Source organism: Equus asinus, chromosome 1 (assembly GCF_041296235.1).
Source record: "Equus asinus isolate D_3611 breed Donkey chromosome 1, EquAss-T2T_v2, whole genome shotgun sequence".
Lineage (NCBI taxonomy): Eukaryota > Metazoa > Chordata > Mammalia > Perissodactyla > Equidae > Equus > Equus asinus.
This window is the reverse complement of record NC_091790.1, coordinates 46518206-46806563: the sequence shown is the minus strand read 5'-3', so window position 1 is coordinate 46806563 and position 288358 is coordinate 46518206.

Sequence of the window (288358 nt, the reverse complement as noted above, 5' to 3'; positions counted from 1 at the left end):
GTGCTACATTGCCCTAGAGCTGCAAGGCACAAAGTGCTGCCTTCTTTCCAAAGGGTGAGAAGGGCCCCAAAGCATCTTGCTTCCAGCTCTTTGGGAAGCTAAGAAACAAGTCGCTCTGCACAGTGCTCTAACAGCCTACCGGGAACGTCTCTTACAAGGGCCTGTGAAACGAAGTTTCTTTGCAGGCCTGACCTGGCAGAAGTAGAACATCTGCTCTGGGTGTGCTACATTGCCCTAGAGATGCAAGGCACAAAGTGCTGCCTTCTTTCCTTAAGGGCAGATGGCCCCTAAAGCATCTTGCTTCCAGCTCGTTGGGAAGCTAAGAATCAACTCGCTCTGCACAGTGCTCTAACAGCCTACCGGGAACATCTCTTACAAAGGCCTGTGAAACGCAGTTTCTTTGCGGGCCTGATCTGGCTGAAGTAGAACTTCTGCTCTGGGTGTGCTACATTGCCCTAGAGCTGCAAGGCAGAAAGTGCTGCGTTCTTTCCATAGGGGCAGATGGGCCCCAAAGCATCTTTTTTTTTTTTTGTTTATTAATGTTATGATGGATTACAAGCTTGTGAAATTTCAGTTGTACATTTTTGTTAGTCACGTTGTGGGAACACCACTTCCCCCTCCGTGCCCTCCCCCCACCCCCCCTTTTCCCTGGTAACCACCGATCAGATCTCCTTCTCAATATAATAATTTCCACCTATGAGTGGAGTCATATAGAGTTCGTCTTTCTCTGAGTGACTTATTTCGCTTAACATAATGCCCTCGAGGTCCATCCACATTGTTGTGAATGGGCCAATGTCGTCTTTTTTTATGGCTGAGTAGTATTCCATTGTGTATATATACCACATCTTCTTTATCCAATCATCAGTTTCTGGGCATGTAGGCTGGTTCCACGTCTTGGCTATTGTAAATAATGCTGCGATGAACATAGGGGTGCAACGGACTCTTGAGATATCTGATATCAGGTTCTTAGGATAGATACCCAGTAATGGGATGGCTGGGTCATAGGGTATTTCTATTTTTAACTTTTTGAGAAATCTCCATACTGTTTTCCATAGTGGCTGTACCAGTTTGCATTCCCACCAACAGTGTATGAGGGTTCCTCTTTCTCCACAACCTCTCCAACATTTGTCGTTCTTGGTTTTGGATGTTTTTGCCAATCTAACGGGGGTAAGGTGATATCTTAGTGTAGTTTTGATTTGCATTTCCCTGATGATTAGCGATGATGAACATCTTTTCATGTGTCTATTGGCCATGTTCATATCTTCTTTTGAGAAATGTCTGTTCATGTCCTCTGCCCATTTTTTGATCGGGTTGTTTGTTTTTTTGTTGTTAAGCAGTGTGAGTTCTTTGTACCTATTCTCCTCAAACTGTTCCAGAAAATTGAGAAAGATGGAGAACTCCCTAACACAGTCTATGAAGCCAACATCACTCTGATCCCCAAACCTGACAAGGACAACACAAAGAAGGAGAACTACAGGCCGATATCACTGATGAACATAGATGCAAAAATCCTCAATCAAATTTTGGCAAACCGATTACAGCAATACATCAAAAAGATTATACACCATGATCAAGTGGGATTTATACCAGGGACACAGGGATGGTTCAACACCCGCAAGTCAATCAACGTGATACACTACATCAACAAAATGAAAAACAAAAACCACATGATCATCTCAATAGACGCAGAGAAAGCATTCGACAAGATCCAACACCCATTTATGATAAAAACCCTCAGTAAAACGGGTATAGAAGGAAAGTACCTCAACATAATAAAGGCCATATATGATAGACCCACAGCCAACATCATACTCAATGGACAAAAGCTGAAAGCCATCCCTCTGAGGACAGGAACAAGACAAGGGTGCCCACTTTCACCACTCCTATTCAACATAGTACTGGAGGTGCTGGCCAGAGCAATTCGGCAGGAAAAAAAAATGAAAGGAATCCAAATAGGTAACGAAGAAGTAAAACTCGCGTTGTTTGCAGACGACATGATCTTATACATAGAAAACCCCAAAGAATCCACAGAAAAACTATTAGAAATAATCAACAACTACAGCAAAGTAGCAGGGTATAAAATTAACGGGCCCCAAAGCATCTTGCTTCCAGCTCTCTGGGAAGCTAAGAAACAACTCGCTCTGCACAGTGCTCTAACAGCTTACCGGGAACAACTCTTACAAAGGCCTGTGAAACGCAGTTTCTTTGCATGCCAGATCTGGCTGAAGTAGAACTTCTGCTCGGGGTGTGCTACATTGCCCTAGAGCTGCAAGGCACAAAGTGCTGCCTTCTTTCCAAAGGGTGAGAAGGGCCCCAAAGCATCTTGCTTCCAGCTCTTTGGGAAGCTAAGAAACAACTCGCTCTGCACAGTGCTCTAACAGCCTACCGGGAACGTCTCTTACAAGGGCCTGTGAAACGAAGTTTCTTTGCAGGCCTGACCTGGCAGAAGTAGAACATCTGCTCTGGGTGTGCTACATTGCCCTAGAGATGCAAGGCACAAAGTGCTGCCTTCTTTCCTTAAGGGCAGATGGCCCCTAAAGCATCTTGCTTCCAGCTCGTTGGGAAGCTAAGAATCAACTCGCTCTGCACAGTGCTCTAACAGCCTACCGGGAACATCTCTTACAAAGGCCTGTGAAACGCAGTTTCTTTGCGGGCCTGATCTGGCTGAAGTAGAACTTCTGCTCTGGGTGTGCTACATTGCCCTAGAGCTGCAAGGCAGAAAGTGCTGCGTTCTTTCCATAGGGGCAGATGGGCCCCAAAGCATCTTTTTTTTTTTTGTTTGTTTGTTTATTAATGTTATGATGGATTACAAGCTTGTGAAATTTCAGTTGTACATTTTTGTTAGTCATGTTGTGGGAACACCACTTCCCCCTCCGTGCCCTCCCCCCACCCCCCCTTTTCCCTGGTAACCACCCATCAGATCTCCTTCTCAATATACTAATTTCCACCTATGAGTGGAGTCATATAGAGTTCGTCTTTCTCTGAGTGACTTATTTCGCTTAACATAATGCCCTCGAGGTCCATCCACATTGTTGTGAATGGGCCAATGTCGTCTTTTTTTATGGCTGAGTAGTATTCCATTGTGTATATATACCACATCTTCTTTATCCAATCATCAGTTTCTGGGCATGTAGGCTGGTTCCACGTCTTGGCTATTGTAAATAATGCTGCGATGAACATAGGGGTGCAACGGACTCTTGAGATATCTGATATCAGGTTCTTAGGATAGATACCCAGTAATGGGATGGCTGGGTCATAGGGTATTTCTATTTTTAACTTTTTGAGAAATCTCCATACTGTTTTCCATAGTGGCTGTACCAGTTTGCATTCCCACCAACAGTGTATGAGGGTTCCTCTTTCTCCACAACCTCTCCAACATTTGTCGTTCTTGGTTTTGGATGTTTTTGCCAATCTAACGGGGGTAAGGTGATATCTTAGTGTAGTTTTGATTTGCATTTCCCTGATGATTAGCGATGATGAACATCTTTTCATGTGTCTATTGGCCATGTTCATATCTTCTTTGGAGAAATGTCTGTTCATGTCCTCTGCCCATTTTTTGATGGGGTTGTTTGTTTTTTTGTTGTTAAGCAGTGTGAGTTCTTTGTACCTATTCTCCTCAAACTGTTCCAGAAAATTGAGAAAGATGGAGAACTCCCTAACACATTCTATGAAGCCAACATCACTCTGATCCCCAAACCTGACAAGGACAACACAAAGAAGGAGAACTACAGGCCGATATCACTGATGAACATAGATGCAAAAATCCTCAACCAAATTTTGGCAAACCGATTACAGCAATACATCAAAAAGATTATACACCATGATCAAGTGGGATTTATACCAGGGACACAGGGATGGTTCAACACCCGCAAGTCAATCAACGTGATACACTACATCAACAAAATGAAAAACAAAAACCACATGATCATCTCAATAGACGCAGAGAAAGCATTCGACAAGATCCAACACCCATTTATGATAAAAAACCCTCAGTAAAATGGGTATAGAAGGAAAGTACCTCAACATAATAAAGGCCATATATGATAGACCCACAGAAAACATCATACTCAATGGACAAAAGCTGAAAGCCATCCCTCTGAGGACAGGAACAAGACAAGGGTGCCCACTTTCACCACTCCTATTCAACATAGTACTGGAGGTGCTGGCCAGAGCAATTCGGCAGGAAAAAAAATGAAAGGAATCCAAATAGGTAACGAAGAAGTAAAACTCGCGTTGTTTGCAGACGACATGATCTTATACATAGAAAACCCCAAAGAATCCACAGAAAAACTATTAGAAATAATCAACAACTACAGCAAAGTAGCAGGGTATAAAATTAACGGGCCCCAAAGCATCTTGCTTCCAGCTCTCTGGGAAGCTAAGAAACAACTCGCTCTGCACAGTGCTCTAACAGCCTACCGGGAACATCTCTTACAAAGGCCTGTGAAACGCAGTTTCTTTGCAGGCCAGATCTGGCTGAAGTAGAACTTCTGCTCGGGGTGTGCTACATTGCCCTAGAGCTGCAAGGCACAAAGTGCTGCCTTCTTTCCAAAGGGTGAGAAGGGCCCCAAAGCATCTTGCTTCCAGCTCTTTGGGAAGCTAAGAAACAACTCGCTCTGCACAGTGCTCTAACAGCCTACCGGGAACGTCTCTTACAAGGGCCTGTGAAACGAAGTTTCTTTGCAGGCCTGACCTGGCAGAAGTAGAACATCTGCTCTGGGTGTGCTACATTGCCCTAGAGATGCAAGGCACAAAGTGCTGCCTTCTTTCCTTAAGGGCAGATGGCCCCTAAAGCATCTTGCTTCCAGCTCGTTGGGAAGCTAAGAATCAACTCGCTCTGCACAGTGCTCTAACAGCCTACCGGGAACATCTCTTACAAAGGCCTGTGAAACGCAGTTTCTTTGCGGGCCTGATCTGGCTGAAGTACAACTTCTGTTCTGGGTGTGCTACATTGCCCTAGAGCTGCAAGGCACAAAGTGCTGCCTTCTTGCCAAAGGGTGAGAAGGGCCCCAAAGCATCTTGCTTCCAGCTCTTTCTGAAGCTAAGAAACAATTCGCTCTGCACAGTGCTCTAACAGCCTACCGGGAACATCTCTTACAATGGCCTGTGAAACGCAGTTTCTTTGCGGGCCTGATCTGGCTGAAGTAGAACTTCTGCTCTGGGTGTGCTACATTGCCCTAGAGCTGCAAGGCATAAAGTGCTGCGTTCTTTCCATAGGGGCAGATGGGCCCCAAAGCATCTTTTTTTTGTTTGTTTGTTTGTTTATTAATGTTATGATGGATTACAAGCTTGTGAAATTTCAGTTGTACATTTTTGTTAGTCATGTTGTGGGAACACCACTTCCCCCTCCGTGCCCTCCCCCCACCCCCCCTTTTCCCTGGTAACCACCCATCAGATCTCCTTCTCAATATACTAATTTCCACCTATGAATGGAGTCATATAGAGTTCGTCTTTCTCTGACTGACTTATTTCGCTTAACATAATGCCCTCGAGGTCCATCCACATTGTTGTGAAGGGGCCAATGTCGTCTTTTTTTATGGCTGAGTAGTATTCCATTGTGTATATATACCACATCTTCTTTATCCAATCATCAGTTTCTGGGCATGTAGGCTGGTTCCACGTCTTGGCTATTGTAAATAATGCTGCAATGAACATAGGGGTGCAACGGACTCTTGAGATATCTGATATCAGGTTCTTAGGATAGATACCCAGTAATGGGATGGCTGGGTCATAGGGTATTTCTATTTTTAACTTTTTGAGAAATCTCCATACTGTTTTCCATAGTGGCTGTACCAGTTTGCATTCCCACCAACAGTGTATGAGGGTTCCTCTTTCTCCACAACCTCTCCAACATTCGTCGTTCTTGGTTTTGGATGTTTTTGCCAATCTAACGGGGGTAAGGTGATATCTTAGTGTAGTTTTGATTTGCATTTCCCTGATGATTAGCGATGATGAATATCTTTTCATGTGTCTATTGGCCATATTCATATCTTCTTTGGAGAAATGTCTGTTCCTGTCCTCTGCCCATTTTTTGATCGGGTTGTTTGTTTTTTTGTTGTTAAGCAGTGTGAGTTCTTTGTACCTATTCTCCTCAAACTGTTCCAGAAAATTGAGAAAGATGGAGAACTCCCTAACACATTCTATGAAGCCAACATCACTCTGATCCCCAAACCTGACAAGGACAACACAAAGAAGGAGAACTACAGGCCGATATCACTGATGAACATAGATGCAAAAATCCTCAACCAAATTTTGGCAAACCGATTACAGCAATACATCAAAAAGATTATACACCATGATCAAGTGGGATTTATACCAGGGACACAGGGATGGTTCAACACCCGCAAGTCAATCAACGTGATACACTACATCAACAAAATGAAAAACAAAAACCACATGATCATCTCAATAGACGCAGAGAAAGCATTCGACAAGATCCAACACCCATTTATGATAAAAACCCTCAGTAAAATGGGTATAGAAGGAAAGTACCTCAACATAATAAAGGCCATATATGATAGACCCACAGCCAACATCATACTCAATGGACAAAAGCTGAAAGCCATCCCTCTGAGGACAGGAACAAGACAAGGGTGCCCACTTTCACCACTCCTATTCAACATAGTACTGGAGGTGCTGGCCAGAGCAATTCGGCAGGAAAAAAAAATGAAAGGAATCCAAATAGGTAACGAAGAAGTAAAACTCGCGTTGTTTGCAGACGACATGATCTTATACATAGAAAACCCCAAAGAATCCACAGAAAAACTATTAGAAATAATCAACAACTACAGCAAAGTAGCAGGGTATAAAATTAACGGGCCCCAAAGCATCTTGCTTCCAGCTCTCTGGGAAGCTAAGAAACAACTCGCTCTGCACAGTGCTCTAAAAGCCTACCGGGAACATCTCTTACAAAGGCCTGTGAAACGCAGTTTCTTTGCGGGCCTGATCTGGCTGAAGTAGAACTTCTGCTCGGGGTGTGCTACATTGCCCTAGAGCTGCAAGGCACAAAGTGCTGCCTTCTTTCCAAAGGGTGAGAAGGGCCCCAAAGCATCTTGCTTCCAGCTCTTTGGGAAGCTAAGAAACAAGTCGCTCTGCACAGTGCTCTAACAGCCTACCGGGAACATCTCTTACAAGGGCCTGTGAAACGAAGTTTCTTTGCAGGCCTGACCTGGCAGAAGTAGTACATCTGCTCTGGGTGTGCTACATTGCCCTAGAGATGCAAGGCACAAAGTGCTGCCTTCTTTCCTTAAGGGCAGATGGCCCCTAAAGCATCTTGCTTCCAGCTCATTGGGAAGCTAAGAAACAACTCGCTCTGCACAGTGCTCTAACAGCCTACCGGGAACATCTCTTACAAAGGCCTGTGAAACGCAGTTTCTTTGCGGGCCTGATCTGGCTGAAGTACAACTTCTGCTCTGGGTGTGCTACATTGCCCTAGAGCTGCAAGGCACAAAGTGCTGCCTTCTTGCCAAAGGGTGAGAAGGGCCCCAAAGCATCTTGCTTCCAGCTCTTTCTGAAGCTAAGAAACAACTCGCTCTGCACAGTGCTCTAACAGCCTACTGGGAACATCTCTTACAATGGCCTGTGAAACGCAGTTTCTTTGCGGGCCTGATCTGGCTGAAGTAGAACTTCTGCTCTGGGTGTGCTACATTGCCCTAGAGCTGCAAGGCATAAAGTGCTGCGTTCTTTCCATAGGGGCAGATGGGCCCCAATGCATCTTTTTTTTTTTTGTTTGTTTGTTTATTAATGTTATGATGGATTACAAGCTTGTGAAATTTCAGTTGTACATTTTTGTTAGTCATGTTGTGGGAACACCACTTCCCCCTCCGTGCCCTCCCCCAACCCCCCCTTTGCCCTGGTAACCACCCATCAGATCTCCTTCTCAATATACTAATTTCCACCTATGAGTGGAGTCATATAGAGTTCGTCTTTCTCTGACTGACTTATTTCGCTTAACATAATGCCCTCGAGGTCCATCCACATTGTTGTGAAGGGGCCAATGTCTTCTTTTTTATGGCTGAGTAGTATTCCATTGTGTATATATACCACATCTTCTTTATCCAATCATCAGTTTCTGGGCATGTAGGCTGGTTCCACGTCTTGGCTATTGTAAATAATGCTGCGATGAACATAGGGGTGCAACGGACTCTTGAGATATCTGATATCAGGTTCTTAGGATAGATACCCAGTAATGGGATGGCTGGGTCATAGGGTATTTCTATTTTTAACTTTTTGAGAAATCTCCATACTGTTTTCCATAGTGGCTGTACCAGTTTGCATTCCCACCAACAGTGTATGAGGGTTCCTCTTTCTCCACAACCTCTCCAACATTTGTCGTTCTTGGTTTTGGATGTTTTTGCCAATCTAACGGGGGTAAGGTGATATCTTAGTGTAGTTTTGATTTGCATTTCCCTGATGATTAGCGATGATGAACATCTTTTCATGTGTCTATTGGCCATGTTCATATCTTCTTTGGAGAAATGTCTGTTCATGTCCTCTGCCCATTTTTTGATGGGGTTGTTTGTTTTTTTGTTGTTAAGCAGTGTGAGTTCTTTGTACCTATTCTCCTCAAACTGTTCCAGAAAATTGAGAAAGATGGAGAACTCCCTAACACAGTCTATGAAGCCAACATCACTCTGATCCCCAAACCTGACAAGGACAACACAAAGAAGGAGAACTACAGGCCGATATCACTGATGAACATAGATGCAAAAATCCTCAACCAAATTTTGGCAAACCGATTACAGCAATACATCAAAAAGATTATACACCATGATCAAGTGGGATTTATACCAGGGACACAGGGATGGTTCAACACCCGCAAGTCAATCAACGTGATACACTACATCAACAAAATGAAAAACAAAAACCACATGATCATCTCAATAGACGCAGAGAAAGCATTCGACAAGATCCAACACCCATTTATGATAAAAACCCTCAGTAAAATGGGTATAGAAGGAAAGTACCTCAACATAATAAAGGCCATATATGATAGACCCACAGCCAACATCATACTCAATGGACAAAAGCTGAAAGCCATCCCTCTGAGGACAGGAACAAGACAAGGGTGCCCACTTTCACCACTCCTATTCAACATAGTACTGGAGGTGCTGGCCAGAGCAATTCGGCAGGAAAAAAAAATGAAAGGAATCCAAATAGGTAACGAAGAAGTAAAACTCGCGTTGTTTGCAGACGACATGATCTTATACATAGAAAACCCCAAAGAATCCACAGAAAAACTATTAGAAATAATCAACAACTACAGCAAAGTAGCAGGGTATAAAATTAACGGGCCCCAAAGCATCTTGCTTCCAGCTCTCTGGGAAGCTAAGAAACAACTCGCTCTGCACAGTGCTCTAACAGCCTACCGGGAACAACTCTTACAAAGGCCTGTGAAACGCAGTTTCTTTGCATGCCAGATCTGGCTGAAGTAGAACTTCTGCTCGGGGTGTGCTACATTGCCCTAGAGCTGCAAGGCACAAAGTGCTGCCTTCTTTCCAAAGGGTGAGAAGGGCCCCAAAGCATCTTGCTTCCAGCTCTTTGGGAAGCTAAGAAACAACTCGCTCTGCACAGTGCTCTAACAGCCTACCGGGAACGTCTCTTACAAGGGCCTGTGAAACGAAGTTTCTTTGCAGGCCTGACCTGGCAGAAGTAGAACATCTGCTCTGGGTGTGCTACATTGCCCTAGAGATGCAAGGCACAAAGTGCTGCCTTCTTTCCTTAAGGGCAGATGGCCCCTAAAGCATCTTGCTTCCAGCTCGTTGGGAAGCTAAGAATCAACTCGCTCTGCACAGTGCTCTAACAGCCTACCGGGAACATCTCTTACAAAGGCCTGTGAAACGCAGTTTCTTTGCGGGCCTGATCTGGCTGAAGTAGAACTTCTGCTCTGGGTGTGCTACATTGCCCTAGAGCTGCAAGGCACAAAGTGCTGCCTTCTTGCCAAAGGGTGAGAAGGGCCCCAAAGCATCTTGCTTCCAGCTCTTTCTGAAGCTAAGAAACAATTCGCTCTGCACAGTGCTCTAACAGCCTACCGGGAACATCTCTTACAATGGCCTGTGAAACGCAGTTTCTTTGCGGGCCTGATCTGGCTGAAGTAGAACTTCTGCTCTGGGTGTGCTACATTGCCCTAGAGCTGCAAGGCATAAAGTGCTGCGTTCTTTCCATAGGGGCAGATGGGCCCCAAAGCATCTTTTTTTTGTTTGTTTGTTTGTTTATTAATGTTATGATGGATTACAAGCTTGTGAAATTTCAGTTGTACATTTTTGTTAGTCATGTTGTGGGAACACCACTTCCCCCTCCGTGCCCTCCCCCCACCCCCCCTTTTCCCTGGTAACCACCCATCAGATCTCCTTCTCAATATACTAATTTCCACCTATGAATGGAGTCATATAGAGTTCGTCTTTCTCTGACTGACTTATTTCGCTTAACATAATGCCCTCGAGGTCCATCCACATTGTTGTGAAGGGGCCAATGTCGTCTTTTTTTATGGCTGAGTAGTATTCCATTGTGTATATATACCACATCTTCTTTATCCAATCATCAGTTTCTGGGCATGTAGGCTGGTTCCACGTCTTGGCTATTGTAAATAATGCTGCAATGAACATAGGGGTGCAACGGACTCTTGAGATATCTGATATCAGGTTCTTAGGATAGATACCCAGTAATGGGATGGCTGGGTCATAGGGTATTTCTATTTTTAACTTTTTGAGAAATCTCCATACTGTTTTCCATAGTGGCTGTACCAGTTTGCATTCCCACCAACAGTGTATGAGGGTTCCTCTTTCTCCACAACCTCTCCAACATTCGTCGTTCTTGGTTTTGGATGTTTTTGCCAATCTAACGGGGGTAAGGTGATATCTTAGTGTAGTTTTGATTTGCATTTCCCTGATGATTAGCGATGATGAATATCTTTTCATGTGTCTATTGGCCATATTCATATCTTCTTTGGAGAAATGTCTGTTCCTGTCCTCTGCCCATTTTTTGATCGGGTTGTTTGTTTTTTTGTTGTTAAGCAGTGTGAGTTCTTTGTACCTATTCTCCTCAAACTGTTCCAGAAAATTGAGAAAGATGGAGAACTCCCTAACACATTCTATGAAGCCAACATCACTCTGATCCCCAAACCTGACAAGGACAACACAAAGAAGGAGAACTACAGGCCGATATCACTGATGAACATAGATGCAAAAATCCTCAACCAAATTTTGGCAAACCGATTACAGCAATACATCAAAAAGATTATACACCATGATCAAGTGGGATTTATACCAGGGACACAGGGATGGTTCAACACCCGCAAGTCAATCAACGTGATACACTACATCAACAAAATGAAAAACAAAAACCACATGATCATCTCAATAGACGCAGAGAAAGCATTCGACAAGATCCAACACCCATTTATGATAAAAACCCTCAGTAAAATGGGTATAGAAGGAAAGTACCTCAACATAATAAAGGCCATATATGATAGACCCACAGCCAACATCATACTCAATGGACAAAAGCTGAAAGCCATCCCTCTGAGGACAGGAACAAGACAAGGGTGCCCACTTTCACCACTCCTATTCAACATAGTACTGGAGGTGCTGGCCAGAGCAATTCGGCAGGAAAAAAAAATGAAAGGAATCCAAATAGGTAACGAAGAAGTAAAACTCGCGTTGTTTGCAGACGACATGATCTTATACATAGAAAACCCCAAAGAATCCACAGAAAAACTATTAGAAATAATCAACAACTACAGCAAAGTAGCAGGGTATAAAATTAACGGGCCCCAAAGCATCTTGCTTCCAGCTCTCTGGGAAGCTAAGAAACAACTCGCTCTGCACAGTGCTCTAAAAGCCTACCGGGAACATCTCTTACAAAGGCCTGTGAAACGCAGTTTCTTTGCGGGCCTGATCTGGCTGAAGTAGAACTTCTGCTCGGGGTGTGCTACATTGCCCTAGAGCTGCAAGGCACAAAGTGCTGCCTTCTTTCCAAAGGGTGAGAAGGGCCCCAAAGCATCTTGCTTCCAGCTCTTTGGGAAGCTAAGAAACAAGTCGCTCTGCACAGTGCTCTAACAGCCTACCGGGAACATCTCTTACAAGGGCCTGTGAAACGAAGTTTCTTTGCAGGCCTGACCTGGCAGAAGTAGTACATCTGCTCTGGGTGTGCTACATTGCCCTAGAGATGCAAGGCACAAAGTGCTGCCTTCTTTCCTTAAGGGCAGATGGCCCCTAAAGCATCTTGCTTCCAGCTCATTGGGAAGCTAAGAAACAACTCGCTCTGCACAGTGCTCTAACAGCCTACCGGGAACATCTCTTACAAAGGCCTGTGAAACGCAGTTTCTTTGCGGGCCTGATCTGGCTGAAGTACAACTTCTGCTCTGGGTGTGCTACATTGCCCTAGAGCTGCAAGGCACAAAGTGCTGCCTTCTTGCCAAAGGGTGAGAAGGGCCCCAAAGCATCTTGCTTCCAGCTCTTTCTGAAGCTAAGAAACAACTCGCTCTGCACAGTGCTCTAACAGCCTACTGGGAACATCTCTTACAATGGCCTGTGAAACGCAGTTTCTTTGCGGGCCTGATCTGGCTGAAGTAGAACTTCTGCTCTGGGTGTGCTACATTGCCCTAGAGCTGCAAGGCATAAAGTGCTGCGTTCTTTCCATAGGGGCAGATGGGCCCCAATGCATCTTTTTTTTGTTTGTTTGTTTGTTTATTAATGTTATGATGGATTACAAGCTTGTGAAATTTCAGTTGTACATTTTTGTTAGTCATGTTGTGGGAACACCACTTCCCCCTCCGTGCCCTCCCCCAACCCCCCCTTTGCCCTGGTAACCACCCATCAGATCTCCTTCTCAATATACTAATTTCCACCTATGAGTGGAGTCATATAGAGTTCGTCTTTCTCTGACTGACTTATTTCGCTTAACATAATGCCCTCGAGGTCCATCCACATTGTTGTGAAGGGGCCAATGTCTTCTTTTTTATGGCTGAGTAGTATTCCATTGTGTATATATACCACATCTTCTTTATCCAATCATCAGTTTCTGGGCATGTAGGCTGGTTCCACGTCTTGGCTATTGTAAATAATGCTGCGATGAACATAGGGGTGCAACGGACTCTTGAGATATCTGATATCAGGTTCTTAGGATAGATACCCAGTAATGGGATGGCTGGGTCATAGGGTATTTCTATTTTTAACTTTTTGAGAAATCTCCATACTGTTTTCCATAGTGGCTGTACCAGTTTGCATTCCCACCAACAGTGTATGAGGGTTCCTCTTTCTCCACAACCTCTCCAACATTTGTCGTTCTTGGTTTTGGATGTTTTTGCCAATCTAACGGGGGTAAGGTGATATCTTAGTGTAGTTTTGATTTGCATTTCCCTGATGATTAGCGATGATGAACATCTTTTCATGTGTCTATTGGCCATGTTCATATCTTCTTTGGAGAAATGTCTGTTCATGTCCTCTGCCCATTTTTTGATGGGGTTGTTTGTTTTTTTGTTGTTAAGCAGTGTGAGTTCTTTGTACCTATTCTCCTCAAACTGTTCCAGAAAATTGAGAAAGATGGAGAACTCCCTAACACAGTCTATGAAGCCAACATCACTCTGATCCCCAAACCTGACAAGGACAACACAAAGAAGGAGAACTACAGGCCGATATCACTGATGAACATAGATGCAAAAATCCTCAACCAAATTTTGGCAAACCGATTACAGCAATACATCAAAAAGATTATACACCATGATCAAGTGGGATTTATACCAGGGACACAGGGATGGTTCAACACCCGCAAGTCAATCAACGTGATACACTACATCAACAAAATGAAAAACAAAAACCACATGATCATCTCAATAGACGCAGAGAAAGCATTCGACAAGATCCAACACCCATTTATGATAAAAACCCTCAGTAAAATGGGTATAGAAGGAAAGTACCTCAACATAATAAAGGCCATATATGATAGACCCACAGCCAACATCATACTCAATGGACAAAAGCTGAAAGCCATCCCTCTGAGGACAGGAACAAGACAAGGGTGCCCACTTTCACCACTCCTATTCAACATAGTACTGGAGGTGCTGGCCAGAGCAATTCGGCAGGAAAAAAAAATGAAAGGAATCCAAATAGGTAACGAAGAAGTAAAACTCGCGTTGTTTGCAGACGACATGATCTTATACATAGAAAACCCCAAAGAATCCACAGAAAAACTATTAGAAATAATCAACAACTACAGCAAAGTAGCAGGGTATAAAATTAACGGGCCCCAAAGCATCTTGCTTCCAGCTCTCTGGGAAGCTAAGAAACAACTCGCTCTGCACAGTGCTCTAACAGCCTACCGGGAACAACTCTTACAAAGGCCTGTGAAACGCAGTTTCTTTGCATGCCAGATCTGGCTGAAGTAGAACTTCTGCTCGGGGTGTGCTACATTGCCCTAGAGCTGCAAGGCACAAAGTGCTGCCTTCTTTCCAAAGGGTGAGAAGGGCCCCAAAGCATCTTGCTTCCAGCTCTTTGGGAAGCTAAGAAACAACTCGCTCTGCACAGTGCTCTAACAGCCTACCGGGAACGTCTCTTACAAGGGCCTGTGAAACGAAGTTTCTTTGCAGGCCTGACCTGGCAGAAGTAGAACATCTGCTCTGGGTGTGCTACATTGCCCTAGAGATGCAAGGCACAAAGTGCTGCCTTCTTTCCTTAAGGGCAGATGGCCCCTAAAGCATCTTGCTTCCAGCTCGTTGGGAAGCTAAGAATCAACTCGCTCTGCACAGTGCTCTAACAGCCTACCGGGAACATCTCTTACAAAGGCCTGTGAAACGCAGTTTCTTTGCGGGCCTGATCTGGCTGAAGTAGAACTTCTGCTCTGGGTGTGCTACATTGCCCTAGAGCTGCAAGGCAGAAAGTGCTGCGTTCTTTCCATAGGGGCAGATGGGCCCCAAAGCATCTTTTTTTTGTTTGTTTGTTTGTTTATTAATGTTATGATGGATTACAAGCTTGTGAAATTTCAGTTGTACATTTTTGTTAGTCATGTTGTGGGAACACCACTTCCCCCTCCGTGCCCTCCCCCCACCCCCCCTTTTCCCTGGTAACCACCCATCAGATCTCCTTCTCAATATACTAATTTCCACCTATGAGTGGAGTCATATAGAGTTCGTCTTTCTCTGACTGACTTATTTCGCTTAACATAATGCCCTCGAGGTCCATCCACATTGTTGTGAAGGGGCCAATGTCGTCTTTTTTTATGGCTGAGTAGTATTCCATTGTGTATATATACCACATCTTCTTTATCCAATCATCAGTTTCTGGGCATGTAGGCTGGTTCCACGTCTTGGCTATTGTAAATAATGCTGCGATGAACATAGGGGTGCAACGGACTCTTGAGATATCTGATATCAGGTTCTTAGGATAGATACCCAGTAATGGGATGGCTGGGTCATAGGGTATTTCTATTTTTAACTTTTTGAGAAATCTCCATACTGTTTTCCATAGTGGCTGTACCAGTTTGCATTCCCACCAACAGTGTATGAGGGTTCCTCTTTCTCCACAACCTCTCCAACATTTGTCGTTCTTGGTTTTGGATGTTTTTGCCAATCTAACGGGGGTAAGGTGATATCTTAGTGTAGTTTTGATTTGCATTTCCCTGATGATTAGCGATGATGAACATCTTTTCATGTGTCTATTGGCCATGTTCATATCTTCTTTTGAGAAATGTCTGTTCAAGTCCTCTGCCCATTTTTTGATGGGGTTGTTTGTTTTTTTGTTGTTAAGCAGTGTGAGTTCTTTGTACCTATTCTCCTCAAACTGTTCCAGAAAATTGAGAAAGATGGAGAACTCCCTAACACATTCTATGAAGCCAACATCACTCTGATCCCCAAACCTGACAAGGACAACACAAAGAAGGAGAACTACAGGCCGATATCACTGATGAACATAGATGCAAAAATCCTCAACCAAATTTTGGCAAACCGATTGCAGCAATACATCAAAAAGATTATACACCATGATCAAGTGGGATTTATACCAGGGACACAGGGATGGTTCAACACCCGCAAGTCAATCAACGTGATACACTACATCAACAAAATGAAAAACAAAAACCACATGATCATCTCAATAGACGCAGAGAAAGCATTCGACAAGATCCAACACCCATTTATGATAAAAACCCTCAGTAAAATGGGTATAGAAGGAAAGTACCTCAACATAATAAAGGCCATATATGATAGACCCACAGCCAACATCATACTCAATGGACAAAAGCTGAAAGCCATCCCTCTGAGGACAGGAACAAGACAAGGGTGCCCACTTTCACCACTCCTATTCAACATATTACTGGAGGTGCTGGCCAGAGCAATTCGGCAGGAAAAAAAAATGAAAGGAATCCAAATAGGTAACGAAGAAGTAAAACTCGCGTTGTTTGCAGACGACATGATCTTATACATAGAAAACCCCAAAGAATCCACAGAAAAACTATTAGAAATAATCAACAACTACAGCAAAGTAGCAGGGTATAAAATTAACGGGCCCCAAAGCATCTTGCTTCCAGCTCTCTGGGAAGCTAAGAAACAACTCGCTCTGCACAGTGCTCTAACAGCCTACCGGGAACAACTCTTACAAAGGCCTGTGAAACGCAGTTTCTTTGCATGCCAGATCTGGCTGAAGTAGAACTTCTGCTCGGGGTGTGCTACATTGCCCTAGAGCTGCAAGGCACAAAGTGCTGCCTTCTTTCCAAAGGGTGAGAAGGGCCCCAAAGCATCTTGCTTCCAGCTCTTTGGGAAGCTAAGAAACAACTCGCTCTGCACAGTGCTCTAACAGCCTACCGGGAACGTCTCTTACAAGGGCCTGTGAAACGAAGTTTCTTTGCAGGCCTGACCTGGCAGAAGTAGAACATCTGCTCTGGGTGTGCTACATTGCCCTAGAGATGCAAGGCACAAAGTGCTGCCTTCTTTCCTTAAGGGCAGATGGCCCCTAAAGCATCTTGCTTCCAGCTCGTTGGGAAGCTAAGAATCAACTCGCTCTGCACAGTGCTCTAACAGCCTACCGGGAACATCTCTTACAACGGCCTGTGAAACGCAGTTTCTTTGCGGGCCTGATCTGGCTGAAGTAGAACTTCTGCTCTGGGTGTGCTACATTGCCCTAGAGCTGCAAGGCAGAAAGTGCTGCGTTCTTTCCATAGGGGCAGATGGGCCCCAAAGCATCTTTTTTTTTTTTGTTTGTTTGTTTATTAATGTTATGATGGATTACAAGCTTGTGAAATTTCAGTTGTACATTTTTGTTAGTCATGTTGTGGGAACACCACTTCCCCCTCCGTGCCCTCCCCCCACCCCCCCTTTTCCCTGGTAACCACCCATCAGATCTCCTTCTCAATATACTAATTTCCACCTATGAGTGGAGTCATATAGAGTTCGTCTTTCTCTGACTGACTTATTTCGCTTAACATAATGCCCTCGAGGTCCATCCACATTGTTGTGAAGGGGCCAATGTCGTCTTTTTTTATGGCTGAGTAGTATTCCATTGTGTATATATAACACATCTTCTTTATCCAATCATCAGTTTCTGGGCATGTAGGCTGGTTCCACGTCTTGGCTATTGTAAATAATGCTGCGATGAACATAGGGGTGCAACGGACTCTTGAGATATCTGATATCAGGTTCTTAGGATAGATACCCAGTAATGGGATGGCTGGGTCATAGGGTATTTCTATTTTTAACTTTTTGAGAAATCTCCATACTGTTTTCCATAGTGGCTGTACCAGTTTGCATTCCCACCAACAGTGTATGAGGCTTCCTCTTTCTCCACAACCTCTCCAACATTTGTCGTTCTTGGTTTTGGATGTTTTTGCCAATCTAACGGGGGTAAGGTGATATCTTAGTGTAGTTTTGATTTGCATTTCCCTGATGATTAGCGATGATGAACATCTTTTCATGTGTCTATTGGCCATGTTCATATCTTCTTTTGAGAAATGTCTGTTCATGTCCTCTGCCCATTTTTTGATGGGGTTGTTTGTTTTTTTGTTGTTAAGCAGTGTGAGTTCTTTGTACCTATTCTCCTCAAACTGTTCCAGAAAATTGAGAAAGATGGAGAACTCCCTAACACATTCTATGAAGCCAACATCACTCTGATCCCCAAACCTGACAAGGACAACACAAAGAAGGAGAACTACAGGCCGATATCACTGATGAACATAGATGCAAAAATCCTCAACCAAATTTTGGCAAACCGATTACAGCAATACATCAAAAAGATTATACACCATGATCAAGTGGGATTTATACCAGGGACACAGGGATGTTTCAACACCCGCAAGTCAATCAACGTGATACACTACATCAACAAAATGAAAAACAAAAACCACATGATCATCTCAATAGACGCAGAGAAAGCATTCGACAAGATCCAACACCCATTTATGATAAAAACCCTCAGTAAAATGGGTATAGAAGGAAAGTACCTCAACATAATAAAGGCCATATATGATAGACCCACAGCCAACATCATACTCAATGGACAAAAGCTGAAAGCCATCCCTCTGAGGACAGGAACAACACAAGGGTGCCCACTTTCACCACTCCTATTCAACATAGTACTGGAGGTGCTGGCCAGAGCAATTCGGCAGGAAAAAAAAATGAAAGGAATCCAAATAGGTAACGAAGAAGTAAAACTCGCGTTGTTTGCAGACGACATGATCTTATACATAGAAAACCCCAAAGAATCCACAGAAAAACTATTAGAAATAATCAACAACTACAGCAAAGTAGCAGGGTATAAAATTAACGGGCCCCAAAGCATCTTGCTTCCAGCTCTCTGGGAAGCTAAGAAACAACTCGCTCTGCACAGTGCTCTAACAGCCTACCGGGAACAACTCTTACAAAGGCCTGTGAAACGCAGTTTCTTTGCATGCCAGATCTGGCTGAAGTAGAACTTCTGCTCGGGGTGTGCTACATTGCCCTAGAGCTGCAAGGCACAAAGTGCTGCCTTCTTTCCAAAGGGTGAGAAGGGCCCCAAAGCATCTTGCTTCCAGCTCTTTGGGAAGCTAAGAAACAACTCGCTCTGCACAGTGCTCTAACAGCCTACCGGGAACGTCTCTTACAAGGGCCTGTGAAACGAAGTTTCTTTGCAGGCCTGACCTGGCAGAAGTAGAACATCTGCTCTGGGTGTGCTACATTGCCCTAGAGATGCAAGGCACAAAGTGCTGCCTTCTTTCCTTAAGGGCAGATGGCCCCTAAAGCATCTTGCTTCCAGCTCGTTGGGAAGCTAAGAATCAACTCGCTCTGCACAGTGCTCTAACAGCCTACCGGGAACATCTCTTACAAAGGCCTGTGAAACGCAGTTTCTTTGCGGGCCTGATCTGGCTGAAGTAGAACTTCTGCTCTGGGTGTGCTACATTGCCCTAGAGCTGCAAGGCAGAAAGTGCTGCGTTCTTTCCATAGGGGCAGATGGGCCCCAAAGCATCTTTTTTTTGTTTGTTTGTTTGTTTATTAATGTTATGATGGATTACAAGCTTGTGAAATTTCAGTTGTACATTTTTGTTAGTCATGTTGTGGGAACACCACTTCCCCCTCCGTGCCCTCCCCCCACCCCCCCTTTTCCCTGGTAACCACCCATCAGATCTCCTTCTCAATATACTAATTTCCACCTATGAGTGGAGTCATATAGAGTTCGTCTTTCTCTGACTGACTTATTTCGCTTAACATAATGCCCTCGAGGTCCATCCACATTGTTGTGAAGGGGCCAATGTCGTCTTTTTTTATGGCTGAGTAGTATTCCATTGTGTATATATACCACATCTTCTTTATCCAATCATCAGTTTCTGGGCATGTAGGCTGGTTCCACGTCTTGGCTATTGTAAATAATGCTGCGATGAACATAGGGGTGCAACGGACTCTTGAGATATCTGATATCAGGTTCTTAGGATAGATACCCAGTAATGGGATGGCTGGGTCATAGGGTATTTCTATTTTTAACTTTTTGAGAAATCTCCATACTGTTTTCCATAGTGGCTGTACCAGTTTGCATTCCCACCAACAGTGTATGAGGGTTCCTCTTTCTCCACAACCTCTCCAACATTTGTCGTTCTTGGTTTTGGATGTTTTTGCCAATCTAACGGGGGTAAGGTGATATCTTAGTGTAGTTTTGATTTGCATTTCCCTGATGATTAGCGATGATGAACATCTTTTCATGTGTCTATTGGCCATGTTCATATCTTCTTTTGAGAAATGTCTGTTCAAGTCCTCTGCCCATTTTTTGATGGGGTTGTTTGTTTTTTTGTTGTTAAGCAGTGTGAGTTCTTTGTACCTATTCTCCTCAAACTGTTCCAGAAAATTGAGAAAGATGGAGAACTCCCTAACACATTCTATGAAGCCAACATCACTCTGATCCCCAAACCTGACAAGGACAACACAAAGAAGGAGAACTACAGGCCGATATCACTGATGAACATAGATGCAAAAATCCTCAACCAAATTTTGGCAAACCGATTACAGCAATACATCAAAAAGATTATACACCATGATCAAGTGGGATTTATACCAGGGACACAGGGATGGTTCAACACCCGCAAGTCAATCAACGTGATACACTACATCAACAAAATGAAAAACAAAAACCACATGATCATCTCAATAGACGCAGAGAAAGCATTCGACAAGATCCAACACCCATTTATGATAAAAAACCCTCAGTAAAATGGGTATAGAAGGAAAGTACCTCAACATAATAAAGGCCATATATGATAGACCCACAGCCAACATCATACTCAATGGACAAAAGCTGAAAGCCATCCCTCTGAGGACAGGAACAAGACAAGGGTGCCCACTTTCACCACTCCTATTCAACATAGTACTGGAGGTGCTGGCCAGAGCAATTCGGCAGGAAAAAAAAATGAAAGGAATCCAAATAGGTAACGAAGAAGTAAAACTCGCGTTGTTTGCAGACGACATGATCTTATACATAGAAAACCCAAAAGAATCCACAGAAAAACTATTAGAAATAATCAACAACTACAGCAAAGTAGCAGGGTATAAAATTAACGGGCCCCAAAGCATCTTGCTTCCAGCTCTCTGGGAAGCTAAGAAACAACTTGCTCTGCACAGTGCTCTAACAGCCTACCGGGAACATCTCTTACAAAGGCCTGTGAAACGCAGTTTCTTTGCGGGCCTGATCTGGCTGAAGTAGAACTTCTGCTCGGGGTGTGCTACACTGCCCTAGAGCTGCAAGGCACAAAGTGCTGCCTTCTTTCCAAAGGGTGAGAAGGGCCCCAAAGCATCTTGCTTCCAGCTCTTTGGGAAGCTAAGAAACAAGTCGCTCTGCACAGTGCTCTAACAGCCTACCGGGAACGTCTCTTACAAGGGCCTGTGAAACGAAGTTTCTTTGCAGGCCTGACCTGGCAGAAGTAGAACATCTGCTCTGGGTGTGCTACATTGCCCTGGAGATGCAAGGCACAAAGTGCTGCCTTCTTTCCTTAAGGGCAGATGGCCCCTAAAGCATCTTGCTTCCAGCTCGTTGGGAAGCTAAGAATCAACTCGCTCTGCACAGTGCTCTAACAGCCTACCGGGAACATCTCTTACAAAGGCCTGTGAAACGCAGTTTCTTTGCGGGCCTGATCTGGCTGAAGTAGAACTTCTGCTCTGGGTGTGCTACATTGCCCTAGAGCTGCAAGGCAGAAAGTGCTGCGTTCTTTCCATAGGGGCAGATGGGCCCCAAAGCATCTTTTTTTTGTTTGTTTGTTTGTTTATTAATGTTATGATGGATTACAAGCTTGTGAAATTTCAGTTGTACATTTTTGTTAGTCATGTTGTGGGAACACCACTTCCCCCTCCGTGCCCTCCCCCCACCCCCCCTTTTCCCTGGTAACCACCCATCAGATCTCCTTCTCAATATACTAATTTCCACCTATGAGTGGAGTCATATAGAGTTCGTCTTTCTCTGACTGACTTATTTCGCTTAACATAATGCCCTCGAGGTCCATCCACATTGTTGTGAAGGGGCCAATGTCGTCTTTTTTTATGGCTGAGTAGTATTCCATTGTGTATATATAACACATCTTCTTTATCCAATCATCAGTTTCTGGGCATGTAGGCTGGTTCCACGTCTTGGCTATTGTAAATAATGCTGCGATGAACATAGGGGTGCAACGGACTCTTGATATATCTGATATCAGGTTCTTAGGATAGATACCCAGTAATGGGATGGCTGGGTCATAGGGTATTTCTATTTTTAACTTTTTGAGAAATCTCCATACTGTTTTCCATAGTGGCTGTACCAGTTTGCATTCCCACCAACAGTGTATGAGGGTTCCTCTTTCTCCACAACCTCTCCAACATTTGTCGTTCTTGGTTTTGGATGTTTTTGCCAATCTAACGGGGGTAAGGTGATATCTTAGTGTAGTTTTGATTTGCATTTCCCTGATGATTAGCGATGATGAACATCTTTTCATGTGTCTATTGGCCATGTTCATATCTTCTTTTGAGAAATGTCTGTTCAAGTCCTCTGCCCATTTTTTGATGGGGTTGTTTGTTTTTTTGTTGTTAAGCAGTGTGAGTTCTTTGTACCTATTCTCCTCAAACTGTTCCAGAAAATTGAGAAAGATGGAGAACTCCCTAACACATTCTATGAAGCCAACATCACTCTGATCCCCAAACCTGACAAGGACAACACAAAGAAGGAGAACTACAGGCCGATATCACTGATGAACATAGATGCAAAAATCCTCAACCAAATTTTGGCAAACCGATTACAGCAATACATCAAAAAGATTATACACCATGATCAAGTGGGATTTATACCAGGGACACAGGGATGGTTCAACACCCGCAAGTCAATCAACGTGATACACTACATCAACAAAATGAAAAACAAAAACCACATGATCATCTCAATAGACGCAGAGAAAGCATTCGACAAGATCCAACACCCATTTATGATAAAAAACCCTCAGTAAAATGGGTATAGAAGGAAAGTACCTCAACATAATAAAGGCCATATATGATAGACCCACAGCCAACATCATACTCAATGGACAAAAGCTGAAAGCCATCCCTCTGAGGACAGGAACAAGACAAGGGTGCCCACTTTCACCACTCCTATTCAACATAGTACTGGAGGTGCTGGCCAGAGCAATTCGGCAGGAAAAAAAAATGAAAGGAATCCAAATAGGTAACGAAGAAGTAAAACTCGCGTTGTTTGCAGACGACATGATCTTATACATAGAAAACCCAAAAGAATCCACAGAAAAACTATTAGAAATAATCAACAACTACAGCAAAGTAGCAGGGTATAAAATTAACGGGCCCCAAAGCATCTTGCTTCCAGCTCTCTGGGAAGCTAAGAAACAACTTGCTCTGCACAGTGCTCTAACAGCCTACCGGGAACATCTCTTACAAAGGCCTGTGAAACGCAGTTTCTTTGCGGGCCTGATCTGGCTGAAGTAGAACTTCTGCTCGGGGTGTGCTACACTGCCCTAGAGCTGCAAGGCACAAAGTGCTGCCTTCTTTCCAAAGGGTGAGAAGGGCCCCAAAGCATCTTGCTTCCAGCTCTTTGGGAAGCTAAGAAACAAGTCGCTCTGCACAGTGCTCTAACAGCCTACCGGGAACGTCTCTTACAAGGGCCTGTGAAACGAAGTTTCTTTGCAGGCCTGACCTGGCAGAAGTAGAACATCTGCTCTGGGTGTGCTACATTGCCCTGGAGATGCAAGGCACAAAGTGCTGCCTTCTTTCCTTAAGGGCAGATGGCCCCTAAAGCATCTTGCTTACAGCTCGTTGGGAAGCTAAGAAACAACTCGCTCTGCACAGTGCTCTAACAGCCTACCGGGAACATCTCTTACAAAGGCCTGTGAAACGCAGTTTCTTTGCGGGCCTGATCTGGCTGAAGTACAACTTCTGCTGTGGGTGTGCTACATTGCCCTAGAGCTGCAAGGCACAAAGTGCTGCCTTCTTGCCAAAGGGTGAGAAGGGCCCCAAAGCATCTTGCTTCCAGCTCTTTGGGAAGCTAAGAAACAACTCGCTCTGCACAGTGCTCTAACAGCCTACCGGGAACATCTCTTACAAAGGCCTGTGAAACGCAGTTTCTTTGCGGGCCTGATCTGGCTGAAGTAGAACTTCTGCTCTGGGTGTGCTACATTGCCCTAGAGCTGCAAGGCAGAAAGTGCTGCGTTCTTTCCATAGGGGCAGATGGGCCCCAAAGCATCTTTTTTTTGTTTGTTTGTTTGTTTATTAATGTTATGATGGATTACAAGCTTGTGAAATTTCAGTTGTACATTTTTGTTAGTCATGTTGTGGGAACACCACTTCCCCCTCCGTGCCCTCCCCCCACCCCCCCTTTTCCCTGGTAACCACCCATCAGATCTCCTTCTCAATATACTAATTTCCACCTATGAGTGGAGTCATATAGAGTTCGTCTTTCTCTGACTGACTTATTTCGCTTAACATAATGCCCTCGAGGTCCATCCACATTGTTGTGAAGGGGCCAATGTCGTCTTTTTTTATGGCTGAGTAGTATTCCATTGTGTATATATAACACATCTTCTTTATCCAATCATCAGTTTCTGGGCATGTAGGCTGGTTCCACGTCTTGGCTATTGTAAATAATGCTGCGATGAACATAGGGGTGCAACGGACTCTTGATATATCTGATATCAGGTTCTTAGGATAGATACCCAGTAATGGGATGGCTGGGTCATAGGGTATTTCTATTTTTAACTTTTTGAGAAATCTCCATACTGTTTTCCATAGTGGCTGTACCAGTTTGCATTCCCACCAACAGTGTATGAGGGTTCCTCTTTCTCCACAACCTCTCCAACATTTGTCGTTCTTGGTTTTGGATGTTTTTGCCAATCTAACGGGGGTAAGGTGATATCTTAGTGTAGTTTTGATTTGCATTTCCCTGATGATTAGCGATGATGAACATCTTTTCATGTGTCTATTGGCCATGTTCATATCTTCTTTTGAGAAATGTCTGTTCAAGTCCTCTGCCCATTTTTTGATGGGGTTGTTTGTTTTTTTGTTGTTAAGCAGTGTGAGTTCTTTGTACCTATTCTCCTCAAACTGTTCCAGAAAATTGAGAAAGATGGAGAACTCCCTAACACATTCTATGAAGCCAACATCACTCTGATCCCCAAACCTGACAAGGACAACACAAAGAAGGAGAACTACAGGCCGATATCACTGATGAACATAGATGCAAAAATCCTCAACCAAATTTTGGCAAACCGATTACAGCAATACATCAAAAAGATTATACACCATGATCAAGTGGGATTTATACCAGGGACACAGGGATGGTTCAACACCCGCAAGTCAATCAACGTGATACACTACATCAACAAAATGAAAAACAAAAACCACATGATCATCTCAATAGACGCAGAGAAAGCATTCGACAAGATCCAACACCCATTTATGATAAAAAACCCTCAGTAAAATGGGTATAGAAGGAAAGTACCTCAACATAATAAAGGCCATATATGATAGACCCACAGCCAACATCATACTCAATGGACAAAAGCTGAAAGCCATCCCTCTGAGGACAGGAACAAGACAAGGGTGCCCACTTTCACCACTCCTATTCAACATAGTACTGGAGGTGCTGGCCAGAGCAATTCGGCAGGAAAAAAAAATGAAAGGAATCCAAATAGGTAACGAAGAAGTAAAACTCGCGTTGTTTGCAGACGACATGATCTTATACATAGAAAACCCAAAAGAATCCACAGAAAAACTATTAGAAATAATCAACAACTACAGCAAAGTAGCAGGGTATAAAATTAACGGGCCCCAAAGCATCTTGCTTCCAGCTCTCTGGGAAGCTAAGAAACAACTTGCTCTGCACAGTGCTCTAACAGCCTACCGGGAACATCTCTTACAAAGGCCTGTGAAACGCAGTTTCTTTGCGGGCCTGATCTGGCTGAAGTAGAACTTCTGCTCGGGGTGTGCTACACTGCCCTAGAGCTGCAAGGCACAAAGTGCTGCCTTCTTTCCAAAGGGTGAGAAGGGCCCCAAAGCATCTTGCTTCCAGCTCTTTGGGAAGCTAAGAAACAAGTCGCTCTGCACAGTGCTCTAACAGCCTACCGGGAACGTCTCTTACAAGGGCCTGTGAAACGAAGTTTCTTTGCAGGCCTGACCTGGCAGAAGTAGAACATCTGCTCTGGGTGTGCTACATTGCCCTGGAGATGCAAGGCACAAAGTGCTGCCTTCTTTCCTTAAGGGCAGATGGCCCCTAAAGCATCTTGCTTACAGCTCGTTGGGAAGCTAAGAAACAACTCGCTCTGCACAGTGCTCTAACAGCCTACCGGGAACATCTCTTACAAAGGCCTGTGAAACGCAGTTTCTTTGCGGGCCTGATCTGGCTGAAGTACAACTTCTGCTGTGGGTGTGCTACATTGCCCTAGAGCTGCAAGGCACAAAGTGCTGCCTTCTTGCCAAAGGGTGAGAAGGGCCCCAAAGCATCTTGCTTCCAGCTCTTTGGGAAGCTAAGAAACAACTCGCTCTGCACAGTGCTCTAACAGCCTACCGGGAACATCTCTTACAAAGGCCTGTGAAACGCAGTTTCTTTGCGGGCCTGATCTGGCTGAAGTAGAACTTCTGCTCTGGGTGTGCTACATTGCCCTAGAGCTGCAAGGCAGAAAGTGCTGCGTTCTTTCCATAGGGGCAGATGGGCCCCAAAGCATCTTTTTTTTTTTTTGTTTATTAATGTTATGATGGATTACAAGCTTGTGAAATTTCAGTTGTACATTTTTGTTAGTCACGTTGTGGGAACACCACTTCCCCCTCCGTGCCCTCCCCCCACCTCCCCTTTTCCCTGGTAACCACCGATCAGATCTCCTTCTCAATATAATAATTTCCACCTATGAGTGGAGTCATATAGAGTTCGTCTTTCTCTGCCTGACTTATTTCGCTTAACATAATGCCCTCGAGGTCCATCCACATTGTTGTGAATGGGCCAATGTCGTCTTTTTTTATGGCTGAGTAGTATTCCATTGTGTATATATACCACATCTTCTTTATCCAATCATCAGTTTCTGGGCATGTAGGCTGGTTCCACGTCTTGGCTATTGTAAATAATGCTGCGATGAACATAGGGGTGCAACGGACTCTTGAGATATCTGATATCAGGTTCTTAGGATAGATACCCAGTAATGGGATGGCTGGGTCATAGGGTATTTCTATTTTTAACTTTCTGAGAAATCTCCATACTGTTTTCCATAGTGGCTGTACCAGTTTGCATTCCCACCAACAGTGTATGAGGGTTCCTCTTTCTCCACAACCTCTGCAACATTTGTCGTTCTTGGTTTTGGATGTTTTTGCCAATCTAACGGGGGTAAGGTGATATCTTAGTGTAGTTTTGGTTTGCATTTCCCTGATGATTAGCGATGATGAACATCTTTTCATGTGTCTATTGGCCATGTTCATATCTTCTTTTGAGAAATGTCTGTTCATGTCCTCTGCCCATTTTTTGATGGGGTTGTTTGTTTTTTTGTTGTTAAGCAGTGTGAGTTCTTTGTACCTATTCTCCTCAAACTGTTCCAGAAAATTGAGAAAGATGGAGAACTCCCTAACACATTCTATGAAGCCAACATCACTCTGATCCCCAAACCTGACAAGGACAACACAAAGAAGGAGAACTACAGGCCGATATCACTGATGAACATAGATGCAAAAATCCTCAACCAAATTTTGGCAAACCGATTACAGCAATACATCAAAAAGATTATACACCATGATCAAGTGGGATTTATACCAGGGACACAGGGATGGTTCAACACCCGCAAGTCAATCAACGTGATACACTACATCAACAAAATGAAAAACAAAAACCACATGATCATCTCAATAGACGCAGAGAAAGCATTCGACAAGATCCAACACCCATTTATGATAAAAACCCTCAGTAAAATGGGTATAGAAGGAAAGTACCTCAACATAATAAAGGCCATATATGATAGACCCACAGCCAACATCATACTCAATGGACAAAAGCTGAAAGCCATCCCTCTGAGGACAGGAACAACACAAGGGTGCCCACTTTCACCACTCCTATTCAACATAGTACTGGAGGTGCTGGCCAGAGCAATTCGGCAGGAAAAAAAAATGAAAGGAATCCAAATAGGTAACGAAGAAGTAAAACTCGCGTTGTTTGCAGACGACATGATCTTATACATAGAAAACCCCAAAGAATCCACAGAAAAACTATTAGAAATAATCAACAACTACAGCAAAGTAGCAGGGTATAAAATTAACGGGCCCCAAAGCATCTTGCTTCCAGCTCTCTGGGAAGCTAAGAAACAACTCGCTCTGCACAGTGCTCTAACAGCCTACCGGGAACAACTCTTACAAAGGCCTGTGAAACGCAGTTTCTTTGCATGCCAGATCTGGCTGAAGTAGAACTTCTGCTCGGGGTGTGCTACATTGCCCTAGAGCTGCAAGGCACAAAGTGCTGCCTTCTTTCCAAAGGGTGAGAAGGGCCCCAAAGCATCTTGCTTCCAGCTCTTTGGGAAGCTAAGAAACAACTCGCTCTGCACAGTGCTCTAACAGCCTACCGGGAACGTCTCTTACAAGGGCCTGTGAAACGAAGTTTCTTTGCAGGCCTGACCTGGCAGAAGTAGAACATCTGCTCTGGGTGTGCTACATTGCCCTAGAGATGCAAGGCACAAAGTGCTGCCTTCTTTCCTTAAGGGCAGATGGCCCCTAAAGCATCTTGCTTCCAGCTCGTTGGGAAGCTAAGAATCAACTCGCTCTGCACAGTGCTCTAACAGCCTACCGGGAACATCTCTTACAAAGGCCTGTGAAACGCAGTTTCTTTGCGGGCCTGATCTGGCTGAAGTAGAACTTCTGCTCTGGGTGTGCTACATTGCCCTAGAGCTGCAAGGCAGAAAGTGCTGCGTTCTTTCCATAGGGGCAGATGGGCCCCAAAGCATCTTTTTTTTTTTTTGTTTATTAATGTTATGATGGATTACAAGCTTGTGAAATTTCAGTTGTACATTTTTGTTAGTCACGTTGTGGGAACACCACTTCCCCCTCCGTGCCCTCCCCCCACCTCCCCTTTTCCCTGGTAACCACCGATCAGATCTCCTTCTCAATATAATAATTTCCACCTATGAGTGGAGTCATATAGAGTTCGTCTTTCTCTGCCTGACTTATTTCGCTTAACATAATGCCCTCGAGGTCCATCCACATTGTTGTGAATGGGCCAATGTCGTCTTTTTTTATGGCTGAGTAGTATTCCATTGTGTATATATACCACATCTTCTTTATCCAATCATCAGTTTCTGGGCATGTAGGCTGGTTCCACGTCTTGGCTATTGTAAATAATGCTGCGATGAACATAGGGGTGCAACGGACTCTTGAGATATCTGATATCAGGTTCTTAGGATAGATACCCAGTAATGGGATGGCTGGGTCATAGGGTATTTCTATTTTTAACTTTCTGAGAAATCTCCATACTGTTTTCCATAGTGGCTGTACCAGTTTGCATTCCCACCAACAGTGTATGAGGGTTCCTCTTTCTCCACAACCTCTGCAACATTTGTCGTTCTTGGTTTTGGATGTTTTTGCCAATCTAACGGGGGTAAGGTGATATCTTAGTGTAGTTTTGGTTTGCATTTCCCTGATGATTAGCGATGATGAACATCTTTTCATGTGTCTATTGGCCATGTTCATATCTTCTTTTGAGAAATGTCTGTTCATGTCCTCTGCCCATTTTTTGATGGGGTTGTTTGTTTTTTTGTTGTTAAGCAGTGTGAGTTCTTTGTACCTATTCTCCTCAAACTGTTCCAGAAAATTGAGAAAGATGGAGAACTCCCTAACACATTCTATGAAGCCAACATCACTCTGATCCCCAAACCTGACAAGGACAACACAAAGAAGGAGAACTACAGGCCGATATCACTGATGAACATAGATGCAAAAATCCTCAACCAAATTTTGGCAAACCGATTACAGCAATACATCAAAAAGATTATACACCATGATCAAGTGGGATTTATACCAGGGACACAGGGATGGTTCAACACCCGCAAGTCAATCAACGTGATACACTACATCAACAAAATGAAAAACAAAAACCACATGATCATCTCAATAGACGCAGAGAAAGCATTCGACAAGATCCAACACCCATTTATGATAAAAACCCTCAGTAAAATGGGTATAGAAGGAAAGTACCTCAACATAATAAAGGCCATATATGATAGACCCACAGCCAACATCATACTCAATGGACAAAAGCTGAAAGCCATCCCTCTGAGGACAGGAACAACACAAGGGTGCCCACTTTCACCACTCCTATTCAACATAGTACTGGAGGTGCTGGCCAGAGCAATTCGGCAGGAAAAAAAAATGAAAGGAATCCAAATAGGTAACGAAGAAGTAAAACTCGCGTTGTTTGCAGACGACATGATCTTATACATAGAAAACCCCAAAGAATCCACAGAAAAACTATTAGAAATAATCAACAACTACAGCAAAGTAGCAGGGTATAAAATTAACGGGCCCCAAAGCATCTTGCTTCCAGCTCTCTGGGAAGCTAAGAAACAACTCGCTCTGCACAGTGCTCTAACAGCCTACCGGGAACAACTCTTACAAAGGCCTGTGAAACGCAGTTTCTTTGCATGCCAGATCTGGCTGAAGTAGAACTTCTGCTCGGGGTGTGCTACATTGCCCTAGAGCTGCAAGGCACAAAGTGCTGCCTTCTTTCCAAAGGGTGAGAAGGGCCCCAAAGCATCTTGCTTCCAGCTCTTTGGGAAGCTAAGAAACAACTCGCTCTGCACAGTGCTCTAACAGCCTACCGGGAACGTCTCTTACAAGGGCCTGTGAAACGAAGTTTCTTTGCAGGCCTGACCTGGCAGAAGTAGAACATCTGCTCTGGGTGTGCTACATTGCCCTAGAGATGCAAGGCACAAAGTGCTGCCTTCTTTCCTTAAGGGCAGATGGCCCCTAAAGCATCTTGCTTCCAGCTCGTTGGGAAGCTAAGAATCAACTCGCTCTGCACAGTGCTCTAACAGCCTACCGGGAACATCTCTTACAAAGGCCTGTGAAACGCAGTTTCTTTGCGGGCCTGATCTGGCTGAAGTAGAACTTCTGCTCTGGGTGTGCTACATTGCCCTAGAGCTGCAAGGCAGAAAGTGCTGCGTTCTTTCCATAGGGGCAGATGGGCCCCAAAGCATCTTTTTTTTGTTTGTTTGTTTGTTTATTAATGTTATGATGGATTACAAGCTTGTGAAATTTCAGTTGTACATTTTTGTTAGTCATGTTGTGGGAACACCACTTCCCCCTCCGTGCCCTCCCCCCACCCCCCCTTTTCCCTGGTAACCACCCATCAGATCTCCTTCTCAATATACTAATTTCCACCTATGAGTGGAGTCATATAGAGTTCGTCTTTCTCTGACTGACTTATTTCGCTTAACATAATGCCCTCGAGGTCCATCCACATTGTTGTGAAGGGGCCAATGTCGTCTTTTTTTATGGCTGAGTAGTATTCCATTGTGTATATATACCACATCTTCTTTATCCAATCATCAGTTTCTGGGCATGTAGGCTGGTTCCACGTCTTGGCTATTGTAAATAATGCTGCGATGAACATAGGGGTGCAACGGACTCTTGAGATATCTGATATCAGGTTCTTAGGATAGATACCCAGTAATGGGATGGCTGGGTCATAGGGTATTTCTATTTTTAACTTTTTGAGAAATCTCCATACTGTTTTCCATAGTGGCTGTACCAGTTTGCATTCCCACCAACAGTGTATGAGGGTTCCTCTTTCTCCACAACCTCTCCAACATTTGTCGTTCTTGGTTTTGGATGTTTTTGCCAATCTAACGGGGGTAAGGTGATATCTTAGTGTAGTTTTGATTTGCATTTCCCTGATGATTAGCGATGATGAACATCTTTTCATGTGTCTATTGGCCATGTTCATATCTTCTTTTGAGAAATGTCTGTTCAAGTCCTCTGCCCATTTTTTGATGGGGTTGTTTGTTTTTTTGTTGTTAAGCAGTGTGAGTTCTTTGTACCTATTCTCCTCAAACTGTTCCAGAAAATTGAGAAAGATGGAGAACTCCCTAACACATTCTATGAAGCCAACATCACTCTGATCCCCAAACCTGACAAGGACAACACAAAGAAGGAGAACTACAGGCCGATATCACTGATGAACATAGATGCAAAAATCCTCAACCAAATTTTGGCAAACCGATTACAGCAATACATCAAAAAGATTATACACCATGATCAAGTGGGATTTATACCAGGGACACAGGGATGGTTCAACACCCGCAAGTCAATCAACGTGATACACTACATCAACAAAATGAAAAACAAAAACCACATGATCATCTCAATAGACGCAGAGAAAGCATTCGACAAGATCCAACACCCATTTATGATAAAAAACCCTCAGTAAAATGGGTATAGAAGGAAAGTACCTCAACATAATAAAGGCCATATATGATAGACCCACAGCCAACATCATACTCAATGGACAAAAGCTGAAAGCCATCCCTCTGAGGACAGGAACAAGACAAGGGTGCCCACTTTCACCACTCCTATTCAACATAGTACTGGAGGTGCTGGCCAGAGCAATTCGGCAGGAAAAAAAAATGAAAGGAATCCAAATAGGTAACGAAGAAGTAAAACTCGCGTTGTTTGCAGACGACATGATCTTATACATAGAAAACCCAAAAGAATCCACAGAAAAACTATTAGAAATAATCAACAACTACAGCAAAGTAGCAGGGTATAAAATTAACGGGCCCCAAAGCATCTTGCTTCCAGCTCTCTGGGAAGCTAAGAAACAACTTGCTCTGCACAGTGCTCTAACAGCCTACCGGGAACATCTCTTACAAAGGCCTGTGAAACGCAGTTTCTTTGCGGGCCTGATCTGGCTGAAGTAGAACTTCTGCTCGGGGTGTGCTACACTGCCCTAGAGCTGCAAGGCACAAAGTGCTGCCTTCTTTCCAAAGGGTGAGAAGGGCCCCAAAGCATCTTGCTTCCAGCTCTTTGGGAAGCTAAGAAACAAGTCGCTCTGCACAGTGCTCTAACAGCCTACCGGGAACGTCTCTTACAAGGGCCTGTGAAACGAAGTTTCTTTGCAGGCCTGACCTGGCAGAAGTAGAACATCTGCTCTGGGTGTGCTACATTGCCCTGGAGATGCAAGGCACAAAGTGCTGCCTTCTTTCCTTAAGGGCAGATGGCCCCTAAAGCATCTTGCTTCCAGCTCGTTGGGAAGCTAAGAATCAACTCGCTCTGCACAGTGCTCTAACAGCCTACCGGGAACATCTCTTACAAAGGCCTGTGAAACGCAGTTTCTTTGCGGGCCTGATCTGGCTGAAGTAGAACTTCTGCTCTGGGTGTGCTACATTGCCCTAGAGCTGCAAGGCAGAAAGTGCTGCGTTCTTTCCATAGGGGCAGATGGGCCCCAAAGCATCTTTTTTTTGTTTGTTTGTTTGTTTATTAATGTTATGATGGATTACAAGCTTGTGAAATTTCAGTTGTACATTTTTGTTAGTCATGTTGTGGGAACACCACTTCCCCCTCCGTGCCCTCCCCCCACCCCCCCTTTTCCCTGGTAACCACCCATCAGATCTCCTTCTCAATATACTAATTTCCACCTATGAGTGGAGTCATATAGAGTTCGTCTTTCTCTGACTGACTTATTTCGCTTAACATAATGCCCTCGAGGTCCATCCACATTGTTGTGAAGGGGCCAATGTCGTCTTTTTTTATGGCTGAGTAGTATTCCATTGTGTATATATAACACATCTTCTTTATCCAATCATCAGTTTCTGGGCATGTAGGCTGGTTCCACGTCTTGGCTATTGTAAATAATGCTGCGATGAACATAGGGGTGCAACGGACTCTTGATATATCTGATATCAGGTTCTTAGGATAGATACCCAGTAATGGGATGGCTGGGTCATAGGGTATTTCTATTTTTAACTTTTTGAGAAATCTCCATACTGTTTTCCATAGTGGCTGTACCAGTTTGCATTCCCACCAACAGTGTATGAGGGTTCCTCTTTCTCCACAACCTCTCCAACATTTGTCGTTCTTGGTTTTGGATGTTTTTGCCAATCTAACGGGGGTAAGGTGATATCTTAGTGTAGTTTTGATTTGCATTTCCCTGATGATTAGCGATGATGAACATCTTTTCATGTGTCTATTGGCCATGTTCATATCTTCTTTTGAGAAATGTCTGTTCAAGTCCTCTGCCCATTTTTTGATGGGGTTGTTTGTTTTTTTGTTGTTAAGCAGTGTGAGTTCTTTGTACCTATTCTCCTCAAACTGTTCCAGAAAATTGAGAAAGATGGAGAACTCCCTAACACATTCTATGAAGCCAACATCACTCTGATCCCCAAACCTGACAAGGACAACACAAAGAAGGAGAACTACAGGCCGATATCACTGATGAACATAGATGCAAAAATCCTCAACCAAATTTTGGCAAACCGATTACAGCAATACATCAAAAAGATTATACACCATGATCAAGTGGGATTTATACCAGGGACACAGGGATGGTTCAACACCCGCAAGTCAATCAACGTGATACACTACATCAACAAAATGAAAAACAAAAACCACATGATCATCTCAATAGACGCAGAGAAAGCATTCGACAAGATCCAACACCCATTTATGATAAAAAACCCTCAGTAAAATGGGTATAGAAGGAAAGTACCTCAACATAATAAAGGCCATATATGATAGACCCACAGCCAACATCATACTCAATGGACAAAAGCTGAAAGCCATCCCTCTGAGGACAGGAACAAGACAAGGGTGCCCACTTTCACCACTCCTATTCAACATAGTACTGGAGGTGCTGGCCAGAGCAATTCGGCAGGAAAAAAAAATGAAAGGAATCCAAATAGGTAACGAAGAAGTAAAACTCGCGTTGTTTGCAGACGACATGATCTTATACATAGAAAACCCAAAAGAATCCACAGAAAAACTATTAGAAATAATCAACAACTACAGCAAAGTAGCAGGGTATAAAATTAACGGGCCCCAAAGCATCTTGCTTCCAGCTCTCTGGGAAGCTAAGAAACAACTTGCTCTGCACAGTGCTCTAACAGCCTACCGGGAACATCTCTTACAAAGGCCTGTGAAACGCAGTTTCTTTGCGGGCCTGATCTGGCTGAAGTAGAACTTCTGCTCGGGGTGTGCTACACTGCCCTAGAGCTGCAAGGCACAAAGTGCTGCCTTCTTTCCAAAGGGTGAGAAGGGCCCCAAAGCATCTTGCTTCCAGCTCTTTGGGAAGCTAAGAAACAAGTCGCTCTGCACAGTGCTCTAACAGCCTACCGGGAACGTCTCTTACAAGGGCCTGTGAAACGAAGTTTCTTTGCAGGCCTGACCTGGCAGAAGTAGAACATCTGCTCTGGGTGTGCTACATTGCCCTGGAGATGCAAGGCACAAAGTGCTGCCTTCTTTCCTTAAGGGCAGATGGCCCCTAAAGCATCTTGCTTACAGCTCGTTGGGAAGCTAAGAAACAACTCGCTCTGCACAGTGCTCTAACAGCCTACCGGGAACATCTCTTACAAAGGCCTGTGAAACGCAGTTTCTTTGCGGGCCTGATCTGGCTGAAGTACAACTTCTGCTGTGGGTGTGCTACATTGCCCTAGAGCTGCAAGGCACAAAGTGCTGCCTTCTTGCCAAAGGGTGAGAAGGGCCCCAAAGCATCTTGCTTCCAGCTCTTTGGGAAGCTAAGAAACAACTCGCTCTGCACAGTGCTCTAACAGCCTACCGGGAACATCTCTTACAAAGGCCTGTGAAACGCAGTTTCTTTGCGGGCCTGATCTGGCTGAAGTAGAACTTCTGCTCTGGGTGTGCTACATTGCCCTAGAGCTGCAAGGCAGAAAGTGCTGCGTTCTTTCCATAGGGGCAGATGGGCCCCAAAGCATCTTTTTTTTTTTTTGTTTATTAATGTTATGATGGATTACAAGCTTGTGAAATTTCAGTTGTACATTTTTGTTAGTCACGTTGTGGGAACACCACTTCCCCCTCCGTGCCCTCCCCCCACCCCCCCTTTTCCCTGGTAACCACCGATCAGATCTCCTTCTCAATATAATAATTTCCACCTATGAGTGGAGTCATATAGAGTTCGTCTTTCTCTGCCTGACTTATTTCGCTTAACATAATGCCCTCGAGGTCCATCCACATTGTTGTGAATGGGCCAATGTCGTCTTTTTTTATGGCTGAGTAGTATTCCATTGTGTATATATACCACATCTTCTTTATCCAATCATCAGTTTCTGGGCATGTAGGCTGGTTCCACGTCTTGGCTATTGTAAATAATGCTGCGATGAACATAGGGGTGCAACGGACTCTTGAGATATCTGATATCAGGTTCTTAGGATAGATACCCAGTAATGGGATGGCTGGGTCATAGGGTATTTCTATTTTTAACTTTCTGAGAAATCTCCATACTGTTTTCCATAGTGGCTGTACCAGTTTGCATTCCCACCAACAGTGTATGAGGGTTCCTCTTTCTCCACAACCTCTGCAACATTTGTCGTTCTTGGTTTTGGATGTTTTTGCCAATCTAACGGGGGTAAGGTGATATCTTAGTGTAGTTTTGGTTTGCATTTCCCTGATGATTAGCGATGATGAACATCTTTTCATGTGTCTATTGGCCATGTTCATATCTTCTTTTGAGAAATGTCTGTTCATGTCCTCTGCCCATTTTTTGATCGGGTTGTTTGTTTTTTTGTTGTTAAGCAGTGTGAGTTCTTTGTACCTATTCTCCTCAAACTGTTCCAGAAAATTGAGAAAGATGGAGAACTCCCTAACACATTCTATGAAGCCAACATCACTCTGATCCCCCAACCTGACAAGGACAACACAAAGAAGGAGAACTACAGGCCGATATCACTGATGAACATAGATGCAAAAATCCTCAACCAAATTTTGGCAAACCGATTACAGCAATACATCAAAAAGATTATACACCATGATCAAGTGGGATTTATACCAGGGACACAGGGATGGTTCAACACCCGCAAGTCAATCAACGTGATACACTACATCAACAAAATGAAAAACAAAAACCACATGATCATCTCAATAGACGCAGAGAAAGCATTCGACAAGATCCAACACCCATTTATGATAAAAACCCTCAGTAAAATGGGTATAGAAGGAAAGTACCTCAACATAATAAAGGCCATATATGATAGACCCACAGCCAACATCATACTCAATGGACAAAAGCTGAAAGCCATCCCTCTGAGGACAGGAACAAGACAAGGGTGCCCACTTTCACCACTCCTATTCAACATAGTACTGGAGGTGCTGGCCAGAGCAATTCGGCAGGAAAAAAAAATGAAAGGAATCCAAATAGGTAACGAAGAAGTAAAACTCGCGTTGTTTGCAGACGACATGATCTTATACATAGAAAACCCCAAAGAATCCACAGAAAAACTATTAGAAATAATCAACAACTACAGCAAAGTAGCAGGGTATAAAATTAACGGGCCCCAAAGCATCTTGCTTCCAGCTCTCTGGGAAGCTAAGAAACAACTCGCTCTGCACAGTGCTCTAACAGCCTACCGGGAACATCTCTTACAAAGGCCTGTGAAACGCAGTTTCTTTGCAGGCCTGATCTGGCTGAAGTAGAACTTCTGCTCGGGGTGTGCTACATTGCCCTAGAGCTGCAAGGCACAAAGTGCTGCCTTCTTTCCAAAGGGTGAGAAGGGCCCCAAAGCATCTTGCTTCCAGCTCTTTGGGAAGCTAAGAAACAAGTCGCTCTGCACAGTGCTCTAACAGCCTACCGGGAACATCTCTTACAAGGGCCTGTGAAACGAAGTTTCTTTGCAGGCCTGACCTGGCAGAAGTAGTACATCTGCTCTGGGTGTGCTACATTGCCCTAGAGATGCAAGGCACAAAGTGCTGCCTTCTTTCCTTAAGGGCAGATGGCCCCTAAAGCATCTTGCTTCCAGCTCATTGGGAAGCTAAGAAACAACTCGCTCTGCACAGTGCTCTAACAGCCTACCGGGAACATCTCTTACAAAGGCCTGTGAAACGCAGTTTCTTTGCGGGCCTGATCTGGCTGAAGTACAACTTCTGCTCTGGGTGTGCTACATTGCCCTAGAGCTGCAAGGCACAAAGTGCTGCCTTCTTGCCAAAGGGTGAGAAGGGCCCCAAAGCATCTTGCTTCCAGCTCTTTCTGAAGCTAAGAAACAACTCGCTCTGCACAGTGCTCTAACAGCCTACTGGGAACATCTCTTACAATGGCCTGTGAAACGAAGTTTCTTTGCGGGCCTGATCTGGCTGAAGTAGAACTTCTGCTCTGGGTGTGCTACATTGCCCTAGAGCTGCAAGGCGTAAAGTGCTGCGTTCTTTCCATAGGGGCAGATGGGCCCCAAAGCATCTTTTTTTTGTTTGTTTGTTTGTTTATTAATGTTATGATGGATTACAAGCTTGTGAAATTTCAGTTGTACATTTTTGTTAGTCATGTTGTGGGAACACCACTTCCCCCTCCGTGCCCTCGCCCAACCCCGCCTTTTCCCTGGTAACCACCCATCAGATCTCCTTCTCAATATACTAATTTCCACCTATGAGTGGAGTCATATAGAGTTCGTCTTTCTCTGCCTGACTTATTTCGCTTAACATAATGCCCTCGAGGTCCATCCACATTGTTGTGAAGGGGCCACTGTCGTCTTTTTTTATGGCTGAGTAGTATTCCATTGTGTATATATACCACATCTTCTTTATCCAATCATCAGTTTCTGGGCATGTAGGCTGGTTCCACGTCTTGGCTATTGTAAATAATGCTGCGATGAACATAGGGGTGCAACGGACTCTTGAGATATCTGATATCAGGTTCTTAGGATAGATACCCAGTAATGGGATGGCTGGGTCATAGGGTATTTCTATTTTTAACTTTTTGAGAAATCTCCATACTGTTTTCCATAGTGGCTGTACCAGTTTGCATTCACACCAACAGTGTATGAGGGTTCCTCTTTCTCCACAACCTCTCCAACATTTGTCGTTCTTGGTTTTGGATGTTTTTGCCAATCTAACGGGGGTAAGGTGATATCTTAGTGTAGTTTTGATTTGCATTTCCCTGATGATTAGCGATGATGAACATCTTTTCATGTGTCTATTGGCCATGTTCATATCTTCTTTGGAGAAATGTCTGTTCATGTCCTCTGCCCATTTTTTGATCGGGTTGTTTGTTTTTTTGTTGTTAAGCAGTGTGAGTTCTTTGTACCTATTCTCCTCAAACTGTTCCAGAAAATTGAGAAAGATGGAGAACTCCCTAACACATTCTATGAAGCCAACATCACTCTGATCCCCAAACCTGACAAGGACAACACAAAGAAGGAGAACTACAGGCCGATATCACTGATGAACATAGATGCAAAAATCCTCAACCAAATTTTGGCAAACCGATTACAGCAATACATCAAAAAGATTATACACCATGATCAAGTGGGATTTATACCAGGGACACAGGGATGGTTCAACACCCGCAAGTCAATCAACGTGATACACTACATCAACAAAATGAAAAACAAAAACCACATGATCATCTCAATAGACGCAGAGAAAGCATTCGACAAGATCCAACACCCATTTATGATAAAAACCCTCAGTAAAATGGGTATAGAAGGAAAGTACCTCAACATAATAAAGGCCATATATGATAGACCCACAGCCAACATCATACTCAATGGACAAAAGCTGAAAGCCATCCCTCTGAGGACAGGAACAAGACAAGGGTGCCCACTTTCACCACTCCTATTCAACATAGTACTGGAGGTGCTGGCCAGAGCAATTCGGCAGGAAAAAAAAATGAAAGGAATCCAAATAGGTAACGAAGAAGTAAAACTCGCGTTGTTTGCAGACGACATGATCTTATACATAGAAAACCCCAAAGAATCCACAGAAAAACTATTAGAAATAATCAACAACTACAGCAAAGTAGCAGGGTATAAAATTAACGGGCCCCAAAGCATCTTGCTTCCAGCTCTCTGGGAAGCTAAGAAACAACTCGCTCTGCACAGTGCTCTAACAGCCTACCGGGAACATCTCTTACAAAGGCCTGTGAAACGCAGTTTCTTTGCAGGCCTGATCTGGCTGAAGTAGAACTTCTGCTCGGGGTGTGCTACATTGCCCTAGAGCTGCAAGGCACAAAGTGCTGCCTTCTTTCCAAAGGGTGAGAAGGGCCCCAAAGCATCTTGCTTCCAGCTCTTTGGGAAGCTAAGAAACAAGTCGCTCTGCACAGTGCTCTAACAGCCTACCGGGAACATCTCTTACAAGGGCCTGTGAAACGAAGTTTCTTTGCAGGCCTGACCTGGCAGAAGTAGTACATCTGCTCTGGGTGTGCTACATTGCCCTAGAGATGCAAGGCACAAAGTGCTGCCTTCTTTCCTTAAGGGCAGATGGCCCCTAAAGCATCTTGCTTCCAGCTCATTGGGAAGCTAAGAAACAACTCGCTCTGCACAGTGCTCTAACAGCCTACCGGGAACATCTCTTACAAAGGCCTGTGAAACGCAGTTTCTTTGCGGGCCTGATCTGGCTGAAGTAGAACTTCTGTTCTGGGTGTGCTGCATTGCCCTAGAGCTGCAAGGCACAAAGTGCTGCCTTCTTGCCAAAGGGTGAGAAGGGCCCCAAAGCATCTTGCTTCCAGCTCTTTCTGAAGCTAAGAAACAACTCGCTCTGCACAGTGCTCTAACAGCCTACTGGGAACATCTCTTACAATGGCCTGAGAAACGCAGTTTCTTTGCGGGCCTGATCTGGCTGAAGTAGAACTTCTGCTCTGGGTGTGCTACATTGCCCTAGAGCTGCAAGGCATAAAGTGCTGCGTTCTTTCCATAGGGGCAGATGGGCCCCAAAGCATCTTTTTTTGTTTGTTTGTTTGTTTATTAATGTTATGATGGATTACAAGCTTGTGAAATTTCAGTTGTACATTTTTGTTAGTCATGTTGTGGGAACACCACTTCCCCCTCCGTGCCCTCCCCCCACCCCCCCTTTTCCCTGGTAACCACCGATCAGATCTCCTTCTCAATATACTAATTTCCACCTATGAGTGGAGTCATATAGAGTTCGTCTTTCTCTGACTGACTTATTTCGCTTAACATAATGCCCTCGAGGTCCATCCACATTGTTGTGAAGGGGCCAATGTCGTCTTTTTTTATGGCTGAGTAGTATTCCATTGTGTATATATACCACATCTTCTTTATCCAATCATCAGTTTCTGGGCATGTAGGCTGGTTCCACGTCTTGGCTATTGTAAATAATGCTGCGATGAACATAGGGGTGCAACGGACTCTTGAGATATCTGATATCAGGTTCTTAGGATAGATACCCAGTAATGGGATGGCTGGGTCATAGGGTATTTCTATTTTTAACTTTTTGAGAAATCTCCATACTGTTTTCCATAGTGGCTGTACCAGTTTGCATTCCCACCAACAGTGTATGAGGGTTCCTCTTTCTCCACAACCTCTCCCACATTTGTCGTTCTTGGTTTTGGATGTTTTTGCCAATCTAACGGGGGTAAGGTGATATCTTAGTGTAGTTTTGATTTGCATTTCCCTGATGATTAGCGATGATGAACATCTTTTCATGTGTCTATTGGCCATGTTCATATCTTCTTTGGAGAAATGTCTGTTCATGTCCTCTGCCCATTTTTTGATCGGGTTGTTTGTTTTTTTGTTGTTAAGCAGTGTGAGTTCTTTGTACCTATTCTCCTCAAACTGTTCCAGAAAATTGAGAAAGATGGAGAACTCCCTAACACATTCTATGAAGCCAACATCACTCTGATCCCCAAACCTGACAAGGACAACACAAAGAAGGAGAACTACAGGCCGATATCACTGATGAACATAGATGCAAAAATCCTCAACCAAATTTTGGCAAACCGATTACAGCAATACATCAAAAAGATTATACACCATGATCAAGTGGGATTTATACCAGGGACACAGGGATGGTTCAACACCCGCAAGTCAATCAACGTGATACACTACATCAACAAAATGAAAAACAAAAACCACATGATCATCTCAATAGACGCAGAGAAAGCATTCGACAAGATCCAACACCCATTTATGATAAAAACCCTCAGTAAAATGGGTATAGAAGGAAAGTACCTCAACATAATAAAGGCCATATATGATAGACCCACAGCCAACATCATACTCAATGGACAAAAGCTGAAAGCCATCCCTCTGAGGACAGGAACAAGACAAGGGTGCCCACTTTCACCACTCCTATTCAACATAGTACTGGAGGTGCTGGCCAGAGCAATTCGGCAGGAAAAAAAAATGAAAGGAATCCAAATAGGTAACGAAGAAGTAAAACTCGCGTTGTTTGCAGACGACATGATCTTATACATAGAAAACCCCAAAGAATCCACAGAAAAACTATTAGAAATAATCAACAACTACAGCAAAGTAGCAGGGTATAAAATTAACGGGCCCCAAAGCATCTTGCTTCCAGCTCTCTGGGAAGCTAAGAAACAACTCGCTCTGCACAGTGCTCTAACAGCCTACCGGGAACATCTCTTACAAAGGCCTGTGAAACGCAGTTTCTTTGCAGGCCTGATCTGGCTGAAGTAGAACTTCTGCTCGGGGTGTGCTACATTGCCCTAGAGCTGCAAGGCACAAAGTGCTGCCTTCTTTCCAAAGGGTGAGAAGGGCCCCAAAGCATCTTGCTTCCAGCTCTTTGGGAAGCTAAGAAACAAGTCGCTCTGCACAGTGCTCTAACAGCCTACCGGGAACATCTCTTACAAGGGCCTGTGAAACGAAGTTTCTTTGCAGGCCTGACCTGGCAGAAGTAGTACATCTGCTCTGGGTGTGCTACATTGCCCTAGAGATGCAAGGCACAAAGTGCTGCCTTCTTTCCTTAAGGGCAGATGGCCCCTAAAGCATCTTGCTTCCAGCTCATTGGGAAGCTAAGAAACAACTCGCTCTGCACAGTGCTCTAACAGCCTACCGGGAACATCTCTTACAAAGGCCTGTGAAACGCAGTTTCTTTGCGGGCCTGATCTGGCTGAAGTACAACTTCTGCTCTGGGTGTGCTACATTGCCCTAGAGCTGCAAGGCACAAAGTGCTGCCTTCTTGCCAAAGGGTGAGAAGGGCCCCAAAGCATCTTGCTTCCAGCTCTTTCTGAAGCTAAGAAACAACTCGCTCTGCACAGTGCTCTAACAGCCTACTGGGAACATCTCTTACAATGGCCTGAGAAACGCAGTTTCTTTGCGGGCCTGATCTGGCTGAAGTAGAACTTCTGCTCTGGGTGTGCTACATTGCCCTAGAGCTGCAAGGCATAAAGTGCTGCGTTCTTTCCATAGGGGCAGATGGGCCCCAAAGCATCTTTTTTTGTTTGTTTGTTTGTTTATTAATGTTATGATGGATTACAAGCTTGTGAAATTTCAGTTGTACATTTTTGTTAGTCATGTTGTGGGAACACCACTTCCCCCTCCGTGCCCTCCCTCCACCCCCCCTTTTCCCTGGTAACCACCCATCAGATCTCCTTCTCAATATACTAATTTCCACCTATGAGTGGAGTCATATAGAGTTCGTCTTTCTCTGACTGACTTATTCCGCTTAACATAATGCCCTCGAGGTCCATCCACATTGTTGTGAAGGGGCCAATGTCGTCTTTTTTTATGGCTGAGTAGTATTCCATTGTGTATATATACCACATCTTCTTTATCCAATCATCAGTTTCTGGGCATGTAGGCTGGTTCCACGTCTTGGCTATTGTAAATAATGCTGCGATGAACATAGGGGTGCAACGGACTCTTGAGATATCTGATATCAGGTTCTTAGGATAGATACCCAGTAATGGGATGGCTGGGTCATAGGGTATTTCTATTTTTAACTTTTTGAGAAATCTCCATACTGTTTTCCATAGTGGCTGTACCAGTTTGCATTCCCACCAACAGTGTATGAGGGTTCCTCTTTCTCCACAACCTCTCCAACATTTGTCGTTCTTGGTTTTGGATGTTTTTGCCAATCTAACGGGGGTAAGGTGATATCTTAGTGTAGTTTTGATTTGCATTTCCCTGATGATTAGCGATGATGAACATCTTTTCATGTGTCTATTGGCCATGTTCATATCTTCTTTGGAGAAATGTCTGTTCATGTCCTCTGCCCATTTTTTGATCGGGTTGTTTGTTTTTTTGTTGTTAAGCAGTGTGAGTTCTTTGTACCTATTCTCCTCAAACTGTTCCAGAAAATTGAGAAAGATGGAGAACTCCCTAACACATTCTATGAAGCCAACATCACTCTGATCCCCAAACCTGACAAGGACAACACAAAGAAGGAGAACTACAGGCCGATATCACTGATGAACATAGATGCAAAAATCCTCAACCAAATTTTGGCAAACCGATTACAGCAATACATCAAAAAGATTATACACCATGATCAAGTGGGATTTATACCAGGGACACAGGGATGGTTCAACACCCGCAAGTCAATCAACGTGATACACTACATCAACAAAATGAAAAACAAAAACCACATGATCATCTCAATAGACGCAGAGAAAGCATTCGACAAGATCCAACACCCATTTATGATAAAAACCCTCAGTAAAATGGGTATAGAAGGAAAGTACCTCAACATAATAAAGGCCATATATGATAGACCCACAGCCAACATCATACTCAATGGACAAAAGCTGAAAGCCATCCCTCTGAGGACAGGAACAAGACAAGGGTGCCCACTTTCACCACTCCTATTCAACATAGTACTGGAGGTGCTGGCCAGAGCAATTCGGCAGGAAAAAAAAATGAAAGGAATCCAAATAGGTAACGAAGAAGTAAAACTCGCGTTGTTTGCAGACGACATGATCTTATACATAGAAAACCCCAAAGAATCCACAGAAAAACTATTAGAAATAATCAACAACTACAGCAAAGTAGCAGGGTATAAAATTAACGGGCCCCAAAGCATCTTGCTTCCAGCTCTCTGGGAAGCTAAGAAACAACTCGCTCTGCACAGTGCTCTAACAGCCTACCGGGAACATCTCTTACAAAGGCCTGTGAAACGCAGTTTCTTTGCAGGCCTGATCTGGCTGAAGTAGAACTTCTGCTCGGGGTGTGCTACATTGCCCTAGAGCTGCAAGGCACAAAGTGCTGCCTTCTTTCCAAAGGGTGAGAAGGGCCCCAAAGCATCTTGCTTCCAGCTCTTTGGGAAGCTAAGAAACAAGTCGCTCTGCACAGTGCTCTAACAGCCTACCGGGAACATCTCTTACAAGGGCCTGTGAAACGAAGTTTCTTTGCAGGCCTGACCTGGCAGAAGTAGTACATCTGCTCTGGGTGTGCTACATTGCCCTAGAGATGCAAGGCACAAAGTGCTGCCTTCTTTCCTTAAGGGCAGATGGCCCCTAAAGCATCTTGCTTCCAGCTCATTGGGAAGCTAAGAAACAACTCGCTCTGCACAGTGCTCTAACAGCCTACCGGGAACATCTCTTACAAAGGCCTGTGAAACGCAGTTTCTTTGCGGGCCTGATCTGGCTGAAGTACAACTTCTGCTCTGGGTGTGCTACATTGCCCTAGAGCTGCAAGGCACAAAGTGCTGCCTTCTTGCCAAAGGGTGAGAAGGGCCCCAAAGCATCTTGCTTCCAGCTCTTTCTGAAGCTAAGAAACAACTCGCTCTGCACAGTGCTCTAACAGCCTACTGGGAACATCTCTTACAAAGGCCTGTGAAACGCAGTTTCTTTGCGGGCCTGATCTGGCTGAAGTAGAACTTCTGCTGTGGGTGTGCTACATTGCCATAGAGCTGCAAGGCAGAAAGTGCTGCGTTCTTTCCATAGGGGCAGATGGGCCCCAAAGCATCTTTTTTTTGTTTGTTTGTTTGTTTATTAATGTTATGATGGATTACAAGCTTGTGAAATTTCAGTTGTACATTTTTGTTAGTCATGTTGTGGGAACACCACTTCCCCCTCCGTGCCCTCCCCCCACTCCCCCTTTTCCCTGGTAACCACCCATCAGATCTCCTTCTCAATATACTAATTTCCACCTATGAGTGGAGTCATATAGAGTTCGTCTTTCTCTGACTGACTTATTTCACTTAACATAATGCCCTCGAGGTCCATCCACATTGTTGTGTAGGGGCCAATGTCGTCTTTTTTTATGGCTGAGTAGTATTCCATTGTGTATATATACCACATCTTCTTTATCCAATCATCAGTTTCTGGGCATGTAGGCTGGTTTCACGTCTTGGCTATTGTAAATAATGCTGCGATGAACATAGGGGTGCAACGGACTCTTGAGATATCTGATATCAGGTTCTTAGGATAGATACCCAGTAATGGGATGGCTGGGTCATAGGGTATTTCTATTTTTAACTTTTTGAGAAATCTCCATACTGTTTTCCATAGTGGCTGTACCAGTTTGCATTCCCACCAACAGTGTATGAGGGTTCCTCTTTCTCCACAACCTCTCCCACATTTGTCGTTCTTGGTTTTGGATGTTTTTGCCAATCTAACGGGGGTAAGGTGATATCTTAGTGTAGTTTTGATTTGCATTTCCCTGATGATTAGCGATGATGAACATCTTTTCATGTGTCTATTGGCCATGTTCATATCTTCTTTGGAGAAATGTCTGTTCATGTCCTCTGCCCATTTTTTGATCGGGTTGTTTGTTTTTTTGTTGTTAAGCAGTGTGAGTTCTTTGTACCTATTCTCCTCAAACTGTTCCAGAAAATTGAGAAAGATGGAGAACTCCCTAACACATTCTATGAAGCCAACATCACTCTGATCCCCAAACCTGACAAGGACAACACAAAGAAGGAGAACTACAGGCCGATATCACTGATGAACATAGATGCAAAAATCCTCAACCAAATTTTGGCAAACCGATTACAGCAATACATCAAAAAGATTATACACCATGATCAAGTGGGATTTATACCAGGGACACAGGGATGGTTCAACACCCGCAAGTCAATCAACGTGATACACTACATCAACAAAATGAAAAACAAAAACCACATGATCATCTCAATAGACGCAGAGAAAGCATTCGACAAGATCCAACACCCATTTATGATAAAAACCCTCAGTAAAATGGGTATAGAAGGAAAGTACCTCAACATAATAAAGGCCATATATGATAGACCCACAGCCAACATCATACTCAATGGACAAAAGCTGAAAGCCATCCCTCTGAGGACAGGAACAAGACAAGGGTGCCCACTTTCACCACTCCTATTCAACATAGTACTGGAGGTGCTGGCCAGAGCAATTCGGCAGGAAAAAAAAATGAAAGGAATCCAAATAGGTAACGAAGAAGTAAAACTCGCGTTGTTTGCAGACGACATGATCTTATACATAGAAAACCCCAAAGAATCCACAGAAAAACTATTAGAAATAATCAACAACTACAGCAAAGTAGCAGGGTATAAAATCAACGGGCCCCAAAGCATCTTGCTTCCAGCTCTCTGGGAAGCTAAGAAACAACTCGCTCTGCACAGTGCTCTAACAGCCTACCGGGAACATCTCTTACAAGGGCCTGTGAAACGCAGTTTCTTTGCAGGCCTGACCTGGCAGAAGTAGAACATCTGCTCTGGGTGTGCTACATTGCCCTAGAGATGCAAGGCACAAAGTGCTGCCTTCTTTCCTTAAGGGCAGATGGCCCCTAAAGCATCTTCCTTCCAGCTCTTTGGGAAGCTAAGAAACAACTCGCTCTGCACAGTGCTCTAACAGCCTACAGGGAACATCTCTTACAAAGGCCTGTGAAACGCAGTTTCTTTGCGGGCCTGATCTGGCTGAAGTAGAACTTCTGCTCTGGGTGTGCTACATTGCCCTAGAACTGCAAGGCACAAAGTGCTGCCTTCTTTCCAAAGGGTGAGAAGGGCCCCAAAGCATCTTGCTTCCAGCTCTTTCTGAAGCTAAGAAACAACTCGCTCTGCACAGTGCTCTAACAGCCTACCGGGAACATCTCTTACAAAGGCCTGTGAAACGCAGTTTCTTTGCGGGCCTGATCTGGCTGAAGTAGAACTTCTGCTCTGGGTGTGCTACATTGCCCTAGAGCTGCAAGGCAGAAAGTGCTGCGTTCTTTCCATAGGGGCAGATGGGCCCCAAAGCATCTTTTTTTTTTTGTTTGTTTATTAATGTTATGATGGATTACAAGCTTGTGAAATTTCAGTTGTACATTTTTGTTAGTCATGTTGTGGGAACACCACTTCCCCCTCCGTGCCCTCCCCCCACCCCCCCTTTTCCCTGGCAACCACCGATCAGATCTCCTTCTCAATATACTAATTTCCACCTATGAGTGGAGTCATACAGAGTTCGTCTTTCTCTGCCTGACTTATTTCGCTTAACATAATGCCCTCGAGGTCCATCCACACTGTTGTGAATGGGCCAATGTCGTCTTTTTTTATGGCTGAGTAGTATTCCATTGTGTATATATACCACATCTTCTTTATCCAATCATCAGTTTCTGGGCATGTAGGCTGGTTCCACGTCTTGGCTATTGTAAATAATGCTGCGATGAACATAGGGGTGCAACGGACTCTTGAGATATCTGATATCAGGTTCTTAGGATAGATACCCAGTAATGGGATGGCTGGGTCATAGGGTATTTCTATTTTTAACTTTTTGAGAAATCTCCATACTGTTTTCCATAGTGGCTGTACCAGTTTGCATTCCCACCAACAGTGTATGAGGGTTCCTCTTTCTCCACAACCTCTCCAACATTTGTCGTTCTTGGTTTTGGATGTTTTTGCCAATCTAACGGGGGTAAGGTGATATCTTAGTGTAGTTTTGATTTGCATTTCCCTGATGATTAGCGATGATGAACATCTTTTCATGTGTCTATTGGCCATGTTCATATCTTCTTTTGAGAAATGTCTGTTCATGTCCTCTGCCCATTTTTTGATCGGGTTGTTTGTTTTTTTGTTGTTAAGCAGTGTGAGTTCTTTGTACCTATTCTCCTCAAACTGTTCCAGAAAATTGAGAAAGATGGAGAACTCCCTAACACATTCTATGAAGCCAACATCACTCTGATCCCCAAACCTGACAAGGACAACACAAAGAAGGAGAACTACAGGCCGATATCACTGATGAACATAGATGCAAAAATCCTCAACCAAATTTTGGCAAACCGATTACAGCAATACATCAAAAAGATTATACACCATGATCAAGTGGGATTTATACCAGGGACACAGGGATGGTTCAACACCCGCAAGTCAATCAACGTGATACACTACATCAACAAAATGAAAAACAAAAACCACATGATCATCTCAATAGACGCAGAGAAAGCATTCGACAAGATCCAACACCCATTTATGATAAAAACCCTCAGTAAAATGGGTATAGAAGGAAAGTACCTCAACATAATAAAGGCCATATATGATAGACCCACAGCCAACATCATACTCAATGGACAAAAGCTGAAAGCCATCCCTCTGAGGACAGGAACAAGACAAGGGTGCCCACTTTCACCACTCCTATTCAACATAGTACTGGAGGTGCTGGCCAGAGCAATTCGGCAGGAAAAAAAAATGAAAGGAATCCAAATAGGTAACGAAGAAGTAAAACTCGCGTTGTTTGCAGACGACATGATCTTATACATAGAAAACCCCAAAGAATCCACAGAAAAACTATTAGAAATAATCAACAACTACAGCAAAGTAGCAGGGTATAAAATCAACGGGCCGGAAAGCATCTTGCTTCCAGCTCTCTGGGAAGCTAAGAAACAACTCGCTCTGCACAGTGCTCTAACAGCCTACAGGGAACATCTCTTACAAAGGCCTGTGTAACGCAGTTTCTTTGCGGGCCTGATCTGGCTGAAGTAGAACTTCTGCTCGGGGTGTGCTACATTGCCCTAGAGCTGCAAGGCACAAAGTGCTGCCTTCTTTCCAAAGGGTGAGAAGGGCCCCAAAGCATCTTGCTTCCAACTATTTGGGAAGCTAAGAAACAAGTCGCTCTGCACAGTGCTCTAACAGCCTACCGGGAACATCTCTTACAAGGGCCTGTGAAACGAAGTTTCTTTGCAGGCCTGACCTGGCAGAAGTAGAACATCTGCTCTGGGTGTGCTACATTGCCCTAGAGATGCAAGGCACAAAGTGCTGCCTTCTTTCCTTAAGGGCAGATGGCCCCTAAAGCATCTTGCTTCCAGCTCGTTGGGAATCTAAGAAACAACTCGCTCTGCACAGTGCTCTTACAGCCTACCGGGAACATCTCTTACAAAGGCCTGTGAAACGAAGTTTCTTTGAAGGCCTGATCTGGCTGAAGTAGAACTTCTGCTCTGTGTGTGCTACATTGCCCTAGAGCTGCAAGGCTCAAACTGCTGCCTTCTTTCCAAAGGGTCAGAAGGACCCCAAAGCATCTTGCTTCCAGCTCTTTGGGAAACTAAGAAACAAGTCGCTCTGCACAGTGCTCTTACAGCCTACTGGGAACATGTTTTACAAAGGCCTGTGAAATGCAGTTTCTTTGCAGGCGTGATCTCCCTGAAGTAGAACTTCTGCTCTGCCATGTGCTACATTGCCCTAGAGGTGCAAGGCACCAAGTGATGCCTTCTTTCCAAAGGGTCAGAAGGACCCCAAAGCATCTTGCTTCCAGCTCTTTGCTAAGCTAAGAAACAAGTCGCTCTGCACAGTGCTCTTACAGCCTACTGGGAACATGTTTTACAAAGGCCTGTGAAATGCAGTTTCTTTGCAGGCGTGATCTCCCTGAAGTAGAACTTCTGCTCTGCCATGTGCTACATTGCCCTAGAGGTGCAAGGCACCAAGTGCTGCCTTCTTTCCAAAGAGGGAGACTGGACCAAAAGCGTTTTGTTTCCAGCTCTTTGGGAAGCTAAGAGAAAACACGCTCTGCACAGTGCTCTTACAGCCTACCGGGAACATCTCTTACAAAGGCCTGTGAAACGCAGTTTCTTTGCAGGCCTGACCTGGCAAAAGTAGAACTTCTGCTCTGGGTGTGCTGCATCGCCCTAGAGCTGCAAGGCACAAAGTGCTGCGTTCTTTCCATAGGGGCATATGGGCCCCAAAGCATCTTGCTTCCAGCTCTCTGGGAAGCTAAGAAACTAGTCGCTCTGCACTGTGCTCTTACAGCCTACAGGGAACATCTCTTACAAAGGCCTGTGAAACGAAGTTTCTTTGCAGGTCTGATGTAGCTGAAGCAGAACTTCTACTCTGGGTGTGCTACATTGCCGTAGAGCTGCAAGGCACAAAGTGCTGCCTTCTTTTCAAAGGGTGAGAAGGGCCCCAAAGCATCTTGCTTCCAGCTCTTTCTGAAGCTAAGAAACAAGTCGCTCTGCACAGTGCTCTTACAGCCTACTGGGAACATGTTTTACAAAGGCCTGTGAAATGCAGTTTCTTTGCAGGCGTGATCTCCCTGAAGTAGAACTTCTGCTCTGCCATGTGCTACATCGCCCTAGAGGTGCAAGGCACCAAGTGCTGCCTTCTTTCCAAAGAGGGAGACTGGACCAAAAGCGTTTTGTTTCCAGCTCTTTGGGAAGCTAAGAGAAAACACGCTCTGCACAGTGCTCTTACAGCCTACCGGGAACATCTCTTACAAAGGCCTGTGAAACGCAGTTTCTTTGCAGGCCTGACCTGGCAGAAGTACAACATCTGCTCTGCGTGAGCTACATTGCCCTAGAGCTGCAAGGCACAAAGTGCTGCCTTCTTTACTTAAGGGCAGATGGCCCCCAAAGCATCTTGCTTCCAGGTCTTTGGGAAGCTAAGAAAGAACTCGCTCTGCACAGTGCTCTAACAGCCCACAGGGAACATTTCTTACAAAGGCCTGTGAAACGCAGTTTCTTTGCAGGCCTGATCTGGCTGAAGTAGAACTTGTGCTCTGGGTGTGCTACATTGCCGTAGAGCTGTAAGGCACAAAGTGATGCCTTCTTTCCAAAGGGGGCGAAGGGCCCCAAAGCATCTTGCTTCTAGCTCTTTGGGAAGCTAAGAAACAACTCGCTCTGCACAGTGTTCTAACAGCCTACCGGGAACATCTCTTACAAAGGCCTGTGAAATGCAGTTTCTTTGCGGGCCTGATCTGGCAGAAGTAGAACTTCTGCTCTGGGTGTGCTACATTGCCCTAGAGCTGCAAGGAACAAAGTGCTGCCTTCTTTCCAAAGGGGCAGATGATTCCCAAACCATTTTGCTTCCAGCTCTTTGGGAAGCTAAGAAACAAGTCGCTCTGCACAGTGCTCTTACAGCCTACCGGGAACATCTCTTACAAAGGCCTGTGAAACGAAGTTTCTTTGAAGGCCTGATCTGGCTGAAGTAGAACTTCTGCTCTGTGTGTGCTACATTGCCCTAGAGCTGCAAGGCTCAAACTGCTGCCTTCTTTCCAAAGGGTCAGAAGGACCCCAAAGCATCTTGCTTCCAGCTCTTTGGGAAACTAAGAAACAAGTCGCTCTGCACAGTGCTCTTACAGCCTACTGGGAACATGTTTTACAAAGGCCTGTGAAATGCAGTTTCTTTGCAGGCGTGATCTCCCTGAAGTAGAACTTCTGCTCTGCCATGTGCTACATTGCCCTAGAGATGCAAGGCACCAAGTGATGCCTTCTTTCCAAAGGGTCAGAAGGACCCCAAAGCATCTTGCTTCCAGCTCTTTGCTAAGCTAAGAAACAAGTCGCTCTGCACAGTGCTCTTACAGCCCACAGGGAACATTTCTTACAAAGGCCTGTGAAATGCAGTTTCTTTGAAAGCCTGATCTGGCTGAAGAAGAACTTCTGCTCTGGGTGTGCTACATTGCCCTAGAGCTGTAAGGCACAAAGTGCTGCCTTCTTTCCAAAGGGTGAGAATGGCCCCAAAGCATCTTGCTTCCAGCTCTTTGGGAAGCTAAGAAACAAGTCGCTCTGCACAGTGCTCTTACAGCCTACTGGGAACATGTTTTACAAAGGCCTGTGAAATGCAGTTTCTTTGCAGGCGTGATCTCCCTGAAGTAGAACTTCTGCTCTGCCATGTGCTACATTGCCCTAGAGGTGCAAGGCACCAAGTGCTGCCTTGTTTCCAAAGAGGGAGACTGGACCAAAAGGCTTTTGTTTCCAGCTCTTTGGGAAGCTAAGTGAAAACACGCTCTGCACAGTGCTCTTACAGCCTACCGGGAACATCTCTTACAAAGGCCTGTGAAACGCAGTTTCTTTGCAGGCCTGACCTGGCAAAAGTAGAACTTCTGCTCTGGGTGTGCTGCATCGCCCTAGAGCTGCAAGGCACAAAGTGCTGCGTTCTTTCCATAGGGGCATATGGGCCCCAAAGCATCTTGCTTCCAGCTCTCTGGGAAGCTAAGAAACTAGTCGCTCTGCACTGTGCTCTTACAGCCTACAGGGAACATCTCTTACAAAGGCCTGTGAAACGAAGTTTCTTTGCAGGTCTGATGTAGCTGAAGCAGAACTTCTACTCTGGGTGTGCTACATTGCCCTAGAGCTGCAAGGCACAAAGTGCTGCCTTCTTTTCAAAGGGTGAGAAGGGCCCCAAAGCATCTTGCTTCCAGCTCTTTCTGAAGCTAAGAAACAAGTCGCTCTGCACAGTGCTCTTACAGCCTACTGGGAACATGTTTTACAAAGGCCTGTGAAATGCAGTTTCTTTGCAGGCGTGATCTCCCTGAAGTAGAACTTCTGCTCTGCCATGTGCTACATCGCCCTAGAGGTGCAAGGCACCAAGTGCTGCCTTCTTTCCAAAGAGGGAGACTGGACCAAAAGCGTTTTGTTTCCAGCTCTTTGGGAAGCTAAGAGAAAACACGCTCTGCACAGTGCTCTTACAGCCTACCGGGAACATCTCTTACAAAGGCCTGTGAAACGCAGTTTCTTTGCAGGCCTGACCTGGCAGAAGTACAACATCTGCTCTGCGTGAGCTACATTGCCCTAGAGCTGCAAGGCACAAAGTGCTGCCTTCTTTACTTAAGGGCAGATGGCCCCCAAAGCATCTTGCTTCCAGGTCTTTGGGAAGCTAAGAAAGAACTCGCTCTGCACAGTGCTCTAACAGCCCACAGGGAACATTTCTTACAAAGGCCTGTGAAACGCAGTTTCTTTGCAGGCCTGATCTGGCTGAAGTAGAACTTGTGCTCTGGGTGTGCTACATTGCCGTAGAGCTGTAAGGCACAAAGTGATGCCTTCTTTCCAAAGGGGGCGAAGGGCCCCAAAGCATCTTGCTTCTAGCTCTTTGGGAAGCTAAGAAACAACTCGCTCTGCACAGTGTTCTAACAGCCTACCGGGAACATCTCTTACAAAGGCCTGTGAAATGCAGTTTCTTTGCGGGCCTGATCTGGCAGAAGTAGAACTTCTGCTCTGGGTGTGCTACATTGCCCTAGAGCTGCAAGGAACAAAGTGCTGCCTTCTTTCCAAAGGGGCAGATGATTCCCAAACCATTTTGCTTCCAGCTCTTTGGGAAGCTAAGAAACAAGTCGCTCTGCACAGTGCTCTTACAGCCTACCGGGAACATCTCTTACAAAGGCCTGTGAAACGAAGTTTCTTTGAAGGCCTGATCTGGCTGAAGTAGAACTTCTGCTCTGTGTGTGCTACATTGCCCTAGAGCTGCAAGGCTCAAACTGCTGCCTTCTTTCCAAAGGGTCAGAAGGACCCCAAAGCATCTTGCTTCCAGCTCTTTGGGAAACTAAGAAACAAGTCGCTCTGCACAGTGCTCTTACAGCCTACTGGGAACATGTTTTACAAAGGCCTGTGAAATGCAGTTTCTTTGCAGGCGTGATCTCCCTGAAGTAGAACTTCTGCTCTGCCATGTGCTACATTGCCCTAGAGATGCAAGGCACCAAGTGATGCCTTCTTTCCAAAGGGTCAGAAGGACCCCAAAGCATCTTGCTTCCAGCTCTTTGCTAAGCTAAGAAACAAGTCGCTCTGCACAGTGCTCTTACAGCCCACAGGGAACATTTCTTACAAAGGCCTGTGAAATGCAGTTTCTTTGAAAGCCTGATCTGGCTGAAGAAGAACTTCTGCTCTGGGTGTGCTACATTGCCCTAGAGCTGTAAGGCACAAAGTGCTGCCTTCTTTCCAAAGGGTGAGAATGGCCCCAAAGCATCTTGCTTCCAGCTCTTTGGGAAGCTAAGAAACAAGTCGCTCTGCACAGTGCTCTTACAGCCTACTGGGAACATGTTTTACAAAGGCCTGTGAAATGCAGTTTCTTTGCAGGCGTGATCTCCCTGAAGTAGAACTTCTGCTCTGCCATGTGCTACATTGCCCTAGAGGTGCAAGGCACCAAGTGCTGCCTTGTTTCCAAAGAGGGAGACTGGACCAAAAGGCTTTTGTTTCCAGCTCTTTGGGAAGCTAAGTGAAAACACGCTCTGCACAGTGCTCTTACAGCGTACCGGGAACATCTCTTACAAAGGCCTGTGAAACGAAGTTTCCTTGCAGGCCTGACCTGGGAGAAGTAGAACATCTGCTCTGGGTGTGCTACATTGCCCTAGAGCTGCAAGGCAAAAGTGCTGCCTTCTTTCCTTAAGGGCAGATGGCCCCTAAAGCATCTTGCTTCCAGCTCTTTGGGAAGCTAAGAAACAACTCGCTCTGCACAGTGCTCTAACAGCCTACAGGGAACATCTCTTACAAAGGCCTGTGAAACGCAGTTTCTTTGCGGGCCTGATCTGGCTGAAGTAGAACTTCTGCTGTGGGTGTGCTACATTGCCCTAGAGCTGCAAGGCACAAAGTGCTGCCTTCTTGCCAAAGGGTGAGAAGGGCCCCAAAGCATCTTGCTTCCAGCTCTTTGGGAAGCTAAGAAACAACTCGCTCTGCACAGTGCTCTAACAGCCTACCGGGAACATCTCTTACAAAGGCCTGTGAAACGCAGTTTCTTTGCGGGCCTGATCTGGCTGAAGTAGAACTTCTGCTCTGGGTGTGCTACATTGCCCTAGAGCTGCAAGGCAGAAAGTGCTGCGTTCTTTCCATAGGGGCAGATGGGCCCCAAAGCATCTTTTTTTTTTTTTTGTTTATTAATGTTATGATGGATTACAAGCTTGTGAAATTTCAGTTGTACATTTTTGTTAGTCATGTTGTGGGAACACCACTTCCCCCTCCGTGCCCTCCCCCCACCCCCCCTTTTCCCTGGTAACCACCCATCAGATCTCCTTCTCAATATACTAATTTCCACCTATGAGTGGAGTCATATAGAGTTCGTCTTTCTCTGACTGACTTATTTCGCTTAACATAATGCCCTCGAGGTCCATCCACATTGTTGTGAATGGGCCAATGTCGTCTTTTTTTATGGCTGAGTAGTATTCCATTGTGTATATATACCACATCTTCTTTATCCAATCATCAGTTTCTGGGCATGTAGGCTGGTTCCACGTCTTGGCTATTGTAAATAATGCTGCGATGAACATAGGGGTGCAACGGACTCTTGAGATATCTGATATCAGGTTCTTAGGATAGATACCCAGTAATGGGATGGCTGGGTCATAGGGTATTTCTATTTTTAACTTTTTGAGAAATCTCCATACTGTTTTCCATAGTGGCTGTACCAGTTTGCATTCCCACCAACAGTGTATGAGGGTTCCTCTTTCTCCACAACCTCTCCAACATTTGTCGTTCTTGGTTTTGGATGTTTTTGCCAATCTAACGGGGGTAAGGTGATATCTTAGTGTAGTTTTGATTTGCATTTCCCTGATGATTAGCGATGATGAACATCTTTTCATGTGTCTATTGGCCATGTTCATATCTTCTTTTGAGAAATGTCTGTTCATGTCCTCTGCCCATTTTTTGATCGGGTTGTTTGTTTTTTTGTTGTTAAGCAGTGTGAGTTCTTTGTACCTATTCTCCTCAAACTGTTCCAGAAAATTGAGAAAGATGGAGAACTCCCTAACACATTCTATGAAGCCAACATCACTCTGATCCCCAAACCTGACAAGGACAACACAAAGAAGGAGAACTACAGGCCGATATCACTGATGAACATAGATGCAAAAATCCTCAACCAAATTTTGGCAAACCGATTACAGCAATACATCAAAAAGATTATACACCATGATCAAGTGGGATTTATACCAGGGACACAGGGATGGTTCAACACCCGCAAGTCAATCAACGTGATACACTACATCAACAAAATGAAAAACAAAAACCACATGATCATCTCAATAGACGCAGAGAAAGCATTCGACAAGATCCAACACCCATTTATGATAAAAACCCTCAGTAAAATGGGTATAGAAGGAAAGTACCTCAACATAATAAAGGCCATATATGATAGACCCACAGCCAACATCATACTCAATGGACAAAAGCTGAAAGCCATCCCTCTGAGGACAGGAACAAGACAAGGGTGCCCACTTTCACCACTCCTATTCAACATAGTACTGGAGGTGCTGGCCAGAGCAATTCGGCAGGAAAAAAAAATGAAAGGAATCCAAATAGGTAACGAAGAAGTAAAACTCGCGTTGTTTGCAGACGACATGATCTTATACATAGAAAACCCCAAAGAATCCACAGAAAAACTATTAGAAATAATCAACAACTACAGCAAAGTAGCAGGGTATAAAATTAACGGGCCCCAAAGCATCTTGCTTCCAGCTCTCTGGGAAGCTAAGAAACAACTCGCTCTGCACAGTGCTCTAACAGCCTACCGGGAACATCTCTTACAAAGGCCTGTGAAACGCAGTTTCTTTGCGGGCCTCATCTGGCTGAAGTAGAACTTCTGCTGTGGGTGTGCTACATTGCCCTAGAGCTGCAAGGCACAAAGTGCTGCCTTCTTTCCAAAGGGTGAGAAGGGCCCCAAAGCATCTTGCTTCCAACTCTCTGGGAAGCTAAGAAACACGTCGCTCTGCACAGTGCTCTAACAGCCTACCGGGAACATCTCTTACAAGGGCCTGTGAAACGAAGTTTCTTTGCAGGCCTGACCTGGCAGAAGTAGAACATCTGCTCTGGGTGTGCTACATTGCCCTAGAGATGCAAGGCACAAAGTGCTGCCTTCTTTCCTTAAGGGCAGATGGCCCCTAAAGCATCTTGCTTCCAGCTCTTTGGGAAGCTAAGAAACAACTCGCTCTGCACAGTGCTCTAACAGCCTACCGGGAACATCTCTTACAAAGGCCTGTGAAACGCAGTTTCTTTGCGGGCCTGATCTGGCTGAAGTAGAACTTCTGCTGTGGGTGTGCTACATTGCCCTAGAGCTGCAAGGCACAAAGTGCTGCCTTCTTTCCAAAGGGTGAGAAGTGCCCCAAAGCATCTTGCTTCCAGCTCTTTGGGAAGCTAAGAAACAACTCGCTCTGCACAGTGCTCTAACAGCCTACCGGGAACATCTCTTACAAAGGCCTGTGAAACGCACTTTCTTTGCGGGCCTGATCTGGCTGAAGTAGAACTTCTGCTCTGGGTGTGCTACATTGCCCTAGAGCTGCAAGGCAGAAAGTGCTGCGTTCTTTCCATAGGGGCAGATGGGCCCCAAAGCATCTTTTTTTTTGTTTGTTTATTAATGTTATGATGGATTACAAGCTTGTGAAATTTCAGTTGTACATTTTTGTTAGTCATGTTGTGGGAACACCACTTCCCCCTCCGTGCCCTCCCCCCACCCCCCCTTTTCCCTGGTAACCACCGATCAGATCTCCTTCTCAATATACTAATTTCCACCTATGAGTGGAGTCATACAGAGTTCGTCTTTCTCTGCCTGACTTATTTCGCTTAACATAATGCCCTCGAGGTCCATCCACACTGTTGTGAATGGGCCAATGTCGTCTTTTTTTATGGCTGAGTAGTATTCCATTGTGTATATATACCACATCTTCTTTATCCAATCATCAGTTTCTGGGCATGTAGGCTGGTTCCACGTCTTGGCTATTGTAAATAATGCTGCGATGAACATAGGGGTGCAACGGACTCTTGAGATATCTGATATCAGGTTCTTAGGATAGATACCCAGTAATGGGATGGCTGGGTCATAGGGTATTTCTATTTTTAACTTTTTGAGAAATCTCCATACTGTTTTCCATAGTGGCTGTACCAGTTTGCATTCCCACCAACAGTGTATGAGGGTTCCTCTTTCTCCACAACCTCTCCCACATTTGTCGTTCTTGGTTTTGGATGTTTTTGCCAATCTAACGGGGGTAAGGTGATATCTTAGTGTAGTTTTGATTTGCATTTCCCTGATGATTAGCGATGATGAACATCTTTTCATGTGTCTATTGGCCATGTTCATATCTTCTTTGGAGAAATGTCTGTTCATGTCCTCTGCCCATTTTTTGATCGGGTTGTTTGTTTTTTTGTTGTTAAGCAGTGTGAGTTCTTTGTACCTATTCTCCTCAAACTGTTCCAGAAAATTGAGAAAGATGGAGAACTCCCTAACACATTCTATGAAGCCAACATCACTCTGATCCCCCAACCTGACAAGGACAACACAAAGAAGGAGAACTACAGGCCGATATCACTGATGAACATAGATGCAAAAATCCTCCACCAAATTTTGGCAAACCGATTACAGCAATACATCAAAAAGATTATACACCATGATCAAGTGGGATTTATACCAGGGACACAGGGATGGTTCAACACCCGCAAGTCAATCAACGTGATACACTACATCAACAAAATGAAAAACAAAAACCACATGATCATCTCAATAGACGCAGAGAAAGCATTCGACAAGATCCAACACCCATTTATGATAAAAACCCTCAGTAAAATGGGTATAGAAGGAAAGTACCTCAACATAATAAAGGCCATATATGATAGACCCACAGCCAACATCATACTCAATGGACAAAAGCTGAAAGCCATCCCTCTGAGGACAGGAACAAGACAAGGGTGCCCACTTTCACCACTCCTATTCAACATAGTACTGGAGGTGCTGGCCAGAGCAATTCGGCAGGAAAAAAAAATGAAAGGAATCCAAATAGGTAACGAAGAAGTAAAACTCGCGTTGTTTGCAGACGACATGATCTTATACATAGAAAACCCCAAAGAATCCACAGAAAAACTATTAGAAATAATCAACAACTACAGCAAAGTAGCAGGGTATAAAATTAACGGGCCCCAAAGCATCTTGCTTCCAGCTCTCTGGGAAGCTAAGAAACAACTCGCTCTGCACAGTGCTCTAACAGCCTACCGGGAACATCTCTTACAAAGGCCTGTGAAACGCAGTTTCTTTGCGGGCCTCATCTGGCTGAAGTAGAACTTCTGCTGTGGGTGTGCTACATTGCCCTAGAGCTGCAAGGCACAAAGTGCTGCCTTCTTTCCAAAGGGTGAGAAGGGCCCCAAAGCATCTTGCTTCCAACTCTCTGGGAAGCTAAGAAACACGTCGCTCTGCACAGTGCTCTAACAGCCTACCGGGAACATCTCTTACAAGGGCCTGTGAAACGAAGTTTCTTTGCAGGCCTGACCTGGCAGAAGTAGAACATCTGCTCTGGGTGTGCTACATTGCCCTAGAGATGCAAGGCACAAAGTGCTGCCTTCTTTCCTTAAGGGCAGATGGCCCCTAAAGCATCTTGCTTCCAGCTCTTTGGGAAGCTAAGAAACAACTCGCTCTGCACAGTGCTCTAACAGCCTACCGGGAACATCTCTTACAAAGGCCTGTGAAACGCAGTTTCTTTGCGGGCCTGATCTGGCTGAAGTAGAACTTCTGCTGTGGGTGTGCTACATTGCCCTAGAGCTGCAAGGCACAAAGTGCTGCCTTCTTTCCAAAGGGTGAGAAGGGCCCCAAAGCATCTTGCTTCCAGCTCTTTGGGAAGCTAAGAAACAACTCGCTCTGCACAGTGCTCTAACAGCCTACCGGGAACATCTCTTACAAAGGCCTGTGAAACGCACTTTCTTTGCGGGCCTGATCTGGCTGAAGTAGAACTTCTGCTCTGGGTGTGCTACATTGCCCTAGAGCTGCAAGGCAGAAAGTGCTGCGTTCTTTCCATAGGGGCAGATGGGCCCCAAAGCATCTTTTTTTTTGTTTGTTTATTAATGTTATGATGGATTACAAGCTTGTGAAATTTCAGTTGTACATTTTCGTTAGTCATGTTGTGGGAACACCACTTCCCCCTCCGTGCCCTCCCCCCACCCCCCCTTTTCCCTGGTAACCACCGATCAGATCTCCTTCTCAATATACTAATTTCCACCTATGAGTGGAGTCATACAGAGTTCGTCTTTCTCTGCCTGACTTATTTCGCTTAACATAATGCCCTCGAGGTCCATCCACACTGTTGTGAATGGGCCAATGTCGTCTTTTTTTATGGCTGAGTAGTATTCCATTGTGTATATATACCACATCTTCTTTATCCAATCATCAGTTTCTGGGCATGTAGGCTCGTTCCACGTCTTGGCTATTGTAAATAATGCTGCGATGAACATAGGGGTGCAACGGACTCTTGAGATATCTGATATCAGGTTCTTAGGATAGATACCCAGTAATGGGATGGCTGGGTCATAGGGTATTTCTATTTTTAACTTTTTGAGAAATCTCCATACTGTTTTCCATAGTGGCTGTACCAGTTTGCATTCCCACCAACAGTGTATGAGGGTTCCTCTTTCTCCACAACCTCTGCAACATTTGTCGTTCTTGGTTTTGGATGTTTTTGCCAATCTAACGGGGGTAAGGTGATATCTTAGTGTAGTTTTGATTTGCATTTCCCTGATGATTAGCGATGATGAACATCTTTTCATGTGTCTATTGGCCATGTTCATATCTTCTTTTGAGAAATGTCTGTTCATGTCCTCTGCCCATTTTTTGATCGGGTTGTTTGTTTTTTTGTTGTTAAGCAGTGTGAGTTCTTTGTACCTATTCTCCTCAAACTGTTCCAGAAAATTGAGAAAGATGGAGAACTCCCTAACACATTCTATGAAGCCAACATCACTCTGATCCCCAAACCTGACAAGGACAACACAAAGAAGGAGAACTACAGGCCGATATCACTGATGAACATAGATGCAAAAATCCTCCACCAAATTTTGGCAAACCGATTACAGCAATACATCAAAAAGATTATACACCATGATCAAGTGGGATTTATACCAGGGACACAGGGATGGTTCAACACCCGCAAGTCAATCAACGTGATACACTACATCAACAAAATGAAAAACAAAAACCACATGATCATCTCAATAGACGCAGAGAAAGCATTCGACAAGATCCAACACCCATTTATGATAAAAACCCTCAGTAAAATGGGTATAGAAGGAAAGTACCTCAACATAATAAAGGCCATATATGATAGACCCACAGCCAACATCATACTCAATGGACAAAAGCTGAAAGCCATCCCTCTGAGGACAGGAACAAGACAAGGGTGCCCACTTTCACCACTCCTATTCAACATAGTACTGGAGGTGCTGGCCAGAGCAATTCGGCAGGAAAAAAAAATGAAAGGAATCCAAATAGGTAACGAAGAAGTAAAACTCGCGTTGTTTGCAGACGACATGATCTTATACATAGAAAACCCCAAAGAATCCACAGAAAAACTATTAGAAATAATCAACAACTACAGCAAAGTAGCAGGGTATAAAATTAACGGGCCCCAAAGCATCTTGCTTCCAGCTCTCTGGGAAGCTAAGAAACAACTCGCTCTGCACAGTGCTCTAACAGCCTACCGGGAACATCTCTTACAAAGGCCTGTGAAACGCAGTTTCTTTGCGGGCCTCATCTGGCTGAAGTAGAACTTCTGCTGTGGGTGTGCTACATTGCCCTAGAGCTGCAAGGCACAAAGTGCTGCCTTCTTTCCAAAGGGTGAGAAGGGCCCCAAAGCATCTTGCTTCCAACTCTCTGGGAAGCTAAGAAACACGTCGCTCTGCACAGTGCTCTAACAGCCTACCGGGAACATCTCTTACAAGGGCCTGTGAAACGAAGTTTCTTTGCAGGCCTGACCTGGCAGAAGTAGAACATCTGCTCTGGGTGTGCTACATTGCCCTAGAGATGCAAGGCACAAAGTGCTGCCTTCTTTCCTTAAGGGCAGATGGCCCCTAAAGCATCTTGCTTCCAGCTCTTTGGGAAGCTAAGAAACAACTCGCTCTGCACAGTGCTCTAACAGCCTACCGGGAACATCTCTTACAAAGGCCTGTGAAACGCAGTTTCTTTGCGGGCCTGATCTGGCTGAAGTAGAACTTCTGCTGTGGGTGTGCTACATTGCCCTAGAGCTGCAAGGCACAAAGTGCTGCCTTCTTTCCAAAGGGTGAGAAGTGCCCCAAAGCATCTTGCTTCCAGCTCTTTGGGAAGCTAAGAAACAACTCGCTCTGCACAGTGCTCTAACAGCCTACCGGGAACATCTCTTACAAAGGCCTGTGAAACGCACTTTCTTTGCGGGCCTGATCTGGCTGAAGTAGAACTTCTGCTCTGGGTGTGCTACATTGCCCTAGAGCTGCAAGGCAGAAAGTGCTGCGTTCTTTCCATAGGGGCAGATGGGCCCCAAAGCATCTTTTTTTTTGTTTGTTTATTAATGTTATGATGGATTACAAGCTTGTGAAATTTCAGTTGTACATTTTTGTTAGTCATGTTGTGGGAACACCACTTCCCCCTCCGTGCCCTCCCCCCACCCCCCCTTTTCCCTGGTAACCACCGATCAGATCTCCTTCTCAATATACTAATTTCCACCTATGAGTGGAGTCATACAGAGTTCGTCTTTCTCTGCCTGACTTATTTCGCTTAACATAATGCCCTCGAGGTCCATCCACACTGTTGTGAATGGGCCAATGTCGTCTTTTTTTATGGCTGAGTAGTATTCCATTGTGTATATATACCACATCTTCTTTATCCAATCATCAGTTTCTGGGCATGTAGGCTGGTTCCACGTCTTGGCTATTGTAAATAATGCTGCGATGAACATAGGGGTGCAACGGACTCTTGAGATATCTGATATCAGGTTCTTAGGATAGATACCCAGTAATGGGATGGCTGGGTCATAGGGTATTTCTATTTTTAACTTTTTGAGAAATCTCCATACTGTTTTCCATAGTGGCTGTACCAGTTTGCATTCCCACCAACAGTGTATGAGGGTTCCTCTTTCTCCACAACCTCTCCCACATTTGTCGTTCTTGGTTTTGGATGTTTTTGCCAATCTAACGGGGGTAAGGTGATATCTTAGTGTAGTTTTGATTTGCATTTCCCTGATGATTAGCGATGATGAACATCTTTTCATGTGTCTATTGGCCATGTTCATATCTTCTTTTGAGAAATGTCTGTTCATGTCCTCTGCCCATTTTTTGATCGGGTTGTTTGTTTTTTTGTTGTTAAGCAGTGTGAGTTCTTTGTACCTATTCTCCTCAAACTGTTCCAGAAAATTGAGAAAGATGGAGAACTCCCTAACACATTCTATGAAGCCAACATCACTCTGATCCCCCAACCTGACAAGGACAACACAAAGAAGGAGAACTACAGGCCGATATCACTGATGAACATAGATGCAAAAATCCTCAACCAAATTTTGGCAAACCGATTACAGCAATACATCAAAAAGATTATACACCATGATCAAGTGGGATTTATACCAGGGACACAGGGATGGTTCAACACCCGCAAGTCAATCAACGTGATACACTACATCAACAAAATGAAAAACAAAAACCACATGATCATCTCAATAGACGCAGAGAAAGCATTCGACAAGATCCAACACCCATTTATGATAAAAACCCTCAGTAAAATGGGTATAGAAGGAAAGTACCTCAACATAATAAAGGCCATATATGATAGACCCACAGCCAACATCATACTCAATGGACAAAAGCTGAAAGCCATCCCTCTGAGGACAGGAACAAGACAAGGGTGCCCACTTTCACCACTCCTATTCAACATAGTACTGGAGGTGCTGGCCAGAGCAATTCGGCAGGAAAAAAAAATGAAAGGAATCCAAATAGGTAACGAAGAAGTAAAACTCGCGTTGTTTGCAGACGACATGATCTTATACATAGAAAACCCCAAAGAATCCACAGAAAAACTATTAGAAATAATCAACAACTACAGCAAAGTAGCAGGGTATAAAATTAACGGGCCCCAAAGCATCTTGCTTCCAGCTCTCTGGGAAGCTAAGAAACAACTCGCTCTGCACAGTGCTCTAACAGCCTACCGGGAACATCTCTTACAAAGGCCTGTGAAACGCAGTTTCTTTGCGGGCCTCATCTGGCTGAAGTAGAACTTCTGCTGTGGGTGTGCTACATTGCCCTAGAGCTGCAAGGCACAAAGTGCTGCCTTCTTTCCAAAGGGTGAGAAGGGCCCCAAAGCATCTTGCTTCCAACTCTCTGGGAAGCTAAGAAACACGTCGCTCTGCACAGTGCTCTAACAGCCTACCGGGAACATCTCTTACAAGGGCCTGTGAAACGAAGTTTCTTTGCAGGCCTGACCTGGCAGAAGTAGAACATCTGCTCTGGGTGTGCTACATTGCCCTAGAGATGCAAGGCACAAAGTGCTGCCTTCTTTCCTTAAGGGCAGATGGCCCCTAAAGCATCTTGCTTCCAGCTCTTTGGGAAGCTAAGAAACAACTCGCTCTGCACAGTGCTCTAACAGCCTACCGGGAACATCTCTTACAAAGGCCTGTGAAACGCAGTTTCTTTGCGGGCCTGATCTGGCTGAAGTAGAACTTCTGCTGTGGGTGTGCTACATTGCCCTAGAGCTGCAAGGCACAAAGTGCTGCCTTCTTTCCAAAGGGTGAGAAGTGCCCCAAAGCATCTTGCTTCCAGCTCTTTGGGAAGCTAAGAAACAACTCGCTCTGCACAGTGCTCTAACAGCCTACCGGGAACATCTCTTACAAAGGCCTGTGAAACGCACTTTCTTTGCGGGCCTGATCTGGCTGAAGTAGAACTTCTGCTCTGGGTGTGCTACATTGCCCTAGAGCTGCAAGGCAGAAAGTGCTGCGTTCTTTCCATAGGGGCAGATGGGCCCCAAAGCATCTTTTTTTTTGTTTGTTTATTAATGTTATGATGAATTACAAGCTTGTGAAATTTCAGTTGTACATTTTTGTTAGTCATGTTGTGGGAACACCACTTCCCCCTCCGTGCCCTCCCCCCACCCCCCCTTTTCCCTGGTAACCACCGATCAGATCTCCTTCTCAATATACTAATTTCCACCTATGAGTGGAGTCATACAGAGTTCGTCTTTCTCTGCCTGACTTATTTCGCTTAACATAATGCCCTCGAGGTCCATCCACACTGTTGTGAATGGGCCAATGTCGTCTTTTTTTATGGCTGAGTAGTATTCCATTGTGTATATATACCACATCTTCTTTATCCAATCATCAGTTTCTGGGCATGTAGGCTGGTTCCACGTCTTGCCTATTGTAAATAATGCTGCGATGAACATAGGGGTGCAACGGACTCTTGAGATATCTGATATCAGGTTCTTAGGATAGATACCCAGTAATGGGATGGCTGGGTCATAGGGTATTTCTATTTTTAACTTTTTGAGAAATCTCCATACTGTTTTCCATAGTGGCTGTACCAGTTTGCATTCCCACCAACAGTGTATGAGGGTTCCTCTTTCTCCACAACCTCTCCCACATTTGTCGTTCTTGGTTTTGGATGTTTTTGCCAATCTAACGGGGGTAAGGTGATATCTTAGTGTAGTTTTGATTTGCATTTCCCTGATGATTAGCGATGATGAACATCTTTTCATGTGTCTATTGGCCATGTTCATATCTTCTTTTGAGAAATGTCTGTTCATGTCCTCTGCCCATTTTTTGATCGGGTTGTTTGTTTTTTTGTTGTTAAGCAGTGTGAGTTCTTTGTACCTATTCTCCTCAAACTGTTCCAGAAAATTGAGAAAGATGGAGAACTCCCTAACACATTCTATGAAGCCAACATCACTCTGATCCCCCAACCTGACAAGGACAACACAAAGAAGGAGAACTACAGGCCGATATCACTGATGAACATAGATGCAAAAATCCTCAACCAAATTTTGGCAAACCGATTACAGCAATACATCAAAAAGATTATACACCATGATCAAGTGGGATTTATACCAGGGACACAGGGATGGTTCAACACCCGCAAGTCAATCAACGTGATACACTACATCAACAAAATGAAAAACAAAAACCACATGATCATCTCAATAGACGCAGAGAAAGCATTCGACAAGATCCAACACCCATTTATGATAAAAACCCTCAGTAAAATGGGTATAGAAGGAAAGTACCTCAACATAATAAAGGCCATATATGATAGACCCACAGCCAACATCATACTCAATGGACAAAAGCTGAAAGCCATCCCTCTGAGGACAGGAACAAGACAAGGGTGCCCACTTTCACCACTCCTATTCAACATAGTACTGGAGGTGCTGGCCAGAGCAATTCGGCAGGAAAAAAAAATGAAAGGAATCCAAATAGGTAACGAAGAAGTAAAACTCGCGTTGTTTGCAGACGACATGATCTTATACATAGAAAACCCCAAAGAATCCACAGAAAAACTATTAGAAATAATCAACAACTACAGCAAAGTAGCAGGGTATAAAATTAACGGGCCCCAAAGCATCTTGCTTCCAGCTCTCTGGGAAGCTAAGAAACAACTCGCTCTGCACAGTGCTCTAACAGCCTACCGGGAACATCTCTTACAAAGGCCTGTGAAACGCAGTTTCTTTGCGGGCCTCATCTGGCTGAAGTAGAACTTCTGCTGTGGGTGTGCTACATTGCCCTAGAGCTGCAAGGCACAAAGTGCTGCCTTCTTTCCAAAGGGTGAGAAGGGCCCCAAAGCATCTTGCTTCCAACTCTCTGGGAAGCTAAGAAACACGTCGCTCTGCACAGTGCTCTAACAGCCTACCGGGAACATCTCTTACAAGGGCCTGTGAAACGAAGTTTCTTTGCAGGCCTGACCTGGCAGAAGTAGAACATCTGCTCTGGGTGTGCTACATTGCCCTAGAGATGCAAGGCACAAAGTGCTGCCTTCTTTCCTTAAGGGCAGATGGCCCCTAAAGCATCTTGCTTCCAGCTCTTTGGGAAGCTAAGAAACAACTCGCTCTGCACAGTGCTCTAACAGCCTACCGGGAACATCTCTTACAAAGGCCTGTGAAACGCAGTTTCTTTGCGGGCCTGATCTGGCTGAAGTAGAACTTCTGCTGTGGGTGTGCTACATTGCCCTAGAGCTGCAAGGCACAAAGTGCTGCCTTCTTTCCAAAGGGTGAGAAGTGCCCCAAAGCATCTTGCTTCCAGCTCTTTGGGAAGCTAAGAAACAACTCGCTCTGCACAGTGCTCTAACAGCCTACCGGGAACATCTCTTACAAAGGCCTGTGAAACGCACTTTCTTTGCGGGCCTGATCTGGCTGAAGTAGAACTTCTGCTCTGGGTGTGCTACATTGCCCTAGAGCTGCAAGGCAGAAAGTGCTGCGTTCTTTCCATAGGGGCAGATGGGCCCCAAAGCATCTTTTTTTTTGTTTGTTTATTAATGTTATGATGGATTACAAGCTTGTGAAATTTCAGTTGTACATTTTTGTTAGTCATGTTGTGGGAACACCACTTCCCCCTCCGTGCCCTCCCCCCACCCCCCCTTTTCCCTGGTAACCACCGATCAGATCTCCTTCTCAATATACTAATTTCCACCTATGAGTGGAGTCATACAGAGTTCGTCTTTCTCTGCCTGACTTATTTCGCTTAACATAATGCCCTCGAGGTCCATCCACACTGTTGTGAATGGGCCAATGTCGTCTTTTTTTATGGCTGAGTAGTATTCCATTGTGTATATATACCACATCTTCTTTATCCAATCATCAGTTTCTGGGCATGTAGGCTGGTTCCACGTCTTGGCTATTGTAAATAATGCTGCGATGAACATAGGGGTGCAACGGACTCTTGAGATATCTGATATCAGGTTCTTAGGATAGATACCCAGTAATGGGATGGCTGGGTCATAGGGTATTTCTATTTTTAACTTTTTGAGAAATCTCCATACTGTTTTCCATAGTGGCTGTACCAGTTTGCATTCCCACCAACAGTGTATGAGGGTTCCTCTTTCTCCACAACCTCTCCCACATTTGTCGTTCTTGGTTTTGGATGTTTTTGCCAATCTAACGGGGGTAAGGTGATATCTTAGTGTAGTTTTGATTTGCATTTCCCTGATGATTAGCGATGATGAACATCTTTTCATGTGTCTATTGGCCATGTTCATATCTTCTTTTGAGAAATGTCTGTTCATGTCCTCTGCCCATTTTTTGATCGGGTTGTTTGTTTTTTTGTTGTTAAGCAGTGTGAGTTCTTTGTACCTATTCTCCTCAAACTGTTCCAGAAAATTGAGAAAGATGGAGAACTCCCTAACACATTCTATGAAGCCAACATCACTCTGATCCCCCAACCTGACAAGGACAACACAAACAAGGAGAACTACAGGCCGATATCACTGATGAACATAGATGCAAAAATCCTCAACCAAATTTTGGCAAACCGATTACAGCAATACATCAAAAAGATTATACACCATGATCAAGTGGGATTTATACCAGGGACACAGGGATGGTTCAACACCCGCAAGTCAATCAACGTGATACACTACATCAACAAAATGAAAAACAAAAACCACATGATCATCTCAATAGACGCAGAGAAAGCATTCGACAAGATCCAACACCCATTTATGATAAAAACCCTCAGTAAAATGGGTATAGAAGGAAAGTACCTCAACATAATAAAGGCCATATATGATAGACCCACAGCCAACATCATACTCAATGGACAAAAGCTGAAAGCCATCCCTCTGAGGACAGGAACAAGACAAGGGTGCCCACTTTCACCACTCCTATTCAACATAGTACTGGAGGTGCTGGCCAGAGCAATTCGGCAGGAAAAAAAAATGAAAGGAATCCAAATAGGTAACGAAGAAGTAAAACTCGCGTTGTTTGCAGACGACATGATCTTATACATAGAAAACCCCAAAGAATCCACAGAAAAACTATTAGAAATAATCAACAACTACAGCAAAGTAGCAGGGTATAAAATCAACGGGCCCCAAAGCATCTTGCTTCCAGCTCTCTGGGAAGCTAAGAAACAACTCGCTCTGCACAGTGCTCTAACAGCCTACCGGGAACATCTCTTACAAAGGCCTGTGAAACGCAGTTTCTTTGCGGGCCTGATCTGGCTGAAGTAGAACTTCTGCTCGGGGTGTGCTACATTGCCCTAGAGCTGCAAGGCACAAAGTGCTGTCTTCTTTCCAAAGGGTGAGAAGGGCCCCAAAGCATCTTGCTTCCAGCTCTTTAGGAAGCTAAGAAACAAGTCGCTCTGCACAGTGCTCTAACAGCCTACCGGGAACATCTCTTACAAGGGCCTGTGAAACGAAGTTTCTTTGCAGGCCTGACCTGGCAGAAGTAGAACATCTGCTCTGGGTGTGCTACATTGCCCTAGAGATGCAAGGCACAAACTGCTGCCTTCTTTCCTTAAGGGCAGATGGCCCCTAAAGCATCTTGATTCCAGCTGTTTGGGAAGCTAAGAAACAACTCGCTCTGCACAGTGCTCTAACAGCCTACAGGGAACATCTCTTACAAAGGCCTGTGAAACGCAGTTTCTTTGCAGGCCTGATCTCCCTGAAGTAGAACTTCTGCTCTGTGTGTGCTACATTGCCCTAGAGCTGCAAGGCACAAAGTGCTGCCTTCTTGCCAAAGGGTGAGAAGGGCCCCAAAGCATCTTGCTTCCAGCTCTCTGGGAAGCTAAGAAACAAGTCGCTCTGCACAGTGCTCTTACAGCCTACCGGGAACATCTCTTACAAAGGCCTGTGAAACGCAGTTTCTTTGCAGGCCTGACCTGGGAGAAGTAGAACATCTGCTCTGGGTGTGCTACATTGCCCTGGAGCTGCAAGGCACAAAGTGCTGCCTTCTTTCCTTAAGGGCAGATGGCCCCTAAAGCATCTTGCTTCCAGCTCGTTGGGAAGCTAAGAAACAACTCGCTCTGCACAGTGCTCTTACAGCCTACCGTGAATATCTCTTACAAAGGCCTGTGAAACGCAGTTTCTTTGCAGGCCTGATCTGGCTGAAGTAGAACTTGTGCTCTGGGTGTGCTACATTGCCGTAGAGCTGTAAGGCACAAAGTGATGCCTTCTTTCCAAAGGGGGCGAAGGGCCCCAAAGCATCTTGCTTCCAGCTCTTTGGGAAGCTAAGAAACAACTCGCTCTGCACAGTGTTCTAACAGCCTACCGGGAACATCTCTTACAAAGGCCTGTGAAATGCAGTTTCTTTGCGGGCCTGATCTGGCAGAAGTAGAACTTCTGCTCTGGGTGTGCTACATTGCCCTAGAGCTGCAAGGCACAAAGTGCTGCCTTCTTTCCAAAGGGGCAGATGATTCCCAAACCATTTTGCTTCCAGCTCTTTGGGAAGCTAAGAAACAAGTCGCTCTGCACAGTGCTCTTACAGCCTACCGGGAACATCTCTTACAAAGGCCTGTGAAACGAAGTTTCTTTGAAGGCCTGATCTGGCTGAAGTAGAACTTCTGCTCTGTGTGTGCTACATTGCCCTAGAGCTGCAAGGCTCAAACTGCTGCCTTCTTTCCAAAGGGTCAGAAGGACCCCAAAGCATCTTGCTGCCAGCTCTTTGGGAAGCTAAGAAACAAGTCGCTCTGCACAGTGCTCTTACAGCCTACTGGGAACATGTTTTACAAAGGCCTGTGAAATGCAGTTTCTTTGCAGGCGTGATCTCCCTGAAGTAGAACTTCTGCTCTGCCATGTGCTACATTGCCCTAGAGATGCAAGGCACCAAGTGATGCCTTCTTTCCAAAGGGTCAGAAGGACCCCAAAGCATCTTGCTTCCAGCTCTTTGCTAAGCTAAGAAACAAGTCGCTCTGCACAGTGCTCTTACAGCCTACTGGGAACATGTTTTACTAATGCCTGTGAAATGCAGTTTCTTTGCAGGCGTGATCTCCCTGAAGTAGAACTTCTGCTCTGCCATGTGCTACATTGCCCTAGAGGTGCAAGGCACCAAGTGCTGCCTTCTTTCCAAAGAGGGAGACTGGACCAAAAGCGTTTTCTTTCCAGCTCTTTGGGAAGCTAAGAGAAAACACGCTCTGCACAGTGCTCTTACAGCCTACCGGGAACATCTCTTACAAAGGCCTGTGAAACGCAGTTTCTTTTCAGGCCTGACCTGGCAAAAGTAGAACTTCTGCTCTGGGTGTGCTGCATCGCCCTAGAGCTGCAAGGCACAAAGTGCTGCGTTCTTTCCATAGGGGCATATGGGCCCCAAAGCATCTTGCTTCCAGCTCTCTGGGAAGCTAAGAAACTAGTCGCTCTGCACAGTGCTCTTACAGCCTACAGGGAACATCTCTTACAAAGGCCTGTGAAACGAAGTTTCTTTGCAGGTCTGATGTAGCTGAAGCAGAAGTTCTGCTCTGGGTGTGCTACATTGCCCTAGAGCTGCAAGGCACAAAGTGCTGCCTTCTTTCCAAAGGGTGAGAAGGGCCCCAAAGCATCTTGCTTCCAGCTCTTTCTGAAGCTAAGAAACAAGTCGCTCTGCACAGTGCTCTTACAGCCTACTGGGAACATGTTTTACAAAGGCCTGTGAAATGCAGTTTCTTTGCAGGCGTGATCTCCCTGAAGTAGAACTTCTGCTCTGCCATGTGCTACATCGCCCTAGAGGTGCAAGGCACCTAGTGCTGCCTTGTTTACAAAGAGGGAGACTGGACCAAAAGCGTTTTGTTTCCAGCTCTTTGGGAAGCTAAGAGAAAACACGCTCTGCACAGTGCTCTTACAGCCTACCGGGAACATCTCTTACAAAGGCCTGTGAAACGCAGTTTCTTTGCAGGCCTGACCTGGCAGAAGTACAACATCTGCTCTGCGTGAGCTACATTGCCCTAGAGCTGCAAGGCACAAAGTGCTGCCTTCTTTACTTAAGGGCAGATGGCCCCCAAAGCATCTTGCTTCCAGGTCTTTGGGAAGCTAAGAAAGAACTCGCTCTGCACAGTGCTCTAACAGCCCACAGGGAACATTTCTTACAAAGGCCTGTGAAATGCAGTTTCTTTGAAAGCCTGATCTGGCTGAAGAAGAACTTCTGCTCTGGGTGTGCTACATTGCCCTAGAGCTGGAAGGCACAAAGTGCTGCCTTCTTTCCAAAGGGTGAGAATGGCCCCAAAGCATCTTGCTTCCAGCTCTTTGGGAAGCTAAGAAACAAGTCGCTCTGCACAGTGCTCTTACAGCCTACTGGGAACATGTTTTACAAAGGCCTGTGAAATGCAGTTTCTTTGCAGGCGTGATCTCCCTGAAGTAGAACTTCTGCTCTGCCATGTGCTACATTGCCCTAGAGGTGCAAGGCACCAAGTGCTGCCTTGTTTCCAAAGAGGGAGACTGGACCAAAAGGCTTTTGTTTCCAGCTCTTTGGGAAGCTAAGTGAAAACACGCTCTGCACAGTGCTCTTACAGCGTATCGGGAACATCTCTTACAAAGGCCCGTGAAACGAAGTTTCCTTGCAGGCCTGACCTGGGAGAAGTAGAACATCTGCTCTGGGTGTGCTACATTGCCCTAGAGCTGCAAGGCAAAAGTGCTGCCTTCTTTCCTTAAGGGCAGATGGCCCCTAAAGCATCTTGCTTCCAGCTCTTTGGGAAGCTAAGAAACAACTCGCTCTGCACAGTGCTCTAACAGCCTACAGGGAACATCTCTTACAAAGGCCTGTGAAACGCAGTTTCTTTGCGGGCCTGATCTGGCTGAAGTAGAACTTCTGCTGTGGGTGTGCTACATTGCCCTAGAGCTGCAAGGCACAAAGTGCTGCCTTCTTGCCAAAGGGTGAGAAGGGCCCCAAAGCATCTTGCTTCCAGCTCTTTGGGAAGCTAAGAAACAACTCGCTCTGCACAGTGCTCTAACAGCCTACCGGGAACATCTCTTACAAAGGCCTGTGAAACGCAGTTTCTTTGCGGGCCTGATCTGGCTGAAGTAGAACTTCTGCTCTGGGTGTGCTACATTGCCCTAGAGCTGCAAGGCACAAAGTGCTGCGTTCTTTCCATAGGGGCAGATGGGCCCCAAAGCATCTTTTTTTGTTGTTTGTTTATTAATGTTATGATGGATTACAAGCTTGTGAAATTTCAGTTGTACATTTTTGTTAGTCATGTTGTGGGAACACCACTTCCCCCTCCGTGCCCTCCCCCCACCCCCCCTTTTCCCTGGTAACCACCCATCAGATCTCCTTCTCAATATACTAATTTCCACCTATGAGTGGAGTCATATAGAGTTCGTCTTTCTCTGACTGACTTATTTCACTTAACATAATGCCCTCGAGGTCCATCCACATTGTTGTGAATGGGCCAATGTCGTCTTTTTTTATGGCTGAGTAGTATTCCATTGTGTATATATACCACATCTTCTTTATCCAATCATCAGTTTCTGGGCATGTAGGCTGGTTCCACGTCTTGGCTATTGTAAATAATGCTGCGATGAACATAGGGGTGCAACGGACTCTTGAGATATCTGATATCAGGTTCTTAGGATAGATACCCAGTAATGGGATGGCTGGGTCATAGGGTATTTCTATTTTTAACTTTTTGAGAAATCTCCATACTGTTTTCCATAGTGGCTGTACCAGTTTGCATTCCCACCAACAGTGTATGAGGGTTCCTCTTTCTCCACAACCTCTGCAACCTTTGTCGTTCTTGGTTTTGGATGTTTTTGCCAATCTAACGGGGGTAAGGTGATATCTTAGTGTAGTTTTGATTTGCATTTCCCTGATGATTAGCGATGATGAACATCTTTTCATGTGTCTATTGGCCATGTTCATATCTTCTTTTGAGAAATGTCTGTTCATGTCCTCTGCCCATTTTTTGATCGGGTTGTTTGTTTTTTTGTTGTTAAGCAGTGTGAGTTCTTTGTACCTATTCTCCTCAAACTGTTCCAGAAAATTGAGAAAGATGGAGAACTCCCTAACACATTCTATGAAGCCAACATCACTCTGATCCCCCAACCTGACAAGGACAACACAAAGAAGGAGAACTACAGGCCGATATCACTGATGAACATAGATGCAAAAATCCTCAACCAAATTTTGGCAAACCGATTACAGCAATACATCAAAAAGATTATACACCATGATCAAGTGGGATTTATACCAGGGACACAGGGATGGTTCAACACCCGCAAGTCAATCAACGTGATACACTACATCAACAAAATGAAAAACAAAAACCACATGATCATCTCAATAGACGCAGAGAAAGCATTCGACAAGATCCAACACCCATTTATGATAAAAACCCTCAGTAAAATGGGTATAGAAGGAAAGTACCTCAACATAATAAAGGCCATATATGATAGACCCACAGCCAACATCATACTCAATGGACAAAAGCTGAAAGCCATCCCTCTGAGGACAGGAACAAGACAAGGGTGCCCACTTTCACCACTCCTATTCAACATAGTACTGGAGGTGCTGGCCAGAGCAATTCGGCAGGAAAAAAAAATGAAAGGAATCCAAATAGGTAACGAAGAAGTAAAACTCGCGTTGTTTGCAGACGACATGATCTTATACATAGAAAACCCCAAAGAATCCACAGAAAAACTATTAGAAATAATCAACAACTACAGCAAAGTAGCAGGGTATAAAATTAACGGGCCCCAAAGCATCTTGCTTCCAGCTCTCTGGGAAGCTAAGAAACAACTCGCTCTGCACAGTGCTCTAACAGCCTACCGGGAACATCTCTTACAAAGGCCTGTGAAACGCAGTTTCTTTGCGGGCCTCATCTGGCTGAAGTAGAACTTCTGCTGTGGGTGTGCTACATTGCCCTAGAGCTGCAAGGCACAAAGTGCTGCCTTCTTTCCAAAGGGTGAGAAGGGCCCCAAAGCATCTTGCTTCCAACTCTCTGGGAAGCTAAGAAACACGTCGCTCTGCACAGTGCTCTAACAGCCTACCGGGAACATCTCTTACAAGGGCCTGTGAAACGAAGTTTCTTTGCAGGCCTGACCTGGCAGAAGTAGAACATCTGCTCTGGGTGTGCTACATTGCCCTAGAGATGCAAGGCACAAAGTGCTGCCTTCTTTCCTTAAGGGCAGATGGCCCCTAAAGCATCTTGCTTCCAGCTCTTTGGGAAGCTAAGAAACAACTCGCTCTGCACAGTGCTCTAACAGCCTACCGGGAACATCTCTTACAAAGGCCTGTGAAACGCAGTTTCTTTGCGGGCCTGATCTGGCTGAAGTAGAACTTCTGCTGTGGGTGTGCTACATTGCCCTAGAGCTGCAAGGCACAAAGTGCTGCCTTCTTTCCAAAGGGTGAGAAGTGCCCCAAAGCATCTTGCTTCCAGCTCTTTGGGAAGCTAAGAAACAACTCGCTCTGCACAGTGCTCTAACAGCCTACCGGGAACATCTCTTACAAAGGCCTGTGAAACGCACTTTCTTTGCGGGCCTGATCTGGCTGAAGTAGAACTTCTGCTCTGGGTGTGCTACATTGCCCTAGAGCTGCAAGGCAGAAAGTGCTGCGTTCTTTCCATAGGGGCAGATGGGCCCCAAAGCATCTTTTTTTTTGTTTGTTTATTAATGTTATGATGGATTACAAGCTTGTGAAATTTCAGTTGTACATTTTTGTTAGTCATGTTGTGGGAACACCACTTCCCCCTCCGTGCCCTCCCCCCACCCCCCCTTTTCCCTGGTAACCACCGATCAGATCTCCTTCTCAATATACTAATTTCCACCTATGAGTGGAGTCATACAGAGTTCGTCTTTCTCTGCCTGACTTATTTCGCTTAACATAATGCCCTCGAGGTCCATCCACACTGTTGTGAATGGGCCAATGTCGTCTTTTTTTATGGCTGAGTAGTATTCCATTGTGTATATATACCACATCTTCTTTATCCAATCATCAGTTTCTGGGCATGTAGGCTGGTTCCACGTCTTGGCTATTGTAAATAATGCTGCGATGAACATAGGGGTGCAACGGACTCTTGAGATATCTGATATCAGGTTCTTAGGATAGATACCCAGTAATGGGATGGCTGGGTCATAGGGTATTTCTATTTTTAACTTTTTGAGAAATCTCCATACTGTTTTCCATAGTGGCTGTACCAGTTTGCATTCCCACCAACAGTGTATGAGGGTTCCTCTTTCTCCACAACCTCTCCCACATTTGTCGTTCTTGGTTTTGGATGTTTTTGCCAATCTAACGGGGGTAAGGTGATATCTTAGTGTAGTTTTGATTTGCATTTCCCTGATGATTAGCGATGATGAACATCTTTTCATGTGTCTATTGGCCATGTTCATATCTTCTTTTGAGAAATGTCTGTTCATGTCCTCTGCCCATTTTTTGATCGGGTTGTTTGTTTTTTTGTTGTTAAGCAGTGTGAGTTCTTTGTACCTATTCTCCTCAAACTGTTCCAGAAAATTGAGAAAGATGGAGAACTCCCTAACACATTCTATGAAGCCAACATCACTCTGATCCCCCAACCTGACAAGGACAACACAAACAAGGAGAACTACAGGCCGATATCACTGATGAACATAGATGCAAAAATCCTCAACCAAATTTTGGCAAACCGATTACAGCAATACATCAAAAAGATTATACACCATGATCAAGTGGGATTTATACCAGGGACACAGGGATGGTTCAACACCCGCAAGTCAATCAACGTGATACACTACATCAACAAAATGAAAAACAAAAACCACATGATCATCTCAATAGACGCAGAGAAAGCATTCGACAAGATCCAACACCCATTTATGATAAAAACCCTCAGTAAAATGGGTATAGAAGGAAAGTACCTCAACATAATAAAGGCCATATATGATAGACCCACAGCCAACATCATACTCAATGGACAAAAGCTGAAAGCCATCCCTCTGAGGACAGGAACAAGACAAGGGTGCCCACTTTCACCACTCCTATTCAACATAGTACTGGAGGTGCTGGCCAGAGCAATTCGGCAGGAAAAAAAAATGAAAGGAATCCAAATAGGTAACGAAGAAGTAAAACTCGCGTTGTTTGCAGACGACATGATCTTATACATAGAAAACCCCAAAGAATCCACAGAAAAACTATTAGAAATAATCAACAACTACAGCAAAGTAGCAGGGTATAAAATCAACGGGCCCCAAAGCATCTTGCTTCCAGCTCTCTGGGAAGCTAAGAAACAACTCGCTCTGCACAGTGCTCTAACAGCCTACCGGGAACATCTCTTACAAAGGCCTGTGAAACGCAGTTTCTTTGCGGGCCTGATCTGGCTGAAGTAGAACTTCTGCTCGGGGTGTGCTACATTGCCCTAGAGCTGCAAGGCACAAAGTGCTGTCTTCTTTCCAAAGGGTGAGAAGGGCCCCAAAGCATCTTGCTTCCAGCTCTTTAGGAAGCTAAGAAACAAGTCGCTCTGCACAGTGCTCTAACAGCCTACCGGGAACATCTCTTACAAGGGCCTGTGAAACGAAGTTTCTTTGCAGGCCTGACCTGGCAGAAGTAGAACATCTGCTCTGGGTGTGCTACATTGCCCTAGAGATGCAAGGCACAAACTGCTGCCTTCTTTCCTTAAGGGCAGATGGCCCCTAAAGCATCTTGATTCCAGCTGTTTGGGAAGCTAAGAAACAACTCGCTCTGCACAGTGCTCTAACAGCCTACAGGGAACATCTCTTACAAAGGCCTGTGAAACGCAGTTTCTTTGCAGGCCTGATCTCCCTGAAGTAGAACTTCTGCTCTGTGTGTGCTACATTGCCCTAGAGCTGCAAGGCACAAAGTGCTGCCTTCTTGCCAAAGGGTGAGAAGGGCCCCAAAGCATCTTGCTTCCAGCTCTCTGGGAAGCTAAGAAACAAGTCGCTCTGCACAGTGCTCTTACAGCCTACCGGGAACATCTCTTACAAAGGCCTGTGAAACGCAGTTTCTTTGCAGGCCTGACCTGGGAGAAGTAGAACATCTGCTCTGGGTGTGCTACATTGCCCTGGAGCTGCAAGGCACAAAGTGCTGCCTTCTTTCCTTAAGGGCAGATGGCCCCTAAAGCATCTTGCTTCCAGCTCGTTGGGAAGCTAAGAAACAACTCGCTCTGCACAGTGCTCTTACAGCCTACCGTGAATATCTCTTACAAAGGCCTGTGAAACGCAGTTTCTTTGCAGGCCTGATCTGGCTGAAGTAGAACTTGTGCTCTGGGTGTGCTACATTGCCGTAGAGCTGTAAGGCACAAAGTGATGCCTTCTTTCCAAAGGGGGCGAAGGGCCCCAAAGCATCTTGCTTCCAGCTCTTTGGGAAGCTAAGAAACAACTCGCTCTGCACAGTGTTCTAACAGCCTACCGGGAATATCTCTTACAAAGGCCTGTGAAATGCAGTTTCTTTGCGGGCCTGATCTGGCAGAAGTAGAACTTCTGCTCTGGGTGTGCTACATTGCCCTAGAGCTGCAAGGCACAAAGTGCTGCCTTCTTTCCAAAGGGGCAGATGATTCCCAAACCATTTTGCTTCCAGCTCTTTGGGAAGCTAAGAAACAAGTCGCTCTGCACAGTGCTCTTACAGCCTACCGGGAACATCTCTTACAAAGGCCTGTGAAACGAAGTTTCTTTGAAGGCCTGATCTGGCTGAAGTAGAACTTCTGCTCTGTGTGTGCTACATTGCCCTAGAGCTGCAAGGCTCAAACTGCTGCCTTCTTTCCAAAGGGTCAGAAGGACCCCAAAGCATCTTGCTGCCAGCTCTTTGGGAAGCTAAGAAACAAGTCGCTCTGCACAGTGCTCTTACAGCCTACTGGGAACATGTTTTACAAAGGCCTGTGAAATGCAGTTTCTTTGCAGGCGTGATCTCCCTGAAGTAGAACTTCTGCTCTGCCATGTGCTACATTGCCCTAGAGATGCAAGGCACCAAGTGATGCCTTCTTTCCAAAGGGTCAGAAGGACCCCAAAGCATCTTGCTTCCAGCTCTTTGCTAAGCTAAGAAACAAGTCGCTCTGCACAGTGCTCTTACAGCCTACTGGGAACATGTTTTACTAATGCCTGTGAAATGCAGTTTCTTTGCAGGCGTGATCTCCCTGAAGTAGAACTTCTGCTCTGCCATGTGCTACATTGCCCTAGAGGTGCAAGGCACCAAGTGCTGCCTTCTTTCCAAAGAGGGAGACTGGACCAAAAGCGTTTTCTTTCCAGCTCTTTGGGAAGCTAAGAGAAAACACGCTCTGCACAGTGCTCTTACAGCCTACCGGGAACATCTCTTACAAAGGCCTGTGAAACGCAGTTTCTTTTCAGGCCTGACCTGGCAAAAGTAGAACTTCTGCTCTGGGTGTGCTGCATCGCCCTAGAGCTGCAAGGCACAAAGTGCTGCGTTCTTTCCATAGGGGCATATGGGCCCCAAAGCATCTTGCTTCCAGCTCTCTGGGAAGCTAAGAAACTAGTCGCTCTGCACAGTGCTCTTACAGCCTACAGGGAACATCTCTTACAAAGGCCTGTGAAACGAAGTTTCTTTGCAGGTCTGATGTAGCTGAAGCAGAAGTTCTGCTCTGGGTGTGCTACATTGCCCTAGAGCTGCAAGGCACAAAGTGCTGCCTTCTTTCCAAAGGGTGAGAAGGGCCCCAAAGCATCTTGCTTCCAGCTCTTTCTGAAGCTAAGAAACAAGTCGCTCTGCACAGTGCTCTTACAGCCTACTGGGAACATGTTTTACAAAGGCCTGTGAAATGCAGTTTCTTTGCAGGCGTGATCTCCCTGAAGTAGAACTTCTGCTCTGCCATGTGCTACATCGCCCTAGAGGTGCAAGGCACCTAGTGCTGCCTTGTTTACAAAGAGGGAGACTGGACCAAAAGCGTTTTGTTTCCAGCTCTTTGGGAAGCTAAGAGAAAACACGCTCTGCACAGTGCTCTTACAGCCTACCGGGAACATCTCTTACAAAGGCCTGTGAAACGCAGTTTCTTTGCAGGCCTGACCTGGCAGAAGTACAACATCTGCTCTGCGTGAGCTACATTGCCCTAGAGCTGCAAGGCACAAAGTGCTGCCTTCTTTACTTAAGGGCAGATGGCCCCCAAAGCATCTTGCTTCCAGGTCTTTGGGAAGCTAAGAAAGAACTCGCTCTGCACAGTGCTCTAACAGCCCACAGGGAACATTTCTTACAAAGGCCTGTGAAATGCAGTTTCTTTGAAAGCCTGATCTGGCTGAAGAAGAACTTCTGCTCTGGGTGTGCTACATTGCCCTAGAGCTGGAAGGCACAAAGTGCTGCCTTCTTTCCAAAGGGTGAGAATGGCCCCAAAGCATCTTGCTTCCAGCTCTTTGGGAAGCTAAGAAACAAGTCGCTCTGCACAGTGCTCTTACAGCCTACTGGGAACATGTTTTACAAAGGCCTGTGAAATGCAGTTTCTTTGCAGGCGTGATCTCCCTGAAGTAGAACTTCTGCTCTGCCATGTGCTACATTGCCCTAGAGGTGCAAGGCACCAAGTGCTGCCTTGTTTCCAAAGAGGGAGACTGGACCAAAAGGCTTTTGTTTCCAGCTCTTTGGGAAGCTAAGTGAAAACACGCTCTGCACAGTGCTCTTACAGCGTATCGGGAACATCTCTTACAAAGGCCCGTGAAACGAAGTTTCCTTGCAGGCCTGACCTGGGAGAAGTAGAACATCTGCTCTGGGTGTGCTACATTGCCCTAGAGCTGCAAGGCAAAAGTGCTGCCTTCTTTCCTTAAGGGCAGATGGCCCCTAAAGCATCTTGCTTCCAGCTCTTTGGGAAGCTAAGAAACAACTCGCTCTGCACAGTGCTCTAACAGCCTACAGGGAACATCTCTTACAAAGGCCTGTGAAACGCAGTTTCTTTGCGGGCCTGATCTGGCTGAAGTAGAACTTCTGCTGTGGGTGTGCTACATTGCCCTAGAGCTGCAAGGCACAAAGTGCTGCCTTCTTGCCAAAGGGTGAGAAGGGCCCCAAAGCATCTTGCTTCCAGCTCTTTGGGAAGCTAAGAAACAACTCGCTCTGCACAGTGCTCTAACAGCCTACCGGGAACATCTCTTACAAAGGCCTGTGAAACGCAGTTTCTTTGCGGGCCTGATCTGGCTGAAGTAGAACTTCTGCTCTGGGTGTGCTACATTGCCCTAGAGCTGCAAGGCACAAAGTGCTGCGTTCTTTCCATAGGGGCAGATGGGCCCCAAAGCATCTTTTTTTGTTGTTTGTTTATTAATGTTATGATGGATTACAAGCTTGTGAAATTTCAGTTGTACATTTTTGTTAGTCATGTTGTGGGAACACCACTTCCCCCTCCGTGCCCTCCCCCCACCCCCCCTTTTCCCTGGTAACCACCCATCAGATCTCCTTCTCAATATACTAATTTCCACCTATGAGTGGAGTCATATAGAGTTCGTCTTTCTCTGACTGACTTATTTCACTTAACATAATGCCCTCGAGGTCCATCCACATTGTTGTGAATGGGCCAATGTCGTCTTTTTTTATGGCTGAGTAGTATTCCATTGTGTATATATACCACATCTTCTTTATCCAATCATCAGTTTCTGGGCATGTAGGCTGGTTCCACGTCTTGGCTATTGTAAATAATGCTGCGATGAACATAGGGGTGCAACGGACTCTTGAGATATCTGATATCAGGTTCTTAGGATAGATACCCAGTAATGGGATGGCTGGGTCATAGGGTATTTCTATTTTTAACTTTTTGAGAAATCTCCATACTGTTTTCCATAGTGGCTGTACCAGTTTGCATTCCCACCAACAGTGTATGAGGGTTCCTCTTTCTCCACAACCTCTGCAACCTTTGTCGTTCTTGGTTTTGGATGTTTTTGCCAATCTAACGGGGGTAAGGTGATATCTTAGTGTAGTTTTGATTTGCATTTCCCTGATGATTAGCGATGATGAACATCTTTTCATGTGTCTATTGGCCATGTTCATATCTTCTTTTGAGAAATGTCTGTTCATGTCCTCTGCCCATTTTTTGATCGGGTTGTTTGTTTTTTTGTTGTTAAGCAGTGTGAGTTCTTTGTACCTATTCTCCTCAAACTGTTCCAGAAAATTGAGAAAGATGGAGAACTCCCTAACACATTCTATGAAGCCAACATCACTCTGATCCCCAAACCTGACAAGGACAACACAAAGAAGGAGAACTACAGGCCGATATCACTGATGAACTTAGATGCAAAAATCCTCAACCAAATTTTGGCAAACCGATTACAGCAATACATCAAAAAGATTATACACCATGATCAAGTGGGATTTATACCAGGGACACAGGGATGGTTCAACACCCGCAAGTCAATCAACGTGATACACTACATCAACAAAATGAAAAACAAAAACCACATGATCATCTCAATAGACGCAGAGAAAGCATTCGACAAGATCCAACACCCATTTATGATAAAAACCCTCAGTAAAATGGGTATAGAAGGAAAGTACCTCAACATAATAAAGGCCATATATGATAGACCCACAGCCAACATCATACTCAATGGACAAAAGCTGAAAGCCATCCCTCTGAGGACAGGAACAAGACAAGGGTGCCCACTTTCACCACTCCTATTCAACATAGTACTGGAGGTGCTGGCCAGAGCAATTCGGCAGGAAAAAAAAATGAAAGGAATCCAAATAGGTAACGAAGAAGTAAAACTCGCGTTGTTTGCAGACGACATGATCTTATACATAGAAAACCCCAAAGAATCCACAGAAAAACTATTAGAAATAATCAACAACTACAGCAAAGTAGCAGGGTATAAAATTAACGGGCCCCAAAGCATCTTGCTTCCAGCTCTCTGGGAAGCTAAGAAACAACTCGCTCTGCACAGTGCTCTAACAGCCTACCGGGAACATCTCTTACAAAGGCCTGTGAAACGCAGTTTCTTTGCGGGCCTGATCTGGCTGAAGTAGAACTTCTGCTCGGGGTGTGCTACATTGCCCTAGAGCTGGAAGGCACAAAGTGCTGCCTTCTTTCCAAAGGGTGAGAATGGCCCCAAAGCATCTTGCTTCCAGCTCTTTGGGAAGCTAAGAAACAAGTCGCTCTGCACAGTGCTCTTACAGCCTACTGGGAACATGTTTTACAAAGGCCTGTGAAATGCAGTTTCTTTGCAGGCGTGATCTCCCTGAAGTAGAACTTCTGCTCTGCCATGTGCTACATTGCCCTAGAGGTGCAAGGCACCAAGTGCTGCCTTGTTTCCAAAGAGGGAGACTGGACCAAAAGGCTTTTGTTTCCAGCTCTTTGGGAAGCTAAGTGAAAACACGCTCTGCACAGTGCTCTTACAGCGTATCGGGAACATCTCTTACAAAGGCCCGTGAAACGAAGTTTCCTTGCAGGCCTGACCTGGGAGAAGTAGAACATCTGCTCTGGGTGTGCTACATTGCCCTAGAGCTGCAAGGCAAAAGTGCTGCCTTCTTTCCTTAAGGGCAGATGGCCCCTAAAGCATCTTGCTTCCAGCTCTTTGGGAAGCTAAGAAACAACTCGCTCTGCACAGTGCTCTAACAGCCTACCGGGAACATCTCTTACAAAGGCCTGTGAAACGCAGTTTCTTTGCGGGCCTGATCTGGCTGAAGTAGAACTTCTGCTGTGGGTGTGCTACATTGCCCTAGAGCTGCAAGGCACAAAGTGCTGCCTTCTTGCCAAAGGGTGAGAAGGGCCCCAAAGCATGTTTTTTTTTTTTTTGTTTATTAATGTTATGATGGATTACAAGCTTGTGAAATTTCAGTTGTACATTTTTGTTAGTCATGTTGTGGGAACACCACTTCCCCCTCCGTGCCCTCCCCCCACCCCCCCTTTTCCCTGGTAACCACCCATCAGATCTCCTTCTCAATATACTAATTTCCACCTATGAGTGGAGTCATATAGAGTTCGTCTTTCTCTGACTGACTTATTTCACTTAACATAATGCCCTCGAGGTCCATCCACATTGTTGTGAATGGGCCAATGTCGTCTTTTTTTATGGCTGAGTAGTATTCCATTGTGTATATATACCACATCTTCTTTATCCAATCATCAGTTTCTGGGCATGTAGGCTGGTTCCACGTCTTGGCTATTGTAAATAATGCTGCGATGAACATAGGGGTGCAACGGACTCTTGAGATATCTGATATCAGGTTCTTAGGATAGATACCCAGTAATGGGATGGCTGGGTCATAGGGTATTTCTATTTTTAACTTTTTGAGAAATCTCCATACTGTTTTCCATAGTGGCTGTACCAGTTTGCATTCCCACCAACAGTGTATGAGGGTTCCTCTTTCTCCACAACCTCTGCAACCTTTGTCGTTCTTGGTTATGGATGTTTTTGCCAATCTAACGGGGGTAAGGTGATATCTTAGTGTAGTTTTGATTTGCATTTCCCTGATGATTAGCGATGATGAACATCTTTTCATGTGTCTATTGGCCATGTTCATATCTTCTTTTGAGAAATGTCTGTTCATGTCCTCTGCCCATTTTTTGATCGGGTTGTTTGTTTTTTTGTTGTTAAGCAGTGTGAGTTCTTTGTACCTATTCTCCTCAAACTGTTCCAGAAAATTGAGAAAGATGGAGAACTCCCTAACACATTCTATGAAGCCAACATCACTCTGATCCCCAAACCTGACAAGGACAACACAAAGAAGGAGAACTACAGGCCGATATCACTGATGAACTTAGATGCAAAAATCCTCAACCAAATTTTGGCAAACCGATTACAGCAATACATCAAAAAGATTATACACCATGATCAAGTGGGATTTATACCAGGGACACAGGGATGGTTCAACACCCGCAAGTCAATCAACGTGATACACTACATCAACAAAATGAAAAACAAAAACCACATGATCATCTCAATAGACGCAGAGAAAGCATTCGACAAGATCCAACACCCATTTATGATAAAAACCCTCAGTAAAATGGGTATAGAAGGAAAGTACCTCAACATAATAAAGGCCATATATGATAGACCCACAGCCAACATCATACTCAATGGACAAAAGCTGAAAGCCATCCCTCTGAGGACAGGAACAAGACAAGGGTGCCCACTTTCACCACTCCTATTCAACATAGTACTGGAGGTGCTGGCCAGAGCAATTCGGCAGGAAAAAAAAATGAAAGCAATCCAAATAGGTAACGAAGAAGTAAAACTCGCGTTGTTTGCAGACGACATGATCTTATACATAGAAAACCCCAAAGAATCCACAGAAAAACTATTAGAAATAATCAACAACTACAGCAAAGTAGCAGGGTATAAAATTAACGGGCCCCAAAGCATCTTGCTTCCAGCTCTCTGGGAAGCTAAGAAACTAGTCGCTCTGCACAGTGCTCTTACAGCCTACAGGGAACATCTCTTACAAAGGCCTGTGAAACGAAGTTTCTTTGCAGGTCTGATGTAGCTGAAGCAGAAGTTCTGCTCTGGGTGTGCTACATTGCCCTAGAGCTGCAAGGCACAAAGTGCTGCCTTCTTTCCAAAGGGTGAGAAGGGCCCCAAAGCATCTTGCTTCCAGCTCTTTCTGAAGCTAAGAAACAAGTCGCTCTGCACAGTGCTCTTACAGCCTACTGGGAACATGTTTTACAAAGGCCTGTGAAATGCAGTTTCTTTGCAGGCGTGATCTCCCTGAAGTAGAACTTCTGCTCTGCCATGTGCTACATCGCCCTAGAGGTGCAAGGCACCAAGTGCTGCCTTGTTTACAAAGAGGGAGACTGGACCAAAAGCGTTTTGTTTCCAGCTCTTTGGGAAGCTAAGAGAAAACACGCTCTGCACAGTGCTCTTACAGCCTACCGGGAACATCTCTTACAAAGGCCTGTGAAACGCAGTTTCTTTGCAGGCCTGACCTGGCAGAAGTACAACATCTGCTCTGCGTGAGCTACATTGCCCTAGAGCTGCAAGGCACAAAGTGCTGCCTTCTTTACTTAAGGGCAGATGGCCCCCAAAGCATCTTGCTTCCAGGTCTTTGGGAAGCTAAGAAAGAACTCGCTCTGCACAGTGCTCTAACAGCCCACAGGGAACATTTCTTACAAAGGCCTGTGAAATGCAGTTTCTTTGAAAGCCTGATCTGGCTGAAGAAGAACTTCTGCTCTGGGTGTGCTACATTGCCCTAGAGCTGGAAGGCACAAAGTGCTGCCTTCTTTCCAAAGGGTGAGAATGGCCCCAAAGCATCTTGCTTCCAGCTCTTTGGGAAGCTAAGAAACAAGTCGCTCTGCACAGTGCTCTTACAGCCTACTGGGAACATGTTTTACAAAGGCCTGTGAAATGCAGTTTCTTTGCAGGCGTGATCTCCCTGAAGTAGAACTTCTGCTCTGCCATGTGCTACATTGCCCTAGAGGTGCAAGGCACCAAGTGCTGCCTTGTTTCCAAAGAGGGAGACTGGACCAAAAGGCTTTTGTTTCCAGCTCTTTGGGAAGCTAAGTGAAAACACGCTCTGCACAGTGCTCTTACAGCGTATCGGGAACATCTCTTACAAAGGCCCGTGAAACGAAGTTTCCTTGCAGGCCTGACCTGGGAGAAGTAGAACATCTGCTCTGGGTGTGCTACATTGCCCTAGAGCTGCAAGGCAAAAGTGCTGCCTTCTTTCCTTAAGGGCAGATGGCCCCTAAAGCATCTTGCTTCCAGCTCTTTGGGAAGCTAAGAAACAACTCGCTCTGCACAGTGCTCTAACAGCCTACAGGGAACATCTCTTACAAAGGCCTGTGAAACGCAGTTTCTTTGCGGGCCTGATCTGGCTGAAGTAGAACTTCTGCTGTGGGTGTGCTACATTGCCCTAGAGCTGCAAGGCACAAAGTGCTGCCTTCTTGCCAAAGGGTGAGAAGGGCCCCAAAGCATCTTGCTTCCAGCTCTTTGGGAAGCTAAGAAACAACTCGCTCTGCACAGTGCTCTAACAGCCTACCGGGAACATCTCTTACAAAGGCCTGTGAAACGCAGTTTCTTTGCGGGCCTGATCTGGCTGAAGTAGAACTTCTGCTCTGGGTGTGCTACATTGCCCTAGAGCTGCAAGGCAGAAAGTGCTGCGTTCTTTCCATAGGGGCAGATGGGCCCCAAAGCATCTTTTTTTTTTTTTTGTTTATTAATGTTATGATGGATTACAAGCTTGTGAAATTTCAGTTGTACATTTTTGTTAGTCATGTTGTGGGAACACCACTTCCCCCTCCGTGCCCTCCCCCCACCCCCCCTTTTCCCTGGTAACCACCCATCAGATCTCCTTCTCAATATACTAATTTCCACCTATGAGTGGAGTCATATAGAGTTCGTCTTTCTCTGACTGACTTATTTCACTTAACATAATGCCCTCGAGGTCCATCCACATTGTTGTGAATGGGCCAATGTCGTCTTTTTTTATGGCTGAGTAGTATTCCATTGTGTATATATACCACATCTTCTTTATCCAATCATCAGTTTCTGGGCATGTAGGCTGGTTCCACGTCTTGGCTATTGTAAATAATGCTGCGATGAACATAGGGGTGCAACGGACTCTTGAGATATCTGATATCAGGTTCTTAGGATAGATACCCAGTAATGGGATGGCTGGGTCATAGGGTATTTCTATTTTTAACTTTTTGAGAAATCTCCATACTGTTTTCCATAGTGGCTGTACCAGTTTGCATTCCCACCAACAGTGTATGAGGGTTCCTCTTTCTCCACAACCTCTGCAACCTTTGTCGTTCTTGGTTTTGGATGTTTTTGCCAATCTAACGGGGGTAAGGTGATATCTTAGTGTAGTTTTGATTTGCATTTCCCTGATGATTAGCGATGATGAACATCTTTTCATGTGTCTATTGGCCATGTTCATATCTTCTTTTGAGAAATGTCTGTTCATGTCCTCTGCCCATTTTTTGATCGGGTTGTTTGTTTTTTTGTTGTTAAGCAGTGTGAGTTCTTTGTACCTATTCTCCTCAAACTGTTCCAGAAAATTGAGAAAGATGGAGAACTCCCTAACACATTCTATGAAGCCAACATCACTCTGATCCCCAAACCTGACAAGGACAACACAAAGAAGGAGAACTACAGGCCGATATCACTGATGAACTTAGATGCAAAAATCCTCAACCAAATTTTGGCAAACCGATTACAGCAATACATCAAAAAGATTATACACCATGATCAAGTGGGATTTATACCAGGGACACAGGGATGGTTCAACACCCGCAAGTCAATCAACGTGATACACTACATCAACAAAATGAAAAACAAAAACCACATGATCATCTCAATAGATGCAGAGAAAGCATTCGACAAGATCCAACACCCATTTATGATAAAAACCCTCAGTAAAATGGGTATAGAAGGAAAGTACCTCAACATAATAAAGGCCATATATGATAGACCCACAGCCAACATCATACTCAATGGACAAAAGCTGAAAGCCATCCCTCTGAGGACAGGAACAAGACAAGGGTGCCCACTTTCACCACTCCTATTCAACATAGTACTGGAGGTGCTGGCCAGAGCAATTCGGCAGGAAAAAAAAATGAAAGGAATCCAAATAGGTAACGAAGAAGTAAAACTCGCGTTGTTTGCAGACGACATGATCTTATACATAGAAAACCCCAAAGAATCCACAGAAAAACTATTAGAAATAATCAACAACTACAGCAAAGTAGCAGGGTATAAAATTAACGGGCCCCAAAGCATCTTGCTTCCAGCTCTCTGGGAAGCTAAGAAACAACTCGCTCTGCACAGTGCTCTAACAGCCTACCGGGAACATCTCTTACAAAGGCCTGTGAAACGCAGTTTCTTTGCGGGCCTGATCTGGCTGAAGTAGAACTTCTGCTCGGGGTGTGCTACATTGCCCTAGAGCTGGAAGGCACAAAGTGCTGCCTTCTTTCCAAAGGGTGAGAATGGCCCCAAAGCATCTTGCTTCCAGCTCTTTGGGAAGCTAAGAAACAAGTCGCTCTGCACAGTGCTCTTACAGCCTACTGGGAACATGTTTTACAAAGGCCTGTGAAATGCAGTTTCTTTGCAGGCGTGATCTCCCTGAAGTAGAACTTCTGCTCTGCCATGTGCTACATTGCCCTAGAGGTGCAAGGCACCAAGTGCTGCCTTGTTTCCAAAGAGGGAGACTGGACCAAAAGGCTTTTGTTTCCAGCTCTTTGGGAAGCTAAGTGAAAACACGCTCTGCACAGTGCTCTTACAGCGTATCGGGAACATCTCTTACAAAGGCCTGTGAAACGAAGTTTCCTTGCAGGCCTGACCTGGGAGAAGTAGAACATCTGCTCTGGGTGTGCTACATTGCCCTAGAGCTGCAAGGCAAAAGTGCTGCCTTCTTTCCTTAAGGGCAGATGGCCCCTAAAGCATCTTGCTTCCAGCTCTTTGGGAAGCTAAGAAACAACTCGCTCTGCACAGTGCTCTAACAGCCTACCGGGAACATCTCTTACAAAGGCCTGTGAAACGCAGTTTCTTTGCGGGCCTGATCTGGCTGAAGTAGAACTTCTGCTGTGGGTGTGCTACATTGCCCTAGAGCTGCAAGGCACAAAGTGCTGCCTTCTTGCCAAAGGGTGAGAAGGGCCCCAAAGCATCTTGCTTCCAGCTCTTTGGGAAGCTAAGAAACAACTCGCTCTGCACAGTGCTCTAACAGCCTACCGGGAACATCTCTTACAAAGGCCTGTGAAACGCAGTTTCTTTGCGGGCCTGATCTGGCTGAAGTAGAACTTCTGCTCTGGGTGTGCTACATTGCCCTAGAGCTGCAAGGCACAAAGTGCTGCGTTCTTTCCATAGGGGCAGATGGGCCCCAAAGCATCTTTTTTTTTTTTTTTGTTTATTAATGTTATGATGGATTACAAGCTTGTGAAATTTCAGTTGTACATTTTTGTTAGTCATGTTGTGGGAACACCACTTCCCCCTCCGTGCCCTCCCCCCACCCCCCCTTTTCCCTGGTAACCACCCATCAGATCTCCTTCTCAATATACTAATTTCCACCTATGAGTGGAGTCATATAGAGTTCGTCTTTCTCTGACTGACTTATTTCACTTAACATAATGCCCTCGAGGTCCATCCACATTGTTGTGAATGGGCCAATGTCGTCTTTTTTTATGGCTGAGTAGTATTCCATTGTGTATATATACCACATCTTCTTTATCCAATCATCAGTTTCTGGGCATGTAGGCTGGTTCCACGTCTTGGCTATTGTAAATAATGCTGCGATGAACATAGGGGTGCAACGGACTCTTGAGATATCTGATATCAGGTTCTTAGGATAGATACCCAGTAATGGGATGGCTGGGTCATAGGGTATTTCTATTTTTAACTTTTTGAGAAATCTCCATACTGTTTTCCATAGTGGCTGTACCAGTTTGCATTCCCACCAACAGTGTATGAGGGTTCCTCTTTCTCCACAACCTCTGCAACCTTTGTCGTTCTTGGTTTTGGATGTTTTTGCCAATCTAACGGGGGTAAGGTGATATCTTAGTGTAGTTTTGATTTGCATTTCCCTGATGATTAGCGATGATGAACATCTTTTCATGTGTCTATTGGCCATGTTCATATCTTCTTTTGAGAAATGTCTGTTCATGTCCTCTGCCCATTTTTTGATCGGGTTGTTTGTTTTTTTGTTGTTAAGCAGTGTGAGTTCTTTGTACCTATTCTCCTCAAACTGTTCCAGAAAATTGAGAAAGATGGAGAACTCCCTAACACATTCTATGAAGCCAACATCACTCTGATCCCCAAACCTGACAAGGACAACACAAAGAAGGAGAACTACAGGCCGATATCACTGATGAACTTAGATGCAAAAATCCTCAACCAAATTTTGGCAAACCGATTACAGCAATACATCAAAAAGATTATACACCATGATCAAGTGGGATTTATACCAGGGACACAGGGATGGTTCAACACCCGCAAGTCAATCAACGTGATACACTACATCAACAAAATGAAAAACAAAAACCACATGATCATCTCAATAGACGCAGAGAAAGCATTCGACAAGATCCAACACCCATTTATGATAAAAACCCTCAGTAAAATGGGTATAGAAGGAAAGTACCTCAACATAATAAAGGCCATATATGATAGACCCACAGCCAACATCATACTCAATGGACAAAAGCTGAAAGCCATCCCTCTGAGGACAGGAACAAGACAAGGGTGCCCACTTTCACCACTCCTATTCAACATAGTACTGGAGGTGCTGGCCAGAGCAATTCGGCAGGAAAAAAAAATGAAAGGAATCCAAATAGGTAACGAAGAAGTAAAACTCGCGTTGTTTGCAGACGACATGATCTTATACATAGAAAACCCCAAAGAATCCACAGAAAAACTATTAGAAATAATCAACAACTACAGCAAAGTAGCAGGGTATAAAATTAACGGGCCCCAAAGCATCTTGCTTCCAGCTCTCTGGGAAGCTAAGAAACAACTCGCTCTGCACAGTGCTCTAACAGCCTACCGGGAACATCTCTTACAAAGGCCTGTGAAACGCAGTTTCTTTGCGGGCCTGATCTGGCTGAAGTAGAACTTCTGCTCGGGGTGTGCTACATTGCCCTAGAGCTGCAAGGCAAAAGTGCTGCCTTCTTTCCTTAAGGGCAGATGGCCCCTAAAGCATCTTGCTTCCAGCTCTTTGGGAAGCTAAGAAACAACTCGCTCTGCACAGTGCTCTAACAGCCTACAGGGAACATCTCTTACAAAGGCCTGTGAAACGCAGTTTCTTTGCGGGCCTGATCTGGCTGAAGTAGAACTTCTGCTGTGGGTGTGCTACATTGCCCTAGAGCTGCAAGGCACAAAGTGCTGCCTTCTTGCCAAAGGGTGAGAAGGGCCCCAAAGCATCTTGCTTCCAGCTCTTTGGGAAGCTAAGAAACAACTCGCTCTGCACAGTGCTCTAACAGCCTACCGGGAACATCTCTTACAAAGGCCTGTGAAACGCAGTTTCTTTGCGGGCCTGATCTGGCTGAAGTAGAACTTCTGCTCTGGGTGTGCTACATTGCCCTAGAGCTGCAAGGCACAAAGTGCTGCGTTCTTTCCATAGGGGCAGATGGGCCCCAAAGCATCTTTTTTTGTTGTTTGTTTATTAATGTTATGATGGATTACAAGCTTGTGAAATTTCAGTTGTACATTTTTGTTAGTCATGTTGTGGGAACACCACTTCCCCCTCCGTGCCCTCCCCCCACCCCCCCTTTTCCCTGGTAACCACCCATCAGATCTCCTTCTCAATATACTAATTTCCACCTATGAGTGGAGTCATATAGAGTTCGTCTTTCTCTGACTGACTTATTTCACTTAACATAATGCCCTCGAGGTCCATCCACATTGTTGTGAATGGACCAATGTCGTCTTTTTTTATGGCTGAGTAGTATTCCATTGTGTATATATACCACATCTTCTTTATCCAATCATCAGTTTCTGGGCATGTAGGCTGGTTCCACGTCTTGGCTATTGTAAATAATGCTGCGATGAACATAGGGGTGCAACGGACTCTTGAGATATCTGATATCAGGTTCTTAGGATTGATACCCAGTAATGGGATGGCTGGGTCATAGGGTATTTCTATTTTTAACTTTTTGAGAAATCTCCATACTGTTTTCCATAGTGGCTGTACCAGTTTGCATTCCCACCAACAGTGTATGAGGGTTCCTCTTTCTCCACAACCTCTGCAACCTTTGTCGTTCTTGGTTTTGGATGTTTTTGCCAATCTAACGGGGGTAAGGTGATATCTTAGTGTAGTTTTGATTTGCATTTCCCTGATGATTAGCGATGATGAACATCTTTTCATGTGTCTATTGGCCATGTTCATATCTTCTTTTGAGAAATGTCTGTTCATGTCCTCTGCCCATTTTTTGATCGGGTTGTTTGTTTTTTTGTTGTTAAGCAGTGTGAGTTCTTTGTACCTATTCTCCTCAAACTGTTCCAGAAAATTGAGAAAGATGGAGAACTCCCTAACACATTCTATGAAGCCAACATCACTCTGATCCCCAAACCTGACAAGGACAACACAAAGAAGGAGAACTACAGGCCGATATCACTGATGAACTTAGATGCAAAAATCCTCAACCAAATTTTGGCAAACCGATTACAGCAATACATCAAAAAGATTATACACCATGATCAAGTGGGATTTATACCAGGGACACAGGGATGGTTCAACACCCGCAAGTCAATCAACGTGATACACTACATCAACAAAATGAAAAACAAAAACCACATGATCATCTCAATAGATGCAGAGAAAGCATTCGACAAGATCCAACACCCATTTATGATAAAAACCCTCAGTAAAATGGGTATAGAAGGAAAGTACCTCAACATAATAAAGGCCATATATGATAGACCCACAGCCAACATCATACTCAATGGACAAAAGCTGAAAGCCATCCCTCTGAGGACAGGAACAAGACAAGGGTGCCCACTTTCACCACTCCTATTCAACATAGTACTGGAGGTGCTGGCCAGAGCAATTCGGCAGGAAAAAAAAATGAAAGGAATCCAAATAGGTAACGAAGAAGTAAAACTCGCGTTGTTTGCAGACGACATGATCTTATACATAGAAAACCCCAAAGAATCCACAGAAAAACTATTAGAAATAATCAACAACTACAGCAAAGTAGCAGGGTATAAAATTAACGGGCCCCAAAGCATCTTGCTTCCAGCTCTCTGGGAAGCTAAGAAACAACTCGCTCTGCACAGTGCTCTAACAGCCTACCGGGAACATCTCTTACAAAGGCCTGTGAAACGCAGTTTCTTTGCGGGCCTGATCTGGCTGAAGTAGAACTTCTGCTCGGGGTGTGCTACATTGCCCTAGAGCTGGAAGGCACAAAGTGCTGCCTTCTTTCCAAAGGGTGAGAATGGCCCCAAAGCATCTTGCTTCCAGCTCTTTGGGAAGCTAAGAAACAAGTCGCTCTGCACAGTGCTCTTACAGCCTACTGGGAACATGTTTTACAAAGGCCTGTGAAATGCAGTTTCTTTGCAGGCGTGATCTCCCTGAAGTAGAACTTCTGCTCTGCCATGTGCTACATTGCCCTAGAGGTGCAAGGCACCAAGTGCTGCCTTGTTTCCAAAGAGGGAGACTGGACCAAAAGGCTTTTGTTTCCAGCTCTTTGGGAAGCTAAGTGAAAACACGCTCTGCACAGTGCTCTTACAGCGTATCGGGAACATCTCTTACAAAGGCCTGTGAAACGAAGTTTCCTTGCAGGCCTGACCTGGGAGAAGTAGAACATCTGCTCTGGGTGTGCTACATTGCCCTAGAGCTGCAAGGCAAAAGTGCTGCCTTCTTTCCTTAAGGGCAGATGGCCCCTAAAGCATCTTGCTTCCAGCTCTTTGGGAAGCTAAGAAACAACTCGCTCTGCACAGTGCTCTAACAGCCTACCGGGAACATCTCTTACAAAGGCCTGTGAAACGCAGTTTCTTTGCGGGCCTGATCTGGCTGAAGTAGAACTTCTGCTGTGGGTGTGCTACATTGCCCTAGAGCTGCAAGGCACAAAGTGCTGCCTTCTTGCCAAAGGGTGAGAAGGGCCCCAAAGCATCTTGCTTCCAGCTCTTTGGGAAGCTAAGAAACAACTCGCTCTGCACAGTGCTCTAACAGCCTACCGGGAACATCTCTTACAAAGGCCTGTGAAACGCAGTTTCTTTGCGGGCCTGATCTGGCTGAAGTAGAACTTCTGCTCTGGGTGTGCTACATTGCCCTAGAGCTGCAAGGCACAAAGTGCTGCGTTCTTTCCATAGGGGCAGATGGGCCCCAAAGCATCTTTTTTTTTTTTTTTGTTTATTAATGTTATGATGGATTACAAGCTTGTGAAATTTCAGTTGTACATTTTTGTTAGTCATGTTGTGGGAACACCACTTCCCCCTCCGTGCCCTCCCCCCACCCCCCCTTTTCCCTGGTAACCACCCATCAGATCTCCTTCTCAATATACTAATTTCCACCTATGAGTGGAGTCATATAGAGTTCGTCTTTCTCTGACTGACTTATTTCACTTAACATAATGCCCTCGAGGTCCATCCACATTGTTGTGAATGGGCCAATGTCGTCTTTTTTTATGGCTGAGTAGTATTCCATTGTGTATATATACCACATCTTCTTTATCCAATCATCAGTTTCTGGGCATGTAGGCTGGTTCCACGTCTTGGCTATTGTAAATAATGCTGCGATGAACATAGGGGTGCAACGGACTCTTGAGATATCTGATATCAGGTTCTTAGGATAGATACCCAGTAATGGGATGGCTGGGTCATAGGGTATTTCTATTTTTAACTTTTTGAGAAATCTCCATACTGTTTTCCATAGTGGCTGTACCAGTTTGCATTCCCACCAACAGTGTATGAGGGTTCCTCTTTCTCCACAACCTCTGCAACCTTTGTCGTTCTTGGTTTTGGATGTTTTTGCCAATCTAACGGGGGTAAGGTGATATCTTAGTGTAGTTTTGATTTGCATTTCCCTGATGATTAGCGATGATGAACATCTTTTCATGTGTCTATTGGCCATGTTCATATCTTCTTTTGAGAAATGTCTGTTCATGTCCTCTGCCCATTTTTTGATCGGGTTGTTTGTTTTTTTGTTGTTAAGCAGTGTGAGTTCTTTGTACCTATTCTCCTCAAACTGTTCCAGAAAATTGAGAAAGATGGAGAACTCCCTAACACATTCTATGAAGCCAACATCACTCTGATCCCCAAACCTGACAAGGACAACACAAAGAAGGAGAACTACAGGCCGATATCACTGATGAACTTAGATGCAAAAATCCTCAACCAAATTTTGGCAAACCGATTACAGCAATACATCAAAAAGATTATACACCATGATCAAGTGGGATTTATACCAGGGACACAGGGATGGTTCAACACCCGCAAGTCAATCAACGTGATACACTACATCAACAAAATGAAAAACAAAAACCACATGATCATCTCAATAGACGCAGAGAAAGCATTCGACAAGATCCAACACCCATTTATGATAAAAACCCTCAGTAAAATGGGTATAGAAGGAAAGTACCTCAACATAATAAAGGCCATATATGATAGACCCACAGCCAACATCATACTCAATGGACAAAAGCTGAAAGCCATCCCTCTGAGGACAGGAACAAGACAAGGGTGCCCACTTTCACCACTCCTATTCAACATAGTACTGGAGGTGCTGGCCAGAGCAATTCGGCAGGAAAAAAAAAATGAAAGGAATCCAAATAGGTAACGAAGAAGTAAAACTCGCGTTGTTTGCAGACGACATGATCTTATACATAGAAAACCCCAAAGAATCCACAGAAAAACTATTAGAAATAATCAACAACTACAGCAAAGTAGCAGGGTATAAAATTAACGGGCCCCAAAGCATCTTGCTTCCAGCTCTCTGGGAAGCTAAGAAACAACTCGCTCTGCACAGTGCTCTAACAGCCTACCGGGAACATCTCTTACAAAGGCCTGTGAAACGCAGTTTCTTTGCGGGCCTGATCTGGCTGAAGTAGAACTTCTGCTCGGGGTGTGCTACATTGCCCTAGAGCTGGAAGGCACAAAGTGCTGCCTTCTTTCCAAAGGGTGAGAATGGCCCCAAAGCATCTTGCTTCCAGCTCTTTGGGAAGCTAAGAAACAAGTCGCTCTGCACAGTGCTCTTACAGCCTACTGGGAACATGTTTTACAAAGGCCTGTGAAATGCAGTTTCTTTGCAGGCGTGATCTCCCTGAAGTAGAACTTCTGCTCTGCCATGTGCTACATTGCCCTAGAGGTGCAAGGCACCAAGTGCTGCCTTGTTTCCAAAGAGGGAGACTGGACCAAAAGGCTTTTGTTTCCAGCTCTTTGGGAAGCTAAGTGAAAACACGCTCTGCACAGTGCTCTTACAGCGTATCGGGAACATCTCTTACAAAGGCCTGTGAAACGAAGTTTCCTTGCAGGCCTGACCTGGGAGAAGTAGAACATCTGCTCTGGGTGTGCTACATTGCCCTAGAGCTGCAAGGCAAAAGTGCTGCCTTCTTTCCTTAAGGGCAGATGGCCCCTAAAGCATCTTGCTTCCAGCTCTTTGGGAAGCTAAGAAACAACTCGCTCTGCACAGTGCTCTAACAGCCTACCGGGAACATCTCTTACAAAGGCCTGTGAAACGCAGTTTCTTTGCGGGCCTGATCTGGCTGAAGTAGAACTTCTGCTCTGGGTGTGCTACATTGCCCTAGAGCTGCAAGGCAGAAAGTGCTGCGTTCTTTCCATAGGGGCAGATGGGCCCCAAAGCATCTTTTTTTTTTTTTTGTTTATTAATGTTATGATGGATTACAAGCTTGTGAAATTTCAGTTGTACATTTTTGTTAGTCATGTTGTGGGAACACCACTTCCCTCTCCGTGCCCTCCCCCCACCCCCCCTTTTCCCTGGTAACCCCCCATCAGATCTCCTTCTCAATATACTAATTTCCACCTATGAGTGGAGTCATATAGAGTTCGTCTTTCTCTGACTGACTTATTTCGCTTAACATAATGCCCTCGAGGTCCATCCACATTGTTGTGAATGGGCCAATGTCGTCTTTTTTTATGGCTGAGTAGTATTCCATTGTGTATATATACCACATCTTCTTTATCCAATCATCAGTTTCTGGGCATGTAGGCTGGTTCCACGTCTTGGCTATTGTAAATAATGCTGCGATGAACATAGGGGTGCAACGGACTCTTGAGATATCTGATATCAGGTTCTTAGGATAGATACCCAGTAATGGGATGGCTGGGTCATAGGGTATTTCTATTTTTAACTTTTTGAGAAATCTCCATACTGTTTTCCATAGTGGCTGTACCAGTTTGCATTCCCACCAACAGTGTATGAGGGTTCCTCTTTCTCCACAACCTCTGCAACATTTGTCGTTCTTGGTTTTGGATGTTTTTGCCAATCTAACGGGGGTAAGGTGATATCTTAGTGTAGTTTTGATTTGCATTTCCCTGATGATTAGCGATGATGAACATCTTTTCATGTGTCTATTGGCCATGTTCATATCTTCTTTGGAGAAATGTCTGTTCATGTCCTCTGCCCATTTTTTGATCGGGTTGTTTGTTTTTTTGTTGTTAAGCAGTGTGAGTTCTTTGTACCTATTCTCCTCAAACTGTTCCAGAAAATTGAGAAAGATGGAGAACTCCCTAACACATTCTATGAAGCCAACATCACTCTGATCCCCAAACCTGACAAGGACAACACAAAGAAGGAGAACTACAGGCCGATATCACTGATGAACATAGATGCAAAAATCCTCCACCAAATTTTGGCAAACCGATTACAGCAATACATCAAAAAGATTATACACCATGATCAAGTGGGATTTATACCAGGGACACAGGGATGGTTCAACACCCGCAAGTCAATCAACGTGATACACTACATCAACAAAATGAAAAACAAAAACCACATGATCATCTCAATAGACGCAGAGAAAGCATTCGACAAGATCCAACACCCATTTATGATAAAAACCCTCAGTAAAACGGGTATAGAAGGAAAGTACCTCAACATAATAAAGGCCATATATGATAGACCCACAGCCAACATCATACTCAATGGACAAAAGCTGAAAGCCATCCCTCTGAGGACAGGAACAAGACAAGGGTGCCCACTTTCACCACTCCTATTCAACATAGTACTGGAGGTGCTGGCCAGAGCAATTCGGCAGGAAAAAAAAATGAAAGGAATCCAAATAGGTAACGAAGAAGTAAAACTCGCGTTGTTTGCAGACGACATGATCTTATACATAGAAAACCCCAAAGAATCCACAGAAAAACTATTAGAAATAATCAACAACTACAGCAAAGTAGCAGGGTATAAAATTAACGGGCCCCAAAGCATCTTGCTTCCAGCTCTCTGGGAAGCTAAGAAACAACTCGCTCTGCACAGTGCTCTAACAGCCTACCGGGAACATCTCTTACAAAGGCCTGTGAAACGCAGTTTCTTTGCGGGCCTGATCTGGCTGAAGTAGAACTTCTGCTCGGGGTGTGCTACATTGCCCTAGAGCTGCAAGGCACAAAGTGCTGCCTTCTTTCCAAAGGGTGAGAAGGGCCCCAAAGCATCTTGCTTCCAGCTATTTGGGAAGCTAAGAAACAAGTCGATCTGCACAGTGCTCTAACAGCCTACCGGGAACATCTCTTACAAGGGCCTGAGAAACGAAGTTTCCTTGCAGGCCTGACCTGGGAGAAGTAGAACATCTGCTCTGGGTGTGCTACATTGCCCTAGAGCTGCAAGGCAAAAGTGCTGCCTTCTTTCCTTAAGGGCAGAGGGCCCTAAAGCATCTTGCTTCCAGCTCTTTGGGAAGCTAAGAAACAACTCGCTCTGCACAGTGCTCTAACAGCCTACAGGGAACATCTCTTACAAAGGCCTGTGAAACGCAGTTTCTTTGCGGGCCTGATCTGGCTGAAGTAGAACTTCTGCTGTGGGTGTGCTACATTGCCCTAGAGCTGCAAGGCACAAAGTGCTGCCTTCTTGCCAAAGGGTGAGAAGGGCCCCAAAGCATCTTGCTTCCAGCTCTTTGGGAAGCTAAGAAACAACTCGCTCTGCACAGTGCTCTAACAGCCTACCGGGAACATCTCTTACAAAGGCCTGTGAAACGCAGTTTCTTTGCGGGCCTGATCTGGCTGAAGTAGAACTTCTGCTCTGGGTGTGCTACATTGCCCTAGAGCTGCAAGGCACAAAGTGCTGCGTTCTTTCCATAGGGGCAGATGGGCCCCAAAGCATCTTTTTTTTTTTTTTGTTTATTAATGTTATGATGGATTACAAGCTTGTGAAATTTCAGTTGTACATTTTTGTTAGTCATGTTGTGGGAACACCACTTCCCCCTCCGTGCCCTCCCCCCACCCCCCCTTTTCCCTGGTAACCACCCATCAGATCTCCTTCTCAATATACTAATTTCCACCTATGAGTGGAGTCATATAGAGTTCGTCTTTCTCTGAGTGACTTGTTTCACTTAACATAATGCCCTCGAGGTCCATCCACATTGTTGTGAATGGGCCAATGTCGTCTTTTTTTATGGCTGAGTAGTATTCCATTGTGTATATATACCACATCTTCTTTATCCAATCATCAGTTTCTGGGCATGTAGGCTGGTTCCACGTCTTGGCTATTGTAAATAATGCTGCGATGAACATAGGGGTGCAACGGACTCTTGAGATATCTGATATCAGGTTCTTAGGATAGATACCCAGTAATGGGATGGCTGGGTCATAGGGTATTTCTATTTTTAACTTTTTGAGAAATCTCCATACTGTTTTCCATAGTGGCTGTACCAGTTTGCATTCCCACCAACAGTGTATGAGGGTTCCTCTTTCTCCACAACCTCTGCAACATTTGTCGTTCTTGGTTTTGGATGTTTTTGCCAATCTAACGGGGGTAAGGTGATATCTTAGTGTAGTTTTGATTTGCATTTCCCTGATGATTAGCGATGATGAACATCTTTTCATGTGTCTATTGGCCATGTTCATATCTTCTTTGGAGAAATGTCTGTTCATGTCCTCTGCCCATTTTTTGATCGGGTTGTTTGTTTTTTTGTTGTTAAGCAGTGTGAGTTCTTTGTACCTATTCTCCTCAAACTGTTCCAGAAAATTGAGAAAGATGGAGAACTCCCTAACACATTCTATGAAGCCAACATCACTCTGATCCCCAAACCTGACAAGGACAACACAAAGAAGGAGAACTACAGGCCGATATCACTGATGAACTTAGATGCAAAAATCCTCAACCAAATTTTGGCAAACCGATTACAGCAATACATCAAAAAGATTATACACCATGATCAAGTGGGATTTATACCAGGGACACAGGGATGGTTCAACACCCGCAAGTCAATCAACGTGATACACTACATCAACAAAATGAAAAACAAAAACCACATGATCATCTCAATAGACGCAGAGAAAGCATTCGACAAGATCCAACACCCATTTATGATAAAAACCCTCAGTAAAATGGGTATAGAAGGAAAGTACCTCAACATAATAAAGGCCATATATGATAGACCCACAGCCAACATCATACTCAATGGACAAAAGCTGAAAGCCATCCCTCTGAGGACAGGAACAAGACAAGGGTGCCCACTTTCACCACTCCTATTCAACATAGTACTGGAGGTGCTGGCCAGAGCAATTCGGCAGGAAAAAAAAATGAAAGGAATCCAAATAGGTAACGAAGAAGTAAAACTCGCGTTGTTTGCAGACGACATGATCTTATACATAGAAAACCCCAAAGAATCCACAGAAAAACTATTAGAAATAATCAACAACTACAGCAAAGTAGCAGGGTATAAAATTAACGGGCCCCAAAGCATCTTGCTTCCAGCTCTCTGGGAAGCTAAGAAACAACTCGCTCTGCACAGTGCTCTAACAGCCTACCGGGAACATCTCTTACAAAGGCCTGTGAAACGCAGTTTCTTTGCGGGCCTGATCTGGCTGAAGTAGAACTTCTGCTCGGGGTGTGCTACATTGCCCTAGAGCTGGAAGGCACAAAGTGCTGCCTTCTTTCCAAAGGGTGAGAATGGCCCCAAAGCATCTTGCTTCCAGCTCTTTGGGAAGCTAAGAAACAAGTCGCTCTGCACAGTGCTCTTACAGCCTACTGGGAACATGTTTTACAAAGGCCTGTGAAATGCAGTTTCTTTGCAGGCGTGATCTCCCTGAAGTAGAACTTCTGCTCTGCCATGTGCTACATTGCCCTAGAGGTGCAAGGCACCAAGTGCTGCCTTGTTTCCAAAGAGGGAGACTGGACCAAAAGGCTTTTGTTTCCAGCTCTTTGGGAAGCTAAGTGAAAACACGCTCTGCACAGTGCTCTTACAGCGTATCGGGAACATCTCTTACAAAGGCCTGTGAAACGAAGTTTCCTTGCAGGCCTGACCTGGGAGAAGTAGAACATCTGCTCTGGGTGTGCTACATTGCCCTAGAGCTGCAAGGCAAAAGTGCTGCCTTCTTTCCTTAAGGGCAGATGGCCCCTAAAGCATCTTGCTTCCAGCTCTTTGGGAAGCTAAGAAACAACTCGCTCTGCACAGTGCTCTAACAGCCTACCGGGAACATCTCTTACAAAGGCCTGTGAAACGCAGTTTCTTTGCGGGCCTGATCTGGCTGAAGTAGAACTTCTGCTCTGGGTGTGCTACATTGCCCTAGAGCTGCAAGGCAGAAAGTGCTGCGTTCTTTCCATAGGGGCAGATGGGCCCCAAAGCATCTTTTTTTTTTTTTTGTTTATTAATGTTATGATGGATTACAAGCTTGTGAAATTTCAGTTGTACATTTTTGTTAGTCATGTTGTGGGAACACCACTTCCCTCTCCGTGCCCTCCCCCCACCCCCCCTTTTCCCTGGTAACCCCCCATCAGATCTCCTTCTCAATATACTAATTTCCACCTATGAGTGGAGTCATATAGAGTTCGTCTTTCTCTGACTGACTTATTTCGCTTAACATAATGCCCTCGAGGTCCATCCACATTGTTGTGAATGGGCCACTTTCGTCTTTTTTTATGGCTGAGTAGTATTCCATTGTGTATATATACCACATCTTCTTTATCCAATCATCAGTTTCTGGGCATGTAGGCTGGTTCCACGTCTTGGCTATTGTAAATAATGCTGCGATGAACATAGGGGTGCAACGGACTCTTGAGATATCTGATATCAGGTTCTTAGGATAGATACCCAGTAATGGGATGGCTGGGTCATAGGGTATTTCTATTTTTAACTTTTTGAGAAATCTCCATACTGTTTTCCATAGTGGCTGTACCAGTTTGCATTCCCACCAACAGTGTATGAGGGTTCCTCTTTCTCCACAACCTCTGCAACATTTGTCGTTCTTGGTTTTGGATGTTTTTGCCAATCTAACGGGGGTAAGGTGATATCTTAGTGTAGTTTTGATTTGCATTTCCCTGATGATTAGCGATGATGAACATCTTTTCATGTGTCTATTGGCCATGTTCATATCTTCTTTGGAGAAATGTCTGTTCATGTCCTCTGCCCATTTTTTGATCGGGTTGTTTGTTTTTTTGTTGTTAAGCAGTGTGAGTTCTTTGTACCTATTCTCCTCAAACTGTTCCAGAAAATTGAGAAAGATGGAGAACTCCCTAACACATTCTATGAAGCCAACATCACTCTGATCCCCAAACCTGACAAGGACAACACAAAGAAGGAGAACTACAGGCCGATATCACTGATGAACATAGATGCAAAAATCCTCCACCAAATTTTGGCAAACCGATTACAGCAATACATCAAAAAGATTATACACCATGATCAAGTGGGATTTATACCAGGGACACAGGGATGGTTCAACACCCGCAAGTCAATCAACGTGATACACTACATCAACAAAATGAAAAACAAAAACCACATGATCATCTCAATAGACGCAGAGAAAGCATTCGACAAGATCCAACACCCATTTATGATAAAAACCCTCAGTAAAATGGGTATAGAAGGAAAGTACCTCAACATAATAAAGGCCATATATGATAGACCCACAGCCAACATCATACTCAATGGACAAAAGCTGAAAGCCATCCCTCTGAGGACAGGAACAAGACAAGGGTGCCCACTTTCACCACTCCTATTCAACATAGTACTGGAGGTGCTGGCCAGAGCAATTCGGCAGGAAAAAAAAATGAAAGGAATCCAAATAGGTAACGAAGAAGTAAAACTCGCGTTGTTTGCAGACGACATGATCTTATACATAGAAAACCCCAAAGAATCCACAGAAAAACTATTAGAAATAATCAACAACTACAGCAAAGTAGCAGGGTATAAAATTAACGGGCCCCAAAGCATCTTGCTTCCAGCTCTCTGGGAAGCTAAGAAACAACTCGCTCTGCACAGTGCTCTAACAGCCTACCGGGAACATCTCTTACAAAGGCCTGTGAAACGCAGTTTCTTTGCGGGCCTGATCTGGCTGAAGTAGAACTTCTGCTCGGGGTGTGCTACATTGCCCTAGAGCTGCAAGGCACAAAGTGCTGCCTTCTTTCCAAAGGGTGAGAAGGGCCCCAAAGCATCTTGCTTCCAGCTATTTGGGAAGCTAAGAAACAAGTCGATCTGCACAGTGCTCTAACAGCCTACCGGGAACATCTCTTACAAGGGCCTGAGAAACGAAGTTTCCTTGCAGGCCTGACCTGGGAGAAGTAGAACATCTGCTCTGGGTGTGCTACATTGCCCTAGAGCTGCAAGGCAAAAGTGCTGCCTTCTTTCCTTAAGGGCAGAGGGCCCTAAAGCATCTTGCTTCCAGCTCTTTGGGAAGCTAAGAAACAACTCGCTCTGCACAGTGCTCTAACAGCCTACAGGGAACATCTCTTACAAAGGCCTGTGAAACGCAGTTTCTTTGCGGGCCTGATCTGGCTGAAGTAGAACTTCTGCTGTGGGTGTGCTACATTGCCCTAGAGCTGCAAGGCACAAAGTGCTGCCTTCTTGCCAAAGGGTGAGAAGGGCCCCAAAGCATCTTGCTTCCAGCTCTTTGGGAAGCTAAGAAACAACTCGCTCTGCACAGTGCTCTAACAGCCTACCGGGAACATCTCTTACAAAGGCCTGTGAAACGCAGTTTCTTTGCGGGCCTGATCTGGCTGAAGTAGAACTTCTGCTCTGGGTGTGCTACATTGCCCTAGAGCTGCAAGGCAGAAAGTGCTGCGTTCTTTCCATAGGGGCAGATGGGCCCCAAAGCATCTTTTTTTTTTTTTGTTTATTAATGTTATGATGGATTACAAGCTTGTGAAATTTCAGTTGTACATTTTTGTTAGTCATGTTGTGGGAACACCACTTCCCCCTCCGTGCCCTCCCCCCACCCCCCCTTTTCCCTGGTAACCACCCATCAGATCTCCTTCTCAATATACTAATTTCCACCTATGAGTGGAGTCATATAGAGTTCGTCTTTCTCTGAGTGACTTGTTTCACTTAACATAATGCCCTCGAGGTCCATCCACATTGTTGTGAATGGGCCAATGTCGTCTTTTTTTATGGCTGAGTAGTATTCCATTGTGTATATATACCGCATCTTCTTTATCCAATCATCAGTTTCTGGGCATGTAGGCTGGTTCCACGTCTTGGCTATTGTAAATAATGCTGCGATGAACATAGGGGTGCAACGGACTCTTGAGATATCTGATATCAGGTTCTTAGGATAGATACCCAGTAATGGGATGGCTGGGTCATAGGGTATTTCTATTTTTAACTTTTTGAGAAATCTCCATACTGTTTTCCATAGTGGCTGTACCAGTTTGCATTCCCACCAACAGTGTATGAGGGTTCCTCTTTCTCCACAACCTCTGCAACATTTGTCGTTCTTGGTTTTGGATGTTTTTGCCAATCTAACGGGGGTAAGGTGATATCTTAGTGTAGTTTTGATTTGCATTTCCCTGATGATTAGCGATGATGAACATCTTTTCATGTGTCTATTGGCCATGTTCATATCTTCTTTGGAGAAATGTCTGTTCATGTCCTCTGCCCATTTTTTGATCGGGTTGTTTGTTTTTTTGTTGTTAAGCAGTGTGAGTTCTTTGTACCTATTCTCCTCAAACTGTTCCAGAAAATTGAGAAAGATGGAGAACTCCCTAACACATTCTATGAAGCCAACATCACTCTGATCCCCAAACCTGACAAGGACAACACAAAGAAGGAGAACTACAGGCCGATATCACTGATGAACATAGATGCAAAAATCCTCCACCAAATTTTGGCAAACCGATTACAGCAATACATCAAAAAGATTATACACCATGATCAAGTGGGATTTATACCAGGGACACAGGGATGGTTCAACACCCGCAAGTCAATCAACGTGATACACTACATCAACAAAATGAAAAACAAAAACCACATGATCATCTCAATAGACGCAGAGAAAGCATTCGACAAGATCCAACACCCATTTATGATAAAAACCCTCAGTAAAATGGGTATAGAAGGAAAGTACCTCAACATAATAAAGGCCATATATGATAGACCCACAGCCAACATCATACTCAATGGACAAAAGCTGAAAGCCATCCCTCTGAGGACAGGAACAAGACAAGGGTGCCCACTTTCACCACTCCTATTCAACATAGTACTGGAGGTGCTGGCCAGAGCAATTCGGCAGGAAAAAAAAATGAAAGGAATCCAAATAGGTAACGAAGAAGTAAAACTCGCGTTGTTTGCAGACGACATGATCTTATACATAGAAAACCCCAAAGAATCCACAGAAAAACTATTAGAAATAATCAACAACTACAGCAAAGTAGCAGGGTATAAAATTAACGGGCCCCAAAGCATCTTGCTTCCAGCTCTCTGGGAAGCTAAGAAACAACTCGCTCTGCACAGTGCTCTAACAGCCTACCGGGAACATCTCTTACAAAGGCCTGTGAAACGCAGTTTCTTTGCGGGCCTGATCTGGCTGAAGTAGAACTTCTGCTCGGGGTGTGCTACATTGCCCTAGAGCTGCAAGGCACAAAGTGCTGCCTTCTTTCCAAAGGGTGAGAAGGGCCCCAAAGCATCTTGCTTCCAGCTATTTGGGAAGCTAAGAAACAAGTCGATCTGCACAGTGCTCTAACAGCCTACCGGGAACATCTCTTACAAGGGCCTGAGAAACGAAGTTTCCTTGCAGGCCTGACCTGGGAGAAGTAGAACATCTGCTCTGGGTGTGCTACATTGCCCTAGAGCTGCAAGGCAAAAGTGCTGCCTTCTTTCCTTAAGGGCAGATGGCCCCTAAAGCATCTTGCTTCCAGCTTTTTGGGAAGCTAAGAAACAACTCGCTCTGCACAGTGCTCTAACAGCCTACAGGGAACATCTCTTACAAAGGCCTGTGAAACGCAGTTTCTTTGCGGGCCTGATCTGGCTGAAGTAGAACTTCTGCTGTGGGTGTGCTACATTGCCCTAGAGCTGCAAGGCACAAAGTGCTGCCTTCTTGCCAAAGGGTGAGAAGGGCCCCAAAGCATCTTGCTTCCAGCTCTTTGGGAAGCTAAGAAACAACTCGCTCTGCACAGTGCTCTAACAGCCTACCGGGAACATCTCTTACAAAGGCCTGTGAAACGCAGTTTCTTTGCGGGCCTGATCTGGCTGAAGTAGAACTTCTGCTCTGGGTGTGCTACATTGCCCTAGAGCTGCAAGGCAGAAAGTGCTGCGTTCTTTCCATAGGGGCAGATGGGCCCCAAAGCATCTGTTTTTTTTTTTTGTTTATTAATGTTATGATGGATTACAAGCTTGTGAAATTTCAGTTGTACATTTTTGTTAGTCATGTTGTGGGAACACCACTTCCCCCTCCGTGCCCTCCCCCCACCCCCCCTTTTCCCTGGTAACCACCCATCAGATCTCCTTCTCAATATACTAATTTCCACCTATGAGTGGAGTCATATAGAGTTCGTCTTTCTCTGACTGACTTATTTCACTTAACATAATGCCCTCGAGGTCCATCCACATTGTTGTGAATGGGCCAATGTCGTCTTTTTTTATGGCTGAGTAGTATTCCATTGTGTATATATACCACATCTTCTTTATCCAATCATCAGTTTCTGGGCATGTAGGCTGGTTCCACGTCTTGGCTATTGTAAATAATGCTGCGATGAACATAGGGGTCCAACGGACTCTTGAGATATCTGATATCAGGTTCTTAGGATAGATACCCAGTAATGGGATGGCTGGGTCATAGGGTATTTCTATTTTTAACTTTTTGAGAAATCTCCATACTGTTTTCCATAGTGGCTGTACCAGTTTGCATTCCCACCAACAGTGTATGAGGGTTCCTCTTTCTCCACAACCTCTCCCACATTTGTCGTTCTTGGTTGTGGATGTTTTTGCCAATCTAACGGGGGTAAGGTGATATCTTAGTGTAGTTTTGATTTGCATTTCCCTGATGATTAGCGATGATGAACATCTTTTCATGTGTCTATTGGCCATGTTCATATCTTCTTTTGAGAAATGTCTGTTCATGTCCTCTGCCCATTTTTTGATCGGGTTGTTTGTTTTTTTGTTGTTAAGCAGTGTGAGTTCTTTGTACCTATTCTCCTCAAACTGTTCCAGAAAATTGAGAAAGATGGAGAACTCCCTAACACATTCTATGAAGCCAACATCACTCTGATCCCCAAACCTGACAAGGACAACACAAAGAAGGAGAACTACAGGCCGATATCACTGATGAACATAGATGCAAAAATCCTCAACCAAATTTTGGCAAACCGATTACAGCAATACATCAAAAAGATTATACACCATGATCAAGTGGGATTTATACCAGGGACACAGGGATGGTTCAACACCCGCAAGTCAATCAACGTGATACACTACATCAACAAAATGAAAAACAAAAACCACATGATCATCTCAATAGACGCAGAGAAAGCATTCGACAAGATCCAACACCCATTTATGATAAAAACCCTCAGTAAAATGGGTATAGAAGGAAAGTACCTCAACATAATAAAGGCCATATATGATAGACCCACAGCCAACATCATACTCAATGGACAAAAGCTGAAAGCCATCCCTCTGAGGACAGGAACAAGACAAGGGTGCCCACTTTCACCACTCCTATTCAACATAGTACTGGAGGTGCTGGCCAGAGCAATTCGGCAGGAAAAAAAAATGAAAGGAATCCAAATAGGTAACGAAGAAGTAAAACTCGCGTTGTTTGCAGACGACATGATCTTATACATAGAAAACCCCAAAGAATCCACAGAAAAACTATTAGAAATAATCAACAACTACAGCAAAGTAGCAGGGTATAAAATTAACGGGCCCCAAAGCATCTTGCTTCCAGCTCTCTGGGAAGCTAAGAAACAACTCGCTCTGCACAGTGCTCTAACAGCCTACCGGGAACATCTCTTACAAAGGCCTGTGAAACGCAGTTTCTTTGCGGGCCTGATCTGGCTGAAGTAGAACTTCTGCTCGGGGTGTGCTACATTGCCCTAGAGCTGGAAGGCACAAAGTGCTGCCTTCTTTCCAAAGGGTGAGAATGGCCCCAAAGCATCTTGCTTCCAGCTCTTTGGGAAGCTAAGAAACAAGTCGCTCTGCACAGTGCTCTTACAGCCTACTGGGAACATGTTTTACAAAGGCCTGTGAAATGCAGTTTCTTTGCAGGCGTGATCTCCCTGAAGTAGAACTTCTGCTCTGCCATGTGCTACATTGCCCTAGAGGTGCAAGGCACCAAGTGCTGCCTTGTTTCCAAAGAGGGAGACTGGACCAAAAGGCTTTTGTTTCCAGCTCTTTGGGAAGCTAAGTGAAAACACGCTCTGCACAGTGCTCTTACAGCGTATCGGGAACATCTCTTACAAAGGCCTGTGAAACGAAGTTTCCTTGCAGGCCTGACCTGGGAGAAGTAGAACATCTGCTCTGGGTGTGCTACATTGCCCTAGAGCTGCAAGGCAAAAGTGCTGCCTTCTTTCCTTAAGGGCAGATGGCCCCTAAAGCATCTTGCTTCCAGCTCTTTGGGAAGCTAAGAAACAACTCGCTCTGCACAGTGCTCTAACAGCCTACCGGGAACATCTCTTACAAAGGCCTGTGAAACGCAGTTTCTTTGCGGGCCTGATCTGGCTGAAGTAGAACTTCTGCTGTGGGTGTGCTACATTGCCCTAGAGCTGCAAGGCACAAAGTGCTGCCTTCTTGCCAAAGGGTGAGAAGGGCCCCAAAGCATCTTGCTTCCAGCTCTTTGGGAAGCTAAGAAACAACTCGCTCTGCACAGTGCTCTAACAGCCTACCGGGAACATCTCTTACAAAGGCCTGTGAAACGCAGTTTCTTTGCGGTCCTGATCTGGCTGAAGTAGAACTTCTGCTCTGGGTGTGCTACATTGCCCTAGAGCTGCAAGGCACAAAGTGCTGCGTTCTTTCCATAGGGGCAGATGGGCCCCAAAGCATCTTTTTTTTTTTTTTTGTTTATTAATGTTATGATGGATTACAAGCTTGTGAAATTTCAGTTGTACATTTTTGTTAGTCATGTTGTGGGAACACCACTTCCCCCTCCGTGCCCTCCCCCCACCCCCCCTTTTCCCTGGTAACCACCCATCAGATCTCCTTCTCAATATACTAATTTCCACCTATGAGTGGAGTCATATAGAGTTCGTCTTTCTCTGAGTGACTTATTTCACTTAACATAATGCCCTCGAGGTCCATCCACATTGTTGTGAATGGGCCAATGTCGTCTTTTTTATGGCTGAGTAGTATTCCATTGTGTATATATACCACATCTTCTTTATCCAATCATCAGTTTCTGGGCATGTAGGCTGGTTCCACGTCTTGGCTATTGTAAATAATGCTGCGATGAACATAGGGGTGCAACGGACTCTTGAGATATCTGATATCAGGTTCTTAGGATAGATACCCAGTAATGGGATGGCTGGGTCATAGGGTATTTCTATTTTTAACTTTTTGAGAAATCTCCATACTGTTTTCCATAGTGGCTGTACCAGTTTGCATTCCCACCAACAGTGTATGAGGGTTCCTCTTTCTCCACAACCTCTGCAACATTTGTCGTTCTTGGTTTTGGATGTTTTTGCCAATCTAACGGGGGTAAGGTGATATCTTAGTGTAGTTTTGATTTGCATTTCCCTGATGATTAGCGATGATGAACATCTTTTCATGTGTCTATTGGCCATGTTCATATCTTCTTTGGAGAAATGTCTGTTCATGTCCTCTGCCCATTTTTTGATCGGGTTGTTTGTTTTTTTGTTGTTAAGCAGTGTGAGTTCTTTGTACCTATTCTCCTCAAACTGTTCCAGAAAATTGAGAAAGATGGAGAACTCCCTAACACATTCTATGAAGCCAACATCACTCTGATCCCCAAACCTGACAAGGACAACACAAAGAAGGAGAACTACAGGCCGATATCACTGATGAACATAGATGCAAAAATCCTCCACCAAATTTTGGCAAACCGATTACAGCAATACATCAAAAAGATTATACACCATGATCAAGTGGGATTTATACCAGGGACACAGGGATGGTTCAACACCCGCAAGTCAATCAACGTGATACACTACATCAACAAAATGAAAAACAAAAACCACATGATCATCTCAATAGACGCAGAGAAAGCATTCGACAAGATCCAACACCCATTTATGATAAAAACCCTCAGTAAAATGGGTATAGAAGGAAAGTACCTCAACATAATAAAGGCCATATATGATAGACCCACAGCCAACAGCATACTCAATGGACAAAAGCTGAAAGCCATCCCTCTGAGGACAGGAACAAGACAAGGGTGCCCACTTTCACCACTCCTATTCAACATAGTACTGGAGGTGCTGGCCAGAGCAATTCGGCAGGAAAAAAAAATGAAAGGAATCCAAATAGGTAACGAAGAAGTAAAACTCGCGTTGTTTGCAGACGACATGATCTTATACATAGAAAACCCCAAAGAATCCACAGAAAAACTATTAGAAATAATCAACAACTACAGCAAAGTAGCAGGGTATAAAATTAACGGGCCCCAAAGCATCTTGCTTCCAGCTCTCTGGGAAGCTAAGAAACAACTCGCTCTGCACAGTGCTCTAACAGCCTACCGGGAACATCTCTTACAAAGGCCTGTGAAACGCAGTTTCTTTGCGGGCCTGATCTGGCTGAAGTAGAACTTCTGCTCGGGGTGTGCTACATTGCCCTAGAGCTGCAAGGCACAAAGTGCTGCCTTCTTTCCAAAGGGTGAGAAGGGCCCCAAAGCATCTTGCTTCCAGCTATTTGGGAAGCTAAGAAACAAGTCGATCTGCACAGTGCTCTAACAGCCTACCGGGAACATCTCTTACAAGGGCCTGAGAAACGAAGTTTCCTTGCAGGCCTGACCTGGGAGAAGTAGAACATCTGCTCTGGGTGTGCTACATTGCCCTAGAGCTGCAAGGCAAAAGTGCTGCCTTCTTTCCTTAAGGGCAGAGGGCCCTAAAGCATCTTGCTTCCAGCTCTTTGGGAAGCTAAGAAACAACTCGCTCTGCACAGTGCTCTAACAGCCTACAGGGAACATCTCTTACAAAGGCCTGTGAAACGCAGTTTCTTTGCGGGCCTGATCTGGCTGAAGTAGAACTTCTGCTGTGGGTGTGCTACATTGCCCTAGAGCTGCAAGGCACAAAGTGCTGCCTTCTTGCCAAAGGGTGAGAAGGGCCCCAAAGCATCTTGCTTCCAGCTCTTTGGGAAGCTAAGAAACAACTCGCTCTGCACAGTGCTCTAACAGCCTACCGGGAACATCTCTTACAAAGGCCTGTGAAACGCAGTTTCTTTGCGGGCCTGATCTGGCTGAAGTAGAACTTCTGCTCTGGGTGTGCTACATTGCCCTAGAGCTGCAAGGCAGAAAGTGCTGCGTTCTTTCCATAGGGGCAGATGGGCCCCAAAGCATCTTTTTTTTTTTTTGTTTATTAATGTTATGATGGATTACAAGCTTGTGAAATTTCAGTTGTACATTTTTGTTAGTCATGTTGTGGGAACACCACTTCCCCCTCCGTGCCCTCCCCCCACCCCCCCTTTTCCCTGGTAACCACCCATCAGATCTCCTTCTCAATATACTAATTTCCACCTATGAGTGGAGTCATATAGAGTTCGTCTTTCTCTGAGTGACTTGTTTCACTTAACATAATGCCCTCGAGGTCCATCCACATTGTTGTGAATGGGCCAATGTCGTCTTTTTTTATGGCTGAGTAGTATTCCATTGTGTATATATACCACATCTTCTTTATCCAATCATCAGTTTCTGGGCATGTAGGCTGGTTCCACGTCTTGGCTATTGTAAATAATGCTGCGATGAACATAGGGGTGCAACGGACTCTTGAGATATCTGATATCAGGTTCTTAGGATAGATACCCAGTAATGGGATGGCTGGGTCATAGGGTATTTCTATTTTTAACTTTTTGAGAAATCTCCATACTGTTTTCCATAGTGGCTGTACCAGTTTGCATTCCCACCAACAGTGTATGAGGGTTCCTCTTTCTCCACAACCTCTGCAACATTTGTCGTTCTTGGTTTTGGATGTTTTTGCCAATCTAACGGGGGTAAGGTGATATCTTAGTGTAGTTTTGATTTGCATTTCCCTGATGATTAGCGATGATGAACATCTTTTCATGTGTCTATTGGCCATGTTCATATCTTCTTTGGAGAAATGTCTGTTCATGTCCTCTGCCCATTTTTTGATCGGGTTGTTTGTTTTTTTGTTGTTAAGCAGTGTGAGTTCTTTGTACCTATTCTCCTCAAACTGTTCCAGAAAATTGAGAAAGATGGAGAACTCCCTAACACATTCTATGAAGCCAACATCACTCTGATCCCCAAACCTGACAAGGACAACACAAAGAAGGAGAACTACAGGCCGATATCACTGATGAACATAGATGCAAAAATCCTCCACCAAATTTTGGCAAACCGATTACAGCAATACATCAAAAAGATTATACACCATGATCAAGTGGGATTTATACCAGGGACACAGGGATGGTTCAACACCCGCAAGTCAATCAACGTGATACACTACATCAACAAAATGAAAAACAAAAACCACATGATCATCTCAATAGACGCAGAGAAAGCATTCGACAAGATCCAACACCCATTTATGATAAAAACCCTCAGTAAAATGGGTATAGAAGGAAAGTACCTCAACATAATAAAGGCCATATATGATAGACCCACAGCCAACATCATACTCAATGGACAAAAGCTGAAAGCCATCCCTCTGAGGACAGGAACAAGACAAGGGTGCCCACTTTCACCACTCCTATTCAACATAGTACTGGAGGTGCTGGCCAGAGCAATTCGGCAGGAAAAAAAAATGAAAGGAATCCAAATAGGTAACGAAGAAGTAAAACTCGCGTTGTTTGCAGACGACATGATCTTATACATAGAAAACCCCAAAGAATCCACAGAAAAACTATTAGAAATAATCAACAACTACAGCAAAGTAGCAGGGTATAAAATTAACGGGCCCCAAAGCATCTTGCTTCCAGCTCTCTGGGAAGCTAAGAAACAACTCGCTCTGCACAGTGCTCTAACAGCCTACCGGGAACATCTCTTACAAAGGCCTGTGAAACGCAGTTTCTTTGCGGGCCTGATCTGGCTGAAGTAGAACTTCTGCTCGGGGTGTGCTACATTGCCCTAGAGCTGCAAGGCACAAAGTGCTGCCTTCTTTCCAAAGGGTGAGAAGGGCCCCAAAGCATCTTGCTTCCAGCTATTTGGGAAGCTAAGAAACAAGTCGATCTGCACAGTGCTCTAACAGCCTACCGGGAACATCTCTTACAAGGGCCTGAGAAACGAAGTTTCCTTGCAGGCCTGACCTGGGAGAAGTAGAACATCTGCTCTGGGTGTGCTACATTGCCCTAGAGCTGCAAGGCAAAAGTGCTGCCTTCTTTCCTTAAGGGCAGATGGCCCCTAAAGCATCTTGCTTCCAGCTTTTTGGGAAGCTAAGAAACAACTCGCTCTGCACAGTGCTCTAACAGCCTACAGGGAACATCTCTTACAAAGGCCTGTGAAACGCAGTTTCTTTGCGGGCCTGATCTGGCTGAAGTAGAACTTCTGCTGTGGGTGTGCTACATTGCCCTAGAGCTGCAAGGCACAAAGTGCTGCCTTCTTGCCAAAGGGTGAGAAGGGCCCCAAAGCATCTTGCTTCCAGCTCTTTGGGAAGCTAAGAAACAACTCGCTCTGCACAGTGCTCTAACAGCCTACCGGGAACATCTCTTACAAAGGCCTGTGAAACGCAGTTTCTTTGCGGGCCTGATCTGGCTGAAGTAGAACTTCTGCTCTGGGTGTGCTACATTGCCCTAGAGCTGCAAGGCAGAAAGTGCTGCGTTCTTTCCATAGGGGCAGATGGGCCCCAAAGCATCTGTTTTTTTTTTTTGTTTATTAATGTTATGATGGATTACAAGCTTGTGAAATTTCAGTTGTACATTTTTGTTAGTCATGTTGTGGGAACACCACTTCCCCCTCCGTGCCCTCCCCCCACCCCCCCTTTTCCCTGGTAACCACCCATCAGATCTCCTTCTCAATATACTAATTTCCACCTATGAGTGGAGTCATATAGAGTTCGTCTTTCTCTGACTGACTTATTTCACTTAACATAATGCCCTCGAGGTCCATCCACATTGTTGTGAATGGGCCAATGTCGTCTTTTTTTATGGCTGAGTAGTATTCCATTGTGTATATATACCACATCTTCTTTATCCAATCATCAGTTTCTGGGCATGTAGGCTGGTTCCACGTCTTGGCTATTGTAAATAATGCTGCGATGAACATAGGGGTCCAACGGACTCTTGAGATATCTGATATCAGGTTCTTAGGATAGATACCCAGTAATGGGATGGCTGGGTCATAGGGTATTTCTATTTTTAACTTTTTGAGAAATCTCCATACTGTTTTCCATAGTGGCTGTACCAGTTTGCATTCCCACCAACAGTGTATGAGGGTTCCTCTTTCTCCACAACCTCTCCCACATTTGTCGTTCTTGGTTGTGGATGTTTTTGCCAATCTAACGGGGGTAAGGTGATATCTTAGTGTAGTTTTGATTTGCATTTCCCTGATGATTAGCGATGATGAACATCTTTTCATGTGTCTATTGGCCATGTTCATATCTTCTTTTGAGAAATGTCTGTTCATGTCCTCTGCCCATTTTTTGATCGGGTTGTTTGTTTTTTTGTTGTTAAGCAGTGTGAGTTCTTTGTACCTATTCTCCTCAAACTGTTCCAGAAAATTGAGAAAGATGGAGAACTCCCTAACACATTCTATGAAGCCAACATCACTCTGATCCCCAAACCTGACAAGGACAACACAAAGAAGGAGAACTACAGGCCGATATCACTGATGAACATAGATGCAAAAATCCTCCACCAAATTTTGGCAAACCGATTACAGCAATACATCAAAAAGATTATACACCATGATCAAGTGGGATTTATACCAGGGACACAGGGATGGTTCAACACCCGCAAGTCAATCAACGTGATACACTACATCAACAAAATGAAAAACAAAAACCACATGATCATCTCAATAGACGCAGAGAAAGCATTCGACAAGATCCAACACCCATTTATGATAAAAACCCTCAGTAAAATGGGTATAGAAGGAAAGTACCTCAACATAATAAAGGCCATATATGATAGACCCACAGCCAACAGCATACTCAATGGACAAAAGCTGAAAGCCATCCCTCTGAGGACAGGAACAAGACAAGGGTGCCCACTTTCACCACTCCTATTCAACATAGTACTGGAGGTGCTGGCCAGAGCAATTCGGCAGGAAAAAAAAATGAAAGGAATCCAAATAGGTAACGAAGAAGTAAAACTCGCGTTGTTTGCAGACGACATGATCTTATACATAGAAAACCCCAAAGAATCCACAGAAAAACTATTAGAAATAATCAACAACTACAGCAAAGTAGCAGGGTATAAAATTAACGGGCCCCAAAGCATCTTGCTTCCAGCTCTCTGGGAAGCTAAGAAACAACTCGCTCTGCACAGTGCTCTAACAGCCTACCGGGAACATCTCTTACAAAGGCCTGTGAAACGCAGTTTCTTTGCGGGCCTGATCTGGCTGAAGTAGAACTTCTGCTCGGGGTGTGCTACATTGCCCTAGAGCTGCAAGGCACAAAGTGCTGCCTTCTTTCCAAAGGGTGAGAAGGGCCCCAAAGCATCTTGCTTCCAGCTATTTGGGAAGCTAAGAAACAAGTCGATCTGCACAGTGCTCTAACAGCCTACCGGGAACATCTCTTACAAGGGCCTGAGAAACGAAGTTTCCTTGCAGGCCTGACCTGGGAGAAGTAGAACATCTGCTCTGGGTGTGCTACATTGCCCTAGAGCTGCAAGGCAAAAGTGCTGCCTTCTTTCCTTAAGGGCAGAGGGCCCTAAAGCATCTTGCTTCCAGCTCTTTGGGAAGCTAAGAAACAACTCGCTCTGCACAGTGCTCTAACAGCCTACAGGGAACATCTCTTACAAAGGCCTGTGAAACGCAGTTTCTTTGCGGGCCTGATCTGGCTGAAGTAGAACTTCTGCTGTGGGTGTGCTACATTGCCCTAGAGCTGCAAGGCACAAAGTGCTGCCTTCTTGCCAAAGGGTGAGAAGGGCCCCAAAGCATCTTGCTTCCAGCTCTTTGGGAAGCTAAGAAACAACTCGCTCTGCACAGTGCTCTAACAGCCTACCGGGAACATCTCTTACAAAGGCCTGTGAAACGCAGTTTCTTTGCGGGCCTGATCTGGCTGAAGTAGAACTTCTGCTCTGGGTGTGCTACATTGCCCTAGAGCTGCAAGGCAGAAAGTGCTGCGTTCTTTCCATAGGGGCAGATGGGCCCCAAAGCATCTTTTTTTTTTTTTGTTTATTAATGTTATGATGGATTACAAGCTTGTGAAATTTCAGTTGTACATTTTTGTTAGTCATGTTGTGGGAACACCACTTCCCCCTCCGTGCCCTCCCCCCACCCCCCCTTTTCCCTGGTAACCACCCATCAGATCTCCTTCTCAATATACTAATTTCCACCTATGAGTGGAGTCATATAGAGTTCGTCTTTCTCTGAGTGACTTGTTTCACTTAACATAATGCCCTCGAGGTCCATCCACATTGTTGTGAATGGGCCAATGTCGTCTTTTTTTATGGCTGAGTAGTATTCCATTGTGTATATATACCACATCTTCTTTATCCAATCATCAGTTTCTGGGCATGTAGGCTGGTTCCACGTCTTGGCTATTGTAAATAATGCTGCGATGAACATAGGGGTGCAACGGACTCTTGAGATATCTGATATCAGGTTCTTAGGATAGATACCCAGTAATGGGATGGCTGGGTCATAGGGTATTTCTATTTTTAACTTTTTGAGAAATCTCCATACTGTTTTCCATAGTGGCTGTACCAGTTTGCATTCCCACCAACAGTGTATGAGGGTTCCTCTTTCTCCACAACCTCTGCAACATTTGTCGTTCTTGGTTTTGGATGTTTTTGCCAATCTAACGGGGGTAAGGTGATATCTTAGTGTAGTTTTGATTTGCATTTCCCTGATGATTAGCGATGATGAACATCTTTTCATGTGTCTATTGGCCATGTTCATATCTTCTTTGGAGAAATGTCTGTTCATGTCCTCTGCCCATTTTTTGATCGGGTTGTTTGTTTTTTTGTTGTTAAGCAGTGTGAGTTCTTTGTACCTATTCTCCTCAAACTGTTCCAGAAAATTGAGAAAGATGGAGAACTCCCTAACACATTCTATGAAGCCAACATCACTCTGATCCCCAAACCTGACAAGGACAACACAAAGAAGGAGAACTACAGGCCGATATCACTGATGAACATAGATGCAAAAATCCTCCACCAAATTTTGGCAAACCGATTACAGCAATACATCAAAAAGATTATACACCATGATCAAGTGGGATTTATACCAGGGACACAGGGATGGTTCAACACCCGCAAGTCAATCAACGTGATACACTACATCAACAAAATGAAAAACAAAAACCACATGATCATCTCAATAGACGCAGAGAAAGCATTCGACAAGATCCAACACCCATTTATGATAAAAACCCTCAGTAAAATGGGTATAGAAGGAAAGTACCTCAACATAATAAAGGCCATATATGATAGACCCACAGCCAACATCATACTCAATGGACAAAAGCTGAAAGCCATCCCTCTGAGGACAGGAACAAGACAAGGGTGCCCACTTTCACCACTCCTATTCAACATAGTACTGGAGGTGCTGGCCAGAGCAATTCGGCAGGAAAAAAAAATGAAAGGAATCCAAATAGGTAACGAAGAAGTAAAACTCGCGTTGTTTGCAGACGACATGATCTTATACATAGAAAACCCCAAAGAATCCACAGAAAAACTATTAGAAATAATCAACAACTACAGCAAAGTAGCAGGGTATAAAATTAACGGGCCCCAAAGCATCTTGCTTCCAGCTCTCTGGGAAGCTAAGAAACAACTCGCTCTGCACAGTGCTCTAACAGCCTACCGGGAACATCTCTTACAAAGGCCTGTGAAACGCAGTTTCTTTGCGGGCCTGATCTGGCTGAAGTAGAACTTCTGCTCGGGGTGTGCTACATTGCCCTAGAGCTGCAAGGCACAAAGTGCTGCCTTCTTTCCAAAGGGTGAGAAGGGCCCCAAAGCATCTTGCTTCCAGCTATTTGGGAAGCTAAGAAACAAGTCGATCTGCACAGTGCTCTAACAGCCTACCGGGAACATCTCTTACAAGGGCCTGAGAAACGAAGTTTCCTTGCAGGCCTGACCTGGGAGAAGTAGAACATCTGCTCTGGGTGTGCTACATTGCCCTAGAGCTGCAAGGCAAAAGTGCTGCCTTCTTTCCTTAAGGGCAGATGGCCCCTAAAGCATCTTGCTTCCAGCTTTTTGGGAAGCTAAGAAACAACTCGCTCTGCACAGTGCTCTAACAGCCTACAGGGAACATCTCTTACAAAGGCCTGTGAAACGCAGTTTCTTTGCGGGCCTGATCTGGCTGAAGTAGAACTTCTGCTGTGGGTGTGCTACATTGCCCTAGAGCTGCAAGGCACAAAGTGCTGCCTTCTTGCCAAAGGGTGAGAAGGGCCCCAAAGCATCTTGCTTCCAGCTCTTTGGGAAGCTAAGAAACAACTCGCTCTGCACAGTGCTCTAACAGCCTACCGGGAACATCTCTTACAAAGGCCTGTGAAACGCAGTTTCTTTGCGGGCCTGATCTGGCTGAAGTAGAACTTCTGCTCTGGGTGTGCTACATTGCCCTAGAGCTGCAAGGCAGAAAGTGCTGCGTTCTTTCCATAGGGGCAGATGGGCCCCAAAGCATCTGTTTTTTTTTTTTGTTTATTAATGTTATGATGGATTACAAGCTTGTGAAATTTCAGTTGTACATTTTTGTTAGTCATGTTGTGGGAACACCACTTCCCCCTCCGTGCCCTCCCCCCACCCCCCCTTTTCCCTGGTAACCACCCATCAGATCTCCTTCTCAATATACTAATTTCCACCTATGAGTGGAGTCATATAGAGTTCGTCTTTCTCTGACTGACTTATTTCACTTAACATAATGCCCTCGAGGTCCATCCACATTGTTGTGAATGGGCCAATGTCGTCTTTTTTTATGGCTGAGTAGTATTCCATTGTGTATATATACCACATCTTCTTTATCCAATCATCAGTTTCTGGGCATGTAGGCTGGTTCCACGTCTTGGCTATTGTAAATAATGCTGCGATGAACATAGGGGTCCAACGGACTCTTGAGATATCTGATATCAGGTTCTTAGGATAGATACCCAGTAATGGGATGGCTGGGTCATAGGGTATTTCTATTTTTAACTTTTTGAGAAATCTCCATACTGTTTTCCATAGTGGCTGTACCAGTTTGCATTCCCACCAACAGTGTATGAGGGTTCCTCTTTCTCCACAACCTCTCCCACATTTGTCGTTCTTGGTTGTGGATGTTTTTGCCAATCTAACGGGGGTAAGGTGATATCTTAGTGTAGTTTTGATTTGCATTTCCCTGATGATTAGCGATGATGAACATCTTTTCATGTGTCTATTGGCCATGTTCATATCTTCTTTTGAGAAATGTCTGTTCATGTCCTCTGCCCATTTTTTGATCGGGTTGTTTGTTTTTTTGTTGTTAAGCAGTGTGAGTTCTTTGTACCTATTCTCCTCAAACTGTTCCAGAAAATTGAGAAAGATGGAGAACTCCCTAACACATTCTATGAAGCCAACATCACTCTGATCCCCAAACCTGACAAGGACAACACAAAGAAGGAGAACTACAGGCCGATATCACTGATGAACATAGATGCAAAAATCCTCCACCAAATTTTGGCAAACCGATTACAGCAATACATCAAAAAGATTATACACCATGATCAAGTGGGATTTATACCAGGGACACAGGGATGGTTCAACACCCGCAAGTCAATCAACGTGATACACTACATCAACAAAATGAAAAACAAAAACCACATGATCATCTCAATAGACGCAGAGAAAGCATTCGACAAGATCCAACACCCATTTATGATAAAAACCCTCAGTAAAATGGGTATAGAAGGAAAGTACCTCAACATAATAAAGGCCATATATGATAGACCCACAGCCAACATCATACTCAATGGACAAAAGCTGAAAGCCATCCCTCTGAGGACAGGAACAAGACAAGGGTGCCCACTTTCACCACTCCTATTCAACATAGTACTGGAGGTGCTGGCCAGAGCAATTCGGCAGGAAAAAAAAATGAAAGGAATCCAAATAGGTAACGAAGAAGTAAAACTCGCGTTGTTTGCAGACGACATGATCTTATACATAGAAAACCCCAAAGAATCCACAGAAAAACTATTAGAAATAATCAACAACTACAGCAAAGTAGCAGGGTATAAAATTAACGGGCCCCAAAGCATCTTGCTTCCAGCTCTCTGGGAAGCTAAGAAACAACTCGCTCTGCACAGTGCTCTAACAGCCTACCGGGAACATCTCTTACAAAGGCCTGTGAAACGCAGTTTCTTTGCGGGCCTGATCTGGCTGAAGTAGAACTTCTGCTCGGGGTGTGCTACATTGCCCTAGAGCTGGAAGGCACAAAGTGCTGCCTTCTTTCCAAAGGGTGAGAATGGCCCCAAAGCATCTTGCTTCCAGCTCTTTGGGAAGCTAAGAAACAAGTCGCTCTGCACAGTGCTCTTACAGCCTACTGGGAACATGTTTTACAAAGGCCTGTGAAATGCAGTTTCTTTGCAGGCGTGATCTCCCTGAAGTAGAACTTCTGCTCTGCCATGTGCTACATTGCCCTAGAGGTGCAAGGCACCAAGTGCTGCCTTGTTTCCAAAGAGGGAGACTGGACCAAAAGGCTTTTGTTTCCAGCTCTTTGGGAAGCTAAGTGAAAACACGCTCTGCACAGTGCTCTTACAGCGTATCGGGAACATCTCTTACAAAGGCCTGTGAAACGAAGTTTCCTTGCAGGCCTGACCTGGGAGAAGTAGAACATCTGCTCTGGGTGTGCTACATTGCCCTAGAGCTGCAAGGCAAAAGTGCTGCCTTCTTTCCTTAAGGGCAGATGGCCCCTAAAGCATCTTGCTTCCAGCTCTTTGGGAAGCTAAGAAACAACTCGCTCTGCACAGTGCTCTAACAGCCTACCGGGAACATCTCTTACAAAGGCCTGTGAAACGCAGTTTCTTTGCGGGCCTGATCTGGCTGAAGTAGAACTTCTGCTGTGGGTGTGCTACATTGCCCTAGAGCTGCAAGGCACAAAGTGCTGCCTTCTTGCCAAAGGGTGAGAAGGGCCCCAAAGCATCTTGCTTCCAGCTCTTTGGGAAGCTAAGAAACAACTCGCTCTGCACAGTGCTCTAACAGCCTACCGGGAACATCTCTTACAAAGGCCTGTGAAACGCAGTTTCTTTGCGGTCCTGATCTGGCTGAAGTAGAACTTCTGCTCTGGGTGTGCTACATTGCCCTAGAGCTGCAAGGCACAAAGTGCTGCGTTCTTTCCATAGGGGCAGATGGGCCCCAAAGCATCTTTTTTTTTTTTTTTGTTTATTAATGTTATGATGGATTACAAGCTTGTGAAATTTCAGTTGTACATTTTTGTTAGTCATGTTGTGGGAACACCACTTCCCCCTCCGTGCCCTCCCCCCACCCCCCCTTTTCCCTGGTAACCACCCATCAGATCTCCTTCTCAATATACTAATTTCCACCTATGAGTGGAGTCATATAGAGTTCGTCTTTCTCTGAGTGACTTATTTCACTTAACATAATGCCCTCGAGGTCCATCCACATTGTTGTGAATGGGCCAATGTCGTCTTTTTTATGGCTGAGTAGTATTCCATTGTGTATATATACCACATCTTCTTTATCCAATCATCAGTTTCTGGGCATGTAGGCTGGTTCCACGTCTTGGCTATTGTAAATAATGCTGCGATGAACATAGGGGTGCAACGGACTCTTGAGATATCTGATATCAGGTTCTTAGGATAGATACCCAGTAATGGGATGGCTGGGTCATAGGGTATTTCTATTTTTAACTTTTTGAGAAATCTCCATACTGTTTTCCATAGTGGCTGTACCAGTTTGCATTCCCACCAACAGTGTATGAGGGTTCCTCTTTCTCCACAACCTCTGCAACATTTGTCGTTCTTGGTTTTGGATGTTTTTGCCAATCTAACGGGGGTAAGGTGATATCTTAGTGTAGTTTTGATTTGCATTTCCCTGATGATTAGCGATGATGAACATCTTTTCATGTGTCTATTGGCCATGTTCATATCTTCTTTGGAGAAATGTCTGTTCATGTCCTCTGCCCATTTTTTGATCGGGTTGTTTGTTTTTTTGTTGTTAAGCAGTGTGAGTTCTTTGTACCTATTCTCCTCAAACTGTTCCAGAAAATTGAGAAAGATGGAGAACTCCCTAACACATTCTATGAAGCCAACATCACTCTGATCCCCAAACCTGACAAGGACAACACAAAGAAGGAGAACTACAGGCCGATATCACTGATGAACATAGATGCAAAAATCCTCCACCAAATTTTGGCAAACCGATTACAGCAATACATCAAAAAGATTATACACCATGATCAAGTGGGATTTATACCAGGGACACAGGGATGGTTCAACACCCGCAAGTCAATCAACGTGATACACTACATCAACAAAATGAAAAACAAAAACCACATGATCATCTCAATAGACGCAGAGAAAGCATTCGACAAGATCCAACACCCATTTATGATAAAAACCCTCAGTAAAATGGGTATAGAAGGAAAGTACCTCAACATAATAAAGGCCATATATGATAGACCCACAGCCAACAGCATACTCAATGGACAAAAGCTGAAAGCCATCCCTCTGAGGACAGGAACAAGACAAGGGTGCCCACTTTCACCACTCCTATTCAACATAGTACTGGAGGTGCTGGCCAGAGCAATTCAGCAGGAAAAAAAAATGAAAGGAATCCAAATAGGTAACGAAGAAGTAAAACTCGCGTTGTTTGCAGACGACATGATCTTATACATAGAAAACCCCAAAGAATCCACAGAAAAACTATTAGAAATAATCAACAACTACAGCAAAGTAGCAGGGTATAAAATTAACGGGCCCCAAAGCATCTTGCTTCCAGCTCTCTGGGAAGCTAAGAAACAACTCGCTCTGCACAGTGCTCTAACAGCCTACCGGGAACATCTCTTACAAAGGCCTGTGAAACGCAGTTTCTTTGCGGGCCTGATCTGGCTGAAGTAGAACTTCTGCTCGGGGTGTGCTACATTGCCCTAGAGCTGCAAGGCACAAAGTGCTGCCTTCTTTCCAAAGGGTGAGAAGGGCCCCAAAGCATCTTGCTTCCAGCTCTCTGGGAAGCTAAGAAACAAGTCGCTCTGCACAGTGCTCTAACAGCCTACCGGGAACATCTCTTACAAGGGCCTGAGAAACGAAGTTTCTTTGCAGGTCTGACCTGGCAGAAGTAGAACATCTGCTCTGGGTGTGCTACATTGCCCTAGAGATGCAAGGCACAAAGTGCTGCCTTCTTTCCTTAAGGGCAGATGGCCCCTAAAGCATCTTGCTTCCAGCTCTTTGGGAAGCTAAGAAACAACTCGCTCTGCACAGTGCTCTAACAGCCTACCGGGAACATCTCTTACAAAGGCCTGTGAAACGCAGTTTCTTTGCGGGCCTGATCTGGCTGAAGTAGAACTTCTGCTGTGGGTGTGCTACATTGCCCTAGAGCTGCAAGGCACAAAGTGCTGCCTTCTTTCCAAAGGGTGAGAATGGCCCCAAAGCATCTTGCTTCCAGCTCTTTGGGAAGCTAAGAAACAACTCGCTCTGCACAGTGCTCTAACAGCCTACCGGGAACATCTCTTACAAAGGCCTGTGAAACGCAGTTTCTTTGCGGGCCTGATCTGGCTGAAGTAGAACTTCTGCTCTGGGTGTGCTACATTGCCCTAGAGCTGCAAGGCACAAAGTGCTGCGTTCTTTCCATAGGGGCAGATGGGCCCCAAAGCATCTTTTTGTTTGTTTGTTTGTTTATTAATGTTATGACGCATTACAAGCTTGTGAAATTTCAGTTGTACATTTTTGTTACTCATGTTGTGGGAACACCACTTCCCCCTCCGTGCCCTCCCCCCACCCCCCCTTTTCCCTGGTAACCACCGATCAGATCTCCTTCTCAATATACTAATTTCCACCTATGAGTGGAGTCATATAGAGTTCGTCTTTCTCTGAGTGACTTATTTCGCTTAACATAATGCCCTCGAGGTCCATCCACATTGTTGTGAATGGGCCAATGTCGTCTTTTTTTATGGCTGAGTAGTATTCCATTGTGTATATATACCACATCTTCTTTATCCAATCATCAGTTTCTGGGCATGTAGGCTGGTTCCACGTCTTGGCTATTGTAAATAATGCTGCGATGAACATAGGGGTGCAACGGACTCTTGAGATATCTGATATCAGGTTCTTAGGATAGATACCCAGTAATGGGATGGCTGGGTCATAGGGTATTTCTATTTTTAACTTTTTGAGAAATCTCCATACTGTTTTCCATAGTGGCTGTACCAGTTTGCATTCCCACCGACAGTGTATGAGGGTTCCTCTTTCTCCACAACCTCTGCAACATTTGTCGTTCTTGGTTTTGGATGTTTTTGCCAATCTAACGGGGGTAAGGTGATATCTTAGTGTAGTTTTGATTTGCATTTCCCTGATGATTAGCGATGATGAACATCTTTTCATGTGTCTATTGGCCATGTTCATATCTTCTTTGGAGAAATGTCTGTTCATGTCCTCTGCCCATTTTTTGATCGGGTTGTTTGTTTTTTTGTTGTTAAGCAGTGTGAGTTCTTTGTACCTATTCTCCTCAAACTGTTCCAGAAAATTGAGAAAGATGGAGAACTCCCTAACACATTCTATGAAGCCAACATCACTCTGATCCCCAAACCTGACAAGGACAACACAAACAAGGAGAACTACAGGCCGATATCACTGATGAACATAGATGCAAAAATCCTCCACCAAATTTTGGCAAACCGATTACAGCAATACATCAAAAAGATTATACACCATGATCAAGTGGGATTTATACCAGGGACACAGGGATGGTTCAACACCCGCAAGTCAATCAACGTGATACACTACATCAACCAAATGAAAAACAAAAACCACATGATCATCTCAATAGACGCAGAGAAAGCATTCGACAAGATCCAACACCCATTTATGATAAAAACCCTCAGTAAAATGGGTATAGAAGGAAAGTACCTCAACATAATAAAGGCCATATATGATAGACCCACAGCCAACATCATACTCAATGGACAAAAGCTGAAAGCCATCCCTCTGAGGACAGGAACAAGACAAGGGTGCCCACTTTCACCACTCCTATTCAACATAGTACTGGAGGTGCTGGCCAGAGCAATTCGGCAGGAAAAAAAAATGAAAGGAATCCAAATAGGTAACGAAGAAGTAAAACTCGCGTTGTTTGCAGACGACATGATCTTATACATAGAAAACCCCAAAGAATCCACAGAAAAACTATTAGAAATAATCAACAACTACAGCAAAGTAGCAGGGTATAAAATTAACGGGCCCCAAAGCATCTTGCTTCCAGCTCTCTGGGAAGCTAAGAAACAACTCGCTCTGCACAGTGCTCTAACAACCTACCGGGAACATCTCTTACAAAGGCCTGTGAAACGCAGTTTCTTTGCGGGCCTGATCTGGCTGAAGTAGAACTTCTGCTCGGGGTGTGCTACATTGCCCTAGAGCTGCAAGGCACAAAGTGCTGCCTTCTTTCCAAAGGGTGAGAAGGGCCCCAAAGCATCTTGCTTCCAGCTATTTGGGAAGCTAAGAAACAAGTCGATCTGCACAGTGCTCTAACAGCCTACCGGGAACATCTCTTACAAGGGCCTGAGAAACGAAGTTTCCTTGCAGGCCTGACCTGGGAGAAGTAGAACATCTGCTCTGGGTGTGCTACATTGCCCTAGAGCTGCAAGGCAAAAGTGCTGCCTTCTTTCCTTAAGGGCAGATGGCCCCTAAAGCATCTTGCTTCCAGCTCTTTGGGAAGCTAAGAAACAACTCGCTCTGCACAGTGCTCTAACAGCCTACAGGGAACATCTCTTACAAAGGCCTGTGAAACGCAGTTTCTTTGCGGGCCTGATCTGGCTGAAGTAGAACTTCTGCTGTGGGTGTGCTACATTGCCCTAGAGCTGCAAGGCACAAAGTGCTGCCTTCTTTCCAAAGGGTGAGAAGGGCCCCAAAGCATCTTGCTTCCAGCTCTCTGGGAAGCTAAGAAACAAGTCGCTCTGCACAGTGCTCTAACAGCCTACTGGGAACATCTCTTACAAGGGCCTGTGAAACGAAGTTTCTTTGCAGGCCTGACCTGGCAGAAGTAGAACATCTGCTCTGGGTGTGCTACATTGCCCTAGAGATGCAAGGCACAAAGTGCTGCCTTCTTTCCTTAAGGGCAGATGGCCCCTAAAGCATCTTGCTTCCAGCTCTTTGGGAAGCTAAGAAACAACTCGCTCTGCACAGTGCTCTAACAGCCTACCGGGAACATCTCTTACAAAGGCCTGTGAAACGCAGTTTCTTTGCGGGCCTGATCTGGCTGAAGTAGAACTTCTGCTGTGGGTGTGCTACATTGCCCTAGAGCTGCAAGGCACAAAGTGCTGCCTTCTTTCCAAAGGGTGAGAATGGCCCCAAAGCATCTTGCTTCCAGCTCTTTGGGAAGCTAAGAAACAACTCGCTCTGCACAGTGCTCTAACAGCCTACCGGGAACATCTCTTACAAAGGCCTGTGAAACGCAGTTTCTTTGCAGGCCTGATCTGGCTGAAGTAGAACTTCTGCTCTGGGTGTGCTACATTGCCCTAGAGCTGCAAGGCACAAAGTGCTGCGTTCTTTCCATAGGGGCAGATGGGCCCCAAAGCATCTTTTTTTGTTTGTTTATTAATGTTATGATGGATTACAAGCTTGTGAAATTTCAGTTGTACATTTTTGTTAGTCATGTTGTGGGAACACCACTTCCCCCTCCGTGCCCTCCCCCCACCCCCCCTTTTCCCTGGTAACCCCCCATCAGATCTCCTTCTCAATATACTAATTTCCACCTATTAGTGGAGTCATATAGAGTTCGTCTTTCTCTGACTGACTTATTTCGCTTAACATAATGCCCTCGAGGTCCATCCACATTGTTGTGAATGGGCCAATGTCGTCTTTTTTTATGGCTGAGTAGTATTCCATTCTGTATATATACCACATCTTCTTTATCCAATCATCAGTTTCTGGGCATGTAGGCTGGTTCCACGTCTTGGCTATTGTAAATAATGCTGCGATGAACATAGGGGTGCAACGGACTCTTGAGATATCTGATATCAGGTTCTTAGGATAGATACCCAGTAATGGGATGGCTGGGTCATAGGGTATTTCTATTTTTAACTTTTTGAGAAATCTCCATACTGTTTTCCATAGTGGCTGTACCAGTTTGCATTCCCACCGACAGTGTATGAGGGTTCCTCTTTCTCCACAACCTCTCCAACATTCGTCGTTCTTGGTTTTGGATGTTTTTGCCAATCTAACGGGGGTAAGGTGATATCTTAGTGTAGTTTTGATTTGCATTTCCCTGATGATTAGCGATGATGAACATCTTTTCATGTGTCTATTGGCCATGTTCATATCTTCTTTGGAGAAATGTCTGTTCATGTCCTCTGCCCATTTTTTGATCGGGTTGTTTGTTTTTTTGTTGTTAAGCAGTGTGAGTTCTTTGTACCTATTCTCCTCAAACTGTTCCAGAAAATTGAGAAAGATGGAGAACTCCCTAACACATTCTATGAAGCCAACATCACTCTGATCCCCAAACCTGACAAGGACAACACAAAGAAGGAGAACTACAGGCCGATATCACTGATGAACATAGATGCAAAAATCCTCCACCAAATTTTGGCAAACCGATTACAGCAATACATCAAAAAGATTATACACCATGATCAAGTGGGATTTATACCAGGGACACAGGGATGGTTCAACACCCGCAAGTCAATCAACGTGATACACTACATCAACAAAATGAAAAACAAAAACCACATGATCATCTCAATAGACGCAGAGAAAGCATTCGACAAGATCCAACACCCATTTATGATAAAAACCCTCAGTAAAACGGGTATAGAAGGAAAGTACCTCAACATAATAAAGGCCATATATGATAGACCCACAGCCAACATCATACTCAATGGACAAAAGCTGAAAGCCATCCCTCTGAGGACAGGAACAAGACAAGGGTGCCCACTTTCACCACTCCTATTCAACATACTACTGGAGGTGCTGGCCAGAGCAATTCGGCAGGAAAAAAAAATGAAAGGAATCCAAATCGGTAACGAAGAAGTAAAACTCGCGTTGTTTGCAGACGACATGATCTTATACATAGAAAACCCCAAAGAATCCACAGAAAAACTATTAGAAATAATCAACAACTACAGCAAAGTAGCAGGGTATAAAATTAACGGGCCCCAAAGCATCTTGCTTCCAGCTCTCTGGGAAGCTAAGAAACAACTCGCTCTGCACAGTGCTCTAACAGCCTACCGGGAACATCTCTTACAAAGGCCTGTGAAACGCAGTTTCTTTGCGGGCCTCATCTGGCTGAAGTAGAACTTCTGCTGTGGGTGTGCTACATTGCCCTAGAGCTGCAAGGCACAAAGTGCTGCCTTCTTTCCAAAGGGTGAGAAGGGCCCCAAAGCATCTTGCTTCCAGCTCTCTGGGAAGCTAAGAAACAAGTCGCTCTGCACAGTGCTCTAACAGCCTACCGGGAACATCTCTTACAAGGGCCTGTGAAACGAAGTTTCTTTGCAGGCCTGACCTGGCAGAAGTAGAACATCTGCTCTGGGTGTGCTACATTGCCCTAGAGATGCAAGGCACAAAGTGCTGCCTTCTTTCCTTAAGGGCAGATGGCCCCTAAAGCATCTTGCTTCCAGCTCTTTGGGAAGCTAAGAAACAACTCGCTCTGCACAGTGCTCTAACAGCCTACCGGGAACATCTCTTACAAAGGCCTGTGAAACGCAGTTTCTTTGCGGGCCTGATCTGGCTGAAGTAGAACTTCTGCTGTGGGTGTGCTACATTGCCCTAGAGCTGCAAGGCACAAAGTGCTGCCTTCTTTCCAAAGGGTGAGAATGGCCCCAAAGCATCTTGCTTCCAGCTCTTTGGGAAGCTAAGAAACAACTCGCTCTGCACAGTGCTCTAACAGCCTACCGGGAACATCTCTTACAAAGGCCTGTGAAACGCAGTTTCTTTGCGGGCCTGATCTGGCTGAAGTAGAACTTCTGCTCTGGGTGTGCTACATTGCCCTAGAGCTGCAAGGCACAAAGTGCTGCGTTCTTTCCATAGGGGCAGATGGGCCCCAAAGCATCTTTTTTTTTGTTTGTTTGTTTATTAATGTTATGACGCATTACAAGCTTGTGAAATTTCAGTTGTACATTTTTGTTACTCATGTTGTGGGAACACCACTTCCCCCTCCGTGCCCTCCCCCCACCCCCCCTTTTCCCTGGTAACCACCAATCAGATCTCCTTCTCAATATACTAATTTCCACCTATGAGTGGAGTCATATAGAGTTCGTCTTTCTCTGACTGACTTATTTCGCTTAACATAATGCCCTCGAGGTCCATCCACATTGTTGTGAATGGGCCAATGTCGTCTTTTTTTATGGCTGAGTAGTATTCCATTGTGTATATATACCACATCTTCTTTATCCAATCATCAGTTTCTGGGCATGTAGGCTGGTTCCACGTCTTGGTTATTGTAAATAATTCTGCGAGGAACATAGGGGTGCAACGGACTCTTGAGATATCTGATATCAGGTTCTTAGGATAGATACCCAGTAATGGGATGGCTGGGTCATAGGGTATTTCTATTTTTAACTTTTTGAGAAATCTCCATACTGTTTTCCATAGTGGCTGTACCAGTTTGCATTCCCACCAACAGTGTATGAGGGTTCCTCTTTCTCCACAACCTCTCCAACATTCGTCGTTCTTGGTTTTGGATGTTTTTGCCAATCTAACGGGGGTAAGGTGATATCTTAGTGTAGTTTTGATTTGCATTTCCCTGATGATTAGCGATGATGAACATCTTTTCATGTGTCTATTGGCCATGTTCATATCTTCTTTTGAGAAATGTCTGTTCATGTCCTCTGCCCATTTTTTGATCGGGTTGTTTGTTTTTTTGTTGTTAAGCAGTGTGAGTTCTTTGTACCTATTCTCCTCAAACTGTTCCAGAAAATTGAGAAAGATGGAGAACTCCCTAACACATTCTATGAAGCCAACATCACTCTGATCCCCAAACCTGACAAGGACAACACAAAGAAGGAGAACTACAGGCCGATATCACTGATGAACATAGATGCAAAAATCCTCCACCAAATTTTGGCAAACCGATTACAGCAATACATCAAAAAGATTATACACCATGATCAAGTGGGATTTATACCAGGGACACAGGGATGGTTCAACACCCGCAAGTCAATCAACGTGATACACTACATCAACAAAATGAAAAACAAAAACCACATGATCATCTCAATAGACGCAGAGAAAGCATTCGACAAGATCCAACACCCATTTATGATAAAAACCCTCAGTAAAACGGGTATAGAAGGAAAGTACCTCAACATAATAAAGGCCATATATGATAGACCCACAGCCAACATCATACTCAATGGACAAAAGCTGAAAGCCATCCCTCTGAGGACAGGAACAAGACAAGGGTGCCCACTTTCACCACTCCTATTCAACACAGCACTGGAGGTGCTGGCCAGAGCAATTCGGCAGGAAAAAAAAATGAAAGGAATCCAAATCGGTAACGAAGAAGTAAAACTCGCGTTGTTTGCAGACGACATGATCTTATACATAGAAAACCCCAAAGAATCCACAGAAAAACTATTAGAAATAATCAACAACTACAGCAAAGTAGCAGGGTATAAAATTAACGGGCCCCAAAGCATCTTGCTTCCAGCTCTCTGGGAAGCTAAGAAACAACTCGCTCTGCACAGTGCTCTAACAGCCTACCGGGAACATCTCTTACAAAGGCCTGTGAAACGCAGTTTCTTTGCGGGCCTCATCTGGCTGAAGTAGAACTTCTGCTGTGGGTGTGCTACATTGCCCTAGAGCTGCAAGGCACAAAGTGCTGCCTTCTTTCCAAAGGGTGAGAAGGGCCCCAAAGCATCTTGCTTCCAGCTCTCTGGGAAGCTAAGAAACAAGTCGCTCTGCACAGTGCTCTAACAGCCTACCGGGAACATCTCTTACAAGGGCCTGTGAAACGAAGTTTCTTTGCAGGCCTGACCTGGCAGAAGTAGAACATCTGCTCTGGGTGTGCTACATTGCCCTAGAGCTGCAAGGCACAAAGTGCTGCCTTCTTTCCAAAGGGTGAGAATGGCCCCAAAGCATCTTGCTTCCAGCTCTTTGGGAAGCTAAGAAACAACTCGCTCTGCACAGTGCTCTAACAGCCTACCGGGAACATCTCTTACAAAGGCCTGTGAAACGCAGTTTCTTTGCAGGCCTGATCTGGCTGAAGTGGAACTTCTGCTCTGGGTGTGCTACATTGCCCTAGAGCTGCAAGGCACAAAGTGCTGCGTTCTTTCCATAGGGGCAGATGGGCCCCAAAGCATCTTTTTTTGTTTGTTTATTAATGTTATGATGGATTACAAGCTTGTGAAATTTCAGTTGTACATTTTTGTTAGTCATGTTGTGGGAACACCACTTCCCCCTCCGTGCCCTCCCCCCACCCCCCCTTTTCCCTGGTAACCCCCCATCAGATCTCCTTCTCAATATACTAATTTCCACCTATTAGTGGAGTCATATAGAGTTCGTCTTTCTCTGACTGACTTATTTCGCTTAACATAATGCCCTCGAGGTCCATCCACATTGTTGTGAATGGGCCAATGTCGTCTTTTTTTATGGCTGAGTAGTATTCCATTCTGTATATATACCACATCTTCTTTATCCAATCATCAGTTTCTGGGCATGTAGGCTGGTTCCACGTCTTGGCTATTGTAAATAATGCTGCGATGAACATAGGGGTGCAACGGACTCTTGAGATATCTGATATCAGGTTCTTAGGATAGATACCCAGTAATGGGATGGCTGGGTCATAGGGTATTTCTATTTTTAACTTTTTGAGAAATCTCCATACTGTTTTCCATAGTGGCTGTACCAGTTTGCATTCCCACCGACAGTGTATGAGGGTTCCTCTTTCTCCACAACCTCTCCAACATTCGTCGTTCTTGGTTTTGGATGTTTTTGCCAATCTAACGGGGGTAAGGTGATATCTTAGTGTAGTTTTGATTTGCATTTCCCTGATGATTAGCGATGATGAACATCTTTTCATGTGTCTATTGGCCATGTTCATATCTTCTTTGGAGAAATGTCTGTTCATGTCCTCTGCCCATTTTTTGATCGGGTTGTTTGTTTTTTTGTTGTTAAGCAGTGTGAGTTCTTTGTACCTATTCTCCTCAAACTGTTCCAGAAAATTGAGAAAGATGGAGAACTCCCTAACACATTCTATGAAGCCAACATCACTCTGATCCCCAAACCTGACAAGGACAACACAAAGAAGGAGAACTACAGGCCGATATCACTGATGAACATAGATGCAAAAATCCTCCACCAAATTTTGGCAAACCGATTACAGCAATACATCAAAAAGATTATACACCATGATCAAGTGGGATTTATACCAGGGACACAGGGATGGTTCAACACCCGCAAGTCAATCAACGTGATACACTACATCAACAAAATGAAAAACAAAAACCACATGATCATCTCAATAGACGCAGAGAAAGCATTCGACAAGATCCAACACCCATTTATGATAAAAACCCTCAGTAAAACGGGTATAGAAGGAAAGTACCTCAACATAATAAAGGCCATATATGATAGACCCACAGCCAACATCATACTCAATGGACAAAAGCTGAAAGCCATCCCTCTGAGGACAGGAACAAGACAAGGGTGCCCACTTTCACCACTCCTATTCAACATAGTACTGGAGGTGCTGGCCAGAGCAATTCGGCAGGAAAAAAAAATGAAAGGAATCCAAATCGGTAACGAAGAAGTAAAACTCGCGTTGTTTGCAGACGACATGATCTTATACATAGAAAACCCCAAAGAATCCACAGAAAAACTATTAGAAATAATCAACAACTACAGCAAAGTAGCAGGGTATAAAATTAACGGGCCCCAAAGCATCTTGCTTCCAGCTCTCTGGGAAGCTAAGAAACAACTCGCTCTGCACAGTGCTCTAACAGCCTACCGGGAACATCTCTTACAAAGGCCTGTGAAACGCAGTTTCTTTGCGGGCCTCATCTGGCTGAAGTAGAACTTCTGCTGTGGGTGTGCTACATTGCCCTAGAGCTGCAAGGCACAAAGTGCTGCCTTCTTTCCAAAGGGTGAGAAGGGCCCCAAAGCATCTTGCTTCCAGCTCTCTGGGAAGCTAAGAAACAAGTCGCTCTGCACAGTGCTCTAACAGCCTACCGGGAACATCTCTTACAAGGGCCTGTGAAACGAAGTTTCTTTGCAGGCCTGACCTGGCAGAAGTAGAACATCTGCTCTGGGTGTGCTACATTGCCCTAGAGATGCAAGGCACAAAGTGCTGCCTTCTTTCCTTAAGGGCAGATGGCCCCTAAAGCATCTTGCTTCCAGCTCTTTGGGAAGCTAAGAAACAACTCGCTCTGCACAGTGCTCTAACAGCCTACCGGGAACATCTCTTACAAAGGCCTGTGAAACGCAGTTTCTTTGCGGGCCTGATCTGGCTGAAGTAGAACTTCTGCTGTGGGTGTGCTACATTGCCCTAGAGCTGCAAGGCACAAAGTGCTGCCTTCTTTCCAAAGGGTGAGAATGGCCCCAAAGCATCTTGCTTCCAGCTCTTTGGGAAGCTAAGAAACAACTCGCTCTGCACAGTGCTCTAACAGCCTACCGGGAACATCTCTTACAAAGGCCTGTGAAACGCAGTTTCTTTGCGGGCCTGATCTGGCTGAAGTAGAACTTCTGCTCTGGGTGTGCTACATTGCCCTAGAGCTGCAAGGCACAAAGTGCTGCGTTCTTTCCATAGGGGCAGATGGGCCCCAAAGCATCTTTTTTTTTGTTTGTTTGTTTATTAATGTTATGACGCATTACAAGCTTGTGAAATTTCAGTTGTACATTTTTGTTACTCATGTTGTGGGAACACCACTTCCCCCTCCGTGCCCTCCCCCCACCCCCCCTTTTCCCTGGTAACCACCAATCAGATCTCCTTCTCAATATACTAATTTCCACCTATGAGTGGAGTCATATAGAGTTCGTCTTTCTCTGACTGACTTATTTCGCTTAACATAATGCCCTCGAGGTCCATCCACATTGTTGTGAATGGGCCAATGTCGTCTTTTTTTATGGCTGAGTAGTATTCCATTGTGTATATATACCACATCTTCTTTATCCAATCATCAGTTTCTGGGCATGTAGGCTGGTTCCACGTCTTGGTTATTGTAAATAATTCTGCGAGGAACATAGGGGTGCAACGGACTCTTGAGATATCTGATATCAGGTTCTTAGGATAGATACCCAGTAATGGGATGGCTGGGTCATAGGGTATTTCTATTTTTAACTTTTTGAGAAATCTCCATACTGTTTTCCATAGTGGCTGTACCAGTTTGCATTCCCACCAACAGTGTATGAGGGTTCCTCTTTCTCCACAACCTCTCCAACATTCGTCGTTCTTGGTTTTGGATGTTTTTGCCAATCTAACGGGGGTAAGGTGATATCTTAGTGTAGTTTTGATTTGCATTTCCCTGATGATTAGCGATGATGAACATCTTTTCATGTGTCTATTGGCCATGTTCATATCTTCTTTTGAGAAATGTCTGTTCATGTCCTCTGCCCATTTTTTGATCGGGTTGTTTGTTTTTTTGTTGTTAAGCAGTGTGAGTTCTTTGTACCTATTCTCCTCAAACTGTTCCAGAAAATTGAGAAAGATGGAGAACTCCCTAACACATTCTATGAAGCCAACATCACTCTGATCCCCAAACCTGACAAGGACAACACAAACAAGGAGAACTACAGGCCGATATCACTGATGAACATAGATGCAAAAATCCTCCACCAAATTTTGGCAAACCGATTACAGCAATACATCAAAAAGATTATACACCATGATCAAGTGGGATTTATACCAGGGACACAGGGATGGTTCAACACCCGCAAGTCAATCAACGTGATACACTACATCAACAAAATGAAAAACAAAAACCACATGATCATCTCAATAGACGCAGAGAAAGCATTCGACAAGATCCAACACCCATTTATGATAAAAACCCTCAGTAAAACGGGTATAGAAGGAAAGTACCTCAACATAATAAAGGCCATATATGATAGACCCACAGCCAACATCATACTCAATGGACAAAAGCTGAAAGCCATCCCTCTGAGGACAGGAACAAGACAAGGGTGCCCACTTTCACCACTCCTATTCAACACAGCACTGGAGGTGCTGGCCAGAGCAATTCGGCAGGAAAAAAAAATGAAAGGAATCCAAATCGGTAACGAAGAAGTAAAACTCGCGTTGTTTGCAGACGACATGATCTTATACATAGAAAACCCCAAAGAATCCACAGAAAAACTATTAGAAATAATCAACAACTACAGCAAAGTAGCAGGGTATAAAATTAACGGGCCCCAAAGCATCTTGCTTCCAGCTCTCTGGGAAGCTAAGAAACAACTCGCTCTGCACAGTGCTCTAACAGCCTACCGGGAACATCTCTTACAAAGGCCTGTGAAACGCAGTTTCTTTGCGGGCCTCATCTGGCTGAAGTAGAACTTCTGCTGTGGGTGTGCTACATTGCCCTAGAGCTGCAAGGCACAAAGTGCTGCCTTCTTTCCAAAGGGTGAGAAGGGCCCCAAAGCATCTTGCTTCCAGCTCTCTGGGAAGCTAAGAAACAAGTCGCTCTGCACAGTGCTCTAACAGCCTACCGGGAACATCTCTTACAAGGGCCTGTGAAACGAAGTTTCTTTGCAGGCCTGACCTGGCAGAAGTAGAACATCTGCTCTGGGTGTGCTACATTGCCCTAGAGCTGCAAGGCACAAAGTGCTGCCTTCTTTCCAAAGGGTGAGAATGGCCCCAAAGCATCTTGCTTCCAGCTCTTTGGGAAGCTAAGAAACAACTCGCTCTGCACAGTGCTCTAACAGCCTACCGGGAACATCTCTTACAAAGGCCTGTGAAACGCAGTTTCTTTGCAGGCCTGATCTGGCTGAAGTGGAACTTCTGCTCTGGGTGTGCTACATTGCCCTAGAGCTGCAAGGCACAAAGTGCTGCGTTCTTTCCATAGGGGCAGATGGGCCCCAAAGCATCTTTTTTTGTTTGTTTATTAATGTTATGATGGATTACAAGCTTGTGAAATTTCAGTTGTACATTTTTGTTAGTCATGTTGTGGGAACACCACTTCCCCCTCCGTGCCCTCCCCCCACCCCCCCTTTTCCCTGGTAACCCCCCATCAGATCTCCTTCTCAATATACTAATTTCCACCTATTAGTGGAGTCATATAGAGTTCGTCTTTCTCTGACTGACTTATTTCGCTTAACATAATGCCCTCGAGGTCCATCCACATTGTTGTGAATGGGCCAATGTCGTCTTTTTTTATGGCTGAGTAGTATTCCATTCTGTATATATACCACATCTTCTTTATCCAATCATCAGTTTCTGGGCATGTAGGCTGGTTCCACGTCTTGGCTATTGTAAATAATGCTGCGATGAACATAGGGGTGCAACGGACTCTTGAGATATCTGATATCAGGTTCTTAGGATAGATACCCAGTAATGGGATGGCTGGGTCATAGGGTATTTCTATTTTTAACTTTTTGAGAAATCTCCATACTGTTTTCCATAGTGGCTGTACCAGTTTGCATTCCCACCGACAGTGTATGAGGGTTCCTCTTTCTCCACAACCTCTCCAACATTCGTCGTTCTTGGTTTTGGATGTTTTTGCCAATCTAACGGGGGTAAGGTGATATCTTAGTGTAGTTTTGATTTGCATTTCCCTGATGATTAGCGATGATGAACATCTTTTCATGTGTCTATTGGCCATGTTCATATCTTCTTTTGAGAAATGTCTGTTCATGTCCTCTGCCCATTTTTTGATCGGGTTGTTTGTTTTTTTGTTGTTAAGCAGTGTGAGTTCTTTGTACCTATTCTCCTCAAACTGTTCCAGAAAATTGAGAAAGATGGAGAACTCCCTAACACATTCTATGAAGCCAACATCACTCTGATCCCCAAACCTGACAAGGACAACACAAAGAAGGAGAACTACAGGCCGATATCACTGATGAACATAGATGCAAAAATCCTCAACCAAATTTTGGCAAACCGATTACAGCAATACATCAAAAAGATTATACACCATGATCAAGTGGGATTTATACCAGGGACACAGGGATGGTTCAACACCCGCAAGTCAATCAACGTGATACACTACATCAACAAAATGAAAAACAAAAACCACATGATCATCTCAATAGACGCAGAGAAAGCATTCGACAAGATCCAACACCCATTTATGATAAAAACCCTCAGTAAAACGGGTATAGAAGGAAAGTACCTCAACATAATAAAGGCCATATATGATAGACCCACAGCCAACATCATACTCAATGGACAAAAGCTGAAAGCCATCCCTCTGAGGACAGGAACAAGACAAGGGTGCCCACTTTCACCACTCCTATTCAACATAGTACTGGAGGTGCTGGCCAGAGCAATTCGGCAGGAAAAAAAAATGAAAGGAATCCAAATCGGTAACGAAGAAGTAAAACTCGCGTTGTTTGCAGACGACATGATCTTATACATAGAAAACCCCAAAGAATCCACAGAAAAACTATTAGAAATAATCAACAACTACAGCAAAGTAGCAGGGTATAAAATTAACGGGCCCCAAAGCATCTTGCTTCCAGCTCTCTGGGAAGCTAAGAAACAACTCGCTCTGCACAGTGCTCTAACAGCCTACCGGGAACATCTCTTACAAAGGCCTGTGAAACGCAGTTTCTTTGCGGGCCTCATCTGGCTGAAGTAGAACTTCTGCTGTGGGTGTGCTACATTGCCCTAGAGCTGCAAGGCACAAAGTGCTGCCTTCTTTCCAAAGGGTGAGAAGGGCCCCAAAGCATCTTGCTTCCAGCTCTCTGGGAAGCTAAGAAACAAGTCGCTCTGCACAGTGCTCTAACAGCCTACCGGGAACATCTCTTACAAGGGCCTGTGAAACGAAGTTTCTTTGGAGGCCTGACCTGGCAGAAGTAGAACATCTGCTCTGGGTGTGCTACATTGCCCTAGAGATGCAAGGCACAAAGTGCTGCCTTCTTTCCTTAAGGGCAGATGGCCCCTAAAGCATCTTGCTTCCAGCTCTTTGGGAAGCTAAGAAACAACTCGCTCTGCACAGTGCTCTAACAGCCTACCGGGAACATCTCTTACAAAGGCCTGTGAAACGCAGTTTCTTTGCGGGCCTGATCTGGCTGAAGTAGAACTTCTGCTGTGGGTGTGCTACATTGCCCTAGAGCTGCAAGGCACAAAGTGCTGCCTTCTTTCCAAAGGGTGAGAATGGCCCCAAAGCATCTTGCTTCCAGCTCTTTGGGAAGCTAAGAAACAACTCGCTCTGCACAGTGCTCTAACAGCCTACCGGGAACATCTCTTACAAAGGCCTGTGAAACGCAGTTTCTTTGCGGGCCTGATCTGGCTGAAGTAGAACTTCTGCTCTGGGTGTGCTACATTGCCCTAGAGCTGCAAGGCACAAAGTGCTGCGTTCTTTCCATAGGGGCAGATGGGCCCCAAAGCATCTTTTTTTTTGTTTGTTTGTTTATTAATGTTATGACGCATTACAAGCTTGTGAAATTTCAGTTGTACATTTTTGTTACTCATGTTGTGGGAACACCACTTCCCCCTCCGTGCCCTCCCCCCACCCCCCCTTTTCCCTGGTAACCACCGATCAGATCTCCTTCTCAATATACTAATTTCCACCTATGAGTGGAGTCATATAGAGTTCGTCTTTCTCTGAGTGACTTATTTCGCTTAACATAATGCCCTCGAGGTCCATCCACATTGTTGTGAATGGGCCAATGTCGTCTTTTTTTATGGCTGAGTAGTATTCCATTGTGTATATATACCACATCTTCTTTATCCAATCATCAGTTTCTGGGCATGTAGGCTGGTTCCACGTCTTGGCTATTGTAAATAATGCTGCGATGAACATAGGGGTGCAACGGACTCTTGAGATATCTGATATCAGGTTCTTAGGATAGATACCCAGTAATGGGATGGCTGGGTCATAGGGTATTTCTATTTTTAACTTTTTGAGAAATCTCCATACTGTTTTCCATAGTGGCTGTACCAGTTTGCATTCCCACCGACAGCGTATGAGGGTTCCTCTTTCTCCACAACCTCTGCAACATTTGTCGTTCTTGGTTTTGGATGTTTTTGCCAATCTAACGGGGGTAAGGTGATATCTTAGTGTAGTTTTGATTTGCATTTCCCTGATGATTAGCGATGATGAACATCTTTTCATGTGTCTATTGGCCATGTTCATATCTTCTTTTGAGAAATGTCTGTTCATGTCCTCTGCCCATTTTTTGATCGGGTTGTTTGTTTTTTTGTTGTTAAGCAGTGTGAGTTCTTTGTACCTATTCTCCTCAAACTGTTCCAGAAAATTGAGAAAGATGGAGAACTCCCTAACACATTCTATGAAGCCAACATCACTCTGATCCCCAAACCTGACAAGGACAACACAAACAAGGAGAACTACAGGCCGATATCACTGATGAACATAGATGCAAAAATCCTCCACCAAATTTTGGCAAACCGATTACAGCAATACATCAAAAAGATTATACACCATGATCAAGTGGGATTTATACCAGGGACACAGGGATGGTTCAACACCCGCAAGTCAATCAACGTGATACACTACATCAACAAAATGAAAAACAAAAACCACATGATCATCTCAATAGACGCAGAGAAAGCATTCGACAAGATCCAACACCCATTTATGATAAAAACCCTCAGTAAAATGGGTATAGAAGGAAAGTACCTCAACATAATAAAGGCCATATATGATAGACCCACAGCCAACATCATACTCAATGGACAAAAGCTGAAAGCCATCCCTCTGAGGACAGGAACAAGACAAGGGTGCCCACTTTCACCACTCCTATTCAACATAGTACTGGAGGTGCTGGCCAGAGCAATTCGGCAGGAAAAAAAAATGAAAGGAATCCAAATCGGTAACGAAGAAGTAAAACTCGCGTTGTTTGCAGACGACATGATCTTATACATAGAAAACCCCAAAGAATCCACAGAAAAACTATTAGAAATAATCAACAACTACAGCAAAGTAGCAGGGTATAAAATTAACGGGCCCCAAAGCATCTTGCTTCCAGCTCTCTGGGAAGCTAAGAAACAACTCGCTCTGCACAGTGCTCTAACAGCCTACCGGGAACATCTCTTACAAAGGCCTGTGAAACGCAGTTTCTTTGCGGGCCTCATCTGGCTGAAGTAGAACTTCTGCTGTGGGTGTGCTACATTGCCCTAGAGCTGCAAGGCACAAAGTGCTGCCTTCTTTCCAAAGGGTGAGAAGGGCCCCAAAGCATCTTGCTTCCAGCTCTCTGGGAAGCTAAGAAACAAGTCGCTCTGCACAGTGCTCTAACAGCCTACCGGGAACATCTCTTACAAGGGCCTGTGAAACGAAGTTTCTTTGGAGGCCTGACCTGGCAGAAGTAGAACATCTGCTCTGGGTGTGCTACATTGCCCTAGAGATGCAAGGCACAAAGTGCTGCCTTCTTTCCTTAAGGGCAGATGGCCCCTAAAGCATCTTGCTTCCAGCTCTTTGGGAAGCTAAGAAACAACTCGCTCTGCACAGTGCTCTAACAGCCTACCGGGAACATCTCTTACAAAGGCCTGTGAAACGCAGTTTCTTTGCGGGCCTGATCTGGCTGAAGTAGAACTTCTGCTGTGGGTGTGCTACATTGCCCTAGAGCTGCAAGGCACAAAGTGCTGCGTTCTTTCCATAGGGGCAGATGGGCCCCAAAGCATCTTTTTTTTTGTTTGTTTGTTTATTAATGTTATGACGCATTACAAGCTTGTGAAATTTCAGTTGTACATTTTTGTTACTCATGTTGTGGGAACACCACTTCCCCCTCCGTGCCCTCCCCCCACCCCCCCTTTTCCCTGGTAACCACCGATCAGATCTCCTTCTCAATATACTAATTTCCACCTATGAGTGGAGTCATATAGAGTTCGTCTTTCTCTGACTGACTTATTTCGCTTAACATAATGCCCTCGAGGTCCATCCACATTGTTGTGAATGGGCCAATGTCGTCTTTTTTTATGGCTGAGTAGTATTCCATTGTGTATATATACCACATCTTCTTTATCCAATCATCAGTTTCTGGGCATGTAGGCTGGTTCCACGTCTTGGCTATTGTAAATAATGCTGCGATGAACATAGGGGTGCAACGGACTCTTGAGATATCTGATATCAGGTTCTTAGGATAGATACCCAGTAATGGGATGGCTGGGTCATAGGGTATTTCTATTTTTAACTTTTTGAGAAATCTCCATACTGTTTTCCATAGTGGCTGTACCAGTTTGCATTCCCACCGACAGCGTATGAGGGTTCCTCTTTCTCCACAACCTCTGCAACATTTGTCGTTCTTGGTTTTGGATGTTTTTGCCAATCTAACGGGGGTAAGGTGATATCTTAGTGTAGTTTTGATTTGCATTTCCCTGATGATTAGCGATGATGAACATCTTTTCATGTGTCTATTGGCCATGTTCATATCTTCTTTTGAGAAATGTCTGTTCATGTCCTCTGCCCATTTTTTGATCGGGTTGTTTGTTTTTTTGTTGTTAAGCAGTGTGAGTTCTTTGTACCTATTCTCCTCAAACTGTTCCAGAAAATTGAGAAAGATGGAGAACTCCCTAACACATTCTATGAAGCCAACATCACTCTGATCCCCAAACCTGACAAGGACAACACAAACAAGGAGAACTACAGGCCGATATCACTGATGAACATAGATGCAAAAATCCTCCACCAAATTTTGGCAAACCGATTACAGCAATACATCAAAAAGATTATACACCATGATCAAGTGGGATTTATACCAGGGACACAGGGATGGTTCAACACCCGCAAGTCAATCAACGTGATACACTACATCAACAAAATGAAAAACAAAAACCACATGATCATCTCAATAGACGCAGAGAAAGCATTCGACAAGATCCAACACCCATTTATGATAAAAACCCTCAGTAAAATGGGTATAGAAGGAAAGTACCTCAACATAATAAAGGCCATATATGATAGACCCACAGCCAACATCATACTCAATGGACAAAAGCTGAAAGCCATCCCTCTGAGGACAGGAACAAGACAAGGGTGCCCACTTTCACCACTCCTATTCAACATAGTACTGGAGGTGCTGGCCAGAGCAATTCGGCAGGAAAAAAAAATGAAAGGAATCCAAATAGGTAACGAAGAAGTAAAACTCGCGTTGTTTGCAGACGACATGATCTTATACATAGAAAACCCCAAAGAATCCACAGAAAAACTATTAGAAATAATCAACAACTACAGCAAAGTAGCAGGGTATAAAATTAACGGGCCCCAAAGCATCTTGCTTCCAGCTCTCTGGGAAGCTAAGAAACAACTCGCTCTGCACAGTGCTCTAACAGCCTACCGGGAACATCTCTTACAAAGGCCTGTGAAACGCAGTTTCTTTGCGGGCCTGATCTGGCTGAAGTAGAACTTCTGCTCGGGGTGTGCTACATTGCCCTAGAGCTGCAAGGCACAAAGTGCTGCCTTCTTTCCAAAGGGTGAGAAGGGCCCCAAAGCATCTTGCTTCCAGCTCTCTGGGAAGCTAAGAAACAAGTCGCTCTGCACAGTGCTCTAACAGCCTACCGGGAACATCTCTTACAAAGGCCTGTGAAACGCAGTTTCTTTGCGGGCCTCATCTGGCTGAAGTAGAACTTTTGCTGTGGGTGTGCTACATTGCCCTAGAGCTGCAAGGCACAAAGTGCTGCCTTCTTTCCAAAGGGTGAGAAGGGCCCCAAAGCATCTTGCTTCCAGCTCTCTGGGAAGCTAAGAAACAAGTCGCTCTGCACAGTGCTCTAACAGCCTACCGGGAACATCTCTTACAAGGGCCTGTGAAACGAAGTTTCTTTGCAGGCCTGACCTGGCAGATTAGAACATCTGCTCTGGGTGTGCTACATTGCCCTAGAGATGCAAGGCACAAAGTGCTGCCTTCTTTCCTTAAGGGCAGATGGCCCCTAAAGCATCTTGCTTCCAGCTCTTTGGGAAGCTAAGAAACAACTCGCTCTGCACAGTGCTCTAACAGCCTACCGGGAACATCTCTTACAAAGGCCTGTGAAACGCAGTTTCTTTGCGGGCCTGATCTGGCTGAAGTAGAACTTCTGCTGTGGGTGTGCTACATTGCCCTAGAGCTGCAAGGCACAAAGTGCTGCCTTCTTTCCAAAGGGTGAGAATGGCCCCAAAGCATCTTGCTTCCAGCTCTTTGGGAAGCTAAGAAACAACTCGCTCTGCACAGTGCTCTAACAGCCTACCGGGAACATCTCTTACAAAGGCCTGTGAAACGCAGTTTCTTTGCGGGCCTGATCTGGCTGAAGTAGAACTTCTGCTCTGGGTGTGCTACATTGCCCTAGAGCTGCAAGGCAGAAAGTGCTGCGTTGTTTCCATAGGGGCAGATGGGCCCCAAAGCATCTTTTTTTTTTTTGTTTGTTTATTAATGTTATGATGGATTACAAGCTTGTGAAATTTCAGTTGTACATTTTTGTTAGTCATGTTGTGGGAACACCACTTCCCCCTCCGTGCCCTCCCCCCACCCCCCCTTTTCCCTGGTAACCCCCCATCAGATCTCCTTCTCAATATACTAATTTCCACCTATGAGTGGAGTCATATAGAGTTCGTCTTTCTCTGACTGACTTATTTCGCTTAACATAATGCCCTCGAGGTCCATCCACATTGTTGTGAATGGGCCAATGTCGTCTTTTTTTATGGCTGAGTGGTATTCCATTGTGTATATATACCACATCTTCTTTATCCAATCATCAGTTTCTGGGCATGTAGGCTGGTTCCACGTCTTGGCTATTGTAAATAATGCTGCGATGAACATAGGGGTGCAACGGACTCTTGAGATATCTGATATCAGGTTCTTAGGATAGATACCCAGTAATGGGATGGCTGGGTCATAGGGTATTTCTATTTTTAACTTTTTGAGAAATCTCCATACTGTTTTCCATAGTGGCTGTACCAGTTTGCATTCCCACCAACAGTGTATGAGGGTTCCTCTTTCTCCACAACCTCTCCAACATTCGTCGTTCTTGGTTTTGGATGTTTTTGCCAATCTAACGGGGGTAAGGTGATATCTTAGTGTAGTTTTGATTTGCATTTCCCTGATGATTAGCGATGATGAACATCTTTTCATGTGTCTATTGGCCATGTTCATATCTTCTTTTGAGAAATGTCTGTTCATGTCCTCTGCCCATTTTTTGATCGGGTTGTTTGTTTTTTTGTTGTTAAGCAGTGTGAGTTCTTTGTACCTATTCTCCTCAAACTGTTCCAGAAAATTGAGAAAGATGGAGAACTCCCTAACACATTCTATGAAGCCAACATCACTCTGATCCCCAAACCTGACAAGGACAACACAAAGAAGGCGAACTACAGGCAGATATCACTGATGAACATAGATGCAAAAATCCTCAACCAAATTTTGGCAAACCGATTACAGCAATACATCAAAAAGATTATACACCATGATCAAGTGGGATTTATACCAGGGACACAGGGATGGTTCAACACCCGCAAGTCAATCAACGTGATACACTACATCAACAAAATGAAAAACAAAAACCACATGATCATCTCAATAGACGCAGAGAAAGCATTCGACAAGATCCAACACCCATTTATGATAAAAACCCTCAGTAAAACGGGTATAGAAGGAAAGTACCTCAACATAATAAAGGCCATATATGATAGACCCACAGCCAACATCATACTCAATGGACAAAAGCTGAAAGCCATCCCTCTGAGGACAGGAACAAGACAAGGGTGCCCACTTTCACCACTCCTATTCAACATAGTACTGGAGGTGCTGGCCAGAGCAATTCGGCAGGAAAAAAAAATGAAAGGAATCCAAATCGGTAACGAAGAAGTAAAACTCGCGTTGTTTGCAGACGACATGATCTTATACATAGAAAACCCCAAAGAATCCACAGAAAAACTATTAGAAATAATCAACAACTACAGCAAAGTAGCAGGGTATAAAATTAACGGGCCCCAAAGCATCTTGCTTCCAGCTCTCTGGGAAGCTAAGAAACAACTCGCTCTGCACAGTGCTCTAACAGCCTACCGGGAACATCTCTTACAAAGGCCTGTGAAACGCAGTTTCTTTGCGGGCCTGATCTGGCTGAAGTAGAACTTCTGCTCGGGGTGTGCTACATTGCCCTAGAGCTGCAAGGCACAAAGTGCTGCCTTCTTTCCAAAGGGTGAGAAGGGCCCCAAAGCATCTTGCTTCCAGCTCTCTGGGAAGCTAAGAAACAAGTCGCTCTGCACAGTGCTCTAACAGCCTACCGGGAACATCTCTTACAAAGGCCTGTGAAACGCAGTTTCTTTGCGGGCCTCATCTGGCTGAAGTAGAACTTCTGCTGTGGGTGTGCTACATTGCCCTAGAGCTGCAAGGCACAAAGTGCTGCCTTCTTTCCAAAGGGTGAGAAGGGCCCCAAAGCATCTTGCTTCCAGCTCTCTGGGAAGCTAAGAAACAAGTCGCTCTGCACAGTGCTCTAACAGCCTACCGGGAACATCTCTTACAAGGGCCTGTGAAACGAAGTTTCTTTGCAGGCCTGACCTGGCAGATTAGAACATCTGCTCTGGGTGTGCTACATTGCCCTAGAGATGCAAGGCACAAAGTGCTGCCTTCTTTCCTTAAGGGCAGATGGCCCCTAAAGCATCTTGCTTCCAGCTCTTTGGGAAGCTAAGAAACAACTCGCTCTGCACAGTGCTCTAACAGCCTACCGGGAACATCTCTTACAAAGGCCTGTGAAACGCAGTTTCTTTGCGGGCCTGATCTGGCTGAAGTAGAACTTCTGCTGTGGGTGTGCTACATTGCCCTAGAGCTGCAAGGCACAAAGTGCTGCCTTCTTTCCAAAGGGTGAGAATGGCCCCAAAGCATCTTGCTTCCAGCTCTTTGGGAAGCTAAGAAACAACTCGCTCTGCACAGTGCTCTAACAGCCTACCGGGAACATCTCTTACAAAGGCCTGTGAAACGCAGTTTCTTTGCGGGCCTGATCTGGCTGAAGTAGAACTTCTGCTCTGGGTGTGCTACATTGCCCTAGAGCTGCAAGGCAGAAAGTGCTGCGTTGTTTCCATAGGGGCAGATGGGCCCCAAAGCATCTTTTTTTTTTTTGTTTGTTTATTAATGTTATGATGGATTACAAGCTTGTGAAATTTCAGTTGTACATTTTTGTTAGTCATGTTGTGGGAACACCACTTCCCCCTCCGTGCCCTCCCCCCACCCCCCCTTTTCCCTGGTAACCCCCCATCAGATCTCCTTCTCAATATACTAATTTCCACCTATGAGTGGAGTCATATAGAGTTCGTCTTTCTCTGACTGACTTATTTCGCTTAACATAATGCCCTCGAGGTCCATCCACATTGTTGTGAATGGGCCAATGTCGTCTTTTTTTATGGCTGAGTAGTATTCCATTGTGTATATATACCACATCTTCTTTATCCAATCATCAGTTTCTGGGCATGTAGGCTGGTTCCACGTCTTGGCTATTGTAAATAATGCTGCGATGAACATAGGGGTGCAACGGACTCTTGAGATATCTGATATCAGGTTCTTAGGATAGATACCCAGTAATGGGATGGCTGGGTCATAGGGTATTTCTATTTTTAACTTTTTGAGAAATCTCCATACTGTTTTCCATAGTGGCTGTACCAGTTTGCATTCCCACCAACAGTGTATGAGGGTTCCTCTTTCTCCACAACCTCTCCAACATTCGTCGTTCTTGGTTTTGGATGTTTTTGCCAATCTAACGGGGGTAAGGTGATATCTTAGTGTAGTTTTGATTTGCATTTCCCTGATGATTAGCGATGATGAACATCTTTTCATGTGTCTATTGGCCATGTTCATATCTTCTTTTGAGAAATGTCTGTTCATGTCCTCTGCCCATTTTTTGATCGGGTTGTTTGTTTTTTTGTTGTTAAGCAGTGTGAGTTCTTTGTACCTATTCTCCTCAAACTGTTCCAGAAAATTGAGAAAGATGGAGAACTCCCTAACACATTCTATGAAGCCAACATCACTCTGATCCCCAAACCTGACAAGGACAACACAAAGAAGGAGAACTACAGGCCGATATCACTGATGAACATAGATGCAAAAATCCTCAACCAAATTTTGGCAAACCGATTACAGCAATACATCAAAAAGATTATACACCATGATCAAGTGGGATTTATACCAGGGACACAGGGATGGTTCAACACCCGCAAGTCAATCAACGTGATACACTACATCAACAAAATGAAAAACAAAAACCACATGATCATCTCAATAGACGCAGAGAAAGCATTCGACAAGATCCAACACCCATTTATGATAAAAACCCTCAGTAAAACGGGTATAGAAGGAAAGTACCTCAACATAATAAAGGCCATATATGATAGACCCACAGCCAACATCATACTCAATGGACAAAAGCTGAAAGCCATCCCTCTGAGGACAGGAACAAGACAAGGGTGCCCACTTTCACCACTCCTATTCAACATAGTACTGGAGGTGCTGGCCAGAGCAATTCGGCAGGAAAAAAAAATGAAAGGAATCCAAATCGGTAACGAAGAAGTAAAACTCGCGTTGTTTGCAGACGACATGATCTTATACATAGAAAACCCCAAAGAATCCACAGAAAAACTATTAGAAATAATCAACAACTACAGCAAAGTAGCAGGGTATAAAATTAACGGGCCCCAAAGCATCTTGCTTCCAGCTCTCTGGGAAGCTAAGAAACAACTCGCTCTGCACAGTGCTCTAACAGCCTACCGGGAACATCTCTTACAAAGGCCTGTGAAACGCAGTTTCTTTGCGGGCCTGATCTGGCTGAAGTAGAACTTCTGCTCGGGGTGTGCTACATTGCCCTAGAGCTGCAAGGCACAAAGTGCTGCCTTCTTTCCAAAGGGTGAGAAGGGCCCCAAAGCATCTTGCTTCCAGCTCTTTGGGAAGCTAAGAAACAAGTCGCTCTGCACAGTGCTCTAACAGCCTACCGGGAACATCTCTTACAAGGGCCTGTGAAACGCAGTTTCTTTGCGGGCCTGATCTGGCTGAAGTAGAACTTCTGCTGTGGGTGTGCTACATTGCCCTAGAGCTGCAAGGCACAAAGTGCTGCCTTCTTGCCAAAGGGTGAGAAGGGCCCCAAAGCATCTTGCTTCCAGCTCTTTGGGAAGCTAAGAAACAACTCGCTCTGCACAGTGCTCTAACAGTCTACCGGGAACATCTCTTACAAAGGCCTGTGAAACGCAGTTTCTTTGCGGGCCTGATCTGGCTGAAGTAGAACTTCTGCTCTGGGTGTGCTACATTGCCCTAGAGCTGCAAGGCACAAAGTGCTGCGTTCTTTCCATAGGGGCAGATGGGCCCCAAAGCATCTTTTTTTTTGTTTGTTTATTAATGTTATGATGGATTACAAGCTTGTGAAATTTCAGTTGTACATTTTTGTTAGTCATGTTGTGGGAACACCACTTCCCCCTCCGTGCCCTCCCCCCACCCCCCCTTTTCCCTGGTAACCCCCCATCAGATCTCCTTCTCAATATACTAATTTCCACCTATGAGTGGAGTCATATAGAGTTCGTCTTTCTCTGACTGACTTATTTCGCTTAACATAATGCCCTCGAGGTCCATCCACATTGTTGTGAATGGGCCAATGTCGTCTTTTTTTATGGCTGAGTAGTATTCCATTGTGTATATATACCACATCTTCTTTATCCAATCATCAGTTTCTGGGCATGTAGGCTGGTTCCACGTCTTGGCTATTGTAAATAATGCTGCGATGAACATAGGGGTGCAACGGACTCTTGAGATATCTGATATCAGGTTCTTAGGATAGATACCCAGTAATGGGATGGCTGGGTCATAGGGTATTTCTATTTTTAACTTTTTGAGAAATCTCCATACTGTTTTCCATAGTGGCTGTACCAGTTTGCATTCCCACCGACAGTGTATGAGGGTTCCTCTTTCTCCACAACCTCTGCAACATTTGTCGTTCTTGGTTTTGGATGTTTTTGCCAATCTAACGGGGGTAAGGTGATATCTTAGTGTAGTTTTGATTTGCATTTCCCTGATGATTAGCGATGATGAACATCTTTTCATGTGTCTATTGGCCATGTTCATATCTTCTTTTGAGAAATGTCTGTTCATGTCCTCTGCCCATTTTTTGATTGGGTTGTTTGTTTTTTTGTTGTTAAGCAGTGTGAGTTCTTTGTACCTATTCTCCTCAAACTGTTCCAGAAAATTGAGAAAGATGGAGAACTCCCTAACACATTCTATGAAGCCAACATCACTCTGATCCCCAAACCTGACAAGGACAACACAAACAAGGAGAACTACAGGCCGATATCACTGATGAACATAGATGCAAAAATCCTCCACCAAATTTTGGCAAACCGATTACAGCAATACATCAAAAAGATTATACACCATGATCAAGTGGGATTTATACCAGGGACACAGGGATGGTTCAACACCCGCAAGTCAATCAACGTGATACACTACATCAACAAAATGAAAAACAAAAACCACATGATCATCTCAATAGACGCAGAGAAAGCATTCGACAAGATCCAACACCCATTTATGATAAAAACCCTCAGTAAAATGGGTATAGAAGGAAAGTACCTCAACATAATAAAGGCCATATATGATAGACCCACAGCCAACATCATACTCAATGGACAAAAGCTGAAAGCCATCCCTCTGAGGACAGGAACAAGACAAGGGTGCCCACTTTCACCACTCCTATTCAACATAGTACTGGAGGTGCTGGCCAGAGCAATTCGGCAGGAAAAAAAAATGAAAGGAATCCAAATAGGTAACGAAGAAGTAAAACTCGCGTTGTTTGCAGACGACATGATCTTATACATAGAAAACCCCAAAGAATCCACAGAAAAACTATTAGAAATAATCAACAACTACAGCAAAGTAGCAGGGTATAAAATTAACGGGCCCCAAAGCATCTTGCTTCCAGCTCTCTGGGAAGCTAAGAAACAACTCGCTCTGCACAGTGCTCTAACAGCCTACCGGGAACATCTCTTACAAAGGCCTGTGAAACGCAGTTTCTTTGCGGGCCTGATCTGGCTGAAGTAGAACTTCTGCTCGGGGTGTGCTACATTGCCCTAGAGCTGCAAGGCACAAAGTGCTGCCTTCTTTCCAAAGGGTGAGAAGGGCCCCAAAGCATCTTGCTTCCACCTCTCTGGGAAGCTAAGAAACAAGTCGCTCTGCACAGTGCTCTAACAGCCTACCGGGAACATCTCTTACAAGGGCCTGAGAAACGAAGTCTCTTTGCAGGCCTGACCTGGCAGAAGTAGAACATCTGCTCTGGGTGTGCTACATTGCCCTAGAGATGCAAGGCACAAAGTGCTGCCTTCTTTCCTTAAGGGCAGATGGCCCCTAAAGCATCTTGCTTCCAGCTCTTTGGGAAGCTAAGAAACAACTCGCTCTGCACAGTGCTCTAACAGCCTACCGGGAACATCTCTTACAAAGGCCTGTGAAACGCAGTTTCTTTGCGGGCCTGATCTGGCTGAAGTAGAACTTCTGCTGTGGGTGTGCTACATTGCCCTAGAGCTGCAAGGCACAAAGTGCTGCCTTCTTTCCAAAGGGTGAGAATGGCCCCAAAGCATCTTGCTTCCAGCTCTTTGGGAAGCTAAGAAACAACTCGCTCTGCACAGTGCTCTAACAGCCTACCGGGAACATCTCTTACAAAGGCCTGTGAAACGCAGTTTCTTTGCGGGCCTGATCTGGCTGAAGTAGAACTTCTGCTCTGGGTGTGCTACATTGCCCTAGAGCTGCAAGGCACAAAGTGCTGCGTTCTTTCCATAGGGGCAGATGGGCCCCAAAGCATCTTTTTTTTTGTTTGTTTGTTTATTAATGTTATGATGGATTACAAGCTTGTGAAATTTCAGTTGTACATTTTTGTTAGTCATGTTGTGGGAACACCACTTCCCCCTCCGTGCCCTCCCCCCACCCCCCCTTTTCCCTGGTAACCCCCCATCAGATCTCCTTCTCAATATACTAATTTCCACCTATGAGTGGAGTCATATAGAGTTCGTCTTTCTCTGACTGACTTATTTCGCTTAACATAATGCCCTCGAGGTCCATCCACATTGTTGTGAATGGGCCAATGTCGTCTTTTTTTATGGCTGAGTAGTATTCCATTGTGTATATATACCACATCTTCTTTATCCAATCATCAGTTTCTGGGCATGTAGGCTGGTTCCACGTCTTGGCTATTGTAAATAATGCTGCGATGAACATAGGGGTGCAACGGACTCTTGAGATATCTGATATCAGGTTCTTAGGATAGATACCCAGTAATGGGATGGCTGGGTCATAGGGTATTTCTATTTTTAACTTTTTGAGAAATCTCCATACTGTTTTCCATAGTGGCTGTACCAGTTTGCATTCCCACCGACAGTGTATGAGGGTTCCTCTTTCTCCACAACCTCTGCAACATTTGTCGTTCTTGGTTTTGGATGTTTTTGCCAATCTAACGGGGGTAAGGTGATATCTTAGTGTAGTTTTGATTTGCATTTCCCTGATGATTAGCGATGATGAACATCTTTTCATGTGTCTATTGGCCATGTTCATATCTTCTTTTGAGAAATGTCTGTTCATGTCCTCTGCCCATTTTTTGATTGGGTTGTTTGTTTTTTTGTTGTTAAGCAGTGTGAGTTCTTTGTACCTATTCTCCTCAAACTGTTCCAGAAAATTGAGAAAGATGGAGAACTCCCTAACACATTCTATGAAGCCAACATCACTCTGATCCCCAAACCTGACAAGGACAACACAAACAAGGAGAACTACAGGCCGATATCACTGATGAACATAGATGCAAAAATCCTCCACCAAATTTTGGCAAACCGATTACAGCAATACATCAAAAAGATTATACACCATGATCAAGTGGGATTTATACCAGGGACACAGGGATGGTTCAACACCCGCAAGTCAATCAACGTGATACACTACATCAACAAAATGAAAAACAAAAACCACATGATCATCTCAATAGACGCAGAGAAAGCATTCGACAAGATCCAACACCCATTTATGATAAAAACCCTCAGTAAAATGGGTATAGAAGGAAAGTACCTCAACATAATAAAGGCCATATATGATAGACCCACAGCCAACATCATACTCAATGGACAAAAGCTGAAAGCCATCCCTCTGAGGACAGGAACAAGACAAGGGTGCCCACTTTCACCACTCCTATTCAACATAGTACTGGAGGTGCTGGCCAGAGCAATTCGGCAGGAAAAAAAAATGAAAGGAATCCAAATAGGTAACGAAGAAGTAAAACTCGCGTTGTTTGCAGACGACATGATCTTATACATAGAAAACCCCAAAGAATCCACAGAAAAACTATTAGAAATAATCAACAACTACAGCAAAGTAGCAGGGTATAAAATTAACGGGCCCCAAAGCATCTTGCTTCCAGCTCTCTGGGAAGCTAAGAAACAACTCGCTCTGCACAGTGCTCTAACAGCCTACCGGGAACATCTCTTACAAAGGCCTGTGAAACGCAGTTTCTTTGCGGGCCTGATCTGGCTGAAGTAGAACTTCTGCTCGGGGTGTGCTACATTGCCCTAGAGCTGCAAGGCACAAAGTGCTGCCTTCTTTCCAAAGGGTGAGAAGGGCCCCAAAGCATCTTGCTTCCACCTCTCTGGGAAGCTAAGAAACAAGTCGCTCTGCACAGTGCTCTAACAGCCTACCGGGAACATCTCTTACAAGGGCCTGAGAAACGAAGTCTCTTTGCAGGCCTGACCTGGCAGAAGTAGAACATCTGCTCTGGGTGTGCTACATTGCCCTAGAGATGCAAGGCACAAAGTGCTGCCTTCTTTCCTTAAGGGCAGATGGCCCCTAAAGCATCTTGCTTCCAGCTCTTTGGGAAGCTAAGAAACAACTCGCTCTGCACAGTGCTCTAACAGCCTACCGGGAACATCTCTTACAAAGGCCTGTGAAACGCAGTTTCTTTGCGGGCCTGATCTGGCTGAAGTAGAACTTCTGCTGTGGGTGTGCTACATTGCCCTAGAGCTGCAAGGCACAAAGTGCTGCCTTCTTTCCAAAGGGTGAGAATGGCCCCAAAGCATCTTGCTTCCAGCTCTTTGGGAAGCTAAGAAACAACTCGCTCTGCACAGTGCTCTAACAGCCTACCGGGAACATCTCTTACAAAGGCCTGTGAAACGCAGTTTCTTTGCGGGCCTGATCTGGCTGAAGTAGAACTTCTGCTCTGGGTGTGCTACATTGCCCTAGAGCTGCAAGGCACAAAGTGCTGCGTTCTTTCCATAGGGGCAGATGGGCCCCAAAGCATCTTTTTTTTTGTTTGTTTGTTTATTAATGTTATGACGCATTACAAGCTTGTGAAATTTCAGTTGTACATTTTTGTTACTCATTTTGTGGGAACACCACTTCCCCCTCCGTGCCCTCCCCCCACCCCCCCTTTTCCCTGGTAACCACCAATCAGATCTCCTTCTCATATACTAATTTCCACCTATGAGTGGAGTCATATAGAGTTCGTCTTTCTCTGACTGACTTATTTCGCTTAACATAATGCCCTCGAGGTCCATCCACATTGTTGTGAATGGGCCAATGTCGTCTTTTTTTATGGCTGAGTAGTATTCCATTGTGTATATATACCACATCTTCTTTATCCAATCATCAGTTTCTGGGCATGTAGGCTGGTTCCACGTCTTGGTTATTGTAAATAATGCTGCGAGGAACATAGGGGTGCAACGGACTCTTGAGATATCTGATATCAGGTTCTTAGGATAGATACCCAGTAATGGGATGGCTGGGTCATAGGGTATTTCTATTTTTAACTTTTTGAGAAATCTCCATACTGTTTTCCATAGTGGCTGTACCAGTTTGCATTCCCACCGACAGTGTATGAGGGTTCCTCTTTCTCCACAACCTCTCCAACATTTGTCGTTCTTGGTTTTGGATGTTTTTGCCAATCTAACGGGGGTAAGGTGATATCTTAGTGTAGTTTTGATTTGCATTTCCCTGATGATTAGCGATGATGAACATCTTTTCATGTGTCTATTGGCCATGTTCATATCTTCTTTTGAGAAATGTCTGTTCATGTCCTCTGCCCATTTTTTGATCGGGTTGTTTGTTTTTTTGTTGTTAAGCAGTGTGAGTTCTTTGTACCTATTCTCCTCAAACTGTTCCAGAAAATTGAGAAAGATGGAGAACTCCCTAACACATTCTATGAAGCCAACATCACTCTGATCCCCAAACCTGACAAGGACAACACAAAGAAGGAGAACTACAGGCCGATATCACTGATGAACATAGATGCAAAAATCCTCCACCAAATTTTGGCAAACCGATTACAGCAATACATCAAAAAGATTATACACCATGATCAAGTGGGATTTATACCAGGGACACAGGGATGGTTCAACACCCGCAAGTCAATCAACGTGATACACTACATCAACAAAATGAAAAACAAAAACCACATGATCATCTCAATAGACGCAGAGAAAGCATTCGACAAGATCCAACACCCATTTATGATAAAAACCCTCAGTAAAACGGGTATAGAAGGAAAGTACCTCAACATAATAAAGGCCATATATGATAGACCCACAGCCAACATCATACTCAATGGACAAAAGCTGAAAGCCATCCCTCTGAGGACAGGAACAAGACAAGGGTGCCCACTTTCACCACTCCTATTCAACATAGTACTGGAGGTGCTGGCCAGAGCAATTCGGCAGGAAAAAAAAATGAAAGGAATCCAAATAGGTAACGAAGAAGTAAAACTCGCGTTGTTTGCAGACGACATGATCTTATACATAGAAAACCCCAAAGAATCCACAGAAAAACTATTAGAAATAATCAACAACTACAGCAAAGTAGCAGGGTATAAAATTAACGGGCCCCAAAGCATCTTGCTTCCAGCTCTCTGGGAAGCTAAGAAACAACTCGCTCTGCACAGTGCTCTAACAGCCTACCGGGAACATCTCTTACAAAGGCCTGTGAAACGCAGTTTCTTTGCGGGCCTCATCTGGCTGAAGTAGAACTTCTGCTGTGGGTGTGCTACATTGCCCTAGAGCTGCAAGGCACAAAGTGCTGCCTTCTTTCCAAAGGGTGAGAAGGGCCCCAAAGCATCTTGCTTCCAGCTCTCTGGGAAGCTAAGAAACAAGTCGCTCTGCACAGTGCTCTAACAGCCTACCGGGAACATCTCTTACAAGGGCCTGTGAAACGAAGTTTCTTTGCAGGCCTGACCTGGCAGAAGTAGAACATCTGCTCTGGGTGTGCTACATTGCCCTAGAGATGCAAGGCACAAAGTGCTGCCTTCTTTCCTTAAGGGCAGATGGCCCCTAAAGCATCTTGCTTCCAGCTCTTTGGGAAGCTAAGAAACAACTCGCTCTGCACAGTGCTCTAACAGCCTACCGGGAACATCTCTTACAAAGGCCTGTGAAACGCAGTTTCTTTGCGGGCCTGATCTGGCTGAAGTAGAACTTCTGCTGTGGGTGTGCTACATTGCCCTAGAGCTGCAAGGCACAAAGTGCTGCCTTCTTTCCAAAGGGTGAGAATGGCCCCAAAGCATCTTGCTTCCAGCTCTTTGGGAAGCTAAGAAACAACTCGCTCTGCACAGTGCTCTAACAGCCTACCGGGAACATCTCTTACAAAGGCCTGTGAAACGCAGTTTCTTTGCGGGCCTGATCTGGCTGAAGTAGAACTTCTGCTCTGGGTGTGCTACATTGCCCTAGAGCTGCAAGGCACAAAGTGCTGCGTTCTTTCCATAGGGGCAGATGGGCCCCAAAGCATCTTTTTTTTTTTGTTTGTTTATTAATGTTATGATGGATTACAAGCTTGTGAAATTTCAGTTGTACATTTTTGTTAGTCATGTTGTGGGAACACCACTTCCCCCTCCGTGCCCTCCCCCCACCCCCCCTTTTCCCTGGTAACCCCCCATCAGATCTCCTTCTCAATATACTAATTTCCACCTATGAGTGGAGTCATATAGAGTTCGTCTTTCTCTGACTGACTTATTTCGCTTAACATAATGCCCTCGAGGTCCATCCACATTGTTGTGAATGGGCCAATGTCGTCTTTTTTTATGGCTGAGTAGTATTCCATTCTGTATATATACCACATCTTCTTTATCCAATCATCAGTTTCTGGGCATGTAGGCTGGTTCCACGTCTTGGCTATTGTAAATAATGCTGCGAGGAACATAGGGGTGCAACGGACTCTTGAGATATCTGATATCAGGTTCTTAGGATAGATACCCAGTAATGGGATGGCTGGGTCATAGGGTATTTCTATTTTTAACTTTTTGAGAAATCTCCATACTGTTTTCCATAGTGGCTGTACCAGTTTGCATTCCCACCGACAGTGTATGAGGGTTCCTCTTTCTCCACAACCTCTCCAACATTCGTCGTTCTTGGTTTTGGATGTTTTTGCCAATCTAACGGGGGTAAGGTGATATCTTAGTGTAGTTTTGATTTGCATTTCCCTGATGATTAGCGATGATGAACATCTTTTCATGTGTCTATTGGCCATGTTCATATCTTCTTTTGAGAAATGTCTGTTCATGTCCTCTGCCCATTTTTTGATCGGGTTGTTTGTTTTTTTGTTGTTAAGCAGTGTGAGTTCTTTGTACCTATTCTCCTCAAACTGTTCCAGAAAATTGAGAAAGATGGAGAACTCCCTAACACATTCTATGAAGCCAACATCACTCTGATCCCCAAACCTGACAAGGACAACACAAAGAAGGAGAACTACAGGCCGATATCACTGATGAACATAGATGCAAAAATCCTCCACCAAATTTTGGCAAACCGATTACAGCAATACATCAAAAAGATTATACACCATGATCAAGTGGGATTTATACCAGGGACACAGGGATGGTTCAACACCCGCAAGTCAATCAACGTGATACACTACATCAACAAAATGAAAAACAAAAACCACATGATCATCTCAATAGACGCAGAGAAAGCATTCGACAAGATCCAACACCCATTTATGATAAAAACCCTCAGTAAAACGGGTATAGAAGGAAAGTACCTCAACATAATAAAGGCCATATATGATAGACCCACAGCCAACATCATACTCAATGGACAAAAGCTGAAAGCCATCCCTCTGAGGACAGGAACAAGACAAGGGTGCCCACTTTCACCACTCCTATTCAACATAGTACTGGAGGTGCTGGCCAGAGCAATTCGGCAGGAAAAAAAAATGAAAGGAATCCAAATAGGTAACGAAGAAGTAAAACTCGCGTTGTTTGCAGACGACATGATCTTATACATAGAAAACCCCAAAGAATCCACAGAAAAACTATTAGAAATAATCAACAACTACAGCAAAGTAGCAGGGTATAAAATTAACGGGCCCCAAAGCATCTTGCTTCCAGCTCTCTGGGAAGCTAAGAAACAACTCGCTCTGCACAGTGCTCTAACAGCCTACCGGGAACATCTCTTACAAAGGCCTGTGAAACGCAGTTTCTTTGCGGGCCTCATCTGGCTGAAGTAGAACTTCTGCTGTGGGTGTGCTACATTGCCCTAGAGCTGCAAGGCACAAAGTGCTGCCTTCTTTCCAAAGGGTGAGAAGGGCCCCAAAGCATCTTGCTTCCAGCTCTCTGGGAAGCTAAGAAACAAGTCGCTCTGCACAGTGCTCTAACAGCCTACCGGGAACATCTCTTACAAGGGCCTGTGAAACGAAGTTTCTTTGCAGGCCTGACCTGGCAGAAGTAGAACATCTGCTCTGGGTGTGCTACATTGCCCTAGAGATGCAAGGCACAAAGTGCTGCCTTCTTTCCTTAAGGGCAGATGGCCCCTAAAGCATCTTGCTTCCAGCTCTTTGGGAAGCTAAGAAACAACTCGCTCTGCACAGTGCTCTAACAGCCTACCGGGAACATCTCTTACAAAGGCCTGTGAAACGCAGTTTCTTTGCGGGCCTGATCTGGCTGAAGTAGAACTTCTGCTGTGGGTGTGCTACATTGCCCTAGAGCTGCAAGGCACAAAGTGCTGCCTTCTTTCCAAAGGGTGAGAATGGCCCCAAAGCATCTTGCTTCCAGCTCTTTGGGAAGCTAAGAAACAACTCGCTCTGCACAGTGCTCTAACAGCCTACCGGGAACATCTCTTACAAAGGCCTGTGAAACGCAGTTTCTTTGCGGGCCTGATCTGGCTGAAGTAGAACTTCTGCTCTGGGTGTGCTACATTGCCCTAGAGCTGCAAGGCACAAAGTGCTGCGTTCTTTCCATAGGGGCAGATGGGCCCCAAAGCATCTTTTTTTTTTTGTTTGTTTATTAATGTTATGATGGATTACAAGCTTGTGAAATTTCAGTTGTACATTTTTGTTAGTCATGTTGTGGGAACACCACTTCCCCCTCCGTGCCCTCCCCCCACCCCCCCTTTTCCCTGGTAACCACCCATCAGATCTCCTTCTCAATATACTAATTTCCACCTATGAGTGGAGTCATATAGAGTTCGTCTTTCTCTGACTGACTTATTTCGCTTAACATAATGCCCTCGAGGTCCATCCACATTGTTGTGAATGGGCCAATGTCGTCTTTTTTTATGGCTGAGTAGTATTCCATTGTGTATATATACCACATCTTCTTTATCCAATCATCAGTTTCTGGGCATGTAGGCTGGTTCCACGTCTTGGCTATTGTAAATAATGCTGCGAGGAACATAGGGGTGCAACGGACTCTTGAGATATCTGATATCAGGTTCTTAGGATAGATACCCAGTAATGGGATGGCTGGGTCATAGGGTATTTCTATTTTTAACTTTTTGAGAAATCTCCATACTGTTTTCCATAGTGGCTGTACCAGTTTGCATTCCCACCGACAGTGTATGAGGGTTCCTCTTTCTCCACAACCTCTCCAACATTCGTCGTTCTTGGTTTTGGATGTTTTTGCCAATCTAACGGGGGTAAGGTGATATCTTAGTGTAGTTTTGATTTGCATTTCCCTGATGATTAGCGATGATGAACATCTTTTCATGTGTCTATTGGCCATGTTCATATCTTCTTTTGAGAAATGTCTGTTCATGTCCTCTGCCCATTTTTTGATCGGGTTGTTTGTTTTTTTGTTGTTAAGCAGTGTGAGTTCTTTGTACCTATTCTCCTCAAACTGTTCCAGAAAATTAAGAAAGATGGAGAACTCCCTAACACATTCTATGAAGCCAACATCACTCTGATCCCCAAACCTGACAAGGACAACACAAAGAAGGAGAACTACAGGCCGATATCACTGATGAACATAGATGCAAAAATCCTCCACCAAATTTTGGCAAACCGATTACAGCAATACATCAAAAAGATTATACACCATGATCAAGTGGGATTTATACCAGGGACACAGGGATGGTTCAACACCCGCAAGTCAATCAACGTGATACACTACATCAACAAAATGAAAAACAAAAACCACATGATCATCTCAATAGACGCAGAGAAAGCATTCGACAAGATCCAACACCCATTTATGATAAAAACCCTCAGTAAAACGGGTATAGAAGGAAAGTACCTCAACATAATAAAGGCCATATATGATAGACCCACAGCCAACATCATACTCAATGGACAAAAGCTGAAAGCCATCCCTCTGAGGACAGGAACAAGACAAGGGTGCCCACTTTCACCACTCCTATTCAACATAGTACTGGAGGTGCTGGCCAGAGCAATTCGGCAGGAAAAAAAAATGAAAGGAATCCAAATAGGTAACGAAGAAGTAAAACTCGCGTTGTTTGCAGACGACATGATCTTATACATAGAAAACCCCAAAGAATCCACAGAAAAACTATTAGAAATAATCAACAACTACAGCAAAGTAGCAGGGTATAAAATTAACGGGCCCCAAAGCATCTTGCTTCCAGCTCTCTGGGAAGCTAAGAAACAACTCGCTCTGCACAGTGCTCTAACAGCCTACCGGGAACATCTCTTACAAAGGCCTGTGAAACGCAGTTTCTTTGCGGGCCTCATCTGGCTGAAGTAGAACTTCTGCTGTGGGTGTGCTACATTGCCCTAGAGCTGCAAGGCACAAAGTGCTGCCTTCTTTCCAAAGGGTGAGAAGGGCCCCAAAGCATCTTGCTTCCAGCTCTCTGGGAAGCTAAGAAACAAGTCGCTCTGCACAGTGCTCTAACAGCCTACCGGGAACATCTCTTACAAGGGCCTGTGAAACGAAGTTTCTTTGCAGGCCTGACCTGGCAGAAGTAGAACATCTGCTCTGGGTGTGCTACATTGCCCTAGAGATGCAAGGCACAAAGTGCTGCCTTCTTTCCTTAAGGGCAGATGGCCCCTAAAGCATCTTGCTTCCAGCTCTTTGGGAAGCTAAGAAACAACTCGCTCTGCACAGTGCTCTAACAGCCTACCGGGAACATCTCTTACAAAGGCCTGTGAAACGCAGTTTCTTTGCGGGCCTGATCTGGCTGAAGTAGAACTTCTGCTGTGGGTGTGCTACATTGCCCTAGAGCTGCAAGGCACAAAGTGCTGCCTTCTTTCCAAAGGGTGAGAATGGCCCCAAAGCATCTTGCTTCCAGCTCTTTGGGAAGCTAAGAAACAACTCGCTCTGCACAGTGCTCTAACAGCCTACCGGGAACATCTCTTACAAAGGCCTGTGAAACGCAGTTTCTTTGCAGGCCTGATCTGGCTGAAGTAGAACTTCTGCTCTGGGTGTGCTACATTGCCCTAGAGCTGCAAGGCACAAAGTGCTGCGTTCTTTCCATAGGGGCAGATGGGCCCCAAAGCATCTTTTTTTTTTTGTTTGTTTATTAATGTTATGATGGATTACAAGCTTGTGAAATTTCAGTTGTACATTTTTGTTAGTCATGTTGTGGGAACACCACTTCCCCCTCCGTGCCCTCCCCCCACCCCCCCTTTTCCCTGGTAACCCCCCATCAGATCTCCTTCTCAATATACTAATTTCCACCTATGAGTGGAGTCATATAGAGTTCGTCTTTCTCTGACTGACTTATTTCGCTTAACATAATGCCCTCGAGGTCCATCCACATTGTTGTGAATGGGCCAATGTCGTCTTTTTTTATGGCTGAGTAGTATTCCATTGTGTATATATACCACATCTTCTTTATCCAATCATCAGTTTCTGGGCATGTAGGCTGGTTCCACGTCTTGGCTATTGTAAATAATGCTGCGATGAACATAGGGGTGCAACGGACTCTTGAGATATCTGATATCAGGTTCTTAGGATAGATACCCAGTAATGGGATGGCTGGGTCATAGGGTATTTCTATTTTTAACTTTTTGAGAAATCTCCATACTGTTTTCCATAGTGGCTGTACCAGTTTGCATTCCCACCGACAGTGTATGAGGGTTCCTCTTTCTCCACAACCTCTCCAACATTCGTCGTTCTTGGTTTTGGATGTTTTTGCCAATCTAACGGGGGTAAGGTGATATCTTAGTGTAGTTTTGATTTGCATTTCCCTGATGATTAGCGATGATGAACATCTTTTCATGTGTCTATTGGCCATGTTCATATCTTCTTTTGAGAAATGTCTGTTCATGTCCTCTGCCCATTTTTTGATCGGGTTGTTTGTTTTTTTGTTGTTAAGCAGTGTGAGTTCTTTGTACCTATTCTCCTCAAACTGTTCCAGAAAATTGAGAAAGATGGAGAACTCCCTAACACATTCTATGAAGCCAACATCACTCTGATCCCCAAACCTGACAAGGACAACACAAAGAAGGAGAACTACAGGCCGATATCACTGATGAACATAGATGCAAAAATCCTCAACCAAATTTTGGCAAACCGATTACAGCAATACATCAAAAAGATTATACACCATGATCAAGTGGGATTTATACCAGGGACACAGGGATGGTTCAACACCCGCAAGTCAATCAACGTGATACACTACATCAACAAAATGAAAAACAAAAACCACATGATCATCTCAATAGACGCAGAGAAAGCATTCGACAAGATCCAACACCCATTTATGATAAAAACCCTCAGTAAAACGGGTATAGAAGGAAAGTACCTCAACATAATAAAGGCCATATATGATAGACCCACAGCCAACATCATACTCAATGGACAAAAGCTGAAAGCCATCCCTCTGAGGACAGGAACAAGACAAGGGTGCCCACTTTCACCACTCCTATTCAACATAGTACTGGAGGTGCTGGCCAGAGCAATTCGGCAGGAAAAAAAAATGAAAGGAATCCAAATCGGTAACGAAGAAGTAAAACTCGCGTTGTTTGCAGACGACATGATCTTATACATAGAAAACCCCAAAGAATCCACAGAAAAACTATTAGAAATAATCAACAACTACAGCAAAGTAGCAGGGTATAAAATTAACGGGCCCCAAAGCATCTTGCTTCCAGCTCTCTGGGAAGCTAAGAAACAACTCGCTCTGCACAGTGCTCTAACAGCCTACCGGGAACATCTCTTACAAAGGCCTGTGAAACGCAGTTTCTTTGCGGGCCTCATCTGGCTGAAGTAGAACTTCTGCTGTGGGTGTGCTACATTGCCCTAGAGCTGCAAGGCACAAAGTGCTGCCTTCTTTCCAAAGGGTGAGAAGGGCCCCAAAGCATCTTGCTTCCAGCTCTCTGGGAAGCTAAGAAACAAGTCGCTCTGCACAGTGCTCTAACAGCCTACCGGGAACATCTCTTACAAGGGCCTGTGAAACGAAGTTTCTTTGCAGGCCTGACCTGGCAGAAGTAGAACATCTGCTCTGGGTGTGCTACATTGCCCTAGAGATGCAAGGCACAAAGTGCTGCCTTCTTTCCTTAAGGGCAGATGGCCCCTAAAGCATCTTGCTTCCAGCTCTTTGGGAAGCTAAGAAACAACTCGCTCTGCACAGTGCTCTAACAGCCTACCGGGAACATCTCTTACAAAGGCCTGTGAAACGCAGTTTCTTTGCGGGCCTGATCTGGCTGAAGTAGAACTTCTGCTGTGGGTGTGCTACATTGCCCTAGAGCTGCAAGGCACAAAGTGCTGCCTTCTTTCCAAAGGGTGAGAATGGCCCCAAAGCATCTTGCTTCCAGCTCTTTGGGAAGCTAAGAAACAACTCGCTCTGCACAGTGCTCTAACAGCCTACCGGGAACATCTCTTACAAAGGCCTGTGAAACGCAGTTTCTTTGCAGGCCTGATCTGGCTGAAGTAGAACTTCTGCTCTGGGTGTGCTACATTGCCCTAGAGCTGCAAGGCACAAAGTGCTGCGTTCTTTCCATAGGGGCAGATGGGCCCCAAAGCATCTTTTTTTTTTTGTTTGTTTATTAATGTTATGATGGATTACAAGCTTGTGAAATTTCAGTTGTACATTTTTGTTAGTCATGTTGTGGGAACACCACTTCCCCCTCCGTGCCCTCCCCCCACCCCCCCTTTTCCCTGGTAACCCCCCATCAGATCTCCTTCTCAATATACTAATTTCCACCTATGAGTGGAGTCATATAGAGTTCGTCTTTCTCTGACTGACTTATTTCGCTTAACATAATGCCCTCGAGGTCCATCCACATTGTTGTGAATGGGCCAATGTCGTCTTTTTTTATGGCTGAGTAGTATTCCATTCTGTATATATACCACATCTTCTTTATCCAATCATCAGTTTCTGGGCATGTAGGCTGGTTCCACGTCTTGGCTATTGTAAATAATGCTGCGATGAACATAGGGGTGCAACGGACTCTTGAGATATCTGATATCAGGTTCTTAGGATAGATACCCAGTAATGGGATGGCTGGGTCATAGGGTATTTCTATTTTTAACTTTTTGAGAAATCTCCATACTGTTTTCCATAGTGGCTGTACCAGTTTGCATTCCCACCAACAGTGTATGAGGGTTCCTCTTTCTCCACAACCTCTCCCACATTTGTCGTTCTTGGTTTTGGATGTTTTTGCCAATCTAACGGGGGTAAGGTGATATCTTAGTGTAGTTTTGATTTGCATTTCCCTGATGATTAGCGATGATGAACATCTTTTCATGTGTCTATTGGCCATGTTCATATCTTCTTTTGAGAAATGTCTGTTCATGTCCTCTGCCCATTTTTTGATCGGGTTGTTTGTTTTTTTGTTGTTAAGCAGTGTGAGTTCTTTGTACCTATTCTCCTCAAACTGTTCCAGAAAATTGAGAAAGATGGAGAACTCCCTAACACATTCTATGAAGCCAACATCACTCTGATCCCCAAACCTGACAAGGACAACACAAAGAAGGAGAACTACAGGCCGATATCACTGATGAACATAGATGCAAAAATCCTCAACCAAATTTTGGCAAACCGATTACAGCAATACATCAAAAAGATTATACACCATGATCAAGTGGGATTTATACCAGGGACACAGGGATGGTTCAACACCCGCAAGTCAATCAACGTGATACACTACATCAACAAAATGAAAAACAAAAACCACATGATCATCTCAATAGACGCAGAGAAAGCATTCGACAAGATCCAACACCCATTTATGATAAAAACCCTCAGTAAAATGGGTATAGAAGGAAAGTACCTCAACATAATAAAGGCCATATATGATAGACCCACAGCCAACATCATACTCAATGGACAAAAGCTGAAAGCCATCCCTCTGAGGACAGGAACAAGACAAGGGTGCCCACTTTCACCCCTCCTATTCAACATAGTACTGGAGGTGCTGGCCAGAGCAATTCGGCAGGAAAAAAAAATGAAAGGAATCCAAATAGGTAACGAAGAAGTAAAACTCGCGTTGTTTGCAGACGACATGATCTTATACATAGAAAACCCCAAAGAATCCACAGAAAAACTATTAGAAATAATCAACAACTAAAGCAAAGTAGCAGGGTATAAAATTAACGGGCCCCAAAGCATCTTGCTTCCAGCTCTCTGGGAAGCTAAGAAACAACTCGCTCTGCACAGTGCTCTAACAGCCTACCGGGAACATCTCTTACAAAGGCCTGTGAAACGCAGTTTCTTTGCGGGCCTGATCTGGCTGAAGTAGAACTTCTGCTCGGGGTGTGCTACATTGCCCTAGAGCTGCAAGGCACAAAGTGCTGCCTTCTTTCCTTAAGGGCAGATGGCCCCTAAAGCATCTTGCTTCCAGCTCGTTGGGAAGCTAAGAAACAACTCGCTCTGCACAGTGCTCTAACAGCCTACCGGGAACATCTCTTACAAAGGCCTGTGAAACGCAGTTTCTTTGCAGGCCTGATCTGGCTGAAGTAGAACTTCTGCTCTGGGTGTGCTACATTGCCCTAGAGCTGCAAGGCAGAAAGTGCTGCGTTCTTTCCATAGGGGCAGATGGGCCCCAAAGCATCTTTTTTTTTGTTTGTTTGTTTATTAATGTTATGGTGGATTACAAGCTTGTGAAATTTCAGTTGTACATTTTTGTTAGTCATGTTGTGGGAACACCACTTCCCCCTCCGTGCCCTCCCCCCACCCCCCCTTTTCCCTGGTAACCACCGATCAGATCTCCTTCTCAATATACTAATTTCCACCTATGAGTGGAGTCATATAGAGTTCGTCTTTCTCTGACTGACTTATTTCGCTTAACATAATGCCCTCGAGGTCCATCCACATTGTTGTGAATGGGCCAATGTCGTCTTTTTTTATGGCTGAGTAGTATTCCATTGTGTATATATACCACATCTTCTTTATCCAATCATCAGTTTCTGGGCATGTAGGCTGGTTCCACGTCTTGGCTATTGTAAATAATGCTGCGATGAACATAGGGGTGCAACGGACTCTTGAGATATCTGATATCAGGTTCTTAGGATAGATACCCAGTAATGGGATGGCTGGGTCATAGGGTATTTCTATTTTTAACTTTTTGAGAAATCTCCATACTGTTTTCCATAGTGGCTGTACCAGTTTGCATTCCCACCAACAGTGTATGAGGGTTCCTCTTTCTCCACAACCTCTGCAACCTTTGTCGTTCTTGGTTTTGGATGTTTTTGCCAATCTAACGGGGGTAAGGTGATATCTTAGTGTAGTTTTGATTTGCATTTCCCTGATGATTAGCGATGATGAACATCTTTTCATGTGTCTATTGGCCATGTTCATATCTTCTTTGGAGAAATGTCTGTTCATGTCCTCTGCCCATTTTTTGATCGGGTTGTTTGTTTTTTTGTTGTTAAGCAGTGTGAGTTCTTTGTACCTATTCTCCTCAAACTGTTCCAGAAAATTGAGAAAGATGGAGAACTCCCTAACACATTCTATGAAGCCAACATCACTCTGATCCCCAAACCTGACAAGGACAACACAAAGAAGGAGAACTACAGGCCGATATCACTGATGAACATAGATGCAAAAATCCTCAACCAAATTTTGGCAAACCGATTACAGCAATACATCAAAAAGATTATACACCATGATCAAGTGGGATTTATACCAGGGACACAGGGATGGTTCAACACCCGCAAGTCAATCAACGTGATACACTACATCAACAAAATGAAAAACAAAAACCACATGATCATCTCAATAGACGCAGAGAAAGCATTCGACAAGATCCAACACCCATTTATGATAAAAACCCTCAGTAAAACGGGTATAGAAGGAAAGTACCTCAACATAATAAAGGCCATATATGATAGACCCACAGCCAACATCATACTCAATGGACAAAAGCTGAAAGCCATCCCTCTGAGGACAGGAACAAGACAAGGGTGCCCACTTTCACCACTCCTATTCAACATAGTACTGGAGGTGCTGGCCAGAGCAATTCGGCAGGAAAAAAAAATGAAAGGAATCCAAATAGGTAACGAAGAAGTAAAACTCGCGTTGTTTGAAGACGACATGATCTTATACATAGAAAACCCCAAAGAATCCACAGAAAAACTATTAGAAATAATCAACAACTACAGCAAAGTAGCAGGGTATAAAATTAACGGGCCCCAAAGCATCTTGCTTCCAGCTCTCTGGGAAGCTAAGAAACAACTCGCTCTGCACAGTGCTCTAACAGCCTACCGGGAACATCTCTTACAAAGGCCTGTGAAACGCAGTTTCTTTGCGGGCCTGATCTGGCTGAAGTAGAACTTCTGCTCGGGGTGTGCTACATTGCCCTAGAGCTGCAAGGCACAAAGTGCTGCCTTCCTTCCAAAGGGTGAGAAGGGCCCCAAAGCATCTTGCTTCCAGCTCTTTGGGAAGCTAAGAAACAAGTCGCTCTGCACAGTGCTCTAACAGCCTACCGGGAACATCTCTTACAAGGGCCTGTGAAACGAAGTTTCTTTGCAGGCCTGACCTGGTAGAAGTAGAACATCTGCTCTGGGTGTGCTACATTGCCCTAGAGATGCAAGGCACAAAGTGCTGCCTTCTTTCCTTAAGGGCAGATGGCCCCTAAAGCATCTTGCTTCCAGCTCGTTGGGAAGCTAAGAAACAACTCGCTCTGCACAGTGCTCTAACAGCCTACCGGGAACATCTCTTACAAAGGCCTGTGAAACGCAGTTTCTTTGCGGGCCTGATCTGGCTGAAGTAGAACTTCTGCTGTGGGTGTGCTACATTGCCCTAGAGCTGCAAGGCACAAAGTGCTGCCTTCTTTCCAAAGGGTGAGAAGGGCCCCAAAGCATCTTGCTTCCAGCTCTTTGGGAAGCTAAGAAACAACTCGCTCTGCACAGTGCTCTAACAGCCTACCGGGAACATCTCTTACAAAGGCCTGAGAAACGCAGTTTCTTTGCGGGCCTGATCTGGCTGAAGTAGAACTGCTCTGGGTGTGGTACATTGCCCTAGAGCTGCAAGGCAGAAAGTGCTGCGTTCTTTCCATAGGGGCAGATGGGCCCCAAAGCATCTTTTTTTTTTTTTTTTTGTTTATTAATGTTATGATGGATTACAAGCTTGTGAAATTTCAGTTGTACATTTTTGTTAGTCATGTTGTGGGAACACCACTTCCCCCTCCGTGCCCTCCCCCCACCCCCCCTTTTCCCTGCTAACCACCGATCAGATCTCCTTCTCAATATACTAATTTCCACCTATGAGTGGAGTCATATAGAGTTCGTCTTTCTCTGACTGACTTATTTCGCTTAACATAATGCCCTCGAGGTCCATCCACATTGTTGTGAATGGGCCAATGTCGTCTTTTTTTATGGCTGAGTAGTATTCCATTGTGTATATATACCACATCTTCTTTATCCAATCATCAGTTTCTGGGCATGTAGGCTGGTTCCACGTCTTGGCTATTGTAAATAATGCTGCGATGAACATAGGGGTGCAACGGACTCTTGAGATATCTGATATCAGGTTCTTAGGATAGATACCCAGTAATGGGATGGCTGGGTCATAGGGTATTTCTATTTTTAACTTTTTGAGAAATCTCCATACTGTTTTCCATAGTGGCTGTACCAGTTTGCATTCCCACCAACAGTGTATGAGGGTTCCTCTTTCTCCACAACCTCTCCCACATTTGTCGTTCTTGGTTTTGGATGTTTTTTCCAATCTAACGGGGGTAAGGTGATATCTTAGTGTAGTTTTGATTTGCATTTCCCTGATGATTAGCGATGATGAACATCTTTTCATGTGTCTATTGGCCATGTTCATATCTTCTTTTGAGAAATGTCTGTTCATGTCCTCTGCCCATTTTTTGATCGGGTTGTTTGTTTTTTTGTTGTTAAGCAGTGTGAGTTCTTTGTACCTATTCTCCTCAAACTGTTCCAGAAAATTGAGAAAGATGGAGAACTCCCTAACACATTCTATGAAGCCAACATCACTCTGATCCCCAAACCTGACAAGGACAACACAAAGAAGGAGAACTACAGGCCGATATCACTGATGAACATAGATGCAAAAATCCTCAACCAAATTTTGGCAAACCGATTACAGCAATACATCAAAAAGATTATACACCATGATCAAGTGGGATTTATACCAGGGACACAGGGATGGTTCAACACCCGCAAGTCAATCAACGTGATACACTACATCAACAAAATGAAAAACAAAAACCACATGATCATCTCAATAGACGCAGAGAAAGCATTCGACAAGATCCAACACCCATTTATGATAAAAACCCTCAGTAAAATGGGTATAGAAGGAAAGTACCTCAACATAATAAAGGCCATATATGATAGACCCACAGCCAACATCATACTCAATGGACAAAAGCTGAAAGCCATCCCTCTGAGGACAGGAACAAGACAAGGGTGCCCACTTTCACCACTCCTATTCAACATAGTACTGGAGGTGCTGGCCAGAGCAATTCGGCAGGAAAAAAAAATGAAAGGAATCCAAATAGGTAACGAAGAAGTAAAACTCGCGTTGTTTGCAGACGACATGATCTTATACATAGAAAACCCCAAAGAATCCACAGAAAAACTATTAGAAATAATCAACAACTACAGCAAAGTAGCAGGGTATAAAATTAACGGGCCCCAAAGCATCTTGCTTCCAGCTCTCTGGGAAGCTAAGAAACAACTCGCTCTGCACAGTGCTCTAACAGCCTACTGGGAACATCTCTTACAAAGGCCTGTGAAACGCAGTTTCTTTGCGGGCCTGATCTGGCTGAAGTAGAACTTCTGCTCGGGGTGTGCTACATTGCCCTAGAGCTGCAAGGCACAAAGTGCTGCCTTCTTTCCAAAGGGTGAGAAGGGCCCCAAAGCATCTTGCTTCCAGCTCTTTGGGAAGCTAAGAAACAAGTCGCTCTGCACAGTGCTCTAACAGCCTACCGGGAACATCTCTTACAAGGGCCTGTGAAACGAAGTTTCTTTGCAGGCCTGACCTGGCAGAAGTAGAACATCTGCAATGGGTGTGCTACATTGCCCTAGAGATGCAAGGCACAAAGTGCTGCCTTCTTTCCAAAGGGTGAGAAGGGCCCCAAAGCATCTTGCTTCCAGCTCTTTGGGAAGCTAAGAAACAACTCGCTCTGCACAGTGCTCTAACAGCCTACCGGGAACATCTCTTACAAAGGCCTGAGAAACGCAGTTTCTTTGCGGGCCTGATCTGGCTGAAGTAGAACTGCTCTGGGTGTGCTACATTGCCCTAGAGCTGCAAGGCAGAAAGTGCTGCGTTCTTTCCATAGGGGCAGATGGGCCCCAAAGCATCCTTTTTTTTTTTTTTTTGTTTATTAATGTTATGATGGATTACAAGCTTGTGAAATTTCAGTTGTACATTTTTGTTAGTCATGTTGTGGGAACACCACTTCCCCCTCCGTGCCCTCCCCCCACCCCCCCTTTTCCCTGGTAACCACCCATCAGATCTCCTTCTCAATATACTAATTTCCACCTATGAGTGGAGTCATATAGAGTTCGTCTTTCTCTGACTGACTTATTTCGCTTAACATAATGCCCTCGAGGTCCATCCACATTGTTGTGAATGGGCCAATGTCGTCTTTTTTTATGGCTGAGTAGTATTCCATTGTGTATATATACCACATCTTCTTTATCCAATCATCAGTTTCTGGGCATGTAGGCTGGTTCCACGTCTTGGCTATTGTAAATAATGCTGCGATGAACATAGGGGTGCAACGGACTCTTGAGATATCTGATATCAGGTTCTTAGGATAGATACCCAGTAATGGGATGGCTGGGTCATAGGGTATTTCTATTTTTAACTTTTTGAGAAATCTCCATACTGTTTTCCATAGTGGCTGTACCAGTTTGCATTCCCACCAACAGTGTATGAGGGTTCCTCTTTCTCCACAACCTCTGCAACATTTGTCGTTCTTGGTTTTGGATGTTTTTGCCAATCTAACGGGGGTAAGGTGATATCTTAGTGTAGTTTTGATTTGCATTTCCCTGATGATTAGCGATGATGAACATCTTTTCATGTGTCTATTGGCCATGTTCATATCTTCTTTGGAGAAATGTCTGTTCATGTCCTCTGCCCATTTTTTGATCGGGTTGTTTGTTTTTTTGTTGTTAAGCAGTGTGAGTTCTTTGGACCTATTCTCCTCAAACTGTTCCAGAAAATTGAGAAAGATGGAGAACTCCCTAACACATTCTATGAAGCCAACATCACTCTGATCCCCAAACCTGACAAGGACAACACAAAGAAGGAGAACTACAGGCCGATATCACTGATGAACATAGATGCAAAAATCCTCCACCAAATTTTGGCAAACCGATTACAGCAATACATCAAAAAGATTATACACCATGATCAAGTGGGATTTATACCAGGGACACAGGGATGGTTCAACACCCGCAAGTCAATCAACGTGATACACTACATCAACAAAATGAAAAACAAAAACCACATGATCATCTCAATAGACGCAGAGAAAGCATTCGACAAGATCCAACACCCATTTATGATAAAAACCCTCAGTAAAACGGGTATAGAAGGAAAGTACCTCAACATAATAAAGGCCATATAGGATAGACCCACAGCCAACAGCATACTCAATGGACAAAAGCTGAAAGCCATCCCTCTGAGGACAGGAACAAGACAAGTGTGCCCACTTTCACCCCTCCTATTCAACATAGTACTGGAGGTGCTGGCCAGAGCAATTCGGCAGGAAAAAAAAATGAAAGGAATCCAAATCGGTAACGAAGAAGTAAAACTCGCGTTGTTTGCAGACGACATGATCTTATACATAGAAAACCCCAAAGAATCCACAGAAAAACTATTAGAAATAATCAACAACTACAGCAAAGTAGCAGGGTATAAAATTAACGGGCCCCAAAGCATCTTGCTTCCAGCTCTCTGGGAAGCTAAGAAACAACTCGCTCTGCACAGTGCTCTAACAGCCTACCGGGAACATCTCTTACAAAGGCCTGTGAAACGCAGTTTCTTTGCGGGCCTGATCTGGCTGAAGTAGAACTTCTGCTCGGGGTGTGCTACATTGCCCTAGAGCTGCAAGGCACAAAGTGCTGCCTTCTTTCCAAAGGGTGAGAAGGGCCCCAAAGCATCTTGCTTCCAGCTCTTTGGGAAGCTAAGAAACAAGTCGCTCTGCACAGTGCTCTAACAGCCTACCGGGAACATCTCTTACAAGTGCCTGTGAAACGAAGTTTCTTTGCAGGCCTGACCTGGCAGAAGTAGAACATCTGCTCTGGGTGTGCTACATTGCCCTAGAGATGCAAGGCACAAAGTGCTGCCTTCTTTCCAAAGGGTGAGAAGGGCCCCAAAGCATCTTGCTTCCAGCTCTTTGGGAAGCTAAGAAACAACTCGCTCTGCACAGTGCTCTAACAGCCTACCGGGAACATCTCTTACAAAGGCCTGAGAAACGCAGTTTCTTTGCGGGCCTGATCTGGCTGAAGTAGAACTGCTCTGGGTGTGGTACATTGCCCTAGAGCTGCAAGGCAGAAAGTGCTGCGTTCTTTCCATAGGGGCAGATGGGCCCCAAAGCATCTTTTTTTTTTTTTTTTTGTTTATTAATGTTATGATGGATTACAAGCTTGTGAAATTTCAGTTGTACATTTTTGTTAGTCATGTTGTGGGAACACCACTTCCCCCTCCGTGCCCTCCCCCCACCCCCCCTTTTCCCTGGTAACCACCCATCAGATCTCCTTCTCAATATACTAATTTCCACCTATGAGTGGAGTCATATAGAGTTCGTCTTTCTCTGACTGACTTATTTCGCTTAACATAATGCCCTCGAGGTCCATCCACATTGTTGTGAAGGGGCCAATGTCGTCTTTTTTTATGGCTGAGTAGTATTCCATTGTGTATATATACCACATCTTCTTTATCCAATCATCAGTTTCTGGGCATGTAGGCTGGTTCCACGTCTTGGCTATTGTAAATAATGCTGCGATGAACATAGGGGTGCAACGGACTCTTGAGATATCTGATATCAGGTTCTTAGGATAGATACCCAGTAATGGGATGGCTGGGTCATAGGGTATTTCTATTTTTAACTTTTTGAGAAATCTCCATACTGTTTTCCATAGTGGCTGTACCAGTTTGCATTCCCACCAACAGTGTATGAGGGTTCCTCTTTCTCCACAACCTCTGCAACATTTGTCGTTCTTGGTTTTGGATGTTTTTGCCAATCTAACGGGGGTAAGGTGATATCTTAGTGTAGTTTTGATTTGCATTTCCCTGATGATTAGCGATGATGAACATCTTTTCATGTGTCTATTGGCCATGTTCATATCTTCTTTTGAGAAATGTCTGTTCATGTCCTCTGCCCATTTTTTGATCGGGTTGTTTGTTTTTTTGTTGTTAAGCAGTGTGAGTTCTTTGTATCTATTCTCCTCAAACTGTTCCAGAAAATTGAGAAAGATGGAGAACTCCCTAACACATTCTATGAAGCCAACATCACTCTGATCCCCAAACCTGACAAGGACAACACAAAGAAGGAGAACTACAGGCCGATATCACTGATGAACATAGATGCAAAAATCCTCCACCAAATTTTGGCAAACCGATTACAGCAATACATCAAAAAGATTATACACCATGATCAAGTGGGATTTATACCAGGGACACAGGGATGGTTCAACACCCGCAAGTCAATCAACGTGATACACTACATCAACAAAATGAAAAAAAAAACCACATGATCATCTCAATAGACGCAGAGAAAGCATTCGACAAGATCCAACACCCATTTATGATAAAAACCCTCAGTAAAATGGGTATAGAAGGAAAGTACCTCAACATAATAAAGGCCATATATGATAGACCACAGCCAACATCATACTCAATGGACAAAAGCTGAAAGCCATCCCTCTGAGGAAAGGAACAAGACAAGGGTGCCCACTTTCACCCCTCCTATTCAACATAGTACTGGAGGTGCTGGCCAGAGCAATTCGGCAGGAAAAAAAAATGAAAGGAATCCAAATAGGTAACGAAGAAGTAAAACTCGCGTTGTTTGCAGACGACATGATCTTATACATAGAAAACCCCAAAGAATCCACAGAAAAACTATTAGAAATAATCAACAACTAAAGCAAAGTAGCAGGGTATAAAATTAACGGGCCCCAAAGCATCTTGCTTCCAGCTCTCTGGGAAGCTAAGAAACAACTCGCTCTGCACAGTGCTCTAACAGCCTACCGGGAACATCTCTTACAAAGGCCTGTGAAACGCAGTTTCTTTGCGGGCCTGATCTGGCTGAAGTAGAACTTCTGCTCGGGGTGTGCTACATTGCCCTAGAGCTGCAAGGCACAAAGTGCTGCCTTCTTTCCTTAAGGGCAGATGGCCCCTAAAGCATCTTGCTTCCAGCTCGTTGGGAAGCTAAGAAACAACTCGCTCTGCACAGTGCTCTAACAGCCTACCGGGAACATCTCTTACAAAGGCCTGTGAAACGCAGTTTCTTTGCAGGCCTGATCTGGCTGAAGTAGAACTTCTGCTCTGGGTGTGCTACATTGCCCTAGAGCTGCAAGGCAGAAAGTGCTGCGTTCTTTCCATAGGGGCAGATGGGCCCCAAAGCATCTTTTTTTTTGTTTGTTTGTTTATTAATGTTATGGTGGATTACAAGCTTGTGAAATTTCAGTTGTACATTTTTGTTAGTCATGTTGTGGGAACACCACTTCCCCCTCCGTGCCCTCCCCCCACCCCCCCTTTTCCCTGGTAACCACCGATCAGATCTGCTTCTCAATATACTAATTTCCACCTATGAGTGGAGTCATATAGAGTTCGTCTTTCTCTGACTGACTTATTTCGCTTAACATAATGCCCTCGAGGTCCATCCACATTGTTGTGAATGGGCCAATGTCGTCTTTTTTTATGGCTGAGTAGTATTCCATTGTGTATATATACCACATCTTCTTTATCCAATCATCAGTTTCTGGGCATGTAGGCTGGTTCCACGTCTTGGCTATTGTAAATAATGCTGCGATGAACATAGGGGTGCAACGGACTCTTGAGATATCTGATATCAGGTTCTTAGGATAGATACCCAGTAATGGGATGGCTGGGTCATAGGGTATTTCTATTTTTAACTTTTTGAGAAATCTCCATACTGTTTTCCATAGTGGCTGTACCAGTTTGCATTCCCACCAACAGTGTATGAGGGTTCCTCTTTCTCCACAACCTCTCCAACATTTGTCGTTCTTGGTTTTGGATGTTTTTGCCAATCTAACGGGGGTAAGGTGATATCTTAGTGTAGTTTTGATTTGCATTTCCCTGATGATAGGCGATGATGAACATCTTTTCATGTGTCTATTGGCCATGTTCATATCTTCTTTTGAGAAATGTCTGTTCATGTCCTCTGCCCATTTTTTGATCGGGTTGTTTGTTTTTTTGTTGTTAAGCAGTGTGAGTTCTTTGTACCTATTCTCCTCAAACTGTTCCAGAAAATTGAGAAAGATGGAGAACTCCCTAACACATTCTATGAAGCCAACATCACTCTGATCCCCAAACCTGACAAGGACAACACAAAGAAGGAGAACTACAGGCCGATATCACTGATGAACATAGATGCAAAAATCCTCCACCAAATTTTGGCAAACCGATTACAGCAATACATCAAAAAGATTATACACCATGATCAAGTGGGATTTATACCAGGGACACAGGGATGGTTCAACACCCGCAAGTCAATCAACGTGATACACTACATCAACAAAATGAAAAACAAAAACCACATGATCATCTCAATAGACGCAGAGAAAGCATTCGACAAGATCCAACACCCATTTATGATAAAAACCCTCAGTAAAATGGGTATAGAAGGAAAGTACCTCAACATAATAAAGGCCATATATGATAGACCCACAGCCAACATCATACTCAATGGACAAAAGCTGAAAGCCATCCCTCTGAGGACAGGAACAAGACAAGGGTGCCCACTTTCACCACTCCTATTCAACATAGTACTGGAGGTGCTGGCCAGAGCAATTCGGCAGGAAAAAAAAATGAAAGGAATCCAAATCGGTAACGAAGAAGTAAAACTCGCGTTGTTTGCAGACGACATGATCTTATACATAGAAAACCCCAAAGAATCCACAGAAAAACTATTAGAAATAATCAACAACTACAGCAAAGTAGCAGGGTATAAAATTAACGGGCCCCAAAGCATCTTGCTTCCAGCTCTCTGGGAAGCTAAGAAACAACTCGCTCTGCACAGTGCTCTAACAGCCTACTGGGAACATCTCTTACAAAGGCCTGTGAAACGCAGTTTCTTTGCGGGCCTGATCTGGCTGAAGTAGAACTTCTGCTCGGGGTGTGCTACATTGCCCTAGAGCTGCAAGGCACAAAGTGCTGCCTTCTTTCCAAAGGGTGAGAAGGGCCCCAAAGCATCTTGCTTCCAGCTCTTTGGGAAGCTAAGAAACAAGTCGCTCTGCACAGTGCTCTAACAGCCTACCGGGAACATCTCTTACAAGGGCCTGTGAAACGAAGTTTCTTTGCAGGCCTGACCTGGCAGAAGTAGAACATCTGCAATGGGTGTGCTACATTGCCCTAGAGATGCAAGGCACAAAGTGCTGCCTTCTTTCCAAAGGGTGAGAAGGGCCCCAAAGCATCTTGCTTCCAGCTCTTTGGGAAGCTAAGAAACAACTCGCTCTGCACAGTGCTCTAACAGCCTACCGGGAACATCTCTTACAAAGGCCTGAGAAACGCAGTTTCTTTGCGGGCCTGATCTGGCTGAAGTAGAACTGCTCTGGGTGTGCTACATTGCCCTAGAGCTGCAAGGCAGAAAGTGCTGCGTTCTTTCCATAGGGGCAGATGGGCCCCAAAGCATCCTTTTTTTTTTTTTTTTGTTTATTAATGTTATGATGGATTACAAGCTTGTGAAATTTCAGTTGTACATTTTTGTTAGTCATGTTGTGGGAACACCACTTCCCCCTCCGTGCCCTCCCCCCACCCCCCCTTTTCCCTGGTAACCACCCATCAGATCTCCTTCTCAATATACTAATTTCCACCTATGAGTGGAGTCATATAGAGTTCGTCTTTCTCTGACTGACTTATTTCGCTTAACATAATGCCCTCGAGGTCCATCCACATTGTTGTGAATGGGCCAATGTCGTCTTTTTTTATGGCTGAGTAGTATTCCATTGTGTATATATACCACATCTTCTTTATCCAATCATCAGTTTCTGGGCATGTAGGCTGGTTCCACGTCTTGGCTATTGTAAATAATGCTGCGATGAACATAGGGGTGCAACGGACTCTTGAGATATCTGATATCAGGTTCTTAGGATAGATACCCAGTAATGGGATGGCTGGGTCATAGGGTATTTCTATTTTTAACTTTTTGAGAAATCTCCATACTGTTTTCCATAGTGGCTGTACCAGTTTGCATTCCCACCAACAGTGTATGAGGGTTCCTCTTTCTCCACAACCTCTCCAACATTTGTCGTTCTTGGTTTTGGATGTTTTTGCCAATCTAACGGGGGTAAGGTGATATCTTAGTGTAGTTTTGATTTGCATTTCCCTGATGATTAGCGATGATGAACATCTTTTCATGTGTCTATTGGCCATGTTCATATCTTCTTTGGAGAAATGTCTGTTCATGTCCTCTGCCCATTTTTTGATCGGGTTGTTTGTTTTTTTGTTGTTAAGCAGTGTGAGTTCTTTGTACCTATTCTCCTCAAACTGTTCCAGAAAATTGAGAAAGATGGAGAACTCCCTAACACATTCTATGAAGCCAACATCACTCTGATCCCCAAACCTGACAAGGACAACACAAAGAAGGAGAACTACAGGCCGATATCACTGATGAACATAGATGCAAAAATCCTCCACCAAATTTTGGCAAACCGATTACAGCAATACATCAAAAAGATTATACACCATGATCAAGTGGGATTTATACCAGGGACACAGGGATGGTTCAACACCCGCAAGTCAATCAACGTGATACACTACATCAACAAAATGAAAAACAAAAACCACATGATCATCTCAATAGACGCAGAGAAAGCATTCGACAAGATCCCACACCCATTTATGATAAAAACCCTCAGTAAAACGGGTATAGAAGGAAAGTACCTCAACATAATAAAGGCCATATAGGATAGACCCACAGCCAACAGCATACTCAATGGACAAAAGCTGAAAGCCATCCCTCTGAGGACAGGAACAAGACAAGTGTGCCCACTTTCACCCCTCCTATTCAACATAGTACTGGAGGTGCTGGCCAGAGCAATTCGGCAGGAAAAAAAAATGAAAGGAATCCAAATCGGTAACGAAGAAGTAAAACTCGCGTTGTTTGCAGACGACATGATCTTATACATAGAAAACCCCAAAGAATCCACAGAAAAACTATTAGAAATAATCAACAACTACAGCAAAGTAGCAGGGTATAAAATTAACGGGCCCCAAAGCATCTTGCTTCCAGCTCTCTGGGAAGCTAAGAAACAACTCGCTCTGCACAGTGCTCTAACAGCCTACCGGGAACATCTCTTACAAAGGCCTGTGAAACGCAGTTTCTTTGCGGGCCTGATCTGGCTGAAGTAGAACTTCTGCTCGGGGTGTGCTACATTGCCCTAGAGCTGCAAGGCACAAAGTGCTGCCTTCTTTCCTTAAGGGCAGATGGCCCCTAAAGCATCTTGCTTCCAGCTCGTTGGGAAGCTAAGAAACAACTCGCTCTGCACAGTGCTCTAACAGCCTACCGGGAACATCTCTTACAAAGGCCTGTGAAACGCAGTTTCTTTGCAGGCCTGATCTGGCTGAAGTAGAACTTCTGCTCTGGGTGTGCTACATTGCCCTAGAGCTGCAAGGCAGAAAGTGCTGCGTTCTTTCCATAGGGGCAGATGGGCCCCAAAGCATCTTTTTTTTTGTTTGTTTGTTTATTAATGTTATGGTGGATTACAAGCTTGTGAAATTTCAGTTGTACATTTTTGTTAGTCATGTTGTGGGAACACCACTTCCCCCTCCGTGCCCTCCCCCCACCCCCCCTTTTCCCTGGTAACCACCGATCAGATCTGCTTCTCAATATACTAATTTCCACCTATGAGTGGAGTCATATAGAGTTCGTCTTTCTCTGACTGACTTATTTCGCTTAACATAATGCCCTCGAGGTCCATCCACATTGTTGTGAATGGGCCAATGTCGTCTTTTTTTATGGCTGAGTAGTATTCCATTGTGTATATATACCACATCTTCTTTATCCAATCATCAGTTTCTGGGCATGTAGGCTGGTTCCACGTCTTGGCTATTGTAAATAATGCTGCGATGAACATAGGGGTGCAACGGACTCTTGAGATATCTGATATCAGGTTCTTAGGATAGATACCCAGTAATGGGATGGCTGGGTCATAGGGTATTTCTATTTTTAACTTTTTGAGAAATCTCCATACTGTTTTCCATAGTGGCTGTACCAGTTTGCATTCCCACCAACAGTGTATGAGGGTTCCTCTTTCTCCACAACCTCTCCAACATTTGTCGTTCTTGGTTTTGGATGTTTTTGCCAATCTAACGGGGGTAAGGTGATATCTTAGTGTAGTTTTGATTTGCATTTCCCTGATGATTAGCGATGATGAACATCTTTTCATGTGTCTATTGGCCATGTTCATATCTTCTTTGGAGAAATGTCTGTTCATGTCCTCTGCCCATTTTTTGATCGGGTTGTTTGTTTTTTTGTTGTTAAGCAGTGTGAGTTCTTTGTACCTATTCTCCTCAAACTGTTCCAGAAAATTGAGAAAGATGGAGAACTCCCTAACACATTCTATGAAGCCAACATCACTCTGATCCCCAAACCTGACAAGGACAACACAAAGAAGGAGAACTACAGGCCGATATCACTGATGAACATAGATGCAAAAATCCTCAACCAAATTTTGGCAAACCGATTACAGCAATACATCAAAAAGATTATACACCATGATCAAGTGGGATTTATACCAGGGACACAGGGATGGTTCAACACCCGCAAGTCAATCAACGTGATACACTACATCAACAAAATGAAAAACAAAAACCACATGATCATCTCAATAGACGCAGAGAAAGCATTCGACAAGATCCAACACCCATTTATGATAAAAACCCTCAGTAAAACGGGTATAGAAGGAAAGTACCTCAACATAATAAAGGCCATATATGATAGACCCACAGCCAACATCATACTCAATGGACAAAAGCTGAAAGCCATCCCTCTGAGGACAGGAACAAGACAAGGGTGCCCACTTTCACCACTCCTATTCAACATAGTACTGGAGGTGCTGGCCAGAGCAATTCGGCAGGAAAAAAAAATGAAAGGAATCCAAATAGGTAACGAAGAAGTAAAACTCGCGTTGTTTGAAGACGACATGATCTTATACATAGAAAACCCCAAAGAATCCACAGAAAAACTATTAGAAATAATCAACAACTACAGCAAAGTAGCAGGGTATAAAATTAACGGGCCCCAAAGCATCTTGCTTCCAGCTCTCTGGGAAGCTAAGAAACAACTCGCTCTGCACAGTGCTCTAACAGCCTACCGGGAACATCTCTTACAAAGGCCTGTGAAACGCAGTTTCTTTGCGGGCCTGATCTGGCTGAAGTAGAACTTCTGCTCGGGGTGTGCTACATTGCCCTAGAGCTGCAAGGCACAAAGTGCTGCCTTCCTTCCAAAGGGTGAGAAGGGCCCCAAAGCATCTTGCTTCCAGCTCTTTGGGAAGCTAAGAAACAAGTCGCTCTGCACAGTGCTCTAACAGCCTACCGGGAACATCTCTTACAAGGGCCTGTGAAACGAAGTTTCTTTGCAGGCCTGACCTGGTAGAAGTAGAACATCTGCTCTGGGTGTGCTACATTGCCCTAGAGATGCAAGGCACAAAGTGCTGCCTTCTTTCCTTAAGGGCAGATGGCCCCTAAAGCATCTTGCTTCCAGCTCGTTGGGAAGCTAAGAAACAACTCGCTCTGCACAGTGCTCTAACAGCCTACCGGGAACATCTCTTACAAAGGCCTGTGAAACGCAGTTTCTTTGCGGGCCTGATCTGGCTGAAGTAGAACTTCTGCTGTGGGTGTGCTACATTGCCCTAGAGCTGCAAGGCACAAAGTGCTGCCTTCTTTCCAAAGGGTGAGAAGGGCCCCAAAGCATCTTGCTTCCAGCTCTTTGGGAAGCTAAGAAACAACTCGCTCTGCACAGTGCTCTAACAGCCTACCGGGAACATCTCTTACAAAGGCCTGAGAAACGCAGTTTCTTTGCGGGCCTGATCTGGCTGAAGTAGAACTGCTCTGGGTGTGCTACATTGCCCTAGAGCTGCAAGGCAGAAAGTGCTGCGTTCTTTCCATAGCGGCAGATGGGCCCCAAAGCATCTTTTTTTTTTTTGTTTGTTTATTAATGTTATGATGGATTACAAGCTTGTGAAATTTCAGTTGTACATTTTTGTTAGTCATGTTGTGGGAACACCACTTCCCCCTCCGTGCCCTCCCCCCACCCCCCCTTTTCCCTGGTAACCACCGATCAGATCTCCTTCTCAATATACTAATTTCCACCTATGAGTGGAGTCATATAGAGTTCGTCTTTCTCTGACTGACTTATTTCGCTTAACATAATGCCCTCGAGGTCCATCCACATTGTTGTGAATGGGCCAATGTCGTCTTTTTTTATGGCTGAGTAGTATTCCATTGTGTATATATACCACATCTTCTTTATCCAATCATCAGTTTCTGGGCATGTAGGCTGGTTCCACGTCTTGGCTATTGTAAATAATGCTGCGATGAACATAGGGGTGCAACGGACTCTTGAGATATCTGATATCAGGTTCTTAGGATAGATACCCAGTAATGGGATGGCTGGGTCATAGGGTATTTCTATTTTTAACTTTTTGAGAAATCTCCATACTGTTTTCCATAGTGGCTGTACCAGTTTGCATTCCCACCAACAGTGTATGAGGGTTCCTCTTTCTCCACAACCTCTCCCACATTTGTCGTTCTTGGTTTTGGATGTTTTTTCCAATCTAACGGGGGTAAGGTGATATCTTAGTGTAGTTTTGATTTGCATTTCCCTGATGATTAGCGATGATGAACATCTTTTCATGTGTCTATTGGCCATGTTCATATCTTCTTTTGAGAAATGTCTGTTCATGTCCTCTGCCCATTTTTTGATCGGGTTGTTTGGTTTTTGTTGTTAAGCAGTGTGAGTTCTTTGTACCTATTCTCCTCAAACTGTTCCAGAAAATTGAGAAAGATGGAGAACTCCCTAACACATTCTATGAAGCCAACATCACTCTGATCCCCAAACCTGACAAGGACAACACAAAGAAGGAGAACTACAGGCCGATATCACTGATGAACATAGATGCAAAAATCCTCCACCAAATTTTGGCAAACCGATTACAGCAATACATCAAAAAGATTATACACCATGATCAAGTGGGATTTATACCAGGGACACAGGGATGGTTCAACACCCGCAAGTCAATCAACGTGATACACTACATCAACAAAATGAAAAACAAAAACCACATGATCATCTCAATAGACGCAGAGAAAGCATTCGACAAGATCCAACACCCATTTATGATAAAAACCCTCAGTAAAATGGGTATAGAAGGAAAGTACCTCAACATAATAAAGGCCATATATGATAGACCCACAGCCAACATCATACTCAATGGACAAAAGCTGAAAGCCATCCCTCTGAGGACAGGAACAAGACAAGGGTGCCCACTTTCACCACTCCTATTCAACATAGTACTGGAGGTGCTGGCCAGAGCAATTCGGCAGGAAAAAAAAAATGAAAGGAATCCAAATAGGTAACGAAGAAGTAAAACTCGCGTTGTTTGCAGACGACATGATCTTATACATAGAAAACCCCAAAGAATCCACAGAAAAACTATTAGAAATAATCAACAACTACAGCAAAGTAGCAGGGTATAAAATTAACGGGCCCCAAAGCATCTTGCTTCCAGCTCTCTGGGAAGCTAAGAAACAACTCGCTCTGCACAGTGCTCTAACAGCCTACTGGGAACATCTCTTACAAAGGCCTGTGAAACGCAGTTTCTTTGCGGGCCTGATCTGGCTGAAGTAGAACTTCTGCTCGGGGTGTGCTACATTGCCCTAGAGCTGCAAGGCACAAAGTGCTGCCTTCTTTCCAAAGGGTGAGAAGGGCCCCAAAGCATCTTGCTTCCAGCTCTTTGGGAAGCTAAGAAACAAGTCGCTCTGCACAGTGCTCTAACAGCCTACCGGGAACATCTCTTACAAGGGCCTGTGAAACGAAGTTTCTTTGCAGGCCTGACCTGGCAGAAGTAGAACATCTGCAATGGGTGTGCTACATTGCCCTAGAGATGCAAGGCACAAAGTGCTGCCTTCTTTCCAAAGGGTGAGAAGGGCCCCAAAGCATCTTGCTTCCAGCTCTTTGGGAAGCTAAGAAACAACTCGCTCTGCACAGTGCTCTAACAGCCTACCGGGAACATCTCTTACAAAGGCCTGAGAAACGCAGTTTCTTTGCGGGCCTGATCTGGCTGAAGTAGAACTTCTGCTCGGGGTGTGCTACATTGCCCTAGAGCTGCAAGGCACAAAGTGCTGCCTTCTTTCCTTAAGGGCAGATGGCCCCTAAAGCATCTTGCTTCCAGCTCGTTGGGAAGCTAAGAAACAACTCGCTCTGCACAGTGCTCTAACAGCCTACCGGGAACATCTCTTACAAAGGCCTGTGAAACGCAGTTTCTTTGCAGGCCTGATCTGGCTGAAGTAGAACTTCTGCTCTGGGTGTGCTACATTGCCCTAGAGCTGCAAGGCAGAAAGTGCTGCGTTCTTTCCATAGGGGCAGATGGGCCCCAAAGCATCTTTTTTTTTGTTTGTTTGTTTATTAATGTTATGGTGGATTACAAGCTTGTGAAATTTCAGTTGTACATTTTTGTTAGTCATGTTGTGGGAACACCACTTCCCCCTCCGTGCCCTCCCCCCACCCCCCCTTTTCCCTGGTAACCACCGATCAGATCTGCTTCTCAATATACTAATTTCCACCTATGAGTGGAGTCATATAGAGTTCGTCTTTCTCTGACTGACTTATTTCGCTTAACATAATGCCCTCGAGGTCCATCCACATTGTTGTGAATGGGCCAATGTCGTCTTTTTTTATGGCTGAGTAGTATTCCATTGTGTATATATACCACATCTTCTTTATCCAATCATCAGTTTCTGGGCATGTAGGCTGGTTCCACGTCTTGGCTATTGTAAATAATGCTGCGATGAACATAGGGGTGCAACGGACTCTTGAGATATCTGATATCAGGTTCTTAGGATAGATACCCAGTAATGGGATGGCTGGGTCATAGGGTATTTCTATTTTTAACTTTTTGAGAAATCTCCATACTGTTTTCCATAGTGGCTGTACCAGTTTGCATTCCCACCAACAGTGTATGAGGGTTCCTCTTTCTCCACAACCTCTCCAACATTTGTCGTTCTTGGTTTTGGATGTTTTTGCCAATCTAACGGGGGTAAGGTGATATCTTAGTGTAGTTTTGATTTGCATTTCCCTGATGATAGGCGATGATGAACATCTTTTCATGTGTCTATTGGCCATGTTCATATCTTCTTTTGAGAAATGTCTGTTCATGTCCTCTGCCCATTTTTTGATCGGGTTGTTTGTTTTTTTGTTGTTAAGCAGTGTGAGTTCTTTGTACCTATTCTCCTCAAACTGTTCCAGAAAATTGAGAAAGATGGAGAACTCCCTAACACATTCTATGAAGCCAACATCACTCTGATCCCCAAACCTGACAAGGACAACACAAAGAAGGAGAACTACAGGCCGATATCACTGATGAACATAGATGCAAAAATCCTCCACCAAATTTTGGCAAACCGATTACAGCAATACATCAAAAAGATTATACACCATGATCAAGTGGGATTTATACCAGGGACACAGGGATGGTTCAACACCCGCAAGTCAATCAACGTGATACACTACATCAACAAAATGAAAAACAAAAACCACATGATCATCTCAATAGACGCAGAGAAAGCATTCGACAAGATCCAACACCCATTTATGATAAAAACCCTCAGTAAAATGGGTATAGAAGGAAAGTACCTCAACATAATAAAGGCCATATATGATAGACCCACAGCCAACATCATACTCAATGGACAAAAGCTGAAAGCCATCCCTCTGAGGACAGGAACAAGACAAGGGTGCCCACTTTCACCACTCCTATTCAACATAGTACTGGAGGTGCTGGCCAGAGCAATTCGGCAGGAAAAAAAAATGAAAGGAATCCAAATCGGTAACGAAGAAGTAAAACTCGCGTTGTTTGCAGACGACATGATCTTATACATAGAAAACCCCAAAGAATCCACAGAAAAACTATTAGAAATAATCAACAACTACAGCAAAGTAGCAGGGTATAAAATTAACGGGCCCCAAAGCATCTTGCTTCCAGCTCTCTGGGAAGCTAAGAAACAACTCGCTCTGCACAGTGCTCTAACAGCCTACTGGGAACATCTCTTACAAAGGCCTGTGAAACGCAGTTTCTTTGCGGGCCTGATCTGGCTGAAGTAGAACTTCTGCTCGGGGTGTGCTACATTGCCCTAGAGCTGCAAGGCACAAAGTGCTGCCTTCTTTCCAAAGGGTGAGAAGGGCCCCAAAGCATCTTGCTTCCAGCTCTTTGGGAAGCTAAGAAACAAGTCGCTCTGCACAGTGCTCTAACAGCCTACCGGGAACATCTCTTACAAGGGCCTGTGAAACGAAGTTTCTTTGCAGGCCTGACCTGGCAGAAGTAGAACATCTGCAATGGGTGTGCTACATTGCCCTAGAGATGCAAGGCACAAAGTGCTGCCTTCTTTCCAAAGGGTGAGAAGGGCCCCAAAGCATCTTGCTTCCAGCTCTTTGGGAAGCTAAGAAACAACTCGCTCTGCACAGTGCTCTAACAGCCTACCGGGAACATCTCTTACAAAGGCCTGAGAAACGCAGTTTCTTTGCGGGCCTGATCTGGCTGAAGTAGAACTGCTCTGGGTGTGCTACATTGCCCTAGAGCTGCAAGGCAGAAAGTGCTGCGTTCTTTCCATAGGGGCAGATGGGCCCCAAAGCATCCTTTTTTTTTTTTTTTTGTTTATTAATGTTATGATGGATTACAAGCTTGTGAAATTTCAGTTGTACATTTTTGTTAGTCATGTTGTGGGAACACCACTTCCCCCTCCGTGCCCTCCCCCCACCCCCCCTTTTCCCTGGTAACCACCCATCAGATCTCCTTCTCAATATACTAATTTCCACCTATGAGTGGAGTCATATAGAGTTCGTCTTTCTCTGACTGACTTATTTCGCTTAACATAATGCCCTCGAGGTCCATCCACATTGTTGTGAATGGGCCAATGTCGTCTTTTTTTATGGCTGAGTAGTATTCCATTGTGTATATATACCACATCTTCTTTATCCAATCATCAGTTTCTGGGCATGTAGGCTGGTTCCACGTCTTGGCTATTGTAAATAATGCTGCGATGAACATAGGGGTGCAACGGACTCTTGAGATATCTGATATCAGGTTCTTAGGATAGATACCCAGTAATGGGATGGCTGGGTCATAGGGTATTTCTATTTTTAACTTTTTGAGAAATCTCCATACTGTTTTCCATAGTGGCTGTACCAGTTTGCATTCCCACCAACAGTGTATGAGGGTTCCTCTTTCTCCACAACCTCTCCAACATTTGTCGTTCTTGGTTTTGGATGTTTTTGCCAATCTAACGGGGGTAAGGTGATATCTTAGTGTAGTTTTGATTTGCATTTCCCTGATGATTAGCGATGATGAACATCTTTTCATGTGTCTATTGGCCATGTTCATATCTTCTTTGGAGAAATGTCTGTTCATGTCCTCTGCCCATTTTTTGATCGGGTTGTTTGTTTTTTTGTTGTTAAGCAGTGTGAGTTCTTTGTACCTATTCTCCTCAAACTGTTCCAGAAAATTGAGAAAGATGGAGAACTCCCTAACACATTCTATGAAGCCAACATCACTCTGATCCCCAAACCTGACAAGGACAACACAAAGAAGGAGAACTACAGGCCGATATCACTGATGAACATAGATGCAAAAATCCTCCACCAAATTTTGGCAAACCGATTACAGCAATACATCAAAAAGATTATACACCATGATCAAGTGGGATTTATACCAGGGACACAGGGATGGTTCAACACCCGCAAGTCAATCAACGTGATACACTACATCAACAAAATGAAAAACAAAAACCACATGATCATCTCAATAGACGCAGAGAAAGCATTCGACAAGATCCAACACCCATTTATGATAAAAACCCTCAGTAAAACGGGTATAGAAGGAAAGTACCTCAACATAATAAAGGCCATATAGGATAGACCCACAGCCAACAGCATACTCAATGGACAAAAGCTGAAAGCCATCCCTCTGAGGACAGGAACAAGACAAGTGTGCCCACTTTCACCCCTCCTATTCAACATAGTACTGGAGGTGCTGGCCAGAGCAATTCGGCAGGAAAAAAAAATGAAAGGAATCCAAATCGGTAACGAAGAAGTAAAACTCGCGTTGTTTGCAGACGACATGATCTTATACATAGAAAACCCCAAAGAATCCACAGAAAAACTATTAGAAATAATCAACAACTACAGCAAAGTAGCAGGGTATAAAATTAACGGGCCCCAAAGCATCTTGCTTCCAGCTCTCTGGGAAGCTAAGAAACAACTCGCTCTGCACAGTGCTCTAACAGCCTACCGGGAACATCTCTTACAAAGGCCTGTGAAACGCAGTTTCTTTGCGGGCCTGATCTGGCTGAAGTAGAACTTCTGCTCGGGGTGTGCTACATTGCCCTAGAGCTGCAAGGCACAAAGTGCTGCCTTCTTTCCTTAAGGGCAGATGGCCCCTAAAGCATCTTGCTTCCAGCTCGTTGGGAAGCTAAGAAACAACTCGCTCTGCACAGTGCTCTAACAGCCTACCGGGAACATCTCTTACAAAGGCCTGTGAAACGCAGTTTCTTTGCAGGCCTGATCTGGCTGAAGTAGAACTTCTGCTCTGGGTGTGCTACATTGCCCTAGAGCTGCAAGGCAGAAAGTGCTGCGTTCTTTCCATAGGGGCAGATGGGCCCCAAAGCATCTTTTTTTTTGTTTGTTTGTTTATTAATGTTATGGTGGATTACAAGCTTGTGAAATTTCAGTTGTACATTTTTGTTAGTCATGTTGTGGGAACACCACTTCCCCCTCCGTGCCCTCCCCCCACCCCCCCTTTTCCCTGGTAACCACCGATCAGATCTGCTTCTCAATATACTAATTTCCACCTATGAGTGGAGTCATATAGAGTTCGTCTTTCTCTGACTGACTTATTTCGCTTAACATAATGCCCTCGAGGTCCATCCACATTGTTGTGAATGGGCCAATGTCGTCTTTTTTTATGGCTGAGTAGTATTCCATTGTGTATATATACCACATCTTCTTTATCCAATCATCAGTTTCTGGGCATGTAGGCTGGTTCCACGTCTTGGCTATTGTAAATAATGCTGCGATGAACATAGGGGTGCAACGGACTCTTGAGATATCTGATATCAGGTTCTTAGGATAGATACCCAGTAATGGGATGGCTGGGTCATAGGGTATTTCTATTTTTAACTTTTTGAGAAATCTCCATACTGTTTTCCATAGTGGCTGTACCAGTTTGCATTCCCACCAACAGTGTATGAGGGTTCCTCTTTCTCCACAACCTCTCCAACATTTGTCGTTCTTGGTTTTGGATGTTTTTGCCAATCTAACGGGGGTAAGGTGATATCTTAGTGTAGTTTTGATTTGCATTTCCCTGATGATTAGCGATGATGAACATCTTTTCATGTGTCTATTGGCCATGTTCATATCTTCTTTGGAGAAATGTCTGTTCATGTCCTCTGCCCATTTTTTGATCGGGTTGTTTGTTTTTTTGTTGTTAAGCAGTGTGAGTTCTTTGTACCTATTCTCCTCAAACTGTTCCAGAAAATTGAGAAAGATGGAGAACTCCCTAACACATTCTATGAAGCCAACATCACTCTGATCCCCAAACCTGACAAGGACAACACAAAGAAGGAGAACTACAGGCCGATATCACTGATGAACATAGATGCAAAAATCCTCAACCAAATTTTGGCAAACCGATTACAGCAATACATCAAAAAGATTATACACCATGATCAAGTGGGATTTATACCAGGGACACAGGGATGGTTCAACACCCGCAAGTCAATCAACGTGATACACTACATCAACAAAATGAAAAACAAAAACCACATGATCATCTCAATAGACGCAGAGAAAGCATTCGACAAGATCCAACACCCATTTATGATAAAAACCCTCAGTAAAACGGGTATAGAAGGAAAGTACCTCAACATAATAAAGGCCATATATGATAGACCCACAGCCAACATCATACTCAATGGACAAAAGCTGAAAGCCATCCCTCTGAGGACAGGAACAAGACAAGGGTGCCCACTTTCACCACTCCTATTCAACATAGTACTGGAGGTGCTGGCCAGAGCAATTCGGCAGGAAAAAAAAATGAAAGGAATCCAAATAGGTAACGAAGAAGTAAAACTCGCGTTGTTTGAAGACGACATGATCTTATACATAGAAAACCCCAAAGAATCCACAGAAAAACTATTAGAAATAATCAACAACTACAGCAAAGTAGCAGGGTATAAAATTAACGGGCCCCAAAGCATCTTGCTTCCAGCTCTCTGGGAAGCTAAGAAACAACTCGCTCTGCACAGTGCTCTAACAGCCTACCGGGAACATCTCTTACAAAGGCCTGTGAAACGCAGTTTCTTTGCGGGCCTGATCTGGCTGAAGTAGAACTTCTGCTCGGGGTGTGCTACATTGCCCTAGAGCTGCAAGGCACAAAGTGCTGCCTTCCTTCCAAAGGGTGAGAAGGGCCCCAAAGCATCTTGCTTCCAGCTCTTTGGGAAGCTAAGAAACAAGTCGCTCTGCACAGTGCTCTAACAGCCTACCGGGAACATCTCTTACAAGGGCCTGTGAAACGAAGTTTCTTTGCAGGCCTGACCTGGTAGAAGTAGAACATCTGCTCTGGGTGTGCTACATTGCCCTAGAGATGCAAGGCACAAAGTGCTGCCTTCTTTCCTTAAGGGCAGATGGCCCCTAAAGCATCTTGCTTCCAGCTCGTTGGGAAGCTAAGAAACAACTCGCTCTGCACAGTGCTCTAACAGCCTACCGGGAACATCTCTTACAAAGGCCTGTGAAACGCAGTTTCTTTGCGGGCCTGATCTGGCTGAAGTAGAACTTCTGCTGTGGGTGTGCTACATTGCCCTAGAGCTGCAAGGCACAAAGTGCTGCCTTCTATCCAAAGGGTGAGAAGGGCCCCAAAGCATCTTGCTTCCAGCTCTTTGGGAAGCTAAGAAACAACTCGCTCTGCACAGTGCTCTAACAGCCTACCGGGAACATCTCTTACAAAGGCCTGAGAAACGCAGTTTCTTTGCGGGCCTGATCTGGCTGAAGTAGAACTGCTCTGGGTGTGCTACATTGCCCTAGAGCTGCAAGGCAGAAAGTGCTGCGTTCTTTCCATAGCGGCAGATGGGCCCCAAAGCATCTTTTTTTTTTTTGTTTGTTTATTAATGTTATGATGGATTACAAGCTTGTGAAATTTCAGTTGTACATTTTTGTTAGTCATGTTGTGGGAACACCACTTCCCCCTCCGTGCCCTCCCCCCACCCCCCCTTTTCCCTGGTAACCACCGATCAGATCTCCTTCTCAATATACTAATTTCCACCTATGAGTGGAGTCATATAGAGTTCGTCTTTCTCTGACTGACTTATTTCGCTTAACATAATGCCCTCGAGGTCCATCCACATTGTTGTGAATGGGCCAATGTCGTCTTTTTTTATGGCTGAGTAGTATTCCATTGTGTATATATACCACATCTTCTTTATCCAATCATCAGTTTCTGGGCATGTAGGCTGGTTCCACGTCTTGGCTATTGTAAATAATGCTGCGATGAACATAGGGGTGCAACGGACTCTTGAGATATCTGATATCAGGTTCTTAGGATAGATACCCAGTAATGGGATGGCTGGGTCATAGGGTATTTCTATTTTTAACTTTTTGAGAAATCTCCATACTGTTTTCCATAGTGGCTGTACCAGTTTGCATTCCCACCAACAGTGTATGAGGGTTCCTCTTTCTCCACAACCTCTCCCACATTTGTCGTTCTTGGTTTTGGATGTTTTTTCCAATCTAACGGGGGTAAGGTGATATCTTAGTGTAGTTTTGATTTGCATTTCCCTGATGATTAGCGATGATGAACATCTTTTCATGTGTCTATTGGCCATGTTCATATCTTCTTTTGAGAAATGTCTGTTCATGTCCTCTGCCCATTTTTTGATCGGGTTGTTTGGTTTTTGTTGTTAAGCAGTGTGAGTTCTTTGTACCTATTCTCCTCAAACTGTTCCAGAAAATTGAGAAAGATGGAGAACTCCCTAACACATTCTATGAAGCCAACATCACTCTGATCCCCAAACCTGACAAGGACAACACAAAGAAGGAGAACTACAGGCCGATATCACTGATGAACATAGATGCAAAAATCCTCCACCAAATTTTGGCAAACCGATTACAGCAATACATCAAAAAGATTATACACCATGATCAAGTGGGATTTATACCAGGGACACAGGGATGGTTCAACACCCGCAAGTCAATCAACGTGATACACTACATCAACAAAATGAAAAACAAAAACCACATGATCATCTCAATAGACGCAGAGAAAGCATTCGACAAGATCCAACACCCATTTATGATAAAAACCCTCAGTAAAATGGGTATAGAAGGAAAGTACCTCAACATAATAAAGGCCATATATGATAGACCCACAGCCAACATCATACTCAATGGACAAAAGCTGAAAGCCATCCCTCTGAGGACAGGAACAAGACAAGGGTGCCCACTTTCACCACTCCTATTCAACATAGTACTGGAGGTGCTGGCCAGAGCAATTCGGCAGGAAAAAAAAAATGAAAGGAATCCAAATAGGTAACGAAGAAGTAAAACTCGCGTTGTTTGCAGACGACATGATCTTATACATAGAAAACCCCAAAGAATCCACAGAAAAACTATTAGAAATAATCAACAACTACAGCAAAGTAGCAGGGTATAAAATTAACGGGCCCCAAAGCATCTTGCTTCCAGCTCTCTGGGAAGCTAAGAAACAACTCGCTCTGCACAGTGCTCTAACAGCCTACTGGGAACATCTCTTACAAAGGCCTGTGAAACGCAGTTTCTTTGCGGGCCTGATCTGGCTGAAGTAGAACTTCTGCTCGGGGTGTGCTACATTGCCCTAGAGCTGCAAGGCACAAAGTGCTGCCTTCTTTCCAAAGGGTGAGAAGGGCCCCAAAGCATCTTGCTTCCAGCTCTTTGGGAAGCTAAGAAACAAGTCGCTCTGCACAGTGCTCTAACAGCCTACCGGGAACATCTCTTACAAGGGCCTGTGAAACGAAGTTTCTTTGCAGGCCTGACCTGGCAGAAGTAGAACATCTGCAATGGGTGTGCTACATTGCCCTAGAGATGCAAGGCACAAAGTGCTGCCTTCTTTCCAAAGGGTGAGAAGGGCCCCAAAGCATCTTGCTTCCAGCTCTTTGGGAAGCTAAGAAACAACTCGCTCTGCACAGTGCTCTAACAGCCTACCGGGAACATCTCTTACAAAGGCCTGAGAAACGCAGTTTCTTTGCGGGCCTGATCTGGCTGAAGTAGAACTGCTCTGGGTGTGCTACATTGCCCTAGAGCTGCAAGGCAGAAAGTGCTGCGTTCTTTCCATAGGGGCAGATGGGCCCCAAAGCATCCTTTTTTTTTTTTTTTTGTTTATTAATGTTATGATGGATTACAAGCTTGTGAAATTTCAGTTGTACATTTTTGTTAGTCATGTTGTGGGAACACCACTTCCCCTCCGTGCCCTCCCCCCACCCCCCCTTTTCCCTGGTAACCACCGATCAGATCTCCTTCTCAATATACTAATTTCCACCTATGAGTGGAGTCATATAGAGTTCGTCTTTCTCTGACTGACTTATTTCGCTTAACATAATGCCCTCGAGGTCCATCCACATTGTTGTGAAGGGGCCAATGTCGTCTTTTTTTATGGCTGAGTAGTATTCCATTGTGTATATATACCACATCTTCTTTATCCAATCATCAGTTTCTGGGCATGTAGGCTGGTTCCACGTCTTGGCTATTGTAAATAATGCTGCGATGAACATAGGGGTGCAACGGACTCTTGAGATATCTGATATCAGGTTCTTAGGATAGATACCCAGTAATGGGATGGCTGGGTCATAGGGTATTTCTATTTTTAACTTTTTGAGAAATCTCCATACTGTTTTCCATAGTGGCTGTACCAGTTTGCATTCCCACCAACAGTGTATGAGGGTTCCTCTTTCTCCACAACCTCTGCAACATTTGTCGTTCTTGGTTTTGGATGTTTTTGCCAATCTAACGGGGGTAAGGTGATATCTTAGTGTAGTTTTGATTTGCATTTCCCTGATGATTAGCGATGATGAACATCTTTTCATGTGTCTATTGGCCATGTTCATATCTTCTTTTGAGAAATGTCTGTTCATGTCCTCTGCCCATTTTTTGATCGGGTTGTTTGTTTTTTTGTTGTTAAGCAGTGTGAGTTCTTTGTACCTATTCTCCTCAAACTGTTCCAGAAAATTGAGAAAGATGGAGAACTCCCTAACACATTCTATGAAGCCAACATCACTCTGATCCCCAAACCTGACAAGGACAACACAAACAAGGAGAACTACAGGCCGATATCACTGATGAACATAGATGCAAAAATCCTCAACCAAATTTTGGCAAACCGATTACAGCAATACATCAAAAAGATTATACACCATGATCAAGTGGGATTTATACCAGGGACACAGGGATGGTTCAACACCCGCAAGTCAATCAACGTGATACACTACATCAACAAAATGAAAAACAAAAACCACATGATCATCTCAATAGACGCAGAGAAAGCATTCGACAAGATCCAACACCCATTTATGATAAAAACCCTCAGTAAAATGGGTATAGAAGGAAAGTACCTCAACATAATAAAGGCCATATATGATAGACCCACAGCCAACATCATACTCAATGGACAAAAGCTGAAAGCCATCCCTCTGAGGACAGGAACAAAACAAGGGTGCCCACTTTCACCACTCCTATTCAACATAGTACTGGAGGTGCTGGCCAGAGCAATTCGGCAGGAAAAAAAAATGAAAGGAATCCAAATAGGTAACGAAGAAGTAAAACTCGCGTTGTTTGCAGACGACATGATCTTATACATAGAAAACCCCAAAGAATCCACAGAAAAACTATTAGAAATAATCAACAACTACAGCAAAGTAGCAGGGTATAAAATTAACGGGCCCCAAAGCATCTTGCTTCCAGCTCTCTGGGAAGCTAAGAAACAACTCGCTCTGCACAGTGCTCTAACAGCCTACCGGGAACATCTCTTACAAAGGCCTGTGAAACGCAGTTTCTTTGCGGGCCTGATCTGGCTGAAGTAGAACTTCTGCTCGGGGTGTGCTACATTGCCCTAGAGCTGCAAGGCACAAAGTGCTGCCTTCTTTCCAAAGGGTGAGAAGGGCCCCAAAGCATCTTGCTTCCAGCTCTTTGGGAAGCTAAGAAACAAGTCGCTCTGCACAGTGCTCTAACAGCCTACCGGGAACATCTCTTACAAGGGCCTGTGAAACGAAGTTTCTTTGCAGGCCTGACCTGGCAGAAGTAGAACATCTGCTCTGGGTGTGCTACATTGCCCTAGAGATGCAAGGCACAAAGTGCTGCCTTCTTTCCTTAAGGGCAGATGGCCCCTAAAGCATCTTGCTTCCAGCTCGTTGGGAAGCTAAGAAACAACTCGCTCTGCACAGTGCTCTAACAGCCTACCGGGAACATCTCTTACAAAGGCCTGTGAAACGCAGTTTCTTTGCGGGCCTGATCTGGCTGAAGTAGAACTTCTGCTCTGGGTGTGCTACATTGCCCTAGAGCTGCAAGGCACAAAGTGCTGCCTTCTTTCCAAAGGGTGAGAAGGGCCCCAAAGCATCTTGCTTCCAGCTCTTTGGGAAGCTAAGAAACAACTCGCTCTGCACAGTGCTCTAACAGCCTACCGGGAACATCTCTTACAAAGGCCTGAGAAACGCAGTTTCTTTGCGGGCCTGATCTGGCTGAAGTAGAACTTCTGCTCTGGGTGTGCTACATTGCCCTAGAGCTGCAAGGCACAAAGTGCTGCCTTCTTTACTTAAGGGCAGATGGCCCCCAAAGCATCTTGCTTCCAGCTCTTTGGGAAGCTAAGAAAGAACTCGCTCTGCACAGTGCTCTAACAGCCTACCGGGAACATCTCTTACAAAGGCCTTTGAAACGCAGTTTCTTTGCAGGCCTGACCTGGCAGAAGTAGAACATCTGCTCTGGGTGTGCTACATTGCCCTAGAGCTGAAAGGCACAAAGTGCTGCCTTCTTTACTTAACGGTAGATGGCCCCCAAAGCATCTTGCTTCCAGCTCTTTGGGAATCTAAGAAAGAACTCGCTCTGCACTGTGCTCTAAGAGCCTACCGTGAATATCTCTTACAAAGGCCTGTGAAACGCAGTTTTTTTGCAGGCCTGATCTGGCTGAAGTAGAACTTGGGCTCTGGGTGTGCTACATTGCCGTAGAGATGTAAGGCACAAAGTGATGCCTTCTTTCCAAAGGGTGCGAAGGGCCCCAAAGCATCTTGCTTCCAGCTCTTTGGGAAGCTAAGAAACAAGTCGCTCTGCACAGTGTTCCAACAGCCTACCGGGAACATCTCTTACAAAGGTCTGTGAAATGCAGTTTCTTTGCGGGCCTGATCTGGCAGAAGTAGAACATCTGCTCTGGGTGTGCTACATTGCCCTAGAGCTGCAAGGCACAAAGTGCTGCCTTCTTTCCAAAGGGGCAGATGCTTCCCAAACCATTTTGCTTCCAGCTCTTTGGGAAGCTAAGAAACAAGTCGCTCTGCACAGTGCTCTTACAGCCTACCGGGAACATCTCTTACAAAGGCCTGTGAAACGAAGTTTCTTTGAAGGCCTGATCTGGCTGAAGTAGAACTTCTGCTCTGTGTGTGCTACATTGCCCTAGAGCTGCAAGGCTCAAAGTGCTGCCTTCTTTCCAAAGGGTGAGAAGTGCCCCAAAGCATCTTGCTTCCAGCTCTTTGGGAAGCTAAGAAACTAGTCGCTCTCCACAGTGCTCTTACAGCCTAAAGGGAACATCTCTTACAAAAGCCTGTGAAACGAAGTTTCTTTGCAGGTCTGATGTAGCTGAAGCAGAACTTCTGCTCTGGGTGTGCTACATTGCCCTAGAGCTGCAAGGCACAAAGTGCTGCCTTCTTTCCAAAGGGTGAGAAGGGCCCCAAAGCATCTTGCTTCCAGCTCTTTCTGAAGCTAAGAAACAAGTCGCTCTGCACAGTGCTCTTACAGCCTACTGGGAACATGTTTTACAAAGGCCTGTGAAATGCAGTTTCTTTGCAGGCGTGATCTTCCTGAAGTAGAACTTCTGCTCTGCCATGTGCTACATTGCCCTAGAGGTGCAAGGCACCAAGTGCTGCCTTCTTTCCAAAGGGTCAGAAGGACCCCAAAGCATCTTGCTTCCAGCTCTTTGGGAAGCTAAGAAACAAGTCGCTCTGCACAGTGCTCTTACAGCCTACTTGGAACATGTTTTACTAATGCCTGTGAAATGCAGTTTCTTTGCAGGCGTGATCTCCCTGAAGTAGAACTTCTGCTCTGCCATGTGCTACATTGCCCTAGAGGTGCAAGGCACCAAGTGCTGCCTTGTTTACAAAGAGGGAGACTGGACCAAAAGCGTTTTGTTTCCAGCTCTTTGGGAAGCTAAGAGAAAACACGCTCTGCACAGTGCTCTTACAGCCTACCGGGAACATCTCTTACAAAGGCCTGTGAAACGCAGTTTCTTTGCAGGCCTGACCTGGCAGAAGTACAACATCTGCTCTGCGTGAGCTACATTGCCCTAGAGCTGCAAGGCACAAAGTGCTGCCTTCTTTACTTAAGGGCAGATGGCCCCCAAAGCATCTTGCTTCCAGCTCGTTGGGAAGCTAAGAAAGAACTCGCTCTGAACAGTGCTCTAACAGCCCACAGGGAACATTTCTTACAAAGGCCTGTGAAACGCAGTTTCTTTGAAAGCCTGAACTGGCTGAAGAAGAACTTCTGCTCTGGGTGTGCTACATTGCCCTAGAGCTGTAAGGCACAAAGTGCTGCCTTCTTTCCAAAGGGTGAGAATGGCCCCAAAGCATCTTGCTTCCAGCTCTTTGGGAAGCTAAGAAACAAGTCGCTCTGCACAGTGCTCTTACAGCCTACTGGGAACATGTTTTACAAAGGCCTGTGAAATGCAGTTTCTTTGCAGGCGTGATCTCCCTGAAGTAGAACTTCTGCTCTGCCATGTGCTACATTGCCCTAGAGGTGCAAGGCACCAAGTGCTGCCTTCTTTCCAAAGAGGGAGACTGGAACAAAAGCGTTTTGTTTCCAGCTCTTTGGGAAGCTAAGAGAAAACACGCTCTGCACAGTGCTCTTACAGCCTACCGGGAACATTTCTTACAAAGGCCTGTGAAACGCAGTTTCTTTGCAGGCCTGACCTGGCAGAAGTAGAACTTCTGCTCTGGGTGTGCTGCATCGCCCTAGAGCTGCAAGGCACAAAGTGCTGCGTTCTTTCCATAGGGGCATATGGGCCCCAAATCATCTTGCTTCCAGCTCTCTGGAAAGCTAAGAAACTAGTCGCTCTCCACAGTGCTCTTACAGCCTAAAGGGAACATCTCTTACAAAAGCCTGTGAAACGAAGTTTCTTTGCAGGTCTGATGTAGCTGAAGCAGAACTTCTGCTCTGGGTGTGCTACATTGCCCTAGAGCTGCAAGGCACAAAGTGCTGCCTTCTTTCCAAAGGGTGAGAAGGGCCCCAAAGCATCTTGCTTCCAGCTCTTTCTGAAGCTAAGAAACAAGTCGCTCTGCACAGTGCTCTTACAGCCTACTGGGAACATGTTTTACAAAGGCCTGTGAAATGCAGTTTCTTTGCAGGCGTGATCTCCCTGAAGTAGAACTTCTGCTCTGCCATGTGCTACATAGCCCTAGAGGTGCAAGGCACCAAGTGCTGCCTTCTTTCCAAAGGGTCAGAAGGACCCCAAAGCATCTTGCTTCCAGCTCTTGGGGAAGCTAAGAAACAAGTCGCTCTGCACAGTGCTCTTACAGCCTACTTGGAACATGTTTTACAAAGGCCTGTGAAATGCAGTTTCTTTGCAGGCGTGATCTCCCTGAAGTAGAACTTCTGCTCTGCCATGTGCTACATTGCCCTAGAGGTGCAAGGCACCAAGTGCTGCCTTCTTTCCAAAGAGGGAGACTGGACCAAAAGCGTTTTGTTTCCAGCTCTTTGGGAAGCTAAGAGAAAACACGCTCTGCACAGTGCTCTTACAGCCTACCGGGAACATCTCTTACAAAGGCAGGTGAAACGCAGTTTCTTTGCAGGCCTGACCTTGCAGAAGTAGAACTTCTGCTCTGGGTGTGCTGCATCGCCCTAGAGCTGCAAGGCACAAAGTGCTGCGTTCTTTCCATAGGGGCATATGGGCCCCAAAGCATCTTGCTTCCAGCTCTCTGGGAAGCTAAGAAACTAGTCGCTCTGCACAGTGCTCTTACAGCCTACAGGGAACATCTCTTACAAAGGCCTGTGAAACGAAGTTTCTTTGCAGGTCTGATGTAGCTGAAGCAGAAGTTCTGCTCTGGGTGTGCTACATTGCCCTAGAGCTGCAAGGCACAAAGTGCTGCCTTCTTTCCAAAGGGTGAGAAGGGCCCCAAAGCATCTTGCTTCCAGCTCTTTCTGAAGCTAAGAAACAAGTCGCTCTGCACAGTGCTCTTACAGCCTACTGGGAACATGTTTTACAAAGGCCTGTGAAATGCAGTTTCATTGCAGGCGTGATCTCCCTGAAGTAGAACTTCTGCTCTGCCATGTGCTACATCGCCCTAGAGGTGCAAGGCACCAAGTGCTGCCTTGTTTACAAAGAGGGTGACTGGACCAAAAGCGTTTTGTTTCCAGCTCTTTGGGAAGCTAAGAGAAAACACGCTCTGCACAGTGCTCTTACAGCCTACCGGGAACATCTCTTACAAAGGCCTGTGAAACGCAGTTTCTTTGCAGGCCTGACCTGGCAGAAGTACAACATCTGCTCTGCGTGAGCTACATTGCCCTAGAGCTGCAAGGCACAAAGTGCTGCCTTCTTTACTTAAGGGCAGATGGCCCCCAAAGCATCTTGCTTCCAGGTCTTTGGGAAGCTAAGAAAGAACTCGCTCTACACAGTGCTCTAACAGCCCACAGGGAACATTTCTTACAAAGGCCTGTGAAACGCAGTTTCTTTGAAAGCCTGATCTGGCTGAAGAAGAACTTCTGCTCTGGGTGTGCTACATTGCCCTAGAGCTGTAAGGCACAAAGTGCTGCCTTCTTTCCAAAGGGTGAGAATGGCCCCAAAGCATCTTGCTTCCAGCTCTTTGGGAAGCTAAGAAACAAGTCGCTCTGCACAGTGCTCTTACAGCCTACTGGGAACATGTTTTACAAAGGCCTGTGAAATGCAGTTTCTTTGCAGGCGTGATCTCCCTGAAGTAGAACTTCTGCTCTGCCATGTGCTACATTGCCCTAGAGGTGCAAGGCACCAAGTGCTGCCTTCTTTCCAAAGAGGGAGACTGGACCAAAAGGCTTTTGTCTCCAGCTCTTTGGGAAGCTAAGTGAAAACACGCTCTGCACAGTGCTCTTACAGCCTACCGGGAACATCTCTTACAAAGGCCTGTGAAACGAAGTTTCTTTGAAGGCCTGATCTGGCTGAAGTAGAACTTCTGCTCTGTGTGTGCTACATTGCCCTAGAGCTGCAAGGCTCAAAGTGCTGCCTTCTTTCCAAAGGGTCAGAAGGACCCCAAAGCATCTTGCTTCCAGCTCTTTGGGAAGCTAAGAAACAAGTCGCTCTGCACAGTGCTCTTACAGCCTACTGGGAACATGTTTTACAAAGGCCTGTGAAATGCAGTTTCTTTGCAGGCGTGATCTCCCTGAAGTAGAACTTCTGCTCTGCCATGTGCTACATTGCCCTAGAGGTGCAAGGCACCAAGTGCTGCCTTCTTTCCAAAGGGTGAGAAGGGCCCCAAAGCATCTTGCTTCCAGCTCTTTGGGAAGCTAAGAAACAAGTCGCTCTGCACAGTGCTCTTACAGCCTACTGGGAACATGTTTTACAAAGGCCTGTGAAATGCAGTTTCTTTGCAGGCGTGATCTCCCTGAAGTAGAACTTCTGCTCTGCCATGTGCTACATTGCCCTAGAGGTGCAAGGCACCAAGTGCTGCCTTCTTTCCAAAGAGGGAGACTGGACCAAAAGCGTTTTGTTTCCAGCTCTTTGGGAAGCTAAGAGAAAACACGCTCTGCACAGTGCTCTTACAGCCTACCGGGAACATCTCTTACAAAGGCCTGTGAAACGCAGTATCTTTGCAGGCCTGACCTGGCAGAAGTAGAACTTCTGCTCTGGGTGTGCTGCATCGCCCTAGAGCTGCAAGGCACAAAGTGCTGCGTTCTTTCCATAGGGGCATATGGGCCCCAAAGCATCTTGCTTCCAGCTCTCTGGGAAGCTAAGAAACTAGTCACTCTGCACAGTGCTCTTACAGCCTACAGGGAACATCTCTTACAAATGCCTGTGAAACGAAGTTTCTTTGCGGGTCTGATGTAGCTGAAGCAGAAGTTCTGCTCTGGGTGTGCTACATTGCCCTAGAGCTGCAAGGCACAAAGTGCTGCCTTCTTTCCAAAGGGTGAGAAGGGCCCCAAAGCATCTTGCTTCCAGCTCTTTCTGAAGCTAAGAAACAAGTCGCTCTGCACAGTGCTCTTACAGCCTACTGGGAACATGTTTTACAAAGGCCTGTGAAATGCAGTTTCTTTGCAGGCGTGATCTCCCTGAAGTAGAACTTCTGCTCTGCCATGTGCTACATCGCCCTAGAGGTGCAAGGCACCAAGTGCTTCCTTGTTTACAAAGAGGGAGACTGGACCAAAAGCGTTTTGTTTCCAGCTCTTTGGGAAGCTAAGAGAAAACACGCTCTGCACAGTGCTCTTACAGCCTACCGGGAACATCTCTTACAAAGGCCTGTGAAACGCAGTTTCTTTGCAGGCCTGACCTGGCAGAAGTACAACATCTGCTCTGCGTGAGCTACATTGCCCTAGAGCTGCAAGGCACAAAGTGCTGCCTTCTTTACTTAAGGGCAGATGGCCCCCAAAGCATCTTGCTTCCAGGTCTTTGGGAAGCTAAGAAAGAACTCGCTCTACACAGTGCTCTAACAGCCCACAGGGAACATTTCTTACAAAGGCCTGTGAAACGCAGTTTCTTTGAAAGCCTGATCTGGCTGAAGAAGAACTTCTGCTCTGGGTGTGCTACATTGCCCTAGAGCTGTAAGGCACAAAGTGCTGCCTTCTTTCCAAAGGGTGAGAATGGCCCCAAAGCATCTTGCTTCCAGCTCTTTGGGAAGCTAAGAAACAAGTCGCTCTGCACAGTGCTCTTACAGCCTACTGGGAACATGTTTTACAAAGGCCTGTGAAATGCAGTTTCTTTGCAGGCGTGATCTCCCTGAAGTAGAACTTCTGCTCTGCCATGTGCTACATTGCCCTAGAGGTGCAAGGCACCAAGTGCTGCCTTCTTTCCAAAGGGTCAGAAGGACCCCAAAGCATCTTGCTTCCAGCTCTTTGGGAAGCTAAGAAACAAGTCGCTCTGCACAGTGCTCTTACAGCCTACTGGGAACATGTTTTACAAAGGCCTGTGAAATGCAGTTTCTTTGCAGGCGTGATCTCCCTGAAGTAGAACTTCTGCTCTGCCATGTGCTACATTGCCCTAGAGGTGCAAGGCACCAAGTGCTGCCTTCTTTCCAAAGAGGGAGACTGGACCAAAAGCGTTTTGTTTCCAGCTCTTTGGGAAGCTAAGAGAAAACACGCTCTGCACAGTGCTCTTACAGCCTACCGGGAACATCTCTTACAAAGGCAGGTGAAACGCAGTTTCTTTGCAGGCCTGACCTGGCAGAAGTAGAACTTCTGCTCTGGGTGTGCTGCATCGCCCTAGAGCTGCAAGGCACAAAGTGCTGCGTTCTTTCCATAGGGGCATATGGGCCCCAAAACATCTTGCTTCCAGCTCTATGGGAAGCTAAGAAACTAGTCGCTCTCCACAGTGCTCTTACAGCCTAAAGGGAACATCTCTTACAAAAGCCTGTGAAACGAAGTTTCTTTGCAGGTCTGATGTAGCTGAAGCAGAACTTCTGCTCTGGGTGTGCTACATTGCCCTAGAGCTGCAAGGCACAAAGTGCTGCCTTCTTTCCAAAGGGTGAGAAGGGCCCCAAAGCATCTTGCTTCCAGCTCTTTCTGAAGCTAAGAAACAAGTCGCTCTGCACAGTGCTCTTACAGCCTACTGGGAACATGTTTTACAAAGGCCTGTGAAATGCAGTTTCTTTGCAGGCGTGATCTCCCTGAAGTAGAACTTCTGCTCTGCCATGTGCTACATTGCCCTAGAGGTGCAAGGCACCAAGTGCTGCCTTGTTTACAAAGAGGGAGACTGGACCAAAAGCGTTTTGTTTCCAGCTCTTTGGGAAGCTAAGAGAAAACACGCTCTGCACAGTGCTCTTACAGCCTACCGGGAACATCTCTTACAAAGGCCTGTGAAACGCAGTTTCTTTGCAGGCCTGACCTGGCAGAAGTACAACATCTGCTCTGCGTGAGCTACATTGCCCTAGAGCTGCAAGGCACAAAGTGCTGCCTTCTTTACTTAAGGGCAGATGGCCCCCAAAGCATCTTGCTTCCAGGTCGTTGGGAAGCTAAGAAAGAACTCGCTCTGCACAGTGCTCTAACAGCCCACAGGGAACATTTCTTACAAAGGCCTGTGAAACGCAGTTTCTTTGAAAGCCTGAAGTGGCTGAAGAAGAATTTCTGCTCTGGGTGTGCTACATTGCCCTAGAGCTGTAAGGCACAAAGTGCTGCCTTCTTTCCAAAGGGTGAGAATGGCCCCAAAGCATCTTGCTTCCAGCTCTTTGGGAAGCTAAGAAACAAGTCGCTCTGCACAGTGCTCTTACAGCCTACCGGGAACATCTCTTACAAAGGCCTGTGAAACGCAGTTTCTTTGCAGGCCTGACCTGGCAGAAGTAGAACTTCTGCTCTGGGGGTGCTGCATCGCCCTAGAGCTGCAAGGCACAAAGTGCTGCGTTCTTTCCATAGGGGCATATGGGCCCCAAAGCATCTTGCTTCCAGCTCTCTGGGAAGCTAAGAAACTAGTCGCTCTGCACAGTGCTCTTACAGCCTACAGGGAACATCTCTTACAAAGGCCTGTGAAACGAAGTTTCTTTGCGGGTCTGATGTAGCTGAAGCAGAAGTTCTGCTCTGGGTGTGCTACATTGCCCTAGAGCTGCAAGGCACAAAGTGCTGCCTTCTTTCCAAAGGGTGAGAAGGGCCCCAAAGCATCTTGCTTCCAGCTCTTTCTGAAGCTAAGAAACAAGTCGCTCTGCACAGTGCTCTTACAGCCTACTGGGAACATGTTTTACAAAGGCCTGTGAAATGCAGTTTCTTTGCAGGCGTGATCTCCCTGAAGTAGAACTTCTGCTCTGCCATGTGCTACATCGCCCTAGAGGTGCAAGGCACCAAGTGCTGCCTTGTTTACAAAGAGGGAGACTGGACCAAAAGCGTTTTGTTTCCAGCTCTTTGGGAAGCTAAGAGAAAACACGCTCTGCACAGTGCTCTTACAGCCTACCGGGAACATCTCTTACAAAGGCCTGTGAAACGCAGTTTCTTTGCAGGCCTGACCTGGCAGAAGTACAACATCTGCTCTGCGTGAGCTACATTGCCCTAGAGCTGCAAGGCACAAAGTGCTGCCTTCTTTACTTAAGGGCAGATGGCCCCCAAAGCATCTTGCTTCCAGGTCTTTGGGAAGCTAAGAAAGAACTCGCTCTACACAGTGCTCTAACAGCCCACAGGGAACATTTCTTACAAAGGCCTGTGAAACGCAGTTTCTTTGAAAGCCTGATCTGGCTGAAGAAGAACTTCTGCTCTGGGTGTGCTACATTGCCCTAGAGCTGTAAGGCACAAAGTGCTGCCTTCTTTCCAAAGGGTGAGAATGGCCCCAAAGCGTCTTGCTTCCAGCTCTTTGGGAAGCTAAGAAACAAGTCGCTCTGCACAGTGCTCTTACAGCCTACTGGGAACATGTTTTACAAAGGCCTGTGAAATGCAGTTTCTTTGCAGGCGTGATCTCCCTGAAGTAGAACTTCTGCTCTGCCATGTGCTACATTGCCCTAGAGGTGCAAGGCACCAAGTGCTGCCTTCTTTCCAAAGAGGGAGACTGGACCAAAAGGCTTTTGTCTCCAGCTCTTTGGGAAGCTAAGTGAAAACACGCTCTGCACAGTGCTCTTACAGCCTACCGGGAACATCTCTTACAAAGGCCTGTGAAACGAAGTTTCTTTGAAGGCCTGATCTGGCTGAAGTAGAACTTCTGCTCTGTGTGTGCTACATTGCCCTAGAGCTGCAAGGCTCAAAGTGCTGCCTTCTTTCCAAAGGGTCAGAAGGACCCCAAAGCATCTTGCTTCCAGCTCTTTGGGAAGCTAAGAAACAAGTCGCTCTGCACAGTGCTCTTACAGCCTACTGGGAACATGTTTTACAAAGGCCTGTGAAATGCAGTTTCTTTGCAGGCGTGATCTCCCTGAAGTAGAACTTCTGCTCTGCCATGTGCTACATTGCCCTAGAGGTGCAAGGCACCAAGTGCTGCCTTCTTTCCAAAGGGTGAGAAGGGCCCCAAAGCATCTTGCTTCCAGCTCTTTGGGAAGCTAAGAAACAAGTCGCTCTGCACAGTGCTCTTACAGCCTACTGGGAACATGTTTTACAAAGGCCTGTGAAATGCAGTTTCTTTGCAGGCGTGATCTCCCTGAAGTAGAACTTCTGCTCTGCCATGTGCTACATTGCCCTAGAGGTGCAAGGCACCAAGTGCTGCCTTCTTTCCAAAGAGGGAGACTGGACCAAAAGCGTTTTGTTTCCAGCTCTTTGGGAAGCTAAGAGAAAACACGCTCTGCACAGTGCTCTTACAGCCTACCGGGAACATCTCTTACAAAGGCCTGTGAAACGCAGTATCTTTGCAGGCCTGACCTGGCAGAAGTAGAACTTCTGCTCTGGGTGTGCTGCATCGCCCTAGAGCTGCAAGGCACAAAGTGCTGCGTTCTTTCCATAGGGGCATATGGGCCCCAAAGCATCTTGCTTCCAGCTCTCTGGGAAGCTAAGAAACTAGTCACTCTGCACAGTGCTCTTACAGCCTACAGGGAACATCTCTTACAAATGCCTGTGAAACGAAGTTTCTTTGCGGGTCTGATGTAGCTGAAGCAGAAGTTCTGCTCTGGGTGTGCTACATTGCCCTAGAGCTGCAAGGCACAAAGTGCTGCCTTCTTTCCAAAGGGTGAGAAGGGCCCCAAAGCATCTTGCTTCCAGCTCTTTCTGAAGCTAAGAAACAAGTCGCTCTGCACAGTGCTCTTACAGCCTACTGGGAACATGTTTTACAAAGGCCTGTGAAATGCAGTTTCTTTGCAGGCGTGATCTCCCTGAAGTAGAACTTCTGCTCTGCCATGTGCTACATCGCACTAGAGGTGCAAGGCACCAAGTGCTTCCTTGTTTACAAAGAGGGAGACTGGACCAAAAGCGTTTTGTTTCCAGCTCTTTGGGAAGCTAAGAGAAAACACGCTCTGCACAGTGCTCTTACAGCCTACCGGGAACATCTCTTACAAAGGCCTGTGAAACGCAGTTTCTTTGCAGGTCTGACCTGGCAGAAGTACAACATCTGCTCTGCGTGAGCTACATTGCCCTAGAGCTGCAAGGCACAAAGTGCTGCCTTCTTTACTTAAGGGCAGATGGCCCCCAAAGCATCTTGCTTCCAGGTCTTTGGGAAGCTAAGAAAGAACTCGCTCTACACAGTGCTCTAACAGCCCACAGGGAACATTTCTTACAAAGGCCTGTGAAACGCAGTTTCTTTGAAAGCCTGATCTGGCTGAAGAAGAACTTCTGCTCTGGGTGTGCTACATTGCCCTAGAGCTGTAAGGCACAAAGTGCTGCCTTCTTTCCAAAGGGTGAGAATGGCCCCAAAGCATCTTGCTTCCAGCTCTTTGGGAAGCTAAGAAACAAGTCGCTCTGCACAGTGCTCTTACAGCCTACCGGGAACATCTCTTACAAAGGCCTGTGAAACGCAGTTTCTTTGCAGGCCTGACCTGGCAGAAGTAGAACTTCTGCTCTGGGTGTGCTGCATCGCCCTAGAGCTGCAAGGCACAAAGTGCTGCGTTCTTTCCATAGGGGCATATGGGCCCCAAAGCATCTTGCTTCCAGCTCTCTGGGAAGCTAAGAAACTAGTCGCTCTGCACAGTGCTCTTACAGCCTACAGGGAACATCTCTTACAAAGGCCTGTGAAACGAAGTTTCTTTGAAGGTCTGATGTAGCTGAAGCAGAAGTTCTGCTCTGGGTGTGCTACATTGCCCTAGAGCTGCAAGGCACAAAGTGCTGCCTTCTTTCCAAAGGGTGAGAAGGGCCCCAAAGCATCTTGCTTCCAGCTCTTTCTGAAGCTAAGAAACAAGTCACTCTGCACAGTGCTCTTACAGCCTACTGGGAACATGTTTTACAAAGGCCTGTGAAATGCAGTTTCTTTGCAGGCGTGATCTCCCTGAAGTAGAACTTCTGCTCTGCCATGTGCTACATTGCCCTAGAGGTGCAAGGCACCAAGTGCTGCCTTCTTTCCAAAGAGGGAGACTGGACCAAAAGGCTTTTGTCTCCAGCTCTTTGGGAAGCTAAGTGAAAACATGCTCTGCACAGTGCTCTTACAGCCTACCGGGAACATCTCTTACAAAGGCCTGTGAAACGAAGTTTCTTTGAAGGCCTGATCTGGCTGAAGTAGAACTTCTGCTCTGTGTGTGCTACATTGCCCTAGAGCTGCAAGGCTCAAAGTGCTGCCTTCTTTCCAAAGGGTCAGAAGGACCCCAAAGCATCTTGCTTCCAGCTCTTTGGGAAGCTAAGAAACAAGTCGCTCTGCACAGTGCTCTTACAGCCTACTGGGAACATGTTTTACAAAGGCCTGTGAAATGCAGTTTCTTTGCAGGCGTGATCTCCCTGAAGTAGAACTTCGGCTCTGCCATGTGCTACATTGCCCTAGAGGTGCAAGGCACCAAGTGCTGCCTTCTTTCCAAAGGGTGAGAAGGGCCCCAAAGCATCTTGCTTCCAGCTCTTTGGGAAGCTAAGAAACAAGTCGCTCTGCACAGTGCTCTTACAGCCTACTGGGAACATGTTTTACAAAGGCCTGTGAAATGCAGTTTCTTTGCAGGCGTGATCTCCCTGAAGTAGAACTTCTGCTCTGCCATGTGCTACATTGCCCTAGAGGTGCAAGGCACCAAGTGCTGCCTTCTTTCCAAAGAGGGAGACTGGACCAAAAGCGTTTTGTTTCCAGCTCTTTGGGAAGCTAAGAGAAAATACGCTCTGCACAGTGCTCTTACAGCCTACCGGGAACATCTCTTACAAAGGCCTGTGAAACGCAGTTTCTTTGCAGGCCTGAACTGGCAGAAGTACAACATCTGCTCTTCGTGAGCTACATTGCCATAGAGCTGCAAGGCACAAAGTGCTGCCTTCTTTACTTAAGGGCAGATGGCCCCCAAAGCATCTTGCTTCCAGGTCGTTGGGAAGCTAAGAAAGAACTCGCTCTGCACAGTGCTCTAACAGCCCACAGGGAACATTTCTTACAAAGGCCTGTGAAACGCAGTTTCTTTGAAAGCCTGAACTGGCTGAAGAAGAATTTCTGCTCTGGGTGTGCTACATTGCCCTAGAGCTGTAAGGCACAAAGTGCTGCCTTCTTTCCAAAGGGTGAGAATGGCCCCAAAGCATCTTGCTTCCAGCTCTTTGGGAAGCTAAGAAACAAGTCGCTCTGCACAGTGCTCTTACAGCCTACCGGGAACATCTCTTACAAAGGCCTGTGAAATGCAGTTTCTTTGCAGGCCTGACCTGGCAGAAGTAGAACTTCTGCTCTGGGTGTGCTGCATCGCCCTAGAGCTGCAAGGCACAAAGTGCTGCGTTCTTTCCATAGGGGCATATGGGCCCCAAAGCATCTTGCTTCCAGCTCTCTGGGAAGCTAAGAAACTAGTCGCTCTGCACAGTGCTCTTACAGCCTACAGGGAACATCTCTTACAAAGGCCTGTGAAACGAAGTTTCTTTGCAGGTCTGATGTAGCTGAAGCAGAAGTTCTGCTCTGGGTGTGCTACATTGCCCTAGAGCTGTAAGGCACAAAGTGCTGCCTTCTTTCCAAAGGGTGAGAAGGGCCCCAAAGCATCTTGCTTCCAGCTCTTTCTGAAGCTAAGAAACAAGTCGCTCTGCACAGTGCTCTTACAGCCTACTGGGAACATGTTTTACAAAGGCCTGTGAAATGCAGTTTCTTTGCAGGCGTGATCTCCCTGAAGTAGAACTTCTGCTCTGCCATGTGCTACATTGCCCTAGAGGTGCAAGGCACCAAGTGCTGCCTTCTTTCCAAAGAGGGAGAGTGGACCAAAAGGCTTTTGTCTCCAGCTCTTTGGGAAGCTAAGTGAAAACACGCTCTGCACAGTGCTCTTACAGCCTACCGGGAACATCTCTTACAAAGGCCTGTGAAACGAAGTTTCTTTGAAGGCCTGATCTGGCTGAAGTAGAACTTCTGCTCTGTGTGTGCTACATTGCCCTAGAGCTGCAAGGCTCAAAGTGCTGCCTTCTTTCCAAAGGGTCAGAAGGACCCCAAAGCATCTTGCTTCCAGCTCTTTGGGAAGCTAAGAAACAAGTCGCTCTGCACAGTGCTCTTACAGCCTACTGGGAACATGTTTTACAAAGGCCTGTGAAATGCAGTTTCTTTGCAGGCGTGATCTCCCTGAAGTAGAACTTCTGCTCTGCCATGTGCTACATTGCCCTAGAGGTGCAAGGCACCAAGTGCTGCCTTCTTTCCAAAGGGTGAGAAGGGCCCCAAAGCATCTTGCTTCCAGCTCTTTGGGAAGCTAAGAAACAAGTCGCTCTGCACAGTGCTCTTACAGCCTACTGGGAACATGTTTTACAAAGGCCTGTGAAATGCAGTTTCTTTGCAGGCGTGATCTCCCTGAAGTAGATCTTCTGCTCTGCCATGTGCTACATTGCCCTAGAGGTGCAAGGCACCAAGTGCTGCCTTCTTTCCAAAGAGGGAGACTGGACCAAAAGCGTTTTGTTTCCAGCTCTTTGGGAAGCTAAGAGAAAATACGCTCTGCACAGTGCTCTTACAGCCTACCGGGAACATCTCTTACAAAGGCCTGTGAAACGCAGTTTCTTTGCAGGCCTGACCTGGCAGAAGTACAACATCTGCTCTTCGTGAGCTACATTGCCCTAGAGCTGCAAGGCACAAAGTGCTGCCTTCTTTACTTAAGGGCAGATGGCCCCCAAAGCATCTTGCTTCCAGGTCGTTGGGAAGCTAAGAAAGAACTCGCTCTGCACAGTGCTCTAACAGCCCACAGGGAACATTTCTTACAAAGGCCTGTGAAACGCAGTTTCTTTGAAAGCCTGAACTGGCTGAAGAAGAATTTCTGCTCTGGGTGTGCTACATTGCCCTAGAGCTGTAAGGCACAAAGTGCTGCCTTCTTTCCAAAGGGTGAGAATGGCCCCAAAGCATCTTGCTTCCAGCTCTTTGGGAAGCTAAGAAACAAGTCGCTCTGCACAGTGCTCTTACAGCCTACCGGGAACATCTCTTACAAAGGCCTGTGAAACGCAGTTTCTTTGCAGGCCTGACCTGGCAGAAGTAGAACTTCTGCTCTGGGTGTGCTGCATCGCCCTAGAGCTGCAAGGCACAAAGTGCTGCGTTCTTTCCATAGGGGCATATGGGCCCCAAAGCATCTTGCTTCCAGCTCTCTGGGAAGCTAAGAAACTAGTCGCTCTGCACAGTGCTCTTACAGCCTACAGGGAACATCTCTTACAAAGGCCTGTGAAACGAAGTTTCTTTGCAGGTCTGATGTAGCTGAAGCAGAAGTTCTGCTCTGGGTGTGCTACATTGCCCTAGAGCTGCAAGGCACAAAGTGCTGCCTTCTTTACTTAAGGGCAGATGGCCCCCAAAGCATCTTGCTTCCAGGTCTTTGGGAAGCTAAGAAAGAACTCGCTCTACACAGTGCTCTAACAGCCCACAGGGAACATTTCTTACAAAGGCCTGTGAAACGCAGTTTCTTTGAAAGCCTGATCTGGCTGAAGAAGAACTTCTGCTCTGGGTGTGCTACATTGCCCTAGAGCTGTAAGGCACAAAGTGCTGCCTTCTTTCCAAAGGGTGAGAATGGCCCCAAAGCATCTTGCTTCCAGCTCTTTGGGAAGCTAAGAAACAAGTCGCTCTGCACAGTGCTCTTACCGCCTACTGGGAACATGTTTTACAAAGGCCTGTGAAATGCAGTTTCTTTGCAGGCGTGATCTCCCTGAAGTAGAACCTCTGCTCTGCCATGTGCTACATTGCCCTAGAGGTGCAAGGCACCAAGTGCTGCCTTCTTTCCAAAGAGGGAGACTGGACCAAAAGGCTTTTGTCTCCAGCTCTTTGGGAAGCTAAGTGAAAACACGCTCTGCACAGTGCTCTTACAGCCTACCGGAAACATCTCTTACAAAGGCCTCTGAAACGAAGTTTCTTTGAAGGCCTGATCTGGCTGAAGTAGAACTTCTGCTCTGTGTGTGCTACATTGCCCTAGAGCTGCAAGGCTCAAAGTGCTGCCTTCTTTCCAAAGGGTCCGAAGGACCCCAAAGCATCTTGCTTCCAGCTCTTTGGGAAGCTAAGAAACAAGTCGCTCTGCACAGTGCTCTTACAGCCTACTGGGAACATGTTTTACAAAGGCCTGTGAAATGCAGTTTCTTTGAAGGCGTGATCTCCCTGAAGTAGAACTTCTGCTCCGCCATGTGCTACATTGCCCTAGAGGTGCAAGGCACCAAGTGCTGCCTTCTTTCCAAAGGGTCAGAAGGACCCCAAAGCATCTTGCTTCCAGCTCTTTGCTAAGCTAAGAAACAAGTCGCTCTGCACAGTGCTCTTACAGCCTACTGGGAACATGTTTTACAAAGGCCTGTGAAATGCAGTTTCTTTTCAGGCGTGATCTCCCTGAAGTAGAACTTCTGCTCTGCCATGTGCTACATCGCCCTAGAGGTGCAAGGCACCAAGTGCTGCCTTCTTTCCAAAGAGGGAGACTGGACCAAAAGCGTTTTGTTTCCAGCTCTTTGGGAAGCTAAGAGAAAACACGCTCTGCACAGTGCTCTTACAGCCTACCGGGAACATCTCTTACAAAGGCCTGTGAAACGCAGTTTCTTTGCAGGCCTGACCTGGCAGAAGTAGAACTTCTGCTCTGGGTGTGCTGCATCGCCCTAGAGCTGCAAGGCACAAAGTGCTGCCTTCTTTCCAAAGGGTGAGAAGGGCCCCAAAGCATCTTGCTTCCAGCTCTTTCTGAAGCTAAGAAACAAGTCGCTCTGCACAGTGCTCTTACAGCCTACTGGGAACATGTTTTACAAAGGCCTGTGAAATGCAGTTTCTTTGCAGGCGTGATCTCCCTGAAGTAGAACTTCTGCTCTGCCATGTGCTACATCGCCCTAGAGGTGCAAGGCACCAAGTGCTGCCTTGTTTACAAAGAGGGAGACTGGACCAAAAGCGTTTTGTTTCCAGCTCTTTGGGAAGCTAAGTGAAAACATGCTCTGCACAGTGCTCTTACAGCCTACCGGGAACATCTCTTACAAAGGCCTGTGAAACGAAGTTTCTTTGAAGGCCTGATCTGGCTGAAGTAGAACTTCTGCTCTGTGTGTGCTACATTGCCCTAGAGCTGCAAGGCTCAAAGTGCTGCCTTCTTTCCAAAGGGTCAGAAGGACCCCAAAGCATCTTGCTTCCAGCTCTTTGGGAAGCTAAGAAACAAGTCGCTCTGCACAGTGCTCTTACAGCCTACTGGGAACATGTTTTACAAAGGCCTGTGAAATGCAGTTTCTTTGCAGGCGTGATCTCCCTGAAGTAGAACTTCGGCTCTGCCATGTGCTACATTGCCCTAGAGGTGCAAGGCACCAAGTGCTGCCTTCTTTCCAAAGGGTGAGAAGGGCCCCAAAGCATCTTGCTTCCAGCTCTTTGGGAAGCTAAGAAACAAGTCGCTCTGCACAGTGCTCTTACAGCCTACTGGGAACATGTTTTACAAAGGCCTGTGAAATGCAGTTTCTTTGCAGGCGTGATCTCCCTGAAGTAGAACTTCTGCTCTGCCATGTGCTACATTGCCCTAGAGGTGCAAGGCACCAAGTGCTGCCTTCTTTCCAAAGAGGGAGACTGGACCAAAAGCGTTTTGTTTCCAGCTCTTTGGGAAGCTAAGAGAAAATACGCTCTGCACAGTGCTCTTACAGCCTACCGGGAACATCTCTTACAAAGGCCTGTGAAACGCAGTTTCTTTGCAGGCCTGAACTGGCAGAAGTACAACATCTGCTCTTCGTGAGCTACATTGCCATAGAGCTGCAAGGCACAAAGTGCTGCCTTCTTTACTTAAGGGCAGATGGCCCCCAAAGCATCTTGCTTCCAGGTCGTTGGGAAGCTAAGAAAGAACTCGCTCTGCACAGTGCTCTAACAGCCCACAGGGAACATTTCTTACAAAGGCCTGTGAAACGCAGTTTCTTTGAAAGCCTGAACTGGCTGAAGAAGAATTTCTGCTCTGGGTGTGCTACATTGCCCTAGAGCTGTAAGGCACAAAGTGCTGCCTTCTTTCCAAAGGGTGAGAATGGCCCCAAAGCATCTTGCTTCCAGCTCTTTGGGAAGCTAAGAAACAAGTCGCTCTGCACAGTGCTCTTACAGCCTACCGGGAACATCTCTTACAAAGGCCTGTGAAATGCAGTTTCTTTGCAGGCCTGACCTGGCAGAAGTAGAACTTCTGCTCTGGGTGTGCTGCATCGCCCTAGAGCTGCAAGGCACAAAGTGCTGCGTTCTTTCCATAGGGGCATATGGGCCCCAAAGCATCTTGCTTCCAGCTCTCTGGGAAGCTAAGAAACTAGTCGCTCTGCACAGTGCTCTTACAGCCTACAGGGAACATCTCTTACAAAGGCCTGTGAAACGAAGTTTCTTTGCAGGTCTGATGTAGCTGAAGCAGAAGTTCTGCTCTGGGTGTGCTACATTGCCCTAGAGCTGCAAGGCACAAAGTGCTGCCTTCTTTCCAAAGGGTGAGAAGGGCCCCAAAGCATCTTGCTTCCAGCTCTTTCTGAAGCTAAGAAACAAGTCGCTCTGCACAGTGCTCTTACAGCCTACTGGGAACATGTTTTACAAAGGCCTGTGAAATGCAGTTTCTTTGCAGGCGTGATCTCCCTGAAGTAGAACTTCTGCTCTGCCATGTGCTACATTGCCCTAGAGGTGCAAGGCACCAAGTGCTGCCTTCTTTCCAAAGAGGGAGAGTGGACCAAAAGGCTTTTGTCTCCAGCTCTTTGGGAAGCTAAGTGAAAACACGCTCTGCACAGTGCTCTTACAGCCTACCGGGAACATCTCTTACAAAGGCCTGTGAAACGAAGTTTCTTTGAAGGCCTGATCTGGCTGAAGTAGAACTTCTGCTCTGTGTGTGCTACATTGCCCTAGAGCTGCAAGGCTCAAAGTGCTGCCTTCTTTCCAAAGGGTCAGAAGGACCCCAAAGCATCTTGCTTCCAGCTCTTTGGGAAGCTAAGAAACAAGTCGCTCTGCACAGTGCTCTTACAGCCTACTGGGAACATGTTTTACAAAGGCCTGTGAAATGCAGTTTCTTTGCAGGCGTGATCTCCCTGAAGTAGAACTTCTGCTCTGCCATGTGCTACATTGCCCTAGAGGTGCAAGGCACCAAGTGCTGCCTTCTTTCCAAAGGGTGAGAAGGGCCCCAAAGCATCTTGCTTCCAGCTCTTTGGGAAGCTAAGAAACAAGTCGCTCTGCACAGTGCTCTTACAGCCTACTGGGAACATGTTTTACAAAGGCCTGTGAAATGCAGTTTCTTTGCAGGCGTGATCTCCCTGAAGTAGATCTTCTGCTCTGCCATGTGCTACATTGCCCTAGAGGTGCAAGGCACCAAGTGCTGCCTTCTTTCCAAAGAGGGAGACTGGACCAAAAGCGTTTTGTTTCCAGCTCTTTGGGAAGCTAAGAGAAAATACGCTCTGCACAGTGCTCTTACAGCCTACCGGGAACATCTCTTACAAAGGCCTGTGAAACGCAGTTTCTTTGCAGGCCTGACCTGGCAGAAGTACAACATCTGCTCTTCGTGAGCTACATTGCCCTAGAGCTGCAAGGCACAAAGTGCTGCCTTCTTTACTTAAGGGCAGATGGCCCCCAAAGCATCTTGCTTCCAGGTCGTTGGGAAGCTAAGAAAGAACTCGCTCTGCACAGTGCTCTAACAGCCCACAGGGAACATTTCTTACAAAGGCCTGTGAAACGCAGTTTCTTTGAAAGCCTGAACTGGCTGAAGAAGAATTTCTGCTCTGGGTGTGCTACATTGCCCTAGAGCTGTAAGGCACAAAGTGCTGCCTTCTTTCCAAAGGGTGAGAATGGCCCCAAAGCATCTTGCTTCCAGCTCTTTGGGAAGCTAAGAAACAAGTCGCTCTGCACAGTGCTCTTACAGCCTACCGGGAACATCTCTTACAAAGGCCTGTGAAACGCAGTTTCTTTGCAGGCCTGACCTGGCAGAAGTAGAACTTCTGCTCTGGGTGTGCTGCATCGCCCTAGAGCTGCAAGGCACAAAGTGCTGCGTTCTTTCCATAGGGGCATATGGGCCCCAAAGCATCTTGCTTCCAGCTCTCTGGGAAGCTAAGAAACTAGTCGCTCTGCACAGTGCTCTTACAGCCTACAGGGAACATCTCTTACAAAGGCCTGTGAAACGAAGTTTCTTTGCAGGTCTGATGTAGCTGAAGCAGAAGTTCTGCTCTGGGTGTGCTACATTGCCCTAGAGCTGCAAGGCACAAAGTGCTGCCTTCTTTACTTAAGGGCAGATGGCCCCCAAAGCATCTTGCTTCCAGGTCTTTGGGAAGCTAAGAAAGAACTCGCTCTACACAGTGCTCTAACAGCCCACAGGGAACATTTCTTACAAAGGCCTGTGAAACGCAGTTTCTTTGAAAGCCTGATCTGGCTGAAGAAGAACTTCTGCTCTGGGTGTGCTACATTGCCCTAGAGCTGTAAGGCACAAAGTGCTGCCTTCTTTCCAAAGGGTGAGAATGGCCCCAAAGCATCTTGCTTCCAGCTCTTTGGGAAGCTAAGAAACAAGTCGCTCTGCACAGTGCTCTTACCGCCTACTGGGAACATGTTTTACAAAGGCCTGTGAAATGCAGTTTCTTTGCAGGCGTGATCTCCCTGAAGTAGAACCTCTGCTCTGCCATGTGCTACATTGCCCTAGAGGTGCAAGGCACCAAGTGCTGCCTTCTTTCCAAAGAGGGAGACTGGACCAAAAGGCTTTTGTCTCCAGCTCTTTGGGAAGCTAAGTGAAAACACGCTCTGCACAGTGCTCTTACAGCCTACCGGAAACATCTCTTACAAAGGCCTCTGAAACGAAGTTTCTTTGAAGGCCTGATCTGGCTGAAGTAGAACTTCTGCTCTGTGTGTGCTACATTGCCCTAGAGCTGCAAGGCTCAAAGTGCTGCCTTCTTTCCAAAGGGTCCGAAGGACCCCAAAGCATCTTGCTTCCAGCTCTTTGGGAAGCTAAGAAACAAGTCGCTCTGCACAGTGCTCTTACAGCCTACTGGGAACATGTTTTACAAAGGCCTGTGAAATGCAGTTTCTTTGAAGGCGTGATCTCCCTGAAGTAGAACTTCTGCTCCGCCATGTGCTACATTGCCCTAGAGGTGCAAGGCACCAAGTGCTGCCTTCTTTCCAAAGGGTCAGAAGGACCCCAAAGCATCTTGCTTCCAGCTCTTTGCTAAGCTAAGAAACAAGTCGCTCTGCACAGTGCTCTTACAGCCTACTGGGAACATGTTTTACAAAGGCCTGTGAAATGCAGTTTCTTTTCAGGCGTGATCTCCCTGAAGTAGAACTTCTGCTCTGCCATGTGCTACATCGCCCTAGAGGTGCAAGGCACCAAGTGCTGCCTTCTTTCCAAAGAGGGAGACTGGACCAAAAGCGTTTTGTTTCCAGCTCTTTGGGAAGCTAAGAGAAAACACGCTCTGCACAGTGCTCTTACAGCCTACCGGGAACATCTCTTACAAAGGCCTGTGAAACGCAGTTTCTTTGCAGGCCTGACCTGGCAGAAGTAGAACTTCTGCTCTGGGTGTGCTGCATCGCCCTAGAGCTGCAAGGCACAAAGTGCTGCCTTCTTTCCAAAGGGTGAGAAGGGCCCCAAAGCATCTTGCTTCCAGCTCTTTCTGAAGCTAAGAAACAAGTCGCTCTGCACAGTGCTCTTACAGCCTACTGGGAACATGTTTTACAAAGGCCTGTGAAATGCAGTTTCTTTGCAGGCGTGATCTCCCTGAAGTAGAACTTCTGCTCTGCCATGTGCTACATCGCCCTAGAGGTGCAAGGCACCAAGTGCTGCCTTGTTTACAAAGAGGGAGACTGGACCAAAAGCGTTTTGTTTCCAGCTCTTTGGGAAGCTAAGAGAAAACACGCTCTGCACAGTGCTCTTACAGCCTACCGGGAACATCTCTTACAAAGGCCTGTGAAACGCAGTTTCTTTGCAGGCCTGACCTGGCAGAAGTACAACATCTGCTCTGCGTGAGCTACATTGCCCTAGAGCTGCAAGGCACAAAGTGCTGCCTTCTTTACTTAAGGGCAGATGGCCCCCAAAGCATCTTGCTTCCAGGTCTTTGGGAAGCTAAGAAAGAACTCGCTCTACACAGTGCTCTAACAGCCCACAGGGAACATTTCTTACAAAGGCCTGTGAAACGCAGTTTCTTTGAAAGCCTGATCTGGCTGAAGAAGAACTTCTGCTCTGGGTGTGCTACATTGCCCTAGAGCTGTAAGGCACAAAGTGCTGCCTTCTTTCCAAAGGGTGAGAATGGCCCCAAAGCATCTTGCTTCCAGCTCTTTGGGAAGCTAAGAAACAAGTCGCTCTGCACAGTGCTCTTACAGCCTACTGGGAACATGTTTTACAAAGGCCTGTGAAATGCAGTTTCTTTGCAGGCGTGATCTCCCTGAAGTAGAACTTCTGCTCTGCCATGTGCTACATTGCCCTAGAGGTGCAAGGCACCAAGTGCTGCCTTCTTTCCAAAGAGGGAGACTGGACCAAAAGGCTTTTGTCTCCAGCTCTTTGGGAAGCTAAGAGAAAACACGCTCTGCACAGTGCTCTTACAGCCTACCGGGAACATCTCTTACTTGGCCTGTGAAACGAAGTTTCTTTGAAGGCCTGATCTGGCTGAAGTAGAACTTCTGCTCTGTGTGTGCTACATTGCCCTAGAGCTGCAAGGCTCAAAGTGCTGCCTTCTTTCCAAAGGGTCAGAAGGACTCCAAAGCATCTTGCTTCCAGCTCTTTGGGAAGCTAAGAAACAAGTCGCTCTGCACAGTGCTCTTACAGCCTACTGGGAACATGTTTTACAAAGGCCTGTGAAATGCAGTTTCTTTGCAGGCGTGATCTCCCTGAAGTAGAACTTCTGCTGTGCCATGTGCTACATTGCCCTAGAGGTGCAAGGCACCAAGTGCTGCCTTCTTTCCAAAGGGTCAGAAGGACCCCAAAGCATCTTGCTTCCAGCTCTTTGCTAAGCTAAGAAACAAGTCGCTCTGCACAGTGCTCTTACAGCCTACTGGGAACATGTTTTACAAAGGCCTGTGAAATGCAGTTTCTTTGCAGGCGTGATCTCCCTGAAGTAGAACTTCTGCTCTGCCATGTGCTACATCGCCCTAGAGGTGCAAGGCACCAAGTGCTGCCTTCTTTCCAAAGGGTGAGAAGGGCCCCAAAGCATCTTGCTTCCAGCTCTTTCTGAAGCTAAGAAACAAGTCGCTCTGCACAGTGCTCTTACAGCCTACTGGGAACATGTTTTACAAAGGCCTGTGAAATGCAGTTTCTTTGCAGGCGTGATCTCCCTGAAGTAGAACTTCTGCTCTGCCATGTGCTACATCGCCCTAGAGGTGCAAGGCACCAAGTGCTGCCTTGTTTACAAAGAGGGAGACTGGACCAAAAGCGTTTTGTTTCCAGCTCTTTGGGAAGCTAAGAGAAAACACGCTCTGCACAGTGCTCTTACAGCCTACCGGGAACATCTCTTACAAAGGCCTGTGAAACGCAGTTTCTTTGCAGGCCTGACCTGGCAGAAGTACAACATCTGCTCTGCGTGAGCTACATTGCCCTAGAGCTGCAAGGCACAAAGTGCTGCCTTCTTTACTTAAGGGCAGATGGCCCCCAAAGCATCTTGCTTCCAGGTCTTTGGGAAGCTAAGAAAGAACTCGCTCTACACAGTGCTCTAACAGCCCACAGGGAACATTTCTTACAAAGGCCTGTGAAACGCAGTTTCTTTGAAAGCCTGATCTGGCTGAAGAAGAACTTCTGCTCTGGGTGTGCTACATTGCCCTAGAGCTGTAAGGCACAAAGTGCTGCCTTCTTTCCAAAGGGTGAGAATGGCCCCAAAGCATCTTGCTTCCAGCTCTTTGGGAAGCTAAGAAACAAGTCGCTCTGCACAGTGCTCTTACAGCCTACTGGGAACATGTTTTACAAAGGCCTGTGAAATGCAGTTTCTTTGCAGGCGTGATCTCCCTGAAGTAGAACTTCTGCTCTGCCATGTGCTACATTGCCCTAGAGGTGCAAGGCACCAAGTGCTGCCTTCTTTCCAAAGAGGGAGACTGGACCAAAAGGCTTTTGTCTCCAGCTCTTTGGGAAGCTAAGAGAAAACACGCTCTGCACAGTGCTCTTACAGCCTACCGGGAACATCTCTTACTTGGCCTGTGAAACGAAGTTTCTTTGAAGGCCTGATCTGGCTGAAGTAGAACTTCTGCTCTGTGTGTGCTACACTGCCCTAGAGCTGCAAGGCTCAAAGTGCTGCCTTCTTTCCAAAGGGTCAGAAGGACTCCAAAGCATCTTGCTTCCAGCTCTTTGGGAAGCTAAGAAACAAGTCGCTCTGCACAGTGCTCTTACAGCCTACTGGGAACATGTTTTACAAAGGCCTGTGAAATGCAGTTTCTTTGCAGGCGTGATCTCCCTGAAGTAGAACTTCTGCTGTGCCATGTGCTACATTGCCCTAGAGGTGCAAGGCACCAAGTGCTGCCTTCTTTCCAAAGGGTCAGAAGGACCCCAAAGCATCTTGCTTCCAGCTCTTTGCTAAGCTAAGAAACAAGTCGCTCTGCACAGTGCTCTTACAGCCTACTGGGAACATGTTTTACAAAGGCCTGTGAAATGCAGTTTCTTTGCAGGCGTGATCTCCCTGAAGTAGAACTTCTGCTCTGCCATGTGCTACATCGCCCTAGAGGTGCAAGGCACCAAGTGCTGCCTTCTTTCCAAAGGGTGAGAAGGGCCCCAAAGCATCTTGCTTCCAGCTCTTTCTGAAGCTAAGAAACAAGTCGCTCTGCACAGTGCTCTTACAGCCTACTGGGAACATGTTTTACAAAGGCCTGTGAAATGCAGTTTCTTTGCAGGCGTGATCTCCCTGAAGTAGAACTTCTGCTCTGCCATGTGCTACATCGCCCTAGAGGTGCAAGGCACCAAGTGCTGCCTTGTTTACAAAGAGGGAGACTGGACCAAAAGCGTTTTGTTTCCAGCTCTTTGGGAAGCTAAGAGAAAACACGCTCTGCACAGTGCTCTTACAGCCTACCGGGAACATCTCTTACAAAGGCCTGTGAAACGCAGTTTCTTTGCAGGCCTGACCTGGCAGAAGTACAACATCTGCTCTGCGTGAGCTACATTGCCCTAGAGCTGCAAGGCACAAAGTGCTGCCTTCTTTACTTAAGGGCAGATGGCCCCCAAAGCATCTTGCTTCCAGGTCTTTGGGAAGCTAAGAAAGAACTCGCTCTACACAGTGCTCTAACAGCCCACAGGGAACATTTCTTACAAAGGCCTGTGAAACGCAGTTTCTTTGAAAGCCTGATCTGGCTGAAGAAGAACTTCTGCTCTGGGTGTGCTACATTGCCCTAGAGCTGTAAGGCACAAAGTGCTGCCTTCTTTCCAAAGGGTGAGAATGGCCCCAAAGCATCTTGCTTCCAGCTCTTTGGGAAGCTAAGAAACAAGTCGCTCTGCACAGTGCTCTTACAGCCTACTGGGAACATGTTTTACAAAGGCCTGTGAAATGCAGTTTCTTTGCAGGCGTGATCTCCCTGAAGTAGAACTTCTGCTCTGCCATGTGCTACATTGCCCTAGAGGTGCAAGGCACCAAGTGCTGCCTTCTTTCCAAAGAGGGAGACTGGACCAAAAGGCTTTTGTCTCCAGCTCTTTGGGAAGCTAAGAGAAAACACGCTCTGCACAGTGCTCTTACAGCCTACCGGGAACATCTCTTACTTGGCCTGTGAAACGAAGTTTCTTTGAAGGCCTGATCTGGCTGAAGTAGAACTTCTGCTCTGTGTGTGCTACATTGCCCTAGAGCTGCAAGGCTCAAAGTGCTGCCTTCTTTCCAAAGGGTCAGAAGGACTCCAAAGCATCTTGCTTCCAGCTCTTTGGGAAGCTAAGAAACAAGTCGCTCTGCACAGTGCTCTTACAGCCTACTGGGAACATGTTTTACAAAGGCCTGTGAAATGCAGTTTCTTTGCAGGCGTGATCTCCCTGAAGTAGAACTTCTGCTGTGCCATGTGCTACATTGCCCTAGAGGTGCAAGGCACCAAGTGCTGCCTTCTTTCCAAAGGGTCAGAAGGACCCCAAAGCATCTTGCTTCCAGCTCTTTCTGAAGCTAAGAAACAAGTCGCTCTGCACAGTGCTCTTACAGCCTACTGGGAACATGTTTTACAAAGGCCTGTGAAATGCAGTTTCTTTGCAGGCGTGATCTCCCTGAAGTAGAACTTCTGCTCTGCCATGTGCTACATTGCCCTAGAGGTGCAAGGCACCAAGTGCTGCCTTCTTTCCAAAGAGGGAGACTGGACCAAAAGGCTTTTGTCTCCAGCTCTTTGGGAAGCTAAGTGAAAACACGCTCTGCACAGTGCTCTTACAGCCTACCGGGAACATCTCTTACAAAGGCCTGTGAAACGAAGTTTCTTTGCAGGCCTGATCTGGCTGAAGTAGAACTTCTGCTCTGCGTGAGTTACATTGCCCTAGAGCTGCAAGGCTCAAAGTGCTGCCTTCTTTCCAAAGGGTCAGATGGCCCCCAAAGCATCTTGCTTCCAGGTCTTTGGGAAGCTAAGAAAGAACTCGCTCTACACAGTGCTCTAACAGCCCACAGGGAACATTTCTTACAAAGGCCTGTGAAATGCAGTTTCTTTGAAAGCGTGATCTCCCTGAAGTAGAACTTCTGCTCTCGGTGTGCTACATTGCCCTAGAGCTGGAAGGCACAAAGTGCTGCCTTATTTCCAAAGGGTGAGAATGGCCCCAAAGCATCTTGCTTCCAGCTCTTTGGGAAGCTAAGAAACAAGTCGCTCTGCACAGTGCTCTTACAGCCTACTGGGAACATGTTTTACAAAGGCCTGTGAAATGCAGTTTCTTTGCAGGCGTGATCTCCCTGAAGTAGAACTTCTGCTGTGCCATGTGCTACATTGCCCTAGAGGTGCAAGGCACCAAGTGCTGCCTTCTTTCCAAAGGGTCAGAAGGACCCCAAAGCATCTTGCTTCCAGCTCTTTGCTAAGCTAAGAAACAAGTCGCTCTGCACAGTGCTCTTACAGCCTACTGGGAACATGTTTTACAAAGGCCTGTGAAATGCAGTTTCTTTGCAGGCGTGATCTCCCTGAAGTAGAACTTCTGCTCTGCCATGTGCTACATCGCCCTAGAGGTGCAAGGCACCAAGTGCTGCCTTCTTTCCAAAGGGTGAGAAGGGCCCCAAAGCATCTTGCTTCCAGCTCTTTCTGAAGCTAAGAAACAAGTCGCTCTGCACAGTGCTCTTACAGCCTACTGGGAACATGTTTTACAAAGGCCTGTGAAATGCAGTTTCTTTGCAGGCGTGATCTCCCTGAAGTAGAACTTCTGCTCTGCCATGTGCTACATCGCCCTAGAGGTGCAAGGCACCAAGTGCTGCCTTGTTTACAAAGAGGGAGACTGGACCAAAAGCGTTTTGTTTCCAGCTCTTTGGGAAGCTAAGAGAAAACACGCTCTGCACAGTGCTCTTACAGCCTACCGGGAACATCTCTTACAAAGGCCTGTGAAACGCAGTTTCTTTGCAGGCCTGACCTGGCAGAAGTACAACATCTGCTCTGCGTGAGCTACATTGCCCTAGAGCTGCAAGGCACAAAGTGCTGCCTTCTTTACTTAAGGGCAGATGGCCCCCAAAGCATCTTGCTTCCAGGTCTTTGGGAAGCTAAGAAAGAACTCGCTCTACACAGTGCTCTAACAGCCCACAGGGAACATTTCTTACAAAGGCCTGTGAAACGCAGTTTCTTTGAAAGCCTGAAGTGGCTGAAGAAGAATTTCTGCTCTGGGTGTGCTACATTGCCCTAGAGCTGTAAGGCACAAAGTGCTGCCTTCTTTCCAAAGGGGGAGAATGGCCCCAAAGCATCTTGCTTCCAGCTCTTTGGGAAGCTAAGAAACAAGTCGCTCTGCACAGTGCTCTTACAGCCTACTGGGAACATGTTTTACAAAGGCCTGTGAAATGCAGTTTCTTTGCAGGCGTGATCTCCCTGAAGTAGAACTTCTGCTCTGCCATGTGCTACATTGCCCTAGAGGTGCAAGGCACCAAGTGCTGCCTTCTTTCCAAAGAGGGAGACTGGACCAAAAGGCTTTTGTCTCCAGCTCTTTGGGAAGCTAAGTGAAAACACGCTCTGCACAGTGCTCTTACAGCCTACCGGGAACATCTCTTACAAAGGCCTGTGAAACGAAGTTTCTTTGAAGGCCTGATCTGGCTGAAGTAGAACTTCTGCTCTGTGTGTGCTACATTGCCCTAGAGCTGCAAGGCTCAAAGTGCTGCCTTCTTTCCAAAGGGTCAGAAGGACCCCAAAGCATCTTGCTTCCAGCTCTTTGGGAAGCTAAGAAACAAGTCGCTCTGCACAGTGCTCTTACAGCCTACTGGGAACATGTTTTACAAAGGCCTGTGAAATGCAGTTTCTTTGCAGGCGTGATCTCCCTGAAGTAGAACTTCTGCTCCGCCATGTGCTACATTGCCCTAGAGGTGCAAGGCACCAAGTGCTGCCTTCTTTCCAAAGAGGGAGACTGGACCAAAAGCGGTTTGTTTCCAGCTCTTTGGGAAGCTAAGAGAAAACACGCTCTGCACAGTGCTCTTACAGCCTACCGGGAACATCTCTTACAAAGGCCTGTGAAACGCAGTTTCTTTGCAGGCCTGACCTGGCAGAAGTAGAACTTCTGCTCTGGGTGTGCTGCATCGCCCTAGAGCTGCAAGGCACAATGTGCTGCGTTCTTTCCATAGGGGCATATGGGCCCCAAAGCATCTTGCTTCCAGCTCTCTGGGAAGCTAAGAAACTAGTCGCTCTGCACAGTGCTCTTACAGCCTACAGGGAACATCTCTTACAAAGGCCTGTGAAACGAAGTTTCTTTGCAGGTCTGATGTAGCTGAAGCAGAAGTTCTGCTCTGGGTGTGCTACATTGCCCTAGAGCTGCAAGGCACAAAGTGCTGCCTTCTTTCCAAAGGGTGAGAAGGGCCCCAAAGCATCTTGCTTCCAGCTCTTTCTGAAGCTAAGAAACAAGTCGCTCTGCACAGTGCTCTTACAGCCTACTGGGAACATGTTTTACAAAGGCCTGTGAAATGCAGTTTCTTTGCAGGCGTGATCTCCCTGAAGTAGAACTTCTGCTCTGCCATGTGCTACATCGCCCTAGAGGTGCAAGGCACCAAGTGCTGCCTTGTTTACAAAGAGGGAGACTGGACCAAAAGCGTTTTGTTTCCAGCTCTTTGGGAAGCTAAGAGAAAACACGCTCTGCACAGTGCTCTTACAGCCTACCGGGAACATCTCTTACAAAGGCCTGTGAAACGCAGTTTCTTTGCAGGCCTGACCTGGCAGAAGTACAACATCTGCTCTGCGTGAGCTACATTGCCCTAGAGCTGCAAGGCACAAAGTGCTGCCTTCTTTACTTAAGGGCAGATAGCCCCCAAAGCATCTTGCTTCCAGGTCTTTGGGAAGCTAAGAAAGAACTCGCTCTACACAGTGCTCTAACAGCCCACAGGGAACATTTCTTACAAAGGCCTGTGAAACGCAGTTTCTTTGAAAGCCTGATCTGGCTGAAGAAGAACTTCTGCTCTGGGTGTGCTACATTGCCCTAGAGCTGTAAGGCACAAAGTGCTGCCTTCTTTCCAAAGGGTGAGAATGGCCCCAAAGCATCTTGCTTCCAGCTCTTTGGGAAGCTAAGAAACAAGTCGCTCTGCACAGTGCTCTTACAGCCTACTGGGAACATGTTTTACAAAGGCCTGTGAAATGCAGTTTCTTTGCAGGCGTGATCTCCCTGAAGTAGAACTTCTGCTCCGCCATGTGCTACATTGCCCTAGAGGTGCAAGGCACCAAGTGCTGCCTTCTTTCCAAAGGGTCAGAAGGACCCCAAAGCATCTTGCTTCCAGCTCTTTGCTAAGCTAAGAAACAAGTCGCTCTGCACAGTGCTCTTACAGCCTACTGGGAACATTTCTTACAAAGGCCTGTGAAACGCAGTTTCTTTGAAAGCCTGAAGTGGCTGAAGAAGAATTTCTGCTCTGGGTGTGCTACATTGCCCTAGAGCTGTAAGGCACAAAGTGCTGCCTTCTTTCCAAAGGGGGAGAATGGCCCCAAAGCATCTTGCTTCCAGCTCTTTGGGAAGCTAAGAAACAAGTCGCTCTGCACAGTGCTCTTACAGCCTACTGGGAACATGTTTTACAAAGGCCTGTGAAATGCAGTTTCTTTGCAGGCGTGATCTCCCTGAAGTAGAACTTCTGCTCTGCCATGTGCTACATTGCCCTAGAGGTGCAAGGCACCAAGTGCTGCCTTCTTTCCAAAGAGGGAGACTGGACCAAAAGGCTTTTGTCTCCAGCTCTTTGGGAAGCTAAGTGAAAACACGCTCTGCACAGTGCTCTTACAGCCTACCGGGAACATCTCTTACAAAGGCCTGTGAAACGAAGTTTCTTTGAAGGCCTGATCTGGCTGAAGTAGAACTTCTGCTCTGTGTGTGCTACATTGCCCTAGAGCTGCAAGGCTCAAAGTGCTGCCTTCTTTCCAAAGGGTCAGAAGGACCCCAAAGCATCTTGCTTCCAGCTCTTTGGGAAGCTAAGAAACAAGTCGCTCTGCACAGTGCTCTTACAGCCTACTGGGAACATGTTTTACAAAGGCCTGTGAAATGCAGTTTCTTTGCAGGCGTGATCTCCCTGAAGTAGAACTTCTGCTCCGCCATGTGCTACATTGCCCTAGAGGTGCAAGGCACCAAGTGCTGCCTTCTTTCCAAAGAGGGAGACTGGACCAAAAGCGGTTTGTTTCCAGCTCTTTGGGAAGCTAAGAGAAAACACGCTCTGCACAGTGCTCTTACAGCCTACCGGGAACATCTCTTACAAAGGCCTGTGAAACGCAGTTTCTTTGCAGGCCTGACCTGGCAGAAGTAGAACTTCTGCTCTGGGTGTGCTGCATCGCCCTAGAGCTGCAAGGCACAATGTGCTGCGTTCTTTCCATAGGGGCATATGGGCCCCAAAGCATCTTGCTTCCAGCTCTCTGGGAAGCTAAGAAACTAGTCGCTCTGCACAGTGCTCTTACAGCCTACAGGGAACATCTCTTACAAAGGCCTGTGAAACGAAGTTTCTTTGCAGGTCTGATGTAGCTGAAGCAGAAGTTCTGCTCTGGGTGTGCTACATTGCCCTAGAGCTGCAAGGCACAAAGTGCTGCCTTCTTTCCAAAGGGTGAGAAGGGCCCCAAAGCATCTTGCTTCCAGCTCTTTCTGAAGCTAAGAAACAAGTCGCTCTGCACAGTGCTCTTACAGCCTACTGGGAACATGTTTTACAAAGGCCTGTGAAATGCAGTTTCTTTGCAGGCGTGATCTCCCTGAAGTAGAACTTCTGCTCTGCCATGTGCTACATCGCCCTAGAGGTGCAAGGCACCAAGTGCTGCCTTGTTTACAAAGAGGGAGACTGGACCAAAAGCGTTTTGTTTCCAGCTCTTTGGGAAGCTAAGAGAAAACACGCTCTGCACAGTGCTCTTACAGCCTACCGGGAACATCTCTTACAAAGGCCTGTGAAACGCAGTTTCTTTGCAGGCCTGACCTGGCAGAAGTACAACATCTGCTCTGCGTGAGCTACATTGCCCTAGAGCTGCAAGGCACAAAGTGCTGCCTTCTTTACTTAAGGGCAGATAGCCCCCAAAGCATCTTGCTTCCAGGTCTTTGGGAAGCTAAGAAAGAACTCGCTCTACACAGTGCTCTAACAGCCCACAGGGAACATTTCTTACAAAGGCCTGTGAAACGCAGTTTCTTTGAAAGCCTGATCTGGCTGAAGAAGAACTTCTGCTCTGGGTGTGCTACATTGCCCTAGAGCTGTAAGGCACAAAGTGCTGCCTTCTTTCCAAAGGGTGAGAATGGCCCCAAAGCATCTTGCTTCCAGCTCTTTGGGAAGCTAAGAAACAAGTCGCTCTGCACAGTGCTCTTACAGCCTACTGGGAACATGTTTTACAAAGGCCTGTGAAATGCAGTTTCTTTGCAGGCGTGATCTCCCTGAAGTAGAACTTCTGCTCCGCCATGTGCTACATTGCCCTAGAGGTGCAAGGCACCAAGTGCTGCCTTCTTTCCAAAGGGTCAGAAGGACCCCAAAGCATCTTGCTTCCAGCTCTTTGCTAAGCTAAGAAACAAGTCGCTCTGCACAGTGCTCTTACAGCCTACTGGGAACATTTCTTACAAAGGCCTGTGAAACGCAGTTTCTTTGAAAGCCTGAAGTGGCTGAAGAAGAATTTCTGCTCTGGGTGTGCTACATTGCCCTAGAGCTGTAAGGCACAAAGTGCTGCCTTCTTTCCAAAGGGGGAGAATGGCCCCAAAGCATCTTGCTTCCAGCTCTTTGGGAAGCTAAGAAACAAGTCGCTCTGCACAGTGCTCTTACAGCCTACTGGGAACATGTTTTACAAAGGCCTGTGAAATGCAGTTTCTTTGCAGGCGTGATCTCCCTGAAGTAGAACTTCTGCTCTGCCATGTGCTACATTGCCCTAGAGGTGCAAGGCACCAAGTGCTGCCTTCTTTCCAAAGAGGGAGACTGGACCAAAAGGCTTTTGTCTCCAGCTCTTTGGGAAGCTAAGTGAAAACACGCTCTGCACAGTGCTCTTACAGCCTACCGGGAACATCTCTTACAAAGGCCTGTGAAACGAAGTTTCTTTGAAGGCCTGATCTGGCTGAAGTAGAACTTCTGCTCTGTGTGTGCTACATTGCCCTAGAGCTGCAAGGCTCAAAGTGCTGCCTTCTTTCCAAAGGGTCAGAAGGACCCCAAAGCATCTTGCTTCCAGCTCTTTGGGAAGCTAAGAAACAAGTCGCTCTGCACAGTGCTCTTACAGCCTACTGGGAACATGTTTTACAAAGGCCTGTGAAATGCAGTTTCTTTGCAGGCGTGATCTCCCTGAAGTAGAACTTCTGCTCCGCCATGTGCTACATTGCCCTAGAGGTGCAAGGCACCAAGTGCTGCCTTCTTTCCAAAGAGGGAGACTGGACCAAAAGCGGTTTGTTTCCAGCTCTTTGGGAAGCTAAGAGAAAACACGCTCTGCACAGTGCTCTTACAGCCTACCGGGAACATCTCTTACAAAGGCCTGTGAAACGCAGTTTCTTTGCAGGCCTGACCTGGCAGAAGTAGAACTTCTGCTCTGGGTGTGCTGCATCGCCCTAGAGCTGCAAGGCACAATGTGCTGCGTTCTTTCCATAGGGGCATATGGGCCCCAAAGCATCTTGCTTCCAGCTCTCTGGGAAGCTAAGAAACTAGTCGCTCTGCACAGTGCTCTTACAGCCTACAGGGAACATCTCTTACAAAGGCCTGTGAAACGAAGTTTCTTTGCAGGTCTGATGTAGCTGAAGCAGAAGTTCTGCTCTGGGTGTGCTACATTGCCCTAGAGCTGCAAGGCACAAAGTGCTGCCTTCTTTCCAAAGGGTGAGAAGGGCCCCAAAGCATCTTGCTTCCAGCTCTTTCTGAAGCTAAGAAACAAGTCGCTCTGCACAGTGCTCTTACAGCCTACTGGGAACATGTTTTACAAAGGCCTGTGAAATGCAGTTTCTTTGCAGGCGTGATCTCCCTGAAGTAGAACTTCTGCTCTGCCATGTGCTACATCGCCCTAGAGGTGCAAGGCACCAAGTGCTGCCTTGTTTACAAAGAGGGAGACTGGACCAAAAGCGTTTTGTTTCCAGCTCTTTGGGAAGCTAAGAGAAAACACGCTCTGCACAGTGCTCTTACAGCCTACCGGGAACATCTCTTACAAAGGCCTGTGAAACGCAGTTTCTTTGCAGGCCTGACCTGGCAGAAGTACAACATCTGCTCTGCGTGAGCTACATTGCCCTAGAGCTGCAAGGCACAAAGTGCTGCCTTCTTTACTTAAGGGCAGATAGCCCCCAAAGCATCTTGCTTCCAGGTCTTTGGGAAGCTAAGAAAGAACTCGCTCTACACAGTGCTCTAACAGCCCACAGGGAACATTTCTTACAAAGGCCTGTGAAACGCAGTTTCTTTGAAAGCCTGATCTGGCTGAAGAAGAACTTCTGCTCTGGGTGTGCTACATTGCCCTAGAGCTGTAAGGCACAAAGTGCTGCCTTCTTTCCAAAGGGTGAGAATGGCCCCAAAGCATCTTGCTTCCAGCTCTTTGGGAAGCTAAGAAACAAGTCGCTCTGCACAGTGCTCTTACAGCCTACTGGGAACATGTTTTACAAAGGCCTGTGAAATGCAGTTTCTTTGCAGGCGTGATCTCCCTGAAGTAGAACTTCTGCTCCGCCATGTGCTACATTGCCCTAGAGGTGCAAGGCACCAAGTGCTGCCTTCTTTCCAAAGGGTCAGAAGGACCCCAAAGCATCTTGCTTCCAGCTCTTTGCTAAGCTAAGAAACAAGTCGCTCTGCACAGTGCTCTTACAGCCTACTGGGAACATGTTTTACAAAGGCCTGTGAAATGCAGTTTCTTTGCAGGCGTGATCTCCCTGAAGTAGAACTTCTGCTCTGCCATGTGCTACATCGCCCTAGAGGTGCAAGGCACCAAGTGCTGCCTTCTTTCCAAAGAGGGAGACTGGACCAAAAGCGTTTTGTTTCCAGCTCTTTGGGAAGCTAAGAGAAAACACGCTCTGCACAGTGCTCTTACAGCCTACCGGGAACATCTCTTACAAAGGCCTGTGAAACGCAGTTTCTTTGCAGGCCTGACCTGGCAGAAGTAGAACTTCTGCTCTGGGTGTGCTGCATCGCCCTAGAGCTGCAAGGCACAAAGTGCTGCGTTCTTTCCATAGGGGCATATGGGCCCCAAAGCATCTTGCTTCCAGCTCTCTGGGATGCTAAGAAACTAGTCGCTCTGCACAGTGCTCTTACAGCCTACAGGGAACATCTCTTACAAAGGCCTGTGAAACGAAGTTTCTTTGCAGGTCTGATGTAGCTGAAGCAGAAGTTCTGCTCTGGGTGTGCTACATTGCCCTAGAGCTGCAAGGCACAAAGTGCTGCCTTCTTTCCAAAGGGTGAGAAGGGCCCCAAAGCATCTTGCTTCCAGCTCTTTCTGAAGCTAAGAAACAAGTCGCTCTGCACAGTGCTCTTACAGCCTACTGGGAACATGTTTTACAAAGGCCTGTGAAATGCAGTTTCTTTGCAGGCGTGATCTCCCTGAAGTAGAACTTCTGCTCTGCCATGTGCTACATCGCCCTAGAGGTGCAAGGCACCAAGTGCTGCCTTGTTTACAAAGAGGGAGACTGGACCAAAAGCGTTTTGTTTCCAGCTCTTTGGGAAGCTAAGAGAAAACACGCTCTGCACAGTGCTCTTACAGCCTACCGGGAACATCTCTTACAAAGGCCTGTGAAACGCAGTTTCTTTGCAGGCCTGACCTGGCAGAAGTACAACATCTGCTCTGCGTGAGCTACATTGCCCTAGAGCTGCAAGGCACAAAGTGCTGCCTTCTTTACTTAAGGGCAGATGGCCCCCAAAGCATCTTGCTTCCAGGTCTTTGGGAAGCTAAGAAAGAACTCGCTCTACACAGTGCTCTAACAGCCCACAGGGAACATTTCTTACAAAGGCCTGTGAAACGCAGTTTCTTTGAAAGCCTGATCTGGCTGAAGAAGAACTTCTGCTCTGGGTGTGCTACATTGCCCTAGAGCTGTAAGGCACAAAGTGCTGCCTTCTTTCCAAAGGGTGAGAATGGCCCCAAAGCATCTTGCTTCCAGCTCTTTGGGAAGCTAAGAAACAAGTCGCTCTGCACAGTGCTCTTACAGCCTACTGGGAACATGTTTTACAAAGGCCTGTGAAATGCAGTTTCTTTGCAGGCGTGATCTCCCTGAAGTAGAACTTCTGCTCTGCCATGTGCTACATTGCCCTAGAGGTGCAAGGCACCAAGTGCTGCCTTCTTTCCAAAGAGGGAGACTGGACCAAAAGGCTTTTGTCTCCAGCTCTTTGGGAAGCTAAGAGAAAACACGCTCTGCACAGTGCTCTTACAGCCTACCGGGAACATCTCTTACTTGGCCTGTGAAACGAAGTTTCTTTGAAGGCCTGATCTGGCTGAAGTAGAACTTCTGCTCTGTGTGTGCTACATTGCCCTAGAGCTGCAAGGCTCAAAGTGCTGCCTTCTTTCCAAAGGGTCAGAAGGACTCCAAAGCATCTTGCTTCCAGCTCTTTGGGAAGCTAAGAAACAAGTCGCTCTGCACAGTGCTCTTACAGCCTACTGGGAACATGTTTTACAAAGGCCTGTGAAATGCAGTTTCTTTGCAGGCGTGATCTCCCTGAAGTAGAACTTCTGCTGTGCCATGTGCTACATTGCCCTAGAGGTGCAAGGCACCAAGTGCTGCCTTCTTTCCAAAGAGGGAGACTGGACCAAAAGCGGTTTGTTTCCAGCTCTTTGGGAAGCTAAGAGAAAACACGCTCTGCACAGTGCTCTTACAGCCTACCGGGAACATCTCTTACAAAGGCCTGTGAAACGCAGTTTCTTTGCAGGCCTGACCTGGCAGAAGTAGAACTTCTGCTCTGGGTGTGCTGCATCGCCCTAGAGCTGCAAGGCACAAAGTGCTGCGTTCTTTCCATAGGGGCATATGGGCCCCAAAGCATCTTGCTTCCAGCTCTGTGGGAAGCTAAGAAACTAGTCGCTCTGCACAGTGCTCTTACAGCCTACAGGGAACATCTCTTACAAAGGCCTGTGAAACGAAGTTTCTTTGCAGGTCTGATGTAGCTGAAGCAGAAGTTCTGCTCTGGGTGTGCTACATTGCCCTAGAGCTGCAAGGCACAAAGTGCTGCCTTCTTTCCAAAGGGTGAGAAGGGCCCCAAAGCATCTTGCTTCCAGCTCTTTCTGAAGCTAAGAAACAAGTCGCTCTGCACAGTGCTCTTACAGCCTACTGGGAACATGTTTTACAAAGGCCTGTGAAATGCAGTTTCTTTGCAGGCGTGATCTCCCTGAAGTAGAACTTCTGCTCTGCCATGTGCTACATCGCCCTAGAGGTGCAAGGCACCAAGTGCTGCCTTGTTTACAAAGAGGGAGACTGGACCAAAAGCGTTTTGTTTCCAGCTCTTTGGGAAGCTAAGAGAAAACACGCTCTGCACAGTGCTCTTACAGCCTACCGGGAACATCTCTTACAAAGGCCTGTGAAACGCAGTTTCTTTGCAGGCCTGACCTGGCAGAAGTACAACATCTGCTCTGCGTGAGCTACATTGCCCTAGAGCTGCAAGGCACAAAGTGCTGCCTTCTTTACTTAAGGGCAGATAGCCCCCAAAGCATCTTGCTTCCAGGTCTTTGGGAAGCTAAGAAAGAACTCGCTCTACACAGTGCTCTAACAGCCCACAGGGAACATTTCTTACAAAGGCCTGTGAAACGCAGTTTCTTTGAAAGCCTGATCTGGCTGAAGAAGAACTTCTGCTCTGGGTGTGCTACATTGCCCTAGAGCTGTAAGGCACAAAGTGCTGCCTTCTTTCCAAAGGGTGAGAATGGCCCCAAAGCATCTTGCTTCCAGCTCTTTGGGAAGCTAAGAAACAAGTCGCTCTGCACAGTGCTCTTACAGCCTACTGGGAACATGTTTTACAAAGGCCTGTGAAATGCAGTTTCTTTGCAGGCGTGATCTCCCTGAAGTAGAACTTCTGCTCCGCCATGTGCTACATTGCCCTAGAGGTGCAAGGCACCAAGTGCTGCCTTCTTTCCAAAGGGTCAGAAGGACCCCAAAGCATCTTGCTTCCAGCTCTTTGCTAAGCTAAGAAACAAGTCGCTCTGCACAGTGCTCTTACAGCCTACTGGGAACATGTTTTACAAAGGCCTGTGAAATGCAGTTTCTTTGCAGGCGTGATCTCCCTGAAGTAGAACTTCTGCTCTGCCATGTGCTACATCGCCCTAGAGGTGCAAGGCACCAAGTGCTGCCTTCTTTCCAAAGAGGGAGACTGGACCAAAAGCGTTTTGTTTCCAGCTCTTTGGGAAGCTAAGAGAAAACACGCTCTGCACAGTGCTCTTACAGCCTACCGGGAACATCTCTTACTTGGCCTGTGAAACGAAGTTTCTTTGAAGGCCTGATCTGGCTGAAGTAGAACTTCTGCTCTGTGTGTGCTACATTGCCCTAGAGCTGCAAGGCTCAAAGTGCTGCCTTCTTTCCAAAGGGTCAGAAGGACTCCAAAGCATCTTGCTTCCAGCTCTTTGGGAAGCTAAGAAACAAGTCGCTCTGCACAGTGCTCTTACAGCCTACTGGGAACATGTTTTACAAAGGCCTGTGAAATGCAGTTTCTTTGCAGGCGTGATCTCCCTGAAGTAGAACTTCTGCTGTGCCATGTGCTACATTGCCCTAGAGGTGCAAGGCACCAAGTGCTGCCTTCTTTCCAAAGGGTGAGAAGGGCCCCAAAGCATCTTGCTTCCAGCTCTTTCTGAAGCTAAGAAACAAGTCGCTCTGCACAGTGCTCTTACAGCCTACTGGGAACATGTTTTACAAAGGCCTGTGAAATGCAGTTTCTTTGCAGGCGTGATCTCCCTGAAGTAGAACTTCTGCTCTGCCATGTGCTACATTGCCCTAGAGGTGCAAGGCACCAAGTGCTGCCTTCTTTCCAAAGAGGGAGACTGGACCAAAAGGCTTTTGTCTCCAGCTCTTTGGGAAGCTAAGTGAAAACACGCTCTGCACAGTGCTCTTACAGCCTACCGGGAACATCTCTTACAAAGGCCTGTGAAACGAAGTTTCTTTGCAGGCCTGATCTGGCTGAAGTAGAACTTCTGCTCTGCGTGAGTTACATTGCCCTAGAGCTGCAAGGCTCAAAGTGCTGCCTTCTTTCCAAAGGGTCAGATGGCCCCCAAAGCATCTTGCTTCCAGGTCTTTGGGAAGCTAAGAAAGAACTCGCTCTACACAGTGCTCTAACAGCCCACAGGGAACATTTCTTACAAAGGCCTGTGAAATGCAGTTTCTTTGAAAGCGTGATCTCCCTGAAGTAGAACTTCTGCTCTCGGTGTGCTACATTGCCCTAGAGCTGTAAGGCACAAAGTGCTGCCTTATTTCCAAAGGGTGAGAATGGCCCCAAAGCATCTTGCTTCCAGCTCTTTGGGAAGCTAAGAAACAAGTCGCTCTGCACAGTGCTCTTACAGCCTACTGGGAACATGTTTTACAAAGGCCTGTGAAATGCAGTTTCTTTGCAGGCGTGATCTCCCTGAAGTAGAACTTCTGCTGTGCCATGTGCTACATTGCCCTAGAGGTGCAAGGCACCAAGTGCTGCCTTCTTTCCAAAGGGTCAGAAGGACCCCAAAGCATCTTGCTTCCAGCTCTTTGCTAAGCTAAGAAACAAGTCGCTCTGCACAGTGCTCTTACAGCCTACTGGGAACATGTTTTACAAAGGCCTGTGAAATGCAGTTTCTTTGCAGGCGTGATCTCCCTGAAGTAGAACTTCTGCTCTGCCATGTGCTACATCGCCCTAGAGGTGCAAGGCACCAAGTGCTGCCTTCTTTCCAAAGGGTGAGAAGGGCCCCAAAGCATCTTGCTTCCAGCTCTTTCTGAAGCTAAGAAACAAGTCGCTCTGCACAGTGCTCTTACAGCCTACTGGGAACATGTTTTACAAAGGCCTGTGAAATGCAGTTTCTTTGCAGGCGTGATCTCCCTGAAGTAGAACTTCTGCTCTGCCATGTGCTACATCGCCCTAGAGGTGCAAGGCACCAAGTGCTGCCTTGTTTACAAAGAGGGAGACTGGACCAAAAGCGTTTTGTTTCCAGCTCTTTGGGAAGCTAAGAGAAAACACGCTCTGCACAGTGCTCTTACAGCCCACCGGGAACATCTCTTACAAAGGCCTGTGAAACGCAGTTTCTTTGCAGGCCTGACCTGGCAGAAGTACAACATCTGCTCTGCGTGAGCTACATTGCCCTAGAGCTGCAAGGCACAAAGTGCTGCCTTCTTTACTTAAGGGCAGATGGCCCCCAAAGCATCTTGCTTCCAGGTCTTTGGGAAGCTAAGAAAGAACTCGCTCTACACAGTGCTCTAACAGCCCACAGGGAACATTTCTTACAAAGGCCTGTGAAACGCAGTTTCTTTGAAAGCCTGAAGTGGCTGAAGAAGAATTTCTGCTCTGGGTGTGCTACATTGCCCTAGAGCTGTAAGGCACAAAGTGCTGCCTTCTTTCCAAAAGGGGAGAATGGCCCCAAAGCATCTTGCTTCCAGCTCTTTGGGAAGCTAAGAAACAAGTCGCTCTGCACAGTGCTCTTACAGCCTACTGGGAACATGTTTTACAAAGGCCTGTGAAATGCAGTTTCTTTGCAGGCGTGATCTCCCTGAAGTAGAACTTCTGCTCTGCCATGTGCTACATTGCCCTAGAGGTGCAAGGCACCAAGTGCTGCCTTCTTTCCAAAGAGGGAGACTGGACCAAAAGGCTTTTGTCTCCAGCTCTTTGGGAAGCTAAGTGAAAACACGCTCTGCACAGTGCTCTTACAGCCTACCGGGAACATCTCTTACAAAGGCCTGTGAAACGAAGTTTCTTTGAAGGCCTGATCTGGCTGAAGTAGAACTTCTGCTCTGTGTGTGCTACATTGCCCTAGAGCTGCAAGGCTCAAAGTGCTGCCTTCTTTCCAAAGGGTCAGAAGGACCCCAAAGCATCTTGCTTCCAGCTCTTTGGGAAGCTAAGAAACAAGTCGCTCTGCACAGTGCTCTTACAGCCTACTGGGAACATGTTTTACAAAGGCCTGTGAAATGCAGTTTCTTTGCAGGCGTGATCTCCCTGAAGTAGAACTTCTGCTCCGCCATGTGCTACATTGCCCTAGAGGTGCAAGGCACCAAGTGCTGCCTTCTTTCCAAAGAGGGAGACTGGACCAAAAGCGGTTTGTTTCCAGCTCTTTGGGAAGCTAAGAGAAAACACGCTCTGCACAGTGCTCTTACAGCCTACCGGGAACATCTCTTACAAAGGCCTGTGAAACGCAGTTTCTTTGCAGGCCTGACCTGGCAGAAGTAGAACTTCTGCTCTGGGTGTGCTGCATCGCCCTAGAGCTGCAAGGCACAAAGTGCTGCGTTCTTTCCATAGGGGCATATGGGCCCCAAAGCATCTTGCTTCCAGCTCTCTGGGAAGCTAAGAAACTAGTCGCTCTGCACAGTGCTCTTACAGCCTACAGGGAACATCTCTTACAAAGGCCTGTGAAACGAAGTTTCTTTGCAGGTCTGATGTAGCTGAAGCAGAAGTTCTGCTCTGGGTGTGCTACATTGCCCTAGAGCTGCAAGGCACAAAGTGCTGCCTTCTTTCCAAAGGGTGAGAAGGGCCCCAAAGCATCTTGCTTCCAGCTCTTTCTGAAGCTAAGAAACAAGTCGCTCTGCACAGTGCTCTTACAGCCTACTGGGAACATGTTTTACAAAGGCCTGTGAAATGCAGTTTCTTTGCAGGCGTGATCTCCCTGAAGTAGAACTTCTGCTCTGCCATGTGCTACATCGCCCTAGAGGTGCAAGGCACCAAGTGCTGCCTTGTTTACAAAGAGGGAGACTGGACCAAAAGCGTTTTGTTTCCAGCTCTTTGGGAAGCTAAGAGAAAACACGCTCTGGACAGTGCTCTTACAGCCTACCGGGAACATCTCTTACAAAGGCCTGTGAAACGCAGTTTCTTTGCAGGCCTGACCTGGCAGAAGTACAACATCTGCTCTGCGTGAGCTACATTGCCCTAGAGCTGCAAGGCACAAAGTGCAGCCTTCTTTACTTAAGGGCAGATAGCCCCCAAAGCATCTTGCTTCCAGGTCTTTGGGAAGCTAAGAAAGAACTCGCTCTACACAGTGCTCTAACAGCCCACAGGGAACATTTCTTACAAAGGCCTGTGAAACGCAGTTTCTTTGAAAGCCTGATCTGGCTGAAGAAGAACTTCTGCTCTGGGTGTGCTACATTGCCCTAGAGCTGTAAGGCACAAAGTGCTGCCTTCTTTCCAAAGGGTGAGAATGGCCCCAAAGCATCTTGCTTCCAGCTCTTTGGGAAGCTAAGAAACAAGTCGCTCTGCACAGTGCTCTTACAGCCTACTGGGAACATGTTTTACAAAGGCCTGTGAAATGCAGTTTCTTTGCAGGCGTGATCTCCCTGAAGTAGAACTTCTGCTCCGCCATGCGCTACATTGCCCTAGAGGTGCAAGGCACCAAGTGCTGCCTTCTTTCCAAAGGGTCAGAAGGACCCCAAAGCATCTTGCTTCCAGCTCTTTGCTAAGCTAAGAAACAAGTCGCTCTGCACAGTGCTCTTACAGCCTACTGGGAACATGTTTTACAAAGGCCTGTGAAATGCAGTTTCTTTGCAGGCGTGATCTCCCTGAAGTAGAACTTCTGCTCTGCCATGTGCTACATCGCCCTAGAGGTGCAAGGCACCAAGTGCTGCCTTCTTTCCAAAGAGGGAGACTGGACCAAAAGCGTTTTGTTTCCAGCTCTTTGGGAAGCTAAGAGAAAACACGCTCTGCACAGTGCTCTTACAGCCTACCGGGAACATCTCTTACAAAGGCCTGTGAAACGCAGTTTCTTTGCAGGCCTGACCTGGCAGAAGTAGAACTTCTGCTCTGGGTGTGCTGCATCGCCCTAGAGCTGCAAGGCACAAAGTGCTGCGTTCTTTCCATAGGGGCATATGGGCCCCAAAGCATCTTGCTTCCAGCTCTCTGGGAAGCTAAGAAACTAGTCGCTCTGCACAGTGCTCTTACAGCCTACAGGGAACATCTCTTACAAAGGCCTGTGAAACGAAGTTTCTTTGCAGGTCTGATGTAGCTGAAGCAGAAGTTCTGCTCTGGGTGTGCTACATTGCCCTAGAGCTGCAAGGCACAAAGTGCTGCCTTCTTTCCAAAGGGTGAGAAGGGCCCCAAAGCATCTTGCTTCCAGCTCTTTCTGAAGCTAAGAAACAAGTCGCTCTGCACAGTGCTCTTACAGCCTACTGGGAACATGTTTTACAAAGGCCTGTGAAATGCAGTTTCTTTGCAGGCGTGATCTCCCTGAAGTAGAACTTCTGCTCTGCCATGTGCTACATCGCCCTAGAGGTGCAAGGCACCAAGTGCTGCCTTGTTTACAAAGAGGGAGACTGGACCAAAAGCGTTTTGTTTCCAGCTCTTTGGGAAGCTAAGAGAAAACACGCTCTGCACAGTGCTCTTACAGCCTACCGGGAACATCTCTTACAAAGGCCTGTGAAACGCAGTTTCTTTGCAGGCCTGACCTGGCAGAAGTACAACATCTGCTCTGCGTGAGCTACATTGCCCTAGAGCTGCAAGGCACAAAGTGCTGCCTTCTTTACTTAAGGGCAGATGGCCCCCAAAGCATCTTGCTTCCAGGTCTTTGGGAAGCTAAGAAAGAACTCGCTCTACACAGTGCTCTAACAGCCCACAGGGAACATTTCTTACAAAGGCCTGTGAAACGCAGTTTCTTTGAAAGCCTGATCTGGCTGAAGAAGAACTTCTGCTCTGGGTGTGCTACATTGCCCTAGAGCTGTAAGGCACAAAGTGCTGCCTTCTTTCCAAAGGGTGAGAATGGCCCCAAAGCATCTTGCTTCCAGCTCTTTGGGAAGCTAAGAAACAAGTCGCTCTGCACAGTGCTCTTACAGCCTACTGGGAACATGTTTTACAAAGGCCTGTGAAATGCAGTTTCTTTGCAGGCGTGATCTCCCTGAAGTAGAACTTCTGCTCTGCCATGTGCTACATTGCCCTAGAGGTGCAAGGCACCAAGTGCTGCCTTCTTTCCAAAGAGGGAGACTGGACCAAAAGGCTTTTGTCTCCAGCTCTTTGGGAAGCTAAGAGAAAACACGCTCTGCACAGTGCTCTTACAGCCTACCGGGAACATCTCTTACTTGGCCTGTGAAACGAAGTTTCTTTGAAGGCCTGATCTGGCTGAAGTAGAACTTCTGCTCTGTGTGTGCTACATTGCCCTAGAGCTGCAAGGCTCAAAGTGCTGCCTTCTTTCCAAAGGGTCAGAAGGACTCCAAAGCATCTTGCTTCCAGCTCTTTGGGAAGCTAAGAAACAAGTCGCTCTGCACAGTGCTCTTACAGCCTACTGGGAACATGTTTTACAAAGGCCTGTGAAATGCAGTTTCTTTGCAGGCGTGATCTCCCTGAAGTAGAACTTCTGCTCCGCCATGTGCTACATTGCCCTAGAGGTGCAAGGCACCAAGTGCTGCCTTCTTTCCAAAGAGGGAGACTGGACCAAAAGCGGTTTGTTTCCAGCTCTTTGGGAAGCTAAGAGAAAACACGCTCTGCACAGTGCTCTTACAGCCTACCGGGAACATCTCTTACAAAGGCCTGTGAAACGCAGTTTCTTTGCAGGCCTGACCTGGCAGAAGTAGAACTTCTGCTCTGGGTGTGCTGCATCGCCCTAGAGCTGCAAGGCACAAAGTGCTGCGTTCTTTCCATAGGGGCATATGGGCCCCAAAGCATCTTGCTTCCAGCTCTCTGGGAAGCTAAGAAACTAGTCGCTCTGCACAGTGCTCTTACAGCCTACAGGGAACATCTCTTACAAAGGCCTGTGAAACGAAGTTTCTTTGCAGGTCTGATGTAGCTGAAGCAGAAGTTCTGCTCTGGGTGTGCTACATTGCCCTAGAGCTGCAAGGCACAAAGTGCTGCCTTCTTTCCAAAGGGTGAGAAGGGCCCCAAAGCATCTTGCTTCCAGCTCTTTCTGAAGCTAAGAAACAAGTCGCTCTGCACAGTGCTCTTACAGCCTACTGGGAACATGTTTTACAAAGGCCTGTGAAATGCAGTTTCTTTGCAGGCGTGATCTCCCTGAAGTAGAACTTCTGCTCTGCCATGTGCTACATCGCCCTAGAGGTGCAAGGCACCAAGTGCTGCCTTGTTTACAAAGAGGGAGACTGGACCAAAAGCGTTTTGTTTCCAGCTCTTTGGGAAGCTAAGAGAAAACACGCTCTGCACAGTGCTCTTACAGCCTACCGGGAACATCTCTTACAAAGGCCTGTGAAACGCAGTTTCTTTGCAGGCCTGACCTGGCAGAAGTACAACATCTGCTCTGCGTGAGCTACATTGCCCTAGAGCTGCAAGGCACAAAGTGCTGCCTTCTTTACTTAAGGGCAGATAGCCCCCAAAGCATCTTGCTTCCAGGTCTTTGGGAAGCTAAGAAAGAACTCGCTCTACACAGTGCTCTAACAGCCCACAGGGAACATTTCTTACAAAGGCCTGTGAAACGCAGTTTCTTTGAAAGCCTGATCTGGCTGAAGAAGAACTTCTGCTCTGGGTGTGCTACATTGCCCTAGAGCTGTAAGGCACAAAGTGCTGCCTTCTTTCCAAAGGGTGAGAATGGCCCCAAAGCATCTTGCTTCCAGCTCTTTGGGAAGCTAAGAAACAAGTCGCTCTGCACAGTGCTCTTACAGCCTACTGGGAACATGTTTTACAAAGGCCTGTGAAATGCAGTTTCTTTGCAGGCGTGATCTCCCTGAAGTAGAACTTCTGCTCCGCCATGTGCTACATTGCCCTAGAGGTGCAAGGCACCAAGTGCTGCCTTCTTTCCAAAGGGTCAGAAGGACCCCAAAGCATCTTGCTTCCAGCTCTTTGCTAAGCTAAGAAACAAGTCGCTCTGCACAGTGCTCTTACAGCCTACTGGGAACATGTTTTACAAAGGCCTGTGAAATGCAGTTTCTTTGCAGGCGTGATCTCCCTGAAGTAGAACTTCTGCTCCGCCATGTGCTACATCGCCCTAGAGGTGCAAGGCACCAAGTGCTGCCTTCTTTCCAAAGAGGGAGACTGGACCAAAAGCGTTTTGTTTCCAGCTCTTTGGGAAGCTAAGAGAAAACACGCTCTGCACAGTGCTCTTACAGCCTACCGGGAACATCTCTTACAAAGGCCTGTGAAACGCAGTTTCTTTGCAGGCCTGACCTGGCAGAAGTAGAACTTCTGCTCTGGGTGTGCTGCATCGCCCTAGAGCTGCAAGGCACAAAGTGCTGCGTTCTTTCCATAGGGGCATATGGGCCCCAAAGCATCTTGCTTCCAGCTCTCTGGGAAGCTAAGAAACTAGTCGCTCTGCACAGTGCTCTTACAGCCTACAGGGAACATCTCTTACAAAGGCCTGTGAAACGAAGTTTCTTTGCAGGTCTGATGTAGCTGAAGCAGAAGTTCTGCTCTGGGTGTGCTACATTGCCCTAGAGCTGCAAGGCACAAAGTGCTGCCTTCTTTCCAAAGGGTGAGAAGGGCCCCAAAGCATCTTGCTTCCAGCTCTTTCTGAAGCTAAGAAACAAGTCGCTCTGCACAGTGCTCTTACAGCCTACTGGGAACATGTTTTACAAAGGCCTGTGAAATGCAGTTTCTTTGCAGGCGTGATCTCCCTGAAGTAGAACTTCTGCTCTGCCATGTGCTACATCGCCCTAGAGGTGCAAGGCACCAAGTGCTGCCTTGTTTACAAAGAGGGAGACTGGACCAAAAGCGTTTTGTTTCCAGCTCTTTGGGAAGCTAAGAGAAAACACGCTCTGCACAGTGCTCTTACAGCCTACCGGGAACATCTCTTACAAAGGCCTGTGAAACGCAGTTTCTTTGCAGGCCTGACCTGGCAGAAGTACAACATCTGCTCTGCGTGAGCTACATTGCCCTAGAGCTGCAAGGCACAAAGTGCTGCCTTCTTTACTTAAGGGCAGATAGCCCCCAAAGCATCTTGCTTCCAGGTCTTTGGGAAGCTAAGAAAGAACTCGCTCTACACAGTGCTCTAACAGCCCACAGGGAACATTTCTTACAAAGGCCTGTGAAACGCAGTTTCTTTGAAAGCCTGATCTGGCTGAAGAAGAACTTCTGCTGTGGGTGTGCTACATTGCCCTAGAGCTGTAAGGCACAAAGTGCTGCCTTCTTTCCAAAGGGTGAGAATGGCCCCAAAGCATCTTGCTTCCAGCTCTTTGGGAAGCTAAGAAACAAGTCGCTCTGCACAGTGCTCTTACAGCCTACTGGGAACATGTTTTACAAAGGCCTGTGAAATGCAGTTTCTTTGCAGGCGTGATCTCCCTGAAGTAGAACTTCTGCTCCGCCATGTGCTACATTGCCCTAGAGGTGCAAGGCACCAAGTGCTGCCTTCTTTCCAAAGGGTCAGAAGGACCCCAAAGCATCTTGCTTCCAGCTCTTTGCTAAGCTAAGAAACAAGTCGCTCTGCACAGTGCTCTTACAGCCTACTGGGAACATGTTTTACAAAGGCCTGTAAAATGCAGTTTCTTTGCAGGCGTGATCTCCCTGAAGTAGAACTTCTGCTCCGCCATGTGCTACATCGCCCTAGAGGTGCAAGGCACCAAGTGCTGCCTTCTTTCCAAAGAGGGAGACTGGACCAAAAGCGTTTTGTTTCCAGCTCTTTGGGAAGCTAAGAGAAAACACGCTCTGCACAGTGCTCTTACAGCCTACCGGGAACATCTCTTACAAAGGCCTGTGAAACGCAGTTTCTTTGCAGGCCTGACCTGGCAGAAGTAGAACTTCTGCTCTGGGTGTGCTGCATCGCCCTAGAGCTGCAAGGCACAAAGTGCTGCGTTCTTTCCATAGGGGCATATGGGCCCCAAAGCATCTTGCTTCCAGCTCTCTGGGAAGCTAAGAAACTAGTCGCTCTGCACAGTGCTCTTACAGCCTACAGGGAACATCTCTTACAAAGGCCTGTGAAACGAAGTTTCTTTGCAGGTCTGATGTAGCTGAAGCAGAAGTTCTGCTCTGGGTGTGCTACATTGCCCTAGAGCTGCAAGGCACAAAGTGCTGCCTTCTTTCCAAAGGGTGAGAAGGGCCCCAAAGCATCTTGCTTCCAGCTCTTTCTGAAGCTAAGAAACAAGTCGCTCTGCACAGTGCTCTTACAGCCTACTGGGAACATGTTTTACAAAGGCCTGTGAAATGCAGTTTCTTTGCAGGCGTGATCTCCCTGAAGTAGAACTTCTGCTCTGCCATGTGCTACATCGCCCTAGAGGTGCAAGGCACCAAGTGCTGCCTTGTTTACAAAGAGGGAGACTGGACCAAAAGCGTTTTGTTTCCAGCTCTTTGGGAAGCTAAGAGAAAACACGCTCTGCACAGTGCTCTTACAGCCTACCGGGAACATCTCTTACAAAGGCCTGTGAAACGCAGTTTCTTTGCAGGCCTGACCTGGCAGAAGTACAACATCTGCTCTGCGTGAGCTACATTGCCCTAGAGCTGCAAGGCACAAAGTGCTGCCTTCTTTACTTAAGGGCAGATAGCCCCCAAAGCATCTTGCTTCCAGGTCTTTGGGAAGCTAAGAAAGAACTCGCTCTACACAGTGCTCTAACAGCCCACAGGGAACATTTCTTACAAAGGCCTGTGAAACGCAGTTTCTTTGAAAGCCTGATCTGGCTGAAGAAGAACTTCTGCTCTGGGTGTGCTACATTGCCCTAGAGCTGTAAGGCACAAAGTGCTGCCTTCTTTCCAAAGGGTGAGAATGGCCCCAAAGCATCTTGCTTCCAGCTCTTTGGGAAGCTAAGAAACAAGTCGCTCTGCACAGTGCTCTTACAGCCTACTGGGAACATGTTTTACAAAGGCCTGTGAAATGCAGTTTCTTTGCAGGCGTGATCTCCCTGAAGTAGAACTTCTGCTCCGCCATGTGCTACATTGCCCTAGAGGTGCAAGGCACCAAGTGCTGCCTTCTTTCCAAAGGGTCAGAAGGACCCCAAAGCATCTTGCTTCCAGCTCTTTGCTAAGCTAAGAAACAAGTCGCTCTGCACAGTGCTCTTACAGCCTACTGGGAACATGTTTTACAAAGGCCTGTGAAATGCAGTTTCTTTGCAGGCGTGATCTCCCTGAAGTAGAACTTCTGCTCCGCCATGTGCTACATCGCCCTAGAGGTGCAAGGCACCAAGTGCTGCCTTCTTTCCAAAGAGGGAGACTGGACCAAAAGCGTTTTGTTTCCAGCTCTTTGGGAAGCTAAGAGAAAACACGCTCTGCACAGTGCTCTTACAGCCTACCGGGAACATCTCTTACAAAGGCCTGTGAAACGCAGTTTCTTTGCAGGCCTGACCTGGCAGAAGTAGAACTTCTGCTCTGGGTGTGCTGCATCGCCCTAGAGCTGCAAGGCACAAAGTGCTGCGTTCTTTCCATAGGGGCATATGGGCCCCAAAGCATCTTGCTTCCAGCTCTCTGGGAAGCTAAGAAACTAGTCGCTCTGCACAGTGCTCTTACAGCCTACAGGGAACATCTCTTACAAAGGCCTGTGAAACGAAGTTTCTTTGCAGGTCTGATGTAGCTGAAGCAGAAGTTCTGCTCTGGGTGTGCTACATTGCCCTAGAGCTGCAAGGCACAAAGTGCTGCCTTCTTTCCAAAGGGTGAGAAGGGCCCCAAAGCATCTTGCTTCCAGCTCTTTCTGAAGCTAAGAAACAAGTCGCTCTGCACAGTGCTCTTACAGCCTACTGGGAACATGTTTTACAAAGGCCTGTGAAATGCAGTTTCTTTGCAGGCGTGATCTCCCTGAAGTAGAACTTCTGCTCTGCCATGTGCTACATCGCCCTAGAGGTGCAAGGCACCAAGTGCTGCCTTGTTTACAAAGAGGGAGACTGGACCAAAAGCGTTTTGTTTCCAGCTCTTTGGGAAGCTAAGAGAAAACACGCTCTGCACAGTGCTCTTACAGCCTACCGGGAACATCTCTTACAAAGGCCTGTGAAACGCAGTTTCTTTGCAGGCCTGACCTGGCAGAAGTACAACATCTGCTCTGCGTGAGCTACATTGCCCTAGAGCTGCAAGGCACAAAGTGCTGCCTTCTTTACTTAAGGGCAGATGGCCCCCAAAGCATCTTGCTTCCAGGTCTTTGGGAAGCTAAGAAAGAACTCGCTCTACACAGTGCTCTAACAGCCCACAGGGAACATTTCTTACAAAGGCCTGTGAAACGCAGTTTCTTTGAAAGCCTGATCTGGCTGAAGAAGAACTTCTGCTCTGGGTGTGCTACATTGCCCTAGAGCTGTAAGGCACAAAGTGCTGCCTTCTTTCCAAAGGGTGAGAATGGCCCCAAAGCATCTTGCTTCCAGCTCTTTGGGAAGCTAAGAAACAAGTCGCTCTGCACAGTGCTCTTACAGCCTACTGGGAACATGTTTTACAAAGGCCTGTGAAATGCAGTTTCTTTGCAGGCGTGATCTCCCTGAAGTAGAACTTCTGCTCCGCCATGTGCTACATTGCCCTAGAGGTGCAAGGCACCAAGTGCTGCCTTCTTTCCAAAGGGTCAGAAGGACCCCAAAGCATCTTGCTTCCAGCTCTTTGCTAAGCTAAGAAACAAGTCGCTCTGCACAGTGCTCTTACAGCCTACTGGGAACATGTTTTACAAAGGCCTGTGAAATGCAGTTTCTTTGCAGGCGTGATCTCCCTGAAGTAGAACTTCTGCTCCGCCATGTGCTACATCGCCCTAGAGGTGCAAGGCACCAAGTGCTGCCTTCTTTCCAAAGAGGGAGACTGGACCAAAAGCGTTTTGTTTCCAGCTCTTTGGGAAGCTAAGAGAAAACACGCTCTGCACAGTGCTCTTACAGCCTACCGGGAACATCTCTTACAAAGGCCTGTGAAACGCAGTTTCTTTGCAGGCCTGACCTGGCAGAAGTAGAACTTCTGCTCTGGGTGTGCTGCATCGCCCTAGAGCTGCAAGGCACAAAGTGCTGCGTTCTTTCCATAGGGGCATATGGGCCCCAAAGCATCTTGCTTCCAGCTCTCTGGGAAGCTAAGAAACTAGTCGCTCTGCACAGTGCTCTTACAGCCTACAGGGAACATCTCTTACAAAGGCCTGTGAAACGAAGTTTCTTTGCAGGTCTGATGTAGCTGAAGCAGAAGTTCTGCTCTGGGTGTGCTACATTGCCCTAGAGCTGCAAGGCACAAAGTGCTGCCTTCTTTCCAAAGGGTGAGAAGGGCCCCAAAGCATCTTGCTTCCAGCTCTTTCTGAAGCTAAGAAACAAGTCGCTCTGCACAGTGCTCTTACAGCCTACTGGGAACATGTTTTACAAAGGCCTGTGAAATGCAGTTTCTTTGCAGGCGTGATCTCCCTGAAGTAGAACTTCTGCTCTGCCATGTGCTACATCGCCCTAGAGGTGCAAGGCACCAAGTGCTGCCTTGTTTACAAAGAGGGAGACTGGACCAAAAGCGTTTTGTTTCCAGCTCTTTGGGAAGCTAAGAGAAAACACGCTCTGCACAGTGCTCTTACAGCCTACCGGGAACATCTCTTACTTGGCCTGTGAAACGAAGTTTCTTTGAAGGCCTGATCTGGCTGAAGTAGAACTTCTGCTCTGTGTGTGCTACATTGCCCTAGAGCTGCAAGGCTCAAAGTGCTGCCTTCTTTCCAAAGGGTCAGAAGGACTCCAAAGCATCTTGCTTCCAGCTCTTTGGGAAGCTAAGAAACAAGTCGCTCTGCACAGTGCTCTTACAGCCTACTGGGAACATGTTTTACAAAGGCCTGTGAAATGCAGTTTCTTTGCAGGCGTGATCTCCCTGAAGTAGAACTTCTGCTGTGCCATGTGCTACATTGCCCTAGAGGTGCAAGGCACCAAGTGCTGCCTTCTTTCCAAAGGGTCAGAAGGACCCCAAAGCATCTTGCTTCCAGCTCTTTGCTAAGCTAAGAAACAAGTCGCTCTGCACAGTGCTCTTACAGCCTACTGGGAACATGTTTTACAAAGGCCTGTGAAATGCAGTTTCTTTGCAGGCGTGATCTCCCTGAAGTAGAACTTCTGCTCTGCCATGTGCTACATCGCCCTAGAGGTGCAAGGCACCAAGTGCTGCCTTCTTTCCAAAGGGTGAGAAGGGCCCCAAAGCATCTTGCTTCCAGCTCTTTCTGAAGCTAAGAAACAAGTCGCTCTGCACAGTGCTCTTACAGCCTACTGGGAACATGTTTTACAAAGGCCTGTGAAATGCAGTTTCTTTGCAGGCGTGATCTCCCTGAAGTAGAACTTCTGCTCTGCCATGTGCTACATCGCCCTAGAGGTGCAAGGCACCAAGTGCTGCCTTGTTTACAAAGAGGGAGACTGGACCAAAAGCGTTTTGTTTCCAGCTCTTTGGGAAGCTAAGAGAAAACACGCTCTGCACAGTGCTCTTACAGCCTACCGGGAACATCTCTTACAAAGGCCTGTGAAACGCAGTTTCTTTGCAGGCCTGACCTGGCAGAAGTACAACATCTGCTCTGCGTGAGCTACATTGCCCTAGAGCTGCAAGGCACAAAGTGCTGCCTTCTTTACTTAAGGGCAGATGGCCCCCAAAGCATCTTGCTTCCAGGTCTTTGGGAAGCTAAGAAAGAACTCGCTCTACACAGTGCTCTAACAGCCCACAGGGAACATTTCTTACAAAGGCCTGTGAAACGCAGTTTCTTTGAAAGCCTGATCTGGCTGAAGAAGAACTTCTGCTCTGGGTGTGCTACATTGCCCTAGAGCTGTAAGGCACAAAGTGCTGCCTTCTTTCCAAAGGGTGAGAATGGCCCCAAAGCATCTTGCTTCCAGCTCTTTGGGAAGCTAAGAAACAAGTCGCTCTGCACAGTGCTCTTACAGCCTACTGGGAACATGTTTTACAAAGGCCTGTGAAATGCAGTTTCTTTGCAGGCGTGATCTCCCTGAAGTAGAACTTCTGCTCTGCCATGTGCTACATTGCCCTAGAGGTGCAAGGCACCAAGTGCTGCCTTCTTTCCAAAGAGGGAGACTGGACCAAAAGGCTTTTGTCTCCAGCTCTTTGGGAAGCTAAGTGAAAACACGCTCTGCACAGTGCTCTTACAGCCTACCGGGAACATCTCTTACAAAGGCCTGTGAAACGAAGTTTCTTTGAAGGCCTGATCTGGCTGAAGTAGAACTTCTGCTCTGTGTGTGCTACATTGCCCTAGAGCTGCAAGGCTCAAAGTGCTGCCTTCTTTCCAAAGGGTCAGAAGGACCCCAAAGCATCTTGCTTCCAGCTCTTTGGGAAGCTAAGAAACAAGTCGCTCTGCACAGTGCTCTTACAGCCTACTGGGAACATGTTTTACAAAGGCCTGTGAAATGCAGTTTCTTTGCAGGCGTGATCTCCCTGAAGTAGAACTTCTTTCCGCCATGTGCTACATTGCCCTAGAGGTGCAAGGCACCAAGTGCTGCCTTCTTTCCAAAGGGTCAGAAGGACCCCAAAGCATCTTGCTTCCAGCTCTTTGCTAAGCTAAGAAACAAGTCGCTCTGCACAGTGCTCTTACAGCCTACTGGGAACATGTTTTACAAAGGCCTGTGAAATGCAGTTTCTTTGCAGGCGTGATCTCCCTGAAGTAGAACTTCTGCTCTGCCATGTGCTACATTGCCCTAGAGGTGCAAGGCACCAAGTGCTGCCTTCTTTCCAAAGAGGGAGACTGGACCAAAAGCGGTTTGTTTCCAGCTCTTTGGGAAGCTAAGAGAAAACACGCTCTGCACAGTGCTCTTACAGCCTACCGGGAACATCTCTTACAAAGGCCTGTGAAACGCAGTTTCTTTGCAGGCCTGACCTGGCAGAAGTAGAACTTCTGCTCTGTGTGTGCTGCATCGCCCTAGAGCTGCAAGGCACAAAGTGCTGCGTTCTTTCCATAGGGGCATATGGGCCCCAAATCATCTTGCTTCCAGCTCTCTGGGAAGCTAAGAAACTAGTCGCTCTGCACAGTGCTCTTACAGCCTACAGGGAACATCTCTTACAAAGGCCTGTGAAACGAAGTTTCTTTGCAGGTCTGATGTAGCTGAAGCAGAAGTTCTGCTCTGGGTGTGCTACATTGCCCTAGAGCTGCAAGGCACAAAGTGCTGCCTTCTTTCCAAAGGGTGAGAAGGGCCCCAAAGCATCTTGCTTCCAGCTCTTTCTGAAGCTAAGAAACAAGTCGCTCTGCACAGTGCTCTTACAGCCTACTGGGAACATGTTTTACAAAGGCCTGTGAAATGTAGTTTCTTTGCAGGCGTGATCTCCCTGAAGTAAAACTTCTGCTCTGCCATGTGCTACATCGCCCTAGAGGTGCAAGGCACCAAGTGCTGCCTTGTTTACAAAGAGGGAGACTGGACCAAAAGCGTTTTGTTTCCAGCTCTTTGGGAAGCTAAGAGAAAACACGCTCTGCACAGTGCTCTTACAGCCTACCGGGAACATCTCTTACAAAGGCCTGTGAAACGCAGTTTCTTTGCAGGCCTGATCTGGCAGAAGTACAACATCTGCTCTGCGTGAGCTACATTGCCCTAGAGCTGCAAGGCACAAAGTGCTGCCTTCTTTACTTAAGGGCAGATGGCCCCCAAAGCATCTTGCTTCCAGGTCTTTGGGAAGCTAAGAAAGAACTCGCTCTACACAGTGCTCTAACAGCCCACAGGGAACATTTCTTACAAAGGCCTGTGAAACGCAGTTTCTTTGAAAGCCTGATCTGGCTGAAGAAGAACTTCTGCTCTGGGTGTGCTACATTGCCCTAGAGCTGTAAGGCACAAAGTGCTGCCTTCTTTCCAAAGGGTGAGAATGGCCCCAAAGCATCTTGCTTCCAGCTCTTTGGGAAGCTAAGAAACAAGTCGCTCTGCACAGTGCTCTTACAGCCTACTGGGAACATGTTTTACAAAGGCCTGTGAAATGCAGTTTCTTTGCAGGCGTGATCTCCCTGAAGTAGAACTTCTGCTCTGCCATGTGCTACATTGCCCTAGAGGTGCAAGGCACCAAGTGCTGCCTTCTTTCCAAAGAGGGAGACTGGACCAAAAGGCTTTTGTCTCCAGCTCTTTGGGAAGCTAAGTGAAAACACGCTCTGCACAGTGCTCTTACAGCCTACCGGGAACATCTCTTACAAAGGCCTGTGAAACGAAGTTTCTTTGCAGGCCTGATCTGGCTGAAGTAGAACTTCTGCTCTGCGTGAGCTACATTGCCCTAGAGCTGCAAGGCTCAAAGTGCTGCCTTCTTTCCAAAGGGTCAGATGGCCCCCAAAGCATCTTGCTTCCAGGTCTTTGGGAAGCTAAGAAAGAACTCGCTCTACACAGTGCTCTAACAGCCCACAGGGAACATTTCTTACAAAGGCCTGTGAAATGCAGTTTCTTTGAAAGCGTGATCTCCCTGAAGTAGAACTTCTGCTCTCAGTGTGCTACATTGCCCTAGAGCTGTAAGGCACAAAGTGCTGCCTTATTTCCAAAGGGTGAGAATGGCCCCAAAGCATCTTGCTTCCAGCTCTTTGGGAAGCTAAGAAACAAGTCGCTCTGCAAAGTGCTCTTACAGCCTACTGGGAACATGTTTTACAAAGGCCTGTGAAATGCAGTTTCTTTGCAGGCGTGATCTCCCTGAAGTAGAACTTCTGCTGTGCCATGTGCTACATTGCCTAGAGGTGCAAGGCACCAAGTGCTGCCTTCTTTCCAAAGGGTCAGAAGGACCCCAAAGCATCTTGCTTCCAGCTCTTTGGGAAGCTAAGAAACAAGTCGCTCTGCACAGTGCTCTTACAGCCTACTGGGAACATGTTTTACAAAGGCCTGTGAAATGCAGTTTCTTTGCAGGCGTGATCTCCCTGAAGTAGAACTTCTGCTACGCCATGTGCTACATTGCCCTAGAGGTGCAAGGCACCAAGTGCTGCCTTCTTTCCAAAGAGGGAGACTGGACCAAAAGCGTTTTGTTTCCAGCTCTTTGGGAAGCTAAGAGAAAACACGCTCTGCACAGTGCTCTTACAGCCTACCGGGAACATCTCTTACAAAGGCCTGTGAAACGCAGTTTCTTTGCAGGCCTGACCTGGCAGAAGTAGAACTTCTGCTCTGGGTGTGCTGCATCGCCCTAGAGCTGCAAGGCAAAAAGTGCTGCGTTCTTTCCATAGGGGCATATGGGCCCCAAAGCATCTTGCTTCCAGCTCTCTGGGAAGCTAAGAAACTAGTCGCTCTGCACAGTGCTCTTACAGCCTACAGGGAACATCTCTTACAAAGGCCTGTGAAACGAAGTTTCTTTGCAGGTCTGATGTAGCTGAAGCAGAAGTTCTGCTCTGGGTGTGCTACATTGCCCTAGAGCTGCAAGGCGCAAAGTGCTGCCTTCTTTCCAAAGGGTGAGAAGGGCCCCAAAGCATCTTGCTTCCAGCTCTTTCTGAAGCTAAGAAACAAGTCGCTCTGCACAGTGCTCTTACAGCCTACTGGGAACATGTTTTACAAAGGCCTGTGAAATGCAGTTTCTTTGCAGGCGTGATCTCCCTGAAGTAGAACTTCTGCTCTGCCATGTGCTACATCGCCCTAGAGGTGCAAGGCACCAAGTGCTGCCTTGTTTACAAAGAGGGAGACTGGACCAAAAGCGTTTTGTTTCCAGCTCTTTGGGAAGCTAAGAGAAAACACGCTCTGCACAGTGCTCTTACAGCCTACCGGGAACATCTCTTACAAAGGCCTGTGAAACGCAGTTTCTTTGCAGGCCTGACCTGGCAGAAGTACAACATCTGCTCTGCGTGAGCTACATTGCCCTAGAGCTGCAAGGCACAAAGTGCTGCCTTCTTTACTTAAGGGCAGATAGCCCCCAAAGCATCTTGCTTCCAGGTCTTTGGGAAGCTAAGAAAGAACTCGCTCTACACAGTGCTCTAACAGCCCACAGGGAACATTTCTTACAAAGGCCTGTGAAACGCAGTTTCTTTGAAAGCCTGATCTGGCTGAAGAAGAACTTCTGCTCTGGGTGTGCTACATTGCCCTAGAGCTGTAAGGCACAAAGTGCTGCCTTCTTTCCAAAGGGTGAGAATGGCCCCAAAGCATCTTGCTTCCAGCTCTTTGGGAAGCTAAGAAACAAGTCGCTCTGCACAGTGCTCTTACAGCCTACTGGGAACATGTTTTACAAAGGCCTGTGAAATGCAGTTTCTTTGCAGGCGTGATCTCCCTGAAGTAGAACTTCTGCTCTGCCATGTGCTACATTGCCCTAGAGGTGCAAGGCACCAAGTGCTGCCTTCTTTCCAAAGAGGGAGACTGGACCAAAAGGCTTTTGTCTCCAGCTCTTTGGGAAGCTAAGTGAAAACACGCTCTGCACAGTGCTCTTACAGCCTACCGGGAACATCTCTTACAAAGGCCTGTGAAACGAAGTTTCTTTGAAGGCCTGATCTGGCTGAAGTAGAACTTCTGCTCTGTGTGTGCTACATTGCCCTAGAGCTGCAAGGCTCAAAGTGCTGCCTTCTTTCCAAAGGGTCAGAAGGACCCCAAAGCATCTTGCTTCCAGCTCTTTGGGAAGCTAAGAAACAAGTCGCTCTGCACAGTGCTCTTACAGCCTACTGGGAACATGTTTTACAAAGGCCTGTGAAATGCAGTTTCTTTGCAGGCGTGATCTCCCTGAAGTAGAACTTCTGCTCTTCCATGTGCTACATTGCCCTAGAGGTGCAAGGCACCAAGTGCTGCCTTCTTTCCAAAGAGGCAGACTGGACCAAAAGCGTTTTGTTTCCAGCTCTTTGGGAAGCTAAGAAACAACTCGCTCTGCACAGTGCTCTTACAGCCTACTGGGAACATGTTTTACAAAGGCCTGTGAAATGCAGTTTCTTTGCAGGCGTGATCTCCCTGAAGTAGAACTTCTGCTCTGCCATGTGCTACATTGCCCTAGAGGTGCAAGGCACCAAGTGCTGCCTTCTTTCCAAAGAGGCAGACTGGACCAAAAGCGTTTTGTTTCCAGCTCTTTGGGAAGCTAAGAAACAACTCGCTCTGCACAGTGCTCTTACAGCCTACTGGGAACATGTTTTACAAAGGCCTGTGAAATGCAGTTTCTTTGCAGGCGTGATCTCCCTGAAGTAGAACTTCTGCTCTGCCATGTGCTACATTGCCCTAGAGGTGCAAGGCACCAAGTGCTGCCTTCTTTCCAAAGAGGGAGACTGGACCAAAAGCGTTTTGTTTCCAGCTCTTTGGGAAGCTAAGAGAAAACACGCTCTGCACAGTGCTCTTACAGCCTACCGGGAACATCTCTTACAAAGGCCTGTGAAACGCAGTTTCTTTGCAGGCCTGACCTGGCAGAAGTAGAACTTCTGCTCTGGGTGTGCTGCATCGCCCTAGAGCTGCAAGGCACAAAGTGCTGCGTTCTTTCCATAGGGGCATATGGGCCCCAAATCATCTTGCTTCCAGCTCTCTGGGAAGCTAAGAAACTAGTCGCTCTGCACAGTGCTCTTACAGCCTACAGGGAACATCTCTTACAAAAGCCTGTGAAACGAAGTTTCTTTGCAGATCTGATGTAGCTGAAGCAGAACTTCTGCTCTGGGTGTGCTACATTGCCCTAGAGCTGCAAGGCACAAAGTGCTGCCTTCTTTCCAAAGGGTGAGAAGGGCCCCAAAGCATCTTGCTTCCAGCTCTTTCTGAAGCTAAGAAACAAGTCGCTCTGCACAGTGCTCTTACAGCCTACTGGGAACATGTTTTACAAAGGCCTGTGAAATGCAGTTTCTTTGGAGGCGTGATCTCCCTGAAGTAGAACTTCTGCTCTGCCATGTGCTACATTGCCCTAGAGGTGCAAGGCACCAAGTGCTGCCTTGTTTACAAAGAGGGAGACTGGACCAAAAGCGTTTTGTTTCCAGCTCTTTGGGAAGCTAAGAGAAAACACGCTCTGCACAGTGCTCTTACAGCCTACCGGGAACATCTCTTATAAAGGCCTGTGAAACGCAGTTTCTTTGCAGGCCTGACCTGGCAGAAGTACAACATCTGCTCTGCGTGAGCTACATTGCCCTAGAGCTGCAAGGCACAAAGTGCTGCCTTCTTTACTTAAGGGCAGATGGCCCCCAAAGCATCTTTCTTCCAGCTCGTTGGGAAGCTAAGAAACAACTCGCTCTGCACAGTGCTCTAACAGCCCACAGGGAACATTTCTTACAAAGGCCTGTGAAACGCAGTTTCTTTGAAAGCCTGAACTGCCTGAAGAAGAACTTCTGCTCTGGGTGTGCTACATTGCCCTAGAGCTGTAAGGCACAAAGTGCTGCCTTCTTTCCAAAGGGTGAGAATGGCCCCAAAGCATCTTGCTTCCAGCTCTTTGGGAAGCTAAGAAACAAGTCGCTCTGCACAGTGCTCTTACAGCCTACCGGGAACATCTCTTACAAAGGCCTGTGAAACGCAGTTTCTTTGCAGGCCTGACCTGGCAGAAGTAGAACTTCTGCTCTGGGTGTGCTGCATCGCCCTAGAGCTGCAAGGCACAAAGTGCTGCGTTCTTTCCATAGGGGCATATGGGCCCCAAATCATCTTGCTTCCAGCTCTCTGGGAAGCTAAGAAACTAGTCGCTCTGCACAGTGCTCTTACAGCCTACAGGGAACATCTCTTACAAAAGCCTGTGAAACGAAGTTTCTTTGCAGATCTGATGTAGCTGAAGCAGAACTTCTGCTCTGGGTGTGCTACATTGCCCTAGAGCTGCAAGGCACAAAGTGCTGCCTTCTTTCCAAAGGGTGAGAAGGGCCCCAAAGCATCTTGCTTCCAGCTCTTTCTGAAGCTAAGAAACAAGTCGCTCTGCACAGTGCTCTTACAGCCTACTGGGAACATGTTTTACAAAGGCCTGTGAAATGCAGTTTCTTTGCAGGCGTGATCTCCCTGAAGTAGAACTTCTGCTCTGCCATGTGCTACATTGCCCTAGAGGTGCAAGGCACCAAGTGCTGCCTTGTTTACAAAGAGGGAGACTGGACCAAAAGCGTTTTGTTTCCAGCTCTTTGGGAAGCTAAGAGAAAACACGCTCTGCACAGTGCTCTTACAGCCTACCGGGAACATCTCTTACAAAGGCCTGTGAAACGCAGTTTCTTTGCAGGCCTGACCTGGCAGAAGTACAACATCTGCTCTGCGTGAGCTACATTGCCCTAGAGCTGCAAGGCACAAAGTGCTGCCTTCTTTACTTAAGGGCAGATGGCCCCCAAAGCATCTTTCTTCCAGCTCGTTGGGAAGCTAAGAAACAACTCGCTCTGCACAGTGCTCTAACAGCCCACAGGGAACATTTCTTACAAAGGCCTGTGAAACGCAGTTTCTTTGAAAGCCTGAACTGCCTGAAGAAGAACTTCTGCTCTGGGTGTGCTACATTGCCCTAGAGCTGTAAGGCACAAAGTGCTGCCTTCTTTCCAAAGGGTGAGAATGGCCCCAAAGCATCTTGCTTCCAGCTCTTTGGGAAGCTAAGAAACAAGTCGCTCTGCACAGTGCTCTTACAGCCTACTGGGAACATGTTTTACAAAGGCCTGTGAAATGCAGTTTCTTTGCAGGCGTGATCTCCCTGAAGTAGAACTTCTGCTCTGCCATGTGCTACATTGCCCTAGAGGTGCAAGGCACCAAGTGCTGCCTTCTTTCCAAAGAGGGAGACTGGACCAAAAGCGTTTTGTTTCCAGCTCTTTGGGAAGCTAAGAGAAAACACGCTCTGCACAGTGCTCTTACAGCCTACCGGGAACATCTCTTACAAAGGCCTGTGAAACGCAGTTTCTTTGCAGGCCTGACCTGGCAGAAGTAGAACTTCTGCTCTGGGTGTGCTGCATCGCCCTAGAGCTGCAAGGCACAAAGTGCTGCGTTCTTTCCATAGGGGCATATGGGCCCCAAATCATCTTGCTTCCAGCTCTCTGGGAAGCTAAGAAACTAGTCGCTCTGCACCGTGCTCTTACAGCCTACAGGGAACATCTCTTACAAAAGCCTGTGAAACGAAGTTTCTTTGCAGATCTGATGTAGCTGAAGCAGAACTTCTGCTCTGGGTGTGCTACATTGCCCTAGAGCTGCAAGGCACAAAGTGCTGCCTTCTTTCCAAAGGGTGAGAAGGGCCCCAAAGCATCTTGCTTCCAGCTCTTTCTGAAGCTAAGAAACAAGTCGCTCTGCACAGTGCTCTTACAGCCTACTGGGAACATGTTTTACAAAGGCCTGTGAAATGCAGTTTCTTTGGAGGCGTGATCTCCCTGAAGTAGAACTTCTGCTCTGCCATGTGCTACATTGCCCTAGAGGTGCAAGGCACCAAGTGCTGCCTTGTTTACAAAGAGGGAGACTGGACCAAAAGCGTTTTGTTTCCAGCTCTTTGGGAAGCTAAGAGAAAACACGCTCTGCACAGTGCTCTTACAGCCTACCGGGAACATCTCTTACAAAGGCCTGTGAAACGCAGTTTCTTTGCAGGCCTGACCTGGCAGAAGTACAACATCTGCTCTGCGTGAGCTACATTGCCCTAGAGCTGCAAGGCACAAAGTGCTGCCTTCTTTACTTAAGGGCAGATGGCCCCCAAAGCATCTTTCTTCCAGCTCGTTGGGAAGCTAAGAAACAACTCGCTCTGCACAGTGCTCTAACAGCCCACAGGGAACATTTCTTACAAAGGCCTGTGAAACGCAGTTTCTTTGAAAGCCTGAACTGCCTGAAGAAGAACTTCTGCTCTGGGTGTGCTACATTGCCCTAGAGCTGTAAGGCACAAAGTGCTGCCTTCTTTCCAAAGGGTGAGAATGGCCCCAAAGCATCTTGCTTCCAGCTCTTTGGGAAGCTAAGAAACAAGTCGCTCTGCACAGTGCTCTTACAGCCTACCGGGAACATCTCTTACAAAGGCCTGTGAAACGCAGTTTCTTTGCAGGCCTGACCTGGCAGAAGTAGAACTTCTGCTCTGGGTGTGCTGCATCGCCCTAGAGCTGCAAGGCACAAAGTGCTGCGTTCTTTCCATAGGGGCATATGGGCCCCAAATCATCTTGCTTCCAGCTCTCTGGGAAGCTAAGAAACTAGTCGCTCTGCACCGTGCTCTTACAGCCTACAGGGAACATCTCTTACAAAAGCCTGTGAAACGAAGTTTCTTTGCAGATCTGATGTAGCTGAAGCAGAACTTCTGCTCTGGGTGTGCTACATTGCCCTAGAGCTGCAAGGCACAAAGTGCTGCCTTCTTTCCAAAGGGTGAGAAGGGCCCCAAAGCATCTTGCTTCCAGCTCTTTCTGAAGCTAAGAAACAAGTCGCTCTGCACAGTGCTCTTACAGCCTACTGGGAACATGTTTTACAAAGGCCTGTGAAATGCAGTTTCTTTGGAGGCGTGATCTCCCTGAAGTAGAACTTCTGCTCTGCCATGTGCTACATTGCCCTAGAGGTGCAAGGCACCAAGTGCTGCCTTGTTTACAAAGAGGGAGACTGGACCAAAAGCGTTTTGTTTCCAGCTCTTTGGGAAGCTAAGAGAAAACACGCTCTGCACAGTGCTCTTACAGCCTACCGGGAACATCTCTTACAAAGGCCTGTGAAACGCAGTTTCTTTGCAGGCCTGACCTGGCAGAAGTACAACATCTGCTCTGCGTGAGCTACATTGCCCTAGAGCTGCAAGGCACAAAGTGCTGCCTTCTTTACTTAAGGGCAGATGGCCCCCAAAGCATCTTTCTTCCAGCTCGTTGGGAAGCTAAGAAACAACTCGCTCTGCACAGTGCTCTAACAGCCCACAGGGAACATTTCTTACAAAGGCCTGTGAAACGCAGTTTCTTTGAAAGCCTGAACTGCCTGAAGAAGAACTTCTGCTCTGGGTGTGCTACATTGCCCTAGAGCTGTAAGGCACAAAGTGCTGCCTTCTTTCCAAAGGGTGAGAATGGCCCCAAAGCATCTTGCTTCCAGCTCTTTGGGAAGCTAAGAAACAAGTCGCTCTGCACAGTGCTCTTACAGCCTACCGGGAACATCTCTTACAAAGGCCTGTGAAACGCAGTTTCTTTGCAGGCCTGACCTGGCAGAAGTAGAACTTCTGCTCTGGGTGTGCTGCATCGCCCCAGTGCTGCAAGGCACAAAGTGCTGCGTTCTTTCCATAGGGGCATATGGGCCCCAAAGCATCTTGCTTCCAGCTCTCTGGGAAGCTAAGAAACTAGTCGCTCTGCACAGTGCTCTTACAGCCTACAGGGAACATCTCTTACAGAGGCCTGTGAAACGAAGTTTCTTTCCAGGTCTGATGTAGCTGAAGCAGAAGTTCTGCTCTGGGTGTGCTACATTGCCCTAGAGCTGCAAGCCACAAAGTGCTGCCTTCTTTCCAAAGGGTGAGAAGGGCCCCAAAGCATCTTGCTTCCAGCTCTTTCTGAAGCTAAGAAACAAGTCGCTCTGCACAGTGCTCTTACAGCCTACTGGGAACATGTTTTACAAAGGCCTGTGAAATGCAGTTTCTTTGCAGGCGTGATCTCCCTGAAGTAGAACTTCTGCTCTGCCATGTGCTACATCGCCCTAGAGGTGCAAGGCACCAAGTGCTGCCTTGTTTACAAAGAGGGAGACTGGACCAAAAGCGTTTTGTTTCCAGCTCTTTGGGAAGCTAAGAGAAAACACGCTCTGCACAGTGCTCTTACAGCCTACCGGGAACATCTCTTACAAAGGCCTGTGAAACGCAGTTTCTTTGCAGGCCTGACCTGGCAGAAGTACAACATCTGCTCTGCGTGAGCTACATTGCCCTAGAGCTGCAAGGCACAAAGTGCTGCCTTCTTTACTTAAGGGCAGATGGCCCCCAAAGCATCTTGCTTCCAGGTCTTTGGGAAGCTAAGAAAGAACTCGCTCTACACAGTGCTCTAACAGCCCACAGGGAACATTTCTTACAAAGGCCTGTGAAACGCAGTTTCTTTGAAAGCCTGATCTGGCTGAAGAAGAACTTCTGCTCTGGGTGTGCTACATTGCCCTAGAGCTGTAAGGCACAAAGTGCTGCCTTCTTTCCAAAGGGTGAGAATGGCCCCAAAGCATCTTGCTTCCAGCTCTTTGGGAAGCTAAGAAACAAGTCGCTCTGCACAGTGCTCTTACAGCCTACTGGGAACATGTTTTACAAAGGCCTGTGAAATGCAGTTTCTTTGCAGGCGTGATCTCCCTGAAGTAGAACTTCTGCTCTGCCATGTGCTACATTGCCCTAGAGCTGCAAGGCACCAAGTGCTGCCTTCTTTCCAAAGGGTCAGAAGGACCCCAAAGCATCTTGCTTCCAGCTCTTTGCTAAGCTAAGAAACAAGTCGCTCTGCACAGTGCTCTTACAGCCTACTGGGAACATGTTTTACAAAGGCCTGTGAAATGCAGTTTCTTTGCAGGCGTGATCTCCCTGAAGTAGAACTTCTGCTCTGCCATGTGCTACATTGCCCTAGAGGTGCAAGGCACCAAGTGCTGCCTTCTTTCCAAAGAGGAAGACTGGACCAAAAGCGTTTTGTTTCCAGCTCTTTGATAAGCTAAGAGAAAACACGCTCTGCACAGTGCTCTTACAGCCTACCGGGAACATCTCTTACAAAGGCCTCTGAAACGCAGTTTCTTTGCAGGCCTGACCTGGCAGAAGTAGAACTTCTGCTCTGGGTGTGCTGCATCGCCCTAGAGCTGCAAGGCACAAAGTGCTGCGTTCTTTCCATAGGGGCATATGGGCCCCAAAGCATCTTGCTTCCAGCTCTCTGGGAAGCTAAGAAACTAGTCGCTCTGCACAGTGCTCTTACAGCCTACAGGGAACATCTCTTACAAAGGCCTGTGAAACGAAGTTTCTTTGCAGGTCTGATGTAGCTGAAGCAGAAGTTCTGCTCTGGGTGTGCTACCTTGCCCTAGAGCTGCAAGGCACAAAGTGCTGCCTTCTTTCCAAAGGGTGAGAAGGGCCCCAAAGCATCTTGCTTCCAGCTCTTTCTGAAGCTAAGAAACAAGTCGCTCTGCACAGTGCTCTTACAGCCTACTGGGAACATGTTTTACAAAGGCCTGTGAAATGCAGTTTCTTTGCAGGCGTGATCTCCCTGAAGTAGAACTTCTGCTCTGCCATGTGCTACATCGCCCTAGAGGTGCAAGGCACCAAGTGCTGCCTTGTTTACAAAGAGGGAGACTGGACCAAAAGCGTTTTGTTTCCAGCTCTTTGGGAAGCTAAGAGAAAACACGCTCTGCACAGTGCTCTTACAGCCTACCGGGAACATCTCTTACAAAGGCCTGTGAAACGCAGTTTCTTTGCAGGCCTGACCTGGCAGAAGTACAACATCTGCTCTGCGTGAGCTACATTGCCCTAGAGCTGCAAGGCACAAAGTGCTGCCTTCTTTCCTAAAGGGCAGATGGCCCCCAAAGCATCTTGCTTCCAGCTCGTTGGGAAGCTAAGAAACAACTCGCTCTGCACAGTGCTCTAACAGCCTACCGGGAACATCTCTTACAAAGGCCTGTGAAACGCAGTTTCTTTGCAGGTCTGATCTGGCTGAAGTAGAACTTCTGCTCTGAGTGTGCTACATTGCCCTAGAGCTGCAAGGCACAAAGTGCTGCCTTCTTTCCAAAGGGTGAGAAGGGCCCCAAAGCATCTTGCTTCCAGCTCTTTGGGAAGCTAAGAAACAACTCGCTCTGCACAGTGCTCTAACAGCCTACCGGGAACATCTCTTACAAAGGCCTGTGAAATGCAGTTTCTTTGCGGGCCTGATCTGGCTGAAGTAGAACTGCTGCTCTGGGTGTGCTACATTGCCCTAGAGCTGCAAGGCACAAAGTGCTGCCTTCTTTCCAAAGGGGAAGATGAGTCTCAAAGCATCTTGCTTCCAGCTCTTTGGGAAGCTAAGAAAGAACTCGCTCTGCACTGTCGTCTAACAGCCTACCGTGAATATCTCTTACAAAGGCCTGTGAAACGCAGTTTCTTTGCAGGCCTGATCTGGCTAGAGTAGAACTTCTGCTCTGGGTGTGCTACATTGCCCTAGAGCTCAAGGCACAAAGTGATGTCTTCTTTCAAAATGGTGCGAAGGGCCCCAAAGCATCTTGCTTCCAGCTCTTTGGGAAGCTAAGAAACAACTCGCTCTGCACAGTGTTCTAACAGCCTACCGGGAACATCTCTTACAAAGGCCTGTGAAATGCAGTTTCTTTGCGGGCCTGATCTGGCAGAAGTAGAACTTCTGCTCTGGGTGTGCTACATTGCCCTAGAGCTGCAAGGCACAAAGTGCTGCCTTCTTTCCAAAGGGGCAGATGATTCCCAAAGCATCTTGCTTCCAGCTCTTTGGGAAGCTAAGAAACTAGTCGCTCTGCACAGTGCTCTTACAGCCTACTGGGAACATCTCTTACAAAGGCCTGTGAAATGCAGTTTCTTTGCAGGCGTGATCTCCCTGAAGTAGAACTTTTGGTCTGCCATGTGCTACATTGCCCTAGAGGTGCAACTCACCAAGTGCTGCCTTCTTTCCAAAGAGGGAGACTGGACCAAAAGGCTTTTGTTTCCAGCTCTTTGGGAAGCTAAGTGAAAACACGCTCTGCACAGTGCTCTTACAGCCTACCGGGAACATCTCTTACAAAGGCCTGTGAAACGAAGTTTCTTTGAAGGCCTCATCTGGCAGAAGTAGAACTTCTGCTCTGGGTGTGCTGCATCGCCCTAGAGCTGCAAGGCACAAAGTGCTGTCTTCTTTCCATAGGGGCATATGGGCCCCAAAGCATCTTGCTTCCAGCTCTCTGGGAAGCTAAGAAACTAGTCACTCTGCACAGTGCTCTTACAGCCTACCGGGAACATCTCTTACAAAGGCCTGTGAAACGAAGTTTCTTTGCAGGTCTGATCTAGCTGAAGTAGAACTTCCTCTCTGGGTGTGCTACATTGCCCTAGAGCTGCAAGGCACAAAGTGCTGCCTTCTTTCCAAAGGGTGAGAAGGGCCCCAAAGCATCTTGCTTCCGGCTCTTTGGGAAGCTAAGAAACAACTCGCTCTGCACAGTGCTCTTACAGCCTACTGGGAACATGTTTTACAAAGGCCTGTGAAATGCAGTTTCTTTGAAGGCGTGATCTCCCTGAAGTAGACCTTCTGCTCTGCCATGTGCTACATTGCCCTAGAGGTGCAAGGCACCAAGTGCTGCCTTCTTTCCAAAGAGGGAGACTGGAGCAAAAGCGTTTTGTTTCCAGCTCTTTGGGAAGCTAAGAGAAAACACGCTCTGCACAGTGCTCTTACAGCCTACCGGGAACATCTCTTACAAAGGCCTGTGAAACGCAGTTTCTTTGCAGGCCTGACCTGGCAGAAGTAGAACTTCTGCTCTGGGTGTGCTGCATCGCCCTAGAGCTGCAAGGCACAAAGTGCTGCGTTCTTTCCATAGGGGCATATGGGCCCCAAAGCATCTTGCTTCCAGCTCTCTGGGAAGCTAAGAAACTAGTCGCTCTGCTCAGTGCTCTTACAGCCTACAGGGAACATCTCTTACAAAGGCCTGTGAAACGAAGTTTCTTTGCAGGTCTGATGTAGCTGAAGCAGAACTTCTGCTCTGGGTGTGCTACATTGCCCTAGAGCTGCAAGGCACAAAGTGCTGCCTTCTTTCCAAAGGGTGAGAAGGGCCCCTAAGCATCTTGCTTCCAGCTCTTTCTGAAGCTAAGAAACAAGTCGCTCTGCACAGTGCTCTTACAGCCTACTGGGAACATGTTTTACAAAGGCCTGTGAAATGCAGTTTCTTTGCAGGCGTGATCTCCCTGAAGTAGAACTTCTGCTCTGCCATGTGCTACATTGCCCTAGAGCTGCAAGGCACAAAGTGCTGCCTTCTTTACTTAACGGCAGATGGCCCCCAAAGCATCTTGCTTCCAGCTCTTTGGGAAGCTAAGAAAGAACTCGCTCTGCACAGTGCTCTAACAGCCTACCGGGAACAGCTCTTACAAAGGCCTGTGAAACGAAGTTTCTTTGCAGGCCTGATCTGGCTGAAGTAGAACTTCTGCTCTGGGTGTGCTACATTGCCCTAGAGCTGCAAGGCACAAAAGCTGCCTTCTTTACTTAACGGCAGATGGCCCCCAAAGCATCTTGCTTCCAGCTCTTTGGGAAGCTAAGAAAGAACTCGCTCTGCACTGTCGTCTAACAGCCTACCGTGAATATCTCTTACAAAGGCATGTGAAACGCAGATTCTTTGCAGGCCTGATCTGGCTAAAGTAGAACTTCTGCGCTGTGTGTGCTACATTGCCGTAGAGCTGCAAGGCTCAAACTGCTGCCTTCTTTCCAAAGGGTCAGAAGGACCCCAAAGCATCTTGCTTCCAGCTCTTTGGGAAGCTAAGAAACAAGTCGCTCTTCACAGTGCTCTTACAGCCTACTGGGAACATGTTTTACAAAGGCCTGTGAAATGCAGTTTCTTTGCAGGCGTGATCTCCCTGAAGTAGAACTTCTGCTCTGCAATGTGCTACATTGCCCTAGAGGTGCAAGGCACCAAGTGCTGCCTTCTTTCCAAAGAGGGAGACTGGACCAAAAGTCTTTTGTTTCCAGCTCTTTGGGAAGCTAAGTGAAAACACGCTCTGCACAGTGCTCTTACAGCCTACCGGGAACATCTCTTACAAAGGCCTGTGAAACGAAGTTTCTTTAAAGGCCTCATCTGGCAGAAGTAGAAATTCTGCTCTGGGTGTGCTGCATCGCCCTAGAGATGCAAGGCACAAAGTGCTGCGTTCTTTCCATAGGGGCATATGGGCCCCAAAGCATCTTGCTTCCAGCTCTCTGGGAAGCTAAGAAACTAGTCACTCTGCACAGTGCTCTTACAGCCTACCGGGAACATCTCTTACAAAGGCCTGTGAAACGCAGTTTCTTTGCCGGCCTGACCTTGCAGAAGTAGAACATCTGCTCTGGGTGAGCTACATTGTACTAGAGCTGCAAGGCACAAAGTGCTGCCTTCTTTACTTAAGGGCAGATGGCCCCCAAAGCATCTTGCTTCCAGCTCGTTGGGAAGCTAAGAAACAACTCGCTCTGCACAGTGCTCTAACAGCCTACAGGGAACATCTCTTACAAAGGCCTGTGAAACGCAGTTTCTTTGCAGGCCTGATCTGGCTGAAATAGAACTTCTGCTCTGGGTGTGCTGCATTGCCCTGGAGCTGCAAGGCACAAAGTGCTGCCTTCTTCCCAAAGGGTGAGAAGGGCCCCAAAGCATCTTGCATCCGGCTCTTTTGGAAGGTAAGAAACAACTCGCTCTGCACAGTGTTCTAACAGCCTACCGGGAACATCTCTTACAAAGGCCTGTGAAACGAAGTTTCTTTGCAGGCCTGACCTGGCAGAAGTAGAACATCTGCTCTGGGTGAGCTACATTGCCCTAGAGCTGCAAGGCACAAAGTGCTGCCTTCTTTACTTAAGGGCAGATGGCCCCCAAAGCATCTTGCTTCCAGCTCTTTGGGAAGCTAAGAAAGAACTCGCTCTGCACTGTCGTCTAACAGCCTACCGTGAATATCTCTTACAAAGGCCTGTGAAAGGCAGTTTCTTTGCAGGCCTGATCTGGCTGAAGTAGAACTTCTGCTCTGGGTGTGCTACATTGCCCTAGAGCTGTAAGGCACAAAGTGATGCCTTCTTTCCAAATGGTCCGAAGGGCCCCAAAGCATCTTGCTTCCAGCTCTTTGGGAAGCTAAGAAACAACTCGCTCTGCACAGTGCTCTAACAGCCTACCGGGAACATCTCTTACAAAGGCCTGTGAAATGCAGTGTCTTTGCGGGCCTGATCTGGCTGAAGTAGAACTGCTGCTCTGGGTGTGCTACATTGCCCTAGAGCTGCAAGGCACAAAGTGCTGCCTTCTTTCCAAAGGGGCAGATGAGTCCCAAAGCATTTTGCTTCCAGCTCTTTGGGAAGCTGAGAAACAACTCGCTCTGCACAGTGCTCTAACAGCCTACCGGGAACATCTCTTACAAAGGCCTGTGAAACGAAGTTTCTTTAAAGGCCTCATCTGGCAGAAGTAGAAATTCTGCTCTGGGTGTGCTGCATCGCCCTAGAGCTGCAAGGCAGAAAGTGCTGCGTTCTTTCCATAGGGGCATATGGGCCCCAAAGCATCTTGCTTCCAGCTCTCTGGGAAGATAAGAAACTAGTCACTCTGCACAGTGCTCTTACAGCCTACCGGGAACATCTCTTACAAAGGCCTGTGAAACGCAGTTTCTTTGCCGGCCTGACCTTGCAGAAGTAGAACATCTGCTCTGGGTGAGCTACATTGTACTAGAGCTGCAAGGCACAAAGTGCTGCCTTCTTTACTTAAGGGCAGATGGCCCCCAAAGCATCTTGCTTCCAGCTCGTTGGGAAGCTAAGAAACAACTCGCTCTGCACAGTGCTCTAACAGCCTACCTGGAACATCTCTTACAAAGGCCTGTGAAACGCAGTTTCTTTGCAGGTCTGATCTGGCTGAAGTAGAACTTCTGCTCTGAGTGTGCTACATTGCCCTAGAGCTGCAAGGCACAAAGTGCTGCCTTCTTTCCAAAGGGTGAGAAGGGCCCCAAAGCATCTTGCTTCCAGCTCTTTGGGAAGCTAAGAAACAACTCGCTCTGCAGAGTGCTCTAACAGCCAACCGGGAACATCTCTTACAAAGGCCTGTGAAACGCAGTTTCTTTGCAGGTCTGATCTGGCTGAAGTAGAACTTCTGCTCTGGGTGTGCTACATTGCCCTAGAGCTGCAAGGCACAAAGTGCTGCCTTCTTTACATAACGGCAGATGGCCCCCAAAGCATCTTGCTTTCAGCTCTTTGGGAAGCTAAGAAACAACTCGCTCTGCACTGTGCTCTAACAGCCTACCGTGAATATCTCTTACAAAGGCCTGTGAAACGCAGTTTCTTTGCAGGCCTGATCTGGCTGAAATAGAACTTCTGCTCTGGGTGTGCTGCATTGCCCTGGAGCTGCAAGGCACAAAGTGCTGCCTTCTTCCCAAAGGGTGAGAAGGGCCCCAAAGCATCTTGCATCCGGCTCTTTTGGAAGCTAAGAAACAACTCGCTCTGCACAGTGTTCTAACAGCCTACCGGGAACATCTCTTACAAAGGCCTGTGAAACGAAGTTTCTTTGCAGGCCTGACCTGGCAGAAGTAGAACATCTGCTCTGGGTGAGCTACATTGCCCTAGAGCTGCAAGGCACAAAGTGCTGCCTTCTTTACTTAAGGGCAGATGGCCCCCAAAGCATCTTGCTTCCAGCTCTTTGGGAAGCTAAGAAAGAACTCGCTCTGCACTGTCGTCTAACAGCCTACCGTGAATATCTCTTACAAAGGCCTGTGAAAGGCAGTTTCTTTGCAGGCCTGATCTGGCTGAAGTAGAACTTCTGCTCTGGGTGTGCTACATTGCCCTAGAGCTGTAAGGCACAAAGTGATGCCTTCTTTCCAAATGGTCCGAAGGGCCCCAAAGCATCTTGCTTCCAGCTCTTTGGGAAGCTAAGAAACAACTCGCTCTGCACAGTGCTCTAACAGCCTACCGGGAACATCTCTTACAAAGGCCTGTGAAATGCAGTGTCTTTGCGGGCCTGATCTGGCTGAAGTAGAACTGCTGCTCTGGGTGTGCTACATTGCCCTAGAGCTGCAAGGCACAAAGTGCTGCCTTCTTTCCAAAGGGGCAGATGAGTCCCAAAGCATTTTGCTTCCAGCTCTTTGGGAAGCTGAGAAACAACTCGCTCTGCACAGTGCTCTAACAGCCTACCGGGAACATCTCTTACAAAGGCCTGTGAAACGAAGTTTCTTTAAAGGCCTCATCTGGCAGAAGTAGAAATTCTGCTCTGGGTGTGCTGCATCGTCCCAGAGCTGCAAGGCAGAAAGTGCTGCGTTCTTTCCATAGGGGCATATGGGCCCCAAAGCATCTTGCTTCCAGCTCTCTGGGAAGCTAAGAAACTAGTCACTCTGCACAGTGCTCTTACAGCCTACCGGGAACATCTCTTACAAAGGCCTGTGAAACGCAGTTTCTTTGCCGGCCTGACCTTGCAGAAGTAGAACATCTGCTCTGGGTGAGGTACATTGTACTAGAGCTGCAAGGCACAAAGTGCTGCCTTCTTTACTTAAGGGCAGATGGCCCCCAAAGCATCTTGCTTCCAGCTCGTTGGGAAGCTAAGAAACAACTCGCTCTGCACAGTGCTCTAACAGCCTACAGGGAACATCTCTTACAAAGGCCTGTGAAACGCAGTTTCTTTGCAGGTCTGATCTGGCTGAAGTAGAACTTCTGCTCTGAGTGTGCTACATTGCCCTAGAGCTGCAAGGCACAAAGTGCTGCCTTCTTTCCAAAGGGTGAGAAGGGCCCCAAAGCATCTTGCTTCCAGCTCTTTGGGAAGCTAAGAAACAACTCGCTCTGCACAGTGCTCTAACAGCCTACCGGGAACATCTCTTACAAAGGCCTGTGAAATGCAGTTTCTTTGCGGGCCTGATCTGGCTGAAGTAGAACTGCTGCTCTGGGTGTGCTACATTGCCCTAGAGCTGCAAGGCACAAAGTTCTGCCCTCTTTCCAAAGGGGCAGATGAGTCCCAAAGCATTTTGCTTCCAGCTCTTTGGGAAGCTAAGAAACAACTCGCTCTGCACAGTGCTCTAACAGCCTACCGGGAACATCTCTTACAAAGGCCTGTGAAACGCAGTTTCTTTGCAGGCCTGACCTGGCAGAAGTAGAACATCTGCTCTGGGTGAGCTACATTGCCCTAGAGCTGCAAGGCACAAAGTGCTGCCTTCTTTCCTTAAGGGCAGATGGCCCCCAAAGCATCTTGCTTCCAGCTCTTTGCGAAGCTAAGAAAGAACTCGCTCTGCACTGTCGTCTAACAGCCTACCGTGAATATCTCTTACAAAGGCCTGTGAAAGGCAGTTTCTTTGCAGGCCTGATCTGGCTGAAGTAGAACTTCTGCTCTGGGTGTGCTACATTGCCCTAGAGCTGTAAGGCACAAAGTGATGCCTTCTTTCCAAATGGTCCGAAGGTCCCCAAAGCATCTTGCTTCCAGCTCTTTGGGAAGCTAAGAAACAACTCGCTCTGCACAGTGCTCTTACGACCTACTGGGAACATCTCTTACAAAGGCCTGTGAAATGCAGGTTCTTTGCAGGCGTGATCTCCCTGAAGTAGAACTTCTGGTCTGCCATGTGCTACATTGCCCTAGAGGTGCAAGGCACCAAGTGCTGCCTTCTTTCCAAAGAGGGAGACTGGACCAAAAGGCTTTTGTTTCCAGCTCTTTGGGAAGCTAAGTGAAAACACGCTCTGCACAGTGCTCTTACAGCCTACCGGGAACATCTCTTACGAAGGCCTGTGAAACGCAGTTTCTTTGCAGGTCTGATCTGGCTGAAGTAGAACTTCTGCTCTGAGTGTGCTACATTGCCCTAGAGCTGCAAGGCACAAAGTGCTGCCTTCTTTCCAAAGGGTGAGAAGGGCCCCAAAGCATCTTGCTTCCAGCTCTTTGGGAAGCTAAGAAACAACTCGCTCTGCAGAGTGCTCTAACAGCCAACCGGGAACATCTCTTACAAAGGCCTGTGAAACGCAGTTTCTTTGCAGGTCTGATCTGGCTGAAGTAGAACTTCTGCTCTGGGTGTGCTACATTGCCCTAGAGCTGCAAGGCACAAAGTGCTGCCTTCTTTACATAACGGCAGATGGCCCCCAAAGCATCTTGCTTTCAGCTCTTTGGGAAGCTAAGAAACAACTCGCTCTGCACTGTGCTCTAACAGCCTACCGTGAATATCTCTTACAAAGGCCTGTGAAACGCAGTTTCTTTGCAGGCCTGATCTGGCTGAAATAGAACTTCTGCTCTGGGTGTGCTGCATTGCCCTGGAGCTGCAAGGCACAAAGTGCTGCCTTCTTCCCAAAGGGTGAGAAGGGCCCCAAAGCATCTTGCATCCGGCTCTTTTGGAAGGTAAGAAACAACTCGCTCTGCACAGTGTTCTAACAGCCTACCGGGAACATCTCTTACAAAGGCCTGTGAAACGAAGTTTCTTTGCAGGCCTGACCTGGCAGAAGTAGAACATCTGCTCTGGGTGAGCTACATTGCCCTAGAGCTGCAAGGCACAAAGTGCTGCCTTCTTTACTTAAGGGCAGATGGCCCCCAAAGCATCTTGCTTCCAGCTCTTTGGGAAGCTAAGAAAGAACTCGCTCTGCACTGTCGTCTAACAGCCTACCGTGAATATCTCTTACAAAGGCCTGTGAAAGGCAGTTTCTTTGCAGGCCTGATCTGGCTGAAGTAGAACTTCTGCTCTGGGTGTGCTACATTGCCCTAGAGCTGTAAGGCACAAAGTGATGCCTTCTTTCCAAATGGTCCGAAGGGCCCCAAAGCATCTTGCTTCCAGCTCTTTGGGAAGCTAAGAAACAACTCGCTCTGCACAGTGCTCTAACAGCCTACCGGGAACATCTCTTACAAAGGCCTGTGAAATGCAGTGTCTTTGCGGGCCTGATCTGGCTGAAGTAGAACTGCTGCTCTGGGTGTGCTACATTGCCCTAGAGCTGCAAGGCACAAAGTGCTGCCTTCTTTCCAAAGGGGCAGATGAGTCCCAAAGCATTTTGCTTCCAGCTCTTTGGGAAGCTGAGAAACAACTCGCTCTGCACAGTGCTCTAACAGCCTACCGGGAACATCTCTTACAAAGGCCTGTGAAACGAAGTTTCTTTAAAGGCCTCATCTGGCAGAAGTAGAAATTCTGCTCTGGGTGTGCTGCATCGCCCTAGAGCTGCAAGGCAGAAAGTGCTGCGTTCTTTCCATAGGGGCATATGGGCCCCAAAGCATCTTGCTTCCAGCTCTCTGGGAAGATAAGAAACTAGTCACTCTGCACAGTGCTCTTACAGCCTACCGGGAACATCTCTTACAAAGGCCTGTGAAACGCAGTTTCTTTGCCGGCCTGACCTTGCAGAAGTAGAACATCTGCTCTGGGTGAGCTACATTGTACTAGAGCTGCAAGGCACAAAGTGCTGCCTTCTTTACTTAAGGGCAGATGGCCCCCAAAGCATCTTGCTTCCAGCTCGTTGGGAAGCTAAGAAACAACTCGCTCTGCACAGTGCTCTAACAGCCTACCTGGAACATCTCTTACAAAGGCCTGTGAAACGCAGTTTCTTTGCAGGTCTGATCTGGCTGAAGTAGAACTTCTGCTCTGAGTGTGCTACATTGCCCTAGAGCTGCAAGGCACAAAGTGCTGCCTTCTTTCCAAAGGGTGAGAAGGGCCCCAAAGCATCTTGCTTCCAGCTCTTTGGGAAGCTAAGAAACAACTCGCTCTGCAGAGTGCTCTAACAGCCAACCGGGAACATCTCTTACAAAGGCCTGTGAAACGCAGTTTCTTTGCAGGTCTGATCTGGCTGAAGTAGAACTTCTGCTCTGGGTGTGCTACATTGCCCTAGAGCTGCAAGGCACAAAGTGCTGCCTTCTTTACATAACGGCAGATGGCCCCCAAAGCATCTTGCTTTCAGCTCTTTGGGAAGCTAAGAAACAACTCGCTCTGCACTGTGCTCTAACAGCCTACCGTGAATATCTCTTACAAAGGCCTGTGAAACGCAGTTTCTTTGCAGGCCTGATCTGGCTGAAATAGAACTTCTGCTCTGGGTGTGCTGCATTGCCCTGGAGCTGCAAGGCACAAAGTGCTGCCTTCTTCCCAAAGGGTGAGAAGGGCCCCAAAGCATCTTGCATCCGGCTCTTTTGGAAGCTAAGAAACAACTCGCTCTGCACAGTGTTCTAACAGCCTACCGGGAACATCTCTTACAAAGGCCTGTGAAACGAAGTTTCTTTGCAGGCCTGACCTGGCAGAAGTAGAACATCTGCTCTGGGTGAGCTACATTGCCCTAGAGCTGCAAGGCACAAAGTGCTGCCTTCTTTACTTAAGGGCAGATGGCCCCCAAAGCATCTTGCTTCCAGCTCTTTGGGAAGCTAAGAAAGAACTCGCTCTGCACTGTCGTCTAACAGCCTACCGTGAATATCTCTTACAAAGGCCTGTGAAAGGCAGTTTCTTTGCAGGCCTGATCTGGCTGAAGTAGAACTTCTGCTCTGGGTGTGCTACATTGCCCTAGAGCTGTAAGGCACAAAGTGATGCCTTCTTTCCAAATGGTCCGAAGGGCCCCAAAGCATCTTGCTTCCAGCTCTTTGGGAAGCTAAGAAACAACTCGCTCTGCACAGTGCTCTAACAGCCTACCGGGAACATCTCTTACAAAGGCCTGTGAAATGCAGTGTCTTTGCGGGCCTGATCTGGCTGAAGTAGAACTGCTGCTCTGGGTGTGCTACATTGCCCTAGAGCTGCAAGGCACAAAGTGCTGCCTTCTTTCCAAAGGGGCAGATGAGTCCCAAAGCATTTTGCTTCCAGCTCTTTGGGAAGCTGAGAAACAACTCGCTCTGCACAGTGCTCTAACAGCCTACCGGGAACATCTCTTACAAAGGCCTGTGAAACGAAGTTTCTTTAAAGGCCTCATCTGGCAGAAGTAGAAATTCTGCTCTGGGTGTGCTGCATCGTCCCAGAGCTGCAAGGCAGAAAGTGCTGCGTTCTTTCCATAGGGGCATATGGGCCCCAAAGCATCTTGCTTCCAGCTCTCTGGGAAGCTAAGAAACTAGTCACTCTGCACAGTGCTCTTACAGCCTACCGGGAACATCTCTTACAAAGGCCTGTGAAACGCAGTTTCTTTGCCGGCCTGACCTTGCAGAAGTAGAACATCTGCTCTGGGTGAGGTACATTGTACTAGAGCTGCAAGGCACAAAGTGCTGCCTTCTTTACTTAAGGGCAGATGGCCCCCAAAGCATCTTGCTTCCAGCTCGTTGGGAAGCTAAGAAACAACTCGCTCTGCACAGTGCTCTAACAGCCTACAGGGAACATCTCTTACAAAGGCCTGTGAAACGCAGTTTCTTTGCAGGTCTGATCTGGCTGAAGTAGAACTTCTGCTCTGAGTGTGCTACATTGCCCTAGAGCTGCAAGGCACAAAGTGCTGCCTTCTTTCCAAAGGGTGAGAAGGGCCCCAAAGCATCTTGCTTCCAGCTCTTTGGGAAGCTAAGAAACAACTCGCTCTGCACAGTGCTCTAACAGCCTACCGGGAACATCTCTTACAAAGGCCTGTGAAATGCAGTTTCTTTGCGGGCCTGATCTGGCTGAAGTAGAACTGCTGCTCTGGGTGTGCTACATTGCCCTAGAGCTGCAAGGCACAAAGTTCTGCCCTCTTTCCAAAGGGGCAGATGAGTCCCAAAGCATTTTGCTTCCAGCTCTTTGGGAAGCTAAGAAACAACTCGCTCTGCACAGTGCTCTAACAGCCTACCGGGAACATCTCTTACAAAGGCCTGTGAAACGCAGTTTCTTTGCAGGCCTGACCTGGCAGAAGTAGAACATCTGCTCTGGGTGAGCTACATTGCCCTAGAGCTGCAAGGCACAAAGTGCTGCCTTCTTTCCTTAAGGGCAGATGGCCCCCAAAGCATCTTGCTTCCAGCTCTTTGCGAAGCTAAGAAAGAACTCGCTCTGCACTGTCGTCTAACAGCCTACCGTGAATATCTCTTACAAAGGCCTGTGAAAGGCAGTTTCTTTGCAGGCCTGATCTGGCTGAAGTAGAACTTCTGCTCTGGGTGTGCTACATTGCCCTAGAGCTGTAAGGCACAAAGTGATGCCTTCTTTCCAAATGGTCCGAAGGTCCCCAAAGCATCTTGCTTCCAGCTCTTTGGGAAGCTAAGAAACAACTCGCTCTGCACAGTGCTCTTACGACCTACTGGGAACATCTCTTACAAAGGCCTGTGAAATGCAGGTTCTTTGCAGGCGTGATCTCCCTGAAGTAGAACTTCTGGTCTGCCATGTGCTACATTGCCCTAGAGGTGCAAGGCACCAAGTGCTGCCTTCTTTCCAAAGAGGGAGACTGGACCAAAAGGCTTTTGTTTCCAGCTCTTTGGGAAGCTAAGTGAAAACACGCTCTGCACAGTGCTCTTACAGCCTACCGGGAACATCTCTTACGAAGGCCTGTGAAACGCAGTTTCTTTGCAGGTCTGATCTGGCTGAAGTAGAACTTCTGCTCTGAGTGTGCTACATTGCCCTAGAGCTGCAAGGCACAAAGTGCTGCCTTCTTTCCAAAGGGTGAGAAGGGCCCCAAAGCATCTTGCTTCCAGCTCTTTGGGAAGCTAAGAAACAACTCGCTCTGCAGAGTGCTCTAACAGCCAACCGGGAACATCTCTTACAAAGGCCTGTGAAACGCAGTTTCTTTGCAGGTCTGATCTGGCTGAAGTAGAACTTCTGCTCTGGGTGTGCTACATTGCCCTAGAGCTGCAAGGCACAAAGTGCTGCCTTCTTTACATAACGGCAGATGGCCCCCAAAGCATCTTGCTTTCAGCTCTTTGGGAAGCTAAGAAACAACTCGCTCTGCACTGTGCTCTAACAGCCTACCGTGAATATCTCTTACAAAGGCCTGTGAAACGCAGTTTCTTTGCAGGCCTGATCTGGCTGAAATAGAACTTCTGCTCTGGGTGTGCTGCATTGCCCTGGAGCTGCAAGGCACAAAGTGCTGCCTTCTTCCCAAAGGGTGAGAAGGGCCCCAAAGCATCTTGCATCCGGCTCTTTTGGAAGCTAAGAAACAACTCGCTCTGCACAGTGTTCTAACAGCCTACCGGGAACATCTCTTACAAAGGCCTGTGAAACGAAGTTTCTTTGCAGGCCTGACCTGGCAGAAGTAGAACATCTGCTCTGGGTGAGCTACATTGCCCTAGAGCTGCAAGGCACAAAGTGCTGCCTTCTTTACTTAAGGGCAGATGGCCCCCAAAGCATCTTGCTTCCAGCTCTTTGGGAAGCTAAGAAAGAACTCGCTCTGCACTGTCGTCTAACAGCCTACCGTGAATATCTCTTACAAAGGCCTGTGAAAGGCAGTTTCTTTGCAGGCCTGATCTGGCTGAAGTAGAACTTCTGCTCTGGGTGTGCTACATTGCCCTAGAGCTGTAAGGCACAAAGTGATGCCTTCTTTCCAAATGGTCCGAAGGGCCCCAAAGCATCTTGCTTCCAGCTCTTTGGGAAGCTAAGAAACAACTCGCTCTGCACAGTGCTCTAACAGCCTACCGGGAACATCTCTTACAAAGGCCTGTGAAATGCAGTGTCTTTGCGGGCCTGATCTGGCTGAAGTAGAACTGCTGCTCTGGGTGTGCTACATTGCCCTAGAGCTGCAAGGCACAAAGTGCTGCCTTCTTTCCAAAGGGGCAGATGAGTCCCAAAGCATTTTGCTTCCAGCTCTTTGGGAAGCTGAGAAACAACTCGCTCTGCACAGTGCTCTAACAGCCTACCGGGAACATCTCTTACAAAGGCCTGTGAAACGAAGTTTCTTTAAAGGCCTCATCTGGCAGAAGTAGAAATTCTGCTCTGGGTGTGCTGCATCGTCCCAGAGCTGCAAGGCAGAAAGTGCTGCGTTCTTTCCATAGGGGCATATGGGCCCCAAAGCATCTTGCTTCCAGCTCTCTGGGAAGCTAAGAAACTAGTCACTCTGCACAGTGCTCTTACAGCCTACCGGGAACATCTCTTACAAAGGCCTGTGAAACGCAGTTTCTTTGCCGGCCTGACCTTGCAGAAGTAGAACATCTGCTCTGGGTGAGGTACATTGTACTAGAGCTGCAAGGCACAAAGTGCTGCCTTCTTTACTTAAGGGCAGATGGCCCCCAAAGCATCTTGCTTCCAGCTCGTTGGGAAGCTAAGAAACAACTCGCTCTGCACAGTGCTCTAACAGCCTACAGGGAACATCTCTTACAAAGGCCTGTGAAACGCAGTTTCTTTGCAGGTCTGATCTGGCTGAAGTAGAACTTCTGCTCTGAGTGTGCTACATTGCCCTAGAGCTGCAAGGCACAAAGTGCTGCCTTCTTTCCAAAGGGTGAGAAGGGCCCCAAAGCATCTTGCTTCCAGCTCTTTGGGAAGCTAAGAAACAACTCGCTCTGCACAGTGCTCTAACAGCCTACCGGGAACATCTCTTACAAAGGCCTGTGAAATGCAGTTTCTTTGCGGGCCTGATCTGGCTGAAGTAGAACTGCTGCTCTGGGTGTGCTACATTGCCCTAGAGCTGCAAGGCACAAAGTTCTGCCCTCTTTCCAAAGGGGCAGATGAGTCCCAAAGCATTTTGCTTCCAGCTCTTTGGGAAGCTAAGAAACAACTCGCTCTGCACAGTGCTCTAACAGCCTACCGGGAACATCTCTTACAAAGGCCTGTGAAACGCAGTTTCTTTGCAGGCCTGACCTGGCAGAAGTAGAACATCTGCTCTGGGTGAGCTACATTGCCCTAGAGCTGCAAGGCACAAAGTGCTGCCTTCTTTCCTTAAGGGCAGATGGCCCCCAAAGCATCTTGCTTCCAGCTCTTTGCGAAGCTAAGAAAGAACTCGCTCTGCACTGTCGTCTAACAGCCTACCGTGAATATCTCTTACAAAGGCCTGTGAAAGGCAGTTTCTTTGCAGGCCTGATCTGGCTGAAGTAGAACTTCTGCTCTGGGTGTGCTACATTGCCCTAGAGCTGTAAGGCACAAAGTGATGCCTTCTTTCCAAATGGTCCGAAGGTCCCCAAAGCATCTTGCTTCCAGCTCTTTGGGAAGCTAAGAAACAACTCGCTCTGCACAGTGCTCTTACGACCTACTGGGAACATCTCTTACAAAGGCCTGTGAAATGCAGGTTCTTTGCAGGCGTGATCTCCCTGAAGTAGAACTTCTGGTCTGCCATGTGCTACATTGCCCTAGAGGTGCAAGGCACCAAGTGCTGCCTTCTTTCCAAAGAGGGAGACTGGACCAAAAGGCTTTTGTTTCCAGCTCTTTGGGAAGCTAAGTGAAAACACGCTCTGCACAGTGCTCTTACAGCCTACCGGGAACATCTCTTACGAAGGCCTGTGAAACGAAGTTTCTTTGAAGGCCTCATCTGGCAGAAGTAGAAATTCTGCTCTGGGGGTGCTGCATCGCCCTAGAGCTGCAAGGCACAAAGTGCTGCGTTCTTTCCATAGGGGCATATGGGCCCCAAAGCATCTTGCTTCCAGCTCTCTGGGAAGCTAAGAAACTAGTCACTCTGCACAGTGCTCTTACAGCCTAGGGGGAACATCTCTTACAAAGGCCTGTGAAACGAAGTTTCTTTGAAGGTCTGATCTAGCTGAAGTAGAACTTCCTCTCTGGGTGTGCTACATTGCCCTAGAGCTGCAAGGCACAAAGTGCTGCCTTCTTTCCAAAGGGTGAGAAGGGCCCCAAAGCATCTTGCTTCCGGCTCTTTGGGAAGCTAAGAAACAACTCGCTCTGCACAGTGCTCTAACAGCCTACCGGGAACATCTCTTACAAAGGCCTGTGAAACGAATTTCTTTGGAAGCCTGACCCGGCAGAAGTAGAACATCTGCTCTGGGTGTGCTACATTGCCCTAGAGCTGCAAGGCACAAAGTGCTGCCTTCTTTCCTTAAGGGCAGATGGCCCCCAAAGCATCTTGCTTCCAGCTCGTTGGGAAGCTAAGAAACAACTCGCTCTGCACAGTGCTCTAACAGCCTACAGGGAACATCTCTTACAAAGGCCTGTGAAACGCAGTTTCTCTGCAGGTCTGATCTGGCTGAAGTAGAACTTCTGCTCTGGGTGTGCTACATTGCCCTAGAGCTGCAAGGCACAAAGTGCTGCCTTCTTTACAAAGGGTGAGAAGGGCCCCAAAGCATCTTGCTTCCAGCTCTTTGGGAAGCTAAGAAACAACTCGCTCTGCACAGTGCTCTAACAGCCTACCGGGAACATCTCTTACAAAGGCCTGTGAAATGCAGTGTCTTTGCGGGCCTGATCTGGCTGAAGTAGAACTGCTGCTATGGGTGTGCTACATTGCCCTAGAGCTGCAAGGCACAAAGTGCTGCCTTCTTTCCAAAGGGGCAGATGAGTCCCAAAGCATTTTGCTTCCAGCTCTTTGGGAAGCTGAGAAACAACTCGCTCTGCACAGTGCTCTAACAGCCTACAGGGAACATCTCTTACAAAGGCCTGTGAAACGAAGTTTCTTTGCGGGCCTGATCTGGCAGAAGTAGAACTTCTGCTCTGGGTGTGCTACATTGCCCTAGAGCTGCAAGGCACAAAGTGCTGCCTTCTTTCCAAAGGGGCAGATGATTCCCAAAGCATCTTGCTTCCAGCTCTTTGGGAAGCTAAGAAACAAGTCGCTCTGCACAGTGCTCTTACGACCTACTGGGAACATCTCTTACAAAGGCCTGTGAAATGCAGTTTCTTTGCAGGCATGATCTCCCTGAAGTAGAACTTCTGGTCTGCCATGTGCTACATTGCCCTAGAGGTGCAAGGCACCAAGTGCTGCCTTATTTCCAAAGAGGGAGACTGGACCAAAAGGCTTTTGTTTCCAGCTCTTTTGGAAGCTAAGTGAAAACACGCTCTGCACAGTGCTCTTACAGCCTACCAGGAACATCTCTTACAAAGGCCTGTGAAACGAAGTTTCTTTGAAGGCCTCATCTGGCAGAAGTAGAAATTCTGCTCTGGGTGTGCTGCATCGCCCTAGAGCTGCAAGGCACAAAGTGCTGCGTTCTTTCCATAGGGGCATATGGGCCCCAAAGCATCTTGCTTCCAGCTCTCTGGGAAGCTAAGAAACTAATCACTCTGCGCAGTGCTCTTACAGCCTAGGGGGAACATCTCTTACAAAGGCCTGTGAAACGAAGTTTCTTTGAAGGTCTGATCTAGCTGAAGTAGAACTTCCTCTCTGGGTGTGCTACATTGCCCTAGAGCTGCAAGGCACAAAGTGCTGCCTTCATTCCAAAGGGTGAGAAGGGCCCCAAAGCATCTTGCTTCCGGCTCTTTGGGAAGCTAAGAAACAACTCGCTCTGCACAGTGCTCTAACAGCCTACCGGGAACATCTCTTACAAGGGACTGTGAAACGAATTTCTTTGCAAGCCTGACCCGGCAGAAGTAGAACATCTGCTCTGCTTATGCTACATTGCCCTAGAGCTGCAAGGCACAAAGTGCTGCCTTCTTTCCTTAAGGGCAGATGGCCCCCAAAGCATCTTGCTTCCAGCTCGTTGGGAAGCTAAGAAACAACTCGCTCTGCACAGTGCTCTAACAGCCTACAGGGAACATCTCTTACAAAGGCCTGTGAAACGCAGTTTCTTTGCAGGTCTGATCTGGCTGAAGTAGAACTTCTGCTCTGGGTGTGCTACATTGCCCTAGAGCTGTAAGGCACAAAGTGATGCCTTCTTTCCAAATGGTCCGAAGGGCCCCAAAGCATCTTGCTTCCAGCTCTTTGGGAAGCTAAGAAACAACTCGCTCTGCACAGTGCTCTTACGACCTACTGGGAACATCTCTTACAAAGGCCTGTGAAATGCAGTTTCTTTGCAGGCGTGATCTCCCTGAAGTAGAACTTCTGGTCTGCCATGTGCTACATTGCCCTAGAGGTGCAAGGCACCAAGTGCTGCCTTCTTTCCAAAGAGGGAGACTGGACCAAAAGGCTTTTGTTTCCAGCTCTTTGGGAAGCTAAGTGAAAACACGCTCTGCACAGTGCTCTTACAGCCTACCGGGAACATCTCTTACGAAGGCCTGTGAAACGAAGTTTCTTTGAAGGCCTCATCTGGCAGAAGTAGAACTTCTGCTCTGGGTGTGCTGCATCGCCCTAGAGCTGCAAGGCACAAAGTGCTGCGTTCTTTCCATAGGGGCATATGGGCCCCAAAGCATCTTGCTTCCAGCTCTCTGGGAAGCTAAGAAACTAGTCACTCTGCACAGTGCTCTTACAGCCTAGGGGGAACATCTCTTACAAAGGCCTGTGAAACGAAGTTTCTTTGAAGGTCTGATCTAGCTGAAGTAGCACTTCCTCTCTGGGTGTGCTACATTGCCCTAGAGCTGCAAGGCACAAAGTGCTGCCTTCTTTCCAAAGGGTGAGAAGGGCCCCAAAGCATCTTGCTTCCGGCTCTTTGGGAAGCTAAGAAACAACTCGCTCTGCACAGTGCTCTAACAGCCTACCGGGAACATCTCTTACAAAGGCCTGTGAAACGAATTTCTTTGGAAGCCTGACCCGGCAGAAGTAGAACATCTGCTCTGGGTGTGCTACATTGCCCTAGAGCTGCAAGGCACAAAGTGCTGCCTTCTTTCCTTAAGGGCAGATGGCCCCCAAAGCATCTTGCTTCCAGCTCGTTGGGAAGCTAAGAAACAACTCGCTCTGCACAGTGCTCTAACAGCCTACAGGGAACATCTCTTACAAAGGCCTGTGAAACGCAGTTTCTCTGCAGGTCTGATCTGGCTGAAGTAGAACTTCTGCTCTGGGTGTGCTACATTGCCCTAGAGCTGCAAGGCACAAAGTGCTGCCTTCTTTCCAAAGGGTGAGAAGGGCCCCAAAGCATCTTGCTTCCAGCTCTTTGGGAAGCTAAGAAACAACTCGCTCTGCACAGTGCTCTAACAGCCTACCGGGAACATCTCTTACAAAGGCCTGTGAAATGCAGTGTCTTTGCGGGCCTGATCTGGCTGAAGTAGAACTGCTGCTCTGGGTGTGCTACATTGGCCTAGAGCTGCAAGGCACAAAGTGCTGCCTTCTTTCCAAAGGGGCAGATGAGTCCCAAAGCATTTTGCTTCCAGCTCTTTGGGAAGCTGAGAAACAACTCGCTCTGCACAGTGCTCTAACAGCCTACTGGGAACATCTCTTACAAAGGCCTGTGAAACGAAGTTTCTTTGCGGGCCTGATCTGGCAGAAGTAGAACTTCTGCTCTGGGTGTGCTACATTGCCCTAGAGCTGCAAGGCACAAAGTGCTGCCTTCTTTCCAAAGGGGCAGATGATTCCCAAAGCATCTTGCTTCCAGCTCTTTGGGAAGCTAAGAAACAAGTCGCTCTGCACAGTGCTCTTACGACCTACTGGGAACATCTCTTACAAAGGCCTGTGAAATGCAGTTTCTTTGCGGGCCAGATCTGGCAGAAGTAGAACTTCTGCTCTGGGTCTGCTACATTGCCCTAGAGCTGAAAGTCACAAAGTGCTGCCTTCTTTACTTAACGGCAGATGGCCCCCAAAGCTTCTTGCTTCCATTTCTTTGGGAAGCTAAGAAAGAACTCGCTCTGCACAGTGCTCTTACAGCCTACCGGGAACATCTCTTACAAAGGCCTGTGAAACGAAGTTTCTTTGCAGGTCTGATCTGGCTGAAGTAGAACTTCCTCTCTGGGTGTGCTACATTGCCCTAGAGCTGCAAGGCACAAAGTGCTGCCTTCTTTCCAAAGGGGCAGATGATTCCCAAAGCATTTTGCTTCCAGCTCTTTGGGAAGCTAAGAAACAAGTCGCTCTGCACAGTGCTGTTACAGCCTACCGGGAACATCTCTTACAAAGGCCTGTGAAACGAAGTTTCTTTGAAGGCCTGATCTGGCTGAAGTAGAACTTCTGCTCTGTGTGTGCTACATTGCCCTAGAGCTGCAAGGCCCAAACTGCTGCCTTCTTTCCAAAGGGTCAGAAGGACCCCAAAGCATCTTGCTTCCAGCTCTTTGGGAAGCTAAGAAACAAGTCGCTCTGGACAGTGCTCTTACAGCCTACTGGGAACATGTTTAACAAAGGCATTTGAAATGCAGTTTCTTTGCAGGCGTGATCTCCCTGAAGTAGAACTTCTGCTCTGCCATGTGCTACATTGCCCTAGAGGTGCAAGGCACCAAGTGCTGCCTTCTTTCCAAAGAGGGAGACTGGACCAAAAGGCTTTTGTTTCCAGCTCTTTGGGAAGCTAAGTGAAAACACGCTCTGCACAGTGCTCTTACAGCCTACCGGGAACATCTCTTACAAAGGCCTGTTAAACGAAGTTTCTTTGAAGGCCTCATCTGGCAGAAGTAGAAATTCTGCTCTGGGTGTGCTGCATCGCCCTAGAGCTGCAAGGCAGAAAGTGCTGCGTTCTTTCCATAGGGGCATATGGGCCCCAAAGCATCTTGCTTCCAGCTCTCTGGGAAGCTAAGAAACTAGTCACTCTGCACAGTGCTCTTACAGCCTACCGGGAACATCTCTTACAAAGGCCTGTGAAACGAAGTTTCTTTGAAGGTCAGATCTAGCTGAAGTAGAACTTCCTCTCTGGGTGTGCTACATTGCCCCAGAGCTGCAAGGCACAAAGTGCTGCCTTCATTCCAAACGGTGAGAAGGGCCCCAAAGCATCTTGCTTCCGGCTCTTTGGGAAGCTAAGAAACAACTCGCTCTGCACAGTGCTCTAACAGCCTACCGGGAACATCTCTTACAAAGGCCTGTGAAACGAATTTCTTTGCAAGCCTGACCCGGCAGAAGTAGAACATCTGCTCTGGGTGTGCTACATTGCCCTAGAGCTGCAAGGCACAAAGTGCTGCCTTCTTTCCTTAAGGGCAGATGGCCCCCAAAGCATCTTGCTTCCAGCTCGTTGGGAAGCTAAGAAACAACTCGCTCTGCACAGTGCTCTAACAGCCTACAGGGAACATCTCTTACAAAGGCCTGTGAAACGCAGTTTCTTTGCAGTCCTGATCTGGCTGAAGTAGAACTTCTGCTCTGGGTGTGCTACATTGCCTTAGAGCTGTAAGGCACAAAGTGATGCCTTCTTTCCAAAGTGTGCGAAGGGCCCCAAAGCATCTTGCTTCCGGCTCTTTGGGAAGCTAAGAAACAACTCGCTCTGCACAGCGCTAACAGCCTACCGGGAACATCTCTTACAAAGGCCTGTGAAACGAATTTCTTTGCAAGCCTGACCCGGCAGAAGTAGAACATCTGCTCTGGGTGTGCTACATTTCCCTAGAGCTGCAAGGCACAAAGTGCTGCCTTCTTTACTTAACGGCAGATGGCCCCCAAAGCATCTTGCTTCCAGCTCTTTGGGAAGCTAAGAAAGAACTCGCTCTGCACAGAGCTCTAACAGCCTACCGTGAATATCTCTTACAAAGGCCTGTGAAACGCAGTTTCTTTGCAGGCCTGATCTGGCTGAAGTAGAAATTCTGCTCTGGGTGTGCTACATTGCCCTAGAGCTGCAAGGCACAAAGTGCTGCCTTCTTTACCTAACGGCGGATGGTCCCCAAAGCATCTTGCTTTCAGCTCTTTGGGAAGCTAAGAAACAACTCGCTCTGCACTGTGCTCTAACAGCCTACCGTGAATATCTCTTACAAAGGCCTGTGAAACGCAGTTTCTTTGCAGGTCTGATCTGGCTGAAGTAGAACTTCTGCTCTGGGTGTGCTACATTGCCCTAGAGCTGCAAGGCACAAAGTGCTGCCTTCTTTCCAAAGGGTGAGAAGGGCCCCAAAGCATCTTGCTTCCGGCTCTTTGGGAAGCTAAGAAACAACTCGCTCTGCACAGTGCTCTAACAGCCTACCGGGAACATCTCTTACAAAGGCCTGTGAAACGAATTTCTTTGCAAGCCTGACACGGCAGAAGTAGAACATCTGATCTGGGTGTGCTACATTGCCCTAGAGCTGCAAGGCACAAAGTGCTGCCTTCTTTCCTTAAGGGCAGATGGCCCCCAAAGCATCTTGCTTCCAGCTCGTTGGGAAGCTAAGAAACAACTCGCTCTGCACAGTGCTCTAACAGCCTACCGGGAACATCTCTTACAAAGGCCTGTGAAACGCAGTTTCTTTGCGGGCCTGATCTGGCAGAAGTAGAACTTCTGCTCTGGGTGTGCTACATTGCCCTAGAGCTGCAAGGCACAAAGTGCTGCCTTCTTTCCAAAGGGGCAGATGATTCCCAAAGCATCTTGCTTCCAGCTCTTTGGGAAGCTAAGAAACAAGTCGCTCTGCACAGTGCTCTTACGACCTACTGGGAACATCTCTTACAAAGGCCTGTGAAATGCAGTTTCTTTGCAGGCGTGATCTCCCTGAAGTAGAACTTCTGGTCTGCCATGTGCTACATTGCCCTAGAGGTGCAAGGCACCAAGTGCTGCCTTCTTTCCAAAGAGGGAGACTGGACCAAAAGGCTTTTGTTTCCAGCTCTTTGGGAAGCTAAGTGAAAACACGCTCTGCACAGTGCTCTTACAGCCTACCGGGAACATCTCTTACAAAGGCCTGTGAAACGAAGTTTCTTTGAAGGCCTCATCTGGCAGAAGTAGAAATTCTGCTCTGGGTGTGCTGCATCGCCCTAGAGCTGCAAGGCACAAAGTGCTGCGTTCTTTCCATAGGGGCATATGGGCCCCAAAGCATCTAGCTTCCAGCTCTCTGGGAAGCTAAGAAACTAGTCACTCTGCACAGTGCTCTTACAGCCTACCGGGAACATCTCTTACAAAGGCCTGTGAAACGAAGTTTCTTTGAAGGTCAGATCTAGCTGAAGTAGAACTTCCTCTCTGGGTATGCTACATTGCCCTAGAGCTGCAAGGCACAAAGTGCTGCCTTCATTCCAAAGGGTGAGAAGGGCCCCAAAGCATCTTGCTTCCGGCTCTTTGGGAAGCTAAGAAACAACTCGCTCTGCACAGTGCTCTAACAGCCTACCGGGAACATCTCTTACAAAGGCCTGTGAAACGAATTTCTTTGCAAGCCTGACCCGGCAGAAGTAGAACATCTGCTCTGGGTGTGCTACATTGCCCTAGAGCTGCAAGGCACAAAGTGCTGCCTTCTTTCCTTAAGGGCAGATGGCCCCCAAAGCATCTTGCTTCCAGCTCGTTGGGAAGCTAAGAAACAACTCGCTCTGCACAGTGCTCTAACAGCCTACAGGGAACATCTCTTACAAAGGCCTGTGAAACGCAGGTTCTTTGCAGGCGTGATCTCCCTGAAGTAGAACTTCTGGTCTGCCATGTGCTACATTGCCCTAGAGGTGCAAGGCACCAAGTGCTGCCTTCTTTCCAAAGAGGGAGACTGGACCAAAAGGCTTTTGTTTCCAGCTCTTTGGGAAGCTAAGTGAAAACACGCTCTGCACAGTGCTCTTACAGCCTACCGGGAACATCTCTTACGAAGGCCTGTGAAACGAAGTTTCTTTGAAGGCCTCATCTGGCAGAAGTAGAAATTCTGCTCTGGGTGTGCTGCATCGCCCTAGAGCTGCAAGGCACAAAGTGCTGCGTTCTTTCCATAGGGGCATATGGGCCCCCAAGCATCTTGCTTCCAGCTCTCTGGGAAGCTAAGAAACTAGTCACTCTGCACAGTGCTCTTACAGCCTAGGGGGAACATCTCTTACAAAGGCCTGTGAAACGAAGTTTCTTTGAAGGTCTGATCTAGCTGAAGTAGAACTTCCTCTCTGGGTGTGCTACATTGCCCTAGAGCTGCAAGGCACAAAGTGCTGCCTTCTCTCCAAAGGGTGAGAAGGGCCCCAAAGCATCTTGCTTCCGGCTCTTTGGGAAGCTAAGAAACAACTCGCTCTGCACAGTGCTCTAACAGCCTACCGGGAACATCTCTTACAATGGCCTGTGAAACGAATTTCTTTGCAAGCCTGACCCGGCAGAAGTAGAACATCTGCTCTGGGTGTGCTACATTGCCCTAGAGCTGCAAGGCACAAAGTGCTGCCTTCTTTCCTTAAGGGCAGATGGCCCCCAAAGCATCTTGCTTCCAGCTCGTTGGGAAGCTAAGAAACAACTCGCTCTGCACAGTGCTCTAACAGCCTACAGGGAACATCTCTTACAAAGGCCTGTGAAACGCAGTTTCTCTGCAGGTCTGATCTGGCTGAAGTAGAACTTCTGCTCTGGGTGTGCTACATTGCCCTAGAGCTGCAAGGCACAAAGTGCTGCCTTCTTTCCAAAGGGTGAGAAGGGCCCCAAAGCATCTTGCTTCCAGCTCTTTGGGAAGCTAAGAAACAACTCGCTCTGCACAGTGCTCTAACAGCCTACCGGGAACATCTCTTACAAAGGCCTGTGAAATGCAGTGTCTTTGCGGGCCTGATCTGGCTGAAGTAGAACTGCTGCTCTGGGTGTGCTACATTGCCCTAGAGCTGCAAGGCACAAAGTGCTGCCTTCTTTCCAAAGGGGCAGATGAGTCCCAAAGCATTTTGCTTCCAACTCTTTGGGAAGCTGAGAAACAACTCGCTCTGCACAGTGCTCTAACAGCCTACCGGGAACATCTCTTACAAAGGCCTGTGAAACGAAGTTTCTTTGCGGGCCTGATCTGGCAGAAGTAGAACTTCTGCTCTGGGTGTGCTACATTGCCCTAGAGCTGCAAGGCACAAAGTGCTGCCTTCTTTCCAAAGGGGCAGATGATTCCCAAAGCATCTTGCTTCCAGCTCTTTGGGAAGCTAAGAAACAACTCGTTCTGCACAGTGCTCTAACAGCCTACAGGGAACATCTCTTACAAAGGCCTGTGAAACGCAGTTTCTTTGCAGGTCTGATCTGGCTGAAGTAGAACTTCTGCTCTGGGTGTGCTACATTGCCCTAGAGCTGCAAGGCACAAAGTGCTGCCTTCTTTACATAACGGCCGATGGCCCCCAAAGCATCTTGCTTTCAGCTCTTTGGGAAGCTAAGAAACAACTCGCTCTGCACTGTGCTCTAACAGCCTACCGTGAATATCTCTTACAAAGGCCTGTGAAACGCAGTTTCTTTGCAGGCCTGATCTGGCTGAAGTAGAACTTCTGCTCTGGGTGTGCTACATTGCCCTGGAGCTGCAAGGCACAAAGTGCTGCCTTCTTCCCAAAGGGTGAGAAGGGCCCCAAAGCATCTTGCATCCGGCTCTTTTGGAAGCTAAGAAACAACTCGCTCTGCACAGTGTTCTAACAGCCTACCGGGAACATCTCTTTCAAAGGCCTGTGAAATGCAGTTTCTTTGCGGGCCTGATCTGGCAGAAGTAGAACTTCTGCTCTGGGTCTGCTACATTGCCCTAGAGCTGAAAGTCACAAAGTGCTGCCTTCTTTACTTAACGGCAGATGGCCCCCAAAGCATCTTGCTTCCCTTTCTTTGGGAAGCTAAGAAAGAACTCGCTCTGCACAGTGCTCTTACAGCCTACCGGGAACATCTCTTACAAAGGCCTGTGAAACGAAGTTTCTTTGCAGGTCTGATCTGGCTGAAGTAGAACTTCCTCTCTGGGTGTGCTACATTGCCCTAGAGCTGCAAGGCACACAGTGCTGCCTTCTTTCCAAAGGGGCAGATGATTCCCAAAGCATTTTGCTTCCAGCTCTTTGGGAAGCTAAGAAACAAGTCGCTCTGCACAGTGCTGTTACAGCCTACCGGGAACATCTCTTACAAAGGCCTGTGAAACGAAGTTTCTTTGAAGGCCTGATCTGGCTGAAGTAGAACTTCTGCTCTGTGTGTGCTACATTGCCCTAGAGCTGCAAGGCCCAAACTGCTGCCTTCTTTCCAAAGAGTCAGAAGGACCCCAAAGCATCTTGCTTCCAGCTCTTTGGGAAGCTAAGAAACAAGTCGCTCTGGACAGTGCTCTTACAGCCTACTGGGAACATGTTTAACAAAGGCCTTTGAAATGCAGTTTCTTTGCAGGCGTGATCTCCCTGAAGTAGAACTTCTGCTCTGCCATGTGCTACATTGCCCTAGAGGTGCAAGGCACCAAGTGCTGCCTTCTTTCCAAAGAGGGAGACTGGACCAAAAGGCTTTTGTTTCCAGCTCTTTGGGAAGCTAAGTGAAAACACGCTCTGCACAGTGCTCTTACAGCCTACCGGGAACATCTCTTACAAAGGCCTGTTAAACGAAGTTTCTTTGAAGGCCTCATCTGGCAGAAGTAGAAATTCTGCTCTGGGTGTGCTGCATCGCCCTAGAGCTGCAAGGCAGAAAGTGCTGCGTTCTTTCCATAGGGGCATATGGGCCCCAAAGCATCTTGCTTCCAGCTCTCTGGGAAGCTAAGAAACTAGTCACTCTGCACAGTGCTCTTACAGCCAAGGGGGAACATCTCTTACAAAGGCCTGTGAAACGAAGTTTCTTTGAAGGTCAGATCTAGCTGAAGTAGAACTTCCTCTCTGGGTGTGCTACATTGCCCTAGAGCTGCAAGGCACAAAGTGCTGCCTTCATTCCAAAGGGTGAGAAGGGCCCCAAAGCATCTTGCTTCCGGCTCTTTGGGAAGCTAAGAAACAACTCGCTCTGCACAGTGCTCTAACAGCCTACCGGGAACGTCTCTTACAAAGGCCTGTGAAACGAATTTCTTTGCAAGCCTGACCCGGCAGAAGTAGAACATCTGCTCTGGGTGTGCTACATTGCCCTAGAGCTGCAAGGCACAAAGTGCTGCCTTCTTTCCTTAAGGGCAGATGGCCCCCAAAGCATCTTGCTTCCAGCTCGTTGGGAAGCTAAGAAACAACTCGCTCTGCACAGTGCTCTAACAGCCTACAGGGAACATCTCTTACAAAGGCCTGTGAAACGCAGTTTCTTTGCAGGCCTGATCTGGCTGAAGTAGAACTTCTGCTCTGGGTGTGCTACATTGCCTTAGAGCTGTAAGGCACAAAGTGATGCCTTCTTTCCAAAGTGTGCGAAGGGCCCCAAAGCTTCTTGCTTCCGGCTCTTTGGGAAGCTAAGAAACAACTCGCTCTGCACAGCGCTAACAGCCTACCGGGAACATCTCTTACAAAGGCCTGTGAAACGAATTTCTTTGCAAGCCTGACCCGGCAGAAGTAGAACATCTGCTCTGGGTGTGCTACATTTCCCTAGAGCTGCAAGGCACAAAGTGCTGCCTTCTTTACTTAACGGCAGATGGCCCCCAAAGCATCTTGCTTCCAGCTCTTTGGGAAGCTAAGAAAGAACTCGCTCTGCACAGAGCTCTAACAGCCTACCGTGAATATCTCTTACAAAGGCCTGTGAAACGCAGTTTCTTTGCAGGCCTGATCTGGCTGAAGTAGAACTTCTGCTCTGGGTGTGCTACATTGCCCTAGAGCTGCAAGGCACAAAGTGCTGCCTTCTTTACCTAACGGCGGATGGTCCCCAAAGCATCTTGCTTTCAGCTCTTTGGGAAGCTAAGAAACAACTCGCTCTGCACTGTGCTCTAACAGCCTACCGTGAATATCTCTTACAAAGGCCTGTGAAACGCAGTTTCTTTGCAGGTCTGATCTGGCTGAAGTAGAACTTCTGCTCTGGGTGTGCTACATTGCCCTAGAGCTGCAAGGCACAAAGTGCTGCCTTCTTTCCAAAGGGTGAGAAGGGCCCCAAAGCATCTTGCTTCCGGCTCTTTGGGAAGCTAAGAAACAACTCGCTCTGCACAGTGCTCTAACAGCCTACCGGGAACATCTCTTACAAAGGCCTGTGAAACGAATTTCTTTGCAAGCCTGACACGGCAGAAGTAGAACATCTGATCTGGGTGTGCTACATTGCCCTAGAGCTGCAAGGCACAAAGTGCTGCCTTCTTTCCTTAAGGGCAGATGGCCCCCAAAGCATCTTGCTTCCAGCTCGTTGGGAAGCTAAGAAACAACTCGCTCTGCACAGTGCTCTAACAGCCTACAGGGAACATCTCTTACAAAGGCCTGTGAAACGCAGTTTCTTTGCAGGTCTGATCTGGCTGAAGTAGAACTTCTGCTCTGGGTGTGCTACATTGCCCTAGAGCTGCAAGGCACAAAGTGCTGCCTTCTTTCCAAAGGGTGAGAAGGGCCCCAAAGCATCTTGCTTCCAGCTCTTTGGGAAGCTAAGAAACAACTCGCTCTGCACAGTGCTCTAACAGCCTACCGGGAACATCTCTTACAAA